The sequence below is a fragment of the Pogoniulus pusillus genome, chromosome Z, assembly GCF_015220805.1.
Source record: "Pogoniulus pusillus isolate bPogPus1 chromosome Z, bPogPus1.pri, whole genome shotgun sequence".
In the NCBI taxonomy this organism is placed as follows: domain Eukaryota; kingdom Metazoa; phylum Chordata; class Aves; order Piciformes; family Lybiidae; genus Pogoniulus; species Pogoniulus pusillus.
This window is the reverse complement of record NC_087309.1, coordinates 26,580,332-26,825,560: the sequence shown is the minus strand read 5'-3', so window position 1 is coordinate 26,825,560 and position 245,229 is coordinate 26,580,332. Positions and strand designations below refer to the sequence as shown.

The window sequence follows — 245,229 nt, the reverse complement described above, 5'->3', positions numbered from 1 at the left end:
CGTTTCTGGAGGTCTGTAGCCAGTGATGTTCTCCAGGGATCAGCACTGGTCCAGTCTTGTTTAGTATCTTCAACTAAGACCTGGATGACAAGACAGAATGAACTCTCAGTTATTTTTCTGATAATACAAAACCAGAAGGAGTGGCTGACACACCAGAAGGCTCTGCTGGCATTCAGCGGGATGTGGACAGGCTGGTTAGAGGTGAATCTCGTGAAGTTCAACATGAGCAAGAGTCTTGCACCTACCAAGGAAGACCCCCATGCATCAGTACAGCTTAGGGGCTGATCTGCTGGAAAGCAGCTCTGTGGAGGACCTGTAAATCCTGATGGATAAGAAATTCACCATGAGCCAGCAATTTGCCCTTATGGCCAAGGCCAATGGTCTCCTAGAGTACATGAAGAATGTGACAAGCGGTTTGGAAGATGTTCTCTTACCCTACTGAGACCACACCTAGAGTTCTGTGCCCACTTCTGGGCTTCCTAGTTCAAGATAGACAAGGAACTATTGGAGAGAGTTCAGTGGAAGATGACAAAGATGATAGGGGACTGGAGCACATCTCTTATGATGAGAGCATGAGAAACTCTTATCAGAAGAGAAAACTGAGAGGGGATGCTGTCAATGGTTACACATGTTGCTGAAGTATCATGTTAGACACCATGTGACAAATTGTGCTAGGACGAGAAGGATACGGACCTGTTGGAGCAGGTCCAGCGGAGCCCATAAAAATTGTCAGAGGGATGGTACATTTCTCCAATGAAAAAGCAATGAGAGAATTAGGGTTGCTCAGCCTGGAGAAGGCTTTGCAGAGACCTCATTGGTGCCTTTCAGGACTGAAAAGGGGCTTGTAGGACCTGGTCTAGTGCTTCTGCCCATTGCAGAAGACTTGGAACGGTATGACCTTTAAATGTCCTTTCCAATCACTCTGTGATTCTGTGAAAATGGTAGAGAACCTTGCATGTAGCCTTTTCAGTTCCCAGAAAGCTCTGCTGCAATCTGTGCTTTGATAACCTCTCTCAACTACCTACCACAGGGAGACAACTACCTGCCTGACATTTGTCATCTTCTCCCAGCACAATAAATCCTACTTTTCATACAGAGGATTTATTTCCAAGTGCACTGTCCCTACAGGGATAGGCCTTGGTACATACACGACAAAGGAAAGATTGCCTTGGTACGCATAACCTCTTCTTGCTGTGAGGCTGTCCTCAGCTTGTGATGCTGCTACTCTGTTACTGCCACCTCTGATGGCACCTGTGCGATCAGCTTTTAGGTTTTGCATACCATCAACACTCTGGCTAAAAACCTCATCTCTGCAGTATCAGTTAGAAAACCAACGTGGTGCTGCACATCACATCTCTTTTTAACTCGTTTCCTTAGGTCATGTGAGATGCCAGAACAGTTCTGCCGTTTTTCTTCTGTTATTGGCAGCTGATACGGCATAAGGTGGCCAGAAGCTACTCACACACACCCCCGGCCGCGTACCACCATACCGGGCTTTGCAGACCGTCTCATTCCGGTCCCCTGTACCTATCCCTGGCTGCCTCACACCCCGCCCTTCTGGGCCTCAAACGCGGCACTGCCCTTCCCACCCCCCTCAGTTCCGCCCCTTCCGCCCGCAGAGGGGTGTTTCAAGGTCACCTACGGCAACGGGATATTTTTCTAAATGTCCCATTTTGGTGTTTTTTTGTTTTAAATTTTTAATATCTATACACTCGCTCCTGCTTCAGACATGTAAAGAGAGAGAAACCGCCAAGCCGCCCGAGAGCCGCAGCTGACCGCGGGAAGCGCTTCCGGGCCGCGCCCCGCCCCGCGGGCGTGGTCTCCCCCTCAAAAGAGCCGACGCGCGGTGCCGCCATTTTGTGGAGGGAGTGCGGGGTTAGCAGCTGTGTGCTGTTTGCTTCAGTCTTCTTCTGAGGAACCGCAGCTCGCCGCCGCCGCCACCACCATGCTTTCCGCCCGCGTGGCTGCTGCCCTCGCCCGCTCCCTGCCGCGGCAGGCCGGCCTGGTGAGCGCGATCTCTCCTCACTAGGGCGAGCGGGGGACGGGCGCCGCCGCGGTCGCCATCTTGGTTGTAGAGGCCGCCGTGACATTGAGGCGCTGCGGCCTACGGCTCTTCGGAGTGTGGGGGGAGGGGTGTGTGGGAAAGTCACCTCCGCGATGGGTGACAGTGGGACGCGACTCCCTAATGAGGAGCTCTTGGGGAGTGAGGATGTGCTTGAAGGAGATGGCGTGTCCTTCGCCGGGGGGAGGATGCGGGTTGACACTTGGGGTTCGGATTAGAAAACCATAAAGAGAGGTTTCAGATGCGAGACATTGCCAGGTCGCAGTTTTTCTTTCGTGTTTGTGTGGAGAGGAGGGTGTGAAGATCTGTCAGGTTCTATTTCTAGCCGATGTCCCTTGTGAAGGTGAACGGAGGAAAGGCGTGCCCTGACTTTCAGAGAAATAGCTTTAATGCGACATGAGGCTGCACTGGGAGCTTTGCTTGGGATATAGCATTGTAACATTCTAATGTGTTCATTGTCTGACATACTTTTGTGTGTGGATTTTCTTCTGTTTTTACTTTATTTGTGCTGTGTCCTGTGATTAGTCCTGGTTCTGATTTTTATAATGAGATTTTTCAGGTAAGGCATAATATTTGCCCGTTTTACAGGGCCACGACATCTGTGACACTGTTCTCTTTTATGCTCTAAGATTCTAATATTCAGCAAAAAGGTGGATAGTTGAGAGGAGATGTTGCGGTGGAAGCCACGGCGGTGCTGTGCTGATGATATCAGTGCACTGTAGAGGAATGCAGCTTAGAACAGTCTCCTTTCCAGTCTGTTCTTGCTTAGTAGTGCTGGAGTTGGTTACATAATTACAGCTAGTGAATGAAGTGCTGTGAAGCTCGCCTCAAAACTAAGACACACTTGATACGTCTTAGCACGTGATCAGAATTTTCAGTGTATTTTAAAAAAAATTTAAATGATTGAGATCTCAGTGCTACTAAACAATTACTTATTTTAGATTTCCAGAAATGCCCTGGGTGCAGCATTTGTTGCTACAAGAAACATCCATGCCTCCAAAACATGCTTTCAGAAAACGGGTGAGTTTGAAAATGGTCTTCATCTAAAATCACTGTTTACACACTTAGCGCATCAGAGAAAAATGAACTTGAATATAGAGTGGGTGGCGTATATCAATTGACAAATGAGTTGAGGACAGTTATGATTATCTGTTTAGCAGGAAACTATCTGTTGCAGAGCCACATCCAGAAGACTTCAATTATTCAAAATGGATCCAAACTAGAGGAGTAGTCATGTGCCAGTTGTCCTACACAGTTTACCTGCTTCATGAGGCTTCAATTCAGTTTTAATGAATACAGAATTATTTGGAAGATGCTTCAGATACTGTTTTCCTGACTCATTTGAATCTGTATGAAGGATTGCATGACTTTATCAAGCCTGTCTGACTTTGACCTTGTGTCCTTGGGCATGACTTCTAGTGCTTCTAGTGCCTTGGTATTTAGAGAAGGCCGCAGCACTGCAGATACACCTTTTTGGTAGTGTCTTGTTTACAATTTTTGAAGTGGTTTAGTAAAATTAAAGGTAATAATAGGAAATAATAGTTTCATAGTGTTACTGTTTTCTAGCTGAGTAAATAGAGTTGAAGGTACACTGCTAGACAAAGCTGAGGAAGAGAGAGAATACGTTTTCATAGCTTACACTGAGTAGTTTGCACCTTTAATATATTGAATTATTTTAAATACATACAGATCTTGGGTTACAGATTGGTTTACAGTACATTTTGATTTCTGCTGTTTCAGTAAATGCTCTGCAATTTGGGCTAGTGTGTCTCTTCTTTCCAAACTGAGGCTAATTGTTTAACTACTTTGTAGAGGGAGAGATTGTTAAACAACCATCAGTGTTTTAATTGAAGCTGGCTTGCACTGATGACTTCCAGCTGCTTTTACATGCTGTGAATACAGAAACTGCTGTTCATCTTAGGCATCATACTTTGGAATGACAGTTGCTTGCTAGGCCTTGTAGCATACCTGAGAAAGGATACCTTGGTTTGTGAGTTCAAGACAAGCTTACTAAATTCGTGCTGTGCCTTAATTTGCTAAACATCATTTGAAAAATCTCTTTCCAGGCACTGCTGAGGTATCCTCTATTCTTGAGGAACGTATCCTAGGAGCTGACACTTCTGCTGAGCTTGAGGAGACTGGTCGTGTGCTGTCAATTGGTGATGGTATTGCCCGTGTGTATGGCCTAAGAAATGTCCAAGCAGAAGAAATGGTTGAATTTTCTTCTGGACTGAAGGTAAGCCTGATCACTAAAGCCTTTTGTTTAGCCTAGAAATACGAAGAAGAGGTTTTTTTAAGCAGAACAGGAGCTGGTGCTTGGAGGTAGGTACCTTTTTGAACGTTTTACAGAGTACTTGCAATATGTAGTAACTAGTTGGCATAATACTACAGAAAGAAGGTTTGTAATACTTTGAGTTCAGTATCAGTGTCTGATTCTTGGCCAACTTTTGAGATTTATTTAGACTAACCTAGAAAGCATTTTAATTATGCTAGTATGGGATTTTGTTTTCTTTGGTATTAGGCTGACTTTTCTGGTTAGTGTTGAATAGTGTCCTGTGCTGCAGTACAGGGTGTAGTTTTCTGACTATTTAAGCATTGGAAGAGTAAACTAGACTGAAAAAGCTGTCTGACTCTTTCAAGAATACTGCAAACATCTCTTCAGTGATTTTGATGACCTAAGTCGCCATATGCAGAGAAGTGAATGCTTTTCTCTCATCCAGTATTTGAACTTTTATACTTTCTGTTTTTTTTAGCCCTGTTCAGATAGATCACTGAATGCTTAGGTGCTGCAGGAATAATAACTTTGTAAGATGAAGGCTTAGGTAGGTTCTCTGACCAGTATGGAAGAAGATACATGTATCATAGAATCAACCAGGTTGGAAGAGACCTCCAAGATCATCCAGTCTAACCTGTCCCCCAACCCTATCCAGTCAACTAGACCATGGCACTAAGTGCCTCATCCAGTCTTGAGCACCTCCAGGGATGGTGACTCCACCTCCCTGGGCAGCCCATTCCAATGGGAAACCACTCTCTCTGGGAAGAACTTCCTCCTAACATCCAGCCTATACTTCCCCCGGCACAACTTGAGACTGTGTCCCCTTGTTCTGTTGCTGGTTGCCTGGCAGAAGAGGCCAACCCCCACCTGGCTACAGTGTCCCTTCAGGTAGTTGTAGACAGCAATGAGGTCGCCCCTGAGCCTCCTCCAGGCTAAACAAGCCCAGCTCCCTTAGTCTCTCCTTGTAGGGTTTATGTTCCAGGCCTCTCACCAGCTTTGTTGCCCTTCTCTGGACATGTTCCAGCACCTCAACATCTCTCTTGAATTGAGGGGCCCAGAACTGGACACAGCACTCAAGGTGTGGCCTGGAACATTGACTATTTTTGAAAGTAATACTGAGGCAATTATTTTGCAGTGTATATTATTCAGTGTGATATACATTGGTTTTGAACTGTCGCAATTGTCATAAATGTCAGTATGTGTTTTCTCAGGTGATGTGATCTTTGCCCTAGGGTATGTCCTTGAATTTGGAGCCCGACAATGTTGGTGTTGTCGTGTTTGGTAATGACAGACTGATCAAGGAAGGAGATGTTGTGAAGAGGACTGGTGCGATTGTGGATGTTCCAGTTGGGGAAGAGCTACTGGGCCGTGTTGTGGATGCACTGGGCAATCCAATTGATGGGAAGGTAAGCATAGCAAGGTGTTCACTACTTCTGCTTGTATCTGCATGATACAGACTGCAACAGGTGTTTTCTTCTCTCTTAAGGGCCCTATTACAGCTAAGACCCGTAGGAGAGTTGGCTTAAAGGCCCCTGGTATCATTCCCAGGATCTCTGTGCGTGAACCTATGCAGACTGGTATTAAGGCTGTGGACAGCTTGGTGCCAATTGGTCGTGGCCAGCGTGAGCTGATCATTGGTGACAGGCAGACTGGGTAAGTTAAACACACAACCTAGAAATATTTCCTCAGAAGTAAGTACACTGCACACTGGTGTATGAAACTGAACCCAGCTGAATCATAGAAGCAGAATTGTAGGCAGCTCAACTTAAAACTTGTGTGTTGTACAGGAAAACCTCAATTGCAATTGACACAATAATCAACCAGAAACGATTCAATGATGGCACAGATGAGAAAAAGAAACTGTACTGTATTTATGTTGCAATTGGACAGAAGAGGTCTACTGTTGCTCAGCTGGTGAAGAGGCTTACTGATGCAGGTACAGTTTTTGGAACATGATTATGCCTGATAACTAGTGGTATCCTGTTCTCATTATAATGCTGAATATACTGCCATGATCTCTCATGGTGGATGATTTTATGTGAAAGCTACTTGACTTTCTGAACGAGAAATCTGGGGAAAACAGCCATCTCGTGCTATATTGCATTAGGCTAGTATGAGGTACCAAAACTGCTGAATTGCTTCTGGAAAAGTCACCTTCCGTGGTGTTATTCTATTAAGAGTTCGCAGAGCATCCTCTTGGCAGTCATGTTGGCCTGATGACTAGATGCTGCCTGTATTTATGGACTTAGGTTTTTTTTAATATGTATGTAAGTCAGTGAATAGCAGTTGCAGGATCAGTGGTGAGACATTACCTCCCAGATGCAAGGCTTTAAATGATAGCATCTTCTCAGAAACGGTGATCTCATTCACTGAGGCTGCATATGTAATAAAGCTTGCAGGAGGTCAGGTAGTTTCCCTCTTGTTTGCTGGTCAAGCAGTTACACCTGCAGAGAAATGCATATTAAAGGCAAGTTTGTTTGGTTCTGTGGAAAAAAGGGTAGTATTCCCCTGTAGAAGCCAGAAAGCGATTTCCAGGCCAAGTGACTTATAAAACCCAGGTGTACCTTTGTGGAAGTTTAAACTTCATTTTAAATGGGAAAGAAATCTGCAAATGTTAGGCATAACCTGCCATGAACTTGAAACTTTTTGAGTTAAGTGACCAAGTGTGTTACAAGAATGGTGTTGTTTCCTGTAAGAGTGTAGTGATTCTGCCTGGACTTAAATGACTAGTAATTCACATCAGTGTTGTATTTGCTGATCAAGTAATATACTCTGTGGTGTTTGTCTTCATTTCAGATGCCATGAAGTACACTATTGTGGTGTCTGCTACAGCATCTGATGCAGCACCTCTTCAGTATCTGGCTCCCTATTCAGGCTGCTCCATGGGGGAATACTTCAGAGATAACGGAAAACATGCTTTAATCATCTATGATGACTTATCCAAACAGGTCAGGAAGCATTGTTTGTAGACCTCGTAGTCTAGCATTGATATTTGTAGCTGTAAGTTCACTTTAGTTTTAGAAATTCAGAATTTTAAATGAGCTACTGAAATATGAGCATGCACTTCATACCATGCAGGCTGTTGCCTATCGCCAGATGTCTCTGCTGCTGCGTCGTCCACCTGGTCGTGAAGCCTACCCAGGTGATGTGTTCTACCTGCATTCTCGCCTGCTGGAGAGAGCAGCCAAAATGAATGATTCCTTTGGAGGTGGCTCTCTGACTGCCTTGCCTGTCATTGAAACTCAGGCTGGTGATGTGTCTGCTTACATTCCAACCAACGTCATCTCCATCACTGATGGACAGGTAAGGCATCTTCACATGTCAATACTTCTGTGCAACTTCCTGGCAGGTCTCTGAGAAGGCTTCCAGGCTTCTGACCAAGATGATAAAGCAATGTTTTTCTACAGATCTTCCTTGAAACAGAATTATTCTACAAAGGTATCCGCCCAGCCATCAACGTTGGTCTGTCTGTGTCACGTGTAGGTTCTGCTGCTCAGACCAGGGCTATGAAGCAGGTAAGCATAAAACCACTACTCTTTGTCTCACTAGAGTTAGTAGTGTCCAGGCTTTCCAACTCATTTTACTGTAAAACAGCTGTGATGTAGAGTGAATAAAGATTCAGATTCCTTAGAATTACAAAGTGATAAAAACAAACTTTGGGGATCTTTTCAGGTTTTCCATTGCTTGCTGAGCGTGGTAGGAGAAAGGAAAATAATACCTACTTGAAGGCATAGGGCTGTTAGATTTAGTACCCTGTCCAGCATACTGAAATTTAACTAGAAATAGGAAGTGCTTTCTTAACTTCCCACTTTTTTAATTCACATAGGGAGTTAGAGAGGTGGAATACGAGCTGTGACCATTTTAGGGAGTATAGCATACTCGTGTTAAAAAGGCCAAGTTAGATGGAGAGATTTTTAGAACTGCACCTAGTAATCTGTAAGAATCTGGAGATTCACTTGACTGGTACGCAAGGTAAAGTGCTTAATTAAAAACTGACCAATCTCAATCTGACTTGTCTTGTAGGTGGCAGGTACCATGAAGCTGGAATTGGCTCAGTACCGTGAAGTAGCTGCCTTTGCTCAGTTTGGGTCTGATCTGGATGCTGCTACACAACAGCTGCTGAACCGTGGTGTACGTCTGACAGAGCTTCTCAAACAAGGACAGTATGGTGAGTGTGGTGGGCCTAATGAATCTGCATTGTCAGTTGTGCTAACAAGAGTGGTCTTTGTAACAGTTTTTACACTCTGTCTGTCCTGTGGACCTGGTAAATGCAAGCTTACTTGAACCGCGTTGTGTTTGTGTGGTTGATTTTCATAAAGCTCTGTGTAGTAACACTGTGTCCCAGTGTAAAGAGTTGTGGATAGCATAAATGCTTGTTTTTCTACAGTTCCCATGGCCATTGAGGAACAGGTTGCAGTCATCTATGCTGGTGTAAGAGGTCACTTGGACAAGCTGGAGCCCAGCAAAATCACTAAATTCGAGAGTGCTTTCCTGGCTCACGTACTGAGCCAGCATCAGACCCTGCTTTCCACAATCAGGTATGATGATCTTGCTTTATCTCAAGGGTATTGGCTTGATGACTGGAGCGCAGATAATGGTCACTGAGGTGTTAATTCAGTGTACTGCAGAACATCAGGCTCTAGGCTACCTGTACAAAAACGGAGGTTAGATCAGCCTTCTAGTTGTCCTCGCCCTGCCATCCAGAACTCAGCTTTGTCTCCAGTTTTCACTTGAGAAATCCAGCTGATGCTTAAATACCTAGCTGTATACTCCTTCTCTAATCTCTTGTTAAAATTACTTAGTTCCCATATTGTTGACAACTTTTACAGTACTGTGTATGAAGTGCTGCGCGCACTGCCTTCCCTACAACTGAATGGACTATAGGGAAGTGTTTCCATAGCTACTTCCTTAAAATCGGTCCTGTTTTGCCATGAGTCACATATGCCTTCCATCTCTGAAGCATAGTTTTGTGCAAGATGAAGCTTTGTTTAAACTTCATACAGCTGCTCTTAAAGCACTTGTTGAACTGTAGTTCTTAAACAGGGCTGATTTTTAGAATAGATGTTACATGCTACTTTCAGTGGTATAGCTTCATACATCAAATTCACCTCCTGATTGCTAATTTTTTAGGAATTGTAAGATTCGTGTTTAAGGCCTTTCATTTGCCTTAGTGACTGACTGTATGTCTCTTCCTATATCAGAAGTTTAACTGAACTCTTTCAACAGGACCGAAGGGAAGATTTCTGACCAGACAGAAGCTAAGTTGAAGGAAATAGTCACAAATTTCCTGGCTACTTTTGAGGCATAAATGTCACTGTTCAAACAGACCAGGCTATTGTTGTCATCCTGTGCTCCAGCTCCATCAAAGACTTACAAGTATGTGCGACTTGAATGTACAGTTCTCAGTGAGAATAAAGGCTGCCCTGTAAAAAGGCTGGTATATTCTGTTGTAAATTACTACTTCACAGCAACACATGCCTTCGGAACTCCGGAGTTAAACTTGCCTCGATACACACTTGTTAAAGAAATACTGAAAAATCAGGGTTGTCTTCACTGTTGGATGTGTCAACCTCCTCTTACAAAGAGGGGTGGGAGTAACAGCTACTTGTCTCCAGTTATGTCAAATGCAGAACTGCGGTTCTGCAGTTGTTAATGGTTTGAGTGGAGGGTGAATACCAGAGCATCGGCTCAGTTTCCTGACTTGTGCATGCTACAAGAGATACGGTGTTAGAACTACTTGGAATGTGGGGAAGTTCAATTTAAAGTTGCTCTGCTGTATTCAACTTTTAACACAGGAAACTTAGTTTGTAGTGTCTGATCTTACCTGTGGTCAGGACTATGAGGTGGGGGTGGTACTCTTTGCTTTGTCCCATTAACTTCAAGAGCGCCCTTCCTCCAAACACCCAATGTCACAAGCAGCTGGAAACTCTGACAGTTCCAGGCCAATTGGTGCCTCTAAGGACTTAAGTGTTTTTGAAAGTGTAAGCTTTGGCTTCCTCAGAACAGGGAAAAAGTAAACACTTTCAGTCCAGAAGTGTCAGTCACCTTCATAGGAAGAGCTGCTATGTTAGATGAGGGTTGTTTCTGGAGAGGAGCTTCCTGTGGACTTAAATTTTGTCTACCATAATCTTCATTACTTATGGTGAACCATTTTGCTCTGGCTGCCCTACATAGCTTGTCCCTTCCAGGACAGCTTTTACAGCTTGTTACTGCATTTTCACACATTGACTGGACTCATTTGTGTGTTAGTATTGCTACAGCATGTTTTGTTTGTAAGCTGCTGTAGCTAGAAAGCACTGACAGTCCAAGATTGCAGAGGTGTGTTTGTTTCTGCTAACAAGTATTCGAAAGTTCTGAATGCTCTGTCCTGTTTGCTGCTGTGACTTGAAGGTGGTAGTTTACCACCTACTTTAACAAAGAAAATAGGTCCCATCCAGTCAAGTAGAGGGATTGTGGGATTGCCAAAGAATTAATCCTGTGTCCCAAGAATTGCTGCAGAGAGAAATAATCGATCGTGGCAGTATGCCCTCTTGTGCTGGGAATATGTACAGCATCCGAGTCAGCAAGACCTGATGCAGAAAATCATACCAGAAACGCACTGTTCAATACGGTGTCCCGTGATGTCAGTGCTGCAGTAACACTTGCTCTCTCAGCAGGTGGCACCAAAGCTGATATTGAATGGATCTTCACAGTGCTGTCTTACTCGTTTTGGGTCCCAGCCCTGCTTAAACTTCCCTGCCTCTTTTAATGTGTCATACCAGGCAGAAAACTTGGCACTTCATAGTGGAACTCTTACCCTGGAGTTTTTGGTGTGTGTGTAGCTGAGTAGGTTGTACTCAGCTGATAGAGTAAAACCTTTTCAAAGCTTTGACCAACTTTTCAAATGAAGTGTGGATGTGACCCTACTTCTGACAGGGCTGTAACTGCAGCTGTGACCACTGAAAGAAAACCACTGCAACTCTGCCTTAGTTAGCAGAAAGCTCAGAAGCTTGCCACGTGGAAGTAGTCTTCAGAAAATGGAAAATGCCTTCTTTCATCGTTGGGCTTGTTACCTCACTGGACTGCTCAAGCAGAAGCAGCAGCTTAGCAGGCATCATGCAGGTGTTTCAGTGTCTCACCTTTTTTTAATAACAGATCTGTGGTCAGGAACACAGCATATGCTTTCAGGCACTATCTCCTAATAAACAAAGGCTTTGAAACCTTCCCAAGGTATTCTGGCAACCTCTGCCCAAGCCAGAATTGAAGGTGCTGTGGGATGCCTGGGCAGCTGCTGGCTGTGATGCTCAACTTCCACATTTCTATTTGGGAAATGGGATGTCTGGTTTGCCTATAACCAGTGAGTTTAATCCTGTGGTACAGTGATACTACCATACCTTGCACCTGCTCTTCATTACTGTAACAGTAATTTTTTGTTGTTAAATGACCTTCATGATCACTGAGTCCAGCCATTAACCTAGCACTGCCCAGTCACCACAGAACCATCTCCCTGAGCACCACATCTACACATTTTTAGATACCTTCAGGCATAGCAACTCTGCTACTTCCCTGGGTCGCTTGTTGGAGTGCTTGACAACCCTTTAGGTGAAAATTTTCAAGGTGTCCAACTTCAGCCTACCCCTTTGATGTGTTGCCTCTCATTCTGTCACTGTAGGAGAAAAGACCAATGTCCATCTTGCTAGAACCTTTCAGTTGTAAAGAGCAATATGGTCTCACCTTAGGGCCTCCTTTCTAGAGTGAGCACTGTTACCTCAGCTGCTCTTTAGAAAACTTGTTCTCCAGACCTTACACCAACTTTGCTGTGGTCTCTGGACATGCTTCAACACATCCATGTCTTTCCTGTAGTGAGGGCCCCAAAACAACACAGTGTTTGAGCGGTGTCCTCACTATTGCTGGGTACAAAGGTAAAATCACTATCCTACTCCTGCTGGTCACACTATTACTGATAAAGGCCAGGATGCGGTCCTGGGCAATCTGCTGGCTCATGTTCAGCTGGTCAGCCAGCAACACCAGGTCGTTTTTTAGCTAGGCTGCTATTCAGACACTGCCTCGAGCTTGTAGTGTTGCCTGGAGTTGTTGTGACCCAAGTGCAGGACCTGGCACTTGGCCTTGTTGAACCTCTTACGGTTAGCCTCAGCCAATTTCTGAACCTCACCAGTCTGCCATGGGAACAGGTTCGGTAGCGGTGCTCTGCTTCCGAATCAGCAGAGAGATGGGAAAGCAGAGCCGAGCCGTGTGCTCGGTGAAAGAGGACGGGACTAGGTGGGGACACTGCGCCGCGGGGCGGGACCGGCCGGGCGGGGCGGCACCGGGAGCGGTGGTGGAGTTTGGCGACGGAGGCAGCGGCGTCGGCGGCAGGAGCGACGGCATGCGGGAGGCGAGGTTCAGAGACCACTTCTGGGTGAGCCGGGGCCGCTGAATCGTGGGAGTGTGGACTTGACCCAGCTGAAAGCGGGGAATCACAGCTGGAGATGAAACATCACAGCTGGGTCCCAAGAGTCGTCCCTCTGCTCAAAGTTGGCTCCTTAATCGCCTTTTTGGCCCTGGGGTGCCGTTGCCCAGGGATCGGATTACGCCCCAGCAGGCACTGACCATCCGGAGGGTCGTAGCTTTGCAGCCTGCCCCACGCGGCCCAAATGTTCCCCGGAGAGCTGCCGCTGCGCTGCTGGAGGGAGTCGGCGCCAGGATGAGGGCTTAATAATAGTAACTGGCCGGTGAACTACTTGGAGACACTATGGCGAAAAACGATCCTTTGATCTTCAGCTAAACCTGGGCTAGGAGCTAGCTGCTCGGTGTGTTGCTGCCAGGCTGTGCAGGAAATGCCATGGTTTGGGGAAGGCCACAAGTTATCATTTTAGTTTTGTTAAACTGTGGTTTTAGAGTTGAGAAGTGCTGAAAAGCTGCTTATCTGCTGCAGAACACTGGCATTGTGGCTGCTCAGTTCCTCTTGGTGTGCAGGCTTTTGTTCCAGGTACTGACTACTAGGAAATAAATTCCATAATTTTGTCTTTTGAGGCTGAAAATCCCCATCAAAGAATAGCTTTCAGGGGTTCTCATATGGTGCCTGGAAAGCTGCTCCTGTCTTGCAAGACGAAGGAAAGGTGTGTGTGAGAAGCAGGCAAAAGGTTTGGGGCTCCCCTGTGTTACCAAATAGGAGGGGTAAGTGTCAAACCTGGTTTGGAAAATAAAGCCAGCTTTGCATCTGGCAGCTGTTTATCAGGTACTGCCTGAGACATTTCCACCGCGCTCCCTTTGCTTTGCAAATGCTTAGGAGGGAGAGATGTGAGAGTGGTGGCAGAATTCTCCAGGCTAGGAGGAATAGCTGTAATGCTAGTCGAGTATACACGTTTTGTCATGCTTCAGTAGCATATTGGATTGAATAAGAGGTCCTTGCTGTGAGGCTGGCTTCAGCTAGCACTGCCCAGTTTGTTCTTTTTCTGCTGTGGCGTGGTGCTTTCCTGGAGAAGAGGGATCAGGAAAAGAAAATACAAGGGTGTGAACTTCCCCAAGCACCCAGGATGAAGTGAGCCAGGAGGACCCTCTTGCCTGCCCAGTCCCTCTTATAGCAAACACATCTATTTACTGAATAATGCTTTAGTTGACCCCAAAGCTATTGGTGTTGCCAGGGATTTTGCTTGGCTTTTTCCTTCTTGAAGCCGGTGTGCTTTACCTCCCCCTTGACTGACATGCCTAGGGAAGGCAGCTGGGGCAAAGGTTGGATGGGAGCGTGATGGATGTGACTCAGTGGAGAGATTGAGGCCCTGCTGTAGTTGTTTGGCTCATGGAAAAGACAGTTAACACCCCAAGTGGCCTCCATGACACACAGTGGTGACTGTGCATCAGCTATGAGGGCTGAGGTTGGGAGTGGGTAATGAGAACTGAACAAGAAAAGCAGATCTATGTGAGGTGTGAAGGGCTGCTTGTCCGGCTCTGATTTCCTGTTAAACGCTGAGAGTGCAAACTTCCTCCTGCATTTTTTCCTCTTAAAGTACTTAATCCAGCTCTTCTTTGATGAAGCAAGTGATTTCACAGTGGTCAGGAGAGGTGGTGAGAGTTACAAGGGTGTGATGCTCCAGCCAATGGGACAAAAAAGTAACCCAAGTCCTGCAAGAGCTGATCCGGTTTTGGTTATTGCATCTTCCAGCTTTGAAACATGGCTGGTTGTGAATGATGGCTGACAAATTTCTTTGGTAAAGCACAGCCCCCGTTTGGGCTGCTGGGGTGGTGAAGCTGTGCCTTAGGCTTCATTTAGGAACTGATTTAGCTTTAAACCCCAGCATTTATGGTATCTTTTGTGGTGTGCATGTGTCCGTCTATTCCTGCACTGGAGCGTGGTCCGTACTGAAGTTCATAGTGTGAGGCACATGTTGCACTGTGCCGGAAAGCACACTGTGACTTTGCTTTCTGCACTTGAGTTTGCTCATGGTCTTAGGTCTCAGCACAAGATGGCAAGTTTCCTTAAAGAGATGAGCTCTTTTACATCCTGCCACAGCTCCTGCTCACTCAGGGGTTGAAGTCCAGATATACATAAAGCTGCATTGCCCTGAATGCACCATTTTGTGTAGTGCTTCCTCCCACAGCAGTGCTGACTGCAAAAGAGCTGTGCAAAATTAAAAATAAGCCAAAGATCATGTTTATTTCCTCTTGTCCTGCCTGTAGCAGTGGCCTTGAGTTGAGCAAGTATGAGGCTTTGTTTTCATTTGTTTTTGCAACTGCTGTTCTTCTTTCGTCCTACAAGGTCTCCTTTTTCACTTTAGCCATTTTCTGGGTTTATTCTTGTAGAGTACTTTGGGTAACCCAACAGCAAAGCTTTGGATCTCATCAGAATACTTTGTCCCTGTAAAATTATGTGGGGAAAACATACATTGTGATACTGCAAAAAACTGTCCAAAGTCTGATATATTGACTAACTGCTTGCATAGTAATTTTGCTTTCGATGAGACAAAACCAATTCTCTGGTCTCTGCAGTGCATTGCAGGGTGCATTAAAAAGAAGCCTTTGGTAAAGCACTAAAAGAACTCCAACAAATAATGCTGAAGACTACTGACTTATACTGAGGCTCGTCTGATGAAGTGATTTTTGAAAATCAGGCTCCCGTATCTAAATCTAGGCACTCTCAAATATTTCTTTGTCACACCAAGAAAAAGCGATGCTGGTAACAGAATCCATGGCTTGGGCAAGTCACCTGCAGTAAAAATGGCACTGGCTTATTTAATTTTCTTACGAAGTACATGATAAAGTACCTTAAAACACTTTTTTACCCCTCAATGCATAGGAAAGAGCTATTACAACGCTTTTTTGAATGGGGCAAATGAAGAGTGGCAGATAAACAGTGCTTTCCACTTGCTGCAGAGTTGGAGGTTGCTGCAGAGCAAGGGAGTGCTGGTGTCTTCAAAGGAATCAGTGGTTCCTTCTTGTTGGTCCCTCTGCTATGGGTTACAGACAGTATTTTGTCAGTGCTGTGACCAACTGCATTTATTTTTCATTTCTGTGAGTTTTTCCAAGCCTTGTGAGGTTGTGTGGGGGTAGACTTCTTTTATCTCTATCTTCACTGTTGGGTAACAGGGAGGCTGCAAGCACTCAGCTCCTGGGTTCATTCTCCATCTGCTGACTCATGATGTGACACTGGATGGACTGTTTCACTTCTCCTTACCCATTTCTCCTTCTCTAAACAGGCTTGGCAGTATTTATTGACAGCATTATGAAATCCTCAGGTTGCTGTTTGAAAGGAACAAGGTGGGCTTTGCAGGTAGAAGTAATTGTATTGAAGCAGGATGTTCCATTGCTTTCTATGTCTCTGGGATGGGCAGATTAGGTATGTTGGTTTAGGGAAAGGAAACTTCAGATGGAATATTACTAATGAAAAAGCTACTTTTTGCAAGATGCCATTTCCAGGTGACCATCTGTCTTGTTAGTCTCTGTACTGTTGTACCTATATGGTTACAGGATGAGGAGGAACTGTAACAACAGCTCTTACTCTCCTCACCCTTTTTGCTTCTTTTTGTTATCTTGGCAGTATCTGCAGGACCCTGAGTGACTTTGACAATGATCTGAGCACAACCATTTGTTGTTCTACAGTGTTTCCTACTACTAAATTGGAAACTCAGCTTCTGCAGTGTTTTCTAAGTAGGTAAGGCTGAGGAGAGGTGCTGCATGAAGACCTTTCAAGGGATGGTCCATAAGCAGTGCAGTGCCCTAAATACTCATGTTTGGGAAGGTTGGAACAAACTGCTTGAGGTTTGGAAGGCTTTGCAGAGGTATCTGAACACGCTGGATTGATGGGCTAAAAGTGCAAATGAAACTCAGAGCATCACAATAAACATACAAGTCCCTTTTCTTCACTGAGTCCATTTGGAGGACAGCACACACCTGGGAAGCAAGGCATTTCCTGCTGAGCCCTGCAGGCTCAAGAAACAGCAACTACTGCTTCATCACCTTGCAATCACCTGTAGTTTTTACAGGCTGTGCTCTAAATAGCACAAGAACTTAGAGCTCTGCCCAGCGTGGAGGACAGCCATGTGCTACAGGATGGAAGGAAAGGTGCTTGTCCTCCCAGACTCTGAGGGAGTTGGGATGGGCTTGGTGTAATTTCTCATTCTCCATACCTATCCTTGTCTCAGTTTATTGTTTCTTTAAATCTTGTCGTCTGTGCCCGATGCTCTGTGCTGATCATGTTGCCCTTACTCTTTCATGAATTCTTGACAGGCCTGTGTTTGGGATGTCCCATGGTCAGTCATATTGGTCCTTTTTATCCTTTCTGTACAAACATCTGCCCAAAAGGGTGTTGGAAGGATTGGTTTTACAGCACACAACTGTGCCTAGCTCCTTCTGGGCCAGGAACTCCTCCTGCTTGGAAGAAGCTTGTCTGGAAACCTCCACCATCTCTGTTACCTCCCATCTTTCATATGTTCCTGTCTTGGGTGTTAACAAATACATGCATGCTGGAATTAATTCTTTCTACTAGAGAAAGAAGAGTGATAGAATAATGAGTTTAGTGCACATTTCTGATGAGTTGTCCCAGTTTTCCCCCTGGTATTTCTGCCTGACACAGTGAGCTCAAGTGGCTCAGGCATCAGAGTGGGCTGCAGGAACCTCTGCATGTCACTTGGCACACAGTAATGTGGTTCTGACTGCTTGGTCCTTCCTGGGCTTGCAGTAACCAACAGTTGTTCTCCATATGCCTTGTTTCCTTCAAAACTAGGGACAGGAAGTCAGTTAGGATATCCTTGAGTTTTGTAACCATCAACAAGACTCACTTCGGTGCAAGTGTGTTTCTTTTTTCACAGACCAAATGAGGAAAGATGCAAACTGAGAACTAGTTGTGGATTTATTAGTAATCAGCCCATTTTGGGGGTTCATTTGTGCTTTGTAAAACAGGGAGTGTTTTGGTTTCTGCTTAGGTCCTGCTCCATTGTCCTCTGTTCCGTGCATGCCATGGGTGCAGCAAATCTAATCTGGGATACCCAGAGGTTTCCTGCAGGTTCCACTCCACCAGATCTCTGCTTGACTTCTTGCTTTCTTGCCGCTGATAATTCAAGTTCTTGACTCCTTAGGAAATCCACATAATTAAAGAAGTTACCACAGAGACCAGCCCTGTTCCTTCTCTTTTCTTGTACCAGCTATGAATTCTTAGGAAATCCCTCTGCTGCCTACATTTTCATAGCAGTTCTCTGTGTACTTTAGTCCCAGTTTTGAACCATTTCCTGAATCTCTCCATCATGCTATTATTCTTTAATAACCGTTTGTGGCTTTTGCTTCCTTTCTCTGAGTTTCATATCTGCTCCTGCCATTGCTTCCTTTCTGCATCCTCTTTCCCTATATGCTGTTCTATGCAACACATACTTCTCCTCTTTGCAGAAGGTGACAGGTAGCACCTTCTGCTCCTCTCCCTGCATGTGTTTTGGGTTTCTTCCAGGTCAGGAGGCCTCATGGTCAGAGTATGTCTTTGTACTTGGTCTAGGTCTCCGTGATGGTAAATATCCAACAGTTATTATAGAATCAACCAGGTTGGAAGAGACCTCCAAGATCATCCAGTCTAACCTATCACCCAGACCTAACCAGTCACCTAGACCATGGCACTAAGTGCCTCATCCAGGCTTTGCTTGAACACCTCCAGGGACGGTGCCTCCACCACCTCCCTGGACAGCCCATTCCAATGCCAATCACTCTCTCTGGCAAGAACTTCCTCCTAACATCCAGCCTATACTTCCCCCAGCACAACTTGAGACTGTGTCTCCTTGTTCTGTCGCTGGTTGCCTGGGAGAAGAGGCCACCCCCCACCTGGCTACAGCCTCCCTTTGGGTAGTTGTAGACAGCAATGAGGTCACCTCTGAGCCTCCTCTTCTCCAGGCTAAACAACCCCACCTCCCTCAGCCTCTCCTCATAGGGTTTGTGTTCCAGGCCCCTCACCAGCTTTGTCGCCCTTCTCTGGACATGTTCCAGCACCTCAACCTCTCTCTTGAATTGAGGGGCCCAGAACTGGACACAGTACTCAAGGTGTGGCCTGACCAGTGCTGAGTAGAGGGGAAGAATAACCTCCCTTGTCCTACTGGCCACACTGTTCCTGATGCAGGCCAGGATGCCATTGGCTCTCTTGGCCACCTGGGCACACTGCTGGCTCATCTTCAGCTTACTATCTATCAGTACCTCCAGTTGTAGGGAAGAAAAATCTAGTTTTTATTCTAATGTGCTTCCAGGCATGAGTATGGGGAAAGAACAGAGTAGAGTTGGTCAGGTTTTGTTCCAGCCCACCTAGTTATTCTTGCATTTGTCCTTTTTTTTTTTTTTTTTTTTTTTTTTTTTTTTTTTTTTTTTCAAATAGGCATCATAGTACCATGTATGCTCCTAAGAAGTAATTTGAGGGAAAGTCTGTGGGAATTGTGAGTGACACTCTAGGGTTGAGAGCCCTGGCCTGGAAGATGGGACCTGGCGCTTTGGGTGGTGAAGGCAGGACCTCTCCATGGCTGTCATGTTTTGGGAAGAGCAAAAGAACTTGGCACTGTGTGATGTGTTGGAGGGTATACAGTGGAGGGATATGATCTAGTACTTAGTGAAATAATCTTTGCAGTGGAGTTTTGAATTGATATGTAGGACGGTTGCTTTTTGCAAGGCCAAAGAGAAGGCTGTTTGAGCAGCAGTCATTGGGTGCATCCATACATTACTGTAATGGCAGTGAGAGAAGCCTGTGGCTCAGTGATCCTGTGCAGAAAGGTCTGATAAATTCACCTCCAGCTCAGATGTGTAGGCTTCTATGGCCAAACATGAGAGTGATGTCTACAATGGTGCAAGTAAACATTAACCAAGATCTCTGTGTCTGCAGAAACTGTGGGGAGCAGTAATAAGCTAGGCTATATCTAGAGACTTGGAGAGATTTTAGTATTTGATTTCACAGTCATTGAATGGTTTGGGTTGGAAGGGACTTCCGAACCTCATCTTGTCCAACCTCCCTGTAGTGAGCAGGGACACCCTCCACTATGTCAGATTGCTCAGAGCCTTGTGGAGCCTGTCCTTGAACATCTCTAGGGATGGAGCCTCAACTACCTCTCTGCACATCCCGTTCCAGACTTCCCAGTGTCTGCCACCTTCGTGGTAAAAGATGTGTTTCTAACATCCAATCTCAATCTACACTTCTATAATTCAAGGCCATTGCCCCTCATCCTACAGGCCTTTGTAAACAGCCCTTTCCCAGCTTTCTTGTAGCACCCCCTTGAGGTACTGGAAGGTTGCTCTTAGGTTTCCCAGGAGCCTTCCCTTCTCCAGGCTGAACACCTCCAGCTCCCTAACTCTCACAGGAGAGGTGCTCCAGTCCCCTGATCACCCTCATGGCTATCCTCTGAACCCGCTCCATCAAGTCCATGTCCTTCCTGTGTTGTGGGCTCTGGAGATGGATACAGTACTACAGGTGAGTCCTCACTAGAGCAGACTAAAATGGCAGAATCGCCTGCCTCAATCTGCTGGCCACTCTTCTTTTGATGCAACCTAGGATGTGATTGGCCTTCTGGGCTGCAAGTGCCCATTGCTGGCTATATCCAGGCTTTCATCCACTATCATCCCTAAGTCTTTCTCTGCAGGGCTGCTTTCAATTTCATCATCTCTCAGTCTGTATTGATATCTAGGATTGCCCTGACCTAGATGCAGAACCTTACATTTTGCCTTATTTGACCTTGTGAGATTCTCAGCCTACCTCTCCAGCTTGTTCAGGTCCCTCTGGATAGCATTCTGTCCTGCAGAGTTATCAACCATACCACTCAACTTGGTATCTTCTGGAAATTTGCTGAAAGTGCAGTCAATATTGCTGTTGATATTACTGATGAAGATAGTGAACAGCACCAGTCCCAGTATAGGCCTATGAGGGGCACTACTTGCCACACATCTCCACTGGACATCAAGCCATTGACAATTGAATGTGACAATCCAGCCAATTCCTTATCCACTGGACAGTCCACCAATCAAATCCATATCTCTCCAGCTCAAAAAGGAAGATGACTGGCTTGGGAAAGGAGAGTGACAGACTTGGTGAAGTGGGTGAAATGGGCTGCAGGAGAAGTGTGGCCAGCAGGTCGAAGGAGGTGATTCTCCACCTCTACTCCACTCTGGTGAGACCCTACCTGGAGTGCTGCATCCAGTTATGCAGACCCTATTACAAGAAGGATGTGGATGTGCTGGAGTGTGGCCAGAAAAGGGCCACGTGGATGATCAGAGGGCTGGAGCAGCTCTCCTATGAGGACAGACTGAGTTAGGGCTGTTCAGTCTGGAGGATTCTCTGAGGTGACCTTAGTGTGGCCTTTCATGATCTGAAGGGGGCCTATAAAAAAGCTGACGAGGGACTTTTTAGGCTGTAAAGGAGTGATAGGACTCAGGGGAATGGAGCAAAGCTGGAAATGGGTAGGTTCAGGTTGGATGTGAGGAGGAAGTTCTTCAGCATGAGAGTGGTGAGAGCCTGGAATGGGTTGCCCAGGGAGGTGGTTGAGGCCCCATCCCTGGAGGTGTTTAAGGCCAGGCTAGATGGGGCTCTGGCCAGCCTGGTCTAGGGTAGGGTGTCCCTGCCAATGGCAGGGGGATTGGAACTGGATGATCCTTGTGGTCCCTTCCAACCCTGACTGATTCTATGATTCTATGATCTCAGAGGTCCTTTCCAGCCTGGATGATTCCATGATTCTGTGTTTCTGCGCTGTGGGGGATTGTGTCAAATGCTTTACAGAAGTCCAGATAGATGACATCTGTTGGTCTTACCTTCTCCACTGATGCATTTACACCATCTTAGAGAGCCGGTAGGCTGGTCAGGCAAGCAGGTCAGTAGACTGCACTTGGTGAAGCCATGCTGGCTATCTTAAGTTGCCTGACTGTCCTCCATGTGTTTCAGCGTAGCTTCCAGGAGGATCTCTTCCATGATCCTACCAAACACACAGTGAGGCTGACATTAAGTTAGGGCTGACAGCTAAGCTCCTAAGAGGAGATGCCAAGCGGCATGAGGCTAGCTGTGCTTAGGCCAGAGGGGAGTAGTAGGATGTAGCAAGACTGAACATTTCTGTTTGCTGAATGCCATAGAAGTGTCTTGTCCCAAATTGCCACCACTGTTTTCATTCTGGAGCCTCTTCCAACCTTTCCAAAAAAGATCTGATTTCATAGAGAAGCACTTGAACACTTGATCCCAGCTGAGCCATCACTTGTGCAAATGCTGCTGGAGGTTGCAGTGGCTGTGGTCTGCACTGATGAGGATGTTATTCCTGCTCTTGTGTTTTCAGAGCACGGATCTGACGAGCACAGTTGGCTATGACAGCATCATTCAACATCTGAATGATGGCAGGAAGAACTGCAAGGAGTTTGAAGACTTTTTGAAGGAAAGGTATGGAAATGCCTTTGAAAATGGGTTGGCTTGAACTGGGAAAAGGTGCAGTGGCACTACTTTACTCCTTGCATTCCCAGTTTGGTTTCTGTTGCCTTCAACTGTCCATTATGTTAAAATGCCTCTAATTTTTGACTGATGAGGGACTATTATCTTACTCTGCTCTTTCCTTGCATGGCTGGTGCTGTGGTATGAAGTCCATGCCAGAACTTTGTCTCAGCTGTGGAGAACGTGTCTGTTTGACCTGATTAATTGTCTTAAAATGAAGTTCATGGGAATGTTTCTTAAAAGAGGAAAAAAAAAAAGTAACTATTTTTTTCAGTTTCCCTACAGGCTTTTTGAGTCTTTAAAGAGTTAAGTTAGCTGAAACTCACTGCCAGACTCTAGAAATCCACAGCATAGGCTTCTGCCTCTATGCTGGAGATACAGACAATTTAGAAAGCTATATACTTCATCTTTGTAATGCAAGCCTGTAGTAGTGCTTGTTTCTGTCCACTAACTGCAGATAGCTAGGACAGCTTGCATACAGAGACACCAACATTTAACCTAACCAGTCCAGCTCTGGTTGTCTGTACAGATTTCAAAGCAACTGCAGAAAGCTGGCTATTCTTTGACTCCAACTCATAGGCTTTCTTCCCCCACCTTCTCTTACAAGATGGGAAGACAATGCAGTCTCTAAGAGGTGTTATTTATGGCACCTCACAAGGTGCAGTCTCTTCTTCAGATGTTCTCCCTAAAAACCAGAGGCAGGCAGAAAAGAATACTTATTGCCTCATTTTAAAAAGTCCCAAATTGCTTAAATGACCCAGCTGAGCTCTGGGGTGCACAGTAGCTGAGCGCTCTCCGAGACGCCTACTCCCTTCAGTTACCTTTGGTTTGAAACTGCCGAATCTGATTCAAAAGTACTTTGTGTAGATGGACTAACAGAAGCTGATGATCAAGATGCAGAAGATGTGATTGAAGAAGCCTTCTTCCCCAAGGAAACTGAGCTAAAAAACTCCCCAGGTTACTTACCAGACTGCATCTTATTACCACTTGCACAGGCTGCTTAGTCTTCCATTTCCTGTGGAGATAGTCCTTGCACCCATTGGCCATGGTAGGATGAGGAAAGCAACACAACAGGACCACAGACACAGCACAACAAAGTGTTTTCCCTAGAAAGGCTGATGAGTAAATGCAAGCAGCAGTTTCCCTTCAGCCAGTGTTCCACAGATGGTGTGGGGCATGTCAGAAGAAAGAGTGTCAAGAGTGTCTTGGTCCCTGCTCCAAACAAGTACCAGTTTCTGAAATGAGAACTTCCTCTCATTTGTCTATTTTCTCAACAGAGCAGTTATAGAAGAAAAATATGGCAAAGAGCTCATTAACTTGTCAAAGAAGAAGCCCTGTGGGCAGACGGAGCTGAAGTGAGTTCACAGTCCTCTGTGTTTTGCTTTTATGGGTGTCCTTACTTGGAATGATGAAATAGGATGAGACATAAGCAGGCTGTGAGAGGCAGAACAGTGTTGAAATGTGATTTGGATGTTACCAGATGATCTGAAATTGGTCTTGTGAATGAATGAATCTTCTGTCCTCCCTGTTGAAGGGACCAACCCAGAGAGAGTGAGGAGGACTCACATGCTCAATGCTTGGCTTTGAGACTGGTGCCTCCAACAGGATTTTGGCTTCTTTGACTATGGGTCCCCCCACATGACACCAGGTCTGCTGGCAGCAGATGGGATGCACCTCTCTCCAAGTGGAAGGAGGTTTATATCACAGGGGTTGGCTGGGATCATTAATCATGCTTTAAACTAGGTTGGAAGAGGGGGAGGGTGGCAGCCAGGCTTACTACAAGCAAGCCTGAGACAATTGTGGGGCCATATGTCAGCTCCACTGGTGGCTCAGAGGAGGTAGGTAACAATGAGTTGTGTGCTGGAGAAGAGGCAAGATAGGGCATATCAGGGATGGAGGCTAACAGGAGCCTTCAGCCTTTTAACTTGCAGCACACTGGCAACACACAAGAACTCTTTAAATCTTGCAGAGATGGGCCATGGGGATCAGGCAATGAGGAATCAGCACATGCAGAGCTTACTGCTAGGTTGGGGGCCATGGAAGAGGCTGGGAATGGTGAGATAGCAAGAGTGGAAGCTATTGGACTAACTCCCTCCCTGAAATGCTTATACACCAATGCATGAAGCATGGGGAATAAGCAGGACGAGATTGAGATCTGTGTTAGACTGAATGACTATGATATAATTGCCATCACTGAAACATGGTGGGACAGCTCCCATGATTGGAATGTTGCCATGGGTGGCTATGCACTATTCAGGAAGGACAGACCAGCCAGATGAGGTGGGGGAGTTGCCCTCTATGTGCGAGAGCAACTGAAACGTGGTCAGTTCTGTCCAAGGCAGGGGGCAGAACAGGTTGAAAGCTTGTGAGTTAGAATTAGGGGGTGTGGAAACGGAAATGAAATTGTTGTAGGGGTCTACTATAGACCACCAGACCAAGAGGAAGATGTGGATGAGGCCTTCTACAGACAGCTGGAGGTAGCCTCTAGAGCTAAATCCTTAGTACTCATGTGAGACTTCAATCACCCTGATGTTTGCTGGGAAGATCATGCAGCCAGGCACAGAGAGTCCAAAAGGCTCTTGCAGCGTATCAATGATAACTTCTTGATGCAGGTAGTGGAGGAACCAACAAGGAGAGGTGCACTGCTGGACCTTGCATTAATTAATGAAGAGGGACTGGTTTAGGACATTAAGGTTGGGAACAGCCTTGGGGACAGTGATAATGACATGGTGGAGTTTAGTGTTCTAAAGGGTAGAATCAGAGGAACAAGTAGAATTCCATCCCTGGACTTCTGCAGAGCTAACTTTGTGCTCTTCACAGACATGCTTGCAGAAATCCCATGGGCTAAGGCTTTGGAGGAGAAAGGAGCCCAGGAAAGGTGGCTAATTTTTAAAGACCACTTCCTCCAAGCCCAAGCTAGTTGTGTTCCCCTGAGTAAAACATCAAGTAGACATGCTAGGAGACATGCATGGCTGAGCAAGGAGCTCCTGAAGGAAATCTCAGGGAAGAAAGAAACTTAGAATTCATGGAAGAAGGGACTGGTCACTTGACAGAACTATAGAGAAGCAGTCAGGGCTTGTAGGAAAGCAACAAGGAAGGCCAAATCCCTCTTGGAACTGAAGCTGGCATAGGAAGTAAAACAGACCAAGAAGGGCTTCTTCAAATACATCTGTAGGAAAAGGAAGAACAGGGAAGGTGTGAGGCCACTGCTGAACGAGGAGACAGCCTTGATAATTGAGGATGAGGAGAAGGCAGAGTTGCTGAATGCCTTATTTGCTTCAGTCTTTACACCTAAGGTTGAACTCCCCTATGTACTCCAGGCCCTGGATGAAAGAGAAGAAGCCAGGAGGAGGGAATGCTCCCCACTGGTCAGTGCAGACTGGGTTAGGGATCATTACACATATTAAACATTCACAAGTCCGTGGGCCCTGATGAGTTGCACCCAAGGGTGCTGAGAGAACTGGCTGAGGTTATTGCTCTGCCACTCTCCATCATCTTTGCCAAATCATGGCAGACAGGAGAGGTGCCTGAGGACTGGAGAAGAGCCAATATCACTCCAGTCTTCAGAAAGGGCAAGAAAGAGGTTCCAGGAAACTATAGACCAGTCAGCCTCACCTCCACACCTGGAAAAATGATGGAACGGCTCCTGTGGAAGGGCGCCTCAAGGCACTCAGAAGAGAAGAAGATTATCAGGAGTAGTCAGCATGGATTTACCAAGGGGAAGTCATGTTTGGCTGACCTGATAGCATTCTGTGATGCCATAACTGAATGGGTAGATTCAGGGAGACCAGTGGATGTAGTCTACCTTGACCTTAGCAAGGCCTTTGACACCATCTCCTATGACATTTTAGTGAGCCAGCTGAGGAAGTGTGGGACAGAAGAGCAGACAGTGAAGTGGATTAGGAACTGGTTGCAAGATAGAGTTCAGAGAGTGGTGATCAATGGTGCCAGGTCCAGCTGGAGAGCTGTGACCAGTGGTGTCCCCCAGGGATCTGTGCTAGGGCCAGTCCTATTCAACATCTTCATCAATGACATTGATGAGGGCACAGAGTGTCTGCTCAGCAAGTTTGCTGAAGACACCAAGCTGGGAGGCTTGGCTGATACAGCTGAAGGCTGTGCAGCCATCCAGCAAGACCTGGACAGACTGGAGAGCTGGGCACAGAGGAACCAGATGAGGTTCAACAAGGACAAGTGCAGAGTCCTGCATCTGGGGAGGGATAATAAACTGCACCAGTACAGGCTGGGAGGTGATCTTCTGGAGAGCAGTCCTGTGGAGAGGGACCTGGGAGTCCTGGTGGATAAGTTAACCATGGCACAGCAATGTGCTCTTGTGGCCAAGAAGGCCAATGGGATCCTGAGGTGTATTAGGAAGAGTGTGTCCAGCATAGTAAGGGATGTTCTCCTCTCCCTCTACTCTGCCCTGGTGAGACCTCGTCTTGAATACTGTATTCAGTTTTGGGCTCCCCAGTTTAAGAGGGGCAGGGATCTGATGGGGAGGGTCCAGGGGAGGGCTACAAGGATGATTAGGGGATTGGAAGGCATAGCTTATGAGGAGAGGCTGAGGGACCTGGGACTTTTCAGTCTGAAGAAGAGAAGACTTAGAAGGGATTTGATAAATGTTTATAAGTATCTGAAGGCTGCCAGGAGGGGAGGTGGGACAGGCTTTGCTCACTTGCTCCCTGTGATAGGGCAAGGAGCAATGGGTGTAAATTGCAGCAAAAGACATCCTGCCTCAACACAAGGGGGAACTTCTTTACTGTAAGGGTCACAGAGCACTGGCACAGGCTCCTCAGAGAGATTGTGGAGTCTCCTTCTCTGGAGACTTTCAAGGCCTGTCTGGATGTGTTCCTCTGTGATCTGTGTTAGATAGTATTGTCCTGCTCTGGCAGGGGGTTGGACTCTATGATCTCCTTGGTCCCTTCCAATCCCTAACATCCTGTGATCCTGTGATCCTGTAATGGTGCACAGCTGGGTTAGCATTTCCCAGTAACTGAGTCTGACTCCACCAAGATCCCACTAGCCATGTACCAACCAAAGCATGACAGATGTTCAGCCAAGATGTGGGCCAGAGTTTCAGAAGAGGGCTGATCAACATGAGACCCTGACTGGTTTTGTGATCAGAGGAAAGTACTGGTACTTCCTTGACTGAAACCAAGAAAATCTTCAAAGCCTAGCCTCTTACACTGTGCAGGGGTGTGGTGGCTGCTGCAGTTGTGTCCATGAGTGGATCTCCATTTCTGCAGTGACCCTTGGCACCTTCTTTCTGCTCTGTTTCTGTTTATGCCCAGTCTGGTATTCTTGGATAATTTATTTACAGGTTTATTTTGAGTTGCCACATAAAATGTTTCTGAAAGCTTTATTGTACAATATCAAGAGGGAGAAAAGTGCTGTGTGTTTCCAAGCACTGCCCAATGCACCGTGTAGAAGATGTTTCTATGTCCCAAATGATAGTCCTAGGAGGTTGCCTGAAACATTTATGAAAGTCAACATTTTTAATAGCTTCCAATGTTCACAAATATGTAAAGTAGATCTCAGTCCAAGTGAGATGTCTTATACTTGCTGAGAGGAAAAATAGCTGTTGGTGTAAAGAGGGTAAACAAACCTAGTTCAGGCTGCTTTGTTGAGTGAGAGAGTCCTTACCTGGTTTGGAAGAGATGCTCTCCTGATGCCTGTGTCTGGGTGTGCTTGCCCACTCTTTTTAATGCTCTGCCTGTGTTTTTTTCAGCACACTGAAGAGATCCTTGGATGTCTTCAAGCGACGTAAGTGATTTTTTTGTGTTTGCCAGTACACTTGTCAGTGCCAAAGTCTGCAGGCAACTGCTTGAGAAAAAAACAGCAGAGAAGCCTCTAAACCTGTGCGCTGCTAGAATCAGGCATAGGGTGTTCTCCTGGCCCAGCTCAGTTCAGCATGCAGAGTTAGGGGCTGAGTGCTCCAGGGTGTGTGTTGAAGAGAGAATTTCTTCTAGGGAATGGCTGCGGCTCAGAGATCATACTTGCATTGTAAATCAGAAGCTATGCATGGGAAGCTCTCCAGGAGCTTTTTGGATTGCCTTGCATTGCTTTCTTTGTACACAGATGCAGTGATTTGCACCTTGAATGCTGTGTTTGGTTCTGGGCCACTCATTACAAAAAAAAAAGACATTTGGGTGCTGGCAATGAAGCTGATGAAGGGTATAGAGCACAAGTCCAGTGAGGTATGGCTCAGGGAACTGGGATTGTTTATCGTGGAGAAAAGGAGGCTGACAAGAGACCTCATTGCTTTCTACAACTACCTGAAAGAAGGCTGTAGCAAGGTCAGGGTTAGTTCCTTCTCCCAAGTAACAAGCAGTAAGATGAAATGTAATGGGCTCAAACTACACATCACGGCGAGGCTTAGGCTGGACATCTGGAAAAAAGTCTTCACCAAAAGGCCTGGAACAGGCTATCTGGGGAAATGGTAGAGTCACTATCACTGGAGGTATTTAAGACACATAGATTTGGTACTTAGTAACACGGCTTGGTGTTACACTTGGCAGTGTTAGGTTTGTGGTAGCACTCAATGATCTTAAAGGTCTTTTCTAATGTAAGTGATTCTATGATTCTAATTATAGTGTCTAAAAGACAATGTTTTGTCTGCTTTACATCATCCTGTCATTTCCATGTGTTGCAGCCTTCCAGGGTGCAGGCAGCTAGTCTTCAAACCTTGAGTGCTACCACTCTGGTATCTGGCACTGAGTTCACCTTCTTGCCTTAGCTAGGTTTCTCTTCTCTTTTGTCCCTTGATTGACCTCTCTGGCTCGCTGTTCTCACAATAGCTGATTATTAATAGCTGTGGATTTGAAATGCTCTTTGAGTCGAACTGTGAGCTACAGTTTGGTTTAGCTCCTCTGATGAGCTTGCTGGTATGATGTTTTGTGATTTCTGTGCCCCAGGGTGGTTGTCTGATAGCTTGGGGCACTTCTTCCTTCAGGCAGGTGCTACAGGATGTGATGTGATGACACGTGGCTGAATTCATCTGGATGAGGGAGAGATGTACTTGTTTGAATAACTTATCTTGATACCAAGTTTTCTTACACTGAAGGGCAGGTCTTAGCAGGATTGGTCACAGTATCACCAATCACCAAGGTTGGAAGAGACCTCATAGATCATAGAGTCCAACCCTTTACCACAGAGCTCAAGGCTAGACCATGGCACCAAGTGCCACGTCCAATCCTGCCTTGAACAGCCCCAGGGACGGCGACTCCACCACCTCCCCGGGCAGCCCATTCCAGTGTCCAATGACTCTCTCAGTGAAGAACTTTCTCCTCACCTCCAGCCTAAATCTCCCCTGGCGCAGCCTGAGGCTGTGTCCTCTCATTCTGGTGCTGGCCACCTGAGAGAAGAGAGCAACCTCCTCCTGGCCACAACCACCCCTCAGGTAGTTGTAGACAGCAATAAGGTCACCCCTGAGCCTCCTCTTCTCCAGGCTAAACAATCCCAGCTCCCTCAGCCTCTCCTTGTAGGGCTGTGCTCAAGGCCTCTCACCAGCCTCGTCGCCCTTCTCTGGACACGCTCAAGCATCTCAATGTCCCTCCTAAACTGGGGGGCCCAGAACTGAACGCAGTACTCGAGGTGTGGTCTAACCAGTGCAGAGTACAGGGGCAGAATGACTTCCCTGCTCCTGCTGACCACACCATTCCTGATGCAGGCCAGGATGCCACTGGCTCTCTTGGCCATCTGGGCACACTGCTGGCTCATGTTCAGGCGGGTATCAATCAGCACCCCCAGATCCCTCTCTGTCTGGCTGCTCTCCAGCCACTCCGACCCCAGCCTGTAACTCTGCATGGGGTTGTTGTGGCCAAAGTGCAGCACCCTGCACTTGGAGCTATTGAATGCCATCCCATTGGACTCTGCCCATCTGTCCAGGCGGTCAAGGTCCCGCTGCAGAGCCCTTCTGCCCTCCAACCCAGTCACATCTGCTCCCAGCTTAGTGTCATCTGCACACTTGCTGATGACTGACTCCATGCCCTCATCCAGATCATCTATGAAGATGTTAAAGAGGATGGGGCCCAGCACAGATCCCTGAGGGACACCACTAGTGACTGGCTGCCAGCTGGATGTGGCACCATTCACCACCACTCTCTGGGTCCGGCCCTCCAGCCAGTTCCTAACCCAGCACAGAGTGTTGCCATCCAAGCCATGGGCTGACAGCTTAGTCAGAGTTTGCTGTGGGGGACAGTGTCAAGGGCCTTGCTGAAGTCCAGATAGACCACATCCACAGGCCTCCCCACATCCACCAAGCGGGTCACCTGATCATAGAAGGAGATCAGGTTGGAGAGGCAGGATCTGCCCTTCCTAAACCCATGCTGGCTGGACCTGAGCCCTTTGCCATCCCTCAGGTGCGCTCTTATCACCCCCAGGATAACCTGCTCCATCAGTTTCCCTGGCACTGAGGTCAGGCTGACGGGTCTGTAGTTCCCAGGTTCCTCCATCCGATCCTTCTTGTGGATGGGGACCACGTTGGCCATTTTCCAGTCTCCTGGGACCTCTCTGGTGAGCCAGGACTGCTGGAAAATGGTGGAGAGCAGCTTGGCCAGCTCAGCTGCCAGCTCTCTCAGCACCCTGGGATGGATCCCATCTGGTCCCATGGACTTGTGGGTGTCCAGGTGGCTCAGCAGGTCCTGAACTAATTCTTCATGAATTTCCAGGGGAACACACTGCTCCCCAACCCCATCCCCCAGTTCAAGAGGCCACTTGCCTTGAGCTCCTCCCTCCTTGCTATTGAAAACTGAGGTGAAGAAGGCATTCAGGACCTCAGCCTTTTCTTCGTCATCAGTTATGGTGTTCCCCTCCTGGTCCAGTAAGGAGTGGAGGCTCTTCTTGCCCTTCTTTTTAGCATTGATACATTTATAAAAGTGCTTTTTATTATACTTCATGGAAGTGGCAGCCTAAGTTCTAGCTGGGCCTTAGCTTCTCTAATTTTTCTCCTGCATAATCTGGCTACCTCCTTAAACACGTCAGGAGAAGCCTTCCCCTCGTTCCAGAGGTGATACACCCTCTTTTTTTCCCCCAATTCCTTCAGGAGCTGTTTACTCATCCAGGCTGGTCGCCTTCCCCGCCGGCTCATCTTTCGGCACATGGGAACTGCCAGCTCCTGTGCCTTCAAGAGCTCCTGTTTAAAGTAGGTCCAACCATCCTGGACCCCTTTGTTCTCAAGGACTGCTGCCCAGGGGACTTTGGAAATAAGTTTCTTAAGCAAATTGAAGTTTGCCCTCCAAAAGTCCAAGGTGTAAGTTTTGTTGTAGTTCCTCCCTATCTCCCTGCATATTGAAAACTCCACTAACTCGTGATCACTACACCCCAGGCAGCCTCCCACTGTCACATCTCCCACCAGCCCTTCTCTGTTGGAGAGCAGCAGGTCAAGCTGAGCTTGACCCCTAGTAGGCTCACTTAACAGCTGGGACATGAAGCTGTCCTCCATGCACTCTAGAAATCTCCTGGACTGCCTCCTCTCTGCTGAATTAAGTTCCCAGCAGATATCTGGCAGGTTAAAGTCACCCACAAGGACAAGATCTGAAGATCTTGAGACAGCCTCCAACTGTTTGTAAAATATCTCATCTGTTTCCTCATCCTGGTTGGGTGGTCTATAACAGACTCCAACCAGGATGTCAGATTTATTAGTCCTCCCTCTGATTTTAACCCACAAGCTCTCAACCCCTTCATCCCTCACCTCAAGCTCTGTGGCATGGAGTGACTCCCTAATATACAGGGCCACTCCTCCTCCTCTTCTCCCTTGCCTATCTCTCCTGAAGAGGCTGTATCCCCCCAGCATAGCACTCCAACCATGCCTGTCATCCCACCAAGTTTCTGAAATGGCAACTATATCATAGTCACCCTGGTGGACCAGGACTTCCAGTTCCTCCTGCTTGTTACCTAAGCTGCGTGCGTTGGTATAGATGCACTTCAGCTGGGCTCTCGATTCCCCAATTGTCCCTAGTTTCCTTCCCACTCTCTCCTTCTCAGAGAGAGTAATTGCCTCACCCACCCCCTTCAGACCTAGTTTAAAGCCCTCCTAATGAGCCCTGCCAACTCCAGTGCCAGGACTCTCCTGCCCCTCTTAGATAACTGAACCCCATCATGATCAAGCAGGTCCGGCTCAGTACAAGTTCCCCCAAGGTCGAAGAACCCCAAGTGCCGCCTCTCACACCATCCCTTGAGCCAGCTGTTGATGTCATAGGTTCTGCTGTTCCTCTCTGTGAACTCTCTTGCCACAGGGGGAACTGAGCAGAACACCACTTGTGCTCCTGCCCCATCTATCAATTTCCCCAGGGCCTTGAATTCCTTTTTAATTGCTCTGGTTCCCTTCTTCTCGATTTCATCCCTGCCAGCCTGTATTACCAACAAGGGGTAATAATCAGAGGGCTGGATTAGGTTAGGGATTCTCCTGGCGATGTCCCTAACCCGGGCACCAGGAAGGGAGCAGACCTCCCTGTGAGATGGGTTGGGACGACATATTGGTCCCTCCGTCCCCCTCAAAACTGAGCCCCCAACAACTAAGACTCTTCTCTTTTTCTTGTTTTTTGTGGAGCTAGTCACCACAGTTGGTGGGGACTGCTCCACTCTAGGCATCCTGGTTGGATGCTCCTCCTCAGCCCTCCCATCCTCCCTGCCCTCTTCATGAAGCGCCTCATACTTGTTATGCAAGGGCAGTGGAAGAGGCGGAGAGGGCTGGGGTGGACTTCTCTTACTGTCTTTGACAGGGATTTGTATCCATCCCTTTCTGTTTCCAGAGGCAGTTCCCTTATCAGGGGCAATCTGCAGAGCCTGCTCCCACAGATCCATCTCCCTTTCATTTTCCCTTATCGACCTGAGCCTGGATACTTGATCCTTCAGCTCAGCCACCTCATCTTTCAATTCTGCAACCAAAGTGAGCAGAAAGTTCACCTGCTCACACCTGGCGCAATTGTTCTCCCCTTCCTCTTCTACAGTGAGTGAGAGGCTCCAGCACTCCCTGCAGCCAGTAGCCTGGACTCCTGTGTGTTCCAGGGTTGAGTCTGTCTGCATGCACACGCTTTTCCTGCCCTTCATAGTGCGAGTGACAGGCATAGTGCACAGTGATACTGACAGAGACAGAAGGGAAAAAAAAGCAGCTCCCAGCCGCAGGCTGAGGCTCGGCAGCCAAAATGGCGGCTCGCGGCACGCGGCGGGGGTTTAAATCTCCCGCGGCTGACGTCACCAGCCCTCGTCACAGCCTCACTCTCTCTCGCGAGACAACAGCCCTGCCGTCCCCTCTGCTTACCTTAACGTCTCTCAGAACCACGGAGAGCAGCAGAACGGAGCAGAAAAACCGATCCCAGCAGCAATCCCCGCAGCGCTTTTCACTCTCTCGGCTCGGCAGCCAAAATGGTCCTTACACAGGCAAGCACTGCTTGAAGGCTGCTTTGAAATTGTTGCTTCTTTGATACGTTTCTGCAGCAATGATGTGGGATTGATGTCAGCTACCATAGCTGATTTGAGTATTTTTGGGAGTATACATAGAATCATAGAATCATAGAATCAACCAGGTTGGAAGAGACCTCCAAGATCATCCAGTCCAGCCTATCCCCCAGCCCTATCCAGTCAACTAGACCATGGCACTAAGTGCCTCATCCAGGCGTTGCTTGAACACCTCCAGGGACGGTGCCTCCACCACCTCCCTGGGCAGCCCATCCCAATGCCAATCACTCTCTCTGGCAAGAACTTCCTCCTAACATCCAGCCTATAATTTCTGCCGACACAACTTGAGACTGTGTCCCCTTGTTCTGTTGCTGGTTGCCTGGCAGAAGAGACCAACCCCCACCTGGCTACAGCCTCCCTTTGGGTAGTTGTAGACAGCAATGAGGTCACTCCTGAGCCTCCACTTCTCCAGGCTAAACAACCCCACCTCCCTCAGCCTCTCCTCACAGGGTTTGTGTTCCAGTCCTCTCACCAGCTTTGTTGCCCTTCTCTGGACACGTTCCAGCACCTCAACATCTCTCTTGAATTGAGGGGCCCAGAACTGGACACAGCACTCAAGGTGTGGCCTGACCAGTGCTGAGTAGAGGGGAAGAATAACCTCCCTTGTCCTACTGGCCACACTGTTCCTGATGCAGGCCAGGATGCCATTGGCTGTCTTGGCCACCTGGGCACACTGCTGGCTCATCTTCAGCTTACTATCTATCAGTACCCCCAGGTCCCTTTCCTCCTGGCTGCTTTCCAGCCACTCAGTCCCCAGCCTGTAGCGCTGCTTGGGGTTGTTGTGGCCAAAGTGCAGAATCCTGCACTTGGCCTTGTTCAATCTCATCCCATTGGCCTCTGCCCACCCATCCAGCCTGGCCAGGTCCCTCTGCAGGGCTCTCCTACCTTCCAACAGATCAACACCTGCTCCTAGCTTGGTGTCATCTGCAAACTCACTGACGCTGGACTCAATCCCCTCGTCCAGGTCATCAATAAAGATATTGAACAGGACTGGGCCCAGCACTGATCCTTGGGGAACACCACTAGTGACAGCTGCCAACTGGATGTGGCACCATTCACCACCACTCTCTGGGCTCAGCCTTCCAGCCAGTTCTTGACCCAGCACAGAGTGAATCTGTCCAAGCCATGAGCTGCCAGCTTGGCTAGGAGCTTGTTGTGGCAGACAGTGTCAAAGGCTTTGCTGAAGTCCAAGTAGACTACATCCACAGCCTGCCCCACATTCACATGTGCATATATTTTTTTTTTCTTTAATAGAGATAGACAGTGTGGGACAAGGTCACATCCAGCTGGCACAAACACTTCGGGAAGAAGCAAAGAAAATGGAAGACTTCAGGGAAAAACAAAAATTGCATCGGAAAAAGGTCAGGTACATGGGAATGTGCACTTTCACTGTAGGTTGTCAGTCCTGTCTCAGTGATGGGCTTTTCATGACTGGTGTCTCCTGCTCTGCCCCAGCCTTCTCTGTGCCCCTCCCTGGTGCCTGCTGCTGCTGGGAAGTCTTGAGCTTCTTCCTACATTTTGCAACCGTGTTGGTGAACTGTGTGGCAACCTTCAACTTCCTTCTTCTTACTGCCACACCTTTTCCTCTGAGTGCCTTTTCAGGCCTGTGACAGCAAGGGCTCGGCTTCGGGAGCACCATCCTCAAACAGGGCTATTTTTAGAGTGTGTGTATAATGCTGTATGATCTTCATAGATGTGCTAAAATCAGCAGGGTTTTTAACTTCTTCTCTGAATTTTATCTGGAAAAAGAGGGGAAGCTGCTAGAAAAAGAGAGTGGATTTGACCTAGTGAAGGGTAGTGGGCTCCCTGTTTTTTCCAGATGCTATGAAGATGGTACAGCACCTGTATTGTTAGGTTTTAATTTACAGACCTCCTTTGCAGTGGAGGCTTAGCAAGAAGCACAAGAAGTCGGTTTTGTAAAGATGCTTTGGGTGGACAGAGGACCTTAAACCTCATCTCACCCTGGTCTGTGCTTCTTCCTTTCCTAAGCCACATAGGCCATCCTGGAGGTTTAGTGGTCAGTTTTGTGCTTACTCTGGGTCTGTTCTCTTCTCAGATAGAGCTGATAATGGAGGCCATTCACAAAAACAGGAATTTGCAGTACAAGAAGACCATGGAGGTAATGCAAACATGCTGCTGTTCCTTGCCATAGGGGTTCATGCTGCTAACATGTACATGTGTGATGCTGGGGCAGGTTTAAACATAGGGGTCCTCCTCTTCTGCTGCAAGTCCCTGTGCTGTGTCTGCATGAGTGGTATGTAAGGAGTGCTCAAAAAAAGGTACACATATGTATCCAAACCTGTAAGGCTACTATTTGGCCAGATCCCTGGCAAACTCTAGATGACAGAATCACAGAACTTCAGAGGTTGGAAAGGACCTCTAGAGATCATCCAGTCCAGGGCAGGATCCCCTAGGGTAGTTCTCACAGGAACACATCCAGGTGGGTTTTGAAAGTCTCCAGAGAAGGAAACTCCACTACCTCTCTGGGCAGCCTGTTCCAGTGCTCTGTCACCCTCACTGTAAAGTTTTTCCTCATGTTGAGGTGAAACTTTGTATATTCCAGTTTGTAGCTGTTGCACCTTGTCTTATTGCTGCTGACCACTGAAAAGAGATTGGCCCCACTCACTTGACACCCCTACCTCAAGTATTTATAGACATTGATCAGTTCTCCTCTCAGTCTTCTCTTCTACACACTAAGCAGTTTCTCAGTGTCTCTTCCTAGGGGAGATGCTCCTGTCTCCCAGACATCCTTGTGGTTCTCCGCTGGACTCTTCCCAGCAAGTCCCTGTCTCTCCTGAACTGGGGAGCCCAAAACTGGGCACAGTATTCCAGGTGTGGTCTCACTAGGGCAGAGTAGAGGGGAAGAAGAACCTCCCTAGACCTGCTGGATATACTGTTCCTGATGCACCCCAGGATGCCATTGGCTTTCCTGGCCACAAGGGCACATTGCTGGCCCATTCAGAACTTGGTGTCTCCCAGGACTCCAAAGTCTTTCTCCACAGAGCTGCCTTCCAGCAAGACAGCCCCCGAGACTGTACTGGTGCCTGCTATTATTCCTCCCCAGATGAAGGCCCCTTCATGTGGTTAGCCTGAATCCAGCACTCCATCCTGTCCAGATCTCATTGGATGCTCTCTAGCACAGCCTGATGGGTGTCAGCCACCCACCTCCATTTTTGTATTATCAGCAAACTTGCAGAGGCTACACTTAATGACCTCATCCATGTTGTTGATAAAGATATTGAACAAAACTGGACCCAGTACTGATCCCTGGGGAACACCACTGGCTACAGGCCTGCAGCCTGACTCTGTGCCACTGATGATGACTCCATGAACTCTGTTGTCCAGCCAGTTTTTCATCCACCTTACAGACCAAGCATCTATGCCACATCTCCTGAGCTTATCTGTGAGGATGTTGTGGGAGACAGTATCAAGAGCCTTGCTGAAGTCAATGTATATGCCATCCACAGCTCTGCCTTTGTCTACCCATTTGGTCATGGTATCATAGTTGGCTGTCAGTCAAGCAAGATCTCCCCTTGGTAAATCCATGTTGGCTACTCCTGATAACCCTCTTTTCTTCCATGTGGTTAGAGATGGCCTCCAGAATGAGCTGCTCCATCACCTTTCCAGGGATGGAGGTGAGGCTGCCTGGTCTGCAGTTGCCTGGGTCTTCCTCCTTCCCTTTTTTGAAGTCTGGAGTGTCATTGTCTCTCTTCCAGTCCTCAGGCACCTCTCCTGTTCTCCATGACTTTTCAAAAATGATGGTGAGAGGCTCAGCAACAGCACCAGCCACTTCTCTCAGCACTTGTGAATGCAACCCATCGAGGCCCATGGATTTGTGTGTTTTCAATTGGCATAAGTGATCTCTAACCCAGTCCTGACTGACTAATGGAGTGTCCTCTCTCTACAGTTCTCCCTTACTTTCAGACACTAAGGTTCCTGAGGGATGGTCTTAGTAGTAAAGAGTGAGGCAAAGAAGGCATTCAGCAACTCTGCCATCTCTGCATTTTCTGTTACCATATAATAGATCTAGTTATGGACTTGATTGCTGTCAGCTTTTTGTCCCAGAGAGGAGCTTGTCTTGTGAGCTTGGCTTTGCCCAAACAGTAGGGTAACAGTACTTGGAGAAGTCTTCTCTTCCAGAACTTAAAGAGGGCCCATGGGAAATGGAGAGGGAGTTCTTATGAGGGAGTGTGGTAATAGGATGAGGTGTAATGGTTTTAAACTGAAAGAGGGGAAGCTTAGATTAGATATGAGGAAGAATTACTTCACTGTGTAGGGTGGTGACATATTGGAACAAATTACCCAGAGAAACTGTGGGTGCCCCCTCCTTGGAAGTGTTCAAAGCCAGATTGGACAGGGCTTTGAGCAGCCTGACCTACTTGAACTAGATGATCTTTAATGTCCCTTCCAACCCAAACCATTCTGTCATTCTGTGATTCTCTGTGGGACACTGCATGCCATCCTTTGCTCTGCTGGAAGCCTGCACCTGCCTCTTCACTTGTAGGCTGTTGACTGCATGAGTTGCATCTGTGTCTTCTTACCTGCTGACATGCTCCTGCCCTTTTTGATGGCTCTTTCAGGCTAAGCGGCTCTATGAGCAGCGCTGCAGGGATAAAGATGAGGCAGAACAGGCTGTGCACCGCAACGCAAACCTAGTGACGCAGAAGCAGCAGGAGAAGGTACAGAGAGGGGAGGTGGCCATGGAATAGGATGAAAAAAGGGTGTCTGTTCTTGCAGCTCTCCTGCCCCATTGCTTTTTTCCCAGCTCTGGGGTTTAGTGTGAGATGAGAGGGCTGGTAATGTTCCCCAGCTGAACTGTAGCACCACCAGTGATCAAACAGGGCTCTTGTCTTCCATTTTTCTCTCCTCTATTTTTGGCAGTTGTTCCTGAAGCTGGCTCAGACGAAATCAGCTCTGGAGGACTCTGGTGAGTGTGGAAAAGCAGCGTTTGGAGGCCAAGGAGAGTATTGCCTGGGGCAAAGGTGTTATGAAACCATAGCAAGCATTTTGGGCGAGCTCCAGGTCCTGGGTCAGGCACCACTCCTTAGAAACACATGGCCAAGATACCAGAGGTCTGCACCTGCCCTGGAGAAGTCTGTGTGGCCCACCAAGACTGATCTCTTGGCACAACCCTCTGCCTTGCTGTGTGGCTCTGTGTCCCTTTGCAGTGCCCACCTAAGGCCCAAGCTCGAGCATTACTGCTGCTTTCTCTCTGATATTCCAACCATTTCAGGGTTCACATATTAACTTCCACTAAAAAGGAATTCTGAAACTAACATTAATCAGCTGACAGTGTGATTTTCCTTGCAGATAGGAGCTACCAACAGAATGTTACCACTCTGGAGAAGATCCGGGAAGAATGGCAGAAAGAGCACATCAGAGCTTGTGAGGTAAATGCCCTGAAACATCTTCACGTGGCAGCTTCTTCTCTGGATGTCCATTCCTTGATGTGGGGGTCAGGGAAGGCACAGCTTTTCCTTCTCTGTATTCCCCTGGCTTTCCAGACATCCTTTTTTTCTTTTCTTTCATCACTTTTTATAACTGACAGAGTCAGGGCACCAAGTAGTGATGTTTTTAGTCATTACCTGCCTGTGTGGTCAGAATGGTTGTTGTTATCTAAAACAGTCATGGTCATGGTCACCTCTGCACACCTGGTGACTTGACACCAGTATGTGTTGTTGCTGTAACACCACATAGCAGGCTCTGAAACTCTGACAGATGTCAAATGACTTTTCAGCAGAGGCTGTGGATATAGGCTGGCTGAAGCCATCCCCATGCATGTGGAGTCTTTTGCCTTGTATCTCACAGGCCACATTGCAGTGTGGGAACCTCTCCAAGTGGTTGTATCAGCCTAAACCACACTGTCTCACAGTGAAGCGATCTAGCAAGGACATCTAGCATAGACTGGGGAGGACTAGAGCTTCTGGTGAGACAGCTGTGCAGTTGCTTTTCTCTTGACCTGCATCTTGCAGTCATATGTGATCTGTGACCAAGGCATGGAGACATCCTGCAAAGATCACATTTTATCCCAGGTCTGCTGTGTGGCTGCGAAAGATCTTTCCATCCCTAGCCACACTAATCTCTTCCCAAGCTATTTCTCCTCATACCTTTATTTGACTTTTTCCTCTTGAAATAGAATTTGTCTTTTTTGTGTGGCATGTGTTGGCATGTCTGATCTGGTGTGCTTTAGGTGTGGGAGGTCTCCAAGAAAACCTCTCCAGTTATGGGGTGTAGGAAGCAGTAGTTTCAGTTCCAAGGACAGATCACATGAGGTTTTCCCCTCAGTGTGTTGCAAAGGTCATAACTGATAACAAGTGCATGTGTACACTTGGGATGAAAGGTTATCTCTTGTGAAAATAGGTGAAGGCACATGAAATTGAGCAGGTTTCAAAAGACTTGTGTTTAAACCTGCTAGGAAAGGGCTGGGCAGGAAAGAAGGACAAGAACAACTAGTCAACATGCCTCTGGTTTCATAAAGCTCCAGTGCTTTTTTAATGCTCTGTACCGGTGAGGGGCAAGTGAACAAAGTGCTTAGTGAACATGCACTGCCTTGAGAAATGGGCTTGGTCTTCCCAGAGGAAACATTGTGCTGGGTGACACTTTCCACAGTGGTCCTGCAGACCTTGCAGGGCTTAATAATCACCTTTGAAATACCTGGTAGCATAAAGGTATGATTTCTCCTCTGGACAAGCTGGAATACTCACGGTTTCCATGTTTGTGACAGGAGAAAACCACCAGCAGTCAGCTTTGTAGTGGTACTTGGAGATAAGAAGCAATGAGGATGAGATTTGCTCTCATTTTAAAGATGTTAAGGCTGTTTTGTCTGTGCCATTACAGTTCTTTGAGAGTCAGGAGTGTGAGCGGATCAACTACTTTCGCAATGCCCTGTGGCTTCATGTCAACCAGCTCTCCCTGGACTGTGTGCAGAATGATGAGGTATGCCAAATGAAAATGCTCATTATTCTGTTTGGAAAGAGAAGCTTTCCTGTACACTGAGCTGTGATATGCCAGAGTTGGGCTGTGGCCACCAGACATGAGCATGAGCGTGCAGGCAAAAGATTTTGGCGGAGCTCTCGCAGATGAGATTTTCTCTGGGATTCCCTCAGTTTTTGAGGCTGACTGAAGCACTGGAACAGGTTATGCAGAGAGGTTGTAGATGCCCCAGCCCTGGAAACATTCCAGGTGAGGTGGGACTGGGCTCTGAGCAGCCTGATGGAGTTGAAGATGTCTCTGCTTACTGCAGAGATGCTGGACTCAATGACCTTTAAAGCTCCCTTCCAACCCAAATCTTTCCATGATTCTATGATACCATTGAAGCTTGTGTCCAGGGTGAGCACTGGGCCTTCACCCTATGTATGATAAACCACAGGAAAAAACCCTTCTCTTTTGACTTGATGCTTTTGATTCCCTTTCTGCAGAAATATGAGGAAATCCGCAAGAGTTTGGAACTGTGCAGCATTGAGAAGGATGTTGATTTTTTTGTAAATTTACGCAAGACTGGAAGTGTGGCTCCAGGTAAGAGCTCAGTGCAGTCTCACATAGTAGTGCTGACTTCCTTGTACTCCTCATTAAGCTGTTATTCTCATCAGCAAATTCCTCCTTTCATTCACTGGCATGCAGCACTAGTTAGTCTCTGCCATTTATCACCATCCCCTAAAGATAATCTCCCCTCTCTGTAACTTGATTTTCTGATTAGTCATTTTCCGCAGTGGTGGGAAGACTTAGCACACCTGTTGGTGTGACAGGTAGTTTACATCTGTATAAGGTCTATTAGAATCATAGGATCAACCACGTCGGAAGAGACCTCCAAGATCATCCAGTCCTATCTATCACCCAGCCCTAACCAATCAATTATACCGTGGCACTAAGTGCCTCATCCAGGCTTTTCTTGAACACCTCCAGGGACAGTGACTCCACCACCTCCCTGGGCAGCCCATTCCAATGGCAAATCACTCTCTCTGGCAAGAACTTCTTCCTAATATCCAGCCTATACCTCCCCCAGCACAACTTGAGACTGTGTCCTCTTGTTTTGTTGCTGGTTGCCTGGCAGAAGAGACCAACCCCCACCTGGCTACAGTGTCCCTTCAGGTAGTTGTAGACAGCAATGAGGTCGCCCCTGAGCCTCCTCCAGGCTAAACAACCCCAGCTCCCTCAGCCTCTCCTCACAGGGTTTATGCTCCAAGCCCCTCACCAGCTTTGTCACCCTTCTCTGGACATGCTCCAACACCTCAACATCTCTCTTGAATTGACGGGCCCAGAACTGGACACAATACTCAAGGTGTGACCTGACCAATGCTGAGTACAGGGCAAGAATAACCTCCCTTGTCCTACTGGCCACACTGTTCCTGATGCAGGCCAGGATGCCATTGGCTCTCTTGGCCACCTGGGCACACTGCTGCCTCATCTCCAGCCTACTATCTGTAAGTACCCCCAGAGCCCTTTCTTCCTGGCTGCTCTCCAGCCACTCTGTCCCTGGCCTGCAGCACTGCTTGGGGTTGTTGTGGCCAAAGTGCAGAATCCTGCACTTGGCCTTGTTAAATCTCATCCCATTGGCCTCTGCCCACCCATCCAGCCTGGCCAGGTCCCTCTGCAGGGCTCTCCTACCTTCCAACAGATCAACACCTGCTCCTAGCTTGGTGTCATCTGCAAACTCACTGATGCTGGACTCAATCCCCTCGTCCAGGTCATCAATAAAGATACTGAACAGGACTGGGCCCAGCACTGATCCTTGGGGAACACCACTAGTGACAGCTGCCAACTGGATGTGGCACCATTCACCACCACTCTCTGGGCTCAGCCTTCCAGCCAGTTCTTGATCCAGCACAGAGTGAATCTGTCCAAGCCATGAGCTGCCAGCTTGGCTAGGAGCTTGTTGTGGCAGACAGTGTCAAAGGCTTTGCTGAAGTCCGGGTAAACTGGACTGCCCCACATTCACCAGGTGAATAAAAGGAGATCAGGTTGGTGAGACAGGAGCTATCCTTCCTAAACCCATGCTGGCTGGGCCTGATCCCTTGGCCATCCTGTAGGTGCTTTGTGATGGCACTCAAGATGACCTGTTTCATCACCTTGCTTGGCACTGAGGTCAGGCTGACAGGTCTGTAGTTTTCCAGTTCCTCCTTCTGGCCCTTCTTGTGGATGGATATCACATTGGCCAGCTTCCAGGCTTTGGACACCTCTCCAGTGAGCCAGGACTGTTGATAAATGATGGAGAGTGGCTTGGCCAGTTCATCTGCCAGTTCTCTCAGCACCCTAGGATGGATCCCATCTGGTCCCATGGACTTGTGAGGATTCAAGTGACTCAGCAGGTCCCTTACTTCTTCCTTGTGGATTACAGGGGGACTATACTGGTCCCTGGCTCCATCTGCTAGTTCATGAGTCCAGCTGTCCTGGAGACAACCTGTCCCACTACTGAATATTGAGGCAAAGAAGATGTTAAGCACCTCTGCCTTTTCCTCATCCTTTGTCACTATATTCCCCTTTCTATCTAATCAGGACTGGAGGTTGACCTTGGCCCTTCTTTTGCTATCAATGTATTTATAGAAACATTTTTGTTATTCTCCTTAACAAACCACTGTTTCTTTACTATAGTTCGTTCTGTTCTTTACAATAGTTAATTTTTCCTAGCTCCTGTTGTTTATGAAAACTACTATAACACACAGAGAAATGCACCTGCTGTGAGAAGTCCGATTACTGTACCTATATCAAGGTAAGGGACATAATATGTGCAATCATCATTGAAAATGGTGCTCTACCCCCCAAAAAACGTACTTTGGTGCTTTCAGTCTACTGGAAGCTTGACTTGGGAGTATTAGAGGAAAATACGTTACATGCAATGTAGTTCATCACTTTTTGCAGCAGCAGTTATGCTGATGTACTGCCTACTATAAGCTGTTCAAGGATCCCTTCAAGCCCAGAGGTTTTTGTTCCCCATTTTCGGACTAACTTCTCACTTTTTATGGTTCATAATCTTATTTTGAAAGTGTTTGTGGTGAGAATCTGCTAATTTTCTCTTGTATCAATCCTACTCTAGAAGTCCTTGATGTGGAGGTGGGGGCCTGTGATGCTTGGACTGATGAAAAGCAAGGCAGCCCTGAGGAATATTGAATTTCATGACTTCCTCTGAGCTCACTTCTAAAGCAGGGATGAAACACCAGGATGAAATGTTCTGGGCTCTTCACTGCATGGTTCTCCATGTGGTCTGTTTGCTTGAGGAGACCTGGGACAGTTAAAAGTGTGTTTGGGGAAAAGGATAAAAAGCAAAGCTGAATTCATTCCCGGGGCAGAAGGTGGGCAGGGAAGACAAGAGTGAAGGATACTGCTTCCAGATGGAAGACAAAGATTCAGGGCTAAAGACTGTTGCTAAAAATGAGTGTTCTATTTCGCTTGTCCTGGTGGGAGAGAAGCCCCGTCTAGTTAGGACTTTCCGACATCTCACTCTGGACACAGTTATCTAAAAGTGCCCTGAGGCATACTTGTGGATGATCTCCCAAATTACTGTTTTTAGTTCATTTTTTCTCTCTCTCACTGCATCAGCATCAATTCCCATGTTTGCAAAGATGGCTTTTGGTAGTGAGCCCACCATGGCATGCTGCCACATCCCATTTGACTCAAGAGGAAGGAGAAGAAAGGGAGAGATTTAATGATCCATTTGGATGAAATTAAGAGACTTACACCATAGGTCCATACAAAAACATATTTAGTTGTGAACTACCTGACTGAAGTTGTCTGTATATGCACATGATGTGTCTAAGAGAAAGGGGGAGGGAGAGAGAGAGAGAGAGAGAAAGAGAGTGAGAGAGAACAGGTAAAGAACTGTGTCACCACCCAGGTTTCCAGTGATGTCTTTTCTGGTCCATTCCTTGGGTCTTCAGCAGTGCACAATATGCAGCAGACTTCCTTGTCTTGGTGGAACACATGCAAGCTTGGGAAGGAGATGAGTCCATCCATCATCCAGTGTATTCCAAACCCTCCTGAGCTGGCGTATTTTGTTCCATGTTTGTCCTAACTGCAAAGTAGCCTTCCACATTGCCTCACACAACGTTTGAGACGTTAACTCATTTGGGTCAGAATGTGACATGTGCTGTGTGTCAGATCTCCACAAACCTCAGGCTGGCTAACTCTCTTGCCCTCCCACCAGCTCTGGGTTGGGTAGGGGGGTAGCTGGGGCATGCAGAGTGAGGGCAATGAGAGTCCTGGTGCCATGGAGATCTTCAGCGCTGTGTTTCCTTCTGTACAGGAGGGGACCTCTACCCACCCCGACCAGTGCTCCAGGTGAGCTGTTTGCTTTATGGAATTTCTGGCCCTCCAGAGGATTTCTCTGCTCTGCATCAGGTCATAAGCTTTAGCTCTCTAAAGGGATTGTTTTAAATCGTGCTTTCAGTCTGGTCCCCAATGAAAGATACCAAGAAATTGGTTGCTGACTTTGGAGGCAAAGTTTTACCCAGGAGAAGCTCAGACTAAAGCCCCATGCCTAGGTGTTTCTAAACTTAAGGATGTCTAAGATTGGAATCTTCAGTTTCTGCAGTTTGAATCTTTGTTTCAACAGCAGGAGCTGTATCATTCCTAGTGACACTTCAGTGATGAGATACTGCAGCAGGACTTCTAAAATGGGGTCCTGCTTTGGTCCTTTGTCAAATCAAGTAATTATTTGAGCTTCATTCTGTTTTGCCTCCAATCTCTTTAACATAGGTGGTGTTTCTGTCCTGTATGAAGTCTTGTAATGGCCACTTTTCAAGAGCAGACCTAATTTTTTAGTCCTATGTGTTTCAGGTGAGCCTGATTATGCCACAGTTGACGGTTACAGCTTGATAAATCACTAATAACCACAGTAAGTACTCCCATTTGATGAAGAAGTGATTTAATATGAGATGTAGCTACACAGAGGAGGGAAATATGAGAAAGAAAAGCCACCAGTTAAGGGATGACATTTTGAGATGACCAGCTGGGAGTGATGATCATGCCAGCCCTCCCATCACTTGTCTGAACTGGCAGTGTGGTTTAGTCATTGTTCATCCTGTTTTGTAGGTTCTCCAGGCAGAAGATACTGTTGGTCTAGCCAGCATGACAGAGGTGGTGTCTCCAGTTTTCTTGGCCACACACAGCTGAAGTTTTTAAAGAAAGTATTTGAGAATGCTAATAATTATTTGTACATTCAAGAAAGTGCCTACAAAAAAAATCTGTGCCTTTGATCAGCAAACCCTTTGCATGGATGTCCTGTCTTCACACTCATGGGATAAAAAGGAGTATAAGTGATGGGTTGCTGTGAGAAGTTCTTCATCAGAAGCTATATGGGAGAAGTTGAAGTCTCCCACTTTCCAGATAACTACGAAATCACAAGTGGCAAGAGGAGCTCTGCACTGTGACTTGGCCATGCTGGCTTGTTTTCAGGGGATATATAGCAAATTCAGATCTCAGGTTATGCTTTTGCTTGTTTCTGAAATCCTACATTAACAGTGATTAACCTCACAATTTAGGTTTTTGTCCCTGTCTCTCAGGGAGCTTACTTAAAGGAGCACCAGTAGTTACAGCATGTCTGGCTTAGCAGTAGAAGTGCTCCAGGCTTAAGTGCGGATACTGAAGGCTGATTTGCCTTCAGTACTAGGGTACAGCAGTCTGCAGTGCAGCTACCTAGGGAGAGGCTGTGCTGTCACACACATGCTGGGAAATCCCACACCCTACAACACTGAGGATCTGAAGGAAGTTTGTCTGCTCTTCCAACCACCTCTCCAATGAGTGGCTTGCATTTTTTCACGTTCATGGTATACCTTGCCCCTGGTACGCTCTGTAGACCTTCATTTGATTAGTTCCTGGGAATCCCTAAACTTTGGATTTGTTCTGATTATATAAATCACTGGATGCAAAGTTGACTACTAATGTTGGGCTGGAGCCATGAAATGGGTTTTCTGGCCAGGTCTCCTCAAAGTTTGCCCCCTTTTTGTTACTGTGTATATGATTCAGAAGCTCAAGTAGCTCAGGGCTGCTAGTCTTTCTGAAGTCCCTGTGTGCAGGGTTGCTTAACAGCTTCTCAGTGTCACATGACATTGGACACAGGGACCAGCACACCATTTAGCTGTCTAAACCATGTGCCAGGTGACTAACTTTGGAGGCAAAGAAGTTACTAGTTGTATGATGTTCTTAAAATTGAATCTGCATCACTTCAGTGTATCCCACATAGTCCCTGGCGCTTTCATTCTGTTTCCATGTGTGGAGAAGATCATACATGGTGAGCTTTAACATCTGTCCTGCTGCAATATAATGAACTGTGCGACGTGCACATCAAGGAATCAGTTGTTCTCTTTTATTTCTGAAAGATCAAGCATAAAAATATTCTTCTGAACAAGCATCCTGTAGTCTTACTTCATTAAATGCATATTTTAAAAAGAAGTTTCGTGACTCATGTGCTGGGTATGTTGTTTTTTCAAGGTGGTCACATTCACTTTCTGTTGGGGGTGAGGCTGATACACCTTTGAAGCATCCTAAGATCCTTGGGTGGTGTGAGTTACCTCTCCTGGAAAGATGCATACAAGAGAATATCCTTGCTCAGCCTTTCTTTCAGTACTTGCTTAGTACCAAGATGTCTGTGTGAGAGAACACCCTAAGGAAGACTGGCTTGAGAGCAAGTAGTTGTGATTAGGTGTGAACTGCAGACCACACAGGACTGTTTCTCTTGGAAAAGTATCTGCTCAACAATACATTGCATGGTTTCTTTATTGGGATTTTTCAGCTGACTAGTGGTAGGCTTTACTGGATGCAGAGGTCCCAATGACACTGAAACTTGGTTTGCACATTCACTGAATGCTTAGAAATAATTCTAACATACGGGTACTTGGAATACACAGTTTGAACAGACCTAAAACCAAGCAAACCACCCTGGCTTGGAATAGGAGAGCCCAGACATGGAGCTACTGGAAAGCAAGTCTGTGTGCCCAAGAGTAGTAAATGACATTTCATCTTCAGTATCTTCATTGGCCTAGTTGTCTTCCAAGCAGTGCAAAAGACCTTGTCTTCCTCTCAGGCCTCTTGGTTAAGTATCCTCAAAGGCATCTATCCAAGGGCCTGGCCTCCCTCCAGAACCCTATGGAAGTGCCTAGCTGCCCTGGAGACACTGTGCAGCTCTAGAGCTGCTGCTTTCCCTCCCCAGGGTGCCTCTTAGGGAGAGAGATAACAAGTGCCTTACTAAGACAACTGCTTCAGCAAGGCAGAGTGAGAAGATGGAATACAGAAGTAAAATCTTGTCTACCTTCAGATGCTGGGCCGCTCACTTTTGGGCAGAACTGGACATAGCTCCCCCTTTTTGATCCTGTGGGCTAATACATATATTAACACAAGAAAGCAACTCTCTTTGTAAAGGAAGTTCAAAGAATTGCAGCATGTTAGGGGTTGAAAGGGACCTCTAGAGATCATTAGTCCAAAACTGCTGAAAGCAAGAAAGACAACCTAGGGCAGACCACAAAGGAATGGATAGAGGCAGGTTTTGAAAGTCTCCAAGAAGGAGACTCTACAGGCAAGTTCACATGAGAACTTGCTGACTACAGGCAGGTTCAGGCAGATGAGCTGCCTGCAGGTTCCCCATTACTGTGAAATGGCTGAGCTCACCTTGTGGCCAGTGGCCTTGTGCAAGCACAGCACAGCCCTGCACCCGAGGGATCACCGACTCGAATGTGCAACAGGCTTCTGCTCAGATTAATACACCCCTGCCATGTACAGTTTTGCACGGATAGTACACATTATAGATTACAGTAATAAAATAGAGGCTTCTTAAGCCTTAAATACGTGGCACAATGGAGTGTATTTAGTTCAAATCATTAACTCCTCGATCACCATGTCTGCTGCAAGGTGAGCCTGAGCTCTTCAGGAGCTCATCTGTCTGGAAACTTGGAAGAAGTAATTTCTGCTCTCAGAAGGACTTGTGCTCGTCTCCGTCCACTCCTCCGTGGGAACAGCTGGGTGCCAGAAAACGGATAAGAGGGACTGTGATGCCTGGACCCGTGGACCAAACCAGCAGCCCCACTGTGTCTGGAGAAGCCTCAGGTAACACAGGACAGGCAGCGCTACTGCAGTGGCAGTTCCAGGTCTTGCCATGTGCAGGTGGAAGATACCTCCCACTGCTCATCCCCAGCAGTGGAAGTTTGGCTTCTCCAGAGTCCCTCTAGTAGCTGCATGGCCTTCCCACAAGGGCCTACAGGGAAGCCTGACCCCTATAGACAAACCTTACCACCATGCAGGCCCTTATAGAGGAACGTGACCTCCTCCCAGGCCCCTGCAGTGGAGTCCGGCATCTTCATGAATCCTCACGGGGGAGCCCGTCCCTTCCCGGCCGCTACAGAGAATACGCGTTGCGTCTCGACACGTCCCTCCGTGCCACCCGTAGTCCCGCACCGCCGATTGGCCGAGGGCGCCCGGGGGTGGGGCATTCCCGCCGCTGCCGCCGCTGCCCGCGGAAGCTGGGCTCGTACCCACCGTAGCGGGCGGTGACTATGGCTGAGGTTGTGAGGGTCCCCCGCAAGACCCGCACCAAAAGTAGGCCTAAGGTAAGGGGGGCTGGGACCAGAGTGGGTCACAGGGCGGGTGCTTCACGATGTCTTTCCACCGTCGTGGTGCGGCGGGCCTTGCCCCGGCTGCGGGTTTGTCGGTGCCGCCTCCGTTTGTGGCGGATACAGGCGGCGGTGGCTGCAGCCAGGGGGGCTTAGTGTAATAAATGGGCAGGTGATGGGAGAGTGTTAGTGTCAGGGACTTTGACTAGTGTTTGAGTTACTCTTTTAGTTACTTTTTTTACAGTAGTGGAAAAGCTTCCAGCTCTAGGCCGTGTTTGTATCCGTGTCTGTTACTCTCCTTTTGCTGAAAGCAGTTCGGTCAGAGAAAAGGTGCTCGAAAGAACTTTGAATAGCAGCGCTTTTCCGAGGCGTTATAAGCTTTAGAGTAACTGGCTGCCCGGTGAAGAGTGTGATAGGTCCAGTTCTGTAAACAGGAGTAAAGAAGCTCTTAGCTTCTATAGCTCATGGCCTTGTCAAATGGCTTTGCATAGTGAGGCAGGCAGATTTGCTTCTGAGGTGAAGACGTCGAGCAGCAGAACCTTCCAGCAATCAGTAGTGTTTTAGTGTAGTGTGGCATGTCAGTCTTAATGCATATTGCATATATAGGTATGACTTTGTAATACTCAAAACAAATGACAATGTTTGTTCTTCATTAGTTGTCAAGTATCATGCTTCCTGGGTCTTAATCCTTTTATGTGTTCCTGGTTTATGTTGGTACTGACAGCTTTCTGAAGGTTTTGCATTCCTTGCAGTTATGCTACACAGAATTTCAGTAGTGTGTGGGAATGATCTGTACTGAAATACCTTGCTACAGAGTTGAGTCAAAATGGAAATGTTTCCCTGAGTGCTTAACCTCTGCATATTGTAAACTGCACCACGTAGAGCAAAGGCATTGAAAAAAGGTTTGCTTTGCTGTAAAGGTGCTTGGAAAATAAATCGTTAATTGACCACTGTTCTGTAAAATAAGGGTTGGAGCTAAGTGCCAACAATGGCAGTGATCACTGAATTCAAGGCAAGTAAAATTGGAGAGAAAAACAATCGGAGAAGAGTGTACGTGTCATTGTTTTTGTTTTGATTCAGCCCTGTAGTATGCAGAAGGCAGTCAGGTCTTAGGAGTGTTGCTTAAGAGGATCAGTTGACTGCAGGAAGGCAGTGAGTCACGGATGACACCCGGGAGGTCATTACCAACACGTGTATAGTGACTCCAGCGGCCGCTGTCCTTGGTTGTCTCTTCGAGGTGTAATTCACTGTGAAACAATTCACTGGTGATGTCACATGTGAGAATCCAGAATCCTTCAGAGTTACACATTACCCGTTCTTGATATTTTTGTTGCTGTTGTTATGTTCACCTCTGTTAATGTGTAGAAGTATTCTGGGACTTGGTCACATTAAGATCTTCTGTTCCTGTGCCTCAGAAACAGATGTAATCCTTTGAAAAGCTGAAATTCTTGTGATCTGGGAAAAAGGGTGCTCGATTGCAGAGCTGCCAAGTAGTGAAACGAAGCCCAAAGCTCTTTGAAAATAATAGCCCTGAAGTTAAGCTTGTCCAACATCAGTAATACTAGGCTGATTCAGACACAGTAAGGTTGGAAAACCAGTGAACCTGGGGCTGATGAGGATGATGCAGTGTGTATGTGTGTATGGGTTGGCAGCACTCGGTTACTCCAGAGATGTTTCTTGGAAAATACTAGGTGCCTTTAGAGCCTGAGGCGTCATTCACTGACATGCTAGGAGACGAGAATGGTGAGGCATGAGACGAGGCTAATGAGCAGGCATCCTCTAACTTAAGGGGTAAGGCCTTAAAAGAAGGAACAGCAGGCTTTGCTTTCATGTTAAAACAGAACCTTATTTCTGTCATCTTTTCTCACGTGAAGTTGCTGTTAACATTTAGGTTTTTTTTTTTCCCATGGAAAGTGAGAACTAAGAGGCAGTTTGTAAATTTTAACAGAAACTGTTTTATCTAACAGTAATATTTGGGAGGAATAGAGTATACTACTGAAAGAGAGTTTCTTCTATACTAATTCTGAAAGATGAAACTCTGAGATTGGAGGGGAGGAGGGACCAGTGTGTGTTTGTGAAATGTGTGGATCAATACACTGTCAAAAATATGATCTGCAGTACAGTATCTTGTGAAAATTACTGAGTTTGGCTTAGCTGTCAGGAGATGTATATTATAACAACAAGCCCTAGGTTAATGAATTGTGCTCCTCTAATTTTGACCTCTCACCTATAGTTTTAGCTAGCCTTAGGGTGTGTTTTGATCTATTTTGAAATCAGAAGCATTTACTGTTTTTGATGTACTGGAAAGCAGAGTCTGAAAGCAAAGACTGTGGACTGCCATTTTGTGAAGGAGCTGTGAGTACGTGAAGTAAAATTAGGCTTGAGAACAATGTTAGCCAGGGCCTTAATTTGATCTGTTTTTGTGTGTGCTTTCTCATAAGGCAAAGCTGTGTCAGATGTTCAATGAAAGTGTATGTGATACTGTCAGCCCCTTTCAAAAGCAATCATCTTTTTCCCAGTTATGGAGAAATATTGAGAACATTTTCTATTTCAGTGGTGTTCTTTGTTTTATTATCTGGGTCATTCAAAACTGGAGCGCTGTAACCTATCTCTTCCTAGTTTTGTTCCTAATAAACTGGTGAAACACTGTGCCAGTTTTTATTTTAAAAATTGGCAAATGATTTACAAATTGACAAAATCTTTGATTTCCTGTGCAGCAGTATTTCCCATGCTGCATCTTGGGAGGGAGGCTAGCCTAAAGCTTAGACTAGGTTTATGGGAAGTAATTGTGCCCAAACTGTTTTCAGTTTAAAAATGCACAATTGATTTACAATTTTAATGTCATTGCTAAGATTTTCTGCATCTTTAATGTGTAATACCTATTGTAAACAGACCTTTCAGTCATTGTGCAGGTGGTGGTGTGGTTATAGAATGTAACTAGCGGGTGCTTTCAGGACAGCCTTTGTTCTGAAATTACTTTTTTGAATTTTTTTTTCTACTCACTGAAATATTTCTGTAAAACTTAAGATGAATCACAAAGTAGCTTAGAAAAAAAAAAGTATTGGTAATGTGGTGAAACCTAGTGACTTTTTAGAGGCCAGAGTCTCCTTAGTTTGATTCTTTGATAAGCTAATGAAACATTGTGCCATATGATATTCACAGCTTTTTACACAGAAATATTGAAGCATTGTTCAAGAACTTATCAAGAAAACAGATGCTGATAGTCTGTGTTCTTTAGCCGACTTCAAAAAGCAGCTAAATAACACTGTGGTTTGTACATTTGGGTTTGCCTTTAATATTATGAAATTAAATTTGTTACTTTCGGAGTTTAGATATTGATAAATACTAGTTTTGTGATGCTAGATTTTGGCATGTAAGATCAGAGGAGAGATTTGTTGGATGTGTCACTAATAGTATGTTTCTTTTTCCCTAGGAAAAAAAGAAAAAAGGCAGTGAGGAGTCCCAAATCCAAGAGTCTGATAATGTCTTTCTCGCTCCTGTGGCAGAAGTGTCTTCACAAGCTAGCAAAGTGCAAGTGGAACATCACAGAGAATTTACAGAAATTCAGCTCAGTGATGAAGTGGAGGATGGAAAAACTGATGTGTGTGATGTCCCGCAGAGTAATTCATCTTCAGCAAGTGAAGGATCTTCAGCAGTGACTCTGAAGGCTCCCACAGAGGTGGAAGAGTTCAAAGCTGCTCTTTCCCATGAGGAGTGTGAGGGGGGTGTTAAGAAGAGTGGAAAAAGCAAGTTGGACACATCTCACAGCCCTGTGGAGGCAGTTGCTAGCAAGTCAAGAAACTCTGATTTATTGAGTAGTACCTTTCATTCCAGTGCTGCTGGCTCTCAGACAGCAGTGGGCTTGATACAGGACAAAGAAACTGGAAGTGTACAAGATGTTAAAAATCCTCTTGTCTGTTCTTCAGAGAAACTTCTTAGTATCTCTCAGGTCTCTGAGAAATCCAAAGCATATGTTCAGCGTTTGGGATTGAAACCATCTTACCGAGACTTGTCGGCTGAGTTACCCTGTGAGAGACCAACCATCATAGCAGTGAAACCACTCTTGCACAATGAAAGGCTATATCCAGAGCTCCCAACTGAACCAGAACTGGTGCCATTTACCAGAGAACAGCTGAAAATTTTTGAGCCATGTTCATGGTTGGAGAATGTTGACTCCTACACAGAGGAATTTGAAAGTGTTGCCCATCAAGACAGGCATGAATTCTATGAACTGCTTCTGAACTACATGCGCTGCAGGAAGCAGCTGTTGTTGGCTGAGGCAGAGTTGCAGGCTATGGCAACAGACTGCCAAAATGTTAAGGGGAGATTATGGACGTTTAAAGAAGAACAGAGAACTGTGCAGGTGCTGTTGCTGAGGCTACTTTTTGAACCTGAACTGGATATAATTCCAAGCATTTATTTTACTTGTCAGTCAAGTTTACCATACATAGGTGGTTTTCCCCCAAGAGATGATAGCCTTTGTCTCCTGTACTGTACACCCAGTACTTCATATTATTATTCTGTTGAGATTTAAGACAGTTAGTTGTTTGATTTTTAAGATCTGATGAGTATAGCAAAGTGGGATTTCTGTTAGTCATCTCTTTTGGGAGTCAGACTAGTGTCTGTAGTCAGTCAGAATGAGCTGTAGTGTCCAGTGAAGTTTGTTACAGTACTCCCAAGTAAATGCAGGGCATATGTGGTGGAGGAAGAGTTCAGAATTATTGTAGTGGTAATGTCCCTTCCATCTGGCTGGCTGCCTATAGTGACAGTTTTCATTGACATCGTTCCTGACTGTCTTGCCATCAGAGCTGGCAGCTTCAGAAGTGCTGATTTCATGCTCGTGGGTGATCATGTTGCTCAAAAGGACAGGGAGTGTGAAGTCCATTTACTTCTAGGAACTGTTGTTCCATAATTAAAGCTGTGCTTTTGGTTACTTACAGAGCAGTCATGGTACTCTATAGCATTGCTGTCTGCAAATGAGAGTGGTCTGTGGAGGTCTCTGGGGCACCCATCAAAAGAGTTTTCTCTCAGACCCATATCACTTGTTTTTGGAGCTGTACATTGCAGTGGGAGTGAATGAAATTGTTCAGGCACTCAAATGCTGTTTATAGCTGACACATCACCAAAACTGTACAAGGGTGCTAAGTACTTGTGTATGTTGTGGCTTCCACTGCTCTCTGTGAGTGCAGTGCCTCTCTTATGCATTCTGTTAGAGCTGAGACAGACATCCACTAAATAGATTTGAGTCTGTATTTCCTGCAGAATAACTCTGAACTTTGGTGAACTCTTGACTTTCTATTGATCTACACAGAAAGCAATTTTGGCTTTGCCCTTACGTCCCCACTGAGCATCACACAGTTGGCTGAACTTGCTGCATGGTGTATTCCATTTTGGTTCGCTCTGTGTTTATTGTATGCCTAGAAAAAAAATTTCTTTTATACCAATTATAAGTTCTTACTCTACTAAATTATGAAACGGAGGAATACTTTCAGGCTGAGCTTCCAGAGTGCTGGCTCCAAAGCATGTTTCTTATTTGCATAAAAGAGTAACAGAAATGTTATATGTTGTGGTTTGCTTGTCATGAAGAATTTGAGGTAGGGCAGAGGAAGACTGACCTCAGCTTTTAATTCCAGATTTGAGAAAAGATGAGTATCCTTAATTTCTGAAAATTTGAAGTGTAAAATGCAGGATTTCTATAACTATTAGTTCTAGGAGCTTTGAAATTTTTTTTTTTTGCACGATGTATTTTAGCTCTAAAATAGCAGATCCAAATGTTGATGCTAAACTGTAAACTGAGAAGTAGTTGTGCCCAGTGGGGGTAGAGTGACATGGTTTTATTCACATCTATTAGTAATACAGACAAGCAGTTTCATGTCTGTTTCTAAATCTGAGCTGTTGAGGATTTACAGAGTAATTATTTCCAAAACTGAATATAGATTCTTCAGTAATCAGCTCAAAAATGTAGGTAGGGTGTTCTGACATTCTTGTCTTTCCCACCTGTCAAGTGTCCCTCTTCATAAAAGCTTTGAAACCTCTGGAGGAGACAGTTACGTCAAAGTTATTTTTTGTAAGCGCATTCAAACCAACAAAGTGACAGAAATAAAATAATTTATTTGTTTTCAGGGTGTCTGTGCAGATCAGTGCAAAGTGACTGGACACCATCGCTACCAGACAGTGGAGCTGAATGAAGGTGTGTTGGCGGAGCTGAAAAAGCTGTTTGAAGCCAAAGCAGAGCATGTGCATCAGACACTGGCTCTGCACTCATACACTTCGGTGTTGTCCCGACTGCAAGTGGAGTCATATGTCTACAGATTGCTAAGCAGCTCATCTCTGCTGAGATCGGTGGCTCTTCAGCAGCAAGAACAAGGTGTGTTGCTGATCTGGACTGCTCCCCATGTTAATTAGGGTGCCCAGTGCTTTGTTCACCTGCTGTTTTGGGGTCTTGTGGTGAAGTTTGTTTGCTGGAGTATTTTTTCACTGATAGTAAAGCCTGCTAATCTTGTGTAGGGATTGGTGAAACCTTTCTCACAGGGAGATCTCCAATTTTCTTTACTTATTCACCTGGAGAGTGAAAGCTGCCACTGGTTGCTGTCGAGCAGGGGTCCTCGAACTTTTTTAAGCAGGGGGCCGGTTCAGTGTCCCTCAGACACTGTTGGGGGCCAGACTGTAGTTTGGAAAAAAATGTAAGAATTCCTATACACACTGCACATATTTTATTTGTAGTAGTGCACAAAAACCAGGAAAACGAATGCAATATTTAAAATGAAGAACAATTGTAATCAACAAAAAACAAATAATATTTCAGCGTGAGCTATGGGTCTGCTTTTGGCCAATGAGATGGTCAATGTTAGGTTCCATATTTGTCACTGCTAGTTGTAGCAAGTGATGCAAGTGTTCATTCATCAGTTTGTCTGGATCTGATTGGAGATTTCAGATGTTTCATTTGGGAAAAAGTCTGCTCACAGACATAGATGCTGTCAAAGATGGCTGCAGTTTTGAGTGCATGGTTCCTGAGATTGTGCTATGTCTCTGAGGGGAGAAATGCATAGAAATTAGTAAGGCTGCTTGATTTGAATGCATCTTTCAGCGAGTCACAAGTCTGTAGTTCAGCCAATTCCATTTGGTAAATCAAATCAACAGTTTCAATGTCAACAGAAAATGGGTTCCAGAAAAGCTGTGTCCTGTTCATGGAGACGAAGTTCTTTAAATCTTGTTTGAAACTCCTTTTGCAACATTTTTAGTACATCCATACATGTTTTGTTTGGGAATGCAATTGCTGGTTTTCCTGCAGGCAGGTTTTAAGTTGTGGGGAGATGGCAGAAGTTTTCCTCTTTTGCTTGGTTAATGAGCAGGTCTGATTTGACTTGAAATGCTTTCACATATGAATATATACCACAGATGAGTGTCGAGTTGGCCTCTCTTCTAGGCCACATGGGAGAGGGAGAGACACTGGGTTTAGACCAATGTGATGCATAATGGTCAATCTGTTTATTGAAACTCATCATGAACCTATATAGTGGAGTTCGGTAGGGGGCGTGTACTTTTGATAGACTTACAAAGCAGAGATGGGCTGTCCACATGCAGAGAGGCAGACCTGACCAACTACCCCCTTTGCAAGAACTTAGCCATAACATTGCTTGTTCCCAGGGCTGAGCATCCTACCTTCTCGCACAGCTCAGAACTCCCTCAGCTTCTCTGCCGGCCTCCCAAGGCTACCCATCTGCAGCTGTGCCTCCTTGTCAGTTCAGTTACTCAATCCTTACTTATTTTCTCAGACTATTCAGTTTTGCCTGATTCTGCTCAAACCCCAACAGATGAGCTTCCCCTTTCCTTGAAGTTGGACATTGAAATTGCTGAGTAGCTCTGCTACAGCTGTCAGAAATGCGAGGTACCATTTCCATTCTGCATCTTTGAGCTCTGGTACTTCTTTGTTTTTAGAAAGCATAAAATCATAAACCTGTGGAAGTAAGTCATAAAATCATTTCAAAACTCTCCCTGGACTCAGCCGACGGACTTCTCTGTGGTACAGAATATCTTCATAGGCAACATTTAGCTCAGACAAATTCCTGAAACTGTCTGTGGTTTAGTGCATGAGCTCTAATGAAGTTAACACAATAAACCACAATTTTCATGGCAGAGTCCAGCTTCAGTGATTTACAACACAGTGCTTGTTGGTGGACGATGCAGTGTATGGCTATTAGATGTGAATGGTTGCGTTTGTCCATCTCTTTGTTAATGCGTGCAACCACTGCTTTCATGGACCCCACCACGCTAGGAGCACCATCAGTTGTCACATTGGATAGTTTACTCCAGTCCAGCTCCAAATCGTTCATAGTTGGGCAAACTTTCTCATAGATATCTTCTCCTGTAGTTGTTCCTTTGATGCTTTTCAGCGTAGCAAGCTCCTCTGTGACTTCGAAAGAATCATTTGGCCCACGAATGAAAATTAGAGGTTGTGCAGAATCTCGAACTTCATTGCTTTCGTCGAGTGCCCATGAGAAATAGGAGGAGAGGGGCGGGGCGGCGGCGGCGCGGTTCCTAGCCGAGAGGCGCCTCATGGAGGAGGGCAGGTCGAGGACGAGGCGCTGGTTCCAGCCCGGTCCCGGCAGGTGCTTGGGGGCTGCGGAGGCTTGCGCATGTGGATGCTTGCTTTCCCCCGCAACTCCCGGCAGGACGGATTGAGGACCCTGGGGGGCCGTATCCAGCCCGCGGGCTGTAGTTTAAGGACCCCTGCTTGTAGAGGAGCCCTGAGTGGGATGGGACATCTAGGGGCTGACAACAATCTTTTGTTGTCAAAGGCAGCATATGAGACAGTCTTCCCAGCAAGTTTTCAAAGCCAGCTGGGTATTTTTCCTGCTTTCCTTCCTATTGGAAGAACATTTGAAGTTTCACAGCTCTAATACTTGGAAACCTTTTTGGTTTTCATCCTAAAATGTATCACTTACTTGGGTTAGTATCAATACAGTCTTGTAGCTAAAGTATTCCTCCCCTTTCTGCCCAGAAAAATATTTATCTTTGTTAGTCCTCCTTGTTAAACCCTTTGCCCTTTACTTCCCAGGAAGTTTGTGTGCATAGTAAGTGATGGACCTGGGGGTGCTGGTAGATAGTAGGCTGAAGATGAGGCAGCAGTGTGCCCAGGTGGCCAAGACACCCAATGGCATCCTGGCCTGCATCAGTGTGGCCAGTAGGATGGGGGAGGTTATTCTTCCCCTGTACTCAACACTGCTCAGGCCACACCTTGAGTGCTGTGTCCAGTTCTGGGCTCCTCAATTCAAGAGAAATATTGAGGTGCTGAAAGGTGTCCAGAGAAGGGCAACAAAGCTGGTGAAAGGCCTGGAACACAAACCCTATGAGGAGAGGCTGAGGGAACTGGGGTTGTTTAGCCTGGAGAAGAGGAGGCTCAGGGGTGACCTCATTGCTGTCTACAACTACCTGAAGGGAGGCTGTAGCCAAGTGGGGGTTGGTCTCTTCTGCCAGGCGACCAGCAACAGAACAAGGGGACACAGTCTCAAGTTGTGCCAGAGGAAGTCTAGGCTGGATGTTAGGAGGAAGTTCTTCCCAGAGAGAGTCATTTGCCATTGGAATGGGCTGCCCAGGGAGGTGGTAGAGTCACTATCTCTGGAGGTGTTCCAGAAAAGCCTGGATGAGGCACTTAGTGCCATGGTCTAGTTGATTGGATAGGTCTGGGTGCCAGGTTGGACTGGATGATCTTGGAGGTCTTTTCCAAGCTGGTTGATTCTATGATGTTTCTCACAAAGTTTATATTGAGGGAAGGCCTTTTATGAGAGTGACCATATACTTGTAATTGTAAACTTAAATAAAGTACTGAAGTGTTTATTCTTTGTAAAATTCAACAAGCAGCTATGTTGAAAAATCTTAGCATCTGTAGATGCAGAGAGCAAGTTTTCTGTGTAGCCCCAAAGCCACTACTTATACTACCATTTTGAGAGCTGCTCATGAAATCTTTTTAATTCTGTTTTTAATTTACAGTTTCAAAGCAGTCAGAAAATCTTTCTTCAGACCTAGGCCACTTGAAGGAGTGTATCAGTGTCCTCTTCAGTTTTACTCGCAGAGTTATGGAAGATCCCCAGTTTCAGAGTGACCTTCTCATGTGGCTTCAAAGACTGGTGAGGGGCTGAGCATGGATATGGTTGTTTGATCCAGCACATGGGATGGATTTTGGACTCTTTTCTGAAAGTGTTACTGCTTATTTTGCTGTACTGTGTGTGATAACTTATTTGGGTTTGCTCTACTTGAACAGAATCTGTTAGTGAATCTGTAGAATGAATTCCCATGTCTGATGAAGTCATTGGAGGTCAGCAGCATAAATGAGGACTGGCACCTGAGTGCCCAGCACTGCTGAGGGTGGACTTAGTATTCCTTATGCTTTTACTTATTTTGAATGTAAAACTATTCAGGCTTGCTATTTTTGAGAAAATTCTATTCATGCTGATTTCTAAATAAACTTATTTTTAATGCAATGTAAAATAACTAGTTTTTCTAAACCAAAGAGAACAGTTTGTGGCTCATAAGCCAAGCAAGCAGACTACTAAATACTGTTCTCCTGTAACTTGCTCTGAGAATTGTTAACATGGGAAGAGAAATAATAAAAAAACAAGTGTTACTCTAGTTAGCAAGAGTAACTAAAGGAGTGAGCCTCGGAACTGTTTACAAGATTCCAATGTATTTATCTTTTTTAGGTGTCAGTGTTGCAGAGAATTGGCTGCCCAGGTGACCATCTCTTTCTGTTGAACCACATCCTTCGATGTCCAGCTGGGATCAGTGAGTGGGCTTGTCCATTCATTCAGGTGTGAATTTTTAGTTCTTTATCAGAAAGCTGGGAGTGGGAATGGGAGGAGAAGAGTGTTTTGCTGCTACTCAATCCCACATGACCTGCACCATGTTTTCAAGTGCATGGAATCATGATAACAGTAAGGGTTCTTTCAAGGTTACCATCCCAAACATGTTAGGAGGATAACATACTTCTTATTCTTTACCCATGGTGTGCTTCAAGGCCTCATGGAGCAGCAGGTTTTGGAAGTGGTCTCCAAGAGATGGGAAGAATATTTATACCTGGAGCAGCAACTGTATATGATAAAAGTGAGATTGGAGGCAGCTCTGTGATGTTTAAGGCATGAGGAAGAACAGATTTTTATATTCTGCGTGTTGACATAGAACCAGTTCTCCTGGAAAGTGTATTTATTAGTTGGATAATTTCAAGAGCAAAAGAAAGTAAATTTGTGTAGATTGAGAGGGCAGAAATATTTGGAAAGGCACCAGTGTTCTTGCAAAGAACATTTTACTTCTCTGAGAGACACAATAACTGTAGGTAAAAGATTGCAGTTACTAGTAGGAAAGGCAAGCAATGAAGTAAAACCATAAAACAGGATCATGGAATTGTTTCTATTGGAAAAGACCCTTAAGATTAAGCTCAACCATTAATCTAATGTAGGATCGTAACTTCCCCCGTATACAACATCCCAGTTCTTTCTGGTGCCCAGAAGTATATGTGAAATAGAATTTGTCTTTTTTGATGGTTTATTTTTTTTTCTCCTTCTTTTGTTTCCCCCTCTCTTTTAATTTCAAGTGAGTACTTATTTGGACAACTCTTAATATTTTGCAGATCAAAGTCTTGGATAACCCATCAGGTGTCTTTCATTTCATGCAGTCTCTTGCCTTGCTTATGTCTCCTGTCAAGTAAGTATGAGTCTGATTTTATAAACATGTTCTGATGACTGAAGAGTAGAAAACATGACACATGATCTGCTTCTAAAAGTCTGAAAGTTTATTGCAGGCATAGTCACAAAAGCAGGTGTGAATAAGGTATTTGGAGTTTACTTCAAACTCTCTTTACTCTTTCATCTTAAAATACAGCTGTGGCAGTACCTTGTCCTACTGTGCACAGCATGATGCAGATTGTTTTTATCTGCCAGATAACTTGTGAAGACTGGCATGCCTGCATGTTCTGTTACTGTGACTTGTAGGCAAGAGTTTTTACCATGCGTGATGCCCTCTCTGTTACAGAAGTCCCTGGATTTGCTCAACTGGTATATGCTGGTTTGGGTCCTTAGTTTTTGTCCTTTTTGTTACCTAGAAGGAATATGTGGTGCTTGGTGAAACTAGTTAATGACATCAGTCACTAGTGAAAGCTGTTATGTGCTTCCAATTAAGTGTGTAACTTGTCTCCAAGCCTGTTCAAATGCTTATGTCAAATAATCAAGCTGCTAGTATTTAGGATTGTCACTCTGATCTTGATAGTCTATGTTAAATGTAACTCCTGTTTATTGGAGATTTGTATTTTAAAGCACTTTGGTTTCATATACCCTATCTAGAGCTGCATGGAGCATAGTGTGTCCTGGAGGTGTGTGTATTGCCAGTGTATTTTTAGTTTGGATCAAGGGCTAACTTAAGGTGTCTAAAGTGGTGCTTACAGCTCTAAACTTCAAGAATTCAGAGCCCCCACAATGGCTGTGCTTATTGGTGAAAGAGGTGATACTTGTCTGCCATTGGTGCAGTTTGAACTCCTAATGTGGTTTGTGAAATCTAGATGTTAAAACTTGTATTTTGGTGTTCATACTATCAGTATAAGTGCAAGAAGATCAGGAGAGTGATAGTGTGCTGAAGTTTTGTGGTGCTGGGTGCAGAGTTCTGCTTCTACATTTCAAGTTAGCAGAAAATTGAGTATCGGGGTTTTGTCTTCTATATAAAGCTTTTTGCCTTTTTAACTTGCTGGCATGTCTTAATCACTAAGGATTTGCATAGAACAGAGTCTGAAAACTAATATTCGAGTGGTGGATTAGACCAGTTTAAGGTGCTCTAATACATGGAATTTGACCTGGCTTGTTTCGAGACAGCTCTTTTCTGGAAGTAGCTTTTCTGTGGTAGCTTGCTAACAATGATTAAGTGTGCTGCTAATGCAGCTATGAAAATGGTATACTGGAGCTGGCCTACGTTTATTCTGCACCTGCACCAGGTGACAGGCTTATAAACGGTTGTTGTAAAGTACTTGTTCTGAACAGTACACTTTTTTTTTCTTAAAGGATTGTTCTTAGATGTTTACAAGAAGAGTGCTATTTCTTTAGTATTTAGATTCACTTGCTCTGCAGGGTTGATAGCGTTTAATGTTGGTCAGAATATTTCTTGGGAGATTAATTGCTGAATAGAGCAGATTAGTACAAGTCTTGAAAGATGTCTAATGATTTAGAACCATAGAATCATTTAAGTTGGAAAGAACCCTTCATATCACTGAGTCCAGCTGTAGACTAACATTGCCAAATTCACTACTAAAGCTACCTCCAAGCACCACATTAATATTTCTTTTAAATGGTTCATGAACAATGACTCCCATCACTTCCCTGGGCAACCTGTTCCAGAGCTTGACAAACGTTTTTTCCTTAGGTCCAGTGTAAACCTCCCCTGGTGCAACATGTGGCCATTTCCTTTTGTCTTATTGCTCACTACAACCTCCAGTCAGTTAGCTGTAGAGAGCAATAGGATCTCACCTCAACCTCCTTTTCACCAGATTAAACAATTCCAGACAGTCCTCCTAAGACTGATGAAGGGTCTAGAACACAGCTTTATTGTTTTCTTTTGGACATGGTCCAGTACCTCGATATCTTTTAGTAGTGAGGGGCTCAAAACTGAACACAGTATTCAACATGCAGACCCACTAGTACTGAGTGAAGTGGAATGATCAGTCCCCTAGTCCTGGTGGCCACAGTGCTTCTGATGCAGGCCAGAATGCTGTTGGCTCTCTTGGCCACCTGGGCACATTGCTGGCTCATACTTAGCTGGTTATTGACCAACATCTGGCAAGTCTGTGTCTGCCCTTCAGCTTTATGACAGGTTAATTTCTTGTTCTTGTATCTGTTTTTTTTTAATCTTAATACAAAATTTTAACTTCCTAGTTTTTCTGAACTTGATTTTTCACTTTAAATCAGAAATAGGATTGACTTCATGTGCCATATGAAACCAGACGAAAGGAAAAGTTCTTCATCTGGGAAAGAATCTGGAAACTGGACCCTAGTAGATGAAGGAGGAGAAGAGGTACAGAATTCCCACACACACACACTTTGTGCTTTTGTCCAGGCTTATTGTATTGATTTTTGTGAAGAAGAAAAAGCTGAATTGTTCATTTTAAAAGTGTAATTCAAACTGTTGATCTCATTTTATTCTCCTCTCTGATATAATTTTAGATACAGTACCTTCCAGGAATGCATATTAACAGTATCTTTTAAACATTGGATCTATTGCATGCATAGAGTCTCCCTGTCTGGAGATACTCAAAACCTGCCTGGTCACATGCCTGTGTGATCTGGTACGGGTGATCCTACTCTGTCAGGGGGGCTGGACTAGATGATCCTTCGAGGTCCCTTCCGGCCCCTGACATTCTGTGATTCTGTGAAAAGGAGCATGGAACTGTCTCTGAATAGGTGCTTTTCTTCAGAAGCTAGGTTGGACTAACACAATATTGCCTCTGCTTCTGTTTTCCAGCAGGTAGGGACTTTTGTGTAGCAGCACAGAAAGGGAATTTAGGAGCCTGTTGTTTGTGTGTGAATGAGAGTTTGTGCATTATTTGTTTTCCTCTTGTAAACTGTAATGAGAATGTTAATGAAGCCCTTTTACCATTGTAAAGCTGCTAAGAGTGACCCTATTTTGGCTATAGGATGAAGATCCTGAAACAAGCTGGGTTCTGCTTTTCGAAGATGACTTGATTGCCCTGTTGTCACAGTTTCCATTTCAAGAACTCTTTCAGCAGTTTCTGGGGTTTAAGTGTGGAGGTAAATCAGCTGCTGAAGAAGCTGACAATCTGTCTTCTCTATACTAGTTGTACTAATGTCTAAACCTGCCACGAATGTTGCTGCATCATTAAGAGTCTCTGAGCAAAGTAGTAATGAATCTGTATAACAGCTTGCCGGTTAAGTAGAAGAGATGGAGCTGCATTCTGCATGTATGGGATAACTTAAGTTTCTAGCAGTACCAGCATACAATCCTTTTCCTTTATCTTTGATCTGCTTAGTAGCTATACTCACAGATGTGCTTTCAGAACAAACTTTACCCTTCACCTCTTAGCTATATTTTTCTCCAATTATTTATTTATTGTTTATTTTCTGAAATCTCTGGACTAAGATTAATTGCTTGCTGGAGATCTTATAACTGGAATAGTTTGGTTTTTTTTTTAATATACCTTCATATTGTTCACAAATAAAACATAAATTTCAGTTTATTGTGTTTGCAGCAAACAATGAATTACTTGCCAGCTGTATGGTAGATTATTGCTTTGAGTAGTTAAGTTACTTAAATCCAGAATTCATAATTTTTGTTTTTGAGACTTGATTTTCCATCTTGCTCTTAGGTGCTTATTTTCCTGAAAAAACAGCTCCCCAGGAAATGATGAAGATTTTTGCTTTTGCAAACTCCTTGGTGGAACTTCTGTCTGTGGGATTAGAAACATTTAACAGAGCACGGTACCGGCAGTTTGTGAAGCGAATTGGTCAGCTAATCAAGTAAGAGAATATCTTTTTATGTGATGTGGTTCAATCTTTTTCATGCAGTCTGATTTAAAGTTCAGCGCTTCTAAAACAAAAACAAACAAGACCCTAAAAAATGACCAGCAAACCCCCAAAACCCAGGTAAAAAAAACCCCAAACAACCATGAAAGAAACACAAAAAACAATGCCAACAACCTAAACAAAGCAAAAATCCAAACAGTTCTTGGGTAGGTTTTGCTCTGAGTTGGTCAGTTTAGGGGTAGCCAGTCTGGAAATCTGAAATTCTAGAGTTTTTGACTCTAAAGTGTGAAATGGGGAACTGCACAATCTAAATGCTATGTGTACAGAGGAGCCAGATGAGCTATGGAACACCAGGCTTACTCTCTTCAGGGATGTGCTTAGGCTTGTCTTGGGAAGTCACTGAAATCCAACAGTTTCTCAGGTCACCCCTGTTTATGACCAGTATTAGTGCTTTCATTCTCTTGTTACCTAAAATTGTTGTAGAGTTTTAATTTGGCTCTTGATAATTGCATATTGCAGTACACAAATATAACTGAAACCCAAAAGTTGGTCCTTGTTTATAAATCTCCAGCAGTTAATTTATATGAGTTTTTTTGAACGTTAAGGCAGGGGGATACAGTTAAATCATTCATTGGTGCTATTAGAACAATAACTTTGTCAGTTGGTTATTCTGTATAAGCTTTTTGCATGTATTGCCATTTCATCATACAGGATCATGATACCCTGATCTATGGTAGGGTGCCCCTGCCCATGGCAGGGGAGTTGGAACTAGATGACCCTTGTGGTCCTTTCCAACCCTAACTGACTCTATGATTACTTAAGACTCCAAAGTTCTCACAAAAAGTAATTTGGTGTAACAGAATACTATGCATTGTTCACTTGCAAAACCAAGGAAGGATACAAGGCATTTTAGACTGACCTTATTTGAACAATAGAAGTAAGTACTATTTATATTGAAATCTCTGGAAACTAGAGAGCAAAGGTTGATAGTGTCTTGTGTCTAGGCTGATCTAGTTGCACATGTCTGTCTTTTCGTATGGTAGTAATGCACTCAATGATCCTTTTTCAACTTGCTTCCACTGTGTAGGATGACACTTTGTCATGTGAGCGACCACTGGGCTCAGTACGTAAGTGGCAATAAACAATATGGATCAGTAGCACATCCCTACTCGATGGAAAAATTGCAGTTGGAGTTTGATGAGCTGTTTTTCAGAGCTGTTCTACATGTTTTGAAGGCAAAAAGGTAGGCTGCCTCATGTGATTGATATTGGCTTTATCTAGGAGTTTGGTATTTGAAGCAGATTTATATCAGCTTTAACTATTTTATGGTTTAAACAAGACTGCAGTGTGCAGAGGTTTTCAGTGTATTTGCAGCTTTGAGATGAGGAGGAATTATTCCTTGTATTCTAGCAGCTGTCAGCAGCTCTGGGGACTTGTTCAATTCAACCCAAAGTTAATTCAATTTGAGATGTGAAGACACATTCTCACTTTCCTAATTCTGTTATACTCACATCTCTCCCATATGTCTCTTTCTCAGATGTTAGAATTTATCAGGCTTTTTTCCATCTGTTTAAATCCAACAGGTTGGGAGTCTGGTTGTTCATGTCTGAGATGCCTTATGGAACCTTGTCCAGCAACATGCTTTGGAGGCTCTTCTTTGTCATGCACTGTGCAGACAGTGAGCACCTGGAAAAACTCTGCTCTACTCTACAACCTGCTGACTGCAAACAAAGACTCAAAGGTAGAATTCCTACACAGAACCATTTATAGTTGTCTTGGCTACTGCTGCATCCATTACAGGTCTAAATCCTTGCAGAGGGCATTGTCAAAAATACTCTTAGCAGCATAACTGGTCCAGAGGCCTTAGAAGTGTTTTGGGCAGTTAATGGTGTTTCAGTATTTGTTTGTTGAAACTCATCTTAATGGGAATTGTTGGATCTACTGTCCTCCTAATTTCCTGTCTAACAGTGATTGCTACTGACTTCTTGAGAGACCTGTAAGTGCTATGCAGTAGATACATCTTGTATATTGTGTCTGGTCCCACCTTGACTCTTGATAGCATTGGGAAAGTGAGGTTTAAACCCTAAAATAAAGAATTTTGTATCACTTAAGGTTGGGGCATGTTGTTTGTTTTGTTAGTGTTTTATTTTTTTGTGAGATGTCAGTTGTTTTAGAATTACTCTAGTTATCCTTTTACCCCTGCCTCCCACCTTAAATATGTGAGTTTTGGCTTAAGTAGCTTACATTGTGGGACACCTGCTTATCTTCCACAGCTACAGATATTTTCCTTATCTCATTTCTATGCTTGTTGTGTCAATATGACACCTTTTCTTTCTATTTCCCCTTGACTTCTGTCCTTGTTGATCTCCATAGTGACTGTGGTGGCTTCAGCTATAGCAGAGTTATTTAGAAGCCAGCTGGAATGCTGCTTTCCCTTTCGTGCTGCCTCCATGGAAAATATTTCAGGACTTGATTGACAGGGAGACAGGTAAACAAACCAGTAGCCTCCTTACTTCACAGCCTCTTTGCTGTCTGCAGAGTGTCAGTCGCACTCTGTCAATTCTAGTTTTCAGCTAGCTGGTAGCCCACATAGCTCTTACCACATCAGCCAAGTCTTTCGATGGAGAAGCAGAAAACTTGATGATTTTGAGAGGTTACTGAGTGTCTTGATTCTGTGCAAGTGTAGCTAACATTTAAGGCAATTTATGTGGAGTGGAAGAGACTGATTATTACACTTTGGAAATACTGATCTGATTAACACTTGCCAGCCAAAACAGTTGCAGTGTTTCAACAGGACTTCTTTATTTTCACTTTTGCAAGAAACTTTGGCTGCATCTCAGAGAATGTAATATGAAGTGGTAGGTTGCAGCTGTAACAGAAACAGACACTTTTTTGTTGTTTTTTTCTTTCTGGTTTTGTTCAGCTTAGCTGTTGTGTTTGAAAATCCCTGGTGTGCTGCTGTAGAATATTTTTATCCTCATCATTCTTCTCAATGGGTTATGTCAGCACAATTTTTCACAAATGTCTAGACAGGAAATATCAACAGTACTTTCAGTAAAATCTGTATAATCTTCTGAAATAGCTGCTTCTGTCTGTCACCAATATAACGCTGACTTAATTTCCTGTAATTCATACCCTAGGTGACCATGATATGGACATTCACTTGGGAAGAGAACCCTTTTTTAATGATTTCCCTTCCAAAATTAAGTTTGAGAAATGTTGGGTTTGATGACTCTGCAGGTGGTAGAAAGCTAATAGATGGAAGGTTTAGGCTTGCATATAGAGAGGTGGGTGTGTAGTTGCTTTTGATGTATGGGTAGAAACAGCGGAGTGCAGTGGTGGAGCTGCGCTTGCAAGGGTGACCTCTAGATTATGAGAGCTGCTAGATATAAAATAACCCCCTGAGGAAATATGGAAACTTGGGTTACTTAAGGTATTTTTTTGTTTGACCAAATGTGAATAAATTTTTGGAGCACACTTTTTCACTGAGAAGCAATGACCTAGTAGTTTCTGCTTGATGTTTAATACCTGTAGGAGTCCAGGCATGTGTTCTCTAAGTCTTAAAAATGCAGGATTAACAAATATGTCTCTGCTTCCTTTAGAATTGGCAGTAAGACTGTGCTGAGTGGCCTTTCTGGTCAGTTTCTTTTCTGCTAGCATCAAGATTTGGGAAGCAACTGATTTTTACAGTCTGTCTCTCAGAACTTGACTGTTAGTGTGATCAGATGCACAGAGGAACAAGGAAATTGTCTCATGTAGCAGCTGTGTGGTGAAGATGTTGCTGCAGTATGGGATGATAAGGTCTCAGTGGAGGCTGTCACCTCCATGTTCCTTTGTTCCCATCCTTCATTCCCAAGATATGGCTTGTTGTGGATTTGAGGTTGACATGGGGTCTGCAGCATATAGAGCCCACAGGTGACTCCAGGTGCAGAGGAACATGTAGCTGAAGCAGAAAGCTTGGAGACTGGGGAGCTGTGACAGAGAGATCTAGTGTACGTGTGCTTAGCAGCCGGCACCAGGTTTCCTCCTTCTATTTGTTGTCTTTGTCCTTAACTTTACCAGATCCCAATTTTTGGTTCCCCTCCAAATCCCTTCTCTGCTGCCTGTGTGGTCTATGCTTAATGAATGGTGCTGATATGACAAATGCTTTCAGCCAGTTGTTACTTCTATGTTCTATCCCTACCCCACATGATGGGCCAACCTGTAGGGGTTGAAGTAGGTGACCTTTAAAGATCCCTTTCAACCTGAAACATTCTGTGACTGTGTTTCTTCATTGCCTTTAAGTAATGGCATAGTCTATTTTTTTTCTTTAAATCCTTCTGTATTACCTTAAAAAAAAAAAGCAAACAAGACCCACAGTGCTCTAATTTCTGCTGTAAGGACAAAGGATAATATTAGGAAACAGAGATGAATGAATGAGGTATTCCCTGTACATATGCTGTATCTATCAGGAGTGTAGTAGCTTATTTTACTATATGGGAGAACTCTTAACTTCAATTGCACAGTCCTCTAGTACATTGCTCGTGAGATGTTTTGGCTGTGCAAATGTGACCTTCTCAAACTGAGGTACCATTGCAAAATTGTTGAAGGCTCTTAAAATAGAATGTAACGTGAGTGGAAGTGTTTTAATCACAAGCATACTGAGCACGTGCCTGTGCAGATTTAGTAACTGAGTGCACCAATGAGTGTTTTAGTGGTTTGTTTTGGTTTGGTTGTTTTGTTTTGGTTTTTTTTTTCAGTTTATTCAATTGCTGTGGTAAGATCACAGGAAGCTTACCACTCTCCAAACCATTTTACAGGTCATAGGCAGCTTCCAGTGCTTGTTTTGCTGCACAGTCTATGCAAAGTTATTTGAAAAGACAAAACAGACAGTAAACCTAAAGTCCTGTTCAGGTTTCTTTGTACCCTTCTCTTCTTGTTGTCTCCCACCCTGAGGAATGAAGTCTTTGATTTGCAATTGGCAATGTGTTGCTCTTGTCTTTGAAGAAACCATATTTCCATTCAAGTGAAAGCACCTCTCAGGCTTCCTGTCTGATGCAGTTTCAATTCTCTGGTGTCAGAGATATTATCCATGCAAATGCATAGAGATATCTTCTTGTATGGAGTTTGAGAAACTGAAACTGACCTTTCCTTATAACTCTTGGCTATAATCCAGGCCCAGGGTGAGATTATTTCTCTTTGGCATAAAACAGTCTCTCCAATTTATTTGCTTCTTGAGGTCATGGTACATGGAATGGGCAGCCTCAACTTCATCAAAACCTCAGCTGTGCTCAATGGGCTTGTGTTAATTGTCTCAACCATGTTCTGGCTTAAAACTAGAACCCTTTCATATAGCTCAGACTTAGTCTCTAGAGTTAATTGCTCTTGTCCTGGAAACAAAAACATGGCAACACTTTTTTTAAGAGCAGAAAGAATAAAGCAATTCTTCCTGTGGATTATTGACATTACATACTCTAAATAATATTAAAAATTGAGTTCCAGGTGATCTTGCAGCAATTTTAGCTTTCATTATGAATGACTAGCACGTTTGCAGAATTGTATACACTCACTGAATATGATGGCATTTTTTGCACCTTATTTTAAAGCAACTGATGCCAGCCTCATCTGAAGAGAGGATATTAAACTGATGATGATAATTCCGTTGTCACGGATTCCTTCTCTGGGACTGGGACATCAATAAACATGTAAATATCCATGACGTATGTTCTGTAGCACATCTCTTACCATACTTTGTTTCAATGTGATTTTTTTCCTAGACTCAAAGCATCTTGAAAATTTTGAAAATTACCTCAAATCAATGAACTGCTCAGAAGAAATCTGTCTGCTTACCACATTTGCTCAGATGGCACAAACAAAACGGGATGATGTTGATGAGGATTTTATAAAAATCATTGTTCTGGAGATATATGAAGTGAGTAAAAAGGAATGGTATATTCAGGAAAAGAATGAATTGGAAAGCGTGAAACAATCATGGCTTATGTAGTTTGTTCTGCCATGGGACTAAGGAAGTGCTACTTCTGAGGTTTATCATCTAGTGCTGAATCAAAATTGTTAACTATGTGTTCTTCTGGGAGAAATAACAGCTTTTCTATAGACCAAGCCAGAATAAAACAAATTGTCTTTGTTTTTGTTGCGGAGGGCAGTAATACGTGGCCGAGTCGAGAATTTATCAAAAATAGATATTTTTTATTTTTCTCGGAAATCCCGCCCCCACAACTATATATACAAAGATTAATTTCGTTTGATAAACAGGTTCAGTTGCATGAGAATTAAATCTACAAGGATACCATTAATAATCTGACTATATTTGGAAGTCAGTAGTTGGAAAAGGACTCGGCTATTAATTAATAGCGGTTTCTTACTAAATTAAGCTAAGCCAAATAACTCACTCAGGCTGGCTCGTGCGGTCTGTCTTCCTCTTCCTTTCCAGCGGCTTCAGGAGTCATTAAGGGTCGTTAAGGGTCGTTAAGGGTCGTTAGGCACACAAAGGTGTGCCTAACAGGAAAGCGAATCCTTGGTCTCTCTGCAGTCCAGGCACAGGGGAGTGTGTGAGCTCAGGCAGACACATACATCCAGGCACGGGCAAAATCCAAAGCGGGAACCCCAAAGACAGGAAGACCCCCAATATTTATAACCTTCGCTAGACAAAGGGCAGAGTTACCACACTTTAGGCGCGAAAGCGCACGGCCAATCCCAGCCTGGCTCCAGCGCGGGAACTCACGGGGCAGTCGCCCCCTTCACGGGGCAGTCCCCGCCCCCTTCACGGCTGCAGGGCAGGCGAGGGGTGGGGGAAACCAGGCGGCTTTTCCCCTTTCCCCCCGAAGTCCGGGCAGGAGAGGAATTTAGGGGTACAGGACTCCAGGACAGTTTTTCTTTATTTTTCTCACACAAATCTAACTTGTAGCTCTGAAGCTCCTCAGGTGTTACCTTTTTTTTTCCTCTTGCAGTGTGTAGATTTCATAGAATTTATTTATTTGTAGCTGTATGGTAGTATTGCTTCTATGTATAGCTTCAGACTTTTGGTTTTGGCATTGTGACATGATTTCCTTATCTTCTAGGGCAATCAGTTTTGGTTTTGATACTGGTATTTATCAACTTTGCCCAGATTCAGCAAGAGTGATTTAGTTCTTTCTTTTTCAGAAGATATTTTGTTGCACTCTGTGAAGTTCAACCCTAACTGTAACTTCTCTTTGCTTCTCTTCTCAGGTATCTTATGTTAGCCTTTCTACAAGAGAAAAGTTTTCAAAAGTTGGCCGAGAACTCTTGGGAGCAATTGCCAGCATCCATACACAGATGATTTCTGTACTGCTGGATCGAGTTAGAGAGACCATTGAGAAGGTTGGGATGGTAAGCGCTCGTGTTCATCATGTTCATTGCTCAGGCCAAACTACAGACTGTAGTTATATATATATGTAGATCTAACTTGGTATGAGTGTTTTTTGATCATATAGTTCTTGGAGCAAAGGTAGAAGTGGGTAGATCCAGATTGGATGCTAGGAAGAAGTTCTTGACCATGAGAGTGGCGAGACACTGGAACAGGTTGCCCAGAGAGGTGGTAGAAGCCCCATCCCTGGAGGTTTTTCTAAGCCAGGCTGGATGGGACTCTGAGCAATCTGATCTAGTGTGAGGTATTCCTGCCCGTGGCAAGGGAGATTGGAGCTAGAGGGTCCTTCAGATCCCTTCCAGATCTGATGATTCTGTAATAGATAGGCATAACTGTTCCAGTTGGTTATTGTTCTGTAAGAAGTATTGATCAGCCTTTTTCTTTTCTGCCCTCAAAGGTTTCTTTATATCTGTTTAAAGAACTGCCGTTGTACCTGTGGAAGCCTTCTTCATCTGAGATAGCAGCAATTCGTGACTGGTTATTAAATTACAACCTAACAACAGTGGAGAATAAACTAGCCTGCATTATCTTGGAAGGGTTAAACTGGGGACTCAGTGAGCATGTATGTATTAAAAACAGAGGCCTCAACTTGGTCAGTTTTACAGAGTGAAAACATTCATCAACCTGGGACTATAATGTCTAATTACGTGCTGTTATATGGTGCCTGAACACTTGATGGCATGGGATGAGAAATTCACTACAATTTTGCAGCATTCTGTGTGAGGATTTATGTTGCTTTCTTGTAGTGCTGTAGGCGAGATTAAAAGATACACCTAAGCAGGAGTTTCCTCTCTAAACAAGAGGAAACAACTGACAAGACACATTCCACTTGATTAAGATATTTCTGGTTGCAGAGATAGAGGAATCCCCTGAGAAGTGTGTATGAGGCTGGTGTGACTAGTTTGCAGCTGCTCTCCAGATACAGTTTTCACAATGAAAGAAAACTAATGATCAAAAATTGAAGTCCTGAACACTGTTTAAATGATTTTATTACATTCTATATAATGGATTACTGCGAGAACTCCATCAGGTCAAAGTCCAGTCAGGGGTGAGAATGTTTTTTTCCAGAGAGAAGCAAAAATAGATTTGGGGAAAAGTTCTGTTGCCTGTGTTTGGTGATCCATTTTAGCACTGTTATCTGTGCACTCTATCATACTAAACTCTGCTCTTTGTGCTGAAATTCGTATGTGTTTCTTGATGACATGTGAAAACAAAGGTATAGTAGGCAAAATTGGGGAGGTCTTTGCTGTGCAATACCAGTGTCATGTCTGTACCAATATGGGAAAAATATTTTTTTAATGGATAAGAGGCATTATTGTTCTTTTTTACAGAAAATGTCATATTTTTTGGGTTTACTTTGGTTTTTAAAGGCAAAATTTTCAGTTTCTGCACTGTGTAATTTAAAATACCATCTATAGTTCTTTAAATTAATAGCTGTAAATCCTCCAAATGTATGCGACAAGTGATTATGGGCACTTTCTTCTGGAAATAATCTCCTGGTGAGCTTTATGTTGCCCAGTGTGAGCTCACTATTCTTCAAAGCTGGGCCAAAAATTTTCTTACTGGCCAAGATACTGCCTTGGTTTTACAACACAGTCTCTTTCTGAGAGTTCGCATTAAAGTTTATTTCGCTGTAGTACAACTGAAAGATACAGTTGTAGAGAACTTTTAAATGAGTCAAGGTTTTGTCATATGATTATGTTTTTTAGCAGGATGCTCTTCATCTGGATCAAGCTGTCCATTCCGAAATTGCATTGGTGGTCCTAGAAGCATATCAGAAGTATCTTCCCCAGAAACCATATGCTGGGCTACTTTCTGAAAGCATAAAACAGGTATTTCTGCTTTAAAATTAAAGGGAATAGCTTATTCATAGTGATAGGAAAACCCTGTGTTTTCTTTCTTCTTTTTAAAAGCTGTGCTGTCTTAGAATCATAGAATCAACCAGGTTGGAAGAGACCTCCAAGATCATCCAGTCCAACCTATCACCCAGCCCTAGCCAGTCAACTAGACCATGGCACTAAGTGCCTCATCCAGTCTTTTCTTGAAGACCCCCAGGGACGGTGCCTCCACCACCTCCCTGGGCAGCCCATTCCAATGGGAAATCACTCTCTGTGAAGAACTTCTTCCTAATATCCAGCCTATACCTACACTGGCACAACTTGAGACTGTGTCCCCTTGTTCTAATTAGAACAGCACAGTGGACCAACTCTCAGCCTTTTCTTCTACCTACAGACCTATTTGAAAGTACTGATAAACTTATGTTGAAAATCAATGGGGGAACTAGAAATTCTGAACTTGTCCCACATGTAGGATTGCATTGTTTTCTGGCTTGTAGTTGGGTAATTGTGCACTGTTCTTGCGGAGTATTCTTTACTCAAATGGAACTGGCCAGTACTTACTTAATGAAAGACATCTTACTGTTACTGGTGAACTTAAGAGACATCCTTCCTGTGTCTCCACATCTTAGTTTTGTTTAAAGACTCAAAATTTTAGGAGCTTGTCTTTAGTGCTCAGTGATGTTACCTGAACACCCTACAAACATTTATTATATTGATTTTTCCAGCCCACTGGTGACTGAGGAAGGTACGACTCCAAGGCATACCTTAGGGGAGGAGTGGAAGGGGAGTGGAAGGATAGTAAGATTGAGGCTAAAAGTCCCGGGTGTGGTGGTTTTTTGGTTTTGTTGTTTTTTGTTTTTTTTAATTGAATCCAAGCTGCTTGTACTTAGAGCTTTTAGAATTGTGTAGTGCTTTGTCTTCACAGTACTTATTGTATATGTGCTCTCCTGCCCAGCGCTTTTTTCCTCAGTCTTTTCTTCCCACAGTTTGAATGTCCCTTATCTCTGCTCTTTTCTGACTTGTTTCTTAATAATGAGCTGTTGCCTTGTGCTAGCTGATTGAGGTCTCTTTTTAAGCCTATTTCAACTTTGGTTGCCACTTGTGTTGGTGAATCTGTCCTGATTTTCATGATCTTGTAATTGAATTTTGAGAGAAAATAATGCTTAGATTCTTGTATCCCCACTATTTTTAAATAGTGAAAGTAAAATTTAATCTGATACCAATACCTAGTTCTGAAAACAGAAGTTTGGAAATATATATTGATAGGCCCTACCAAAAGGGATGAGTGAAGTAAAAAGGGGTAGTGGAAGCCAAAGCCACATAAACAGAGTTTTCAGATAAATTCAACTTTTGGTGCTACATGGTGCGCCTGAAAAATAACTGCTGTTTCCCTGATGTTACAGTGTTGATAGAGAAAATTCATCCAAGCTGATCCAAGTCCTAGACTAGTGCCATATATGCCATAGTATAGCTGTGCTTCCTCTCTCATTCCTGTTCTGTTGTGTTGTTGCAGGTCTCCTACTTAGCCAGCGTTGTTCGATACGGAGAAACACCAGAGACTTCCTTTAATCAGTGGGCATGGAGCTTGATTCTGAGGTTAAAGCTGCACAGAAATGACCGTGGCATGCAGCATGGCTGGCCTGCAGTCCCTGTGTCTGACAGTGTGCTTGACATGACAGAGTCAGTCATGCTTCACCCCCTCCTGAAGGCTGTTAAAACAAGCATCCCTATTGGCTGTTATCTGGCACTAGCAATGACCACAGTAGGTCACAGGTAAGTCAGAGTATTGCAGAATGGTAGGATTTTGAAGGGACTTTTAGGCAAACTCTCCCTGCTAAAGTAGGGTCAGCGAGAGGAGTTTGTCAGAATCACAGGATGTCAAGGGTTGGAAGGCACTCAGAGATCATCGAGTCCAACTGCCCTGCCAGAGCAGGACCATACAATCTAGCTCAGGTCACACAGGCATCCAGACAGGCCTTGAAAGTCTCCAGAGATGGAGACTCCACAACCTCTCTGGGGAGCCTGTTCCAGTGCTCTGTGACCCTTACAGTAAGGAAGTTCCCCCTTCTGTTGAGGTGGAACCTCCTGTGCTGCAGCTTATATCCATTGCTTCTTGTCCTATCACAGGGAGCAAGTGAGAAGAGCCTGTCCCCCACCTCCTGACACCCAGCCCTCAGACTAAAAAGCCCTAGGTCCTTCAGCCTCTCCTCAGGATTGTGTTCAGATAGTTTCGTAGTATCTCTGGAGAGGAGGACTGATACTGCTGTATAAGTAATTTTTTTTCCATCAGCTACAGCAAAGCATTCAGAAAACAGTAGGGGAGAGAAAAATGACTCATGCTGGTGAACTTTATAACCCTGACACTGAACCTTCCAGTCCAAACTGTGTTCCACTGTGTTTTTACTTCAGTGCTTTCAGCTGACTTGTAGGTAACTAAAGTTTTTGGACATAATCAGATGTACTAGTTGGTTAATGTACTGAATCAAGGATAGGTTAATCAGTCTCTTTCAGGTTTATTTTCCCTGAATCTTTGACCTCCTTAATGACCTCTAATTCATTCAGAATTTTGACTAACTTTTCTGCATGCAATGTTGCTTTACTCCCTACAGAAAAATTCTTGGCTTTCTTATACCAGCCATTGCTTGATGACATAGATACATCTGGTTCTGAAGTACTAAAGTAATTTGAGACTGATATGAACATATTTTGTGTTGAGAGTGAGAATGTGCATATGATGTTGAGTATGGAATCAAAAAAGGAATCTCATCTGTGTTTTGTTCCTTCTACACCCACCATGAACACTTTAGCCTTGTGAAGAAGGTCTTTATCACATGCAAAAGCTCAAGGCTAGTGATGTTCATAAGCAGTAGAAACAGAGTTCTGCACTGTGTGCTGTTGACCTTAATATTTTATTTTTATGATCTCAAAGTGGACATAGGGTTAATATCTTACATATTTTCCTAATATGCTTCCTTCCTTTGCTATCAGTACACCAAATGAGCATCCTGGATAGTAGAAGTAGGATTGATCTAACTGCAACCATCTAAGTACCTACTGTGAGCCTCTGAGCTCCATCTTAAGTAGTGGAGAAAGATTTTTCAGAGCATCGTCTGTCCTGAGGAGATACCAAAGCTAGACGTTATGAAAATTCCTTTCCAGGTACTTCCTTTGCCTAAAGAAGAAGGCTTTTTGGCAAGGTTAGACAAGAACAGAGCTTTAAATTGATTGAAACTTAGTGGATGAAGACCCCACACACATATCCAGGAATTCTTTTGGAAGAAGGGCAGGAAATTCCTACCAAATCTGTCAGCATTTAAGTGACTTCTATGTCTGATTTTAAAAATTGTGTGCATTTAGCTGTTGACAATGTCAAAGCTGAAATGGTGTGAATGTCTTGTACGTCTCAGTCCACAACAAAACTTAAGCACCCTGTCCCTACTGCTAGTCAATGTATTTTTCTTTATTTTTGTGTCTTCTTTTTTGACAGTATTGAGAAGTTCTGTGCAGAGGGGATCCCTCTTTTGGGTGTACTCGTGAAGTCTCGATATCTGAGAACAGTAGTCCATGTGCTGGATAAAATTTTGCCCTTGTTTTATTCTTGCCAGTATTACCTACTGAAGAATGAACAGTAAGCATTATTTGTTCTTAATACATTTCTTGACAAAAAGTGATAGAATTTAATCTGAACTGTTAAATATATCAGCCTCCATTCTGGGTTTTGTATCTACTGAGGATGTGATGCAGATGATGGGAAAGTACATCTGGTTTGTGTGCCTACTTCTGACAGTGGCTGTGGTTGAGAAAGTACTCTTCTACTGACGTCATGTGTACAGTTGTCACTGATAATGCTGCTGTACAACAGAAGTGATCTTCAGACAGCTGTATTTGCACATATCTGTTGTGTTTAGATAAGTGAAGAAGACAAATGGGCAATGTTATTTAATTGTGTACCTATTGGTAAGTTGAGCAACAGCTGGGAGTGTTTTCTGGTGATGGACCTCAACTGTCTGTCCTGGTCAGTTAGTAATGTGGCCTCTGGGGTGCTTTTGGCTTAGACCACCTGGCAGTCTCCCAGACAATTCCTGGGCTATATTTGCATGCTGATATGGGTGAGAAACTGTATTTTGTTCTGATGAGCTGCCTTGAATTATGCTGTGGTGTGAACTGCTCATAGGGTGTCTGTGATATGGTTAAAACGGAGCACGTAAATCTGCAGCTTGGTTCTGACTCAAAGTCTTTGTATGTGAATGTCACCAATGCTGTTGAGCTGGTTTTAAATTCTCTAGAAGCATTTTTTTTCCTGTATTTATGCAGTAGGAGAAATCTTGGAATTAACTTAATTTTTTGATATCCCTAGGTTTTTATCTTATGTCCAACTGTTCCTTCACTTGGATAGTGGAGTCCCTCAAGGCATGACTCAGCAGGTTACCCATAAAGTGACACAGCATTTGACAGGTGTGAGCTATGGGGAAAATGTTAAGCTGCTCAGTAGCATGATACAGGTAAGAAGATTATTAGGTTAAAAACATGTAAGCTTAATCTGAATGACTTAGTATTTAGTTTATAAAGGATACTGCATCTGGCAGTTCTGCAGCCACAGCCTTGCATCAAGCGTGAGCAGTTGGATTTGGTTTCCCGAAGTACTTCTTGTTAAAGTTGCTGAAATCTAACAATGCATGTGACATTGGATATAGCAATGTGTGCCTTCCAGACCTCGGAAAATACATATTTTAATACTAGCTCAAAACTACCTAAAAAAGGGAATGTAATATGTAGCACTGGTTTCTCACTTGTACTAGTTGAGGAAGGCAGCAGATACGTTGATCTTTGAAAGCTTTGCTTTTAACAGTTTATGCCTGTGGTAGGAAACAGTGTTTCTCTGTTGGGCAAAGTGATTTTTCTTCGAAGTGCAAGGAGCCCAGGAACCAAAGCCCGCTAATGTCAGGGAGGAATAGGGACTAAAGGAAAGAAAACTTACTCTGGAAAGTCCTTTTGCAGTAACAGCAGGCTACACTTCAGAAATAGGTGACATTTGTACCTGCAGGATCACAGGGATCCTGCTTATTGCTTCTGTATGTAGTTTTTGCTGATTGCACAAGACACTCAGCTTTGCAGGCTGTAGAATTTGTAGAAATCTGGAGATGGGAGATGACAAAGCTGTTTTTATGTAGGTGATGGGGAACATTATTGTAAATTATTTAGGGCTAAGTTAAACAATTTTGAAGCTTTAACTGAAGCTGCAATCTCTTGAATAATTCGACCCTTTAATTTGGTAGACTCACATTTTTCTAAGTGACCAGCCAAATGGAGTGGGGCCAGCTGCAGTCCTGGAGTTCTGGGTTCAAGTTCTCACCAGCCAGCAGCTGTGGCACAGGGACCGGGCAACAATCTTCTTGCTGGATGACTTGTGTAAGGCTGCTTTTCAGTATGGTCAAGAGGACTGTATACAGAAGCTGCTTTACCAACAACACAAGGTAAATAGGTGTGGTGCATTGGTATGGCTGTTGAATATATGATCAGTTCACGTGTTGCTTATACTAATTTTAATTTCCTGAATGCAATAAGATTAGTGATAATGGGGTTTTCTGTTTTGTTTGAATAGGTCAATATAAATGAAATGTCTGGTATTTTAGTAAGAACAATAAAAACCTATTTGGAGCACAGGTTTAATTTGTATAAGTTCTGTCGTAGCATTTTAGTTTGTGATGTTTGCATTTTAACAGGGTGCTGTCCTGAAAAAAAACAGACACTGTCACTGTAACAGAATCTATTCACTGAAAGAAGAAATGCAGCACAAGCAGGCATTTAAGTGGTGGCTGGCTGAGCTATGGCGGGGAAGACTGAAGTGAACCTGGATGAAGGCAGAGTGACATATCTTCAGCAACTTGTAAGCCATTGGGCAGCTTACAAAATAACCCAAATGTTTTCTTGTTTCTATGCAGAATGCTTTGGGTTATCATTGTGACAAAGGTCTGCTGTCCTCACTTGTTAGCTGGATCGTGGCAGGCAATGTGACACCTTCCTTTGTTGAGGGCAATGCCAATTCCTCTCAGGTAGGTGGTATGATAATGTTTTATGAACAGTCCTGGGATAAGCAATATACAGATGTCTTTTTTTGTTGTATTTTTCCTGGTTTTGCAGATTTTGTTGTTCTGCTCTCATTTTTCTATTACAGTGTGTTCGAATTTGCTTGAAATAAAATTCTGATTTAGCCAAAGACAACACTGTGAGTTTATTACACTAGGGGAAACATGGATATTTTGCACCAAATTTGCCTGAACTGTGTCCAGGAATTCATACAACAGAATTTATTGAGACTTCTTTCAATCTCCAATGTTTCTCAGTATATTTACTGAAATAAAAATATGTAAAAGCTGACATGTTTATTAGATCAGTCTTTATCTGATAAATATTTTGAATACTGATAGATAGTAAGCTGAAGATGAGCCAGCAGTGTGCCCAGGTGGCCAAGAGAGCCAATGGCATCCTGGCCTGCATCAGGAACAGTGTGGCCAGTAGGACAAGGGAGGTTATTCTTCCCCTGTACTCAGCACTGGTCAGGCCACACCTTGAGTACTGTGTCCAGTTCTGGGCCCCTCAATTCAAGAAAGATGTTGAGGTGCTGGAGCATGTCCAGAGAAGGGCAACGAAGCTGGTGAGGGGCCTGGAACACAAATCCTATGAGGAGAGGTTGAGGGAACTGGGCCTGTTTAGCCTGGAGAAGAGGAGGCTCAGGGGTGATCTTATTACTGTCTACAACTACCTGAAGGGGCATTGTAGCCAGGTGCGGGTTGGCCTCTTCTCCCAGGTAACCAGCAATAAAACAAGGGGACACAGTCTCAAGTTGTGCCAGGGTAGGTATAGGCTGGATGTTAGGAAGAAGTTCTTCACAGAGAGAGTGATTTGCCATTGGAATGGGCTGCCCAGGGAGGTGGTGGAGGCACCGTCCCTGGGGGTCTTCAAGAAAAGACTGGATGAGGCACTCAGTGCCATGGTCTAGTTGACTGGATAGGGCTGGGTGATAGGTTGGACTGGATGATCTTGGAGGTCTCTTCCAACCTGGTTGATTCTATGATTCTATGATTCTATGAATACTAGAAACTTGCTAGGAGACAAAGCAACAATTCAAGCAGAAGGGAAAAACCAACAAAAACACTTAGTACTCTGCAGTACACTGGAGATGTGTCGTGCAGGTGGGAGAAAGGCCGTCCTGTTTTACTGGTTTTGAGTGAGTTGTTTTCCTCCAGATCTGTTATTATTTATGTCAGTTTTATTATGTCAGTTTTCCCTGGTTTTCCCCTTCTTTCCCAAGACTGTACAAGATAAAAAGGGGTAGTTCAAATGTAGATAAGGATGAAAATGGTTTTCAGTTTTCTTGTTGAGGTATAATACTGCTTTTGCAACTTTGTAATGAGAACTTGGCAAAGACTTAACTCTCTTAGAGAAAACAGCAAGCTGCCTGGTCCTACTCCTGCCATGTTTTAGGTTTTTCTTTTATTAATGTGTTGTACAGGTCTGGTTTTCATGGGTGGTGTTAAATATGGAGTCCATGTTTGAGGAAGATTCACAGCTTCGCAGGGTTGTGGAAGCAGAGTTGGTTATTAATGCTTCGACTCCTGATCAGGCTCTGAAGGTGAGAGATCAGTTCATCTGCATGCTCATTCCATACCTCAGGACTAAGTTTTCTTTTTTGTTTGGAGTTGAACACTTTGCCATACAGCTATCTGCTTTTCAATATAGCATTATTTCTAGAAAAAAATCAGTGACTAATGATCTCTCCTGCATGATTGCCTCAGTCATCTGAATGCCTTCAGTGGATTTTTTTTCCATACCATTGAGATGTAAGGATAGAATTTATTTTACAAGTGAGAAAATATGCCTGTATTTCGAAAAGCATTTCTCAGATGACTTGAATATTTCACAAGTCTGGATTTCTTTGGATTTTCTGAATGATTTTCTAAGGTTTTCAGGACTGTTTAGGTTATTCCCCTAGTAAGGCCCTTAGTCAGGTGTGCTTTAAGCCATGTTGCAGCATTTTTCACGTTCTTTGGCCTAATTCAGTTGGAAATTCTGGGCTGAAGGAAGTGAAAACCAAAGCTGTCCAATCTCTAAGTATATAACTTTTCACCCTTCCTTCAGCTCAGCAGCTTCAGTGTGTTTTTGTAAAAAGGCATCCTAAAAGCTCTATGAAAATAGGTTTGCATGGTTTATGTCCAGTTGCTTCCAGTCCCTCTGCTTTGGACACAGTTCATGAGACATTGGCTTGAAACTGTTAAATGATTTAGTGGGTCTATGGAGCTAGTACAGAGTCCTGCTACTTAAATGTTGCTTTGCCTTTGTTCTGCTTCTGCAAAAAGAAAGAACAAATTCCTTCTGTATTCTTCCTTCCATGTAAGTTTTACATGGTGTTTCTAGATTTTAAGTAAGGCTGTATAGCATGTAGTCTAGAAAATGCCAAAAGTAGCATGTTGTAGGATCCTCTGTCCTTACATGGCTTATTTTCACTGGAGTGTGCTACGTGCTTCATATTACAGCTTTGTTTTCATCGCCAGTCCTGGTATAATCATACCAGGAACATCTGCCTCTGTGAGGAAGAACAAGTAGTTAACTGTAGTTAACACCAGTGGCTCATTTGTGGGATTATAGAAGTGTTAAAGGCCAGGCTGGAGCAATCTCATTTAATGGAAGTCACCCCTGCCCATGGCAGGAGGGTTGAAACTAGATGGTCTTTAAAATCCATTCCAATTCAGATCATTCTGTGATTGTGTTGGGCTTGCATCAGAGCCTTCATGCTATGTATTGTTTTAGGCTTTGTTTTTGTTTGTTTGGGTTTTTTGTTGTTGTTTTAAGTATTAGAGGTGTGTCACTGCTCTCAGGTAGCTGTCCAAGAGCTGAGCAGCTCTTCCTGTAAGACATGTAACAGATCAATGTTTTCAAAGTTTTCTGCTTGGTAGCTGCTGGGTTTTCATGCTGTGCTAATCTGTTAAGTTAACTTGTGGTAGTTTAACTGCAGCAGAACTATTGTCTGAAGATGTTGCTTTTGCAGAAAGCGCAGACCCAGCTGAAGCTGCCCATTGTACCTTCCCTTCAGAGGCTCATGATTTACCGCTGGGCTCACCAGGCTCTTGCCACCCCTGCTGATCACCCTCTCATGCCACTAATCTGGCAGAAGTTCTTTCTTCTTTACCTTCACCGACCAGGACCACAGTATGGGTGAGTCTAACTACAAGGGCTATAGTGGATTAGCAAGTACTAATTAGTTTCCACTGTCAGTAAGATGGAAATGTCTTAACACTGAGTGCACCTGAAAGCAGTAGGTACCAGCAATTTATCTGAAGTCAATTTATTTGCAGCATTGGTGGTTTGACACTTGTAATAAAGCTTTGCTGTGCTCTTCTGTTCATTTTTAGATTGCCTGTGGATGGCTGTATTGGAAGATATTTTTTCCAGAGTACAGCTCATGCTACCTTACTAAATGAAATGAAGCAGCGCTTAATAGAGGTAGCAGACTTCCACCATGCTGCCAGTAAAGCACTACGAGTAGAGAGTCCTGCAGAGGGCCCTGACAGATCACCAGAGAAGGCAAACTGCTCACCAGATTACCTGACTTCACCAGAACTGCATAAGGAACTTGTCAGGTAAAAAAATCCCTGCCCAGTACAGAGCATGGTCTTAGCTCAGTGACTTATGAAGGCATGTGACCTTTGGCTGACCTGGGTGTACTGCAGGGCCTTGTTACGTGCATAGTTGTGGTCAAGCCTCTTCTGCTGTTGATACAACTTGGTTTTTGAGAGTGGGCTGATTTTGCTATTGAAGCCTGTCCTGTTGCATGGAGACTTCATCTGAGAAGTCTATCTTAAATGCTTGTAGTATTAATGTATCTGAATATTCCCAGAAACTAGTGAAAGAATTTGGAAAGAGTACGTTTTAGTGCTTTCTCTCTGCTCAACAATCAGTAGGTACAATGTAAACAAACAAGGGAGATCATATTATCGCATCCAACCATAACCTAACATTTTGCTGTACACAGCTGTTACACCAAGTCCCTAAGCTCCTCATCCAGATGTCTTTCCAACGCCTCCAGTGATGGTGACTCTACCACTCCCTGGGCAACCTATTCCAATGCCTGATGACCTTTTTGGTTAAGAAATTTTTCCTAGTATCTAATCTAATCACCTGAATGTCCTTCCAGTAGTGAAGGGCCCAAAGCTAAACACAGTACTCGAGGTGTGGCCTCACCAGTGCTGAGTACAGGGCCATGATCACTTCTCTGGTCCTCCTGGCCATGCATTAATTGACACAGGCTGGGATGTCATTTGTCTTTCTGGCCACCTGAGCACACTACTGGCTCATGTTCAGCTGGCTGTTCATAGAATCATGGAATCAACGAGGTTGGAAGAGACCTCCAAGATCATCCAGTCCAACCTATCCCCCAGCCCTAGCCAGTCAGCTAGACCATGGCACTAAGTGCCTCATCCAGCCTTCTCTTGAACACCTCCAGGGATGGTGACTCCACCACCTCTCTGGGCAGCCCATTCCAATGGCAAATACTCAGATCCATTTCTGCTAAGCAACTTTCCAGCCACTCAGCCCCAAGCCTGTGATGTTGCATGGGGTGGTTGTGACCGAAATGCAGGACTCGGCACCTGGCTTTTTTCAATGTCATACAGCTGGCCTCAGTTTATCAGTCCAGCCTGTTCAGATCCCTCTGAGAGCCTTCCTTGTCTCCAGTAGATCAACACTTCCACCCATCTTGGTGTCATCTGCAAGCTTAATGAGGGTGCATTTGATTGTCTTGTTGAGATCATCAATAAAGATGCTAAATAGATGTAGCCTAAACAATGAGCCTGGGGTTACACCTCTTGTGACCAGCCACCAGCTGTATTTAACTTTATTTACCACCCCTCTTTTTGAAAAATAATTCATAAATGTGCCATGGGTATAACAATACATGCTTTCAGTCTTTCCTTTCAGAGGAATTCCCCTCTCCAGCTGTTGTGGTTTGGGTGTTTTCCACCCCCCCACACTTTAGAAATTACCCAGACTAGACTCAGCCGTCTCTGGAAATATGAAGCTTATATTTACAGCTAGCAGAATATACAAGCAGATATTTACAGTATATACAGTTATATACAGAAATATACAAGGTAAAAGGTAATACAGAAACACAACTCCCCTCCCAGAAACCTGAGTCCCTAGGAGGGGCTCTCAACTGCCCCTTCCTTACAAAAGTGTGGTGGTTTGGCCGTCACCCACCCCCCCACACTTTAGAAGGTACCCAAATTACAGTATCACAGTATCATCAGGGTTGGAAGAGACCTCACAGATCATCAAGTCCAACCCTTTACCACAATTCTCAAGGCTAGACCATGGCACCAAGTGCCACGTCCAACCTTGCCTTGAAGTGCCCCAGGGACAGCGACTCCACCACCTCCCCGGGCAGCCCATTCCAGTGTCCAATGACTCTCTCAGTGAAGAACTTTCTCCTCACCTCAAGCCTAAATCTCCCCTGGTGCAGCCTGAGGCTGTGTCCTCTCGTTCTGGCGCTGGCCACCTGTGAGAAGAGAGCAACCTCTTCCTGGCCACAATCACCCCTCAGGTAGTTGTAGACAGCAATAAGGTCACCCCTGAGCCTCCTCTTCTCCAGGCTAAACAATCCCAGCTCCCTCAGCCTCTCCTCTCCTTCACCTTCCCCCTACTCCTCTCAACCTTACCCAAGTCCCAAGGAAGAATGGAGGTTCGGCCAGGGGGTTAGGAAGCAAAGTGGGTTAGTCCAAAATGGAGATGCATCTCAGCCAGCAGCCTGAGTGAGAGTGGTGCCGAGTGCCTTATCTATGTTTTGACTTATGTTTTTATACATCTCAGTAAGCCTATGAGGGAAGCAGACATCACCATTGTTTTCCTTTTACAGCCTATAATCTTGTTCTTCTTACCAAATTATTCTAGCGTGCTTCAAACTAGCACACCAACATAAATCCAGACTGATGTACACTCAAGTAAATTAGGAAGTTTAATAGCCATCTAAAAAACAGGGCAAATACTAATAGCAATTCATGAGGGCCTCACTCTTGGAACTTAACACTTCAATTTTTTTCATCTATGACACAGATACAGAAGACTGAAGTTTCCTAGTAATAGCGAATACCACAGTGTGAAGATGTGATGGCATTGTAGTTCTTCCAGTTTTAGGAAAGCTTGAGTAGTATGATGACAGAATGATGCCAGTTGGGAAAAGTGATACATTTCTTTTAAATTAGTGTTAGCCGAGGAGGAAATGAGAATGAAGTAGCATTAGATTTGGATCTGAAAAGAAATCTTAAAACGTAGCTCTACTCTAGTGTGACCCTTCAGAGCAAGCACCCTAGAGAAGTTGTGGGGTGAGAAGCCAAACTTGATCAGGTGTACTCTGTTTATCCCTTTGATCTCCTGAATGGGGTTAAGGGTGAGGATTGCTTGGCATAAGAGTGTTGTGAGGCAGGGAATTAGTGTGGCCGAGTCAGGAATTTTTATACAAAAATAGAGTTATTTTATTTTCCCAAAAGCCCACCCCCAAAACTATATATACAGAAATTAATTTAGTTTTAATTACTAGATTCAGTTGCCTTGAGAATATCTGCAGGGATGTCATCGAAAGTCTGACTATTTTGGAAGTCAGAAGTTGGAAAAGGCTTTAGCTATTAATTAATAGCGTTTCCCACTTAATAATGAAGCTGAGCCAAAATAACTCACGATCAGGCTGACTTCGTTCTGCGGACTGTCCCTCTCGTTCCCTTTCAGCAGCTACAGGAGAGTTGTTAGGCTTTTACAAAGGTGTCAATGGGTGAAGCAGTCCTTTGAAGCTCTTTCTATATCCAGGCCAGGCGAGGTGGGGGGGGGAGAAGTCTCAGGCAAGCACAAAGGTTCAGCAGGAACGAACTCCAAGGTGGGAACCCCAAAGGCAGGAAGCCCCCAATATTTATACCCTCTCTAGACAGAGAGCAGAGTTAGCACTTCATTAGGCGCGAAAGGGCACAGCACGGGCACCCCTCATGCAGGAAGGAAAAGCCTTTGTTCACCCCCTTCACGCCTGCAGGGCAAGCCGGGGTGTAGGGGGGGAACCAGGCGGCTTTCCCTCTCCCATTCAAGCCACGGAGGGAGAGCAATTTAGGGGTGTACAGGACTCCAGGACAAAGAGACTATTGCACCCCTGGATCGTGTGCTAATTTACGTAACTGTTTTCCTTCTCAAAATTTGTCCTGTTACTGTTTGTTATTCCCTTTCTTATTTTTCTAAACAGATTGCTTCCACTGCTGTCTTTGAAATGACACTTGGTAAACTATTCACAAAGCATCTCAAACACCTGCATTTTGGTCTGTGTTGCCTTGTAGCACTATTTATTGCCTTAACTCTGAGCCTTAGAATCATAGAATCAACCAGGTTGGAAGAGACCTCCAAGATCATCCAGTCCAACCTATCACCCAGCCCTATCCAGTCAACTAGACCATGGCACTAAGTGCCTCATCCAGTCTTTTCTTGAAGACCCCCAGGGACGGTGCCTCCACCACCTCTCTGGGCAGCCCATTCCAATGGGAAATCACTCTCTCTGTGAAGAACTTCTTCCTAATATCCAGCCTATACCTACCCTGGCACAACTTGAGACTGTGTCCCCTTGTTCTATTGCTGGTTGCCTGGGAGAAGAGGCCACCCCCCACCTGGCTACAGTGTCCCTTCAGGTAGTTGTAGACAGTAATAAGATCACCCCTGAGCCTCCTCTTCTCCAGGCTAAACAGGCCCAGCTCCCTCCTGGATTTGTGCTCCAGGCCACTGACTGATTTGTAATACATACTATGCTTATAATTAAGGTTGACATTGATTTAATTTTTTCCTTGGTTTTTTTCCCCCTGTTGTTCTTTTCAGGCTTTGCAATGTGTTTGTTTTATGGCTGGAAGAAGAGAGTTTCCAGAAAGGAGACACATATATTCCTTCTTTACCAAAGCAATATGATGCACATAGGCTTGCTAAAGTCATGCAGAATCAACAGGTGAAGTCCTTGTCTGGCCATCTGGCAACCTAGGATCCAAAATTCATGTCACTTGATAAAATGGGTCCTCTGAATTAATGAGATACTTGATGTCACTCATCTTAATACATGTATAGAGTGTATGATGCTTTTGCAGTTCTTCTATTACTAAAAATACTGTGGTACCCAAACTTTCCTTTATATATGAGTGAAGACTCATGAGTAGATTTCTTACATGTCTTAATGGGAACACAGTCCTCTATTCTGTGCTGATCTGTAATTCTTTTTTATGCTCTAAGGTAGTTTTAGAGAATTACTGAAGTTGGAACTTAAAATGACAAGACTGGAAGCTGAAATCTGCTTCTGTTGATAGTTTGTAATGTGTCAGGTTCAAATAAGTTAGTAGGAAATGTATATTATTCTGTCCATTAAGTTTGAAGTTTTAGTATAATTTAAAAACCTGTGAGGGCTAAGATTTTGAAAAGACATCTTCTGCTTTCTTTCTTTTGTTTTCTTCCTCCAGTGTATGTGACCACTGGAAATGCAGCCTGCTTTAGCTCAGTTACATGGCCAATTGTGCCATGGTGTCTGTGTTGCTTTTTTTAGTAACAAAGTTTTAATAATCTATAGTCTTTCTCTCTGAGTTGTTAGAAATCATACAGTGTGTGCTTGTCACATTTCTTTTTTAAGTGTCAAAATACTTTTGAGTGGCTTACCTGTATATGTGATTAAAATATACGCAGCTTTTTCCTTCAGTATATGGTTGGATTTTCTCCCTAGTAGCAATTTTTCCTGTGACTTAAAACTGCTGGGGTTTATTTTAGTTCTCCAGCTACTGGAATGGATGCATAGTACTGACCAAAATGGAAATCATAATATAATTCTTTTGTACTTTAGGATTTGTGGATGGAGTGTGTCAACGTTGAACTTATACACCACGAGTTTCAGGAAGCTCTAAACCTTTGGCTGCAGGTTCATCTTGAATCACATAGTCCCTGTGTTTCTGCAGGGCAAACGGATGTCAGCAACCACTTATCAGGTAGGAGATAAAAATATTGTTAATGAAAGTAGGCCAGATAGAGTTTTTGATGGTGAAGCCTCTGATCTCTTTAGAAACAACGTTGCTTATGGATAAAGATATTAGTAGAGTTTGTTTTATATCGGTATAGTATTTTCATAGAACCATAGAATAGTTTGGCTTGGAAGGGACTATAAAGACCATCTAGTTCCATCCCCTTTGCCATGGGCAGAAATGTCTTCTACTTGACCAGCTTGCTCAAAGCCATATCTAACCTGGCCTTCTATGGACAGCCTGTCCCAGTGTCTCACTGCCCTCACAGTGAAGAATGTTTTCCTTGAGTCTACTCTAAGTCCTACCTTCTTTAAGTTCAAAGCCATTACACCGTGTCCTATCCTTACATTCCCGTGCATCAAATTTTCATGGTGTTTTCACTGAGATGCTCATGTGAAAGGCTAGCACCTATGTTTTTGGGTTCACGTTTGCCACATCACAGAAGAGGAGGTCATGTGCTTCATGGGTGAGATGCATGAAGATTCCTTTGCATAGAGCATACTCTGGAGAGGCTGAATTTTCCGGAAGTTTAGATAGTTATATCTGCAAGCATAGGCATAACCCACTGTAACTGAAAACAGATTGTCTGCGTTGGGTTCTTTGTATTGTTGTTCTTAATGCCTTTCCCTGGGGTTTTGGCGTGCTAAAAAGTCTGTGACATGGAGTTCTAGATCAAGAGGGGATAAATATGTTAAAGATTGGTGAGATTAGGGGTTTTTTTGGGTGCTGATTAATCAAGAGGAAGGAGGGAATAGAAAGAAACTGGAATAGTTTCATAGGCCAGCTGGCACTCTTTGGGCAAAGAATGTGAATGTGAATCAGTAGGAGGAGAGAGCTGACCTAGAAAGAGGCAGCGTTTTGGGGAGAGATTGGAACTGTTGAGACTAGAGGTAAGGATGAATTGTGGGTGAGATGAATTTGGTCTAGACTGGGTCTAGGAGTGTCTGTCAGATGAGGGGAATGAGATGCTTAGAGGTTTGGAAGGGTTGGAGGTGGGAGTGGCTGGGGGAACAAAGAAGGCAGTGGAGCTTTGGATCCTGATGTCTGCGTAGTGGAGCTGGTCATAAAATTATCTGTGTGAAATAAATTTAAGTCAATTGAAATAGAAAGATTTAGGTGATTTTAATTTTTTTCTTCAAAGGAAGTAGTCCTTTGAAACATGTCTGCTACTAAAAATGTTTCCTGTAAAAAAAAAAAATAAAGCTTTTCTCAGTTTCCTGTAAGTTGTCTTGTTGACAAAACTTGCTTGTGCTTTCTTTCGTAGCCAAAGAGAGGATAATGAATAATTTGAAGAAGTTTGATACTCCCAAGCCCCCTCTTTTACTCCAGACAATGAGAGCTCCTGTGCCAGTTATTTCCTCTGCCAGCCTAGTAAGTCAGAAAGAAGCAATTCAGCTCATGCGCACTGACCTTAACATCTTGCAGCGACACGCCAAGTAAGATACAACTTTTCCTTCTGCCTCATTAGATGCATCTAGCAGTGTCTTCAGGTGTCCTTTAGAGCACCCTCTTTTTTGTGGTGTTGGCACAAGACTGTCAGTACTTGACTTTTGCTTCTTGTCCCATTTGTTTTTTTATTTCTTATTGGCTATTAATGTTATTATTCCACTCCTTTAGCTGAGGTAAGACTATGCAAACCTTATCTAATGACTGAAGTTACATCAGACAGCATCTAACTTCCAGTTTCATTTGGCATGCTTTTTAAAATATAACCTCTCTTTAGCTTAGATTTGTTGACAGTGAGTTAACCTTTTTGCACTAATGTAGTAGCTACAGTAGGAAGCACTGGAATCCACAAAAGAGAAATTTGATTTCTAGACTATTAGCTTTGTGAATGAAAGACTTGCTGCTTTTAATATTCCTATGAGGAGAATCCAGCTGATCTATTTTCAAACAGATGATATATCTGTAGGTGTCCTTACCCAATGTAGTTTTTAAAGAACATTATTATGAATCAGAACAAAACTTGTTAAGCCCAAGAGAGAATGCATCTAAAGCATTTCAGCATCAATTTTAGGTGGGCTTTGTTTTGTTGACTGAATTGTCCCATGGTCCAGCTTCTTGTGTGGTGGAAAATTATATTTTCTGCAGAGAGTGGTCTATTTATTTTCCTTTTGAGGTTACTGTAGAGAGTCATTAAAGAAACTCATGCAGACTTAAGTAATTTTGTTCTTATGAACCTACTTTTTTTATTACTTAGTTTAATTGAGTAACCTTCATTTCTTTTAGACAAATGTCACAGGTCTTTGTACAGCATGTTAAATTGAAATCTCATCTCTTGCTTATAAAATTTTAGCATTAACTCTTTTTGATAAACATTTTTATAACTTTCTTAATACTTTTCAGGACTGCAGCTCTCTGGGAGTCTCAGCATGTTGCTCTTAATAGTGAAATACTGGACACAGTACCTAAGCTGTATGTCAATCGGGAAGAGCAGGTCACTCTCCATTTGGAGTGCCAGGGAACTTCAAATAAAGGTTGTCAGGGAGCAGCTCTTCTAACAATCCAGGTTAGAGACTTTGCATCACCTCTGTTTTGTGGCTCTTGGGTGTGGATAGGGAAACTGAAATAGCTAAAAGGTTACAAGTATGGTAGTGGCTGATCAAATAAATCCATGCACACCTAAAAATTCCCTATAACAGCTGATGTGCAATGCTCAAAAGGAGATGGACATCAACAGCTGAAGAATATATATATTGCATAAAGTTTGTTTTGCTCATAGCATCCATTCTGAACTACTTCCCTCTTTGGGAATATACTCACTGGTAGTAATAGGGCATGAAAATATATATAGGAATATTCTCGTTTTTCTTGGTACATGAATTTCTTGATCCCCTCTAAGTTTCATTTGCTGTGGATTAGAAGTGTTACATACAAGATATGAATTATGGTATTGTGTGATAAATAAATTGGAACGTGACCAAGGATGTGTGCTTGAGCAAGGTGTGCTAAATCTGATCAAAGGTTTCAGAGCAAAGCCATCTACATTCTTATTTCTCTTACTGGGCTCTGATTAAGTTTTACAAGTAGGTGCAACATCAAAGAGATCTAGAAAAAATACATTCTGAAATGAATGTGTCTTTTTGTCATTTAGTTTGAAGGAAAACATAAAAACGAAGCAGTGAACCAGCAGCTTCATGCTTTGCGTAAAGAAGTGAGACAACTGCAGGCAGAAGCTATGAAGCCGCCTTCTCTGGGCATTGTGGAAGCAGCAGTACATGTGGAAAACTTTATAACGTAGGTTGTTAAGACACTATTTTAGGTAGTGATGTTTTATGTTTCTTTTTCTGTTTGTTTGGAGTTAGTGTGCATCTTTTGTTTTGGATTTCTTTTATGATAATACTTAACCAGCCTGGACTAATTGTGTCGCAGACCTCTATTATCTGAAGGTGGTTCACACTCAGCAGGGCACACAGGATTGTTTTCTACTTCACCTTACTCTACTGTGTATTAGAATACCCCCTGCAGGCCTTCACAAGCTGACTGGGTGATGACAGGAATGTTATATTAAACTTTATCACAGTATCAACAAGGTTGGAAAAGACCTCACAGATCATCAAGTCCAACCCTTTACCACAATTCTCAAGGCTAGACCATGGCACCAAGTGCCACATCCAATCTTGCCTTGAACAGCCCCAGGGACGGCGACTCCACCACCTCCCCGGGCAGCCCATTCCAGTGTCCAATGACTCTCTCAGTGAAGAACTTTCTCCTCACCTCAAGCCTAAATTTCCCCTGCCATAGCTTGAGGCTGTGTCCTCTTGTTCTGGTGCTGGCCACCTGAGAGAAGAGAGCAACCTCCTCCTGGCCACAACCACCCCTCAGGTAGTTGCAGACAGCAATGAGGTCACCCCTGAGCCTCCTCTTCTCCAGGCTAAACAATCCCAGCTCCCTCAGCCTCTCCTCGTAGGGCCTGTGCTCAAGGCCTCTCACCAGCCTCATCGCCCTTCTCTGGACACGCTCAAGCATCTCAATGTCCTTCCTAAACTGGGGGGCCCAGAACTGAACACAGTACTTAAGGTGAGGTCTATCCATTCCAGGCAGCAAAATTACTCGAATCAAACTTGGATCTCTTTAGTTGAAATGTATAGAAATACCTGAAGAAAGACAGAGCCAGGCTCTTTGCAGGATACTCAGTGACAAGAGCAGAGGCACTGGGCATGAAATAAAGCACAGGAGATTCCCTCTGAACGTCAGGAGGCACTTTTTTCTGGGAGGGATGGCACAGGCTCCCCAGAGAGGCTGTGGTGACTCCATCTTTGGAGATACTCAGAAGTCATCTGGATGTAGTCCTGGGCAAGTAGCTTGGCTGGGGAGGGGGTGGTAGAGATTTCCCTCCCAACTTCAACCATGCTGTGATTCTGTGAACCCATGCTTGAGTATCACATAAGCCATGAATAACCCATCTCACAGCTATATATTGGCAAGAAATCTTTCTTTATTGTCACAGATTATTTTCCATACATAATGTAATCCACTTTTTTTTTTCAGAGCCTTAATAAATATCTACAAAGTGCAGCCTATGCCTGCAATTAAGAAGGTTGGGATTAGTTTGTTTTTCACATTAGTGGAATATGTGTGTGATGAAACTCAACGCAACCCTCCTACAAGGCAGTTCTTCACATCCTGCATTGAAATTCTAGGCCAGGTGAGTTTATTCTGAGACCGCTGCATGCCTAAGAAAAGTTTCTTGTGTGCCATACTTGAAAGAGGATGGATTCAGATTAAGGACAGGCAAGAAGTTCTTCACTATGAGGATGGTGAGGCACTGGAACACATTGCCCGGAAGAGTTGTAGATGCCAAATCACTGGGAGTGTTCAGGGCCAAGTTGGATGGGGTTTTGACCAACGTGGTTTAGGAGGAGGTTTCTCTGTCTGGCTTGGGGAATGAAACTAGATTGTGTTCAAGGTCCCTACGTAAACCATTCTATAATAAAGCCTATTCTAGTTGACTGCTGATACTGGGATATCAGCAGTCAACTAGAAAGCCTGAAAATTGACTTCTGATCTTCCATTCCATTTTCCTTTCAACTAGTGGTATAACATACGCAGTCTTCAGGAGAGTTTGAACTTTCATTTAAGCAAAATAAACAACTATTTCTCTGAGACGCCTGCTTGGTGCTAATATATACTCATTGTCGTAGTTAACTGCAGAGCTAGGCTAGGTTTTTGGCAAAGTAACTAAAGTTTGGCTACTTGCAGTGTATAATAGATGTTTTGGTACCTATTTTGCTGTTGCTGATCACTTTCATGTGTATATTCTTGTTTAGCTGCCTCTCTTCTACAGCCTTGCAGTACTCTCTGTGTAGGGAGTTTGCCAGAAGTTTATTAGTAAATATTTTAACTGTTGGCAATAAGTGGATACTCTGAAAAAGGTGTTGGGATCTGCTTTTGGTCCATGTGTTTATCTCTTAGAAGCAGTTTGTTTCCTTGTAAAAGTGTCCTGTAGCACCCCTTAAACACAGAAGTGCTGAAAAGCTCTTCATAGCTGTAGTTCTGTTTAAACTTTTCCTAATGTCAAGCAGGGCAGCTGAGATTTAGATGTTTTCTTTTGCTATACCATAAGAAGAATTGTATTAATAGATACATTTAAAGAACATGTGTGGTCACCAGTGCTGTTCATAAGTGTGCTAGGGGAACATTTATCCATTATGTCTTGCGTAACAGTACTGTTTAGTTGCTATTGAGCTCCTACAGTCTTTGGAGAAAATTCTCCTTCTTTAAAAGAGGACCAAAGTGGTGTTTATCTGAGAGCCTTTTGTCAAGACCTGTGTTTTCCAATAGATTCGTACTGGACCGTTTTTCTCACCATTCCCACTTTTCTCAGGTGTTCATCAGTGGGACCAAATCAGAATGCAAACATCTCCTCCAAACTATCCTGCAGAATCGAAGGCTCTGTACTCTTCTCTCTCCTTACTTCACTCCTGTTGCCTCTCCCAGTGAATTTGTGACTTTATATGAAAAGGTTGTGGCCTTTCTGAGTGAGGATAACAGCGACGTTGTCTTCATGCTCCTTACAAAGGTAGAGTTCTGACGAGTGCTGTATCTGGTTTGATTTTGTGTGTGTTCTTTCCCTGAAGACAGTCACTTTAGGCTAAGAAAGAGGTGCAAATCTGGTACTTTAAAATAAATTACAGGTTCTATAGACCTGTGTTGCTCATCCCAAGTGGTATGTGTTGTATGCTCAATAGGGCCTAGAGGCAAAAGCAAATAGGAATCTTAACCTACCTTTTCTTAGCCCAGACAGTCTTCATAGGGCCTGTTCTTCAGTGCAATCTGAAAATTAATGCAGGCTCTCAATATCTTATTCTGCCTGATGTTTCTCCAGAGGTATTGGCAGTGAATCCCAGATATCTTATAAACAAATCCCCCAAAAAATTTGAAACAGTATCTTTCATCTCTTGTTGGCTGTCAATCTATGTTCTTCCTACCTACCTTAAAACACGGAGAACTAGAGCCAGTGATTTCTGCATCTCTCCTCTCTGGGCTGTCTGCCTGTTGGTGGAGGAATTACTGTTAGGCTTTGATACCACTCCGATTCTCGTAATAACGCAGAAATAACTGTGAATAGCAGGCAGTCTGTTTTGAGCATGTCTCTGAACTGTCCTTAGTGGTGGGTCAGCACTGTCCCTGCAGACCTGTTTCTGAACTGATGGCCCAGAGGCTATAAAAGCTTTGTGCCTCCACCTGGAAATTTATGGACTATGTAGATGAGTTCAGTGTAGTGCTTTTAAGTGTTTGTTTAAACAGACAGTGATACTGAAGTGGGAAAATTCATACACATCTTTATGAATCTGAGAACCCCTGCCAAAGGTTGTTTTGTAAATTTAGGGACTTCTGGAATGTGCTAAATCATAAACTTGGGTTTGAGTTAAAACTAATCAGGTGCAAACTTAAGTTTCTCTTAAATGTAAAAATCCATACCCTCAGCCCTTGACAATTTCTCCTAAGGGTATTGTAACTGTTGTATCTTCTACTTACAAATGCTTCCTGTCCTGTGTTCTAGTTTGACCTTATGCAGTGGTTAAGTGTTGCTAAGCCATCTCTATCTGAACGTACCCAGCTTCTGGAATCTATTCACTTGTCTCTCAGTGCATGTGGCCTTGAACCTGAAGAGGATATTTTGATGCCATTTAATATCTTCTGCAAGCATTGGACTAACCTTCTCCAATATCAATTCCCAGATCACTATAGTGATTTCCTAAGATTGTTTGTGCAAAGTGAGTATGTGAATTGATGCATACTAAGCCTTTTGTACAGAACCCTTTCATCTTAGAGAGCTGCATACAGTAGAGTTAAATTGCTGCAAATATGGAATAATTTAAACTGTGTTAACTTTCTATATGCACTTTTGTGTGCATCTTATGTGATGTGTTTTTATTGGACGTATTGTAGCTCTGCTAGAAGGAAATACTTTTCTGCAGATCCAAGTACACAAATCAGTGACAACAGATTTTCAGCTTATATTATAGGAGAAGGATGGAAGAGAAGTTTCTATTAATGGAAACACTTAGTAATTGTAATTATGCCACAGTCTGTAGTGTACCAACCTTCTTCCTGAGTACCATTTGATGTCAAACTGAGAATTACAATTACGATGACCTAGGATATTGAAATCTGCTGAAAATCTTTTGGCTGACATTAGATGCTATCCATAAATTACTTTGCTTCTAAAATGTGAACAAAAGTACTTCCTTTCTGTCAAACCATATGTGGTGTCTTATGTGCTAAGGATATACTAAATGCCTAGGAAACTTTGTAGGATAAGAGCATATGGATGCTAAAGGAGAATGTTATCTTATGTTTGGGGGTTAGAGATATCTTTTAACCTTAAACTTGAGGCTTTCTAACTCATGCCTTAACTAAATTTTTTTCATGTGGTAGGGAGCTCTAATTTCTACCTTTTCTGATTAATTTTGAGAAAAGGATTAATAACCTTCTCCTGACTTTCCCAAATACATTGCCTTCTCTTTCTCCTAAGGCTCATCAGAGCAGCTTCTAAGCCCGGACTGTTGGAAGGCATCACTTAGAGCTTTGGGATGTAGTTCACCAGCGACCGGACAGGCAAGCTTAAAGAAAAGTGATTCTACTGAGAGTTCTGTATTGCGAGATACTGCAAAAAGTCTTCTCTCTGCAGAGCAGGTGGGTCCCTCTTTGGTTGATTTATGATAATTTTTCATCTGAAACAGATCCCTAGCAATGACAGGTAGTACTGCTGTACAGTCTTTCTGTAGCTGATTAACGATTTCCTTCTTTTTACAGGTTAGAGAGACAATAGAATGGCTTTCCACATCTTTCTGCAAGCTCCGGCTGGCATCAGTGGACTTCAGGACTTTTGGCTTGTTTTCAAAATGGAGTCCTTATGTGGCTGAAGTGAACACATTTCTAGAGTATCTCATTAAGAGACTTATTGATACTGAAGCTGCTGATTTAGTCCAAGAGCCTGTTGGCAGTAACAGAGTTCTAGCAGGTAACCTGTCTTCAAGGCAGACTTTAGAACTTAGAAACTTCAGAAGCAGCACTTTGCTTCTCTAATTTCCTCCTATCAAAGACCATTTAAATGCAGAATGAGAATATTTTGCTGTGTATTTGGGCAATGATGAGAACATTAAAATACAAATGACAAATGTTGATGCTACATTGTGGCCATGTGGGACTTCATGGTCTATGGTTGTTGAAGAAAGCTTGTTTTTTTTTTACTTTGCTTTAAAATGATTTTGTGAAGGAGTCATACCTTCTTCAGAAGCATTCAGTCTTTTGCACCGAGCAAAGGTTTGGAGATGAGGTACTAGTGAATTTCATTATGGTGTGGTTTTGTTTTGGGGGAAGTCCCCCCAGACACTTTTTATTTTAGTACATGAATGTTTATTTTAATAGATTAATAATCTTTACCTCACCATCTCAGGTGTTATTTATGTCAGTTTAAACACATCTAAACAATGCAGAATGCTTGTGGTTGTTGTTAAAACAACATATTGTTAACCACAGGTACTAATAAGCACATTGTATTTTACATTTTCATTTGACTAGGAAGAACTGTTCAAATGTTGGAATTTGTGGAGGACTGTGTTGTATTCAAGTCTGAGAAATGTAATATGTTCCCTATTACTGATTTTAAGGGAGAAAAGCCAAACAACATCTTTGTTTTGTTTTCTTCTAGCATTGCAGTCCTTGTATTCAGTTATTGTTGGACTCTTCAAACCATGGATACTAGTTCTGGATAAGGAAGATGCAAGGTATATATAGCATTTTAAAAGTAAAGTTATTTTTGTTCTAAAGTAAGGACTTTAACTGTGTATGAATGGCCTTTATTGTTACCTGCTTGGATTTTTTTTTTTTTTTTAATTTCTGACCATGTTGTGACTTTTCATTAAATAATTGTACTTGTGTAATGTCCTTGAGTTACAGAAGTAATTCATGAGTCCTTGTAAGTCAAATTTTCCAAGACTTGGATTGAATAAAGGTTTTAGATACAAGAAATATAACCAAGATCTGGTCAAGAGGCAGAGATTAAAAAAATATGGAGTTCACTTAGTTTTGGAAGCACTCAAATTTAAATTTTTGCTGCCATTTTTTTTCTTGACATCCATGGTACTGATAACCTTTAAAAAAAAAAAGCTGAACAAATACCACCTATGTGCTAGTGGCACATAAAGAACCCTTAAATCAGTCCTGTAATGATGATTTACTGTCTTCTCATGGAGTGTTATTTGTAATGATACAGACTTGAATTTTACCTTCTTCCAAAGCCAAAACGTATTGAAGCTGTGAGTGCATCTCCACTACTTAAGTAGAAGGCTGTTTGCAGAGGGTATGTGCTGTCATTCAAAAGTCCCTGTGTTTTGGTATTTAATTTAGTTATAAATATCACACATCTCTTCTTAGTCGATGATAGTGTGGTTCCTCAGTGTGGCATTGGAGTATGTACCTCTTGTAAGGAAGAAAGAGGCAGTCTTGAAGAGCTGAGTTTGAATGAAAGTACTGCTGATAGCTGCAGTGTTGATTTGCTGGGTACTACCTATTATGTTGACTTACTGTACTTACGAATATTTAAATCATGTAAGTGTTTATGATGTGGTACTGATCTCAGCACTTGAATTTGTTGCTTTCCTTCTCTTAAGTAACCAGCCCTGTTACCCTTGGTTAGAGAGTGACACTCCTGTAGCATCCACCATGGTCCATTTGTTTACAGATTGCATCAAGCTTTTGCATGAGAGCTTTAAAGGTGGGTGAAATCTATGGTCTTTTAATGTAGTGGCACTTTGTGCTCTACCAGACTAAAAGATTTTTTTTTTTGACTGAGATGTAGGATGAGAGTGGATATTGTTTGTTGTTAACTTTTAGCCAGGATGGTCATTCCATTGTTACCAGGAGAATTTCTTTACTTCATTCATAGAATCATAGAATCAACCAGGTTGGAAGAGACCTCCAAGATCATCCAGTCCAACTTAGCACCCAGCCCTAGCCAGTCAACTAGACCATGGCACTAAGTGCCTCATCCAGTCTTTTCTTGAAGACCCCCAGGGACAGTGCCTCCACCACCTCCCTGGGCAGCCCATTCCAATGGCAAATCACTCTCTCTGTGAAGAACTTCTTCCTAATATCCAGCCTATACCTACCCTGGCACAACTTGAGACTGTGTCCCCTTGTTCTATTGCTGATTACCTGGGAGAAGAGGCCACCCCCCACCTGGCTACAATGTCCCTTCAGGTAGTTGTAGACAGTAATAAGATCACCCCTGAGCCTCCTCTTCTCCAGGCTAAACAGGCCCAGCTCCCGCAACCTCTCCTCATAGGATTTGTGCTCCAGGCCCCTCACCAGCTTTGTTGCCCTTCTCTGGACATGTTCCAGCACCTCAACATCTTTCTTGAATTGAGGGGCCCAGAACTGGACACAGTACTCAAGGTGTGGCCTGGCCAGTGCTGAGTACAGGGGAAGAATAACCTCCCTTGTCCTACTGGCCACACTGTTCCTGATGCAGGCCAGGATGCCATTGGCTCTCTTGGCCACCTGGGCACACTGCTGGCTCATCTTCAGCTTACTATCTATCAGTACCCCCAGGTCCCTTTCCTCCTGGCTGCTCTCCAGCCACTCAGTCCCCTTTTTTTTTTATGTTGTCAGGGGTGGATAATGTTACTGATAGATGCATGTCTGTCAGAGAGCAGTGTCAAAATGAGGGAAGGTAAAGCAAAATGAGCTGTAATGAGTAGCATGACTTCATTCCAGCTCTGTCTGTTGTTCTTATATGACCTGTGCAGTAGTTGATGACCAATAAATGTGTCTAAGCAGTTACCAAGTCTGACTGTTCTTAGCTTGTATTTAGCATTGATTATTATAGAATGTAGTTGCACATAGCAATGGGAAAAAATTCACAGTACCTCTTAACTTTTAGAGATGAAGTAGATTCAAACCTTGCTTGTAGGAAACAAGTAATTAAAAACGCTGTGCTATTATGTGGTTTATGAAAACTGAAATAATGTAAGATAAAAATGTTCTGCTTTGAAGGTGTGTTTTGTAACTTCAGATTATCATGCAGGTTGAGGAAAGACATGAAATCAGAGAGTCATAGAATGGTCTGGGTTGGAAGGGACCTCTGAAGATCACTACTCTAACCCCCTGCAGTGAGCAGGGACATCTTTGACTAGATCAGGTTGTCCAGATCCCTGTTGAGCCTCACTTTGATTATCTCCAGGGATGGGGCCTCAACCACTACCATGGGCAGCCTGTTCCAGTGTTCCACCACCCTCCTAGTAAAGAGCTTGTTCCTAACATCCAATCTAAATCTGCCCTTCTCTAGTTTGAAGCCACTGCCCCTTGTCCTGTTCCCACAGGCCTTTGTAAACAGTCTCTCTCAGTCCTTCTAGTGAGCTCCCTTCAGGTACTGGAGGGCCACTACTACCTCTTCCCAGAGATGCCTTCTCTTCAGGCTGAACAATCCCAGCTCCCTTAGCGTGTTGTTGTAGCAGAGGTGCAGCCAACCACCTGACCATTTTTCTGGCCCTCCTCTGAACCTGCTCTGTCAGGTCCATATCCTTCCCATATTGAAAGTTCCAGAGCTGGATGCAGTATTCCAGGTGAGGTCTCACCAGAACAAAGTGGTGGAATCACCTCTTTGGGTCTGCTGCCAATGCATCTTATGATGCAGCCCAGGATATGATTTACCTTCTGGGCTGCAAGCACACACTGCTTGCTCATGTCCAGCTTCCATTAGCACCCCCAAGTCTTTTTCTACGGGGCTGCTTTCTATTACCTTATGTTTTAGTTTGTATTGATAGTGAGGATTGATCTGGCCCAGGTGCTGCTCTTCTACTTGCTGATTTGGAGAACAGAAATCTAAAAGCTTTAGGGTGCATTTTTTTTCTTTGAATATATCTTAGTTTAACATTTATTTATGGGGTTTCATCTTCAAAATTGGACTTCCTTCTGTAATCAGGCTTTTCCTAAATTTTTTTCCCCTGTTGTTAATTCAGCCATTTTCTTTGAATATAGATAAGCTGTTGCCAAGTCACCATGGGGCTCTCTGGTTGCATTTAATGCATTACTGTGAGTGTTGCACAGCCCCCAAAATGCCGGAGTTTATTCTCTATGCTTTCCACACTGAATTCAGAAAGCTCCCGTGGAAGGAAATGCATCCAGATCAGATGCTTATGGAAGAGTTCTTTAAAGTAAGTACACAGCATCTGTTGAATTAAGTTCATCATCAACGTTGTCCTTGACAATAACTGGAGAGCTAGAGAGAGTTATTTTAACCAGTAAGCTTTTAAAGTTTGTTTGTAGTATTCACAGCAGACTGACTTTTATCTGTGACTGTTACTGAATCTTGGGCAGAGTTGTGGAGAGTGATTAAACAGACAGTCCTTGTATTCTGGCGTTGTTTTATCTGAATATCTCATTACATATATTTTACTGTTATCACTATCACTTTCTCACTTAAAAGTTATCTGAGACAATGTAAAGCTGCAGATAGGTGTGGAAATGCTCCAGGGTTTATTGCTAACTTCTTTAGGATAAGTTTTTTCAGTTCTAAACAGGCTCAGATTTTCTTAGTTTCTTATAGTGAAGAGAAGTGGAGAGAATCATGCAGCTAAGAGTTTGTAATAGATTTCTTTTTTTTTTCCACTAAATTGCAGTATCTTGCTAGTCTGTAGTGATTGCTTGAGAGGCTTAGAAAGTTTTCTGTGCAGCTCTTCTGGTGGGAGGGAAGTGGCATCTGTCTTTTGCTCTGCTGATCTAAAATGCTGTTGTGGATTTATAGCTGCTAAGAAACTGAAAATATGAAATCACTTCTCTTGGATTGTTTTATATGTCTGTCACTTTTCTTTCTTCTTCTAGATTGAAAGAGGCAGCCCCAAGAGTTGTTTCTTATTCTTGGGCTATGTTCTGTGTGAAATAAACTGGGTCAGCGTCCTTTCAGATGCGTGGAATCCTAACCCTCACCCTCAAACTCACAACATGATCGTCTGTCTGCTGTATATGATGGTCCTGTTGGCAAAGGAGGAGCAACTTATAGGCAAGGAGGTAATTCTTGGGAAGATTCCCACCTGTCTGTCTTAGAAGAAGACTAAGCCTTTGCTAGCAAGGGCACAGGGTATGACTTCTCTCTTGTTTGCAGAACAACAAACTCAAAAGTTTTTTGCATAAGCAGAATAAGTTGAATAGTTATCCTGAAGATGGCCAAGACCAATTCCTTATGTGAGGCATTTTGTCTAATTTGTGGGGGAAAAAATAGCTCCTGCCCACTTCAGGAAGCTTCTCTAGGTACTTGGTTAAACTGTTGTTGTAAAGAGCAAGCAAATAGATGCAGTTTCCTGGAGTTACAAAATTGGTATTGGAAAGAACAAATGTATGTTTAATAAGTGTTTTAAACACTGTTGATTTTTATATATAAGGCTGCTGCACAGTTCTTTTTCCTTTCATTAAGTATGGGGTGTTACACGGTTTAGATTTCTTGTCTCTTGAGGCAGCCTTTAGTTAAAATGTCTGCTTCCTTTTCTCTCTCTTGATTTTGGAGGGCTCTGTTTCTAAGCATGTGCAAAGCAAAGGTAGTATTAGCAGCAATTTGGGTGCACCTATAATATGTGCATATATGTTTGTGTACCAGTTATGTGCACCTATGTGTAAGTGCATTTGTACTGTGCATGCATAGGTGTATATACGTATATATAAATATATGTATGCTTGCCCAGCATCCAGTTTATTAGTTCAGGCAATCTGCTGACATGAATTTAGAAGCAGGTGTGACTGTGGCATTTGAGCCTGTGGCACCTGTGGTGCTGTGAGAAGGATGGAGAGGCTTGCTGAGTCACATAGATCTCTGGTGTGCCTTGTTTTTTTTTTTTAACATGAGTGGCAGCATGTGGAAGGGTGGTGAGGAATCATTCATTTATGAAAATCTTACGTCTGACTGTTTTACTGTGCACATTTGTGATGTTTTCCAACTTTCAGATCTTCAGCAGTAGTCACACTTCAGGTTGATTGGGTTAAATGTAGCTGAGCAGTGGGATTAGTTCCTGTGAAGTTAGCAGGAAAACTTGATCTGGATGTGGTTTGTGTCATAGCTGTCTAAATCAAAAATATTTGTCTACTTGAACATATTTTCTCAGGGCTTATAAATAAGTGTTGTTCAGCCTTTACTCAGAACTGCTCTTGCACTTATTTCTTAACTGTAAATTTCTCCCTTCTTAACTTTATATCGTGATGACAAGCCACAATAATGTAACAACATCTTGAAAGCTAGATATATCTTCAAGAAGCTTGGTACTGTCTGCTTTTGAGTTACTGAGGACAGATTACTTTGTTGACTCTTAGGTTGAGTGTTCTTGTTCCCTTGCTCTGAAGGAGGATTTGATCATCTCTGATTCTGAGTGGTTTTCTCATTTGTAATTGTATTCTAGTTTTTCTGAACTGTTGGAGTAAGAAAGAGAAACACTGAGTGTTAGGCTGAACTTTTGAAGCTCTGCTCTTGCTAATAGCTTGCAGGTAGGTCTAGCACAGTGTCATTCAGTCCATTACTTCTGGAGGACTCTGAAAGGGACTAGGTAATCTTCAAGAAGTCTCATTTCACATCTGCCAACTTTATCCTGCTTGCAGTGTCTTCCATTTTCCATTTCCTCTGAGACATTAGGATATGTTGTGTCAAGATGTCACCAACAAACTTCAGTTAACACTGTGTTCCAGGTCAGGAAAATTACTGGAGTTGACTGCTTTGACCTGAATGCTTTGCTTATCAGAAACTTCTTAAACTTCAAAACACACCTGTTTGTACACTGTATGAGTCAGCCTCAGGAATTCCCTTCTAGCCTCCAGCAGTGTGTTAAACTGACGTGCCATCACTTGTTTTTGTTTTACTTCCCAGAAACCTCTTGTGACACCTTGACCTAAATTTCAAACTTTCTCAGTCCTGTGTTCCTGGACATGAGCAACTTGAGCAGTACGTGATGTACTGGTGTCTCATTCTTGTTGCTGTTCTTGGATTAGTTGTGAATTCTTACAGTCTTTAAATTGTGTTGGCCATCAGCACAATCACAGCATTCGTTCATCCTAGAATGTGTAGAATTATGGTGCTTCACAGTGTCTGGCAATCTCTTTTGTATTGCAGGTGCATACAGATCCCTGAGCCTAGGCTGTTTACTGCTTGTAGACACCCTTTTCTATTTACATATTTGCACTGCCTGTGAGTTGTGGACACTGTAGGCTGTTGTACCGTTCAGGGTGGTATTTATGAGACTAGTAACTTGAGATTCCCTGAATGAAAAAGTGAGGGACATGGTTTCTGTCTTTGGTTTAGCTGTGAATGTAGATTACCTTTTTGTGTTACTACTTTTTAGTGCTTTTTAAAATCTCTGCTAAAGTGAATTTACCTTGTAGGTTTCCATTTCTTTTCAGCTGTCTTTACGTGTTTATATGTCAAATTTTGATGACTATTGTTGACTTTTGTCCTTGGTTATAGCTACTACAACAATCTCAGTACTGTAATGTGAATGTCAGAAATGAAATATATGTGTTGGCTTGCTGCTTGAATGAGAGGTTGTTTTTTAGCAAGACTCCCAGTGATCCTCTGTTTCTCTATAGAGTTTCTGTTCTGTTGTCTTCAGATTTTGGAGTCCAGATTTCCTTCCAATATTGAATACTTGTGAGTATTAATTTAAAACAGCAAAGAAGGTGGAGCTTAGACTGATGTTGTTTAAATCTTCAGGAATCACCACTTATAAATCTTCTTGGACAGACCAGCTCCCTTCCCTGGCAGCTTGTGGGCATTTCATCTTATCAGAGCATCATCAGCTACTGCAACAGTCACTACCCTCCCTCTGTTATCCTTGGTAAGGATGCTGCAGCTGAACTGATAGTGAAGCTCCTGAAAATCTCAGCAGGCTTTGGTGCATCTTCAGATAGCCACGTCCACCTTGTAAGTCAAGCTGGTTTTGCAGTCTCTGAGCTGTACTTATCACTTGCCATGTTCTGCATGTGTGGAAAGAGTTTTAGGCACAATATTTACTTTTTTAATTTTAATTTTGGTTACCAGGATGCAACTTTGAAGTGCCAAGCTTACATTCGCCAGGTGGTTCAATTTCTCAGCACCTTAGAACAAAGTGGAAAGATCACCCTTGCAGTTTTGGAACAAGAAATGTCCAACTTGCTAGATGATGTAGTTATCTTTAACCCTCCAGGTTTGTATGAAAGAATTGGCCATCTAAAGTTGTCAAGATCCTTTATTGTACTGCATAGAACATCAAACATCTGTGATGTTATAATTACTTGTGTTATTATGATGTCTTCCTTATTGGTAAAAGAGCACATTGCTTGTGGGTGGTATATTAGCAGAAAACAAAATTCGGAACATTCCTCTGAAGAGCTGCCAAGAGTGAGGGGTTGTGTGATGAGTAAGACAGGCTGATATACAGGAGCTTGAGGGATTCTTGCTGTCTAGTTTTTTAATCCTTTAAACATTTATCTTTAATTTTCATTGACATCTTTTTTTTTTAACAGAAGGGATAACACAAATACACTCCCTTGGTCTTGAGGGATTAGGGACTAAGAGAGGGTTCCCAACCGCTGTGCAGTTGGGATAACTTGGCTGTTGAGGTAGAGGAATTGTATTTATGCACTAGTAGTGTGGTATCTCCGTACCCACAGCATTTATACTGATGTTGTTTTTAGTACCAGTGCACCCTGAGCTTACTCTGTCAAGCTGAAACATGTGAAATCAGTCATCATGCTGGACTATACAAAAATAGTTGTCTTCTCCTGCCCATGACCCACACAGGTGTGCTAGTGGAAGTGAACAGAAAGCGTATGAAAATCTGACGGTGGTAACTGTCTCTCACTACTTGGGGAAGCTCTGTAGGACAGCCTCACAGGCAGCAAAATCTTGTGACCTGAGGGGAAGTGAAGGCTTGCCTGTCACTGCTTACATTCCTCATAGCTAAGAAATTTTGGAGGAAATGGGAGCTCCAGTATATGAGGAGCTGCTCTGTTTTGTGAACCCCTGAGTGCACTTATTTGTGTTGAAGGACTGAAAAAGAGAATGATCCCTGCTGCTCAACCAGCTTGTGGAATGCAGGAGAATCACCAATGTGGAGTGGCAGGAAAGTGGTGGTATATGCTGGATTTAGCTTCTCTGTAATGTATGGGAGAGGGCCAGTGGAGGTTTTTGGAAGAGCTTCTGGGACAGTGCCTTCTGTTGACAGCAGCTGGACAGGAGAAAGTGGGACTTCTCACCAGAGCAATGCACCAAGACTTGTCTCAGGGAATTTGGTTGGCCTTGATGTCTGTTGGTGGTCTTGCTCAGTGCTCTGCAGCCTGTGAAGTGGAATGTGGCTGTAATAGTTGTTGTAACCTTACATAAGTCAGTTAAATTTCTGGTACTGTCTTTTTCATTTAGTCTGTGGTAATATGCTTACCTTATGGGGGAGCTGTACCATGACAGAGGACTTTTGGGACTGTTTTTTTTTGTAGTAGGTAAGAGACACAAGTAGGTTAGCTTGGTTTGGAAGGGACCTCTGGAGGCCAGCTTCCTTCTCAGACTTGGGCTAGCTCTGAAGTAAAATCAGGTTATTCAGAGCCTTGTCTGGTGAACTTCCACATACCTGCAAGTGTAGATGTCTCAACTTGTTCGGGCAGTGCTTGGTGGATGTGGGGAGGCCTGTGGATGTGGTCTATCTGGACTTCAGCAAGGCCTTTGACACTGTCCCCCACAGCAAACTGCTGGCTAAGCTGTCAGCCCGTGGCTTGGATGGCAACACTCTGTGCTGGGTTAGGAACTGGCTGGAGGGCCAGACCCAGAGAGTGGTGGTGAATGGTGCCACATCCAGCTGGCAGCTGTCACTAGTGGTGTCCCTCAGGGATCTGTGCTGGGCCCCATCCTCTTTCACATCTTCATAGATGATCTGGATGAGGGCATGGAGTCAGTCATCAGCAAGTTTGCAGATGACACCAAGCTGGGGGCAGATGTGGCTGGGTTGGAGGGCAGAAGGGCTCTGCAGCGGGACCTTGACCGCCTGGACAGATGGGCAGAGTCCAATGGGATGGCATTCAATAGCTCGAAGTGCAGGGTGCTGCACTTTGGCCACAACAACCCCATGGAGAGATACAGGCTGGGGTCGGAGTGGCTGGAGAGCAGCCAGACAGAGAGGGATCTGGGGGTGCTGATTGATACCCGCCTGAACATGAGCCAGCAGTGTGCCCAGGTGGCCAAGAGAGCCAGTGGCATCCTGGCCTGCATCAGGAATGGTGTGGTCAGCAGGAGCAGGGAGGTCATTCTGCCCCTGTACTCTGCACTGGTTAGACCTCACCTTAAGTACTGTGTTCAGTTCTGGGCCCCCCAGTTTAGAAGGGACTTTGAGATGCTTGAGCGTGTCCAGAGAAGGGCGACGAGGCTGGTGAGAGGCCTTGAGCACAAACCCTATGAGGAGAGGCTGAGGGAGCTGGGATTGTTTAGCCTGGAGAAGAGGAGGCTCAGGGGAGACCTTATTGCTGTCTACAACTACCTGAGGGGTGGTTGTGGCCAGGAGGAGGTTGCTCTCTTCTCTCAGGTGGCCAGCACCAGAACAAGAGGACACAACCTCAGGCTGCGCCAGGGGAAATTTAGGCTTGAGGTGAGGAGAAAGTTCTTCACTGAGAGAGTCATTGGACACTGGAATGGGCTGCCCGGGGAGGTGGTGGAGTCGCTGTCCCTGGGGCTGTTCAAGGCAAGGTTGGACGTGGCACTTGGTGCCATGGTCTAGCCTTGAGAATTGTGGTAAAGGGTTGGACTTGATGATCTATGAGGTCTCTTCCAACCTTGTTGATACTGTGATACTATGATTTGCTAGTGAGTAATCCAATTTTGTGCACACAATGCCTGGTGTTGCTTGAGAAAATTCTATATAACAATAGTGGCTTTTTTCATCAACATGTGCAAAGGTCTGTGCCACAGACTCCTAAAGAGCCAAACTGAGGGAATGTTTGTGCTTTGTGAACACCGTTACAGGTAGCCAATGATAGCATATTCAAGCAGTGCCAAGAGATGGTTTCAGACTTTTTTCTGAGACCAGATACTAGGATTTGCAGGAAATCTGGAATCTTTGAAATGCATGACAGAGTTGCAACACTTCAGGCCTTGTCTTGGACATACTTCACATTGAGTCTGAGTCATCTAAAATCTGGGTTTGTTGCACTCTGAGCTGTGCTTTAAACTATGTTGTACGACCAAGATTTTCTTGTAGACTGTCAGCGTGCTTTATCATTCAATTTATTTGCACTGTAGTCATGGTAAAAGACTGTAGGTCAAAGAAGGTCTCCACTGTACTCTGCTTATCAGCTGTCACTCTCTTTAATGAGCGATGAGCTATCTCATCAAGAGAAGAGGCTGCAAAGAATGGGCACCTTACTGCAGTTTCATAAGTACAGATGAAAAAACAGATCCTTTCCAACCCAGACCATTGTGTGAGTTGAGATGTGTAATGAGCGAGACTCTTCCCAAAATTTTCAGGAAGTGCTCAGTGGTGAAGCTGAATTTGGGTTCTAATATCTCTTCACTGAAATGTTTTCCTATTTCTGACTTTCAGATATGGATCTGCAAACACGTCATATGGCCCTTAGCAGTCTTTTCACAGAAACTCTGATGATGATGAACAATTCCAGTGTTACAACAGCTGAGTCACTACGGGGCAGCTTACGAAAGTGGATTGACAGCAAAGTGCATGGGTTGCTAGCAATGCCTCTTCTCACAGCAGCGTGCCAGAGCCTGGCCTCTGTGCGACACATGGCAGAGACGACGGAAGCCTGTATCACCGCTTACTTCAATGAGGGTAGGAACCTGTCATTTCCTGTGGCTTCTCTCAGAAACTTAGATCAGTCTTGGATGTCCATTTTGTACAAATTGTCTGGAATCAGTACAGTTTTGTGCTACCTGGTATTGGAGCTGGCTTTTAATCTGCTTTGTGTAATCTCCTTTTGTCACATCTAATGGCTTCTAACTGTGATAGAGATATGTAGGCTGTAGTAACTAGGTGTAGCAAAGTTAGGCCATCGTGGTTTGGATTTTTCAGCTGCTGTGTGTATTTTCTCAAGAACTATACCTGTATCTGTGAAAACAGATTTGCTCTGTATAGCAGTTGGCCTTTTTTGCCAGCTAAAGAGGGAACTTCAATGAAAACAAAAATCATCTCAAGAGAAGGTTTTGTCTTGGTTTTGTTTTCTCTTTCTCCTTACATAATCATTGTGCATCTACATTTTGATCTCTTACCTATTCCATATGATCAGATTTCAGTACACCTGAAGGAAATACTTAACATTTCATTGCCAAAACCTTAGAATTTAATCCTGACTCAGTGCTGGGAAAATAAATATCTTGCTGTGATCTCAAGAAAGTGTCCTGTGATGATGGAGTTCTTCTGTTCTCTCCATCATAGTTCCATGACAACCTCATTACCTGGGAAACTGCTAAACGGGTCCAAGTTCTGTGACTTACAGGAACACTGTGAAATAATTCCACTTCTTATGTTTTACTAAGTGCTGTTTTCCCACATAACCTATTTTTCTGTTGCTTTTGTTTTCTTTATAGAGTATCCTCACCACCTGAATTTAGGCTGGGGCCCTATACTTGCCTCTCTTCAAGTTCCTGAGCTAACCATGGAAGAATTCTTGCAGGAGTGCCTGTCATTAGGAAGCTACTTGACCCTCTATGTCTACTTGCTGCAATGTCTCAACACTGAACAAACTCTTACCAATGAAATGAAAATCCTGTTAACCATCAGCAAATGGCTGGAGCAAGTGTACCCAAGGTATGAAAGTCAGCAGTACCTGGACCTGGCGCTTAGCGATATGACCCTTCAGAGCTAGATCAAGGCTTAGACTGGTCTCTTCCAACCAGATATATTCTGTGATTAGGTTAATTGCACCAGGTTGCTGGATAAACTGGACAGTCCTGCTACGCCCACTGCTGGGGAGTCTGCTGAATCACAATGGCAACACTAGTGGTAGTTATGGTTAAACAGAAGAAAGAATTTTATTTAAACATAGAGTCAGCCAGGTTGGAAGAGACCTCCAAGATATCCAGTCCAAGCCATCACCTGCCCTGTCCAGTCAACTAAACCATGACACTAAGCACCTCATCCAGTCTCTTCTGAACACCTTCAGGGATGGCAACTTCACCACCTCCATGAAATGCTTCAGTGGCAGTTTTAGTCTCATTTTAGCCAGAGACTTGATTGTGTCGACAGCCTCATTTGCGCTCAGTTAGCATTACTTTTAGGCAAATCTTGAGTCACTATGGCTTCCGCCTTCCAGAATGTCCACGAGGTGGAAGGTGTTCTGTGCTGAACATTTAGTTTGACTTTCTTGAAAGACCTGATGCTCCAAGCTGCTTAGTGGGCTCTGCTATGTAGCTTTAAACCAAATCTGAATCTGGTGTACCTAGTGCCCATATTTAGGGGCCTGTATCACTGCAGAACAACTTACTAGATGTCAGCCTTTCCCTGCAGAAACCTGTTAACTGTAGGGTTAAAATGATGATACTTAGTAGTTAAATTACCTATCACCTGCATTTAAAATTGGTGCTGAAACTGCCAGAATTTAGCAGATGTGCTAAATGCTTTTTCTGTGTTAATGTTAACAATGTTCATGTTTGCTGTAAAAGAACACTCTGGGGAGGTGTACACACACTGTTTTTGACATTGAAAGAATACTTTCACTGTTGTAGGTGTCATGATAATTTGATTGCCAAAATGTGAAGGAGACAGCAAAGCCACCATACACAGCAAATTAAAACTTGCTTTAGACATTTAGGCAGAGGGTGCCTGGGGTGGGAAATGACTTGGCAGAGTAGTATGAGGATATACTGATGTAGGAAACTCGTGCTGATGCTTTATGTGGAAAATCTGAGCTTGTTAACTAAAACTGCAAACTGTTTGAGGGAAGATTAAAAATAACATAAGAGTAACTTCACTTTGTGCTTTGCTCAACAAAAAGCTTCAGTGTTTCCTTTTCTATGAGATCATATTAAAAGTCTAAATGGTTGTAGAAACAACAACTAGTACTACCTAAAGTGTTCTATTGGTAAGTAAAGAGAGGAAACAATAGAGATACAGCTTAATGCCTTTTGTACAAAGTCTTAGGCAAGTTTAAATCTTTTAATTTTTACAGCTGTAATGTCATTTATTCTTAGATAAAAAGTTTAAAGGGAAGCATTGTTGTTTGTCCTGTTACAGACATCTAAATATTGCCAGGTGATGTCTGCATCACCATAACATTTGTAGTAGTTAATGCAGTATGGTAACTGGTGGGGTAGTGTAGTTGTGCCATTCTCATACAGTAAGATTAGCAATCATTAATTAACCGTCTAAATACTTTATGGGGCTAATGGGGAGAGATACAAACTTCTTAACCTGTGCATCTGACACTTTTTTAAATTGATGTTTTCTTTAAATCTTGTCCAAAGCTCATCGAAGGAGGAGGCAAAGCTGTTTCTTTGGTGGCATAAAGCCATGCAGTTATCCTTGGTTCAGATGGAGCAAGATGACACTGTGCTGATTGAATCTGTCATTCGGACACTGCTGTCAATCCAGAGCAGGCAGAGCCAATTGGCTGAAGAGAGACTGACTTCTGGAATACTTGGTGCTATTGGGCTAGGCAGGAGGTCTCCTTTGTCACCCAGGTAAGGATTGAAACTGCAGTAAATTGAGTTGTCATGTTTAAAAAAAGTACAGCCTGGTCCAGACTACACGGTGCAATGTGGAGAAGTGTTCTGAATCTCTGCTCTCACCAGATCTGTAATGTTCTTTGTTCCCCTTATGGATGTAGCAAGGCCTTTTCTCTGGCTAGGACGTGAATATGAACTTTCTTGCATTTTCTAGTGGGAAACAAAAGAAAATGCAGTTTAAAGGGAGGCTTTTAGAAGAAAATACTCTCACTTGGGTTGTGGGAGACTGTTCCAGCTAACCTCACAAGAATTTTGTGTGATCGCATGGGCGTTAACTTCTCCATCTTGATAGTGTTAATGTGTTGGAAATGTTGAAAGAAGGTCAAAGTAGTAGGTGCTTCCTTGTTTACCTTCTAAAGAGAGATGCTGGTTTTGGTTGCTGGATGTTAAGATAAAGCTCACCATGGAAAGAAAAACAAGAAAGAAAAACCCATAAATCATAGAATCATAGAATGTCAGGGGCTGGAAGGGACCTTGAATGATTATCTGGACCAGCCCCCCTGCTAGAGCAGGATCACCTAGAGCAGATCACACTGGAATGAATCCAGACAGTTCTTGAATGTCTCTGGAGAGGGAGACTCCACCATCTCCCTGGGCAGCTGATTCCAGTGCTCTGTCACACTCAGAGTGAAAAAGTTCTTCCTCAGGTTCACATGGGAGCTACTATGCTTCAACTTCCACCCATTGCCCCGTGTCCCATCACTGGGCATCACCGAGAAGAGCCTGGTTTCATTCTCCTGGTACTCACCTTTTACAGATTTATAAACATGAATGAGGTCACCCCTTAGTCATCTCTCCTCCAAGCTAAAGAGCCCCGGCTCCCTCAGTCTCTCCTAGCAAGGAAGATGTTCAACTTCCTTAATAATTTTTGTGGCTCTGTGCTGGACTCTCTTCTTCATGAACTGAAATGTTTGTATTGGAACACCAATTTAACAAAGCACCTAGACATACCTTTGGAAAGACCTTCTGGTATGTAATCCTGTTGGAAGATTGTTTCTCTGAGATCTTAGTTACGTTCAGCTTACTCTTTTGGGGCAATAAGGATGTTTCGAAGGCTGTGCAGTTAAACAGTATTTCAGATATGACCCCAAGGTTTTAGCTAAGCTTGGAACAGATGTAATATCTCATAGACATGGTATTACATCATCCTCTGGTATGGGTGATTTACTGTTAGGTATATATTAAAGTGATTTCTTTTTTTCTAATGCATTGGAACAGTTTCTGTAAATCCTTTTACTGTATTCCTTGTGAGATGCAAGAAATATGTCACAGGAGAGAACTTCTGTTTACCTGCTGTTGAGGACTTGGAAATTTGATATCACTGTCTCGCTCTCTCCTTTTTCCCTGTGCTAGGTTTCGAGTGGTTGCCCGCAGTTTGTCTGCCTTCCTCTTGGTGCAGATTCCTGCAGAAGATCAAGTCCGCCTGAAGGCGGGGTCAGAGCCGAAGCTGTCGCAGAGAGCCCAGCAGGTAGCGTGTGCCAGTTGCCGGCTATTTGACCTGCCCGTTTTGCATACTTGTGCAGCGTGTGGGGTGAAGCTTATAAGAATCACTGCAAGCATTTCTTAAAAATAGATCTTGCCCTCAACTTGAATTTTATTCAGTGCTGAGTGCTTTTTTTGCTACTGCCATACATCTGGCTCCGAGCTCTGAATTTCAGACATAGCTCATTCCTCTCATTTGTCTTCTCAGTAGTTTGCAATACATTAAAACATCATCTTGGGATTTGCTGGACATAAGGCCAGGTGCAGCCCAGGCCAAGTGGTGATGTGAGTTTTCTGAGCTCTGGTAGTCCAAGTGTGTGTCTGAGCCCTACCCTGCAGTGATCCTAGGTGAAGCTGCTCATACTGTATGGGTACGAAGGCAACTGTTTGTATTCTTATACACTGAAAAGATTCAGATGAGTGTACACCTGTAAACCCTGAGTTCAGAAACTTAGGAACATAACAGGTGGAATAAGTTTAAAACAAACAGGAGAAAGTAATGCTGCTGTATTTTCTCTACTTTTTAGTGATAAATGTATTTGATTATGAGACCAGGACTATGGGAAATAACATTCCTTTGGTAGTGTGTTCATGGACCATGTTTCATTTAAGTGCATGAGGAGAGGAAGGAGTTGATTAGCAACCACAGTGATGTAGCTTATTTAGTACAAATTGTTTATGTTGTTTAAGAAATGAATGGAACTGATCAACGTAGACTCTTTTATATATAAACTCTAACATGACAGGCGCTCTGTAATACTATTAATAGGAGCAAAATAATACTTCTAAGATAGCCAAGGTACCTGTAAGAGCAAACTGAAGTGAATAGTTAAGCGTGCTACAGTTTGTAGTTCAGTTTAATCTCCTTAAAACCATATCTTGAGTTCACACAGTGAATATGTAACAATATCTGAGTTACAGAATCCTAGCAAACTGTGACGGAAAAGTTATGCTGATCTTGGGGAGCGAGCAAGCTTGAAATACAGGAATTGACTCAAATTCCTGTTACATGATTGTATTTTATAAACATTTTGTTCCAAATACTCCAGGTTCCCTGGTAGATCACAATCTTCCAGTAGAATTTTGCATGTAGTGGCTCATGAACTGATCTGTTATGGGCCAGAGTACTCCCAGCTAACATGATTTTTCCTTGTATCTATAGGCACTGGCTGCTCTTGAATCTATGGCGTCAAACAAACAATATATGGATTATCAGGAACAGCTATCCCAGGCTTCTCAATTCATCCAGCACCCAGAGCATTGTCTTCGAGATGGCAATAATCTCCTGTCTCTCCTTATTAACACTCTGTACCCAGAAGTGCATTATTTGGACAGCATACGATAGCAGCACTGAGCTTGCAGGATGATCATGCAGTGTTGATTACTCTGGTTTACAAATAATGTCGTTATTGCACAAGTAATTTTTACCTTCATAGTTCTGCTTTAAGTTAGAAGTGTGAGTGGGAACTGCACACTGATATTCTCCTCTCTAAGGTTTTATGCCTTTTCTTATAATTTGCAGGTCTGTCAAATTGCTTAGTTTCTTTTAATTGAAAACACTTGAATATCTTCTTATGTGTGGTGCACATCTGAGAGGAGAATACCTGGGGATAAGTGTACATACAAATCATTAGAGAGCAAAACTCATCCTGTAGCATCCTAAGTTTCTGCTCTGTGCCTTTTTTATTTTCCAGTGTGCTGTCACTCAGGCCAGTTTGAAGTGAGTGGAAGGGTTATATACAAAAGAGCTTTTGCCTCTCTTAATTGGGATACCTCTGGATCTTACGTTGGCATGTGTCTGCAGACTTGTGAAATCACTGTATTTGGAATGAGAATATTTTGTTCTGTTTTTTTTTTTTAATTACTGCCCCATGCCCTACTGTAGGCATACCTACAGTCTTCTCCCACTACTGTAAAATGCAAACTGAAATTTGAACTGGAAATTTTTGGGTCTTTTCCTTTTTTCTAAATACAAGTGGATCTGCATGAGCATTGCTTGACTATATGCAGAATAACTTCAAGCTGAGTTCTTTTTAAGTAAGGTGATTTGAATCCAAAGACAGATTTTTCTGGATCCCCAGTGCCTGGGAGGGGGGCAGTCATTTATGTCCAGGTCCTTAATTTTGAAAGTATCTTTGTTTAGGAGATACTGGACACCCACGACTAAAGTTTATTCTTTTCTGCCTAGCATGATGTGACAGGATTTTAGACAACACTGTGAAAAGATATTTCTTGTGTTAAGTTTGGTGATCACTTGTTAGAATTTTGTTGCCAAAGCATGAACCTTAAGCCTGTAAATCTATTGCTTCTGCTCAATGGTCACTGTTCTTGTTGCCTTGTCTGATCATGATGCACCTTTGTTCACGGAAGACAGAAGGCAAGTTTCTCCAGTTGCTTGTCTAATGTCCCTTTCATCACTTACCTATTTGAGGTGGCTCAAGGTCCTGCAGCCCCAATCTGTGCACCTCTGTGAAGGAACAATGATCACTTCTCTTCCTCCATTAATTGTGCCTTTATGTTTTGAACATAGTTACACATCAAAACATTAGTTCTGGTCACTAGGGGAAGGAAATGTGCTACCTACTGTTTGGTCACTAATGCTTTGAGGTATTGCTTTTAACTGTGGTTTCAGTGCTGGACATCAAATCACCTTTTCCTTCTTGACAAATTCTGATGACTGGGCCAAGTAGGTCATTCGATCACCTTCATCTTAGTGTGGTCTTACAGTTCTTTGCTCTGTCTGCGAGCCTATAATACATATACACACACATGTACATCCCTCTGTATATTAGCCAGGTATAGATGCAGCATGGTTTTTAACAGACTTTTGGAGAATTCGTATCTGGAAGGATACTTACTGCTGCTTTTTCCCCTCCCCAAAAGACTTAAAAGCACTGGTTTTGTTAGATGCAATGTTACTGATCTGTTGCATAAAAATGTGAAAGAGTCAGAAATGTGTTTGACATGCACTTTCAAAATGAGATATTGTTTCAGTTGTTGAGTTTTTACAAATGTTGTGTTTATAAAATGCTAAATCTGCAAACTCCATGCAAAATAAAAATGAAAAAAACAAGTTATTTGTGGCAGGTATTGTTTTTTGTGTACAAGAGGGATTATTAAGGGACTGGAGCATCCCTTTTATGAGTAAAGACTGGGAGACCTTGGGCTGTTTAGTCTGGAGAAGTCTGAGAAGGGACCTTGTCAGTGTCCACAAATACCTCTGAAGGGTGGCTGTCAGGAGGACGGAGTGAGTCTCTTTTCGATGATACCCAGTGCAAGGAGAAGGGGCAATGGATGTAAATTCAATCACAGGAAATTTCCATCTCAATGTGAGATATTTTTTTTTATTACAAGGATGGTGGAGCACTGGAACAGGCTGCCTAGAAAGGTTGTGAAAGCTTCCTCTGCTAGAGATACTCAACCCACCAGGGTGCATTCCTCTATGACTTGACCCCTAGCACTGTATGACTCTGATTTTTAACTGGCTGGAAGAATCTGCATCAGGTAAGAAATAATTATTCTTGGAGAGGAATGTATGATGAGGAAGTGCCACAGAATTCTTCAGTTAATGGAAATTTTTTCTTTGAAACCCAGTATTTAGCATGTGTGACACAACTGCCTGGTTTTGTGCTCAGCCCTGGATAAAGCTCATCTATGTAATGGCAGAAGTAATGATTCTCTGTCCCGGCAAAATCCCCAAAACTGCTGTGGTAGTGTGACTGTAGGGTAATACATTGGTTCAGTTCTTTCAGCCCTCACTGCTCAGGCTGTGGAATTTGGTATATTTGTTCCAAATAAAATGAAGTTTGATGGCATGGAGGGAAGTAGCACAAAACTGTCTTCAGTGTTGGTGGTACAGCATTCTTGCTGAAGGCTTTGCTGGTGGGCAGAGACATACTGGGCTGGGGTCACTGCTGTTAGCAGTCACCACTGACACCACCATCATGCCCATTTGTCTTGACCATTGAAGCAGCTTTGATATGTAAGTTTAAAATGTAACAGAAGTCATACTGTTGACTAATGCTCAGCTTTGAAGTCCTCAACATAAGAAAGACATGGACCTGCTGAAGTGGGTCTAGAGGAGAACCATGAAGATGGCTGAGGGATGAAGCACCTATCACGTGTGAGGACAGGCTGAGAGAATTGGGATGGTTGAGCCTGGAGAAGTGAAAGGGAGGCCTTACTGTGGCCTCTCAGTACTTGGAAGAGGTTCATAAAAAAATAGAGATCAACTTTCTAGCAGGGCCTGTTGTGACAGCGCAAGGGTTTTAAGGAGAGGAGACTGTGTAGATAGGCTATTTTACTGTGAGGGTGGTGAGATACTGGAAGTGGTTGTCCAGAGAAGCTGTAAATGCCTTCTCTGTGGAAACATTCAAGGCCAGGTTTACCATGGCTCTGACCCTGATCTAGTGGAAAATGTACCTGTGTATGGATACTTACACAGGTATGGTCTGTAAGGACCCATTCCATGAGGTTTCCCCCCATTTCTCTATTTAGTAATGAAAGTTGTTAGCTTTGTCATGGTACTCTGAATAATACTGTAGTAGACCTGAAGAAGAAAGAATTCACCCTGAGCTACTGCTGCTGCTGTATGTGTCACCCACAAACCAATCTTCTGGCTTTCTTCGTAAGTGTTGTACTGGCAAGAGTCTGGACCTCAGATACAGGTAAGGATTTCTTTGTCACAAAAATGAACTCGAGAGCTTGGTGTCTTAACAGGTTGAGTTTTTGTTAGAGTTTTACTGGAAAGACTTTCAAATTCAGAGCATAGCTCATCATACCTCCTGTTCCTGAATGTTCTTGTTCATATCATAAATCTAACAAGGTAGTCTTAGAAAGAAAATTGAGTTTTGTATTGCTTTTAACAATGTAGGTTGCAGTGGAAAAAGGTGAAAATGGAGTGTGCCAACACTGCAACCAGTGTGCCTTTGGGTTGATTCGTGTAGATTGGTTGGAGAATGAGTATCTCTGGCTTTTTGGATGTTTGACTCTCACAGCAGTTATTGCACTGGGATGAGCTGCTGCCTGTGGATTCCATCTTAACATAGTTATTAAGAAAATAAGGCCAAACAGGGAAATGAACAAAACTGCTGAGTGTGGCACTACCTTAGATCAGTTCAGTGAAAAACTAGAAGTCAAGCAGAAAGATACATGAAATGTGTACATAGTGCTTCCTATGCAGGCTGACTCTACAGCATCTCGCAGGGCCTGTGGTGATTATAAGATTCATTACTGTTTACTTTGGAAGAGATCAATAGAGCATAAACTTGGAGGTGAAAACAGTAGAAGTTCTTCTTGTTCCAAATGGGGTTTGTACTAGGGATGTCCTGTACCAGGTGCAAGTATTTCCTTCCATTTATTTTTTTCCTTCTGCCTTTCCCTCCCCACCCCCGCTTTTTATTTTTATTTTTTTCAATCTCTTCTGTTAACCTAACCAAGTAATTTCAAGTTGTTCTTAACCTTCCTAGCATAGATGTTGCAAAGCTCATCTGGGGGTGAGCTTGCAAGTAAGGCCACAGGATTGATGGTAATTCGTAGAATAGAATAGAATCAGTCAGATTGGAAGAGACCTCCAAAACCATCCAGTCCAACCTATCACCCAACCCTGTCCAATCAACTAGACCATGGCACTAAGTGCCTCATCCAGTCCTTTCTTGAACACCTCCAGGAATGACGACTCCACCACCTCCTTGGGCAGCCCATCCCACTGGCAGATCACTCTCTCTCTGCGCAGAACTTCCTCCTAACTTCCAGCCTATACCTCCCCTGGCACAACTTGAGACTGTGTAGCAGCTTGGACTCCTGGCCAGCAATGGTTGTTACCAGAAGCAGGATTGTTAAGAGTTTTGGAGTTTCTGCACTGGAATGATTGTACAGATTGCTGAATGGAGTGATACAAACCTGAAAGTAGGTTCTTTCACTGTGGGAATGCAATGTGGGAAGAATAATAACAATTGAGTGCTGACCTTGTTTCCCACAGCTGCTGGGTACGTTATCTGAGAAAGGATAATTGGACATCTCCTTAACAAGAGAAACAAGGTGGGGCCACGTAAGGGACTGGGCATTGCTTTTGATCACAGTGATCTGTATGAGCTCTGACCTGTTGCTCTTCACAGCCCTCTCTTGAGCCTGACAAAGACTCTATGTTGACTCATCATCCTGTGCTATGAGCTAAGTCTGTTCATCTGATCTTGGAGCATTTTCATAGTTGGGTTAGAGACTTGTTAGTGGATGGCCAGTGACTTTGTAGTAGTGAAGTTATTTCAGAAGTGTTAAAGTGAATTCTTCATGCAACACAAGTATGGAAACTGTTCAGAAATAAATTTCCTTCCCTTTTCCCCCCTCCCTTTTCTTAAAAAAAACAAACAAACAAACAAACAAACCATGACACCCCTGAGCAATTTGTTTCATTGGAAGGTGTTCACAGCTTTTAAATCACAAAGCCTGTGTGTGCACATGTGCACTAGGAGCTGCAGTAGAGTTGCAATAGGGACCTCCCTTTGTATGTTTTGCTTTCATCTCTACTGCCTTTTAAAAAACTCTTCTCCTTTGTGCTTGGATCATTCTTGGATTATTCCAAAACTCTTATGGAAGTTAAAGAATAGTAGTACTAAATTAAAAAAAAAACTAAACCAGCAGAAATTCCAACAGTATTTTTTTTTCACAGCTCGTACTTGAAACATGAAAACAGTTCACTTGCTGGCTCTAAGAAGCTGCGTGTGGTTTGGCAAGTGGAGTGGTGAAAACTGCTTTTTGAGGTAACACTTGAAAAATGGCAAAGCAAAAAGATGCAAGAAAATGGTAGATTGCTCTCTGCTTGCTAAGCACACTGAAACTGTTTAGAATTGGCATAGTGTGTAGATCCTCTTCTGCTCTTCCATCTCCATCCTTCTTTTTTTTCCTCTCTTTTTTCTGTTTTCCCTGTAAGGACTTTTCTTGCTTGTAAGCAGCAGCAGGAATGGAAGTCGTGCACCTGCAAAGCCTCTTTGACTGTCTGTGGAAAAGGCAATGGCAGTCTTATGTTCACTGGGAGGAAGTACCTTACACAGAACAGACAGAGACTTGAGCTGTGCAAGTGTGTGCAGATGAGACCGCCCAGATCCTCAGCTGCGTCCTGATGCTGTTCTTTCTGTCGGCAAAGTCTGGCTGCCGCCGTGTCCACGGTCAAAGTTCTCGTAAGTGGAGTCTTGCAACTGTGGCCTGGCAGTAGAAATTAATAAGGTGAAGACACCTTTCAGGTTTTACAGAATCACAGAATGGTTTGGGTTGGAAGGGAGCTTTAATGGTTGTCTAGTCCAACCTTGCTGCCATGCGCATGGACACCTTCAACTAGATCAGGCTGCTCAGAGCCCTGTCAACACAACCAGGGGTGGGGCCTCAGGAACCTTCACCAGAGTTTCACTACACTCAGTGTAAAACATCTCTTCCTTCTACCTAGTCTAAATCTCCCTTCTTAAGACAATCACCTCTTGTCCTGTTGCAAGAAAAAAATGTCCCCATCTGTCTTATAGATCCCCTTTAATTATTGAAAGGCCCTGGTAATGTATCTCATTTTCCTCTCCTTGTTAACAAACTCAACTCTCTCAGCTTCTCCTCACAGGAGAGGTGTTTCAGCCCTCTGGACTTTTTGTTTCCTCTTCTGGAGCCACTCCAACAGGTCCATGTCTTTCCTGTGGTGAAGACTTCAGAGCTGGACACAGCACTGTAGGTGCTCACCAGGGTGGAGCAGAGGGGCAGAATCCTGTCACTCAGCCTGCTAGACATGCTGCATTTGGTGAAGCCCAAGATATGGTTGACCTTCCAGGCTTCAACCTCACGTTGCTGGCTCCTATTGAAGTTTTCATCCATCTCTGCCCCCAAGTAATTTTTGGCAGGGCTGCTCTCAACCCCTTTGTGCCCTAGCTTGTATAGATACTGGAGACTGCTCTGACCCAGGACTGTTCATTGGCCTGCTTCCTGATCATGTGTAAGTCCCTCTAGATGGCATCACATCCCTCAAATGTGTCAACTGCACCATGCATCGTGGTGTTGGCAGCAAACTTCTGAGGCTGCAAACTTCTGAGGGTGCACTTCTTGATCCCACTGCCTATGTCATTGATAGATATATTAAACAGTGCTGGTCCCAGTGTGAACCCCTGAGGGGCACCACTTGTCACCAGTATCCATCTGGACACAGATGGCTTCAGCTAGTAGTTAAGGTGCATCAGAATGGCTGTCTGCAATAGTGTTTGATATGGGTCCTCCTTTCTGCAGCAGGTAGTTTTTAAGTGTCTGATTTGCATCTAACACTTTACACCTTAAAACATTCAGGATGATCTCCTATGTTTTATCATTTACTGCTCCTACTGTCCTGCTCAGACTCAGGGAGCCATGACAGATCTCTTCTGAGAAGGATCTTGTATAGAGCATGGAAGGTCTTGGTTTTCATCTGTGTATTTACACAAATACAGTCAAGAGTGCAATGTAGGTTAGACTCTGGTAAATCACCAGAATTGTGCTTTTGCAAATACTTAGCACAAATTTAACTGTGGAATTCAATTTCCAGTTGCTTTGTTGGCTATGTCCTGATGCTGTGCACTTGACTGTCCTGCTGAAACCCAAGACAGATGGCCATAAGGGAAGGAAATATCACACAGGAATAACTGGTGCGAATGGAGCAGCCTCATGATTATTTAGCTTTAGTCTAAGGTTTGTCTCTGGTTCTTAGTATGAGGGTGTTTTTTCCCTATCCCCTTTCTAGCTTATCCTCCACAGCTGTCAACAGTGTCCAAGAGAGGAATTGTTCTGGGTAATGGGAATTTCCAAGGATACAAGGAGAGCATTGTATGAATGCCAGCTGAAGAATCTGGCCGTGCCACACCTGAGCTGGCTCTGAGGTGAGCTATTTGGTATCTCCATACCTTCTTCCAGTCCTGGTAGAGTTCATCAGCCTTGGTGTGGGCACTTTCCCTGCTCCAATAAGAACTGGGGTGCAGACAGAGGAGAAGGTTTCTGTTGCAGTTTCCCCTCTCACATTCATCATTCCTAAGCCTGGTGAAGACCCCATCCCAGCCTGTTCTGCTCATCTGGGGAACCCATAAAAGGGTGATTGTTTTGTTGCTGTAATATGCCTTCATGCCCTGCTGTGGGCCTATGGATCATCTAAATATCTTGTAGCCCTTTGCTGGTGTGGCATCATGTGCCAGAGTCTCTTCAACTTGTTGCTCCAGTGGGATCTCTTCCTCATTGTACCTAAGCCAGAGTCTCCTACAAACAGTTCCCAAGCTTTGATCCCTCCCACTTGCTCTCCAAACCATCAGCCCAACCCTGTTCCTGTCCCAGGAGCTTGTCCTCAGACCAGAAGGTTGCTGCCGAGACCAAGAACACATTACACTTCTTTCCTTGGCATCCCCACCCTTCTGCTGGATAACATAAGTAGGAGGCAAGAAATCCTCACCGAGCTAGGCTGGACGGGGCAGAGGAGGGACCTGTGAATTCAGAAGGAAGATGTGGGTTAGCAATGCAGATCAGAGCAAGCTGGGAAGCCAGGACTGACCTAGAGTTGTTGTGAAGCTGTGCTGAAGCATGATTACAACACTTCAATGAATGAGGAGAAGCATTAGTGCCAAGTGTGTGGTCCTCTTCGTGGGTGTGGGAACTATGCACTGGAATACAAGGAATGAATCATTTCTGGTTGATCTCACAGCTTCTACAGTTTGACTGCAAGGTGTTGACATCAGACTGTCTCTACAGATGAGTTGTGGTGATGTAATGTGTCATGCAGTTCAAGAGCCAGAACCCAGAGTCCCTCCTAGTTCCTTCTTGCCAATGTCACTACACAGCAGGAGTGGTGAGCTTGGGGCCAGTGGGCTTCTTGGCAGGACTTACACCTTAGTCTATGAGCTGGGGTTTTCCCACTGTTGTGGAACTGGTGTGGCTGGGAGATTGGATTTCATTCATAGTGGGGAAGCACCTGAATACCAAGGCACAGGGTACTGACAGAGGTGGTCTATAAAATGAGGATGTCTGCCTGCAGGAGATTAAACTGTAGTGTGGGATGCAGTGCAGATAAATCCTGCCCATAGGCTACAGAGGAAAAGATAACAATTAGTCCCCTTCAAGAAAAAAAATAGGGTTGGGTTGCATAGGCAGCAGGTCCTCCATTAATTGACCACTTGCTGATTAGCTATTCTTCCTATTTTCAAAGGTCTTTTTCCTGTCTACAGACCGTGATTAGTCAGTCAGGAGGAGCCCCTGAATTTTTATTAGATTTCCTGTTAGAAATGCAGTTCTCCCAGAGTGCAAATCTTGAAGTCATCCAAAAAACCCTAAACCAAAATGAACACCACCCTTCCTGCCTGACTTTACCTGCTGCATCCTATCACTGGTTACAAGTCTGATTGAGGAAGGCTACTGAGGCAAGCAGTGATACTTACCCCCTCTTGAGAAAAAGATGAAGCTCAGTATCAGCAGCAAAATGATCACTTTAATTCCTAATGGCACGAAGATCAGGATCAGAAAGAAGGAACTGCTGGAGGCTTTGAATTTATAGAAGTACACAGCCCCCTCAGCCCTTCCGTGGCTGTTGGTGGCAGTACAGGTGTATTTTCCATCATGGGTCAGGTATCTGAGCTCCTTGGTGACACGATGGTTCATGCTGGTGATGGAGGTGAGGTTGCTATAGGGTGGTCCTGTCCAGGTCAGAGCAGGCGCTGGCTCCCCCTCTGCGGTGCAGCGAGCCTGGAAGGTGCGGTCCCCATTGGAGCTCACAGTGATGTTGATGATCCTAGGGGCAGCTGCAAAAGTCACAAGAGGAAGGGGAGAGTGTCTTAGGCTTCAAAGGCAAGTTTAACACAAAACACCTGGAGTTAGCTCTTGGTGGACCCATAGTGTCTTAATATCAGAGTAATTCTGGGACTGAACATCCCTTTCTTCATGTTTCTTGATACTCTCTTTCCTTGGGTTTCCCCACCCTGCCTATGTTGCATAGAGGAATGAAAGAATTCACCCAGAAAAGCAGGCATGCAAGGATGTGTACTTTGTGTTTATTTCTTGTAGTGAGCTTTGGTCAACTTCAGCTGTGGTTACCTTACACGGTGGCAGAAGGTAGAGGCACTGTATTGAGGCAGGGCAATCCTGTGTGAAGATGGGTTACTGTCTGAAGTTGTACCATGAATTGCAGCCCAATGATGTCCATAAAGTAGACAGAGATGCAGCTGGTGACCTGCCTGGCTGCATGTTCATACAGTCCAGGATGAGGTAACCAGAGTGCTCTCCTGCAAGTGCCTTGTGGCCTGTGGTCTCTGGCTTCCAGAATGCAAAATGATGGATCTGTTTCTGTAAGCCTTTTGCATGGTGCTTGAGACTTGCCAGTTCTGGCAAATTATTATCAGGGAATATTTACAGTCCTTGCTGCCACCTATTTTTGATGTCTTTTCCCAACCCTGTAGTGAGCACAAAACAGCTGGTGCAGATTCTTGTTTCTGTGGAGGTAGCACACCAACACCAGGACAAGGCCTCTAATTTTGTGTCCTGTAATTGTAGCACGTGGGATTGTGTGACTGAATGAACAACGTTAAAGATCATTCATTGGATGCAAAGCCTTAAGAGATGCTCTTTTGAACACATCATCCTCTATCTAGTCTGCTAGGGAAGCAAAGCTGTTATGACAAATCTTGTCTTACCCATTGATCCTCTCCTCCTGGGCCTGTTGACCCATTTAATGCATTCAGCTCCTAAAGGCATGGAGGAAACTCAAGGAAACTAATTGAGTGTTCTCACAGAGGAAAAGCAGGAGTTCAATATTGATTTCATTTTTTGTCAGGCTAGACAACAAGTATATAGATTGCAACCTCCTACATGTCTGTGTAATGCAGGAGGAGGTTAAGGCTGGAGGACTGATGCATTAGTTGTGTCATTTGTCTGTGTGTTTTGGTGTTTAACCTTTGAAGCTTTATTGATCTCCTCTCATATTGCTAAGGTGCTTCCCAAAGCAGGGTGCAGCCTGGATACTGTATCTGTGTGTGTTATTCCTCTGGTATTAAAATCCAGACAGCCTCTGGATGACAGATATTGCTGCCATCCTGCCTTGGTTATGCCCTATGTATGGGTGTTCAGGAGCTGCTCCAAGTGAAAGAGAGTCTTGCTTATGCTTTGTGTGTGTGTGCTTAGGAGAGAATCTAAGTGAAAGACAGTTCTGGTTGCATGGAAAGTCTCAAGGAGGAACCATGCTCATCTTTGGGTTCCCATCTGTATGCACACAGTGCCCAGTAGGTGTGAGGCTGTTTCACTTCACAAGCAAAATCACCTAACACAAGGCAACTTTGCACTCATAGGTAAGATCTCAATCTGTTTCTGAGGCCTCCTGGGTCTCACAGCACTCCTTTGATCTGTGAGTGCACCCTGGGAGATAGGATTAGTGTTTGACATTTGTTGATCTAGGATGGTTTTTCAAGTTGTTTGTACTTAATGTCTCCTGCTCTGGAGGAGTTTGAACCTATGACATGTGGGTGACAGCTATCTCAGTTTTACAATTCCCTACTACTATCCGTGAATTGTTGCTCTTACTTTTGCTAACATGTGGGAGCACCAGAAGTTCCACCACAGTGTGAGTAGAACTATCTTTGCTGTAAGCGTGACAGAGCACTGGGACAGGTTGCCCAGAGAGGTTGTGGAGTCTCCTTCTTTGAAGACTTTCAAGACCAATCTGGATGCATTCCTGTGTCACTTGCCCTGGATGATTCTGGTTTCACTGGGCAGTTGGGCACAATGCTCTCCAGAAGTCCCTTCCAACCACTCTACCATTCTATGTACTCAGCACTCAGATTCTGATGAAGAAGATATCTTTAACCATGAGCTACTGGCCTCAGCTTGCCTCTGCACAGATCCTGCAGTGGAGGGACAAAGTGGGGTGTGCAGGATATGGCTGGCTCTTAGCCCAGAAGCTTCCCAGTTGTGTTTCTGCTCTCTCCCCTGTATTGCACTCACTGCCTCACACTGGAAAACTGTTGAATACAATGAACACTCCCTGCCCAAATCTAATGAACTATACATAGCATTGGAAAATCCAACCCTTTGGAGCCAACCACGTCAGGTCAGCTTCTGGTACCCATCAGTTTCCACCCACACCTTGTGGCTCTCACTTTCCCTTGGCCTGACTTTGCTTCCTTTGGCTCTGACATCCTCTTACCTATCAAATGCAACTTTATCCCATTCCTGCTTTCGTACTTGTCGTGGATATCCCCAGACAACTCCACGCGGCAGAAGTATCTCTCGCTGTCAGTCCAGGTCAGATTGTCAATCCTGATGGAAAGGTCCTTGTGCCTGGGGTTGCCAAGCAGCTTGTATTTGTTTTTGTAGCTGATGGCAGTCTTACAGAGCTCACTGGCACTCTGACTAACGCACTTGAAAACTATTGTGCCATTGTAAGGTTCCTTGATCCTCCAAATGGCGGTGAGGGTACGGTCAAATGTTTTGTAGGGGTGTGTGAAAGTACAGGGCAGGATTACCATCTTCCCAAGTTCCCCAGTAACGTCAGCTGGGACATGAACAGACCAGCCATTGGACTGCACACCTAGAATCAGAAAGAGATGATGAACGTTTAAGGGGAAATTTGTCCCCACCTGGAATATTGTGTTCAGCTCTGGGTCCCATAGTTTAAAAAAAAAAAACAACCCAGAGATGCAGGTCCAGAGGAGGCCATGATCAGGGTCCAAAGCACCTCTCCTGTAAGGACAGACTGGTGCAGTTGAGGTTGTTCAGCCTGGAGAAGATAAGGCTCTGAGGAAACTTTTTGTGGCCTTCTGGTATCTGAAGCGAGTCTGCAATAAAGATGGGGAGGGACTCTTTATCAGGGAGTGTAGTGATGGATTGAAAGATAAACTGAAAGAGGGGAGATTTGAATCAGGTATTAGGCATAAACTCTCTACTGTGAGGATGGTGAGGTCCTGAAACTGGTAGCCCAGGGAAGTGGATGCTCCACCTGTGTTTGCAACCTGATCTGATGGAGGATGTCTACGCATGGCTAGGGGGTAGAAACCAGGGCCTCTTTCAATTGAAAGTATTCTGTGATTCTGTGGAATCGAACATCCTTCCCATATCTGTGCTGTTCTTGGTCAGAAAATCAGTGCTGTGTTCCTGTGGTGGGCCTTGTATTACTTGATGTTGTTGCTGAGGACTTGCAGATGATCATGCAGACAGTTACTGTGGCTGGATTTGGTTGCAGTTTGAGGCAGAGCTCAGAGGACTGACTAGCACGTGTTGAATGTGATTTAATTCCTAATAAGGCATCTTGTTTGTCGAGTGAATGATAGCACTTCAAGTTGCGTAAGAGTCTTTAGCATTTAACAAGCATTTGTTTGCTTGAAGGAACAGGCTATTTTTTCTTATTAGAAGAAAAAGAAAAAGCTAAGAATGAAAGTTCTGCACATATGACACTGGCTTTAGGCACTGAAGTGCAGTAAGCGTAGAAGCCCAGCATTTGTGTGCATGCTTTCACACACACACGCACTCCTACGCTGCAGCATTTGCTACACGAATCAGATGGTGGTTGCATTACCCCCGGGGAAAGTAGTAACAGATGATGCTTCTAGTGATCAATGCTGCTATTATCACAAAGTAGCATCTTGTAAGCTGTGACAGGATCTGAATAAAGACTGGAAGATACTCATCTTAGGAATGCTGGTGAGAACAGGCAAGTTCCCTGTCTTCTACCATCATAGGAATGAGGATGCCCTTGCACTTCAGAAAGCATTGCCCTGTTAGCAGAGCAGGTTGTCAGTGTATGGAGCCTAGCTGCTAGTATCTTCTCAGACAAGCCCAGTCATGGTGGGGGAAATCCTGAGTTTTCCATCTGACATGACACAAATGATTGGGATGCTCTTGGCCAAATCTGGTCACAGTAAATCCTAGCACAGTCTAAGCATCTTCGAAGCATATAGGGAAAAACTCCATGTCTCATCTATTTCTCTTCCCCGGGAATCAAGAACATGTCTGCAGGCAATTCTTTCCATATAGATATGTGTCTTGCTAATTGCAACAGCTGTAGCAGCAGATTGTGGCTTTGGGAATATCTGTGGCTACATTCATGCCTCATAAAATTCACTTGATGGCTTCATTATACTAGGAGCTTTCCCCTCAACAGGTGAGAATAACTGCAAAAGAGTAAAGGTCTTGTGTAAGTAATTGCTACCCATTCTTGGTGTAGCTGGCTCCACTGTTATCTGTGGGCATTCAGCTGTGGAATTTCTTGTGTAGTCACTAAGAAAAGGTTTGTTGCTTGTTTGTACATCTCCATCATATTCGACTCAGCAACAACATCAAGCAATACAGGGCCCACCACAAGAACACAGCAGTTTAGGAGTTCCCCCAGTTTAGGAGGGACATTGAGATGCTTGAGCATGTCCAGAGAAGGGCGACGAGGCTGGTGAGAGACATTGAGCACAAGCCCTATGAGGAGAGGCTGAGGGAGCTGGGATTGGTTAGCCTGGAGAAGAGGAGGCTCAGGGGTGACCTTATTGCTGTCTACAACTACCTGAGGGGTGGTTGTGGCCAGGAGGAGGTTGCTCTCTTCTCTCAGATGGCCAGCGCCAGAATGAGAGGACACAGCCTCAGGCTGCACCAGGGGAAATTTAGGCTTGAGGTGAGGAGAAAGTTCTTCACTGAGAGAGTCATTGGACACTGGAATGGGCTGCCCGGGGAGGTGGTGGAGTCGCCGTCCCTGGGGCAGTTCAAGGCAAGATTGGACATGGCACTTGGTGCCATGGTCTAGCCTTGAGCTCTGTGGTAAAGGGTTGGACTTGATGATCTGTGAGGTCTCTTCCAACCCTGATGATACTGTGATACTGTGATACTCTGACTAGTCAGTAGCAGTGCAGCTCATATTAGCCTATTGTGCACTGCACAACAGACAAAGGCCACCACAAAACTGATTCTCCACCATGGAGTTATTTATCTGGAATTGGTCCCAAACCAGTATTTTAGTTACTGAAATCTGGAGTCAGGCTGCCTTATTTATTATAACAGTGTTAATACTTTCTGCAGCCTAGGTAGTCTAATATACAAAGCTACCTGGCCACAGGAGACTCATGGGCTTTGAGTACTAGGACCTGACAGTGACAACAGAAAAGTCTACTGCTTTCTGGTTGATCTCCTGTTATTTTGGTTGTTCTACTGCATGTTGCCGTAACCCTTCTTTTGGAGAACTGCAGATCATGTGCCTTTGAGTGTATGGTTTTCTTTTCTCTGCTATCTTTCTTGTTCCCATAAAAAAAAAAAAAAAGAAAAAAGGAAAAGAAAGAAGTTGTCCTAGCACACAGTGGTGAACTTGGCAGAGCAGGGTTAATGGTTGGAGGTCTTATGCTTTCAGCATAAGAAGTATCATTAAAAATGTGTTCTCCTAGTGTTACCAGTTCCACCTATCTACCAAAACACAGTTTGCCTAGGTTATGAGTGGAGGGAGTTGTCAACATGTTGTGAATAACTTAACCTTAAAGCTTCAGCATGTTAGGTCTTCCATTGCTTCCTCCTTCTATTACCCAGTTTCCATTTGCTGCTGAAATTGAAGCTCTCACGAGAAAAAGAAAGTCATAGGCAAGTAGCCTGCACACCTTACACATGGCAACTCCTGAAAGGAATTGTCAGGTCAGAATATCTGCTGGTTATGAATGGGAGGGTCATGAAGATAACACTGAGATTGAGAGTTAGAGACCACCACAGACACTAACCTTGCTCTAGCAAACACTCTTTGACAGTGTAGCTAAACAAAACTCATTGAGTTTAATGAAAATTATGTGCATACTTGAGGTTAAATGTGAACTTAAGTGCTCAGTGGAGCTGGAGCAAATTGTCTGATCCATAGTAATACCTAGGAACACAGAATGGCATTTTGGACTGGTGCTGGAAATGGCACATCTGACTGACAATGCAGCTGTCTTCTCTTCCTGCTCAAGTTAAAGAAGCAGAAAAAATGGGAAAAAAACCCCAAAACCCTAACAAACAAAACCCCCAAAGACCTCTCTGACAATTGCAGAGTCAACCCTCTGAGTTTTTCAAGATCCTTATAAGCAACAGAATGAATAGTGCAGTCTCTGAAAAAATGTACTGTACCAGGTAAGTCCCCAGGCATTTTGACTAGAGTGAGAAGAAAATCTATGCTCAGACAGTGATTTGTAGCAGGCTCAGAACTCACCCTTCCTGGAGATGCAAAGGAGACACAACAGAAACAAGCTGAACTCCTTCATGCTGATTGACGTTCTCCACTGAGGTGTATCATCAAACCAGAATGATTTCTGCTACATCTGAGCTTCTGGTCTTGCAGTTGCTAATTTTTTTTCCAGAGATGGAAAAAGCTGTGGTTTTCCTGTCCTTGGAGGAAATGAGTTGTCTAGCTGAACCAGCTTGGGATTCAGATATTAATAGTTCTGTGGTCAGTCATGTGTAAAATACACCAGAGGGAATCAGAGTATTATCATTTTCCAGCTAAAGGAAAGGGACTGCATACTTGTTCTTCAAACACCCACTCCATGTGCACGATGGGGCTTTCAAGTGCTACCAACTCATCACCCTAGAGGAAGTCCTTGCAATCTGCCTCAGGAGGTGGCAAGCAAGACCCTTGTTCTCCTGGCTTGATATTTCTCCTACTGAACTTGAAGCTTGCAAACCAACCGTGCTTTACCCCCTGTGCTCACCGGTTGTTGTCATCCCTAGGTGTTAAGAAAACCCAATTCCCTTTTCTGTGGAAAACGTCTGAGCACTTGTGTTAAGGCTCAGCGGTGGAAGAGGGCTCTGATGTCCCATGGCACATTGCTCTGACTGGTTTCCCATGTACCTGACAATCACGAGTTGTTGTGCTAACCTGTATTTGAAAGAAGATTTTGGCCATAATCCTTGTGCAAATGCTTTCTCTTTGCTTCTGGGTTTAGCTTTAGCAGACTCACAGTGCAGTTTGCTAATCTGTAGAACTCAGGGCTTGTGGTGAGCTGAGCATGCTCCCTACCTTGTCATCTCCCTTCTGGACACCCCGTGGTGCAAAATTTGACCTTGACACGGGGACTCACTGTCGGAGTCGGCTTGAGTTTCCCTGCTTTTGCTGCAGAGCGGAGGGAGGTCTGGTACTTGAATCCCTCTTCTCATCTCAGCAGCTGTGATGCCCGTATGCCTCGAAACCGGCACGATCTCTACTCTAGGCATCAGTGGATGTGCAGCCACTGGAGGGCTCCCGGAACCAATGTATGAAGACGCTTTTTGGTCATCGCTGCCGCTTCTCCGCTGTTAAGACCCAGCGGAGATGCCAGGGCTCCACTTTGCTTTTCACCTCTTAAACTCTCCACTGCGGCTAAATGATATTTAAGATGATCTTCCCTTTTTATCTTGACTAGTAGCTCCTAGAAAAGGAACTTGGAGATTGGTTAGTACTGAATGTGTTTGCTGCTTTCTTTGATCTGATCAAAGGCAGGGGAAGGGAAAGGTTATTTTCCTCCTCCCTCACATGCCCCCGACCTTTTGGAGGAGGATCTGAGAGTACCTAGAGACCTATTTCCTTCCACACTGGACACTTTAGATTCAGATGAACAAGATGTTGGGCTGTATTGTCTAGGCTATGCTTTAACCCAGAAATTTGGACCAGATGGCTTTTGAGGTCCTTTCCAACATGGTATTCTATGGTTCTCTGATTTATTCTGGTTGTTCTGTGATTTATGCTTGTTCAGACCTATTGCTACTCAGCAGAGGGTGGTATTATTTCAGCTAATGACTTAGAGCCCTTTTCAGTCTCTGTGCATGTCCTCTTTGAACAGGAGGAGCAGGACCCACTGATCTAACTGCTTCATAAAGTGTCCTTAATAGTAGTACAGAATAATACATGTGGTTGTCAGCAGAGAAACCTGAGGGTGTGAGTGGTGGAAACAGCAAATAAGACAGATGGGAAATAGATACAGGTCTTTCATTTGTCTTTTCTGTGTAGTTTCCTCTTTTCCCTCCATTTACTGTTTGATCTATTTGAGATGGAAAATTTTTGGTGTTGTGACTGTGTTTAAGTATTTCACTGTTCATGGAATTCATTGGATCGAAGTAAAAGTTTAAAGTGAAATCATAAACATGTTGTTAGAGTGAGGTATAAATGATTAATGTGAAGAATAGCTGCAGTTAATATTAAGTATGAGCCTCTTTCTTTCTAATGTTTTAGTCCATCATTTCCTAGACAAATATCTGGTAATTCAGTGCATGAATCCTTTGGCGTTTATCTGGAATGATTTTTGTTTTGGACCATGAGGTGCCTGTTTACAATGAAATATCTGAGTATTTAAATACAGAATTGCGAATGTATAGCAGAGAGTTTTTGCAAAATTTTCAATCAGCCAAGAGTTAAAAAAAAAAAAAAAAAAGGCTATGTGATCCATTGCCTTATGTTTTGTCAAATCTGGCACTCTTCCCTGAAGGCACTGGGTGTGTGAAGTAGCTGGGAGATGAAGCTGCGAGGCCAGAGGAACTTTCACTCTGCCTGGTCTCTGCCAGCTGAGATGGAGAAAGCTGAGCTATGCTCCCCTTCTTAAGGAGCTGCTGTGGGCTTCTGACCTCCCCAGTGTATCCACTTCATCTTCACTAAGCTAAAGGGTGAAAAACATCAACAAGTTTACCTACAGTGCAAGCAAATAAGAAGGGTGTGTGTGTGGAGGGGATGAGGAGAGTGCTTCTAAGCCAGGCACCATTCATATAAGTGACACTGATCCTGCCTCCTGACATTGGATATTGCTCCAAAACATGGTCACCATTGCACTGACTTCCTGCTGATTCAATCTGAAACTCTACACATTCAATTGCTTCCCTGTGGCGATTTGCCCAAGCCTTTACCAATCCTCCTGATCTGGAAAGCTCTGCTGCCTGCCACATTTTCACTGGAAGAGGCTGAGTTGTTCCATTTCCAGTGCTGGAAAGATTGAACTAGTGGTGCAGCAATAGGAGTGCTGATGAGCTCTTGTTGGCTCTGGCGAACATCAGATAATGGGAGTTGAATATATACGTAATTAATTTTCTCCTAGTGGGAAAACACTGTATGAAAAGCATAGGCTGCATCCTATGCAAGCAAAGCATCATGAATGGAAGAAGAAATAGGACGTGCCTCTCTAGTACGTTCTTGATTATTGACTTCTGCAGACACATTCCTGTATTGAGATGAAGAATAGGTCTGATCTACTAGACCTGTGCGTTCCTGTTCTGCTACTGTGGCCTGTCCAAATCCTCTACTATGACCATAAAGGATTGTAATTATAGCACCTGCAAATAAGCAGTGACATACGGTGCTCAGCTTTGCCTGGATCAAGGCTATTGATAGAATGAGTCTGGGCCCATAATGATGCTGTTCTCAAACTTCTCCAGGCAGCACTGGAACTGAGGATAAAACAACTGTCCACTGCAGTCTTGCAGAGTGGGGTGTCTCATCTCAGAACTTGTCATCTGAATAAGCACTGAAGGTCTGGTGTGACAGGATTCGTTTGGGCAAGGAAGTGAGCCAGCTGGCAAAACAGACTCTAAATATATCTTCTAGCCTAATCTGAATGATGTAGCTGATTAAAGATTTTTGAAATGCCACTAGACAACAAGTTCCTGCATACTGGAAGTGAGTCTGTGTGCTCTGTCTTTCCCTGCTGAATGACTGCAGCTGCTGATTTAAGAGGTTTATGTTCCTTTAGCCATAGATTTCACAGACATTCTCAGAGATGAGAACTGTGTTGCCATACATGGCAGCTTGGGAAGGAGTCCACACCTGAAGCAGGTCCTGAATCTTCCCTTGACACAACTGTCTTGTCCAGTGAAGCAACGAGACTATTGTGTGGTCTGAGCTCTGATCACCACCACCTTTGTGCTGTCTCACATTACTCAAAACTGTGTTTTGTTGGCTCAAAACAGATTCAAAAGCGCTTAAACTCAGATCTACATCAACGAAGAGAAATGCACCTCTGTAGCATGTGCCTCTGGAGAATATCTCTCTGCTTCCTATTTTCACTTGCACCCTGTCTTATCTGAGATCCTGTACCCAGCCTCTCTAGGGTGAAGTTTATTGTGGTATGCTCTCTAAGAGAAGGCAAACCATTCTTCTGCCCTTGGTACTTCCTAATCATAGAATCAGCCAGACTGGAAAGGACCTCTGAGATCATCAGGCCGAACCATTTCACCCACTCCACTGAGTCTGTTGCTGTGCCATGGCCCCAAGCACCAGCTCTATATGGCTTTTTAACATGTCCAGGGATGGCAATCCAACCACCTCTCTGAGCAGCCTGACAACCCTTTCCGTGAAAAAAAACTTCTCCAGATGTCCATCCCAAACCTCCCCTGGTGCAGCTTGAGGCAATTCCCTCTCATTCTATGATTAGTCACTTGTGAAAAGAGACCAGTGCCTACCTCTCTACAGTAACCCAGCCCAGCAATCACAGAAACCTGGCATCATAGAGTCTGGAAGGGACCTCTGAAGAGGTCACCTAGTTCAACCTCTCTGCCAAAACAGGATCTCCTAGGAGCACTTCCAAGTAGGTTTTGAGCCCCTCCAGAGATGGCGACCCCTCACCCCTTTCAGGTAGTGGTAGAGAGCAGTAAGGTAATAACGTCTTATTGTCTATAGTGTCTCACTGATCCACATGTGAAATGAAACTCTAACGTTGGATTTTTTGTTTTGTTCTACTTTTGTTGCTATAGGTTGTTGTGTTTTTTAATGCATGCATCAAGGTCTGGACTGTTCAGACATTTCTCTTCAATCACTGGCAAATTTCAGCTGAATTTCTTCTCCTGGCATTATCTGCTGCTGAACATCTCAGAAGTGCTCCTTAGTTCACCCGTCTCTGTCAACCACAGATTTTCCATCCTGCATGGGTATCTTACCATCACACTTGCTCTTAAATATGGCCCAGGCCAAACATGTATTTGAAAGTGATAGCTTTTAAGGGTAGGTTGAATGGCCAGTGAAGACCACTACAGCATCTAATCTGACCTAGTATATAACTTGTAATTTAACATAGCTTGTTTCCGTCCACTTGCTCCTGAACTGCATTGCAAAACTTGGATTTGGCTTAGATACTAAGTTATCATATGTGATAGGAAGGAGTGAGGGAAGGCAGAGAACCCGCAGCCCCTTCCTAGGCACACTAGGTAACCTTGGGAGGAAAAGTGAGCTGCAGACACGTAGCCAAGTTGTTAAAGTAGTAAATGAGGCAAGGCTGAGCAATCTCTCTTTCCAATTAATTGTGTCCAGAGGTATTGTTCTTGGCCTTGATTTTGCTGTCCCAGGACTGTTAAATCTGCATGTAGTCATAGGCAGAGGCAAGCGTATTCTAAAGACATTATAGACATCTTTGCTTTTAAGGGGACCACTGCAAATAATTTTTCTAGGTAGCTCATGACCAGTATGAAAGGCCAGAACTGTAGATACTATGGAAGGAATTCTTGGCAAAGCCTATCAGTGCAAGATCAGCTCCTTTCTAGCTGAGAGAGGAATTAGGAGAAATGAAGGCATCAGCCTTTCTTGCCCTGGTAGAGTGAGCTGCAACTGGAAAAAACAAAAATAATAATTTTTGCTTATTGTGGCAGAGGTTCCTAAGAAGGTGGATTGAAGACAGGACTGTGTTTCTGTTTTATGTTATCTGGGCTTTTTCTAGTGTTCAGCTTGCACGACAGGTGTGATATTTTGATCAGCACAGATGAGAGGACTACATGATTCATACTGATAAAGTACCACTGCCTGTGTGTTTACTCTTGACCTTTACCTCAGTAGCCATTTCTGGTAGTGAATGGAATGTTTAGCAGCACTAGATTGCAGATAGCTTTCAGCACTTCTCCAGTGTACTCAATCCTGCCTTCAGATGACAACACTTTGGCATGTCTGTGTTGGTAGATGTCCAAGACTGGCAGTTCCTCTTTTTGTGTTGGTGGTAGTGGAATCTGATGGGTCAGAAGGTCCCAGTGATGAAAGCGCCAAGAAGAGATGCGAGTTGTAACATATGAAAGCATTTACTTGTGCTTCCTTTGGTTTCTGGTAACATAGAAATGTTCCCAAGGAGCTTGTTCTATCACTTTCAGGCCAGTGTAACCTTTATTTAGTTGCATTACCGCCATAACCTCATATGACCCTTTAGATAGCAAGTGCGATAAGGCCCCTGCCCAGGGGAGCTCACACTCATTAACAATGATGGATTATGTCATTGACTCTTGGGATTAAGATCAGAGGCTGATAATTTGCAGAAGTGTTATGGAGAGTGCATTGTTCTTACCGGTTCTCACCACACAGAAGGTTGAAGCAAACAATAGATTAATTTATGCCACTTAATGCACTCTGCTCATAATCATGTGTGCAAGTGGCTGTTGACTCACTGACAGCACCTTGCTGAAAATTTGGCATCTAGTTCATGCAGGATTGGGAAGTGAGTCTGCACAGAGGAAGGCAAGCAGCTTGACACGGGTGTCAAAGTGAGAGGAGAAGCTAAAGAAGTGGGAAAGTGTGATAATGAAGAGAGGTAACTTGGGGTTGGGCAAAGATGCTGCTGAAGTATCAGAGAACAACAGACACTGGGACACAGAGAGAAGATGTGCCATCTGTGAAGTGGACATTTCCATAAAGTCAGTGTAGTTAGGCTCCTCTCCAAATCTTGAACCACCTTTATGGATTGTGACTTTTGGCCATGGTCCTTTTTGCAAAGAGATTACCTTAAAGCACAGTAAATAGAGTGAGGACACTGGCAAGATAAAATTGGGTTACGTTGCAGGGTAAATAAAATGCTGGCAGTCTAAAACTGGGACTTGAGTAAAGCAGGTGAGGAGGGGAATGTGCTGGTTAGAAGTGGATGAACAGAGCAAGCAGCTAATGGCACTTCTTGGCACACTGTGCTGGCAGATTTCTCACAAATCTCTGCTTCTAATATGATGTCCTCAGAGACCTTAGCTAAGTTGACAAGAGAGACTTTACAGTCCCTGAAGGCAACCTCTTCTTGGGGTTTCCACAATCTCTTTGATTGGCCATGGGCTTAGTTTACCTTGGTGTATTGGAACATCACTGTTGCCTTTTGTTGCTAAGTACCTAGAGAGTAAAAAGTATGTGACTCTAGATTGCTCATGTGGTAGTTTTCTAGAAGTAAGAGAAGAAAAAAGGCTTCTCTTTCTGTTAGGAAGCTGGATGACCACGGGCATCCACTGGCAGGTTTTCAAGGAGTAGACTGCAGGTGGCTTTGTTATAGAATCATAGAACCTCTTCAACTAGATCAGGTTGCTTGAGAGTCCTGTCCAACCTGACCTGGAATGTTTCCAGGGATGGGCCTTTTAGCAGCTCACTCAGCAATCTGTTCTAGTGTCATACAGTCATTTCTTTTAATCTAGTCCATGTTGATGAAAGAAAGCTAGGTTCTTGTAGGCAAAAGGCATTATTGTGTTACAAATAATCATACAGTAGGAAGATTAGCCCATGATTTAGCAAGGGAAAGAAGAACAGATGTACTTTCTCTGAGGTCTAATCACTCATTTGCCCGTCAGGCTTGATTATTTTGAATAACCAAGGCTCTGGTCCTTTATCTCTGAGTTTATAAATGATTCTCAGTTATCCTTTGAATGCTGTTGGACGAGTTCCCAGAAGAACTTAATTCCTGGATGGCTTTGTGACATGTCTTAAAGCAGCTGCCTTCTCCAGCACTGGTATGTGGTTACCTCTCCCATAATCAGAAGAAATCTGGCTCTGTGTATTTGAGGAGCACATGAACAGCCCCACGTGTCTGAAGTCAGAGGTGCTTGGGTGCATTTCTTTTGCGGCTTGCTCACAGCTTCATCTAAAAGCACGAGTTTCTGCAGGTCTGACAAATAGCCATCATTCTTTAAAAGGACAATTGAACAAGTGAGTGTGCAAAACTTTCTGGCATGGTTATTGATCACCTTGCAAATGAGGCCTCTGCTACCTCCTTTGCTTTATTACGTAAATCTGCAACATACAGGTGAGTGGCCTCCTCTGGGAGAAGAATTGTTGTAAGGACAATGTGCTTTTCCAGCCCCACGTTCTTGCTGATACTCCTACTCTGCTATTGTAGGCTTCAAAAGTCCTTATCCTGCCCTGTGCTTTAGTTTGAGAGGTGACACTGGTTTGGCTGGCTTATGCAAGTCTTGTGTATTCCTGCTTGCTTGCAGAAATGACACCCTGGGAGGCAGTGAAAACCTTACAGCTCTGATTTCCATCTATAGTGGAAACAAGCTGATGTGTGTTTTGACTTGCTGTGAAGGGCCATTCCACAAGATCTCATCAGAATTTAGGCTGGAGCCTTGCAGATTGCATCCTTCTTGTGCAGTTTCTTCTTTGACACCTGCTGCTCCTGAGCCTTGTTCATGCAGAGGATGATAGATGACTTCAGCTTCCAGTCAGGGGAGAGATTTTCTTTTATAATTTTCATGGTAGGCAAGATATAAAACAGTGAATATTTCTGTACTGAAGAAAAGAACTTTGGCATTCAGTAGAGAGTGTCTGGATGTCTCATTCTAATTGAGCCTCAAGCACGTTTGATGTAACTCTTTCCCACGACACCTCTCTGCTTCTTTTCAGCACATCTACAAACATCTCAGGGGTAAGGATAAATCTCCCTTTCTGTTCCATTCCTGCTATTCTGCTCTCAGTCCCCAGCATGATTTTCAGTTCACAGCATCTATCATTTGTAACATTAGCAGGCATTTGCTCTTTTGAAACTAATCTAATTCCTCCCTCTCTTCCTTGTATCAGCTTTCAGCTTTGACTTAGTAAAATGAAAAATTATAGATGATGAATTTATCCCAAAGAGATATCACTGATGTTTTGGCTAAAGTCACTCTCATGATCCCTCATAAAAACTCTCCATGATTTTTTGGATGGGGTCATCTGTCTGACCATTGGTCTGTGGATCCTCTCCTCATGAATCCAATTTTTGGTCTTTCCTAACCATAACAGTATAATCAAACAGCATCTTCTGTACTTTGTGGAGGAAAGGTGATCATGTGGATGAAAAGTGATCAAATGGAATGTGATCTGCCTACACAAGACCTTTGCTAAATGCCTCTGTAATAGTTTTGTTGCTCTCCCAGCCCTCTGGGAGTACTGCTCTTGGATGAGGTGGCTCTCTGGTGCTGTGAACTTTCTTGCCAGGTTACACGGCTTTCACCATTCCCCACACTGCAGAGATGAAATCCTGTCTGTCCCTTTAAGTATTTGAGGAGAGAAATGAATGGTATGTACTTTCCAACAAACTGCTGAGGGCAATAAGAAGTTGAATGAACTCCAGCAAGGTCCTGCTCTTGGACTCCTACATATGGACATTGCTGTGGCAGGAATGTGGATTTAGGGAGCCCTAAACAAGCTTTTCGTAGCAACTGGAGGATGTTGTGGCTAAGGGTTGGGGATTCTGCAGTGTTTGGTAGTGTAGGAGAATCTACAACACTTCCACAGAGGGTCTGGTGGTCATGTCCACCACCAACAGCACGTTGCAAGGAAAACAAGAACAGGTAAAGGGAAAACAGAGCAAAGGCTCAAAGGTAGGAGGAGTTCCTGGGGGAGAAGGTCAGAATTTCAATATCCTCCAAGAAAATTAAGAAACTTCCTTTTCTTTTACAGTTCTTCCAGGTTATTGCTGTGCTCTCTATTTCATGAATAAAACTTGGATTTATTACATGTAGCAAGCTTGCTAGCAGATCACTGTCCAGCATGCACAGGTCTGCACACAGAGCTATGTCATGTTATTAAGCCATCACCATGCAACACTTGCTGTTAAGTGGGATTTCTTTCATCTAAGAGGGAGAGTTTCTTGTATTGTGAAGATATTCCTGGGTAGGTAAGGTTGAGTCATCTTTGCAGTTTAGATAAGTGTAAATTGAAGATAAATGATCTGTTGGGTTATGCTGAAGTGGATCACAGAAATGTGTCAAGGAGGTTATCATTCTAAATCTTCTGTTCCCTGCTCTGTATGCAGGGGATGCATGAATGCAGGGAAGGATTGTATCTCCATCTGGCTGAGTGTAAAGCCAGGACATTTCATGCGGTAGGAGGTGGCTGAGCATCCTGCATTTGCTGTCAGATGCTGCCACTTGCTTGTGTTCTCTGCCATGTGAGTTGGAGGAAAACAACAAAGAGCAAAGGGAAGAGGGAATTGAATTGGGAATGTGTAATGAAAATGATATATCAGTTCCAGAAACATGAAGTTTTTTGATTTTCTTGTCCTGCAGATCAGAGAGAGTTCAGATTAGGGGAGACAGATGTAACACAAGCTACTACTTAGGCAGCCTTTTTGCCATCACAAGGAAAACCCAGTCTACCCTTTTTACCCACACAAAAGGTATTCAGTGTAAGGATGGCTAAAAGACAATTGATAAGTTCGTATTGGCTGACAGATGAGGAGACAACACTTCTGTAGATAAGCAGTGAAGGGTCCTGGCATAGATATCCTTTGAGTGCTTGTTGAGAGTCCTCTTTGTATTTTAGAATCTGAACAAAACCAACCAATATTACATTTGTTCATCTCACAAAAAGTTAAATTGAATAAAATGTAATATTTTGTCTATAAATGTGTAATTCTGTTCTGCTTTCTGAAGGGGACTAAAGACCACTTCTAATTTTATTTACAGAACAAACATTTTCCACCTCCCCCTGTCTTTCCCTGTATGAGAAACCAGAGTTCAGAATCACAGCTTGAAACAAAACTAGATGGAATCTGCTGTCCTTCATAGAGTCTAAACCCCTAGTTTCTGGTACTGTTTGATACAAAGGCTCAGTTCCCAGAAGGGCAGAAATGTTGAGGTCCTTACTGGTCTACACCTTAGCCTGCAAATGCTTTCTTCAGGCTTCACTGGCCTGACCAGGGAATCAGGACAGCACTGCGGTGGAAAGGGAGCTTCTTGGACTACCTAGTAGGGAGACATTGGGGAATATACAGCATAAGTTACTCAAAACCTTTGTCCATCTAGGATTAGGTCACAAAGCTGTTTCACATTTTCTCAGTAGCCTTCCAGTGCTTAGGACACAATAGGTTAGAGACTTCAGTCTCTGTTCAAGTGAATATATAATGTGAGATAGTTAGAGTGTATAGCAAGATAGACCAGGGTAGTAGATGTTTATGTAGTGTGGTGCTGAATACAGGTACAAATTCAGAACAGCGTAAAGAAATACCTCCTCTTGTGTTTGTGGATCTTTGAGCATGCTGAGATGTTCATGCTTCCTGCTAGATTAGATTCATCAGGAGGGTGTTTGAACAGGCATGTGTGGCTTAGTATGAGGGTGGACACACCCAAGAGCAAGGAGCTGTGCATGGGTGGGGTAATCCTCCAAGATGTTAAACTTACTCGTTAGAATACAAGCTAGGATCACGATAGTTCTGGTCAATACTGTCCATGGAGCCTAGATATTAACTCAGCACACCATAAAAATGACCTGCATATTCAGCCAGCTGAATTGATGTCTGTACTCCATGGAATGAGTTGACTAGAGCAGGACTTTGTCACTTAATGCGTATGTAGATGCCAACATGTAGACACCCATGTTAAGTCTTTATCTGTGGTCCTCTTGATACTTTCTAGGTAAAGAATAGTTAGGTGGAGATTTTGATGACCTAAACTTGAAGTTAGTCTGAACTATTTATTTCTCTACCTTGAATCTCTTCATAAATTGTGTAAAGTGCTTGGAGCTATGGAACCTCAAAGTCTGGCATATTAACAAGAGCCTCTGAAGTCAAACAGGTTGCATCTTTACTACCAAGCATTGAAGCAGTGTTTGACAATAAGGACCTGTAAGATCATCAAGTCCAACTGCTAACCCAACACTGCCAGGTCCACCATTAGGGACCATGTCCCTAGAAGCCACATCTATACATATATTGGACTCTTTTGAAGGGTGTTCAGTACAAAGTCATGTTTGTTTCAGTATAGATCCTGAAGTCTTACTCACAAATCCTCAGTGATAATGAGGCTATTCAATTTGTGGTTTGTGTTTTGAATGATTTTTCCTGACATCTAGAGATGTATCTGCTCTTTCCTGTTTTGTGATTGTTTTGCCCTGCACACTTGATTGATATGAGAGTAGAATGTCCCTCCAGGTGTATGACAGTGATTTCCAGCACAGCTTGCAGTGGCAGTGCAGGAAGGGACCAAGGAGTTTATTTCTGCACACATCACTTTGTAATTTACAGCCTCAGTATTGTGGAATGGCTTGGGTTGGAATGGGCTCTTAGCCCAGCCGCTCTGCAGTGAGCATGGACATCTTCAACTGCATCAGAATACGCAGAGCCTTGTACAATTTGATCTGGAATGCTTCCAGAGATGAAGTACATACCATCTTTCTGGGCAATCTGCTCCAATGTTTCACCACCCTCAGTGTAAAAAGTGTCTTCCTTATAGTCTGAATTTCTCCTCTTTTAATTTACAACCATCACCTCATGCCCTCTCTTACAGCCTGTCTTTAAGTACTGAAAAGTCACTATAAGGTGTTCCTGGAACTTTCTTTTCTCCAGGCTTAGCAACCTGAACTCTCTTGACATCTCCTCATAGAAGTGTTCTATCATCCTGATAGATTGGACTGGGGGGAATGGAGTGAAGCTGGAGATGGGTAGGTTCAGACTGGACGTGAGGAGGAAGTTCTTCACCACGAGAGTGGTGAGAGCCTGGAATGGGTTGCCCAGGGAGGTGATTGAGGCCCTGTCCCTGGAGGTGTTTAAGGCCAGGCTGGATGGGGCTCTGGCCAGGCAGATCTAGGGTAGGGTGTCCCTGCCCATGGCAGAGCGGTTGGAACTGGCTGATCCTTGTGGTCCCTTCCAACCCTGACTGATTCTATGATTCAATTCTATGATCACTTTTGGGACTCTAGTCTGGACCTGCTTTAACAGATCCATGTCTTTCTTTTACTGAGGATGCCAGGGCTGGACACAGCATTGCGGGTGGGGGGTCTCATGAGAGCACAGTAGTGGTGAGAATCACTTCTCTCAACCTGCTGGCCACACTGCTTTGTATACAATGCAGGGCCTTGAGGGCTGCAAGCAGATATTGCTGGCTTATAACCAGCTCTTAGTTCACCATTTTCACACTCTGTTTCTTTTAAGTTGTATTAGTTACCTTATCTCTTTAAGCAGTCTACTCTTTTCATGTCTTACAGGGAGACAATATGGAAAGGGAAGGTAGCAAAAGATCATTAGAACATCACTTACAGAGATGGAGCTCTTAATCATCTTAATTTAATGTGTTTAAAAATAATAGTTAAAAAAAAAATCTGTTGTTAGGAAATGGTCTAAACATTTTCTATAAACTTACAAACTACAGTGCTGTGTTGTATTACACTTAGGTATGTCTCTGTGGTACAAGAGCACAGCCAGTGCAGGGCAGTGTTATGAGTACTGCCTTGACCTGTTGCAAATCCTTTGTGCAGTAGTGTAGTCAAGAGTGTCTGCTTTTCTTATAAAATATCACATCCTTCCATCTCCAAACTGTATGCTGTTGGTGTGTTTTATAGCTGCTTTATGGCTGAGTGTGCTAGTTTGAAGCTAGCTAGAACGTTTTGGTGAGAAGAATCAGATTATAGGCTGTGAAAAAGGAAACAATGATGATGTCTACTTCACTCATAGGCTTGCTGAGATGTGTAAGAACAAGGACATAAAAGTAGATAACAGAGCCTCTTTCTGTTTCTGGGGCTGCATGAACTTCTCTCTCTAACCTAACTTGCTGCCTGACTAATCCTTCTGCTTCCTAACCCCTCCTGGATGACCCTCCAAACTCACCTTGAGCATAGGGCAAAGTCTGGGGTAAGATAGAGGAGTGGGGAGAAGGTGGAAGGGCAGTTGGGAGCCCCTCCTGGGGACTCAGGTTCCTGGGAGGGCTGTTGTGTTTCTGTATTACCTTTTTAAACTAGTATATGTCTGTATATATTGTAAATATCTCTTTGTATATTGCACTAAACTGTAAATATAAAGCTTCATTCAATTTCCAGGTCGACTGAGCCTAGTCTGGGTGATTTTCCTAAGTGTGGGGGGGTGGGTAACACCCAAGTCATCACACTGAGGCACCAGGATGTTTGTTGGAAAATCCCACTTGAAGAACTTCCTACTTTTCCTTACCAGAGCACCAAACCACTGACAACCTTTTCCTAATATTATTTCTTTTTAATTACACTAATTATCAAATCTGATCCTTAATCTCCCAGTGATTTTAGATTTATTTGACTGAAACTATGATTGATCCAATAATATTTAATCTAAAGCAAGGGAATTTGTATTTGTCAGTTTCCCAAGTCCAAGGTTTTTATCCATTTTCTAATCTATATATTGCCACAAGAGGATGGGGGGGGAGGGGGGGGGAAGTTTTCCTAGAAAGCAGTTATGTTTGAACTTCTAATTTTGCAATCATGTGCATATGTGCTTTGGCTTTACTCTAAAAAAATAATCTCATTGACCTCATGGGGCCAGTGGAAGGAATTCCTTCAAAGTAATTACGAGTGCAACTGAGCTATATTTTCCCACACAGGTACTTCTGTTTGATTGAAGGATTGATTTTGTTGCACATGTCTGAGCATTTTAGGCTGCATCACTCCCTGGGGCAGATTGAAATACTGGCATTGTGGCCAGGATTTCATCCAGACTCAGAATGGATCTTGTTGCCCTAATCCCTGAGGCTCTTGCCACAGCATATGAGGCAACATGAACTTCTCTGCTCCTCAAGCAGAGTCATTTATGTTGGAAAAGCGCTTTATGACCATCAAATACAACCCAATTTAATCCAGTACAACAAAGTCCACTACTAACCCATGTCCCTTAGCATCACATCTATGTGTCTTTTAAACACCCCCAGGAATGGCAATTCAGCCAGCTCTGACGGGACCCTTTTCCAGCATTTGAAAACCCTTTCAGTGTGGGATTTCTTCTAATATTTAATCTAAACCTCCCCTAGTGAAATTTGAAGCTGTTCCCTCTTGTCCTATTGTTTGTTAAGAGGAAAGGGGACCAACACTTACCTTGTTACAACCTCAAGAAGTTGTAGAGAGTGATCATAGAATCAACCAGGTTGGTAGAGACCTCTAAGATCATCCAGTCCAACCTAGCACCCAGCCCTAGCCAATCAACTAGACCATGGCACTAAATGCCTCATCCAGGCTTTTCTTGAACACCTCCAGGGACAGCGACTTCACCACCTCCCCAGGCAGCCCATTCCAATGGCAAAAACACTCCTGTGCTAGTTTGAAGCAAGCTGGAATGTTTTGGTAAAAGAACTAGATAACGGGCAGTGAAATGAAAACAATTGATGTCAACTTCTCTCACAGTCTCGCTGAGAGCTCTGGGAAGAAGAAGTAAACTTTCTCCATTTTGTTTCTCACTCTTGCTTTTGCCTTAGACCTGGTCACATCTCATTAACCCTGCTCCTACTAACCTTGCTCCCTAACCTCTTGGCTGCACCTCTTTTCTTCCTGAGAACTGGGGTAAGGTTGAGAGGGCCGGGGGGAGGTGTTGGAGTGGTTTGAGAGCCCCTCCTGGGGACTCAGGTTTCTGGGAGGGGAGTTGTGCTTCTGTATTGTTTATCCTTTGTATATTTCTGTATATAATTGTATATAACTGTATATATTGTAAATAGCTGCTTGCAAATTCTGCTAGCTGTAAATAAATTGCTTCATCTATATTCCCAGGGTCCGTCTGAGTTAGCTGGGGCAAATACAAAGTGTGGGGGGGTGGGTAAGAGCCCAAACCATCACAACTCCTTCTGTGAAGAACTTGCTCATTCCCTTTGCCTCCTTTTCTCCAGATTAAACAACCCAAGTTCTTCCAAGTCCTCCTCATAGAGCTTGTGCCCTTGATTCTTTACCACTTTTATTGCCCTTCTCTGGGCATGCTCCAGGACCTCAATCTCCTTCTTATAGTTAGGGCCCAAAACTGAACACAGTTATTTGAGGTACGGACTATTCTTGCTGTCCACACTATTCCTGGTGCAGGCCAGGATGCTGTTGATCACCTTGGCCACATGGGCACAGTACTGTGTCTTCTCCTGCTAGGCAGCTTTCCAGCCACTCTGCCTCAAGCATTGAATGGGGTTGTGTCATAGATGGGGGATTCCCAGTACCTACGCCTATTTGGTGGAGGGGAGAAATTAATTAATGCAAGAGAATATTTATAAAAATATGTATTTATTAACTTCCAATATTTCAACTCTTGCCCCCCCCCAGCCATTGAACTTTAATATTGAAAGGATTCTTTACACTGTTATGGAGACATTCTAGGATATAAATCTACAGAAAACATTGATAACTAGTAAATATTCAAACTATTAACAGAGAGAGAGAGAGAGTTTTCCCCTTGGCTCAATGCCACCTGAGGTCTTGTGCTGTTTGCCCAGCAAAGCTGAGCTGAAAACTTCTCTCTGCTTTATGGCAGAGGTAACAGAAATTACAGAGGCACCTACTCACAATTCTTATCAATTATTAATCATCCTCTGGGGCTGCATCAGCCTATTGCAAGTGTCCAATTCTTCAGGATCTCTGCCTGTGGACTTCAAGAGTGGAATCCTCCAGCATCAGGGGAAATGGCAGACTCTGGCCTTACTGCTGCTGGATTCTGCTGGCTGCTCTCTCCAGGGGTATGCAGGCAGGATCCCCAGGTGCAGAGGCAGGATTCTGTGCAGTCTGAGCACGGGTCCAACGCTTGCTCCTCAGGCCTATCGAACGCAGACAAGTGAGTCTGCTCCTGGCAACCTATGGCAATGGCACACACCAGGCACTCATACAAAGGCAGGCATAAAGCTGCAAGGAAGTACGCAGGCAGGCAAGCAAGCATGTGGTGGAGCTGCAAGTAACGTGGGGAAGGCTGCACGTGAGCCTGTGCACCCCTATTTATTGAATGTGGGCCGAGAGTTAATGGTCTCATTGGCCACTGAAACGACCAATCAGGTTGGCAGTCAGCCGAACCCTACCACACTAGGTAAAACCCACAGGCTTGGACTCCACGTATGGGAATCACGTGGGCCCAGCACCAGGCAGACACAAGCTGGGCATGTGGGGACTTACACAATCAGGTGCCCCTTTGTTCTCATTTACCCCTGGTGCAGGCAGAGACATGCCCAGGCAGAGCAGGCATAAATAAGCCTGCTTTCGGGCCTACAGGCCCTCCACAACAGGCTGTTGTGAACCAGGTGCAGGGCCCTGAACTTTGTTTTGTTAAGCCTACATGACTGGCCACAGCACATTGATCCAACCTGTCCAGGTCCCCCTGTAAAGCCTTCTGTATTAGAAATTAATAATGTTAGGAATTATGGATATTAATTTCTGTATGAATATTAGTTTTATTATTAATATTCAAAAACTGGGAAAAATCACTGAGGTTCTTTGAATTATTGGTCAACAAGAAGCAATTACATAGAATTAAACAGTTTAATCAACCAGAGCCTGGAAACCAATAATGCAAGAACAGGAAAAAATTCTAATGCCTATGTAGTCTTGGCATATACTTACAACGCCTTGGGTCCCTGAGTATGCTTTGCCCAGGTGGCTGACCACCTGATGACATTCTGAGAGCCACAGAAGACCCCTAATATGCCCGTGAACCATTCTCAGATAGCATGCTCAATCTGGGAGGAAACAAGCAGCAAAGCCACATTGCACCATCACCATGTGAAGTCCACCACATGGCTTTCACCATATATATATATTTTCGTGCTTATGCTTTTGGAGAGGAAATATTGAGACTTTTGGCCAATGTGTACCTGAACTCTATTCAAGCTGCTAAAAGAATTTCATTAACTTTACCAGCAGCAGTTTATGCCGCAAGACTCTCTAATCAGAAGCATTTCCAAAACCTCTACCAAATTGCTTAATTTGGTTGCATATAGACATCCTACAAAATAGTTTTACCAACCACATCATAGAATTTGTGTAGGTTAGTTGTATATCAGTTTGGGAGAAAGTCGTCTTTGTATATATTAATAAATTATTCAATAACCTTTACGTTGGCCTCATTGTATTTCATCCCAAACCCAGATTCAGATCTAGTCCCCTCCTTAAGAGACACTTTCAAACTTGCATTGATCCTGGGGGGTAAAACACAAATATTTCAGGCAGAGGAGGAAGGAGATGCTGCTAAGTCACTAGTGTGAGCTGCGAACATGTGGCTGCCTGTTGATGAGCTGCAAAGGAAGAGATGCTCCGTGCAGACAAAGGCACGGTGTGGAAAGGCTACACGTAGGAAGGCTGCTGCAGAAAGGCAGCTGTAAAAAGGCAAATGTAGAAAGACTAGTGTGGAAATGTGCAGTTTTCTAAATCATCCCCCTTTATACACTTGATTTTGAAATCAAACTGGCCAATAGGCACTAGCATCTTTGTTCTTGCCAATGAACTCAAAGCTTTGTGCCTCCTTTGACTATGCAGGCACGTTGAGGGCAGCACAAGACACCTGATAAGAGGTGCTAAGCCCCTAGCCCACAAGGCTTTGCTGGGAGGAAACCCTTACTGTTTGCTCAATCTGCTCACTCCCAGACCCCAGCGCAACAGGAGGCGGAGAGCCAGGGTTAAACCTGCCCGGTAGGATTTATGCCCTACCAGGACACCTTCCTCCCCTCCTGTCCGGCTTGATGTAATCTGCAAACTTATGGATAGTTAGCTGAAGGAAGTGCTGGAGCCAGGAGAGGATGATGCTGCCTATTAAGCTATGTCTAAGCACTGTCTGGGGCCCACTGGTTAACAAAAGCTGGGACTGCGCCTGAGTTTGTATGCTCAGTTCAGTAGGGTGGGTGTCTGTGTGTCAGTACCTAATGCTTTTTATTAGCAGACATCACATAGCCTTTGGTAACCTGAGCCAAACTCTTCTGTCCCAAATCTATGAAAAATGAAGGTTTCCAGCTCCTATTTAAAAGCTTTTAATATCTATGCATGGGAAACTCATTAACTTGGTCTGTCTGTGCCTTTGAGAATAAGCAGTAAAGGTTTTAAGTCATTGGTGTGTATTTGCTTTAAGAGTTTTTAATGTTTCCCCACCTCATTCAAGATCTTGAGTAAGTTGAACTAATGATAACAAAAAAAGGCTTTACCACCTGAAGGCAGGTTTCTGTGGCAAGGCAAAGAGAAAGCATCAGACAGATGTTCAGCTGTGTCTAAAATCTCATTTGCCAGCATTCTTTGCCATTCTTAGGCTCTGAGGGAGGGGAAAACAAGTATTTTTTCTGAATGCACAATGCTGCTTCTTTTAGTGCCTTTCTTAGCAGGTAAATTATTCCTAGCTATAGCCAAATTCTGTGCCAATCCTACTTTTTACGCTAAATGTCAAGATCTGAAAGATCAGATGAGTATTAATAGGAGCATTCATTATACTCCTTGTATTTAATGTACAACGTGGTCAAACCAGACAAACCATGCAACAGTCCTGGATGATCAGGTAAAGGAGATTGTATTGCTGCATGTAGCATCTTCACTGCATGGAAGTGAGCACTGGCCTCTTCTGCACCTATCCAGAGAGTGGTTTGCTGGAAGGGTAGATGAGAACTGTAGCCTGTGTCTTGGTACTACTGCTGGTGTTGCCAGCATGCCCTGGATATTGTAAAGTGCTGCATTGTGAAGAGACAAATCTGACAAAAATCTACTGGTCCTCGCTCAGCATCCTGCAATTTCTTAAATTTCCTCTCATGATTTCCCTCCCCTTTCCTTAAATAGCAAACCCCATGCAGGACTACAAGATGTGTAGCTGCATCCAGCACTGTAGGGCAGCTGAACCACGGAAGATACTTGACTTTTTTTAGAACTCCTAAATACAGTGACATCTATTTTGCTGTGTTTTACTGACATTGGGAGGGAAATAGTTCAGGAAGGACCTCCAAAACTCCTCTCAGCATGTATGTTTCTTACCATTCTGGTATAATCTGTATATCAGAAACAAGGATGCAAACAGAACACTCAAAAAAACCCCAAAAAACTGTGACTTGAAAATAATTTATTTGATGTAAATGGGAAAACAAACAAATAAACAAAAAAGGAACTATTTCATCAATAAGACAAATTAGTTCTGTTAGCCAAGACTGTGTTATGAATGGTAATGAGAAAAAGCATGATATACTTATTCTGACTGATACACATGTTAAATTACCAAATAATGTTATTTTGCATGAGGTGGCCGGAAGAATGAATTCTGTGAATAATATAAAATGAAGAATTAACTCTGAATGATGTGGAAAATTTTTCTGAGACATGGCCTTCATCATTTGTTGTTTCTCTGTTCTGTGCATACAGTTCCTTCCAGTACTGCTAAAATATCCCTGTTGCTCAGCAACAGCAAGCTGAAATAGCACCAGTTAGAGGAAGTCTGCTGATTTATGTTGGTCATAAAGTGTGTGCTCTTACCCAAGTGTAGATGTTGACACAGAAGGAAAAGCCAGCCTTTGTAGGTTTGCCTTTCTGCAGCACACATGCTCCTGAGTGGGGAGGTGTCAGTCCAGACATCAAAAGATTGTTTGACAAATCAAGACATGCATCTTCTGGACAGAATATGACTTCATTGAACAGGACTAGTCCAGCACCTGCCCTAGATATCATTGTCAACTGGTCACTAGGAAGTTTCTGGCTCTGCCTGTAGACGTCTCTAGATGCTAGGTGACCCTAGATATAGATGCTATTCCTTTTGCTGATGGTGCCTCCTCTACAGAAGCAGATTTGCACTTGCATATCTAATGAGTTATTTATGCAGCAAAATGTCATAAAGAGCAAGACTAGAAGCTTCTCAAATATTCTCCATACACTCATCTCATAATTTTATTGTCTAGCATATCCTAGACTACTTATTCAAGTTATAACATGTCTTTGTAGGAGCTTAGTGATGATAAATAGAGGAAAGCTTATACCAAACTCAATAAAGTATGAATATTTGTTTCAAAAATCAACGCCACATGAAATTATATAGATATTGACCAAGTAAAACACAGGAAATGGTACACTCTGCAAGTGATCTCTGGAGTGTCTCTCATATAGAAATATTGCCACAACTGAAAATCTAACAGTTCACCAGAAAATGCTGCCAGCAGCTTATCCCAAGTACTTTTCACTTTGATCTTTTTAGTGATCATAAAAAGACATGTTTGGTTAATTTTCCCCCCAGACTCAAAAATTATCAGCAGCACTGTTCATAGGCTACTTCTAATTTTCCCTGATACCTTCTGCCACAGCAATCTCCTGGCAGAGTTGGCAGCTTGTGGCTTGGACAGATTCACTCTGATATGGGTCAAAAAGCGGCTGGAAGGCTGGGTCCAGAGAGTGGTGGTGAATGGTGCCACATCCAGTTGGCAGCTGTCACTAGTGGTGTTCCCCAAGGATCAGTGCTGGGCCCAGTCCTGTTCAATATCTTTGCTGATGATCTGGATGAGGGGATTGAGTCCAGCATCAGTGAGTTTGCAGATGACACCAAGTTAGGAGCAGGTGTTGATCTGTTGGAAGGTAGGAGAGCCCTGCAGAGGGAACTGGACAGGCTGGATGGGTGGGCAGAGGCCAATGGGATGAGACTGAAGAAGGCCAAGTGCAGGGTTCTGCACTTTGGCCACAACAACCCCATGAAGAGATACAGGTTGGAGACAGAGTGGTTGGAAAGCAGCTAGGAGGAAAGGGACCTGGGGGTACTGGTAGATAGTAGGCTGAAGATGAGCCAGCAGTGTGCCCAGGTGGCCAAGAGAGCCAATGGCATCCTGGCCTGCATCAGGAACAGTGTGGCCAGTAGGACAAGGGAGGTTATTCTGCCCCTGGTCAGTCCACACCTTGAGTCCTGTGTCCAGCTCTGGGCCCCTCAATTCAAGAGAGATGTTGAGATACTGGAATGTGTCCAGAGAAGGGCAACAAAACTGATGAGGGGCCTGGAACACAAACCCTGTGAAGAGAGGCTGAGGGAGATGGGGTTGTTTAGCCTGGAGAAGAGGAGGCTCAGGGGTGACCTCATTGCTGTCTACAACTACCTGAAGGGAGGCTGTAGGTGGGGGTTCATCTCTTCTCTCAGACAACCAGCAACAGAACAAGGGGACACAGTCTCCAGTTGTGCCGGGGTAGGTCTAGGCTGGATGTTAGGAGGAAGTTCTTGCCAGAGAGAGTGATTTGCCATTGGAATGGGCTGCCCAGGGAGGTGGTGGAGTTGCTGTCCCTGGAGATGTTCAAGAAAAGCCTGAATGAGGCACTTAGTGCCATGGTCTAGTTGATTGGCTAGGGCTGGGTGCTCGGTTGGACTGGTGATCTTGGAAGTCTCTTCCAACCTCATTGATTCTATGATTTAATGATTCTATACTTTCCCAGGAACAACAAACTGATCTAGTTGAAGATATCTGTCCTGCTCACTGCAGGTGGGTTGGGCTAGATGATCTTTAAAAGTTCTGGCCAAACCAAAGCATTTTGTAAGTCTATGACATCGCTGCACATAAGCGAATGCCAACAGAAGGACCTGGCCACATGAAGGGATTCTGGTGAAGATTTCAGCTTCATCATAAGGTAAAATGTCTTGATGAACTGGACAGAAAAGTGGCTGAACTAACAGCCATTGAGGTGACCAGCACAGCTGGGTGCAAGGTCAGGTTCCTGCATTCCTTACTGCAGACCCTGAGAGCCTGTGCACAGGTGAAACAAGTCTGGACACCAGCAGAGCTCTGCTTACTCTGTCAGTCCTTCAACTGTCCTGTTCCCATCATAAGGTGGAAAAAAAATGATTGAGTCGTAATTTCAGCAGCAGGCTAGGACAGTGCAGCATTTTACTGTTTGGTATTTGTGCACTGTGTAGGAAGAGAGGTTAAGAAGATCAAACTAATTCTGCTTATGCACAAACTGAACAGAGCCTTTTTGTTGCATAGTAAAGGGACAGCAATGGCTTTGCTGCTGTTGCCTCATCTGCTAACCAGTGGTTAAGTTCAAATATTAAGAAAAATGAGATTAGCATAAAATCATGGGATCTGTCTGTTCCCCCCCACCCCCCTAGAAAAGGATATTTGCTTTCCTGGCCTTGGATTTACAGACTTTTCTCTGCCATTGAGTAGCTCTGAACCATTTTTTAAAATGAAGTGTTAGAGCCTAAAGGATCCAAAATTTGGGTTTGATAGACACCTCCTCCCTGACATCTTTGTGATTTTTACCACAAGTCTTGCAAGTGCTAGCAACACTGCCTTCAACTGATCAGTGTCCATCCTATGCATGACGATTTCTAATGCACCTCTCTCAGTCTTGAGAGATCCTCCAGGTAGAGTTCTTCACCACTTATCTTCTGCTTTGTGATGGGTAGTCTTTATTCCACTTCTCTTCTACTATGAAGCTCTCTACAATGCGTCCTTCTGCTGTTGTAAGCTGCATTTAGTCTTTTGTTAGGAGTTGCATGAAATGAGGAGATAGACTGTCCTCTTTACTGCTTCACCTCTGACTGATGTGAATTCAATTTCGCAAACAGATTTTCCTTTTCATCTTCTAAGTAATTTCCTCACTGCATAAAATTCAAGTGTCTTTTCAAACCTATGTGCTTTTAAATTCTTACAGACTGGTTTTGTGAAAGGTCCTTGAAGCACAGTCCTATTTAATTAGATTAGAACAAACAACTATGGTGGGAAAAATCCACTCAGAAGGTGGCGACTTTTTTGATCTTTTGACTTTGTAGCACACAAGTCATGTGTTTTTTAGGAAAAATCATGCTCTCTTGCTGTAAAATGTGCAAAGTATTTATCTTCTTGAGCCCTTATACCTCACAGCAAGACCTCTGACGTTTCTTAATCTTCAAATAATAAGCTCGGTTGGCTTCTGGGTAGGTGACTTTGGAGAGTGGCAGCTTGTAGATGGCAGAGTGGTTTGTGGTTATTAGCAAGAAGGTCAATGCAGACAGGCAGAAAGACCATGTTCCTGATGGCATACCAAACTGTAAAGAAAAACACAAACCACTTCTTTACTGTTTGTCTTCCCTCCATTTGATTCCCCAGCCCTTGAACATGTAGCTGGTAACAAACTTACTTGAGGATCTTTAAACTTGGTTTTGCATGGACTCTCTCCTTGGAGAGGCAGGATTTCTCTGAGAGCATGGTATTGTGCATTAACTTGTAATATCTACCAGCTCTGATGAGGAATCACTGGCTCTAGTGATTTAGCTTTGTGCATCTGAAGTGGTCTTGAATGGAATTAGGAGTGGATGGAGATGAGACAAGGTTTAGCCTGGGCTGTTGTATTGACTTCACTTTGGCATTTGAACAAAGCAATTAAACAAATTTAAGGTGACCTTTTCTCAGTTGTTTCAGGTATAAAGTACAGAATTAATTATTTTGTAAGTGTTGAAGGCCTAGTTGTGGAAGTTCATGGAAATTCAGAGGATGAAAAGGGGTAATGATTGCACATGACCTATTTCAGTGGGAATCATAGAATCACAGAATCAATCATGTTGTAAAAGACCTTCAAGATCATCCAGTCCAACCGAGCACCCAGCCCTAGCCAATCAACTAGACCATGGCACTAAGTGCCTCATTCAGGCTTTTCTTGAACATCTCCAGGGACAGCAACTCCACCACCTCCCTGGGCAGCCCATTCCAATGGCAAATCACTCTCTCTGGCAAGAACTTCCTCCTAACATCCAGCCTAGACCTACCCCGGCACAACTGGAGACTGTGTCCCCTTGTTCTGTTGCTGGTTGTCTGAGAGAAGAGACGAACCCCCACCTACAGCCTCCCTTCAGGTAGTTGTAGACAGCAATGAGGTCACCCCTGAGCCTCCCCTTCTCCAGGGTAAACAAGCCCAGCTCCCTCAGCCTCTCCTTATAGGGTTTGTGTTTCAGGCCCCTCATCAGTTTTGTTGCCCTTCTGTGGACACATTCCAGTATCTCAACATCTCTCTTGAATTGAGGGGCCCAGAGCTGGACACAGGACTCAAGGTGTGGACTGACCAGTGGGAACCAAAGCAGTTCCTTAAGCAGTCTATGTCCCCTTTCACAGACTGATTCTGTCTTTAGAGTCTTAATGCTCTGCCTCACAAGCTAGGAAAATACAGAGTGTTCAAATCTTTGGCTAGAACACTACTTACCACAGACAACATGTTAGTCACTGTTGCTCCCAGGTAGGCACTGAAAAGTGCTGTGAAAAAGAAAAGTAGTTCCTGGTGAGTTCAGCTGCTTATGGAGAAGACCACCAAAGGCAAACATCTTTCACACTGCCTTGGGTAAGTCAGCCAGTGTTTATGACCATGCCTGAACAGCCTCCTTGTAAAGATCTTACCTTTGCATGAAGTCCCCTCCATCCTTAAGCTTATAGAAAGGGCAAAGCTAAGAGATCTGGAGTGACAGAAAATTTGACTATGGAAACAGAGCCTTTTGAAAAATGCACTTATATAAGCTTGATTGATGGTGTTAAATAGGAATTTAACCCTTCCACCCCTATTTCTAGTGCCCCTTGGGCTAGAAGGTGGGTCAATGAGATACAACACTAAATCCTTTTTATATGAGTACTGAAGGAACAATATTTCACTCCCAGCTCACTGTGATATTGAAATTTCACATGGAATTGCCTTATAAATTATTCTTCAATCATTCTGTGTTGTCTATCTTATGCCTTTGGTATCTACTTCAGTAGACTGAGGAAACTATTATGTCTAACTGCAGGTGTGGACTGATCTCAGTCTCCAGCTTTCTCAAGATTTAGATATGCCCTTCTCCAAACAAGGAATGTGGGCTGGTAGCCATGACTACAAAGAACAATCCAGCAATACTGAACAAGTACGATGCCTCAAACTAAGCATCTAATTTCAGGTTAATCAGCATCCACTGATTCATCTCTTGTTTTGAACACATTTTCTTGGTTGAAAGCAAAAGCACGGGTTTTATTTTGTCAGAACCTCAATGGCTCCAATACCCTGCTCAATCATTTATCAGTCTTGCCTAAGTCCATCTGCCTGTCTAGTCCATCTGTCTGTCTAGAGGTGGCCATCTGGCTTCAGCCCACCTCCAGTAAAAGTGGGTCTTCTCTCACTTCAAAAGGAAATATGCCAGTAGTAAAAATCTGCAGGGTACGTACCACAGGCAATCGCCAGCAAATGTGTCTGCCAGGTGAAAGCGTAGAACATGCCTCCGATGGCAATGCACGAGAGGGAGCTGTTGTAGCCCCATAAGCCAGAGTAGATTTTACTGAAAGGTGTTGCTAAGCTCAGTGCTGGAAAATAAGTCAAAGATGTGTCATTTCTTGGCCAGAGAGACAAAAGCATCTGAGAAATGGCACGAATCCAGCTTTTTAAAGGGCCATGCCCTGCATGCATACGCGGAGCTCCTGTTAGTAGTTTTCTTGCTACAATCTAAGGCTGAAGCCAATTTAGTGCAATCACAGCAGTTTCCCTGGTTCTGCTGAGATGAATTTGGCCATGTGATTTCAACAGAAGATATATGAGTTATCAAGTGTACATGTGAACCTTAAATGCATCCCCAAGGCCTGAGCATTCAGGCTGATAGCCATGACTTTTATTAGGCTCCTCATAAACCCTTCAGAATATCACCAGAAATTTAGTATTTTATGATAAAAAATAATTTCTGATTTCCACCATTACAGGGTAAGAGATTGGGGAAGTTAATAAAAAGAATTCTTAAGATAGAAAAGTATATTGTGATGGGTTAGAATGGGTCCCTCCCCCTATAACTTATTATAAACCTGCCCCAGAGAGACTAAATTCACTACAACTCAGAATCTGGAAATTCAGAAAAAACAAAATTGTATTTTTTACCGTTTAAATATAACAGTACTGACGGAACAAACTATTACAGAAAATAGTAACCTTAGAGGAGATGAGGATGGGAGTAAGTGGTGGTGAAGCAGCAAAGGCAGCAGCCAAAATAGTGGTGGGGGAAGATAGCAGGGGGCATAGCGGGATCAGCAGAAGCAGCAGAAGGGAAGATACAAGCTGTGCTTCCAGACATAAAGCTTTCAATACTCCAATGAAATGACATTAACTTATCCATTGTTGCCATTTGGTGGCCTGTCCGTGGCATGCTCACCTCTCCACTCAGATACTCCAGTACTCTTCCACTTTACAATCAGTGTCTAAGTTTCTCTGCTCCTAATTTTTTTAATATTGAGCTAGAAATCTAGTTCAAATGGCCACATATATGTATAGGTATTTTTTTTCAAGCAGTCATTCTCTAACAGAAAAAAACATTTGCAAATGCAAATGTAACAGTCGTTGCAGGTCCTTTTTTATTCTCTGTGCTTTTTTATCAACCCGTGACACAAATCAAACCCTTACCTGCCAGCATCCCCACTGCTGATCCAATTGCTGCATGCAGGCAAACAAGTGGAGAAGAGATAAATAAAGCAATCAGAAAAATTCCACCAGTCCAGGGGTTGTCACAGCCGTAAATCTGACCCACTCCAACTGGAATGGATTGCAGCAGCTGCATTAATTAAGACAAAACAAAAGAATAGAATTTGTTATAAGATTTAGCATTTAATTTTTTTTTTAAACCCTGTGTTTTTTCTCAGCCAGGTTTGTGTATGGCATTTGTTGGATGCACCCTCTTCCTGGACTGTAAGTGAATATATTGGACACTTATCAGGAACATCAGGTCATTTCCACGGGGTTTCTCCTCTGATGAGAATGAGTCATAATTTGTTCCATGGCCATCAGCTCCTCTGCCAGGTTTTTGCTCTAATATCAAAGCTATCTAACGCCTTTTGTGAAAGGTCTTGAAAAGCTTTAGTCATCATCTTTACATTTGCTGCTGACTCACACATTTTTGCATGCTGCTATGGAGCATGACAGTGAATCTAGTAAATTAAAGTGCTCAGGTAGATGATGGCTTGATGATCTTGATGAAGACACAGAGTGTGTCATCAGTAAATTCACAGATGACACCAAGTTAGGTGGCAGTGTTGATCTTCATGAGGGTAGGGAGACTCTACAGAGGGACTTGGGTAGATTGGATTGATGGGCCAATGTTAACAGGATGAGCTTCAACAAGGCCAAATGCCAGATTGGGCATTTGTGTCACAACAACCCCAAGCAGCATTACAAGCCTGGGGCAGTGCAGCTGGAGAGTTGCCTGTCAGAAAGGGACCTGAGTGTTGAAACTCACAAGCAACTGAATATGAGCAAGGAGTGTGTCCAGGTGGCCAAGAAAGCCAATGGCTTCCTGGCTTGTGTTAGAAATGCTTTGTTGAGCAGGAGTAGGGAAGTGGTTATTCCTTTGTACTCAGCTCTGTGGAGGCCACACCTCAAAAACTGTGTTCAGTTTTGGGCACCTGAATGCAAGAGGGATGTGGAGGTACTGGAGAGAAAGCAGAGGGTGTCAATGAAGCTGGTGAAGGGCCTGGAGAATAAATCCTATGAAGAAAACAGAGAGCTGAGGCTGTTTAGTCTGAAAAAGAGGAGACTGGGGGGAGACCTCATCACTGTCTACAGGTACCTGAAAGGACATTGTAGAGGTTGCTGCTGGTCCCTTCTCACAGGTTATTAGTGGTAGAACAAGAGGGAATGGCCTCAAGCTGCAACTGGGTAGGTTTAGACTGGACATTTGAAAAAAAATATTCACAGTAAGAATGATCAGGCACTGGAATGGGCTGCCCAGGGAGGTGGTTGAGTCACCAACCCTGGATGTGTTTAAAAGTTGTTTGGAAGTGGTGCTTGAGGACGTGGTTTAGAGTGAACCTTGTAGAGTAGGGGTATCAGTTGGACTTGGTGATCCTGCAAGTCTTTTCCGATCAGAATGTTTCTGTGATTCTGTGTGATTGTAACTTTGAGAAGACATTTGCCTCTGAGTGGCCAGATTCCCCCCAGGATGAAATGGCTAGGAATGACAAGACTTTACTCAGGTAAGGCTATATCCCTCTTCTACTTCTATACCTGAAACTCCTTTGGGATTCAGTAGGAATATGGATATGCAATAGTTGCTGTTGGTAGGATGGAGTCCAGCTAGATCACAGCTTAGAGATGATTTTGAGACACTTACTCACAATGTTGCATTCCTCCATGTGGAACAGCTTATTTATGGTTCCCATAATATTGTGCACCATGGTAAACCTGGACAGGCTACAGAGTTCCATGGAGGAAGTGAACCTCATGAATTCAACAAAGGAAATAACCCCATGCACTAGCACAGGTTAAGAACTGACCTGCTGGAAAACAGTTTTCTGGAGAAGGATCTGGGAGTGCTGGTAGATGACAAATTATCCATGAGCCCTTATGGATTATCAATGTGCCTCAAATTATCAACATGCCCTCATGGCCAAGAAGGCAAATGTTGTCCAGAGGTACATTCAGGAAAATGTGGGCAGCAGGCTGAGGGAGATTTTCTTTCTCCTCTACTCTTACTCTAGTGAGAACATATCTGAAGTACCATGTTCAGTTCAGAGCTCCCCAGTTCAAGAGAGTCAGGTAACTACTGGAGTCAGTCCAATGGACAGCTACAAAGATGATTAGGGGACCGGAGCATCTCTCTTATCACTAAAGGCTGAGAGATTTGGCAGTCTTTAGGCTAGAGAAGAGAAATTTGTGAGGGGATCTTACAATATCTAAAGCATGGGAATCAAGAGGATAGGACCAGATTTTTTCAGTGTGCCCACAGACACAATAAGGGGCAAAGGACACAAACTGCAACACAGAAGGTTCCGTCTGAGCATGAGTTTGAGCTACTTTACTTTGAGGGTGGTGGTGCACTGGAACAGGCTGCCCAGAAAAGATGTGGAGTCATTTTCTCTGGAGATTTTCAAAACCTGCCTGGACACCTTCCTGTGCAACCTGATCTAGGTAAACCTGCTTTAGCAGCAAGCATTGGAGTAGAAAAAATTCAGAGGTCACTTCTAAGGCCATTCTATGATTCAGTAAAGGTTCTTTGAGAAATATCGCTCCTATGGATTACTACTTAGTGTCAATTAACTTAATCACTCCCCTTGAAGTAGTCTGCTGAGCCTTAGAGGGGAGAGCTATTACTGTAGTATCTATGTTGTTCAGCACTCTATGCAGGAGAAATAAAAGAGAAAAAAAAAAGTCCCACTTAACTATTAATAAAAAAATATATCAACATATGCCTGCATCCAAGGTTGAAAGCATTCTTCAGTAGTAATATCTGCTTGCTCATTTATAACAAAAAAGAACATTTTAAAAACAAGCACAACACAGGAGACTAAAATGATCCTGTGAGTCAAAGGTAAGTCACAGCACAGCCTATGGGCTGCTGATCAGCATATGCACAATAGTTGGGAATTAGATTCTAGAGCCTCTTTGAAGATTGTAATTTAGACCCAACTGTAAACGAAAGATACCAAATAGCTCCTTATCTCCAAGGTATCAAAAATGGAAATCTCTACAGTAAACCTCTAAGTTTTGGATAATGGCTATGTTATAAATATAATTTTGTATGGCCAGGCCATAATGCAGTAATATAAAGGAAAAAAATAAGATTGTGTAGTGGTTTTCTTTGTAAGTCAAGAAGGTTGTTGTCTTCAGGACACCCTACCATAGGCATTTCAGCATCTGTCCACGTGATGTTTGGTGTTGTTGTTGCAGAGTGAATGACAGTGGTGGGGAAGAAAAGGTTATGGGGTCCTGATGCAGCCAGACAGAGGGTCAAGGCCATGTTGAAAGGCAAGGTGAAAACAGGCAGATCCCATTTACAGAAGACTGAGCCTATAGCGCTGGTGAAAATCGGGCTGAAAGAAGAACAACATGGTTTCACTAGGAGCTTGTCAGCTTGGCAACAAAACTCAAACCAACATAAAAAAACAGCTCTATTTTTCTTAAGCTCTATTTTTAATTTAAGCTTATGCATCAGAATCATTAGAAGAAAAGGCTGATATCAAAGGTATGATTATTAAAGACAGTGTAGCACCACATGAACTCCAGGCAGACAGAGGATATATAAGGTTTAGCAACCTCCAACTAGACATTATGGGGCCAAAGACTAGTTTTCAAAAGTTTTGATGTCTGAATATCAAACAGATGATGGTGTCATATATATATATATATATATATATATATATATATATATATATATATGCACACACACACACACACACACACACACACACACAGAGTATTGTTAGTTGTTGGGTTTCAATGGCATGAACCATTACATCTTGGGACCAGTGAACATCTTTTGTGCCCTAAAAGGTGAATTTTCCCTTACACAGGTGAAACACACATAGTGGTAGGGAACAGAGAAAATGATGTTCCTCTTTCAAAAAAGTTAATTGACTCTTCACAGACATATGGCTACCTTTTAGAGCACTGAATTGCACACTATCAGCCACCAATTTTCATTTTCCCTGTTGAGTTTGTCTGTGGTTATGTGGGTGTTTTAATTGTTTTACATTATGTTTGGATTCAATAGTGCAAATAATGATGCGGATTAACTAGCATGTACAGAACAGTTGTGATTCTTGTTCACTGCAGTCTGCATAGTCCATTGAAACAGAACAGCTTAGTCTCAGTGTGTGGCCACTAGGGCTTGGAAAAAGAAGCAGAGGATCGATCTGACTTACCATGTCATTGACATCAGTGCTACTGGCAGTAGAAGCCACCAGTGGTAGTCTCCCTTAGCAGAGAAGACAGCCATGAGCATTCCAACTAGGACCCCATTATAGCCATACAGTCCTGATGCAATGGCTGATCTGTGTGAAGGAAACAGCTTTTGAAATCTTCTCCCCTGCAGGTGCTTTGCTCATATCACCCCCTCCCCCTCCATGCAGTTGTGCCTCTGTGATGACAAATTGCTAAGGCCCATCACTGACTTTCAGCTTCGCATGCTTGGATCCCATGTCCTATCAACCGCCGTCACTGCTGCAGTGATGTCCAGTGTTCCTTTGGACATCTGGTCTTACCAAACCAGATACATAGCCAGTGAAGGCTAGATACATGCTTTTCCTCCACATTGCTTGTTTAATGGATAATTCAGCACTGAAATGATAGTCTGATGGATTTACCTGTCCTGACCCAGAGTAAGTGCTGTTAACGTTGAGACAACTGTTCCTAAACAGCCTGTGAGTGTCCACCATGGGTTCTGCACCAGGAAGCCAGCAACCATGATAAGTCCACTGAGGGGATTGTTGACAAACACCACCTGGGATATCCCACGCAACACCCAATCAATAAACTGAATCATAAGAGGTTTATCTGGAAGAGATCAAATTAAATAGTTGAAAACCCAACCCCCAAAATATGCAGATGATACTGATTTGGGATATTTTTCTTTGAAACTCAGGAAGGATTTTGGCCACGAAACTTGGCAGCCTGACTGAAATATTGAATCAATGAGACCATAAAACCTGTCTGGGATTTGCTATGGTCCGTACTGAAGTATTACAAGCTGAGATGAACAGTGAGACACTGAGGTTGCCAGGGTTCTCTGTAATAAAGTACCTGGGACTAGTTTCATATGAACCAGCTGATTTACGATGTCTGTGCCTCAGATGGCAGACTGTGTATGTATCCCACTGCTGATTTATTATGGGGACCAAACATACCTACCTATGTGTAATTTAACTTCACAGTGACAATAGGCTTGACAAAAACTACTCAGCTGAAAGGACAGGTAGCATTATGAAGAATAGCAGAACACAGAGTAAACATCCTAGGCTATATTATATGGGACTAAATTTGCTTTGTACATGGCATATTGGGAGGTAAATGTCATCTCAGTCATCCTCAAGATTTAAGCAGTATGTGAATCTCTGCAGAAAGCTGAATTTCCCTCTACAAAGCAGAAATACATCAGGGCAGAGATAGTTTCTGCACTATTCCAACTTGAATCAAGTTATTTAAAAAGTTAGTTATAATTTCTATAATGTAACTCTTCTTTTGAATCTCCTAATTAATCATGCTGAAGTAGCTTTACCTTTTAGCCAGGCTCCAAATTCCTTCATGTCTCCAGTGATGTACTCGTAAGCTCTGCAGATTCTCTTCCCAGCTTTGTTTAGTGGATTCTGCTTTATCTGCTTTCTTTCCCCTTTGGTTTCCATCTTGACATCAATACTGTTGTCCATACTGATATTCTGACCTTTTGGTAAAACTAAAGGGAACTCTCCAAAAACACACAAACAAACAAACAAACAAGCAAACATAAAAACAACAGAAGAAAACCCATTATGACAGCTCTTACTAGTCCCAGTTTATTCTCTCTACTGCATATTGTCGCACACCATGTTTTACTTTGGAGCTAGAAAAAGGAAATGTTCTTACTCTGAACACTTGATTCTCATGTCTCTATGAACACTTTCCTTCTTTTGATGCTCTTGGTACCCTGCACTCTCCTTTCATACTTTCATGCAGTCATAGACATGAACACTAACAGGAAGCACTGACCCTTCTGTTGTAGAATCACAGAACTGTTTAGGTTGGCAAAGGCCTTTAAGATCATTGAATCCAACCAAACACTGCCAAGTCCAACACTAAACTGTGTTACTAAGGACCACATACACCCATCTTCTACGTATATCCAGGGATGTTGACTTCTATGTTGTCTTAGAAATTTCTCACCTGATTTTAACAACTTGTTCAGCTGTGCCATATTTTCTAGAACTCAAGTAGCTCTGATTAAAGAAGTGACTTCAAGAAGAGCAGAAGAGCATTAGGAGATTGTCTTCACAGAAGTTAAAGCTCAGCTCCAGCTTTATAGAAGCTGAATACAGGAGTTGGTAGATGTCAAATCACAATCTAGGAAGACATTTAAACCAACTTTCTATTTGGAATTTATTAATCAGCTGCCAATAATAGATACCTAAAGTTAAGTTCATAGGTCTACATACTGTCACCTCTTGGGATCAATTCCACCTTTCTCATGAGCACAGGCACACAGGCATGGCTTGAGGATCGTCCAGGGAGCCTTAATCCATTACTTATATTCATATATTCATATATATATATGGAAGTGTATATATATATATACACACACACATATATATACATATGTACATATAGAACTGTACTCTAGGTTGTCCCAACTTTAGATGTATTCAGCACTGATTTAAGAGATTAAAGCTCCAATTTAGGGTGCTTGTTTTTCATTCTTCCTTAGTCATGGTGTCACTTTCTCTTTATCAGCTGCCTGTTAAGGTGTTACATGGACTACACTGTCCTTTGCTCTTCATCATAAAGCAGAATGACTGTATACTGGGATATGTAGGAAGAAACCCTCATCAACTAATGAAGAAAAGACTTTTAAATTTAGCAGGCTTAAATAAGGTAGGGGAGCACTATAGGCTGAACAGAGGTGTTTGGGTATAAATAAGATGCTTGGGGCATGCATGGAAGGCTGACAGACTTGAGTCCCTTTTTGGATTAGGAGCTGCAGGAACATGTTTTGACACCTCATACAACTCTAGGCAGCTTCACATCAGTCAGAGACTTACATCTAACTGTAAGCGCTGAATCTCGAAAACAGTGGCTAACAGCCAATTTGTTGTTTGCTTAGGGGCCAATTCTCAACATTAAGTTGGCAAATTTAGAAACAGACAAAGTTTTCCCTGGAATTTACTCAATTTCCTTAGGAGTAGGATCAATTATTGGTAATTTGTCAAGACAGGAAACACAAGACCAAGGTTCGTTGCTGGGGGAATACAGAATCAGAATTGCTTCGGGTGTCAATGGTGAGTAATAGCTTGTTCAAGAAATAAAGAGTTGGGTTGTGAGTTAATAGCCTAAATAAGGTTATATGAGCATGTAATTATTTGAGTTAGTACTTGCCTCACGACTCAGGTAAAAGCCTTCTTGGCAGCCGGAGAAGAGAATTTATGCTCCAGGAACACAAGTGCTGGGTACATAAACTGGAGCAACCTCACTGCTGGGCATTGCACTTGAGGACTCAGATTTGTGGTTAAGCAGCTCTGAACATGAGTGCTTAATGCACACTCTGGCCTGTGTCTTACTGTGTGTTGTTAGGAAGCTGCTACTGAAGTTTCAGGACATAGTAAATATTTGCAGAAATAATAAACAGACATTTTTGGCCTCCTGCTAGGATCTTGCTAAAGGTCCACATGAAAGAAGCTGAAGACAGGACTAATAGGTGGAGGAGAATTTGACTTTGTGTGGGACGCAAGTGCAAAAGAGCTTAAGTAGAGGGGGAAGAAAAGAGAAGGATAAAAGTAATTATAGGGATGGTGTCTTAGTGCTGGAAGACTTTTTCCTGGTTTAGTTATAATTAATTACATGGATTTATTAATTTTCACTTATATTTTATTCTGACATAACAGAATAAGTGAATTGGGTGCACTTTCAATTAACTAAAAAATTCTAGCCCAGATGAATGCTTTTCATTTGGTGATAGTGCATTTACACTTTCAATTTAAAATTTATTCCTCGCTATGTGATTTAGGTTTCTCTAATCCATAGTCAAGGGCTGTTGCATTTGCAGAGTGATGTTTTGTGTCCCATGCTAGTGTACCCAATGTGCTTCTTTGCACGGAGAAGCATCAGAGCCCCTGTCTGATCCAGTCACATGGTGGAGAAGAAAACACATCAAATCAGAAGCCCTGGTTCATCAGAACTCTGAGTTTATTTGCCATAGGAAGGCATTTCAGTGCATACTTTCCAGTGAAGCAATATGAAACCAGTGCTTCACCGAATCAGGACCAGAATCAACAAGAAATTACTTCTCCCATAATAAGTATGGGAGTGGAGTTTCACTTAGAATCACAGAATCGTATAATCAGTCAAATACAACTGTGAGCCCATCACTGCCAAGTCACCACTAAACCATGTCACTATCTGCCACACCTACATGCCTTTTAAATTCTTCCAGGGATGGTGTATCCATCACTCCTGTGGGGAGTCTGTTTCAAAGCTTGACAACCCTTTTGGTGGAGAAATTTTTCTTAGTGTCCAACCTATATTTCTTTAGGTTGCTTCCTCTTGTCCTATCACTTGTTAGTTTGGAGGAAAGTCCAATCCAGGAGAAAAGACCAACCCCCCATTGAGATCTCCTTTTGGGTAGTTATAGAGCACAATAAAGTCTCCCCTAAGCCTCCTTTTCTCCAAGCTAAAGAACCATATTTCCCTCATCCACTCCTCCTTTCTTGTGCAGGGTAATTTTTATGCTGGGATATGCATTAATTGCATAGTCTAAGCCCCATGAGATGTGAAACCTTTCATCTGCTCTTGATACGTTTGGCAGTGCATAGGCTGTGCTGCTGGCACAGCAGCAGCTGCACAAGGTAATACTGCACAATGTCAGTCTGGAGAATTCCTTTGCTCTGGGTTTTCAAGAGCAGAAGTGACCAGGTGAGTCACTCCCACCAACCTGGCTTTAATTTCACTTCTGATGAAACCTGTGTCAATGGCCTGAATATCTGTTCTTCCTGAACATTCAAAGTCTGAGTGCTTGGGGAGATCACAGACCTTCTCTGGTCAGTCATCAAACTCATGTTCTTTAAATCCCTGGGCATCAAGTGATGTTTCCCTCTAGAATGGGATCACATGAGCTTCAGTTCATCTTTCCCATAAGCATATATATGTGAAAGGGAAGAAAATGATTATGAAACAGACCTATCACTTGCAGAATAGCCTAGTATGTAACAGGTAAGCTAAGACCACTCTTGGTTTCAGGAGTGGTCTTCATGATACCATAGTGATCCAGATTCAGCCTTACTGGCTTCAATGCCACTCCATATCATGCACCAGACACTGTGAAACCTCTGTCTCCCGTGCGTGGTTGGTTGGCTATCACCACAGGCATGGGGTTGGTCCTATCTATCTGAAAATGCAGACCACAGAAGATTTGCAGTATTTCTAGTTAGTCGTCTCAAGAAAGTACAAAGGAGAAGTTAGCCTCTTGGAAACCTTCACCTGCAAAGAATCATTTTGGTGGTTGAATTAATTTTTTGGCACCGTAAGGAACAATAGGTGCCAGACATGCTCAGATTAAAGGTTTGATAACACATTACCTTAGTTTGGGAAGCAGAGGATAGGAGTAATTTTAAGAAAGCACAGAAGACATGGCTTAGGAGAAACAGTTATGCTTGAACTTTATTTCAAGATGAAGTGTGCATGTTCTACAGCAGGTTTTTTGGACTCATCCCATGGAAGTTATGCTAACATGCAGTTTTCAGTTAAAGAAAATACACTTCTTTTTTTGTTTGTTTGTTTGTTTTTTGTTATTCCTCCTTTCTATTAGGCTGGAAAAGTGGTGTGTGTGTGTGGTTTTTTTTTTTTTTTTTTAATTTATTTTGCACCTTTAAATAAAGGCTGTGCAAGCCCTGGTCTCAGGCACAAGGCTTGAAGTGCACTGCCTGATCTAATACATTCTCTGGAGACGTGCTCCATTTGGTAGAAAATCCACTGTGGGCTCCTGATGCAGGTATGTGAGCAGTTTGGTACAGGAGCAGTAGGACACAGGCAGAGAAATCTGAATGTGACTTTCATCTCAATGATCTGGTGATTGATTCGTGCTCTACTACAAATGCAGAGCTACTGAAACTTTTTTTTTCACATGGTGCATTATGGAAAATCAGAGATAGATTTGGGGCACTGCTGCTCTTCCCCAGTGATTCTAGGTTTTTGCTGCCTGCAACTGCATAGATACATTTGTACTGTTGGGTAACATCTCTATGCCATCCTTGCTAAGGATTCTCACCTAGGTGTGATAGTTTGAAGCAGGGTAGAATGTTTTGGTGAGAAGAACTAGATCATAGGCTGTGAAAGGAAAACAATGGTGATGTCTACTCCCCTCACAGTCTTGCTGAAGAAGAAATGAAAACATCAGGTAACACTCTCGCCATTTTGTCACACACTCTTCTTTGGGCTTCTGACTGAGCTACATCTCCCTAACCTCACCTTCCACTCACCTTTGCTTCTTAACCTCTTAGCTGAAACTCTATTCTTCTTTAGGACTGGGGTAAGGTTGAGAGGGGCAGGGGCAAGGTGCAGGGGTGGTTGAGAGCCCCTCCTGGGGACTCAGGTTTCTGGGAGTGGAGTTGTGTTTCTGTATTACCTTTTACTTTGTGTATTTCTGTCTATAACTGTATATACTGTAAATATCTGCTTGTATATTGTGCTAGCTGTAAATAAATAGCTTCATTCATATTCCCAGAGACGGCTGAGTAGTCTGGGTGATTTCTAAAGTGTGTGGGGAGGGTGGAGAATTCCCAAACCATCACACTAAGCAAAAGCGAAATTTCTGCAGCCAGAAATATGTAGATACTCTTGTAGCAGTTATGAAGTGGAATCTATGAGAAAAGGAAGGAAGGAAGGAAGGAAGGAAGGAAGGAAGGAAGGAAGGAAGGAAGGAAGGAAGGAAGGAAGGAAGGAAGGAAGGAAGGAAGGAAGCTGACAACGCTCTTGCGTGAAGATGAAGTAATTGCAGGATAAATAATCCAATCTATTAACTTTAAAAAAAATATTTATTTTTCCTTTTAAATCATCAAAGTTAATTAATGCCTTGTTGCAAAGCACTGATGTTATGTAACTTCTTGTTTCCCTATATGAATTTCTCTTCCACCCGTGTACACTTCGTCCATGTCATGCCACACCTACGGCATCTCAGTAATGCCATGTTAAAGCTGCAGTGCAGCAGGCTTTGTGCTGGTGCTGCACCCCTGCAACATCTGACCTGCAAATCCTTTTCTATTCACGTGTTGAAATGGAGACAGGCTTGATCACACATTCATTGTGTTCTGCAGGCTAAGAGTGGTGCTGTGCTTGCAGCTGGGAAAGGAACAGAGGCTTTTATTTGACTGTTTTAATACTCCCAGGTAATAGTAATGCCCAAGCCTGTGCCTGTGTTGTTAGGAATTTTTTATCTCTTGAAATGCAAAAAAATTAGTCACTGCTACTTCTTTCTGGAATTTTCCTCTCTCCCTGACAAAATTCAACTTACTCTGTAATTCAAGAGGATTTAAATCACTCTGTGGTATTTGTTTGCCCAGAGAACTGCTACCACACAATTACAGCCATTGTATCTTGCATTCTCTGAATTGTTGCTGTGAAGTGTGTGGTCAGTCAAGTCCGTGTGCAGTGTGTTTTTAGAGGAATTCCTGCATCCAAGCACAATAGGAGGAAAGGGCCAGATTCTCAGCAGCTCTGATTTCAGCATAGCTTGTGTAATGTTGCCAGGAGTTTATTAAAGCTTGGTCAGTATAATATTGTGTTATATGTAGGAACACATATGCACACAAGCACACTCCTCAGAACAGAAAGTTTATAATGCACTTGACTCCCACTGAAAGAGATGTTCAAGGTTTCCCCTACAAGATACATTTCAAAGCATTAATTCAAAAGCAAGCTCATCCCTTAGGTTCAAATATTCATTAAGCCCATTTGCAATTCAGTTTTCAGAGATCTGTCTCTCAGGGACAGAGAAATCCAGGGATGCTATCACAATAACTGTGTGTTATTACTATCTGAGCATTTTTCATTTTACACTGTAAAAAGGCAGTAAAAGGGGATGCTAAAGAGTTCTTTAAATTTTTTTTTCTTTTTCTTCTCAAAGGCTCATACAATTAGAGTAAGCAGCACTAAAAAAACAAAAAACAAAACCACTTTGTTAGAAAATTCTCAGTAATTGAAACTCTTGTGACATTCCATAACCTTTGTACTCTTCTTCAGCCTTAGATGCTCTCACTCACAAGGGCTGCTCAGACTCTTTTAGTTAGGTGTTTTGTGGGAGAAGATAGATCCAGGAGGTCAGTAAGTTGGTAACAGGGTGTCTGTTTACTGCTATGCATTCAAAGGAATGAACAAAGTGCTCTTACCTCTCTGATGAGTTCAGGGGTAGCTGTTGCTTTTCTGCTAGGACAGGAGGAAAGCAGGGCTAAGAGAGTGGAGGAAAGAAAATGACCCACCAGCTTATATAGCCTAGCATGCCTTTTGCCTTGATATTACTAATTAGTTTGTTTCTCCTCCCACTCGGTACGCTCTGAACAAGTATTAAGAAGGTTTCCTTTTGTATCCTCCACCTTTCCTCCTGCTCTGTCCTTGGTCTCTTGCCAGCAGCCTCTCCAAATGTCCTCTTCCCTGTTGCCTTTTTAATTTTTTTTTTCCAACTAACCCTCGTTTAACTCTGTCCTTTCTCCTACTACACCACTTTAAAGGACTCAAGGCTGTAAAGCAAGCTAACAGTGCACCTGAGCTTCATATCTCCAGCAGTTGTCCCCTTATCCAAGACAGCTCAGCATCTTTCCCTCTCAAAACATTGACCTGGGAGTGTCTATCACCTCGTGTCATGTTCAGCAGCCTGTTGAGATTTCTGGTTTCTGTGTAGTTTTCAAAGGCACTGTTCTGTAAACACAGTGGAGGGAAGGACCTGTTGTTTAATTGCTTTTTAACAGTGCTGGCTTTTATTTTTCCTCCCTCTAACCTGGCCTCCTTGGCTTACTGGAGGATTCAGGAATATCAGAAGTGTGAGGTTTATAAGGCTGTGAAATCACAATGAAAGCCAAAGAACAGGCTAGAGAGGGAAGTCTTGAGAGTGAATTTTAAAAGAAAGGGCAGAGAGAAAATCTAGCAAACTCAAGGAACTCGTTAGGATAATTTAAAGCACACTTCAATTAACTTTAGAACTCTCTTACAATGATGGCTTGGAAAAGTAAGCTGCAACTTCACTTGGCTGCTGGAGTGAATGAATCATATAATCATTCAATAGTTTTGATTTTAAAGGGCCTTAAAGCTCATCTAGGCCAAATCCCTTGCTATGAGCAGGGATATCTTTAACTAGGTCAAGTTTCCCAAAGCCCTGCCCAACCTGACCTTGAATGTTTCTAAGGATGAGGTATCTACCACCTCACTGGGCAACCTGTTCTGGTATTCCACCACCCTCAGCATGAAAAATGTCTTCATAATATCTAGTCTAAGTCTCCCCTTTTTTAGTTTAAAACCATCACCCCTTGTCCTGTCACAAAAGGTCATGTTAAAATAATTGTGTCCATTATTCTCATCTGCTTATAAGTACTAAAATAATAATTCTTATAAGTACTGAGTATAATATTCTTATAAGTACTAAAAAGCCTTCTCTTTTCCTAGCAAAACATCCCCAAATCATTCAGATTGTCCTCACAAGAAAGGTATTCCAGGCCTGTGATTATTATTGTGGCTCTCCCCTGAACATGCTCCCAACAAGTCCATATCTTGTATTGTACTGAGAACTCGAGGGCTGGGCACATTACTCCAGGTCGGGTCTCAGTTGTTGACTGTTGAACCAAAACCCACCTAGCTTTATGACTTTGCTTCCTCCAGCCCTGTGGAAATGATTTAATCATCTACATGAGTTTTGGTGGAGTGATGTTATTCTTGCTTTCTTCATTCCTAGAGTGCCTGTCTTTTGATGGAAATATTTTGAACAGGATTTTGGACTTTATTGCCTCTGTAACAGTAGGGTTTCTGAGAGTAATTTTCAGTTAAGCATTGTTGAATGAGCATGTCTTCCTCTCATCAAACAGGCACTAGCTGTTGTGAGTGATCCAGATGCTGTTGTCCACTGACTTTGCACTCAGTAGCACATGTTACATGAACATTTTCAAGAGAAGTTGCTTCACTCCATTGTAGTAAATTTTTTCCATTTACTCCTTGGGCTGCTGTCAAGGGTTAGGCCTGGGCCATCTACCAGATGAGTGACAGATGTTCTCTATTAAACCCCTTCTCTAGGGAGAGAAACTTATGGACTGGAGAAATAAAAGAGCTTTTATGGAAAAAAAATTGATAAAGAGAAAACATAATAGTGCTAACAAGAATATAATGAAAATAATTAACAGTATGCAAGTATATATGCAAAGCCAATATTGAATTGAACACCTTGGTGGTGATTGTGCCACCATCACCACTGATTCCATGGGCAGACCCCACAGATGTCCCAGGCTGGACTCAGTGGCAGATGGGAACCAGATTCAGGAACTGGAATCAGAAATATGAGGATTGCAGTTGAAGGAAAGCTAGACAGAGTCCTCCTTGAATGACAGCCACAGCAGAAGAGAGCTTGACCCTTGTGATTCCTCAGCTTTGTACTGACTGTGATGTATATGGGATGCAATGCATTGGCTGGGTTCAGCCACTTTCCACTCCTTCCCACAAGTATGACTTTTTTTAACTTGCAGCACTCCTAATGTGGTACAAAAAGTTCAGCAGTGACATTGATCTCTTACAAGTGTAAGAAAGAGCCTTTCTGCATGTCAGTCCTTAGCAGTAACTATAAAAATTGAGTGATATCCCTTCTAGAAGCAGACAATGTTTGCAAATATATGCCATTAACTTCAGGGAGTACAGTTACTCAGAAGAGACTGAGCTGAGAAGTAAAATCACTGGGCAGGGAATTGGTTCTGTTCTAGCTCAAACCAGGACAGCTGCCATTGCTTTCTCAATGGTAAAAGCAATCTTTGCATCTCTAAAGGAGGGAAATACATAGGGTAGTTTGGAGAGGAGATCCTCAATGGTAATCTGATTGAGTTGAATTTTGTACTTCACCTCTCTCATGGTTCTGGATGCTCAGAGCTGGCATCAGGTCATTTAAACCAGAATCTTTACTGCTTTCTGTCAAGGGGAAGCAGCACAGGGTGCAGACAGGATTTTCTGTTGGGCTGTGCTGCTACCTCCACCTATGGAGCAGTAAGGCGTCTCTTTCCTTCAGGGAACCGGAATCAGGACCATCCTGTCTGATTCTGGTGCTTTAATAAGATCGTTGGAAGGGATTCACAGAAACATCACTGGCTTGCAGATCTGTGATGGATGTCTTGGGGCGATGCTTTGTTTAGTTTGTCAGAGCTAGTTAATAAGTAACAGAATCACAGTTTGCTGATGTCTACGTGGGAATGAAGTCCATGGCAGCAGCTTGCTTTGTCGACTAGATGTGGAGCAGTGGTGTTCTCCACTGCCATGTGACAGGTTCACTGGATCACAGGTGCAGCCACCTATGGGGAGGGTTTAACTACTGCAGCAAAGCCTTAGGGAATCACAGAATCATAAAGAATTGCAGAATGGAAAGTGTCAGAAAGGACTTCTTAAGTTTATATAGTCTAATCCCCCTGCTAGAGCAGGCTCACCTACAATAAATCATAGAATCAGTCAGGGTTGGAAGGGACCACAAGGATCAGCCAGTTCCAACTCCCCTGCTATGGGCAGGGACACCCTACCCTAGATCAGGCTGGCCACAGCCTCATCCAGCCTGGCCTTAAACACTTCCAGGGATGGGGCCTCAACCACCTCCCTGGGCAACCCATTCCAGGCTCTCACCACTCCCATGGTGAAGAACTTCCTCCTCACATCCAGTCTAAACCTATCCACCTCCAGCTTTGCACCGTTCTCCCTAGTCTTGTCACTCTCTGATATCCTAAAAAGTCCCTACCCAGCTTTTTTATAGGCCTTCTTCAGATACTGAAAGGCCACAATAAGGTCACCTCGGAGACTCCTCTTCTCCTGACTGAACAGCCCTAACTCAGTCTAACTCAGTCTGTCCTCATAGGAGAGCTGCTCCACCTCTCTGATCAACCCAGTGACCCTTCTCTGGACATGCTCCAGCACATCCACATCCTTCTTGTAATGAGGGCTCCAGAACTGGATGCAGTACTCCAGGTGGAGTCTCACAGAGGAGTACATTCAGGTGGGCTTTAAATGCCTACAGAGAGGGACCTACTATATTTTCTACAATTGCTTTCTAAAAATGTCTGGGTTAAATCCCAGACTGGATGCTGGAATCATGTGCAGGAGTGACTGCCTGTGACAGTGTGCCTTAAAGGGTCAAAGTAGTCCTAGTTGCCTGAGAACTGAGATTCCCTGTACTGGACTAGTGAAGAAGGGTGGGAATGGTAGAAAATCTCTGAGGTGTAATTCAATCCATGCCAAGTTAGATAACCATTGCCAACTTCCAGTCATGTGCACTGAAGGGTGTAAGTATCTACTCTTCTCTCTTGGGCTTTTGAATTCAGGGTAGAATGACTGAAATGGCAGAAGCTGTTCCTTGTGAAGAGGATCAATATGTGCCATGTGCCAGACACCATTTGCCTGGAGTGAGTCCTCAGATCTGCATGAACTCTAGGTAACCATGTAATGATGGGCAAACTGAGTATGTAGGTAATTGCATGCAATTACAGGTGATTAGTGAGTTGCTTCTTGATTTTAGGCAAGTGTGATAACCCCTTGGTGCTGAGGACAAGGCAGCTGGGGTTGCAGTCTGGCAATTACATCCTATGTGATTTAGGAGGGCCAAATCTATGACTTAACTCATCACCTCTGTCCTGGAGAAGCTAACTGACACATTTCCTTCTGCCTGCAGTGCTTTGGGAGAAGGTAGCTCTGAGAATGTCCCTTGAACAGAGCCCAGTGGTTGGCACAGTCAGAGGAGGGATTGGTTTTTGGATTCCAATCAAACTTAGTACTCAAGCTGACCTGAGGAAATGCCTGAATGATGCCTGACTATGTTAGATTGTCAGGCAGAAGTTGTCTAGCAGCACTAGCTGAGTAGAGTGCTCTAACTCCTCAGCTCTGCCAGAAAAGACTCTAATGGTCCTAATATATCCTCACGCATTCTGTCCCCACACCTCTCAAGGCTGAGAGGCCTTTAAGAGGTGCATTGAAAACTACTTGGTAGCAGATTGCCATTTTACTGTTGATTTTGGCTGTGCAGAGACTCGGTCTGCACAGGGTGCTGCATCAGCTCTTGGACTCCAACAGGTACTTTAAAATTGCATAAATCCAGCGATAGACCTCAGCAGATCTTTAAAAGTCAAGTCCTGGCCTGCCCGTGATTGATTGAGCTGTGGATGTGTGAAACACAGCCAACAGTTTTGGGCTCCTGGTTGTCCCTTATTAGTGGGGAAATCACTCCCAGGAGCTAAGCTCCTGTCACTGGACACCAGTGAGGAAAGTCTGGCTTTGCCGAATTTAATCTGCCCCACCAGACATTTGTACAGATGAATACAATCCCCCTGAGCCTTCCCTTTTCCAGGCTGAATGGTCCTAATTCTCTCAGCCTCTTCTAGAGTGACAGGTGCTCTAGTGTCTTAACCATCTTCATGATGCTCTGCTGAAGTTGCTCTCCTGTAGCAGACAGGTGGGCCAAAACTGGACACTATACCAAGATGTGTCTCACCAGTGCTGAGTAAAAAGGAAGGATCACCTATCTCCACCTGCTGGCAAAGTTTCTCCTAACACAGACCAAGGAAGCCGTTGTCTTTCTTTGCTGCAAGGGCCCATTTCTTGGTGTCCACCAGGAACCCTAGGGCCAAGCTGCTTTCCAGCTGGGTGGCCACTAGCAAGTACCAGGAATTGCTCATCCTCAGATGTATGACTTTGAATCATAGAATCACAAAACTGTTTTAGTTGGAAAAGACTTAGATAACTGAGTCCAGCCATCAACCTAGCAGTGTCATGGCCAGTAAAGCATGTCTCAAATTGTCATGTCTGCACATTTTCTGAACACCTCCAGGAATGGTGACTCTACTACCAGTCTGACCACCCTGTTTCAATGTCTGATGACTCCTGATGCAGCTTGGGACATTTTCCTCTTGACCTCTCAGTACTAGGGAGAAGAGACCAGCACCCACCCAAATGCAACCTACTTTCAGGTAGTTGTAGGTAGCAGTAAGGTCTCCCCTCAGCCTCCTTCAAGCAAAACAACTCCAGTTCCTTCAGTTGCTCCTCAGAAGCCTTGTGATCTAGACTCTGCACCAGCCTCACTGTCCTTCTATGGACCTGCTCCAGCAGCTTAATATCCAAAAGTGAGCTGTATTTGAGGTACAGCTGATCACAGAGGGTCAATCACTTCCCCAGTTCTGCTGGCCACACTATTGTAAGGAGTCAAGTTTGTTTTCCTTGAGATTGCCTCAACATTGTTTGTCCCAGCTTGTTTTCAAGTCATTGTCCCTGGAAGATCACTGCTTATCTACAAGCTCCATGCTCACAGCACCTGATAACCAAGCAAGGCCACAGGTTCCTCATTCAAGAGTGTTGGGATGTAGTCTGGGGCTCACTGTGACAGTCCTTTATAGGTCTTTTAATGGAGAAGACCCTCATAGATGACTGACCCAGCAGTTGAGATCCAAATCAGCATGCAGCATACCAGGGCTGACACTTGTAACTAACCACGGGACTGGAGCTGACACCAGTCGAACATGCTATAACTATGGCAACAGAATGAGGAGCTGTGACCATGTATGGGATTGGAAAATGTGTAAAACCCTAAAGGTAATAGGGAAGTTTGGATCTCCCCCACTGATGAAACCCTCAGGATTAGAGAGATATCACTTGATTTTCAGTAGTGACTATTTATTTTGCTTTTGTTATGCCTTACTTTCTTCCACTTTTCTGTATTTCTATTCCCCCCCCCCCCCCCCCCCCCCCCACACATAAGCAAAACAAAATTCAAGTGATTTTCCCAACCAACTACTCACTCCCTTCTTGATTTCATTCAGGGGATCCATAAATGAACCACCTCTTTGGCAAAAGCAGATCAAGACAACAGTTGCTGTTACAGGCCTTTGGCTTTCTTGGCTGACTGAGTGCACTGCTGGCTCATGGTCAGACAGTTGTCAGCCATCACTTCTAGGTTCTTTTCCAGCAGGCAGCTTTCCTGTTACTATGCCCCAAGCCTGTAGTGTTTCATGGTGTTGTTCTGACACAAGTGCAGGGCATTGCACTTGGCCTTGTTAAACCATGTGCAGTTGACCTCAGCCCATTTATCCAGCCTGTCCCAGTCTCTCTGCAGAGCCTTCATACTCTGAAGCAGTGCAACACTCCCTTCCAGCTTGGTGACAGATCTCTCCCTACTGACTTGTGACTGGGCAAGGGGCAACTGGCCCAAAGTAGAACACAGGATATTTCAATTGAACTTGAGGAGAAACTCCTTTACTTTGAGGGTTCTGGAACACTGGAACAGGCTGCCTGGAGGGGTTGTGGAGTTCCCATTTCTGGAGATTTTAAAAACCCACCTGGATGTGTTCTAGGTGATGTGCAGAGGTCCCTTCCAATCCCTACCACATGATTCTGTGATTCCTCACCAACTTGTCTTTCAGCACATGTGAATGGACTGTTCCTGTGCCCATAAGACTTCCCTCTTGAAGAGTGCCCAGCCTTCCTGGACTCCTCAGCCCTACAGGACTGCCTCTCAAGGCACCCTGTTCACCAGTCTCTGAAACATGCTGAAGTCTGCCTGCTGGAAGTTCAAGGTGGTAGGTCTGTTGACCTCCTTCCTTACATCTCCAACAAATGAGAAATCTGTCCTTTCATGATTGCTGTGGCCAAGATGTCCCCAGTCTTTGCATCACCCACAAGTACTTCTCTGTTCATAAACAGCAGGTCCAGCAGGGTGAGTTCACCAGTTGGTTCCCTCCCTGGCTGTGTCTGGAAGTTCTCCTTTACACAGTCTAGGAACCTCGAGGACTGCTCCTTGTCTGCTGTGTTACATTTCCAGTAGACATTTGGGAAGTAAAGTCCCCCAAAAGGTTAAGGGCCAGTGACTGTGAGGTTTCTGCCAGATCCTTAAAGAATATTTTATTTGTGTCTTTGTCCTGGTTGGGTGGTCTATAACAGGCTCCAAACAAGGACATCTGCCTTGTTGGCCTTTCCTTACTCAAAAAAATCTCCTTGCTGAAATTCTTGAGGTTCTTGTCAGCTCGTTTTCCCAGCCTGCTGTTGATCCTCTGGATGGCAGCATCACCCTTTGATGTATGAGACTCTACTCTTGGTTTTGTGTCTTGCCCAAGTGTTCTGAGGTTACACAGTTCCCTGTTGCTCTGGTCATTAATTAAGATGTTAAACAGTTTGGGGCCCCATATAATCCCTGGGTTACTCCACAAAAGACTGACATTTATCTGGAATTTGTGTCACTGATTACAGTCCTTTGTTCTCAACCATTCAACTAGTTTTCCATCCTACTTGCTATCCACTTCTCTAGCCCATACTTAATTAACTTTTATCTGATGATATTACAGTAGACACCATCAAAGCCATATGATGCTCTAAAACTGTGCCAGTAATGTAAGGGACTTCTGCAGGTCATCTGGTCTAGCCTTCTGCTGTAAGGCTGACTATGACTGAAGCCACTATTTCACTTCCAGATTTTTTTTTTTTTCTTTTTTTCCGGAGGAATGTGGAGAGGTGGCATTGGAAATAGAGGTGTCATAGGAGGAGGACATAACCACATGATGAATTGAGGGAGACTGATGGTAAGTCCATTTCTGGCTCAGGAGACAGATGCCTTGGCTAGGTAAGGACTGAGCTGTTCCAGAAGCATGGTTTTTGGAGAATCAACATCAGCAAGCCTGTTCCCATCAACATCTGTGACCACATTGGTTTTCATCACCTTGTTTTTAGGAGCAATGTAGAGTGGAAAAATCCATTTCAGCATGCATCTTTTATAATCTTGCACTTGTTTGTTGAAGGAAATAGTTTTGGATTTACACAGAGTGAACCGAGAGCCAAGCTGATGTGGCAGCTTCTACTTCTTCATTTCGGCCTGTAAAATTTCCCTAGAAAAAGCTGCTCTTCGACATTCCTCTGCAGCACCTTGATGGTGTTTGTGCAGCGGCTATGGGATGGCTGGGGAGTACGGCCACCTGGCTCTGATGCATGCCTCCCTCTCGCGGTGTGTCTCCAGCACAGACATGGAAATCAGCAAACGCTTGAGTGTCGTTTTCTGAGGGCTCATGAACAGCAGCAGTTCCCTGGCCCTGGCACAGCCAAAACTTCCAATGCTCTGATCTTGCGCAAAGCTCTGCTACCACTGCTGCTATATGCTCCCCAAATAAACAGTTCTAATACACACTGAGCATTTTCCTCCTTTGTCAGTCTGCTCTGTAGACCCAGCATCCTTTTTGTTCCACTTGACACGCTCCCAGGACTCACCTTCTCAGTCTATGCAGCTGCAAGAGTGCACAACTTGCTGCCTGGAAATGCACTTGCTGGCACAGGAGTAAGGCAGGGATCTGTGAAGAGTGGATTGTAGATATCTTAGGGCTGGAGTAAGGTGCAAAAAGCTGTATAACACTCATGGCAAATAGGTTCCAACTTGAGGCAAAGGTTTAGACTCCCTTCCTGTAAGCTGATGCTCTGAATATGGGAGTGCTGAATTACCTTCATGGTAGCTGGTTTGGGGCTATGCATTGGATAGTTCAGGACCTGCTAAGCCATCTGGACACCCACAAGTCCATGGGACCAGATGGGATCCATCCCAGGGTGCTGAGAGAGCTGGCAGCTGAGCTGGCCAAGCTGCTCTCCACCATTTTCCAGCAGTCCTGGCTCACCAGAGAGGTCCCAGGAGACTGGAAAATGGCCAACGTGGTCCCCATCCACAAGAAGGGTCGGATGGAGGAACCTGGGAACTACAGACCTGTCAGCCTGACCTCAGTGCCAGGGAAACTGATGGAGCAGGTTATCTTGGGGGTGATAAGAGCACATCTGAGGGATGGCAAAGAGCTCAGGTCCAGCCAGTATGGGTTTAGGAAGGGCAGATCCTGCCTCTCCAACCTGATCTCCTTCTATGATCAGGTGATCCGCTTGGTGGTTGTGGGGAGGCCTGTGGATGTGGTCTATCTGGACTTCAGCAAGGCCTTTGACACTGTCCCCCACAGCAAACTGCTGGCTAAGCTGTCAGCCCATGGCTTGGATGGCAACACTCTGTGCTGGGTTAGGAACTGGCTGGAGGGTCGGACCCAGAGAGTGGTGGTGAATGGTGCCACATCCAGCTGGCAGCTGTCACTAGTGGTGTCCCTCAGGGTTCTGTGCTGGGCCTCATCCTCTTTAACATCTTATAGATGATCTGGATGAGGGCATGGAGTCAGTCATCAGCAAGTTTGCAGATGACACCAAGCTGGGGGCAGATGTGGCTGGGTTGGAGGGCAGAAGGGCTCTGCAGCGGGACCTTGACCGCCTGGACAGATGGGCAGAGTCCAATGGGATGGGGTTCAATAGCTCCAAGTGCAGGGTGCTGCACTTTGGCCACAACAACCCCATGCAGAGATACAGGCTGGGGTCGGAGTGGCTGGAGAGCAGCCAGACAGAGAGGGATCTGGGGGTGCTGATTGATACCCACCTGAACACAAGCCAGCAGTGTGCCCAGGTGGCCAAGAGATCCAGTGGCATCCTGGCCTGCATCAGGAATGGTGTGGTCAGCAGGAGCAGGGAGGTCATTCTGCCCCTGTACTCTGCACTGGTTAGACCACACCTTGAGTACTGTGTTCAGTTCTGGGCCCCCCAGTTTAGGAAGGACATTGAGATGCTTGAGCGTGTCCAGAGAAGGGCAACGAGGCTGGTGAGAGGCCTTGAGCACAAGCCCTACGAGGAGAGGCTGAGGGAGCTGGGATTGTTTAGCCTGGAGAAGAGGAGGCTCAGGGGTGACCTTATTGTTGTCTACAACTACCTGAGGGGTGGTTGTGGCCAGGAGGAGGTTGCTCTCTTCTCTCAGGTGGCCAGCACCAGAACGAGAGGACACAGCCTCAGGCTGTGCCAGGGGAAATTTAGGCTTGAGGTGAGGAGAAAGTTCTTTACTGAGAGAGTCATTGGACACTGGAATGGGCTGCCCGGGGAGGTGGTGGAGTCGCCGTCCCTGGGGCTGTTCAAGGCAAGGTTGGACGTGGCACTTGGTGCCATGGTCTAGCCTTGAGCTCTGTGGTAAAGGGCTGGACTTGATGATCTATGAGGTCTCTTCCAATCCCAATAATACTGTGATACTGTGATACTGTGATTTGCACTGGAAGCAGTGTTGATAATGCAGGGACGTTTTTGTGCAGTTGAGCAGTGGTTACACAGAGTCAAGGCTGAGTGAAGGCCTTTTCTGCTCTACTCTATCTGAGAGTAGGCTGATGTTGCACAAGGAGATGGGATGGAACACAGCTAGCACTGCTGACACCAACTGACCAAAGGGATATCTCACATCATATGACATAACAATCAGCATACAAAGCTGGGGGAAGAGGAAGGAAGTGCTGACATTTGAAGACAAGGTGCTTGTCTTCCCTAGTAACCATTATGCATAATAGAATTCTGCTTTCCTAGGGATGGCTGAACAGATGCCAGTGCAAAGTGATGAATGAATTCCTTGTTTTGTTTTGTTTGTGTGTGGCTTTTGTTTTGCCTGTGACACTGTCTTTATCTCAATCCATCAGTTTTCTTGCTTTTACTTTTCCAGTTCTCTCCCTCATCCCACATGGGAAATGAGGAAGCAGCCCTGGGTGAAGCTTAGCTGCCCCTGGGTTTAAACCATGGCAGCTGAGTGCTAACTCAGAACTCATCTCTTTCAGTTGCAGATTTTTAAAAATATTTTTTTAACAAGACTGCTTCTAGTTACAATGAGGAATTGTTTGGGAATGAATTATCTGGCCAAGAGCTATGCTAATGGTTCATCATCGAGGTCATGACAAGCTGCCACCTGGCACTGCTCCATTCACTAACTATGGTGTCCAGGACACAAAATATCTCTGAGATCCCAAGAAAGGCCAGGAAGTTATATCTCTTATGAAACCAAATAAAATACAAGTGGAAAATAGACAAGATCATCCATCTGTCTGGTTCCCCTTGCTTAGTTTTGTGTTCTCTGACCTTTTTCCAGGCAGCACTATCAACATTCTTATAACCAGTGGGCACTTTTGTCACAAGAACCCATGGGAACTCCACTGGAAATGGTTCTTGTCACCATCATGATCCTGTTGCCAATCACTTACTGTGGCAAGCTGTCTCCCAAGAAAACATACAAGTTGCCTTGAAAACAGTGGTTTCAGCTTCAGAAACCTTCATATCCTCTTTTCTCTCCCTGTTACATGAATCTCTTCTGAAGGATGGAATATCAGTTCTTCCTGGCCTTGGCATGACTCTGGGTTTTTTTTGCTCTTCGATCCAGGAGCTGGTAGTGAGAATCATAGAATCAACCAGGTTGGAAGAGACCTCCAAGATCATCCACTCCAACCTAGCACCCAGCCCTAGCCAGTCAACTAGACCATGGCACTAAGTGCCTCAGCCAGGCTTTTCTTCAACACCTCCAGGGATGGCGACCCCACCACCTCCCTGGGCAGCCCATTCCAAAGGCAAATCACTCCCTCTGGCAACAACTTCCTCCTAACATCCAACCTTTACTTTCCCTGGCACAGTTTGAGACTGTGTCCCCTTGTTCTGTGGCTGGTAGCCTGGGAGAAGAGACCACCCCCTATCAGGCTACAACCTCCCTTCAGGTAGTTGTAGACAGCAATGAGGTCACCCCTGAGCCTCCTCTTCTCCAGGCTAAACAACTCCAGCTCCCTCAGCCTCTCCTCACAGGGTTTGTGTTCCAGTCCTCTCACCAGCTTCGTCGCTCTGCTGTCTGCTTCATGCCATGAGTCTGTATCTCAAAGTTGCCTGATTTCCACAGAATCGTGGAATCTTTTTGACAGTAAAAGACCTTTAATATTATTTGGTCTAATTGTTATCTAACTCTACCAATTGTGGTGCTAGACTATGTCCCAATGCACCACATTTACATGACTTTTAAACACCTTCAAGGACAGAGATTCACCCACCTGCCTGAGGAGCCTATTCCAGTCTTTGATACTTCTTTTAATAAAGAAGTTTCTTCTAATGTCTAAATTTAACCTCCCTCTGGTGCAACTTGAGGCCATTTCCTCTTGTCCTAGTTCTTCATACTAGAGAGAAAAGACCAACACCCACCTTACTACAATCTTCTTATAAGTAGTTGTAGAGAACAACTGCTTCTTCTTCAGACTAAACAACTCTAGTTCCCTCAGCCACTTCTTAGAAGATCTATTCTAGATACCCTTGGCCAGCTTTGTTGCCCTTCTCTGGACATGCTCCAGTACTTCAGTATCTTTCCTGTAGTGAAAGAGAACATATTTAAGGTGTGGCCTCACCAGTGCTGAGTGCATAGGGACAGTCACTTTCCTGGTCCTCCTTGCTACATTATTATTGATACAGGCCAGAATGCTGTTGGCCTTGGCCACCTGGGCTCACGTTCAGCCAGCTGTCAGCCAGTACTCTGAGGTCTCTCACTGCCATGCAGCTTTCTAGCCACTCTTCCTCAAGCCTGTAGGGTTGTGTGGGGTTGTTGTGACCCAAGAACAGGACCTAGTTCTTGGCCTTGCTGAATCTCATACAGCTGGCCACAGGCCGTTGATCCTGCTTGTCCTGATCCCGCTGCAAGGACCTTCAACACTCCCTCCCAGCTTAGCGTCATCTGCACATTAATCAGGGCACACTTGATTGCCCCCTAAAAGCAAATGGTAAATGTATTAAAGAGAACTGTCCCCAAGACTGAGCCCTGAAGAACACCACTTGTGGCCAGCTGCTGACTGAATTTAACTGTTTATCATTTCTCTTTGGGTCTGGGCATAGAGCCAGTTTTTAACCAGTACAAAATACCCACACATCCAGGCCATGACCAGCCAGTTTCTCCAGGAGGATGATGTGGGAGACACTGCTGAATGGTTTACTCAAGTCCAGATAAACAGGTCATCTTGCTGTAGAAGAAGATCAGGCTTGGTAGGCAGGACATGGCCTTCATGAACCCATTCTGTCTAATGCTCTGGTTGCCTTGCACGTGCTGCATAATGGCACTCAGGATAAATTGCTCCATGACATTCCCAGTCACCAAGGTAATACTGACAGGCCTGTGGTTTCATGGCTTCTCTTTCTGACTCTTCTTGGCAATGGGCATTGCATTTGCCAATGTCCAGTCATCAAGGACCTCCCCAGTCTAGCCAGGGCTGCTGGTAAATAATTGAAAATGGTTTGGTGAGCACTTCTTGGGTGTATGCCATCTGGCCCCATAGACTTTTATATTTTTAAACTACTCAGCCAGAAACCTTGCAGTGACTTCTGGTTGCGGAGAAAACCATAACGGCAAAGAATGGGACAGACTATCGGTTAGTGATTGTTTCTTCGTCTGTGACATTGAAGGCTGGATCAACTGTATTGAACATCCTGAAATACTAGATGATTTTAGCATCCTGAACTTAACTCTTCTGCTGTATTTCAGGACTGGAAAGGAAATTGCAAGCCAGACAATTCTAAATTTGAGCATCAAATGCCTCTTCTATTATTCTGGCTCAGTGGAAAAGCTCAAACACAAAGAGGTCCATTTTCCAGACCTTCCTCAAGACAGCAGGATTCCCATAAAATGACAGAGCTGGCCTGACCTCTCTCATTTTATGACATGAGGCAAAGTATTTATCTGTTTCTTCACACACTTTTGCAATTTCAGATTCAGTTCACCTCCTTACATCTATTCTCATCTTTGAAACATTTCACACTCTTCCCTTCCCTTTGTCCTGATGGCAAGGGTGTAAGTTTTACTCAGTGCATGCCTGATTTCAAGGAAATAATCCATTCTCACAAACCTGTACATTGTAGGGCATGAATATGTTAGGCTTCACCAAAGAGAATACTATACTAGTTCCAACTAGAAACTCTTTCAGCATATAAATACCAGTGATTACTATTTTCTTGCAAAGTAGTTCTAGTAGAAATGAAGGTGCTGTACATAGCATGGATTGCATCTCTGATCAACAAAAGGACCAAGAGTTTCCAGAAATGAACCGGCAGACAGCAGAAGCAAATGAAAATTAATAATCAGTGCAATGAGCAGAGGCAGAATTACACCACTTGTAGATCTTCATGGGATTTTGCAAGCACTACTACAGAGCACACACTTAAGTAGATGTAAAACTTTTACAGTAAAGATGTACATTTTGTAGTAGAAAAGAGTCACGTGTTTTAGATAATTCAATTTCTGGTAACAGAAAATGCACTAAACAGAGGTTAATTGACAAAAGCGGAATAAACTCGCTCAGCTACATTAAGAAACCATTGCTGGCTGATAGTTTGTGATGACCTTTGCCTTTCTGGTTTTCTCCACAGCTAGGAAGTTGCAGCCTGGTATCTGGCTGAGTGGATTTGTAGAGTGAGAACTTATCCATGACAGAGCAGCAACACTGTTCGCACTTAACTGAAATGCAGTAAATGTGGAGAATCAGGATGAGGTACAGGCAGGGGTTCCCTGAAGTGTGGGGGAAAAGTACACCAGGTCATCCTAAGCTGTACAGGTCAATGATGTCTCTGTTGGCCTATCTTTGCCTTTTGCAATTCGATGCAAAGCACAATTTGATTTATTACTACTGAGATATGCTAGGCAGACTGAACTTCTGTGCATTTTGGATGGGTTATTGAAGCACCTTTATCTGATGCTTCAATCTTGCTGTGCCAAGTTGAGATACATATTTTGGGGGCATGGATTTGAGTTGGCCTCAACTGTCTGTGCAAGTATCTACATTCCTGGAGAAGAATCTGTTGTGGAGGGGTATTCTGCTGCCTACACCGATTGTGGCAGAGGGGAGAAACTAATGGGTGCGAGATAATATTCTATAAAAATATATAATTTATTAACTTCAATATTCTAAACTCTCACCATGTCCAGCCACTGAATTTTAATATTAAAAGGATCTACACGATCATGAAAGACATTCTAGGATTAATATCACACCATAACTTATTAGTAACTAGCAAGCAGTTCAAACTATAAACAGAGAGAGGAGTTTCCCCATGGCTTAAAGATGCTTGGGATCTATATGCTATTTGCCCAGCAGGTGAGCTGAAAGATCTTTCTCCTCTATGGCAGGGGGCTATAGAAATTACAGAGGCATTAAAGCATTTAATCACAATTCTTATTAATTATCAATCACCCTCTGGGGCTATGTCACAGCCTCTTACTGCGTCCAAACTTCAGGGGAGTCTTTGCCCGTGGACTTTGAGGCTGGAATCCTCCCAGCTTTAGGGGAAAGGAGAATCTTCCCAGTTTCTGGGGAAAGGACAGTCTCTGACCTGTTCTTCTGGCAAAGGATGCAATCTCTGCCCTTGTCTCCTGGCTTCTTCTGGGTGCTTTGTCCAGGGTCTCTTGGCAGGAACTTAGGTGCAGGAGTATGATGCCGTGAAGTCTGAGCATGGTCTCACACTGGCTACATAGGCCGATTGTGTGCAGACAAGTGGGGTCTGCTCCTGGTTAACTCAGCGGCAATGGTGCGCTTACCAGGCAATGATAAGGCAGCGGGCATATAATAGGGTGCCCGAGCTGCACAGGAGACTGAGCTCCGTAGGTAAAGGCAGGCAATGCAAGATCTAATCCTGATAACTCACCACAGTGGCGTGCAGGTGTGCACAGCTGGCTGGGAGACTATGGGAGATACTGTTTCCCTAAAAACAGCAAAGCAAATAGGCTTAAGCAGTGCTGGTGAGTCTAAGCCTAATAATGAGCAAGTGAGTGTGAGCATGAGCAACGCAGGGGAGCCCAAGCACCTTGTTAACCTGTGTGCCTCTATTATCAAATATGGGCTGAGATTAATAGCCCTTCAGACGCTAGAATGACCAATCAGGTTTGCAGTCAGCCAAACCTTACCATAGTAAGCAAAAGCCACAAGCCTGGACCTCCCAAATATGGAAATCACATGGGCCTTACACTAGGCAGACACAAGCTGGGTGTGTGAGGGCTTACACAACCACCTTACACAATCAGGGGTCCTGGGCAGGCCAGACTTTATGGCACCTTTGTGCTCATTATGCATTTACCTCTGGTTATGGGTAGAAAAACATGTCCAGGCAAAGCAAGGCATAAATAAGCCTATTTTCAGGCCTACAGGCCCTCCACAACAGGATCAGAGAATCACAGAAAACATCCACTTGGAAGAGACCTCAAAGATCATCCAGCTGAAGCTGTAACTGTGTGAGCTCAGAAGCTGCTGGGCTGTAGTCAAAGACTCCTAAACTCATTCCTAGGGAAAATGTTGTGGAAGAAACCTTTGCTTCCCACAGAGCTATCTCCAGTCTTCTTATCTCACCATTGGGATGAACGAATTCCAACTGTGGTAACATCTGCAGGAGTTTGTGAAAGACCCCTTGAGAATTATGAAATCAACTGCAATCAAGGGTTTGTTTCCTGTTTGACCTTCTTCCATCTTATAAATTAAAATTCATCCTTGTGTTGAAAGAGTAACGAGGCAGAAGTATTTGGCAAACAGATTTAACCCTCGGCATTTCTCTAACCCTGGCAAATATGACCTACAAAATACCAATTAATTGTATGGTGTTGGGGAGTAAGTCTGTCATTTTCATTTGGAGATACCCAGTATGGACAAAGCACAGAACAGGCTCCCAGCAGATGGAAATTTTGGGGACTTATATCTTATTTGGACACACTGTAAAGTTTTATTTTTTCTGGCTTGTAGTGAGGCCTCAGGTTGCTGCAGTGTCCCTTTGGAACATGAAGTCCTACCTGATGTTTGCTCTGGCTGCTGCAGTGTTGGCTGGCTCCTCATGCCAGCTATGTATAGTAAGGAGTGGAGAAGTGGGTAATGCCTGCTTTCTGTGTCTGACTAGTTCTCGTGCCTATTTGCACTGATTTGTAGTTGCATATGTGGAAAGAAGAGATGTTTGCATTGCATAAAGGCCGACAAAATTACAGTACTGTTTCTAAGCTCACAGCAGTGTAGAATTGAGCAAGGAAAGAAGGTCCTGGGCTCTGCTGGCAGCTCAAGAGAGAAGGCCAACAAGGAAACCTTGCTCAGTGGCAGCATACTTACAGAATCATAGAATGCATGGGGCTGAGAGGGACCTTCAAAGATCATGCTGTCCAATCCCCCTGCAGTGATCAATGACATCTTTAGCTAGACTCGTTGTGATTTGCCTGGCTTTTGTTTCCCATGCAATACTGCAGCTGATCCTCCACATCACTGTCTGAAAGCATGGCAGTGGGCTTTCCAGCCCCCACAGCTTTGGGTATCCTTCCTGGGCTGAGAGATATCACCATCTCCTATAATGCTCTCCCTCTGCGCTCTTGTTTCTGTCTGCTCTGCGCACCAGGAGCATGTGTGAAGGCTGTTTGTTCTCCAAAAAGGTAATTTTTATTTAAAAAACATGTTTTTAGTGTTATTTAATATTATTTTTGTAACTTTGTGTTGCTGCTGTTCAAATCATTCTCTAAGACTGGCCTGTGTATGAGCTAAATTAAACTGTGTAGAGCAGATGACTAAATACAAGGAAGACTTTTTTTTATACTGAAGATGGTGAAACACTCTCACAAGACTAGATCATCTTTAAAGGTGTGGTGGAGGGCCTGTAGTCCCAAAAGCAGGCTTATTTATGCCTGCTCTGCCTGGATGTTGTGGAGGCAGGAATTAATGTGTGGCCGAGTCAGGAATTTTATACAAAAATAGTTATTCTATTTTCCCAAAAACCCGCCCCAAAACTATATATACAAAGATTAATTTAGTTCAATTAGCAGATTGAGTTGCATGAGAATTATCTACAGGGATACCATCAATAATCTGACTATTGTGGAAGTCAGAAGTTGGAAAAGGCTTTAGCTATTAATTAATAGCGGTTTTCTTACTAATAAAGTTGAGCCAAAATAACTCACAATCAGGCTTCCTCGTGCGGTCTGTGTTGCGGAGGGCAGGAATTAATTCGTGGCCGAGTTGGGAATTTATCAAAAATAGTTATTTTTTATTTTCCCAAAAACCCACCCCCACAACTATATATACAAAGATTAATTTAGTTTGATAAGCAGATTCAGTTGCATGAGAATTAATCTACACGGATACCATCAATAATCTGACTATAGTGGAAGTCAGAAGTTGGAAAAGGCCTCAGCTATTAATTAATAGCAGTTTCTTACTAAATTAAGCTAAGCCAAATAACTCACTCAGGCTGACTCGTGCGGTCTGTCTTCCTTGTCCTTTCAGCGGCTGCAGGTGAATGGTTAAGGGTCGTTAAGGGTCATTAGGCACACAAAAGTGTCAACAGGAAAGTGAATCCTTGAAGGTCTCTCTGCAGTCCAGGCGAGGGGAGTGTGTGAGCTCAGGCAGACACATATGTCCAGTCACAGGCAAACTCCAAAGCGGGAACCCCAAAGGCGGGAAGACCCCCAATATTAATAACCTTCGCTAGACAAAGGGCAGAGTTACCACACCTTAGGCACGAAAGCGCATGGCCAATCCCAGCCTGGCTCCAGTGCGGGAACTCACGGGGCAGTCCCCCCCTTCAAGGCTGCAGGGCAGGCGAGGTGGAGGAGAAACCAGGCGGCTTTTCCCCTTTCCCCTCCGAAGTCCGGGCAGGAGAGGAATTTAGGGGTACAGGACTCCAGGACAGTCTGCCTCTGTCGTTCCCTTTTCAGCGGCTGTAGGTGGACCATTAAGAGTCGTTAGGCTTACAAAGGTTGTCAAGGGCTGTAGCCATTCTTTGAAGCTTTCTGTATTCAGCTTAGGCGAGCGAGGGCGGGGGAGAAGTCTCAGGCAGGCACGAACATCCAGGCAGGGATGAACCCCAAGGCGGGAACCCCCAAAGGCGGGAAGACCCCCAATTTATACCCTCTCTAGACAAAGGGCAGAGTTACCACACCTTAGGCACGAAAACGCACAGCCAATCCCAGCCAAATCCCAGCGCGGACACTGCATGGGGCACTCCTCGTGTGGGCAGGACCCCTTTGCTCACCCCCTTCATGGCTGCAGGGCAGGTGGGGGGTGGGGGGGAACCAGGCGGCTTTCTCTCTTCCCCCAAAGTCACTGCAGGAGAGGAACTTAGAGGTACACAGGACTCCAGGACACTGGACATGTGTCTCTGCCTGCACCAGGGGTAAATGAGCACAAAGGGGCACAACAGACCGGGGCCATACAGTCAGTTGCCCAGGACACCTGATTGTGTAAGTCCCCACATGCCCAGCTTGTGCCTGCCTGGTGCTGGGCCCATGTGATTCCCATATTTGGAGTCCAAGCCTGTAGGTTTTACCCAATATGATAAGGTTTGGCTGACTGCCAACCTGATTGGTCATTCGAGTGGCCAATGAGACCATTAACTCTCAGCCCACATTCAATAAATAGGGGTGCACAGGCTCATGTGCAGCCTTCTCCACGTTACTTGCAGCTCCGCCACATGCTTGCTTGCCTGCCTGCGTACTTCCTTGCAGCTTTATGCCTGCCTTTGTATGAGTGCCTGGTGTGCACCTTTGCCGTGGGTTGCCAGGAGCAGACTCACTTGTCCGCAGTCAATCAGCCTGAGGAGTCAGCGTTAGACTCATGCTCAGGCTGCACAGAATCCTGCCTCTGCACCTGGAGACCCTGCCTGTGTACCCCTGGAGAGAGCAGCCAGCAGCAGCCAGCCGCATAAGGTCAGAGACTGCCATTTCCCCTGACACCGGAGGGTTTCAGCCTTAAAGTCCATAGGCAGAGACCCTGAAGAATTGGACACTTGCAATAGGCCGTGATGTACCTCTGGAGGGTGATTATTGATCAATTTGAATTGTGAGTAAACACTTGAATGCCTCTGTAGTTTCTATTACCTCTGCCACAAAGCAGAAAGCAGATTATAGTGTAAGACCCTAAGTGGCATTAAGCCACGGGGAAAACTCTATCTCTGTTAATAGTTTCAATGTTTGCTAGTTATTAATAAGTTTCTGTAGATATATATTTCCATAATGTCTTCATAACCATATAAAGAACAATTTAACATTAAAGTTCAGTGGTTGGGGGTGGTGAGAGTTGAAAATACTGAAGTTAATAAACATATATATTTTTATAAATATCCTCTCGCATTAATTTCTCCCCTCCACCTCAACTGGTGTACGGGCAGAATCCCCCTCCACAACAAAAGGTTCCTTCCAACCCAAAGCAGCCTGTGATTCTATGAATGGGCCTTACTAGTTCACATGTGCTTATTATTCATTGACTGCTGCAGAGGGAAGATGTTAAGACATCTATCTATCAACTCACATTATTCTGCCTTTCTTTCCTTCTCCACAGCAGCAGTAATATTAGGATGTCCTTGATATTGCAGTCTTTAGTGACCATTCAAGGCTGTCTTTTTACTATCACTGATTTGCTGGCATCATAGCTTAGAGAACTGCTCAACAGCCCATTCCTTTCTGGGTTTCCACACCACAAATACTGTGCTCATTTTAGGGGCTCTCACTGCAGGAAAAGCATAGAGGTACTGGAGCACCTACAGAGAATGACAATGAAGATGGAGAAAGGTATAGAAAACAGGTCTTCTGAGGAACTGGGATTGGTTAGTCTAGACAAAAGGAGGCTGAGGGGAGATCTCATTATTCTCTACAACTATCTGAAAGGACTTTGTAGTGAGGTGGGGATTGGTCTCTTTTCCCTAGTAAAAGGTGAGAGACTGAGACTTAGTGGACTCACACTGGCTCAGGGGAGACTTGGTTTGTATATTAGAAGACACTTTTTAGCTGAAATAGTTAACCAAAGACTGGAATAGGGTCCCCAGGGAGATGATCAAATCTCCACCCCTGGAGTTGTTTAAAAGATACATGATGTAGTGCTAAGTGACACGGTTTAGCACAGGACCTGGCAATTAGATAATGATTGGAGTTGATGATTTTTATAAGCCATTTCAGCCTGAAATGATTTTATTGTTCTATGAATCTCCAAATTGTCAATGACAGAGTTGTCTTGACTACTGAAATTTGGACTAGTATCTGTGTGAGGCTGTTCTGACAGGTTAAATCTTAAATATGTTGTCTTGCAGAGAGGGGAGGAAGTAGGACCTGAATTTTACCACAGTCCCTGGAATGGCCTAAGCTCTTTAAAAAGCATCTGAATGTGCTGATATGCCACCATAATTTTTTCTCCCAGGCTGATCATGGATGCTGTTTCTAGGGGACATGTAGAGGAGATGGCTGTTGCTGGTGCTGCTGGTCTTCTCATTATAAAAGTGCAAACAATCCCATAAGTGGCATCCAGGCTCACTTTACTTCAGAAAGATTCTAGTGCCAGGTTAAAGCTGGGCTCCCACCTGCTCTAAGACTCTCATGAATCTGCAGAACAGTTCCGCATCAAAAGGCAGAAAGGACAGCATTTGACTTGAATGTTTATGGTTGCATCATCCCCTTGGAATTTAAATCATTAAGTCCTTTGACTCTATAATCATGTGAAACAATTTTTGGAATGATGGAGCCTTCCTGTCAGATTTGTTTGGCAAAGGTTTTGTTGTAAGGGTTTGAAGAAGGCATAAGTGGCAGTGTCCTCCTCAGACATTATTTCTGTTACAAACCAACCCCCAGGGAAAACATCTGCAAGAAGGCCCTCAACTTCCCAATACCAACTTGAGGCCTCATGAAGTTTCTTCAGGACAGGTGACATATTGCAGAACCATGTGAAGATCCCAGTCCGACACTCATCGAACATCAAAGGGAGCCTTTGACTTGTTCATTGCTGATGAAACTTAATGCAAGTGAGCTGTTAGAATCATATAATCATAGAATCATAGAATCAACCAGGTTGGAAGAGACTTCCAAGATCATCCAGTCCAACCTATCACCCAGCCCTAACCAATCAACTAGACCATGGCACTAAGTGCCTCATCCAGTCTTTTCTTGAAGACCCCCAGGGATGGTGCCTCCACCACCTCCCTGGGCAGCCCATTCCAATGGCAAATCACTCTCTCTGTGAAGAACTTCTTCCTAATATCCAGCCTATACCTACCCTGGCACAACTTGAGACTGTGTCCCCTTGTTCTATTGCTGGTTGCCTGGGAGAAGAGGCCACCCTCCACCTAGCTACAATGCCCCTTCAGGTAGTTGTAGACAGTAATAAGATCAACAAAGAGCTGTGGTAACTACAATCATCAGGAAATGTTTATCTCAGTCTTTACATGACATTTTCCTATTTCCCACTGTATGTGTGTAGGCATTCAGACCTGCTATCCTGTGTTCGATGGGAGATGGTTCTATTTGTAAGACAGAGAAGTTGATCATTGTTACCTAATCACCTTTCTGCTCTGATTAAAGCATATATATTTATAAATTCATTGTCTTGACATTTAACAAAGAGTCAGGAGAAGCCACAAGAAATGATATGTACTCTCTAAGAATATTTACCTGTGTACCTTGCAGCTGTTAAGAGGGGTAAGGAGGGTTAGACACTGATGTGACACAATGAAAGAGATTAGTCTGTTTATTGCACTTCCAAATGGACATGTTCTTGCTCTGTATGTAGTTCTTAACATTATTTATTATTATTAGATATCAATCTATTCTTGGCATATTTATTTTGTTAAATTACATGTTCAAAGTTATATACAGCCTCTTGTCAGCTTTAATGTTCTTCTCCTTATTATTACAATTATTATTGATAAAGGGTGGCTTTTAAGTTAACAGCATGTGGATTGATAAGGCAGCGATTATTATGTAACTTAAATGCCCTTCTGAAACCTTAGCTCAAGGGGAATTCATGTTTCCTACAGCACTTCCACTGACAGAGGTGAAGCTTGTGGCTGTAGTATGCTCAGATAGCATCTGAGAAACTGCCCAAAAGCTATACATTTGTGGTCATCTAAAATAATGAAGCATGGCGGGTTTTGGGAGTGCAGAGAGGGGTGCCTCCTGTGTTTATTTTTGAGTTGATGGAAAGTTTCTGCTCCTTTCGTTTCTGTTCTTCTCTCCTGGTCTCTGATGCTCTTCTCTTCATTCTCAGGTAGAAGATCCGGTTGGCTTCTGGGTAGGTGACTTTGCAGAGGGGGATTTTGTAGATAGCTGGGTTGTCTGGGTTAATCAGCAAAAACAGTAGTGCAGAGAAGCAAAACGGCCAGGTACAGAGTGGCAGCCCAAGCTGGGAAAGGAACGACAGGTGGCTTTTTGGTACCTCTTTTCACATGTTTCCATTGCTTACTTCTGCCTGTTGCCTAATTCTTGCATTTGAGAAGCTAGGAGAAGCTGTACTTTCCCTGAGGACAGTGTGGCATAGGATGTGTCCTCCTGGGCTTTCCCATAAAGGATTCCCCATCCAGATACAGAGAAAGATGCCCAGATACATATGCCTACATATGAGCTAGGTTCATGTTTGTCACTGGAGTTCTAGGAATCTATGATTCTATGAATCTCCTCTGCCACCAAATGTCACTTCAGTGGCTCACACAGAGGTATGTAGTTTGAAATGTACAGGGCTTTGTAAGGTATCCTGCCCTGGAGGTCTCAGTCCTTTGGAACACATAGATGATGGTGCAAAATGGCACTTAGTATCAATATTGAAGCAACTGAGACAAGCTGCAAAACTCTTCTGAGTGTAATGAAAGCCAAGACACACAGATCTCTTGTAGTCATTTAAATTTTCTAATACAAGAGATGAATCCTACCCTTGCTGCCCTGGAAGATGTCATGTAATAGTCACAAATATTCACCAGTCCTCATTGTTACTGTAATGTGTTACTGACACTGCATTCAACCCTCAGTCCTGCTCTGCAACCCCAGCTGTTGACCTGACTTAGAATCACAGAACCTTAGAGATTTGAAGGGATCTCCAGAGATCATCGAGTCCAACCTCCCTGCCAAGGTGGAATCCTCTAGGGCAGTTTGCTCAGGAACACATCCAGATGGGTTTGGAAAGTGTCCAGAGAAGGAGACTCCACAACCTCTCTGGGCAGCCTGTTCCAGTGCTCTGTCACCCTCACTGTAAAGATGTTTCTCCTCATGTTGAGCTAAACACTTAGAGTATACCAAAACCAAGACTACCAGCTAAAAAGTTGTTTGTATTTTTGTTCTTTTCTTCTGATGCATCCCCAAAGCAGGTGTGCTTAGCAAAACAGCCCATCTGCAGGGACCTACACAGTACTGAGTGCACGCCAGATGAATGCACTTAATATATAAAGCTGCTAGATCTAAGGTTTCTTCTTGTACTTTATCAAATCAATTTTGCTTAAGTATGGTTTTGTTTTAATCTCTCAGATCTTAAAGAAGTAAAAAGCTTGGCATCCCTGGTATCACCTCTTTGTTGATCTATCCAGATATGATGATTTTTGTGATTAAAGAGAACAATCTCCCCTGACTTTTTAGATCTTATATCCAGATTGAGCTTCTACAGAGTGTGAGAAAGATCTTGGAAAAAGCAAGATGAAAATTAGAGCACTGGGAATTGTTAAAAATATTGCCTGCAATGAATTACTGCATCTCAACCCATACGCTGCTGCTAGCATTCACATATGTGTGTGCAGTCCCACTGTGGATAATATGCTTCAAGGGTCTTTGAAATAGCAGCAGCTGCAGAGTCTGCAAGTGCACAATTCAACTGCTAGTCTACACAAGACCTGCCTTTGGCTGCAGCATGCTCATTTCAATGCTGTCAAAACTGAAATGGAGGATTTCGAGGCATTTCCTTAACTTTAAATCATAACAAATCAAAATATAGTTAAAACAAGAAAGAAAAACCCCTCACAAACCTCAAACCTGCAAACTTACCACAGATAAGGCATTAGCAAGACCTGCTCCGGAGTAAGCACAAAATAACGCTGAGAAAAGAAGACAAAAGACAGCTCAAGATGAGGCAAATATTGTTCATCTCTTCAAATAAACATTGTCCAAATGCATAATGAAACATCCTCACAGCTACCCAGTGTGAGGATTAATGTTAGAACTCAACAGTTAGTTAAAATGCTGTGGTGCTGCATCTGGGTAAATAGATGAGGAGTAATGGATTTAAATTGGCAGAGGGGAGATTTAAACTAGATGTTAGGAAGAAGTTCTTTACAGTGAGGGTGGTGAAACACTGGAATGGGTTGCCCAGGGAGGCTGTAGATGCTCCCTTCCTGGAGGTGTTCAAGGCCAGGTTGGATGAGGCCTTGAGCGACCTTTTCTAGTGGGAGGTGTCCCAGCCTATGGTTGAGAGTTGGAACTGGATGATCTTTGAGATCCCTTCTAACCTAAACCACTCTGTGATTCTGTGAATACATTCTGTCCTATCTGCTCTGTACAGATGGATGGTGAATGAAGAACACGTTTTTCTCAAAAGCAAGTGACAGCGATAACTTCAATTTCCTTTTAATTGATTCAACTTCACCTGTATGCAGTGAGGAACTGCAAAAATTCTCCACAAGCAAGAGACTTCAGAAATTCTCTGTCCTGTGGCTTCAAACCAAAAGCAATTATCAGTGAGTGGCCTTGACTCAGGACGTCAGAGGTGATAAAACAGGACCTGAAGTCAGACTCACAAGGACAAAGTCACAGAATCACAGAATCCCACAGTGTCATGGGCTGGATGGGACCTCGAAAGATCATCTGGTCCAATCCTCTTGCCACAGCAGGATCACCTATACTAGATCACACAGAAACACATCCAGGCAGGTCTTGAATATCTCCAGAGAGGGAGACTCCACAACCCCCCTGGCCAGCCTGTTCCAGTGTTTTCACCCTCACAGTGAAAAAATTATTCCTCATGTTTACATGGAACTTTGTACACCTCAGTGTCCACCTTGTCCTGTCATCAGACACCACCAAGACGAGCTTGGCTCCAACCTTCTGGCACTCACCCTTACATATTTATAAACACTGATGAGGTCACCTCTCAGTCTCCTCCACCCCCTTAATTAATTTTTTGTCTCTGAACCGGACTCTTTCAGGCAGTTCTTTTCTTTCTTGAACTGAGGGAAGTCAAGGAAGGGAAAGTTACTAATCCATGCTGAAAGGTGTGCTTGAGACAAAAGTCTAGTGAAATGAAAGTATTTGTATTTCAGAATTCTTGTCTAGGAAGACAATAATTTCTTAGACAGGAAATTTCTTTTCTTAAGCTCTTTCCATAGTGTCAGGTTTTGGCTGCTATTTAAGATGGGCTCTTAGGGAAGATAGTTTCTAAACTGGCCTTGTGCAACAGCTTTCTTTTTATGTCACTGTTTCTCTAGTGATACTTACAGTTATGAAAAGCCTGTTCCCATTAATCTGTTGAGTTCATTATTTGTTATATTTGTTAAATATGCTTGTGGCATAGCTTGTGCTCCTTTCACAAAGAGTTTCTTTATATTATCAGAGCCCAAAGACCCTTGTCCCTGCACTTGCAACTTGCACATCCAAGCTTAACTCTGAAGTCATTACAGTCTTTTGTACTTGTCCTGGAGTCCTGTATACTCCTATATTCCTCTCCCTCTGTGGCTTGAATGGGAGAGGAAAAGCCACCTGTTTCACACCCCCCCTCTCCCCCTGCTTTACCCTTCAGGCATGAAGGGGGGAAGCAAAGGGCCCTTTCCACACGAGGGGTGCTCCGTGCAGTGCCTGCGCTGGAATTGGGCTGTGATTGGCTGTGGTCTTTGCACCTAGGAAGTGATAACTCTGCTCTTTGTCTAGGAAGGGTATAAATATTGGGGGACTTCCCACCTTTGGGGTTTCCGCCTTGGATTTGTTCCCTCCTTGGAGTTCGTTCCCGCCTTGCAGTTCATTCCCGCTTTAGAGATCGTGCCTGAGCATTTGTGCCTGCCTGAGACTTCTCCCCCCCACCTCGCCTGGCCTGGATACAGAAAGAGCCCAGTGTTCTGAAGGACTGCCTTTTGTGTAGACCTTAGCAACCCTTAACGACTCTTCTGAGGCTTCTGAAAAAGAGGAGAGGACAGGCTGCTGGACCAAGCCAGCCTGACTGTGAGTTTATTTTGGCTCAGCTTTATTATTAAGAAAACACTATTCATTAATAGCTAAAGCCTTTTCCAACTTCTGACTTCCAAAATAGTCAGATTACCTATGGCATCCTGTAGATCTTCTCAAAGGAACTGAATCTGGTAATTAAAACTAAATTAATTTCTGTATATAGTTTTGCGGGGGGGCAGGCTTTTGGGAAAATAAAATATCTCTATTTTTCTATAAAATTCCTGAGTCAGCCACATTAATTCCCTGCCTCCACAACAGTACTATCTAGTTTTGCAGCAAAGTGGTAGTTGACTCTAAACCAGTACTGCTCACAGACTGCCTGGCTGCATACAGATTTTTCTTGTGCTTGCATAAAAGATACATACCGCAGGCAAGTGACAGCAAATGAGTCTGCCAGGTCAGAGCATAAAACATGCCTCCAATTGCAACACAGGCAAGGGCGCAGTTGTAATTGTGTAAGCCAGCATACACACTGTCAAACGGTGTTGCGATGCTCAGTGCTGCAAAACAAACGCCAAAGGCTGTCAAGTTAAGTGTGAGATGTATCTTGCAGGAGGACTTGTCACTCTGGAGATCTGTGGTCTCTTCTCTGTGACATCTAGGCAAATTTAACCATACTCAGACTTGCATAAAATGCCATTGTAGAGAAATAATTAAATCAAATTAAGCTCTGGTAATGTGCCTAGAATTGGAATTTGACCCATTATCAAAGGTTTCCTTCAGGCAAAGCTTTCTGTTTATGTTCTAAACATGTTGCAGTGAGTTCCCCTGGTGATCAGAGTGTAGGAAGAGCTCACCCAGGCATCATTCTTACAGAAAGCTGTGCTCACACATGCTCTTTAAACACCACACATACCCTGATCTTGAACACCAGAAGCACAACTGGATGTCTTTCATGGGATTAAGCATGGTTTTGCATGTCTTCCTAGTGATCTTTGCTACGTGTGATCTAGAGACTAGCTGTGGTCACTCCACCATAGCTGTGGGAATTCTCCACTGGATTGGAAGCTGAGGGTTTTCCCCAAACCTGACCTCACAGTTACTTCTACAGGGTTATTCACAGGCTTCAGGACTACCAGTAAAAAGGAGAGCATTATATGTAATGCATAGGCTACCTTTATATCACCCTGAGATTAATACATTTCCCGCTGTAATTATTTTTACTTGCCTTCTGTTTCATCGTCATGCTTATCTCTGGATAGTTTACCCTGACCTTTCTCTTCTAGATTAAATGTCAGACAGGCACAAACCTTGCCAGATGATCATAAACATCATACAAATTGTAGAGAGTTTTGTTTGAAAACACAGACATAAGGGAGCTCACATGTGGTACAGAGCGCTTCAGAGCACAGAGAACTTACTGTCGGATAACTGCATTTTCCAAGGTGGTTGTGTAGGACTATACTTACTCCATGATTTTATTTTAAGGTGTAATCAGTCTAATAAGTGGCATCAATTTTATCTAACTTTAAGAGTTTATCTAACTTTATGGGTTAGATTGATCTCTCTTATTTAAGAACATTAAGAATGTGCTATTGGAGAGACAGGCCACTGAGTGGCATCCATTTGGCAATTATTATTAGTCTGGAGAAGGGTAGAATGAACTAGAAAAAAATTGTTTCTTTTCATTGATCAATTAGCTCTGAAGCTGCTTGTGGTGATTATTTAAAACACTTGTGGTGAGAGATCAGTTCTGAAACTATTATATCATCATCTTTATAGGATTCCTCATATCCAATTACAGGAGGGCTAAGAAAGGTGCAACAAAAACACTTACCTGAGTGACAAATCTAATAACCAATTTATAATGTAATGAAAATCTGCGCCTGTTCTTGCCTTCACTGTTTTATGTGGCCTTTAGTAAGATCTTCTAACTTTAAAGACAGTTTAAAAAATGAATGTGATGCCCCAAGCCCATCCAAGCCCATGCAACTTCAAAGTCTACACAGAGTTACATGATGGCTTGGCTCAAGATACCTTAGTTACAAAACTGACTTTGTTAAATATTTCTTACCTGCAAACATCCCCACTGCTGATCCAATTGCAGCATGTAAACATGTAAGTGGGGAGGAGATAAGTAAAGCAATGAGGATGATGCCTCCGGTCCAAGGGTTTTCACAGCCATACACTTGACCGACACCGACTGGGATGGACTGCAAAAGCTGCATCGGCCAGTGGAAAAGGGCATATTATTGTATCTCTGTACTCAGAAGAACACAGCAATTACTTTGTTCAAGCTATTGGCTGAAAAGAAGGAACTCTGATTCTGAGTTGTATTGCACTCATGCCCTTCAAACCAGAGTTAGTTCAAGAGAGATTTCATTTATTTTGGGATAGTAGTATGGTGGATGGAGAGGGTGTCATAAGGTTTCAATTTTTTATTCCTTTTTAATGACTTTGGTGAAGGATGAAAACTAATCTTCCTAGGCTCTGATAGTATGGTGGAATTGTCTGATTTGAATTTATCATCCATTGTATGAAGCATAGCAATTACTTTTGTACTCTCTTGAGAAGATGACCCTGGAGTGCTAGAGCTGGACTGAGGGGGCTGCATACAAAAGTATTTCTGTCCCTTTAGGAAAATGACATTTCTTCTGTCTTTTAAAATTGTTACCAACTGTCCTTTTTGATGTCCTTTTAACCACATCTGAGCACTGTGAATGCATATCTAGATACACCTTTGTATTGATGTATAGGGTTAACACTCCAGGGGGGGCGTAACCCTGAACCTGACCCTAGGGGTCTTGGCCCCTCCCCAGGGGTGGGCCACACTCCAGGTGATGGTTAGCCCACTCCCCCCACTTCCTGTGGTATAAAAGAGAGAGGAGCTTCCTGTCTCTTTCTCTCTTTTCTTCGCTCCCTCTCGACACACACACACACTGTATACCAGCACACCACGTGGCAGCCACGAGGCAGAGACACCATCACATTGTTCGGGTTGTATCCATCCCTTTTGTATTTTGCTGTTTTCCCTTCCTTATCCTTTGTAAACTCCCCTACCTCCAATCCCTTTTCTAAGTTATTGTTAAACTTTTCCTTTTTAACTTCCAAATCGAGTGAGATTGATTTATTTGGGTGTTCCTACCTTTCTCTCTCTCCCTGTCTTTTGGGAAAAGGAGGGGGAAGAGGTGAGGGCACTCTATAAACTCTATAAATTGTCATTGGGTCTATTAAATTTATTAGAGTCTCTGGGAACTTGCATTAGAACCCAAGACAATTGACATCACTCAAGACTTGTTTTGGGGTACTGAGACTTCAAGTGGAGGGAAAGATCCAATGTCTTTATTCCTCCAGGGTCCATCAACCTTTCTGCTGAATCAGTCAGGGCTGTTCATGAGGCTTCTATGGCACTGTCCTCTACAAACTGAACTGAGTCACATATTTCTGTAAGTTGCTACTGGCTTGTACATATCAAAACCCCATTCTGACCCTTGTGAATTTATTATCTGGAATATCTCCACACTCACCTTTTTAAGGAGATATGATAAACTTGTTGGCTTAAAGCTTACCCGTGGCACGTTGATTGCAGACCAGGTAATATTGGGCACTGATGCTACAGGCTTGACGAGTGTTGTAGGGAAAAATGGATTGTAGTGTCCTGTGGCTGCCAAGTACAAAGTCAGAGCAATGTTGAAGGGCAGAGTGAAAACAGGAAGGTCCCATTTACTGAGTATAGATCCCAAAGCACTGGACAGGACTGGACTGAGAAGAGAAGGAGAAGAGAAACTATTTCATAATGAGTACAGGGATGAAACATCCTACCACTTCAATCATAAGCAAGCCAAGCCATTCCTTTCAGAAACACCAGACAGGGAATACTGTAATTCCTTACTCTACATCAAACAAATAGTTGTAGAATGCTGTTTATCTTTTTTAATGGCTATCACATCCACACATGGATGGCATAAACACATCTTTTTCACAGGACAGCAAGATAGTGAGTAGCCCCTCTGCTAGCTGCACTGCTTAGGGAATCAAAGGAGGGATACATCCAACATAGCACTTAGTCACAGATGGAGAAAAGTGGTGTGGCCTATTCTTCTGGACAAACTTCCAATAAGAAACAGGATGTTGGAAATGCCATGTGAGTAACTTTGGAGAGCTTTGGATGGTATAAAAAGCTCCTGTCTCAGTGGCGCAGGGGGAGTTGGAAATTGTGTAATTTGATAAAAAGTTTGTTTGCTAAATCATTTGTTTGTAATGTGCTAAGTACTGCATTAAATAGTTTGAAGGAAAAGGGAAGATGGTTCTAGAAGAGAAATAAAGCAGAAGTGGTGATCAAAGAGATGTAAAATATTCACTATGCTAGACAATGTTTTTGAAGCATGAGTATTCCTTGGGACACAGGAAGGCCAACAGAGTTTAAGACATAGCCACTGTGGTAACTTGGCTGTGAAAAGTGTCCCAGTTATGATCATAGAATCATAAAATGGTCTGGGTTGGAAGGGACCTCTGAAGGCCATCTGAAGGATCCTCAAAAGCCTTCAATCCCCTCTGCAGTCAGTAGAGGCATCCTCAACTAGATCAGGTTGCCCACAGCCCTGTTGAGCCTCACTTTGAATGTTTCAAGGGATGGAGCCCCAACCACCTTCCTGGGTAACATGTTCCAGTTTTCCACCACCCTCATAGTAAAGAACCTGTTCCTTAAATCCAATCTAAATCTGCTCTTTTCTAGTTTGGACCCATTGCCTCTTGTCTTATCACCACAGGTCTTTGCAAAAAGTCTCTCTCCACTGTTCTCGTAGGCCCACTTCAGGTACTGTAAGGCTGCTCTTAGATCTCTCCAGAGCCTCTTTTTCTCCACGCTGAACAACCCCAGCTCCCTCAGCCTGGTATTCTAGCAGAGGTGCTCCAACCCCCTGAGATTTTTGTGGGCCTCCTCTGGACCTGCTCTATGATGTCCATGTCGATGCTGTATTGAGAACTCCAGAACTGGATGCAGCACTCCAGGTGAGGTTTCACCAGAGCAGAGTAAAGTGGCAGAATCACCTCTCTGGATCTACTGGCAATGCATCTTTTGATGCAGCCCAGGATGTGATTTGCTTCTGGGCTGCAAGCACACACTGTCCACTCATGTCAGCTTCTCATCCATCCACACCCCCAAGTCCTTTTCTGCAGGGCTGATTTCTATCACCTTGTCCCCTGATCTGTATTGATAGTGAGGATTATTCCAGCCCAGGTGCAGAACCCTGCACTTGCTCTTTTTGAACCTTGTGAGGTTCAGCTGGATCCACCTCTCCAGCCTGTCCCTTCCCTGTTGCATATCGACGACACCACTCAGCTTGGTGTCATCTGCAGACTTCCTGATAGTGCACTTGATCTGACTGTCTATATCATTGATGAAAACACTGAACAGCATGGATCTGTCCTGGAATGACAAGCCCCAAACATGGCCTAAATGAGACAATGGGCTGAGTGTTTGTACGTTTGATGACTGGACATGGCCCAGACTTGCATGCATGCATCCTGGCTTGAGGAAAAGCAAGTTCACATGTTGCATGTGGGTCTGACCTTGTGGCACACATAGGGAATGTGTACATTTCTGGTCAAGTTTGGGCAAACTCAATTCCATAGGTGAAAATACTGAGTTTCTCCCTTTAACATTCTTCTGCCATTGGTCATTATTGTCTTAGGGAAGTTCTATTAACACTGGCAGAAATAGCGAGCCTTGGCTTGCCTTATTGTGCCTGAAGAAGCAAAAAGGGCTGCTGTTGAGGTTGCAGCTAAAAAAGTCTCTCATAGCAAGCGTAGTATACAGCTGCCATGCAGGAAGCTGCAGGGACAAGAGGTACTCCCGACCAGTGAGCCTTTCCATGCACACCAGCAGCCATTTGGAGCACCGTTGGAAACCCCAAGCCTCAGCCTGCTGGCTAACCAGGTGCCCTGCTTGCCTGCCCTTTGCCAAAGGGACGTGTCCCTCATAAAAGCAGCCTGGCCCCCAGTAAACCTGGCAAATCTAACCTTAAATTCTCCATAAAGGTACTTGTGTCAGCTGCCTTGCATAGCAGCCATAAAATCCCCTAGTGTGCAGGTGGCATAATTACTGCCACACAACTCTTTCCAGTTTAAATTAATGTTCGCATTTCTTGTTTTGCTTAAACTGTTTAAATTGCCTGTTCCCCATGTAAATAACCACAACTGTGTGTCCATACTGCTCCATGGATGTGGTATAGTTTACAAATACTCAATTTAAAGACTTGGATTTTTGAAGAAGCTACATCTGAGTCCTAGAAGGCCATTAAGCTCATTCTAATAAAAAAACAAAACCTCCATGGAAACTATTTGGCATTACAAAAGCAACATCTTGTGTCCTGTTGTGTAGATACTATCACTCAAAACAATGCTTTGTTCTCCCTGTATAATCACAATGAAGCTATTCTTTTATGACAACTTTGGTTGCCAGAGCAGTTTATAGATTTCCTTGCTTGTAGCTGTAGGAGAAAAAATAATAGTAAAAAATCAGCACTTCAGTTAAAATAGTGCCCTAATTTCTGCCCTGACATGCAAAGCCTCTGCCAGTTAACCTGTCAGAAAAAAAAAAAGAAGCAATTAAAGAAATGCTGACTTCTAAAGATGAAATTCAAAATATAATTTGAAAAAAAAAAAAACCCTGAAACATCTAACTTTAAAATCATTCGAGTCTACCCTTGAGTCTTGTGAATTGAATGAATGAAGAAAAATTTGAACAAAGGGCCTCAAGGAACTCTGGCAGACGAGAAAAACTAAACATTCTTGCCACATGTCCTGGGTTTTGAGAGATTCTTACAAAATGACCTTTGCTGAGAGTAACTAAGGGAATAAAGTTTGAAAAAAAACCTGATTTTAAAAGCAGTGAAATACAGTAATGACTTGCATATTATTGCTAAAAGTGATTAAGATTTGACTTGAATTAATTTCAGTTAAGGCTGTTAAATAGTTTCTGCAGTACTGTTAGTTTCCATATTTAGAAATGGTAAATCTAATCCTGAAAGGACGTTGTCTGGAGTTACTTGTAGGAATTAATTATGCTCATGCCTAGTTCAATATCTAAGAGGAAGAATATTGAATTCAGTCCCAGGGAGAGCACCAGGTCTGCTCAGTGCCTGGATGAAGAGGCGTTGGAACAAAGAAAGAATGTAGTGCTGGACATGAAGAGGACCATTTGAAGAGCACTGAAGTGAGGCTGCTTTATCTGTGTGCTATAATTAAATTTTATCTGGGCACTCAGCCTTCTATCAATGTGCCTTGCAAGCTCTATACATAAATGAATGCCAATTTCCAGCACTGCCGTGGCTGGAACTGCTAGTGTAGGGAACTTGGCTGAGGGAACCTCCAGTATATTTAGGCTGTATGTAAAAGCACTCCTCATTCTCTGAGAATTGCCCTTAGAAGGAGAAGCAGCACTTACCAGGCCATCGATATAATTGCCACAGGAGGAAGAAGCCACCAGTAGTAATCTCCTTTGTCAGAGAAGACGGCCATGAGCAGTCCCACCAAGATCCCATTATAGCCATGCAGACCAGCTGCAATGGCAGATCTGTGACAATAAGAAAGGTTTGGAAGGTATAAAGCTGTGCCAAAGGTGGTCTGTCACAGGGACCTACTAAAATTTAATTTGTAAGTGAAGGCAGTATGGTAGAGGGATGAAAAGGTAGAGGTTGCTGCCATGTTGCATTGCACTAGTCTGTTGAAGGGTATGGTTTCTAAACTATTGAATGATGATGATGAACTAGGGGGCTCCTTGTGACCTAAAGGATTTGTGTGGTCATGATAATAGCTCTTAGAGACAGATATCTGTCTGCCCTCAGAGGCTAAACTATGGGGACAGACCATCTCTTTCAGCATCACAGATCTGTCTTCACCTTACTTATTTCCAAACTGCCTGTAAGGGAAGATGATGTTCATCTGTCTCAGATGTGGGGGCTATACTCAGATGTAAGGCTATGACCCCTGTTGTTATAAAAAACAATCTTTATTTAATACCCCGACACAACGTACCACCTACCTGTCCTGACTGAGGGCCAGCGCAGTAAATGTTGACACTGTTGTTCCAGTACAGCCTGTGAGCATCCACCATGGGCTTTGGATGAAGAGCCCCACTAAGATTATCAACCCACTGAAAGGATTGTTGACAAACATCACTTGAGAAGTCCCTCGCAAGATCCAGTCCACCAGCTGAACCATTAAGGGTTTGTCTGGAGAAGATCACATAAAACCAGTGGTGATAAGGCATCACTTCAGCAAAGTGTGCTCATCTCTACAAATTACTTTCTGGCCACAGAACAGAGGTGATGTATCAACAGAACTGTAAAACTGGTTTCTGATTTATTGCTGCCTGAGCATATTCTGCATCTGGCACTTGGAAAGCTAATAGGGATGGACTGAGCACTGCTATAAAGTTTATGGAGGGTTTCATAAAAAAGTGGTTTATTTATGGTGGTCAAAGAATTGTCTTTCTTACATGGCAGATTGCCTAAGATTCCAATATAATTTTAATACTTTTTTAGTCTGTAATTCAGACTTCAGCAAAGGGACTTCAGCAAAGACTGAAACTAGTTTGGATGAGGATAAGAAAATAAAAAAAAGAAACACTTTTGTTAGTTTAGAGACTCAGAGAGTGGAGGTACACTGTATGTAGGAGATGGGTAGAAGTGTAAAAGATGTCAAAAAAAGTACTTTGGGAGCCAAATTCCCTAAATTAAGGGAATAGCTATTACATTTTGGACAAACAGCCATGGCTTCTTAGAGAAAACCAGGAAGGAGGAAATGGCTACCAAGCCTGGGCTCCTCACATGAGTGTAGGGAGAAGTGGGATGTGTGTGGGCCTGAGGGCTGCCTGGGTGTCTGTATTCATCACTCCTAGTGATCTCCATGGGCAGAGGATGGTCTTGTAGTACTGCAATAACTTGTTGCTGCTGTCTCTTCTAGTGTAAATTGACTACCACCATGCTTCTAGGAAAGGTATAAACATTTCTGTACTGATGTGTTTTATTAACACTGTACTCAGCACTGATTAGGCCACATTTTGAGAACTGTGTCTAGTTCTGGGCCCCTCTATTTAAGAAATATGTTGAGGTGCTTGAATGTGCCCAGAGAAGGGCAACAAGGCTGGTGAGAGGGCTGGAGCACAGCCCTACAATAAGTGGCTGAGGGAGCTGGGGTTGTTTAGACTGGAGAAGAAGAGGCTCAGGGGAGATCTTATTGCTCTCTACAACTACCTGAAAGGAGGTTGTAGCCAGGTGGGGGTTGGTTTCTTCTCCCAAGCATCCAGTGGGAGAACAAGATGACACAAGACTCAAACTGTGCCAGGGGAGGTTTAGGCTGGATGTTAGGAAGAAGTTCTTCAACGAAAGAGTGATTGTCCATTGGAATGGGCTGCCCAGGAAGGTGGTGGAGTCACCATCCCTAGGGGTGTTTAAAAGGAGACTGGATGAGGCATTCAATGCCGTGGTTTAGTTAATTAGAGGGTGCTGGGTGATAGGTTGGACTCAATGATCTCAAAGGTCTTTTTCAACCTGTTTAATTCTGTGTAAACATGATGCAAGTAGAACACATCTGAGAAAAAAGGGCTGCTTATATGTACAATATAGTCATGTAATACATATGTGCCACTTTCACCTTCTTAAATATTTAGACTGTTGATTAGGCACAGCAAAGTGAGAGACTAGTTTTTGAGTCTGGTCCTGGTTTTGAATTCTAAAATCTCCCCTCTCCTCCACTGCCTCTCTGTGTTGCAGTTACAGCCAGGGCTCAACTTCTGCTCTCTGATATGAGTAGCTGAAATAGAGGATCTCTGAAGGTCCAGTTACCACTCTGCATCTCTTCAGCATCCCTGGGAGAGTATTTCTGAGAGGCTCAAGTGAAAGCTGAGGGGTGGCTTCACACGCATCCCTCAGGCTGTGCATTACTGGGAAGCCAGGCAATTACAACTGAGGAGGAATGCATTCCTTAGGGAAAATGATCAGACATTTTTTGAAATAATTATGACCAAATTTTGGTGTTAAACTATGAAATATGTCAGCAATGCTTTTAGTTTTAGACATAAGTATTAGCTATAAGTGTTCAGATATCACCAGTGGGCAGTGGTTAAAACTCTTCAAGACACTGAGTTAGAAAAGCTGTCTACCAAGCACAGATGACTACAGTTAAAAAAAAAAAAAAAAAAGGAGATGAACTACTGTGGCTGGGGACCACACTGCCAGCCTGCTGAGCTCCCTGCCTGGAGGCATCTCAGCCCATGTCTTCCACCAATGACAGCTACTGCCTGGATGTACACAGCTGTCTCTTATTTCTCTCCAGTTGCTGAGTTGTACTGCTAATGAACCTAGCCTTGACAGAAGACCCAGAGTCTTACATAGCCTCTCAAAGCCCCCAAACCCTAATAATTCTGGGTAACACAGACCATCTGCTCTTGTATTGTTCCTGTCTGGACAGTAAACCTTTGAGATCAGTACTTGCTTTGTGTTTTATAGCAACATAACAGCCACAGTACTTATTGCTCCCCTAAGGCTGGTAATACAAGAGCCTTCACCCACACAGTCAATAGGCAAGTCCTGTTTGTCAGCCCACACACAGACAAGGAGACAGTCCCTGATCCAAAACACTTACGAACAAGACTAAATCCCTGGTCCTGATGTGTGGTACTGGGCATGGTACTGGGCATCACTATAAGGAAGATGATGCTGATAACATGTAACCGATTAAGTGTAAAAGATATGATTTGTCTGTGCTGAATTATGCCTGCAGCCATCGGAAGAGGATTCAGAGAATAAAAGATTTGAGTTGAAAGGCCAGAAGCTTGCAGTGAGCTCGAACCATGCTGCCTCTGCTCTACTTCTGAGGGAAGAGGCCCTCTTGTCTTCTGCCTCAGCATGGAAAATACTGTTGGCAATACAGATGTTCCCAGCTAGCTCTCCCTAGCAAGACAGCCCCGAGCATATCCTTCTGCTTACTTTTCATCCACTCTCCATATTCTTTCATTTCTCCTGTGAGATATCCAAAAACTTGGTGGATCCGATTTGTGCTTCTCATCAGCAGATTCTTGGCTCTTGACTTCTGCTCTGCATACAACTGCCTCTCACCAGCACATTCAGTCACAACGATCTCTCCAAGCTCCATCTCGTTCGTGTGGTCAAAAGAGGTAACTGTAAATCACAAATCCCACACATTAGACAGCTTTATAGGTCATAGCTTGACAATTTTCTTCTGTACTTTTGAGCTCCAAAATAATATACTTTTTCAAAGCTGGTGTGCTGGTTTGAGGCTAATTGGAATATTCTACTGAGGGAAATTAAATCCTTAGCTGTGAGAAGAGAGAAAAAAAAAACAACTTGAACCAAACAGTACCGTATATCACTCATTCTTCTGAGAAAAACAACTAGTAAAAATATAGATAAGACATTCACTTCTCACACACTTCTCAGCTCTCACTTCTGTCTGCTCCTCCTTTCTGGCAGTCTGTGTGGCTATCTCTGCCTTAACTAATTCTACCTATCCCTTTTTCCTCTAACTTCCTTGTCATCTTTTTGACATCTCACCTCAGATCTCCAGATTTATCACGTGAGATATACACAGGTTGATCAGGTTATTTCTGAAGGAAGGGAAAGAGATGGGGAGAAAGGGGTTTGTGTCAGGAGCCTTTCTGGGGACTCTGATTTCTGGGAGGGGTATTTTGTTTCTGTATTATTTTTAACCTGTATATATATATATATATATATATATATATATATATATATATATGCTCTTGTAAATTGTACTAAGCTGTAAATATAGCTTTGTTCCTTAACTTCCAGCTGGCTGAGTCTAGTCTGGGTGATTTTTCCTAAGTATGTGTGTGTAGGGGGGAGGGCGAGGTGTGGGTAACACCCAAACCATCACAGATGAGATGTTTAATGAAGAAAGTCCTGTCTGAACCACTGAGAATGGTGTGTGCTGCTGCCCAGGGCAGTGGTGCCTCCTCTTAGGGATAAGGGACAGGAAATGAAGCATTGCTGTCATGAACCTATGGTATAGAGCTGCAGGAGGAAAGACATATAGTTACCCTGCAATATCCCACCATCGCACTACTACATATAACAAGCTGCTAGATTACCTTTGCCAAGTAACCAAATGGTACCTGAATGCCATTACAGCTACCAAGGAGTGAGTCTGGTGGTACTTGGCTAGTGGTGAGTTAAAGTGAAGTGTTGCAATTTGCCTGTGCAGCAGCAAACAGCAAGAGGCAAGAAACTACCAGAGAAGAAACTGAAGTCTGTTTTCCTTACAATGTTTTGAGAGGGTGCCTCCGTGTATCACAGCAACTCTATGGTCTTTCCATGCTTCTCATTCTGTGTTTGGCTTCAATAAACCATGTAGAGCAAGCTGAGGCAGCATCAATGTATTGTACAGAAAGTGACATTCAGAAAGACAAGCACCTTGCTTGTTGTGTGCTCTATAGTTGGCAGGTGAATGTCCTGCAAGTGTCTGGATTTATTAACCTCCCAATTAGGGTTGCAGGGTTGTGTTCATTAAAAGTTCACTAAGGTATAAATCCTGAAGAGAAAATACATCGCACTGCACCCTAGCGAGATACACTGCAGGCTGCATCTGCAAAAATGCCACATTTTTTCCTCTTTGTGGGTGTAGCATCCACCGGTTTGCAGTTTTGCCCTGATTGTTTTGTAGTAATGTGAATGGATTTTTAGGAGCTGACCATAAGTAGACTCTGTTGTGAAGTGCTTGACTGATGTTTCATGGAATATCGGCACCACCTTCTGGTAGGAGCTTGGTTTTTGAGTAGCGCTTCAGGCTGAGGCTGTTGCCCTGTGGCAGCAGCAGGAGTTGGGAAGAGATGCTTGGCTGGAGGAAAGGTTGTTTTGCGAGGAGAACTGATAGGTGGGTGGTAAAAATATCTGAATGTCCTAAGAAGAAGGTCCTTGAGCATCAGAAGAGGTTTTTCCCTTCACCACTGGCAGTACAGTGCTAAGTGCAGCCCTGCAAATGCATGGCACAGCGCCTGCTGTCTAGTGCTTTGGCTCTCTCTGCCGGCAGCTCATCCCTACCGCAGGAGGAGTCTGCGACGGATGACCTCCATGCATCGGCGCCAGCTCTGAGGCTGGATGTACAGCATCACTAAGTGTAACTGTAAAAACCTCACCATCAGATTCCCTGATCCTAAGGGGGAGGAGAATTACAGGATACATTGAGCAGCACTCCAAAAATCTAGCTTGCGTCTCATGAGATTGTGAGCTGGGAGGTTCCCAGGTACTGCTCAGTTGTGTTCAGTGCAGGCATGGGCAAGGAGCAAAAGAAGAGGGAGGGAATGGGTTTATTTTTGCTCTTAGTAATCTGATGATTTTGGCCAGATGATGAGTCTAGTCCCTGGTTTCAGTTTAAGGCAGCCTTGTTGACTGTCATTTTTGGCCAGTACTTTGTGGCTAGCATGGAGGATGATGGTGTAGGAACACTGAGCAGAAGTCTCCTCTGTCCTGCTACATGACCTCTACTCTGAGAGAATTTGCAATAGTCAGATATCATGAATTTGCATTCCTCTGACATAGAAAGATGCCAGGTTGTATGAGAAAACCAAATATATGTGTCTGAATATACCCCATAAACACTGGGATGTGTAAGATGTGTTGTTACTCTGGACTTAATGGTAGTCAGTGTAGCTCTGGTCACCTTCTGGTAGAAATCTCAGCTCATCATTGAAGGCTGAAAGTTGCAGTTCTTTCCACTGACACCTCAAGCTGGGCACTCTGGTCAAACACTCAATGCTGTTGGTTTTTTTTTTTTTTTTTTTTTTTTTTTTTTTTTTGACATACAGCATTTGGCCAGGTAGGGGTTGGACTCTTCTCCCAGACATCCAGTGACAGACCGAGAGGTAACAGTGTCAAATTGTCCCAGGGCAGGTTTAGGCTGGATGTTAGGAAGAAATTCTTCACAGAAAGGATGATTTGCCATTGGAATGGGCTGCCTGGGGAGGTGGTGGAGTCGCCATGCCTGGAGGTGTTTAAGAGGAGGCTGGATGAGGCGCTTAGTGCCATGGTTTAGTTAATTAGAAGGTGTTGGTGATAAGTTGCACTTGATGATCTTGGAGGTCTTTTCCAACCTGATTAATTCTCTGATTCTGTGATTTGAGATCAGCAGCACAGCTGAAGGACTCCAGGGCAATGCTAGGCTAGCATTTGGTTGTTATGAATGTCGCTTTTCCCTCAGAGCTTAACAGTGATATTTAGCAAGTTTGGCTGGTATCAGTGTTGTCTATTTTGCTTGTTTACTCATGTTCTTTCCAGAAGACTGCTCCAAAGAATTAAGGAGTTGAGGTTGGTTTAGACAGCTGCAATGCATCCACACAGAAGAGACTGGAACATCTCTTAGGATCCTGGAGTCCTAGGGACTTGTCAGTAAAGAAAGATTAGGGGCCCCTGTGCTGTGGACACCATCCACCACCAGCAATGGAGTGCATCTGTTATCAGCAAGGAGAATAAATACTGAGTGGTTGTGTCTGTGTCTTCATAGCATCTGAAAACTTCATGCCCATTTTACAATTCACTAGGAAAAGATCCTTTGGGCTTTTACAAAGCAGAAACATCACTGCAGAGCTTCTAAAGCCTGTATTTACAAGGCTGCACTGCTCAACCCTCTCTGAAATTGAGACATGGGACCTATATATTTTAAACTTTTTCGTCCTTGCTCACATAATTTAACTGTTAGGGGTTAAGCACAAAGTGTTCATGTTAGAACCCTTTTCAGTCAATGCAGAGAGAGGCTAGTACCCCGGGGAGCGATTCATGTCCCTTTTCCCTTTTGCTATGCCTGTCAGAGAGATAGGTGAAAAAAATGGTCTCTGTCTCTCTCCAGTGGATGCAGATGGAGCATAGTCCTGAGCTTTAAGAAGATTATTCTCAGGAAAGATAATTGCCAACCAAAGAGATTTTGCCAAGGTCAATCCTGAAGTTTCTGCCAGTGGGATCTGGGGTCTCAGGCTAGTGCCTTAAATTAGTCCCAGATACTGCTGAAACATCTGTAACTGGCCTATAATCTCCATCAAGAAAGGCCTCAAAGATGTAAGGCTAAGGAAAAAAAATCACAGTCTCTTCTTATGATTCTTGTTTGCTTTCTCCCCATGGATTGAAAGGGAACTAAGTCTTTGCTTGCAAGGAGCACACTTGCCCACCTCAGATGGGAAGGCAATTTGGGACATGACTGGAGGAAATGAATGAAGAAAAGAGTAATACAGAAAGAGATAAGGTGATGATCAGTGAATCATGGGGCTGTATAGCAGAGAGACCTGATGCACTGCAGCATGCAAAGAAGATTCTGCTTAGGGCACAGCAATCCCTGCAGGAGCATTATCCTGGAAAAACTCAGTTTCTTTGCAGCAAGCACCTGTCAGTTTGTGCTCAGTGGTATAGGCTTCGTAAATAACAGAGAAATCATCTGAACAATTAATTAATTAAGGCTAATGAGAGCCTGAATCGCTTATGGCACACCTAGGGTTGATGGGGAATTCTGTGGGAAGAGGGGCTTTTGTCAGCAAACACTGATTCATCAGTGTTGTGGTGAGATGTCCTGCTCCTTCTGAACATTTATATGACTGCAGGGTAATGCCTGTGGTTAGGGCTTATCTCTAGAGCTACCCATAACTGCTCACTCCCAAAAAGATGTTTGTTGTATCATGCTTTTGGTGGGCAGAATGATGACCACAGAGACCTGCAGTCTCGAGCCTCTCAGAAGAAGTTGTTGGGTTTCTCTTTGGCTTATGCTGCTAGAGCAGATATCCATAGCATAGCATACTCATACAGCCTGCAGTGATCTGGTGGTCTCATGAACAGGCAAACATCACAAGTGGAGTGTGAACAGTGGGACGTTGCATAGTCAGGATGATGGGTGATATTTAACGCCTGACCCAACTTTTCTGCAGGGCTGCTGCTTGTGTCAGGAACTTAGGCTTCTGCTAAGATACCTGAAGCCAAGCCTGGGTAATTGTTCTTCCCAATTCTGTGAAGCATAGAGATGCTGAAAAAGGAGTTCAATTCAAGGGACATGGCCTTATAGGGACCTTGAAAACAAACAATTTGTAAAAGCACATTGCACTCATAAGAAACCATAATGAAATAGCAAAGAAATGTAGTGTACAGCTGGAGGGCAAAACTTTAGGATGGTCACAGAATGCTTGGCTGAGTCGTAATGACTTTACCAAGCAAAGCTCTACTAGAGATCAACCCGTGACACTGAAAACAAATGAACAAAGCAGGGTATTTCAGAATACTCACTGAGCTTGAATGCAGCACAGTTATAGAGCAGATATGAAGCACTTAGTCACAGAGACATTGAAAGTAAAGCATAAAAAACCCCACTGAACCCCCCCACAACCAACCAACAAACAAACAAACCAAAACCAAAACAACTCTGTCCCTCCAGGCCCCTCCACGCCCTCCCCCCAAAAAAATCCAGACAAAAAGAAATAAATGCTCAAGTGAACTTTTTTCCCATCACAGGCATTTTAAAAAGCCATGTTCCAGAAAAGCTCTGTGGTATCTATATAAACGCAACTACCTCACAGTAGTTAGTTACCAGGATAGTTTAACTTATGGCACTAAATATGACTCTTACATCCTTATTTAGATACTTGGCTTTTACAATGTGGTCTTGGAGTATTTCTGTGCCTTCCTTTCCAGTCTATGTTGTATGTAATGCAACATTTTGCTCTTCTCCAAGGCAATATTCATTTTTATTGCTTCTTTTCCTTCTGTTGCAGCAGTATCTCTTAGTCTGCCTAATAGAGGCATAGTTTATTTAATAGATTGTCCTTGTGTCTTGGGCAGAAGTTGTGCTGGTATCGTTTGTTGTGCTGTTACCATTTTTGTGTATGGATCACATATATGAACAAATAATCAGGGAATCACAGAGTGGAAGGCGATCAGTTGCCCAGGATCATGTCCAGAAGGTTTTGGAATAAATTCAAAGAAGGAAACTCCCCAACCTCTTTGAGAAGCCTGTTCCAGTGCTGTGTCACTCTGAAAGAGTGACAGTTTGTGCCCTTTGTCACTTGCTCTGTCATTGGGCACCGCAGAAAAGAGTCTGTCTTCATTATCTTGCTCTCTGTACTTCAAATGTTGAGAAGCATTGATGAGATTCTCTATCAGTCTTCTCATCTCCAGACTAAACAACCTCAGGCTTCTCAGCCTTTCCTCATTGCAGAGGTGCTCCAGTCCCCTCATCATCTTTCTACCCTTTTGCTGGACTCTCTCTAGTAGTTCCTTGTCTTTCTAATACATGTGTCTGTGTTTACATGACTCTGAAGAAGGAGGATTTGAGTTCTTTAGCATAGGCTTCTTGAATGATGTTTGTAGAGGCATATTCCTCTTGACTTCCCGAAGCCACTTAAAGTCTCATATCAGCACCATCTCTGGGCAGTTCACCCAGGTGTGTCAGACGCTATTGTGGGGATGGGATGAGTTTTCTTCTAGAGGTGTCTATGTCATCCCTTAAGTGGCATAAATGAGCTATGTCCCAAACTCTGTCGAATTTGCTATCTATATAGGAAAGACAGCTTAGGTGTGCACAGCTGCACCTTGTATACAAAGGGAAAAAGGTGATGAATCTTAGAAAAGTGACTATCCTAAGGTCATTTGGGAAGCCTGTAGCTGAACAAGGTATCAAACAAGGACATGTTAATGTTTGAACCAGGTGCCTAACTGCCGTGGAGGGGATTTCTCTGTTCCTCCTCTGTTAGGGGGAGGTGAGAAATTAATTTGAGGCCATATTAATTTTTTATAAAATTATTTATTAAGATTAATATTTACAAATTTGTACCACCCCCAACCACTATGTAATCAGGTTCGTTATGTGCAAAGTTATGAAAACAGCTGGGATATATTTACAGAGATTTGATTATTAAATGGAAATATCAAATTATCAACAACTATAGACAGAGAGAAAGATTCCCTTAGGCTTAATGCCTCTTAAAGACTGGATTCTCTTAAAGACTGGATAAGGCACTTAGTGCCATGGTCTAGTTGACTGGATAGGTCTGGGTGATAGGTTGGACTGGATGATCTTGGAGGTCTCTTCCAACCTGGTTGATTCTATGATTCTATGATTCTATTAACAACTATACTGTTTGCCCAGCAAGGGCTGAAACTGTGTGTGCTCTTAAGACAGAGGTAACTTATATTACAAAGGAATTAAAGCTTGCTTAGATGTGTTGCTCTTAAGTATAAATTATTAATCACCCTCCCGGGATTGTGTCACAGAGTGTGCCCAGTATTCAGGTCCTGGTGAAGCTGGAATCTGTCCCGGCTTGCAGATGAATGATAAGTGTTCCCAGTCTCTGGGATAAATAAGATTTCTCTAACCTTCTCTCCTGGAGTGAAGTGGTCTCTTGGTGCTGCTGCTTCTTCTGGATGCTGGTGTTCAGGGATGATCAGCTGGCAGGATTTCCAGGTGCAGGAGGAGGATTTGTCCATGTAACTTCTGACACAGTTGCCTGTACAGCTAGCAGGCTGTGTTTGTAGGTTAGCAGACAGTCTGAAAGATCTGCTGGCTCTGGATCTTTCCAGATTACAGGACAGCTGACAAGCAGGGTCTGCTGGGCTGCAGGGAGACTTGAGCTCCATAGTTAAACGCAAGGATAGCAAGAAGCCAGTGTGTATGGCTGCTCTAGGCTTAGGCAGGGGGCTCTCGGCTCCCCATATATGTATGAAGTGCAGGCGTGCATGCGCTCTGCTTCTCAAAGGGTTTGCAGACAGCTTAACTGCACCTTGAGATCAATACAAGAGGGCTGAGCCTCAGTAATGTTTACAAGAGAGTAAGGCCTGATCCTATGTCTAGGCCATGCAAGCAGGTCTGTGCTGCTATGTGGATCAGAGAGCTGAGCTTGGTCCTCTAAGTCTGAACACTCTGAATGCTCTGAACACGTGGTGCTCCTTTGCACCCCACTTTATAGACCCTGAGCCGAGATTTGTGGCTCATTTGGCCATCTAAAGTGACCAATCAGGCTAGCAGTAAGCCAAACCTTACCTTAATAGGCAGGAGATGTTTGCCTGGACCCTCCTAATAGGGGATTACCTGGGCAGACCCCAGGGGTACACGGGCTGGGGGTGTGTGTGTTACACAACCTGTTTACTGCCTCATGGGTCCCTGGCAGAAAAACATGTCCAGGCATGTGGAGGCATAGAGAAGCCTCAGTTTTGAGGCTGCTGCCCCTCCACCACACTAACACATGAAGAATTTTCAAAATGCCTTTTTCCTTTTTTTTTTTTTTTTTTTTTTTTTTTTTAGTAATAAAAGTAGTCAGACCAGGTAGATGTTTTAAGACAAGAAAATCCTGTTTTTCTGCATATGGTTTCAGTTACAAAACCAAAGGGGAAAACAAATAGAGAAAATGTGAAATATAAAAACTGTTGCTTTTAAACAGAATGTTTTTCAAAGGTTTCCATGAGGTGTTGGCTGCTCAGCAAAGCAGACTGTAAAACAACTTTACAAGCCACATTTATTCTAAGAGCTCCACTTTTTGAAGTACAATTCAAACTCTTGTTCTGCCAGCCAAGTTCCATAAATTAAACACTTGTCCAATAACACATACCTCTCCACTTGGATTGTCTATTTCTTTTTAGCTTTGTGTGTCTGTGTGTCTCTCTCACACACTCCTTTTTATTTTTTATCCTTTGCAAATGGAAACACAAAAAAAAGGTTTGCTTGATTTAGGAATTGATTTAAGAAATGGACCAGTAAAAGTAAAAATAAGGAGAGGAAAAAGAAAACAGATTGATAAAAATGAGACTTTCTTTCCATCATTTATAGGTCTTGATGACCCTAATTTAAAGGTATGGCTAAATACACAGTGTGAAGCTTCCTTATATTAAATATCTAACTGAAGCAGTGCCTCATCTTCCTTATAACACATTTGACATCGAGTGTTCAAAGGAATCAGGAAGTTAACCTGGGAGTTGAAAAGGTAAACGAGACTCGTGACCTGCCTTCAGAAAGAACCCAAATTTCCCTCCCTCCTCTTGAGTGTTATGGCTTTACAGATGTGATCATCAGCAGGACAAAACCTGTTCTTACAAGAGAAGGGGCAGGAAAAATGTGAGATATTTTCAAGTGGCCAACTTGTTTGACCTGGAACAGGAATGCATCCATAGATGTGTCAAGAATAGCACTGCCAGCAATGCTTCTGGCCTCACTCTATCTTCCCTTTCTCACCTCTTCCTCTGTTTCTCTCTGCCTTCACTCCTACCCACCTGTAGCTCTCACTGCTCTAGGGTCTCAAATCCAGGTTGAGCCTAAATATTGCAGATTCTTTCTGGTTTTTGAAACCTGATTTTCTTTCTAATCTAAGAAGCTCTCACCTAAGGTCTAGTTATATTGCTTCTTCTTTAATAAAACATCTGTCTTTTTGGTCTTGAAAACCATTCCTGCTCTGTAGTGTCACTATCTCCCTGGCTCTGATGTAACCATCTGTCTTTCTCCTTCACATTGACTACATAAGCTACATGTCTGTGTTTTCAGAGCTGGTCAACAGTCTGTCTTCTCAGGAGGGAAAAAGTAATTTCTACATTCACCCACAATGTCACTTCCAGAAATATGCCCAAATGCCCTCTCCTGTGGGACAAGGGTCAGGTGTCCTAACATGAGCTCCAATGAAGTTAATGCCTTCTTTAATCCTCAGAGGATCAGGATAAGAATACTATGGCAAGAAATTGGATGCTGTCTCTGCTTTTTGGTTAATTCATAGTGGAAGATTGGGAAACTCAGCTACTGAATGTGCCTTGTCAATTCAGAGGTGACTCCTTAAATGAGAATAATCCTTTTTACTCACTATAGTGATTCAGGGACTTACTTTGTAAGGTTTGAGTGTAACAGACATGGGCGATCAAATGTGAAGCAGGATGGAGAAGCCAGAGAAATTCCAGTCCTTTGTTGGAAGCTACTTTCTGCCTGTCTGAGATAACATAACTGATGGCTGTGAAAGAAAGGACAGAGAAGGAAATGTAAGTTTAGGACATTTTAGTGTGGAAGAAGGGACATTTAACTTACTTTCTACTGAAGGTACTTGTAGGTGGCCTCTTTGTGTGATATTAAATTCAGAGCAGCTCTTGTGGTCAGCCTGACCAAAAGACAGTATGGACATCAACTCCCTCAGAGAGGTGGTGGTTGAGGGTAACTATTACTTCCTAAACTACCTACCTCATATACAAGAGGACAAAGAGGATTTTGAACAAGGAAGCTTTTTAGTTTCTCTTTATGGTTGCTTAGGTGATGCCACATGGTGGTCTGGCTCTATGTAGTGGAGCTCCAAAGGCAAGGTAGGGTTGGAGCATCCACGTCTCCATCACTGATATGTAGGACCAAGGCAATCTGTGACTTGCAATACTTGTGTGCACATAGTTATGCACAAAACACTAATGCACATACTCACTGAGAAACTGTGTCTATACTATGCAGGGTTATTTGGTTGCTCGACCTGTAAACTCTTCTTCTGGGAACGGATATCCCACATGTGAAAGGTTGGCAAAACCTCCTCATTTTTGTGTGAAACATGCTGCCAGTGTTGTTGCCTTAGCTTAACAAATCTTTGCCTGTAACTGTTTTAACTGCAATTACAATTACATGGTGTCTGCTATTCCTGGTCTGACCCAGCTGAATGCTGAGCTGTCTTTAACAATGCATAGTAAATCACAGACTGTAAAGCGCTAGGTGCTGTTCACAAAGAATAAAAATGTCAGAGCTTGGCCAGTATTTGGTTAAATCTTGAAAGAAAACACACAGCAATTTATATAGGGTAACTGTAAAGGCATTTCTCCATGTAGTTTGCATCGCAGGCTCTTTAATAGAAAGTTAATGGAGATTTTCTTTTTAGATAGCAACAATTTATCATGTTTCCCTGGTAACTACAACACCATGAACCTTCCTTGAAAACTCCGTTGGGATTCCTGCAATGTTAGTGAGCATAATGAATGGTAAATGTAAAGCAAACCCATTGAATCACAGTGTTTTAAATTCTGGCAGAGACATAATTCCCTGCAGTTCATAAACATTTACAAAAAAGGAGTTTACATGTAGAAAAACATTTGTTTTTATCACGCAGATCAAAGAATACATTTATCTGGATGTACGGGTGCTTTTTGAGACAGGTTTTGAGAAACTCAGGTGACAATCTTTAAGAAGCTTCACAGACTAATACCAAACCTTTGAAGTCTGCAGCTTTGCTCACCCGAAAATCCAGACATCATTTCTGCTCTCTGTTCTGCATGAATCTGAAGTTTGTACTTCAAAGATTATAGATGACAGGTCAAAATTCCCAAGCTGCTAACAGCACTGAGACTTACTGACTAGAATAAAACAAAAATGTAGGGCACATTGTAGGATATGAGGTTTTGTATCCACACCCACTTGCTGCTCATGTGCCACTTCTACACTGAAGAAATGGCATTATGCCTTTCGCAGATTGAGAGCAGCCCTGTGAAGGATGACTCGTGGATACGGGTGGATGAAAAGCTGGACGTGAGCCAGCAATGTGTGCTCACATCTCAGAAGGTCAGCTGTATCCTGGGCTGCATCAAAACCAATGTGGCTGTCAGGCAATTTGGCCCTTCCACTCTGGTTAGATCCCACCTTCAGTGCTGTGTCCAGCTTTGGTGTTCACAGCACAAGAAAGATTTGGGCCTGCTGGACTGGGCCACAAAAATGGTCAGAGGACTGGAACACTTCTGCTATGAGAAACAGATGAGAGATTTAGCATTGTTCAGCTTGGAGAAGAGAAGGCTCCTTTTTATCAGACTCCAAAATGGAAGAAGTGGAGTGGAGTGATTGCTGCAGATAATAATCTTGCAGCTGCTGAGGTTCCTGGCAGACCCTGACACTGTTCTATGAGCTGGACTTCATTTTTGTTTAGTGGCTCAGGCTCAGAGTTTATTTGACAGACTCAGATTTTCATTTCAGGTTTCATCTTTATATGCTACATAATGGCACTCAAGATGATCTGCTACACAGTCTCCTCTGACACTGAGGCCACACCAACAGACCACACTGTCCTTATGGCCCTTTCTGCAGACTGGTGCCACATCTGCCATTTTCCAGCCAGGGGGTCTTCCCGATTACCCAGGACTGCTGGTAGATGATGGAAAGTGACTTACTGAGTCTTTCTGCCAGAATCCCATGGTTTAGGGTTCTAGAAGACATTGGGGCTGAAGAGCGCTTGTTAATATTCAGTCATCACCTTTTCCAAGGTTCAAGATTGATGAGTGCCCATGAGCAAGAAACCAAGCAGGGGAGACAAGGGACCTGCATGGATGACCAAGGACCTTCTAAAAAAATTCAAAAGGTGAAGAAAGTTCACAATACATGGAAAGAGAGACTGGCCACTTGGGAGAAATACAGAAATGTTGTCAGAGTGTTAGGGAGAGTGCAAGGAAAGCTAAGGCCTTCTAGAGTTTAAATCTGGCAAAGCATCTAAACATAAATGAGAAGAGTTTCTTCAAATATATCATCAGGAAAAAGAAATATCAGGCAAAATGTGGGTTTGTGAGCCACTGCTCAATGAAGTGGCTCACAAAATGACAGAAGATACAGAGATGGTGGGGTTACTCTATGCATTCATTGCTTCACTCTTTCCTGCTAAGGTTGGCCCTCAGTCCCTGGAGGCAAAAGAGAAAGTCTGGAGGAAGACTCTGCCTTAGTCTCCCTGGAGACTTTCAAAATCTGCCTGGACACCCTGCTGGGAATCCTGCTATAGGTATACCTGTGTTAGCAGGGGAGCTGGACTAAGTGATCTCCAGAGGCTTCTTCCAAGCCCTCCCATATGATTCCATGATTCTCTGCCAAATCATCTTTTGGCACATGAATATGGTCTGTTTCTGCATCTTTAAGGCTTTCTTTTTGAACAGTGTCCACCAACTCGCCTGGAGTTGGCTCTTCATGGTTGCCTCCTAAAGGACTCTTAATGAGTCTCCAAAACAGGCCATACTCTGCCTTCTGGAAGTCTGTGCTAGTTGGAAGCAGGCTAGAATGTTTTGGTGAGAAGAACTAGATTACAGGCTGTGAAAGGAAAACAATGGTGATGTCTACTTCACTCACAGTCTTGCTGAGAAGTATAGGAACAAGAAACAAAAGCATTAGATAACCACTCTCATCATCACTCTTGCTGGGGCTACCAGCTGAGCTGCACCTCTCTAACACACTCTCCATTTTGGGCTAATCCACTTTGCTTCTTACCCTTTGGCCAAACCTCCATTCTTCCTTGGGACTGGGGTAAGGTTGAGAGGGGCAGGGGGAAGGTGAAGGGGTGGTTGAGAGCCCCTCCTGGGGACTCAGGTTTCTGGGAGGGGAGTTGTGTTTCTGTATTACCTTTTACTTTGTGTATTTCTGTCTATAACTGTATATACTGTAAATATCTGCTTGTATATTGTGCTAGCTGTAAATAAATAGCTTCATTTATATTTCCAGAGCTGACTGAGTCTAGTCTGGGTGATTTCTAAAGTGTGGAGGGGCGGGAAACACCCAAACCACCACAAAGTCCAAGATGTCAGCTTTACTAACTCCCCTCTTTACTTCAACAACTGAGAACTCTACAGTTTTGTGATTACTGTGCCAAAGATGGCTTCTAACTGTAACATCACAAAGCTCTTCTCTGTTCACTGACAGCAGGTCCTGCAGGGTGCCTTTTGTAGCTGGCTCCCTCAACAGCTGTGTCAGGAAGTTCTCTTCCACATGCTCTAGGAACCTCTGAGAGTGCTCCCTCTCTGCTGTGTTGCATTTCCAGAAGATGTCAGGGAAGTTGAAGTCCCCAATGAGAACAAGGACTAGGAGTTGTGAGACTTTTGACAGATGCCTGAAGAATATTTAATCTGTCTCTTCATCCTGGTGAGGTGGTCTTTAGCAGGCTCCCCCCAGGATATGTACCTTAAGCTACAGACATTTGTAACACTTCCTAACGTATAGGGCTGCCCCACCACCCCTCCTTTGTTGCCTGTCTCTTTGAAAGAGTTTGTGGCCACTGACTGTGGTGCTCTGATCATGTGAGATGATGTTTCTGATGACACTCTGTAGCGGTGGGCCACATGGGCCTAAATAGGCTTATATACATATATATATATATATGTATATGTATATGTATATGTATATGTATATATATGTTGTTGCCTGGACATGTTTTCTTGTCTAAACATGTTTTTCTGCCCAAACCAGAGGTAAACACATTAAATGGACCAAAGAGGCACAATAGGCCAGGTGCCACAAAGTCCACAAAGTCTGGCCTGCCCAGGTTATATAATGTGGATGTAAACAGGTTGCACAAGCCCATGCGCTTAGCGTGTGGCCCACCTATGCTATTCCCATATTTGGGGGTACTTGACTTATGGGCCCTTCCTAATTTGGTGTGTTCTGGCTGACTGCCAAAAGTCTATTGGACAATATTGTGGCCAAGGAGCCATCAATCTCGGCCCACATCTGATAAATAGGGCAATTCAGGTAAACAAGGGGCTCTTGCCAATCCTGCCACTCACCTCTCCCTGCCTGCTGCCTGGGGTCACTACCTTTACCTGCTATATGTGACCCTTTGTTCCATGGCATTTTGCACTGATCCAATGGGTGATCAAATGAGGCGTTCCTGGCCGTCTGCCACTCCAGCCCGCTGCATCAGCCCTATCGTGCCCATGGAATCTTCCAATTAGTGAGTATTTGAACTCTCTTGATTCAAGTTGCTAAGGAATTTCACTGACTTTACTAGTTGCACTTTATGCCACAAGACTCTCTGACCAGAACATTTCCAAAACCTCTACCAAGTTGCTTAATTCGGCTGTAGATAGACTGTAAAATAGTTTCACCAACTGCATACAAAGAATTTGTGTGGGTTAGCTGTGCAGAAGTTTGGGAAAATCCTCTTTGTATATATTAATAAATTATTTAAAACCCTTGAAATCAGCCTCATATCTCACCCCAAATGCAGACTCAAACCCCTCTATAACACACTCCCATCGCATTTCCTTGATGGCCACTATATCATCAATTTCCTGGTGAACAGTGATGTCCAGCTCCTCCTGTTTGTTACCCATGCTCTTTGTGTTAGTGTGAATGAACTTGTGCGTATAGTCCTTCCACCTTTGTACAGGAACAAATCCTGATTTCTACCTGACTGTTTTCAAGTTCTCCCATGGTTACAAACCCATCAATAACCTTTGTGTCTTTGCTGCCACTTGTGTCTCCATTTCCACTGATACAGCAGACTGGCAGACTTTTTTAGTACACAATCCTTCAACATTGGTGTGCTGTCCTTAGGGTTATTTCTAGCAAGCCTGGTTCTGTGCTCTTCCCCTTTCAAATCTAATTTAAAGCTCTTTCAATGAGTCCTGCTAGCTCCTGGGCTGGGATCTTTCCCCTGCTTCAAGATAGGTGCTTCCCATCTGTGGCCAGAAGGCCAGATGTCCTATAAATTAACTCATGACTAAAGAACCCAAAATCCTGCCAGTGACATCAGGCTCTGAGCCAGGCATTGATCTCTTGGCTATTCCTGTCCACTCTCTTTTTGGTCTTCACATCTGGAGGGATAGAGGAGAACATTGCTTGTGCTCCCAGTCCCTTAAACAGCTGTCCCAAAAACCCTAAATTCTCTATTGCTCTTGGACCCCTTGTTGCTACCTCTGCATTGCCTACCTGAATGACCAACAATGGATAGTAGTATGAAGACTGTATTAGGAAGAATGGTTTCTCCTTGCATCTCTAACCCAGGTCTCTGGGAAGCAGCAGTCTTCCCAAAGACATGAGTCCAGCCTGTGTTTTGAGCCTCTCACTCCCCTAAAAGTGAGTTATTTATGACAACGATCTGTCTTATATTTTTTACTGGTGTGGTTTTGATGCAGAGTGTAGACTGACTAAAACTTGGTGGCACCTTCAATCTGGTTACACAATTATCCTTGCCATCTTTCACTTCCCCGTGTGGTACACTCTATCAATTTTGCCAGGGTAGTAGTTAGCTGGGATGAGCCTGTGGTGTCTGTTGTGCAAGACAGGAACTTGCTGTCATTGCCTGCTATCCTCTAAGTCACCACATTCAATCAGGCAGAGAGAGGATAGCTCTATGTCCTGAGCTCCATCTGTCTATTGACTCATACCTTAGTGTGACTCCAAGAGTCTCTGTCACCTTTGCTGATGTTCCTCTGTCTACTTACTTCTTCTTGGAGCTCTATCTATAACTGAAGGAGCTACTCTACCTGGCACACAGAATCATAGAATCAACCAGGTTGGAAGAGACCTCCAAAATCATCCAGTCCAACCTATCACCCAGCCCTATCCAGTCAACTAGACCATGGCACTAAGTGCCTCGGCCAGGCTTTGCTTGAAGACCTCCGAGGAATGGTGACTCCACCACCTCCCTGGGCAGCCCATTCCAATGTCAATCACTCTCTCTGTGAAAAACTTCCTCCTAACATCCAGCCTATACCTACCCTGGCACAACTTGAGACTGTGTCCACTTGTTCTATTGCTGGTTGCCTGGCAGAAGAGACCAACCTCCACTTGGCTACAGTGTCCCTTCAGGTAGTTGTAGACAGCAATGAGGTCACCCCTGAGCCTCCTCTTCTCCAGGATAAACAGACCCAGCTCCCTCAGCCTCTCCTCATAGGGTTTGTGTTCCAGGCCCCTCACCAGCTTTATTGCCCTTCTCTGGACATGCTCCAGCACCTCAACATCTCTCTTGAATTGAGGGGCCCAGAACTGGACACAGTACTCAAGGTGTGGCCTGACCAATGTTGAATACAGGGGAAGAATAACTTCCCTTGTCCTACTGGCCACACTGTTCCTGATGCAGGCCAGGATGCCTTTGGCCCTCTTGGCCACCTGGGCACACTGCTGGCTCATCTTCAGCTTACTATCTATCAGTATCCCCGGGTCCCTTTTTGCCTGGCTGCTTTCCAGCCACTCTGTCCCCAGCCTGCAGTGCTGCTTGGGGTTGTTATGGCCAAAGTGCAGAATCCTGCACTTGGCCTTGTTAAATCTCATCCCATTGGCCTCTGCCCACCCATCCAGCCTGTCTAGGTCCCTCTGCAGGGCTCCCCTACCTTCCAACAGATCAACACCTGCTCCCAGCTTGGTGTCATCTGCAAACTCACTGATGCTGGACTCAGTGCCCTCATCCAGGTCATCAATAAAGATATTGAACAGGACTTCCACAGTCCCACTCACTATTGCCACCTGGCACTAGGGTAAAAGTGGGACACAACCTGCAGCCTGGCACCTCACTGACAATGTGTTCCCACCAGAGCTCCATCTGGGAAGCTGTATCAGACTTGGTGGGTGCAGGGTCCAGAGATGCTATGGCCTTCCGCAGGCTGAATACCACCACTTCCTGGTAACACTAGCAAGCTTCAGAGCCCTCCTGGGTGAACTGATGAGCAAAAGTACCAGACTATGCCTTGGCTGACATACCACACCCTGTTTGGCTGCTCACTGTACAGGAACCAGCTTGCTCCTTTCACTGAGGGCTTGTTCTGTAGGTATGGGTGTTGTCACTGCTGCCTTTGCAACGCCTGCTTCTTCTCAGTCTTCTGAAAACTGTGTGTTGGTCTCTACTGTTTTAGTTGTCTTGTTCAGAGTCTTTGCTCAATGCATATTCTTGACACAGACCGGGGTAGACCATGGCTAATTTACATGGAACTGGTAACTACTGAGATACAGTAATTTTCAAAGGTGCAGGTTTTGTGATGGAGAATATCAATACCGCATTATTTGAATACCTTAAGCTCAAGCTTCTTGTGGTATTTTGTGCCTTTCTCATTCCTTGTGTTATTGCTCAGGTTTCAAGATTTGAAAGATATGTTGCAGACCCAAGCTCATAGCTGAACTTTTGCATGTCAGTGAAGGAAAATACGGAGTTTGCATCAGCTTGTTTTACTCACAGCAAACTTTCACACAAAGAAATGTGCCTTATCTATAGCCAAGGTTAGGCTTAGCACTACGTTCTGTTAAAATGCCCCAAATGAAACATTTTACTTCAGTGAAGACTTCTAGTTATGTGGAGGAAGCATCTAACTATTGTCATCTTACGTAAAAGTAATACACTTAATCTTGTGTGGCCTTGAATGCCTTCTCCACAGCCAGCGCCTGGGTAATATAAGGTTTATGAGACTAAAGGATGTATAATAAGGCTTATGATATAAATTTGCCAGTTGTACTGAGTCCAGTGTAAAGATTGGGACTCATTTGCAGGGTCGTGAAAAGTTGAATTGGAAAGACAGGGATTTGGCTGAAGCTTACCAGCTGTAAAGAGAGGAGTAAAGAGCTGCATCCACTTGCTTTGAATTGCTTAGCCTGGACACTTTATCTGGAGCCAAAGTTGGGGTTAGACTTGGAGTCAAGCTGCATCCAAGGGTCCTTGTTATGACCAAAATACTTCTCCACAAGCCTGCTCCAGGATTTCCTGCGTTTCTAAGAAGAGCTGAAATGCTATGGTGACACAGTCAATGAAAGAAGCACATTATAAATAATGTTACCCTTGACTTTGGCCACGGTTTATATTTTCTGTGGCTACAGTACAAGCAAAATCACACAGCTGATTGCCTTGTTTCATCGTGAGTAAATACTTCTTTCTAGGCAGGGTGTTATAAGTTCTTGTCCTCTTCCCTTTTCCTATTAGGGATGTGTTGTGGAGAGGCCATAGGCCCAAACAGGCTTATACATGTCTTGTCTTGCCTAGACATGTTTTTCTGCTCACACCAGAGGTAAACACGTAAACAAGAACAAAGGGACACGATACACCTGGTGCCATAAACTCTGGCCTGCCCAGGGTCCAGGTTGTGTAATACAGTTGTGTAAACGGTTTCATAAGCACCACATGACCAGCTCACGTTTACCAGGTGCTAGGCCCATGCTATCCCCGTATTTGGGAGGTCCAGCCTTGTGGATTTTGCCTATTTTGGTATGTTTTGGTTAACTGTCATTATGCTGGCCAAGGGGCCATTAATCTTGGCCCATATTTGATAAATAGGGGTACATAGGTAAACAAGGTGCTTAGGCTCACTTGCTCTTGCTCCTGCTTCTTGCTTATGCCTGCCTGCCTGGTCACCTGCAGAATCTCTCATGGGCTCCCAGGCAGCCGTGCACACCTGCACACCACTGCAGTGAGCTACCAGGATGTGATCCTGTATTGCCTGCCTTTATCTATGGAGCTCAGTCTCCTGTGCAGCCGTGCACCCTACTGCATGCCTGCTACTTTATCACTGCCTGGTAAGCTCCATTGCTGCTGAGTTACCAGGAGCAGACCCTGGATTGTCTGCACACGATTGGCCCGTTGTGCTCAGTGTGACATCGTGCTGAGACTGCATGACATCCTGCCTCTGCATCTAAGGTCCTGACTAAGAATCCCTGGACAGAGCATCCAGAAGAAGCCAGGAGAACAAGGTTAGAGACTGTCCTTTCCCCTGAAGCCAGGAGAATTCCGTCCTGAAAGTCTACGGGCAGATTCCCTGAAGATTGGACACTCGTAAAAGGCTGTGATGTAGCCCTGGAGGGTGATTGATAATTAATCAGAATTTGTGAGTAAATGCTTTAATGCCTCTGTAATTCTCTATTGCATTCTGCCATAGAGCAGAAAGAGCTTGGGCTCATCTACTGGGCAAGCAGCATATTGACCCCAAGAGGCATTTGACCATGGGGAAATTCCTCTCTCTGTTTATAGTTTGAATGTTTGCTAGTTATTAACAAGTTACTGTTTGATATTATTCCTAGAATGTCTTCCATAACCATGTAAGAACAAATATTAATATTAAAATTCAGTGGCTGTTGGTGGTGAGAGCTCAGAATATTACAATTGATAAATTATATATTTTTATAGAATATCATCTCGCACCAATCAATTTCTCCCCTCTGCCACAACTGGTGTAGGTGGCAGAATTCCCTCCACAACAGGATGATAAAGCCAAAGCTACCTCATAAACTACCAGAGAGATTTTAGAGCATCTTGACCAAAAGTATGTAAAAAAATATAAAAAGCTAAAGGGTAATGATGCTCTTTGTTTAGTACCATAACAGAGGAAAAAGCTCTCCCTCTCTCTCTCTCTCTCTCTCTGAATGTTAAATAATAATTTGTGAGAGAAAGATGCATTTAATTGCTAAAAATATCAGGTTCAGGTAACTCTCCATCTAGTAATTTCAGCTGCATTTAGTAGCATACTTTGTCAGAAGAAAATAAATGAAGATCAATTACAGGAAGAGAAAATCAAAGAGTTACAGTTGGGATGTATTAAATCCTATTTTAGATAAAATTCAGCAATAATTTTTTGAAGGAGAATAATATCACAAAGAAACGTTTATTGTGGATTTTATGCTTATTTTTTGTGCTTTGAGAAAAAATGAAACAGTTTAGGACTCACCCAAATCTAAATTTCTCTCAGTTTTTCAATTCAAGCGTTAAAAGGAACCAACAAAAAATGTTGGTTAGTTAATCAGTTTTCACTGTATAATATGCTAGAGGAAAAAAACCCACAACTTTAAAGATAGCATTTTCAGTGGTCTGACGCAGTATGGTTCAAAAAGGCTTAATTCAGTTTACATGGAGTTTGTCAAGGTCTTAGTACATATGTGAATGATTAAAGAGAAACAGATATTTATATATCAAATGGGAAAAAAATTTAAATAATCTGAGTGTGAAAAGCCCTAAATGACATGTGTGAGAACTAATGCATCTGCATGGCTTGTGTTCAGACCTGTTTAGTGGAGAATTGTTGAGGCCTGAGGCACAAAGAAAGACGTCTGAGCTGCAGATGCCAACTCAGAGGCTGTGAAGTGATTTGTTTCTATTTCCTTGTATCAATTTGAACAGTCAAATCAGCTTTACAGCTCTGAAATAAACACAGTTGGGAGTTTATGTGAGTTCAGGATGGTGTAATCTGTGTGTTTTGGACACGGTAGAGGAAGGAGAGAAAACATTTGCAGTCTATTTGCTGACATGGCCCTCATCTGACATATCAACAAATTGGTTGAGGTAATGGGAGAGATAAGTATTTAAAGTTGTAAATATTTAAGAAGCTGAGAATCTGGAAAAGGGAATTAGTTTTGAAGTTGAGCAGCGATTTATAGCCATGGAATACATGGGATGGTGTGAAGTGACCTTGGGAATTGCTGTTCCTGCCTTATAAGTACCTTGACTCATGATAGAGCACACTGTCCTGAGATATGTACCCAGTTCATGACTTGTGGCAAGAGACTTTTGACTTTTTGGAGAACTGACATGTAAAATGCAGAGGGCAAATGAGAGTCTGGCTCAAGCAGAAGTGTTCATCTTGCAGGTTGAACTTAGCCTGCCAAAATATTCATCCAACCTGGCAGCTGCCTCTACCCTACTGCTGTCCTGGGGCACAGGCAATGAGCTGCAGCTGGATGAACTGCTCAGTCTCTGCATGAATCTGGCTCCTGGCTGTTGTTGTCCTGAAATGAGACCTGCTCAGAAAGTACTTCTCCGATGTGGCTTTATAACCAAAGATGTGAGAACATCTTGTTTGTTAACTGAGCTGAAAATGAAAGAGGTGGAGGGAAGAATGGGGTTATTACATCTACATTAAGTTTATGGTTTCCTGCAGAAACATGGTTGCCTGAGTATGCTAGTACACACAGAGTTGGTTGAAGCTTAGGATCTGTCAAATCCTCCAGGGTTTGGTTGTGACTCAGAGATACCAAGTCCCTATTCAAGCCCCACTGAAGTCAGAAGACACATGGATAGCTTTGTGGTCCTCTGTGTCTCAGTCCCTGCAGCAGGCCACCTACTGAGCTAAGATTTTGTCTTTTCATCAGTTTTAAAAATTAACTGATATGAATCATGATAATGATTTGGTTTTAGATCTTGCCTTTTGGCAATAATCAAAGCTGTTCAAAGAACTGCTGTCTTTATGTGGCCATAGGTGTGTCAGCCACTAAACTCAAGAGTAACAAAACCTTCAGGGATTTTTTAGTACAAGGCAACTTTCCCTGCTTCTGAAACCATCTTGATAATAGTCTTTGTAGTGTATACTTTCTTTTTTCTCTGGTCTTTCTTATCCTGGTTCTTCCACTGCCCAAGGCCTTAATTTGCTCTAGAAACTGCCATGTTCTAGCCTTGGAAAGATGTGTAAAGTGCCTTCCATTTTACAGGCAAGGAACCTGAGAGTAGGGGCATTTAAGGATGACATGTTTGTAATTATGGAAATATCTATAATCACACATCTCAATAGTCACTGTGATTTTCTAATCTGTGTATGTGCAATCTGAGGTCTGGTGATGGCAGGAGGAGGAAGGAAGGCTTCACAACAGGGAAAATTGGGATAATATGATCATAGAATAAACTAGGTTGGAAGAGATCTCCAAGATCATCCAGTCCAATGTATCACCCAGCCCTGTCCAATCAACTAGACCATGATGCACCTTAACCTGTTTGCAGAAACACAGTGAAACAGCATAAAACAGAGAAGCAAACCCAGCAGTTACCTGACCATGTCTACAGAGAAGAGCTCACACTCAAGAAGCCAGAACCATGAAGCAGCAACCAAACCAAGAAGCCTCCTATGTTGCAATGTGAACTTCAGGCACATAATAGTTTGCTCCAGTTAGCACTTTGGTTTTGAAGCTGGCATGACTGCAGCATGGTATGATAGATTTCCCTAAGTAGATATAAGGAGCAAGTGCTTCTATTTCAACCTACCCACTTCAATACCTACATAATTTAGTCCTTCCCTCTGCAGTGAAGCAGCAATAACATTGCTGGGACCCTGGCATGTGACCTCAAGAAGGGATGTGGAGGATTAAAGATCTTTTCACCTCTTTGCTTCCATCCTGGTACCCTCCTCACAGCACTCTGGGAAATGCCTCTTCCCTGGTGGTAGGTGGATGATGCAGCAACCATTTGGCATCCTAACACAGGCTCACCTGTGATGCATTATCACATCCAGCTGTAGTGCTGGAGTTATGGAAGTAGCTCTCATGGCTACATCCTCTGTTGCAGGTGGTTCAACCTTGTGTGGGTTGCTAAGGGTCAATCCTCTCTTCTCTGCCTGCTGAGACTGAGACCCAGACATCTTTCTCTTCATCATTACTGGCTATTGGTGCAGCAACAGACTCTGACCATAAGCCTGGTCTCTCCTGAAAGACTGCTCCTGTATTTCCAGATTGTTTCTAAATTATGGATAAATGAAATTTAGAGTGGCCAGCACAAGTAAGTGTCCCACAAAAGCTGTGTTTCAGAAGCTAAAATGGAACTTAAATATCTAATTCCACATAAGGAAAAAATTCTAGCATATCAGTACTGCTATGGATAGAACAGATTTCAAATCTTAATATGCAGTCAGAAGTCCTGAATCACCACTTGAATTAAATGAAAGTTTACTGTGTGTGCATATAGAACCACAGAATTGTCAAGGTTGGAAGGCACCTCAAAGATCATTCAGTTCCAACCATTTCCTTGCTTCCTATTTCTTGATTGGGGTTGGGTAAGGTTAGCAAAAGAATTAAATTAATTTTCTTTGAAAGTCATGCATTATGGTGTAAGGAGTATAAAGTCACATTGCATACGGCAAATGTCTCTAGGGATTGCTTTATAGACTTCTTTATATTTTTATTTTGATGATTATTACTTTCTCTGTGTCATTTCCATTTTTGCATCTCCATATTCATTATGTTTTTATTATCTCTTTTATGAAATCAGTGGCTGCAAAATAGAGAATTTTGTTCTGGAAGTAAATAGATCCAAGTATATCTATCCATAAATTTAATGTTATGGCTGTGAGAGAGACTTTTACAAAGTTGCTGATCTTAAACTGAAGCCAATTAATAGCTGACCTTTGATTTTTATGGACCATGATGTGCAGCACATCCATCTGACTTGGCAGATTTGAAATTATCCAAGTAATAGCTGAACTGCCTTGAAAAATACATTAGTAAAATTAGTGCTCATGGAAGGCAACAGATCAATCGCCCTAGAACTCAAGTCCTCATAAACTAGTTGCAAACCTCAATGAAGTTAATTACAAGTTTTCCTCGTGACTTCAGTGGGTTCTGGATGAGGGCCTTTGTCACCATAGTGCATGCATGCTTCTCAGGGGTGATGCAGATTTCAACCAATAGTTATCACAGTTATCCACTTGATGTGTGTTCCCAAACATGCTGTGATACCTGAGGGTACAAAGTGCTGTCATAAAGGAAGAGAAATCTGCTTATCATAGAATCATAGAAACAACCAGGTCGGAAGAGATCTCCAAGATCATCCAGTCCAACCTATCACCCAGCCCTGTCCAATCAACTACACCATAGCACTAAGTGCCTCATCCAGTCTTTAATGGAACATCTCCAGGAATGGCAACTCCACCACCTCCCTGGGCAGCCCATTCCAATGGCAAATCACTTTCTCTTGCAAGAAATTCCTCCTAACATCTAGCCTAGACCTCCCCCGAGCAGAACATGAGACTGTGTCCCCTTGTTCTGTTGCTGGGTGCCTGGCAGAAGAGACCAACCCCCAGTTGGCTACAGCCTCCCTTCAGGTAGTCATAGACAGCAATGAGGTCACCCCTGAGCCTCCTCTTCTCCAGGCTAAACAGGCCCAGCTCCCTCAGCCTCTCCTCATAGGGTTTGTGTTCCAGGCCCCTCACCAGCTTTGTTGCCCTTCTCTGGACAAGTCCCAGCACCTCAACATCTCTCTTGAATTGTGGGGCCCAGAACTGGACACAGTACTCAAGGTGTGGCCTGACCAATGTTGAGTACAGGGGAAGAATAACTTCCCTTGTCCTACTGGCCACACTGTTCCTGATGCAGGCCAGGATGCCATTGGCTCTCTTGGCCACCTGGGTACACTGCTCTCTTGTTATCAGCCTACTATCTACCCGTGTCCCCAGGTCCCTTTTTGCCAGGCTGCTTTCCAGCCACTCTGTCCCCAGCCTGTAGCACTGCTTGGGGTTGTTATGGCCAAAGTGTAGAAGCCTGCATTTGGACTTGTTAAATATCCCACTGGCCTAGAGGACAAAATGGAGTTACTAAGAAACCTGAAGACCACAGCCTACACAAAAAGAAATGCTGCCTTAGAGTGTGTCCAAACACTTGTATCAGTGACAGCATTAAGGAAATTTTGTGCCTAATGAAATAACTATGAATACTTATTATTTCTCCTATCACAATGAGAATTACTGGCCAGGGAGAGAGTTGGACTGAAGAAAGTATGTTTATTAATAACTCCAAGATTTGGTAGCTGTCTTTTTATGAATTAAAGGCACAACAGTTAAAGATCTCACTTGCAGAGAAACTCTTATCAATGTCTAGATGAATTAGATTTGAGCTAGTCAGAATCAAAAAAACCTAAATTTTTGTCTATGGATTTTTACCTAAGCAGATAACTGATCTAAACATGAGGATCTGTGGTGGTGCAGAATCTGCTTTATTCTGGTTATTTACTACATCCAGACAGGATAGGGTGGAACATGAGTGGAACAGAGTACAAGCCCTGTGAGAGATCAGTCTACAATAGACATGAGAGTAACTCGCTGTGAGAGAGACCACCATTGGCTTTCCCCAGCTGACTCCAGTCCTCTTGCACTTAGATGTTCCTCTTTGCTCATTAAAGCCTGCTGCAGGGCACATCAATGTCCTTGCCCCACCAGAGGTTTGAATGGGGCACAAAACTGGTTTCCTCCTCCCCCAACTCCAGCTCTGGGGGTCTGGAATGTGGAAAGAAGTAGGTGCAAAGTTCGAACCCTCACCCCTGTGGGCTTGAATGGGCAAGAGCAAATTGCCCCAGCACATATATATGGCAACTGGACACACTGTCTAGTCAGACTCTGAGGGGGGGGGTGGATCTTGAGGAGTGTTGGGAAGAAAGTGCATGGTCCCCTCTTTTGGACTGCCGCATCCTGACTTCCTGCTGCAGGGACCTGCCTCTGCCATAAACCGCCACCTTTCACAGGAGCACTGGAGGAGCAACCCGGCTTTTCCCTGTGTTGCTCCATGATCTTTGCCTGCAGAAGCCTTGTATGCAGTCATTCAGACTTGGGTGGCTTCACTTGCATGGGTTTCTGTGCCATGTTGGTCTGCTACTGGATTGCAATTCGCAGTTCCAGAGACTGCTGCAAAGGAGCTATGGCATCATCTCGAAATTCCTACTCCTCCACCATGAGCAGCACAGATGCTGCCTAGGGCCCCAGTCTGTCTTTCGTTTGTAAGTGGGGCAAAGCCATTTCTGTGGCCAAACCTTCTCCACTTTTTCTGATTTTTCTAAATTACTATATTACCAATAAGCAGCCTTGTGAAGAATTTCCTATACGGTTTAGAACCCAAAATTAACTAATTTGTATATAGTTGGGGGAGGGGGGCTTTCCAGAAATAAAGATTAATGCGTATTTTATAATTCCTGCCTTGTCAATTGCCATAACCAAGTCAAGGCCTGTGATTCCTTTCCCAACTGGGTTGACATTTCTACTGCTTTGAACCACTGACCAGATAAAGAAAAGAGAGATGTCTAGATGCCTTCCTCCTACAAGAAACTATTTTGGGCTGTTGTAGTGGAGGGCTATTCATAGGCCCAAAAATAGTCTTATTTATGCCTTGTCCTGCCTGGACATGTTTTTTCTGCCCACGTCAAGGGTAAACACATGAAAGGGGCACAACAGACCTGGTGCCATGGAGTCTGGCCTGCCCAGGGTCCAGGTTGTGTAATGTGTTTATGTAGCGCCCACATGCCCAGCTCATGCCTGCCTTGTGTAAGGCCCAGGTGATTGCCCTATCTGGGAGGTCCAGGCTTGTGGATTTTGCCTATTATGGTAAGGTTGGCTAACTGCCAACCTGATTGGTTGTTTTGATGGCCAATGGACCATTGATATCAGCCCACATATAATAAATGGGGGTACACAGGTAAACGAAGTGCTCAGGCTCCCCCACATTGCTTGCTTGCACTCATTATTATGCTTAAGCCTGCCTTTATCTATGGAGCTCAGTCTCCTGTGCATCCTTGCACCCTGTTGCACGCCCGCTGCCTTATCATTGCCTGGTAAGCTCTACTGCTGCTGAGTTACCAGGAAGCAGACCCTGGATTGTCTGCACGCGATCGGCCTGCATGGTCAGTGTTACATTGTACTCCTGCACCTGAGGTCTTGCCTAAGAATCTGTGGACAGAGCATCCAGAAGAAGCTAGGAGACAAGGGCAGAGATTGCATCCTTCACCAGGAGAACAAGGTCAGAGATTGTGCTTTCCCCAGAAACTGGGAAGATTCTCCTTTCCCCTGAAGCTGGGAGGATCCCAGCCTCAAAGTCCATGGGCAAAGACCCCCCTGAAGAATTGGACATTTGTAATAGGCTGTGATGTAGCCCCAGAGGGTGATTGATAATTAATAAGAATTTGTGAGTAAGTGCTTTAATGCTTCTGCAATTTCTATTGTCTCCTGCCATAGAGCAGAAAGAGCTTCAGCCCACCTTACTGGGCAAGCAGCATATTGACCCCAAGTGGCATTAAGCCACGGGGAAAGTCCTCTCTCTGTTTATTGTTTGAATATATGCTAGTTATTAACAAGTTACTGTTTGAGATATTCCTCTAGTGTCTTCCACTGTGTAGATCCATATTAATATTAAAATCCAGTGGTTGGGGGTGGTGAGAGTTCAGAATATTGAAGTTAATAAATTATATACTTTTATAAAATATCCTCTTGCACCAATTTATTTCTCCCTTCTGCCACAACTGGCATAGGTGGCAGAATACCCCTCTGCGACAGCTATATGACTGTTTTATACTTTGTTCAATACCACTATGAATGGAGATCATGGGTATGTTAATTCTGTCATTTTGATTTATTTGTAGAGTCTGTTAAATGCTTCAGGAGGTGTGAGATGTTTCATCAGGAATAGGTAATATTTCTGGTGTCCTTAAGAGACATTCAGGCCTGAGTTCCCTTTAAAAGGATGCCTGTCAGTGAAGGCTGGAGTTCCTGTGCCTCTCCTCTTTGTTCTATTCTTCACCCACAAGCAGGCTCCACTTTGAACAAAAACCACCACCAATATTTTGTCCTTTGTAAGTGGTGTAAATAAGTAAGTTCTGAACAGAAATTATAATCAATGTACTCTTAGACTATATTCAGCATGTGCCATTTTTACTGATGCTTTCTCTTCATCTTAGGAACGATATCTTTAGATAGTATGGTAAGAGATATTTTGGATGGAAGTAGCCTGGTTGCAATAGTACAGACCTCTGGAATGGTCAATTTACCCTTTTGAGAGATGGAAAAGGATATGATAACATTTTCTTAATGGGATTCCTTCAAAGAACGAGGTAGAGTGTTTGTTTGAAGAAGGAGTTTAACTTGCATATCTGTGCTGCAAGCCTGATTACTGTTTATGAAATTCACCAGGACTTTTCCTCTATATTTGAACTTTCTTCCCCACAAAACTAGGTTGTTGGTTTGTTGGGTTTTTTTTTCAGTGTGCATGGATTCTGTTTTTAATACCCTTTATTTTCTTAATATCATTATGGTGTACTGAAACATCTCTCTGTATTTTTTATTTGGGCCTAACACTAAAACCTCCACTATATACACAACATTAGTCCTGGCTCAGGTATTTCACCTCCTTGTTGCAACCAGGCAACTCGTCTTATAACCTCATGCACAGACCCATTTTTGTCCATCTAAGAACATGACAGGTTTCTCCTTGGATATTTCCATTGGGAGGTTCTTCTAAAGCTTTGTTAAATTTGATCTTAAACTGTCCCTTACCTATTTTTTTTTTCTTTTATCTATCAATGCACTCCAGGCTCACTGGGAAAGTGGGACACTGAAGGTGGTGAGATTAAGTGCTGTGTAGAAATAAATGGACTAAATGAAATTAACCCATTCAGCAGAATGGTATTGCCTTGTATTATGCTCATGTTTTCCCATCTGTCTGTATCAATCTTTGCATAATGATTCAATACAAAACTATTTTGGATAAACCCCATCTTTTTGGACTGAGTACACACAACATCTAACTCAGTGGAATCTATAATTAAGATTTCCGTAAGCAATACAGCAGTACGAATAATATGGTCAAGCTCAGCCTAGAATATCTAACACAAATCCTTTATCTAAAAATACAATGCCACAAGCAATAAGGATCCTCAAATTAATGTAAAATGATTTTTTTTTTTTTTTTCACTGAGGTTTGTAAGTGGACAGGGAAACACAAGCAACTAGCATTTCCATTTAGAATTTTTCTACAGTGGATGTCTAGGAAATGTTGAATCATTCCAACCTTTTCTACTTCATAATGAACCATTCAATGCATATTAAGCAGGATGCTAGAAATGGTGTGGTCTTTTTGAATTGTTTTGCTGGAGTCTTGTCTGAAGAAGCAGGGAAGTCTATAGGATCTGTCTACTTGTGTGGTGGAGAAAATATTTCATTACATTTAAGCAATGAGCACAGACTCCTTTTCAAATAGTTTTACTGTTGTCAGAGAAGTATTAGATTCTGATCCAAAAGCCTCTCAAACAAGATTTGAAGTAATAAATAGCTGATACTATTAGATGCTGGAATTTATGGGGCTGTTGTCTATTGTTCCCAATCCTGATGATAAGCACTTTGTCAAGTAGTGCTGTTTGTATGGCTTTGTCTCTTGATCATGGAGCTGGATGCACTGGAAGATGCTGCATGAATGTAGAATTTAATATCATTACTTCTCCAAAGAATTTGGAGTCAAATGATATTAAGGTCAGTGACTATATGCAGCTATGTAAAGCTAGACAGAAGACCAAAGCCAAGGATGATCTGCTGACAGCCCAATGATCCATGTGAAATAAATGAAGGGTTTAAATGAAAAAGTGGTCTGGTAATTTATTGTTTGCAATTACTGATTGTAGATATTATCAAATCTTGAGCTCTGTTCTGAATCTAGAAGTGGTTCATCCTTCCTTATTTTTGCCTTTGTAGTGTTCTGAAATGAAAAAAAAATGGCACAAGAAAGATTGTAAACACCTGTTAAAACTTTATGATCTTCTACTTACTTGTAAATGCCAGGAAAGCAAAAAGCAAGCTCTTATCTAGGAAAAAAAAAACCCTGTCCTGGATTGGTACTAAGGAGAAATATGGTCACCCAATGAGTCAGAGACCATGGGTGAGACTACAGAAAGGAAATAATTTACCAGCTATTTCAGAGATGGGAGTAAGGAAGAAGAGATCATCATTTCAGAGGATCCTGCTTTTGCAAAAAGGCTGGTTCAAGATCAAAGTGTGCAGAAATAGAGCAATAGATGGGTCATATAAGTTTGTAATCCGTTCCTTAATCTATGTTTTCTGTTTATTTTGATGGCTAAGTAACGAGAAGTAGAGTTAGAGACTTTTGCAAGGTCTGTGTATTGTCTTCCTAACCTTGATGTCATCTCTGGAAGCAATCTCTGAATCCATGGTTGTGAAACTCTGGTCAGAGACAGAGTATGCTCACAGAGTTGGGGAATTTGGGAGCACTTGTGCTTCAGTGCATGAAGTGACATCTCGGTCAGTTAAGTGCTTTGACACAGATCTCCAGCTCCTCCTGCTGATTCCACATGCTTCTTGATGCCACAGCCATCAAGGTCTGGGGTAGGAGTGGGGAGGTTGGTACTAAGCCAAAGTATCCCAAGCTTTCTTTTCTCTCATCTTGCTCGCTGCAGGCCCAGTAAACTATTCCCAGACCATTTTTGCTTGTTCCCTTTGGACAATCTTTCTTGCCAAAACACAGAAAGCAGTAAATATACATGTCTTGTAACCACCATTTTATATATCAAATTAGTAAAACTTAATAAATCCTCCATTGTTTTGTTGCACTATGGAGAATGCAGGTGCTTTTCTGCATAAAATTTTCACACAACACAGCAGGAGTTGCACTTTAAGCCTAAATGGCATGCACTTAGATATCTAATTTTTACACATTAATGCTCTCAAGATGTCTGTTATTATAAACCACATTAATTAATATTCCTTTAGCCTCTGTGAATGTATGATTCAGTAATTGAAAGGAAATTGGAAGACCACAGAGTGTTGTATTATGAACCATAATATCAATAACATTTCAACACAGAGTATTGTCATTATATTATGAATCATAATGTCAACAACATTTAAATACATGTAAATTTTGACTCTTTGGCCCTTGTGGTGCATGATACAAAAATGTATCACTCTGTAACTTCTAGTTAGCAAAAGGAAGGTCTTGTCACTGCAATCTCCACTTTTACTTAAGTTCTTACAGAAAAACAGATACAACAACACTTTAGAATTTGTCTTTATTTCATTTTTTTTAAGGAAAAAAATAGATTCTCACCCAAAATAAATCTGTAAAAAGACATAGAAATCTGGATGAGAGACATTAGAGTTTCTTTTCAGTCAGTGGAGATACAAAGGTGCTTTGGAAGGTAATTTATCTCGTCACAACCCAAGGGAATTCACATCCAATCCTTATGCATGCAATGCTGCAACAAGCTCAACTTAAAAACTTAAAATGAGCAAATATTTAAGGAACTTGTGGGTTCCTTTGCCCTTCTTATTTTGAATGGGAAACAGCAGACAGCCCATTGTCTCTTTTCGAATGTCTGAAGCCAGTGAATATGTCAAACAAGTGCCACGGTCTTAAAATTTAAGCCTTTATTTCCAGTCCAAAGATATCTGGGATTTCTGCAAACTTCTGTGCATTTCTTTTGCAAGGCAACTTCTAGTTTTTAATTGTTTCAGTACTTGCGGTAATATGTTTCATCAAAGTTGTGAACTCACTTGATAATCACGTATGACTTATGCTGGAAAAGACCTTAAGAGATCATTTAGTCCAACCTCCCTGCCATGGAGGGACCATGGCCAGGGATGTCTCTCAAACCCACCAGGTTACTCAAGCCCCATCCAACCTGGCCTTGGACATCTACAGGGAGGAGTCATACATAACAACTCTGGAATATCCATTCCAGAGACTTATCACCCTCATAGTGAGGAATTTCTTCCTAAGATCCAATATAAATCTATTCTCCTTCAGTTTAAGTGCATTTCTCCTCATTCTGTTCATGGATACAGGTATATTCTTGCAAAAAAGTCCCACTCTATCATTTCTGTATGTTTCTTTCAGATATTGGAAGGCAGTTATAAGGTCACAGAATCACAGAATGGCAGGGGTTGGAAGGGACCTTGAATGATCATCCAGTCTAATCCTCTTACCAGGATCACCTATACTAGATCACACAGGAATGCATCCAGGTGGGTTTTGAGTATCTCCAGAGAGAGAGACTTTACAACTCCCCTGGGCAGCCTGTCCCAGTGTTCTGTCACCCTCACAGTGAAACAATTTCTCCTAGTGTTTAAATGAAGCTTCCTCTGGTTCAGCTTCTACCCATTGCCCCTTGTCCTGTCATCAGGGATCTTAGAGAAGAGCCTGGCTTCCCCTGGCACTCAGCTTTTACATATTTATAAACACTGATTAAGTCACTTCTCAGTCTCATCTTCTCCAAGCTAAAGAGCCCCAGCTCCCTCAGCCTGTATTTGTAAGAGAGATGTTCCATTCCATTAATAATCTCTGTGGCTCTGCATTGGACTCTCAACTGGACATGGTGCTCCAGATGAGGCCTCACCAGGGCAGGGTAGAGGGGCAGGAGAACCTCTCTCAACCTACTAGCCACAGCCCTTCTAATACACCCCAGAAAGGCTACTCTGAATTCTTTTATTCTCCAGGCTGAACAACCCTAGTTCCTGTCCCTTATCTGCATAGCAGAAGTGTTCCAGCCCCTGGATCATCTTTGTGGCATCAGACCTTCACCGGTAGTGAACTTACACAACAGAAATCATAAAGGTTACACCAAAAATATGAAGAGATGTTTAAGTATTATCACCATGCTTTTTCTACACAACATTTTACATCATCTGTGGAGGCAGTGGAACAAGACTTGGTAGAGATCATGGGTATAAGACACACATCATAATTTTTCCTCAGAAAAAAAGGTGGAGTTAAGACTCTCATGGATAGTCTTAACTACAGATACACAACTTAAATCATCTATCAGCAATATTATCTTAACAATCACATTGGTTACTTGTGTTTTTTTTTTTTTTTTACATCTAGAGGGCTGATTATATGTTGGAGTAAATGACCCCAGTGGAGCAATGAACCCACTGAAAAAGCAGTGGGTTCCTCTTATCTTGAAGTCTTCATCTCAACACTAAAAGCCAGCATTACTACACTCCATACAGCTGCTATAGGCTGAAATTTACAGTCTGTATTACATTGGCTGAATGCTGAAATATCCTTTCTGGCATAAATGCTCATGATTTTCAGTGTTTCTAAAGCACCTACAGATCCTTGAATAAAACACACAATTGGAAGTACAACCTATTTTATGGAAGAGCTCCATCTGCCTTACATAGAGGTAGGGAAAATCTCACACTGTTGTATATTGGGCTCAGGTACATGCACATTTTATTAAACTTACTACAGCTTTCACCTAAGTGGGTGCCTAGACATAAATAACACTAGCTTTACTAAAATATGTACTTTTCTCACTCTGACAGGCATCAAGGGGCTGCAACTTGTCTTGAGGAAAATTTTCATTCTTCTCAGGGAACTACACTCCCTTTTCGATTTCAAAATGGACAAAAGAAACCCAATCCTAAACATATGATAGGTTTACTATGTGGAACCCAATAGGAAATGAAGTAAGAATATCAGACTGCTTTCAGCTGGGTAATTTCTCAGCAAAGGCTTTTGTTTTAATTTGGAAGAGAGGCAGCCCTGTCAGAGGCTACCTTCCCTTCAGCTAAACACAAGAACCTCTACAGCATTTTAATTGTACAGAGGTCCTTGAGCGAGCTGGTGGTGCAAAAGGTAGAGCAACCTTGACAGGAATGGTCTCATGAGCTTTGACAGAGGTTCTGGTGGTTTGGAGAGGAGAATACACCTATAAAAGCAAAGGAAAAAGAGCTTGAATGATTGCAACAGCTCCTGGTTGTATCTGTTGGTTTGCACAGTGGGGTGCATGTGTGTATGTGTTTGTGCACACTGGCTGAATAAGCAGCGCAGACAAATTCCATCATAATGGACAGTTCAGTGGAAAGTTAGCTAGAAAATGCAGTATATCATATTTCATGAATTTAATAGGGTTTTCATGATTTTACAAAGTGCTTCAACCAGACACTCACGGCTGGAGGCTGCACAGCAGGAGACCTAAAACACTGCATCTGTGTTTTTCAACTCTTGCCAGAATCCATTGAATTTGATCCGGAATGACTATGCATCTTTGGAATGTACATTCACTTTTCTCTTGCCTTACCCAAATAAAAAAGGGAGGGAAAGAAAGACAAAAAAAAAGAGTCTTATGAGAATTCCATATGGAAACACTAAACTAGCATTATAAAGGATTTCCTATAAACAAAATTACTACCGCAAATTTTGGACTCAAACCACATTTGAAACAAAGGTCCCTTTGTCTCAGTCTTTTTAATACATTACTTTATCTATGTTAACACACACTTTTTTTTTTTTTAATAGATATGCATAAGCAGATGTGGATGTATACATTTGTGCAGAAATGAAATGTATATATTAGTTTGAGGTCCATTTGCAATCTCTCTCTCTCTTTTATTTTTCTTTTTTTTTCAGACTGCAGAATTCCTAACAAGAGTAAACTTTAATCGTTCTGTGCACTAAATCTCTTGAAAATAAATATCCAGGGCAACTTCAAAAACCCTTAATTAGAAGCACATGTGCGTTGTTACAAATTTCTGGCTGAGGCGGCTGAGTTGTAATTTAATGTTATGATCTGCCATAAATATTACCCATAATGAGCAGACTTCACATTACTTCTGTAAGTCAGATAACTGCAATATTTTTGGTCTGCTTTTGTTCAATCACTGAGCTCCAAGTGAAGTTTAAAATTAGAAAGAAAGAACCAGTTTTCCCACCAGGGAGCTGAACATTTTTGTCCTCCTATCTATAAAGAGGGTTATTGGTTTTCTTCTGTATTCTTTGTTAGAGTTTAAAAATGTGATAAACAGAAAATAACTCTGAGATGATAGGGGAAGGGGAATAATAAGGGTTGGAGGTTAGTGAGATAACTGTGGTTTTTAAACATTTTTCTGATAGCAGTTTCCTGGCATATGTGCTGTGTTTCTCTCAAAAAAGGAAACCTCTCGTAGTTTGTTTCTACATGGAAATCTAAACCATTTTTGCCTATGTTGTATCTGACCCGAGGGGCAGTTGTCTGTCATACTGAAGGAAAAGGATGAAATTTCCTATGTTAACTTTAGACTGTTTCCGAATTGGTTTTACAGCTTTGGCATAGACTATGCATGAATATATGTAGAGGTGTGTGTGTAAGCAAGGGGGGTAACAAACCAGCTGGTAAATTTATAGTCCAAATATACAGCTGTGAGGATTATGCACTGGTTTCCTAAACGTGTGTGAAATGATACAGAAATAGATTGGGGCCATGGAACAAGTCCACAGACTCATGACTCGTGTATAAAGAGGCAGTGTGGTTTCGGACTTTAACCAACCATGCAGTCTGCATGTTTTTTCTTTATTTGCCTGCCTGAGACCACCTCCCTTCCCCTGTACCTCTGTAAAATAACAAGGGTCATCTGGTGGTTTTGACTTCAGGTATATGAGCGTTGTCTTGGCAGGCTTTCTATACAAGTGCAGTTGTGCCTTTTAGCCTGAGGGCAATGTGTGAGACTGCTGCTTTCTCCTGGGCTATCTCTCCTAGATGTTGAGTGTCCTCAGCCTATGCTCCCTGCAACAGTCTGAGCATCTTCCATGCCTTTTCCCATTCAAACAAACTTTTCTGTTGAAATTGCTTTTATGCTAGATCCAAAAAAAGCTATTACAATGAGCAAAAGTCTCCATTGAAGAGTCCAGGTGTGGATGTATCTCCTTTATTAACTGCAGCTGCTTCACATAAAATGTGAGTCCTACAACTACATGCTGCTGTAGTTGGTGGAGGAGAAAGCAGGGAAGTCATGAGCAAAGACATAACGGCTTCAAGCTGCATGCACTACAGGTCCAGATATAAAGCACATAAATGTCTGGAAACAATATGCTTTGTGGGTGTGATATATGTAGTCTGATGGCCTCGTGTCATTGATCTCTCTCTATTTAGCTTTAGCCAGACTCTCTGGCTGCTGCCATGGCTTCTGGGGAGAGACTAGTGTGTCTGGCATAGTTATCTCCCTCCAGGAGATGTCAAACACTCCTAGGAGCAGTAGTCAATTCTTGTGGTAGCAGGAGTTGCTGAAAATCCAGTTCTCCAGGGTTTCCCCCACAACACTTTCTGTCTCAGATCTGCCCCTCATTCCTGAGAAGCCTATATGTAATTTTTGTCTATGTTGTTGCAAAGCCTTTAGCTGGATCACGTTTTGTTAGATCTCATAACTCGTATTAGATACAACAAACTGAAATCCAGGTTCA

General features: G+C 43.6%; 6 protein-coding genes across 6 annotated transcripts; 3 read left to right on the top strand and 3 right to left on the bottom strand.

Annotated features, from left to right (window-relative positions):
• Nucleotides 1-1,850: 1,850 nt before the first annotated feature.
• ATP5F1A (ATP synthase F1 subunit alpha) lies at nt 1,851-9,769 on the top strand. The gene is made up of 12 exons (XM_064176858.1): nt 1,851-2,005; nt 3,004-3,082; nt 4,129-4,298; nt 5,570-5,743; nt 5,824-5,990; nt 6,125-6,273; nt 7,134-7,285; nt 7,416-7,640; nt 7,745-7,852; nt 8,361-8,505; nt 8,725-8,875; nt 9,564-9,769. The coding sequence occupies exons 1-12, from the start codon at nt 1,946-1,948 to the stop codon at nt 9,643-9,645; spliced, it is 1,662 nt and encodes a 553-aa protein (XP_064032928.1). The 5' UTR covers nt 1,851-1,945; the 3' UTR covers nt 9,646-9,769.
• A 2,872-nt stretch (nt 9,770-12,641) lies between these two features.
• On the top strand, nt 12,642-47,064 carry PSTPIP2 (proline-serine-threonine phosphatase interacting protein 2). The gene is made up of 15 exons (XM_064176658.1): nt 12,642-12,735; nt 22,079-22,179; nt 23,505-23,582; nt 27,953-27,987; nt 34,936-35,042; nt 35,738-35,800; nt 38,262-38,360; nt 38,563-38,608; nt 38,992-39,071; nt 40,519-40,617; nt 41,100-41,196; nt 43,306-43,387; nt 44,918-44,952; nt 45,451-45,508; nt 45,706-47,064. The coding sequence occupies exons 1-14, from the start codon at nt 12,703-12,705 to the stop codon at nt 45,498-45,500; spliced, it is 1,005 nt and encodes a 334-aa protein (XP_064032728.1). The 5' UTR covers nt 12,642-12,702; the 3' UTR covers nt 45,501-45,508; nt 45,706-47,064.
• A 2,062-nt stretch (nt 47,065-49,126) lies between these two features.
• On the top strand, nt 49,127-116,753 carry EPG5 (ectopic P-granules 5 autophagy tethering factor). The gene is made up of 44 exons (XM_064139946.1): nt 49,127-49,211; nt 52,648-53,577; nt 55,338-55,581; nt 59,205-59,341; nt 59,915-60,022; nt 60,838-60,911; nt 63,155-63,260; nt 63,880-63,994; nt 64,570-64,720; nt 65,814-65,969; nt 66,310-66,467; nt 70,483-70,637; nt 71,933-72,073; nt 72,508-72,672; nt 73,823-73,942; nt 75,462-75,721; nt 77,436-77,576; nt 78,306-78,450; nt 79,225-79,422; nt 79,891-80,001; nt 81,462-81,581; nt 82,995-83,161; nt 83,359-83,586; nt 87,845-87,968; nt 88,845-88,986; nt 90,284-90,455; nt 91,366-91,528; nt 92,114-92,256; nt 93,511-93,667; nt 94,847-95,041; nt 96,026-96,239; nt 97,001-97,161; nt 97,282-97,489; nt 98,180-98,255; nt 99,141-99,244; nt 101,509-101,684; nt 102,352-102,537; nt 105,215-105,424; nt 105,542-105,686; nt 109,065-109,307; nt 110,063-110,282; nt 111,938-112,153; nt 113,552-113,666; nt 114,843-116,753. The coding sequence occupies exons 1-44, from the start codon at nt 49,158-49,160 to the stop codon at nt 115,023-115,025; spliced, it is 7,737 nt and encodes a 2,578-aa protein (XP_063996016.1). The 5' UTR covers nt 49,127-49,157; the 3' UTR covers nt 115,026-116,753.
• Nucleotides 116,754-120,783: 4,030 nt separating this feature from the next.
• SIGLEC15 (sialic acid binding Ig like lectin 15) lies at nt 120,784-130,899 on the bottom strand. The gene is made up of 5 exons (XM_064140768.1): nt 130,848-130,899; nt 126,849-127,232; nt 124,096-124,455; nt 123,117-123,147; nt 120,784-120,880 (listed from the first exon to the last, which is right to left on the bottom strand). Exons 1-5 carry the CDS (start codon nt 130,897-130,899, stop codon nt 120,784-120,786), a joined length of 924 nt encoding a protein of 307 aa, XP_063996838.1.
• Nucleotides 130,900-153,278: 22,379 nt separating this feature from the next.
• On the bottom strand, nt 153,279-163,609 carry LOC135173736 (urea transporter 2-like). Its single transcript, XM_064140907.1, has 8 exons — nt 163,435-163,609; nt 162,524-162,713; nt 162,083-162,211; nt 161,059-161,251; nt 157,851-157,998; nt 156,635-156,769; nt 155,649-155,698; nt 153,279-154,500 (listed from the first exon to the last, which is right to left on the bottom strand). The coding sequence occupies exons 1-8, from the start codon at nt 163,580-163,582 to the stop codon at nt 154,324-154,326; spliced, it is 1,170 nt and encodes a 389-aa protein (XP_063996977.1). The 5' UTR covers nt 163,583-163,609; the 3' UTR covers nt 153,279-154,323.
• A 21,677-nt stretch (nt 163,610-185,286) lies between these two features.
• LOC135173735 (urea transporter 2-like) lies at nt 185,287-208,986 on the bottom strand. Its single transcript, XM_064140906.1, has 9 exons — nt 208,821-208,986; nt 205,874-206,063; nt 205,277-205,405; nt 201,399-201,591; nt 199,904-200,051; nt 198,255-198,389; nt 195,721-195,770; nt 193,969-194,098; nt 185,287-185,357 (listed from the first exon to the last, which is right to left on the bottom strand). The coding sequence occupies exons 1-9, from the start codon at nt 208,984-208,986 to the stop codon at nt 185,287-185,289; spliced, it is 1,212 nt and encodes a 403-aa protein (XP_063996976.1).
• Between the last annotated feature and the right edge of the window lie 36,243 nt (nt 208,987-245,229).

Excerpts from the sequence above, each read along its gene's own strand:
- ATP5F1A (XM_064176858.1), top strand. The coding sequence starts at position 1,946 with ATGCTTTCCGCCCGCGTGGCTGCTGCCCTCGCCCGCTCCCTGCCGCGG. Across the intron at positions 5,744-5,823 it reads GCAATCCAATTGATGGGAAG|GGCCCTATTACAGCTAAGAC; the intron begins GTAAGCATAGCA and ends TTCTCTCTTAAG. Across the intron at positions 6,274-7,133 it reads GAAGAGGCTTACTGATGCAG|ATGCCATGAAGTACACTATT; the intron begins GTACAGTTTTTG and ends TCTTCATTTCAG.
- EPG5 (XM_064139946.1), top strand. The coding sequence starts at position 49,158 with ATGGCTGAGGTTGTGAGGGTCCCCCGCAAGACCCGCACCAAAAGTAGG. Across the intron at positions 73,943-75,461 it reads TTTCTGAAAGCATAAAACAG|GTCTCCTACTTAGCCAGCGT; the intron begins GTATTTCTGCTT and ends GTGTTGTTGCAG. Across the intron at positions 113,667-114,842 it reads TGTCGCAGAGAGCCCAGCAG|GCACTGGCTGCTCTTGAATC; the intron begins GTAGCGTGTGCC and ends TTGTATCTATAG.
- LOC135173735 (XM_064140906.1), bottom strand. The coding sequence starts at position 208,986 with ATGGAGCTTGGAGAGATCGTTGTGACTGAATGTGCTGGTGAGAGGCAG. Across the intron at positions 201,592-205,276 it reads GCAATTATATCGATGGCCTG|TCCAGTCCTGTCCAGTGCTT; the intron begins GTAAGTGCTGCT and ends TTCTCTTCTCAG. Across the intron at positions 200,052-201,398 it reads CTGCAATCAACGTGCCACGG|CTTTTGCAGTCCATCCCAGT; the intron begins GTAAGCTTTAAG and ends TGGCCGATGCAG.
- LOC135173736 (XM_064140907.1), bottom strand. The coding sequence starts at position 163,582 with ATGGACAACAGTATTGATGTCAAGATGGAAACCAAAGGGGAAAGAAAG. Across the intron at positions 161,252-162,082 it reads GCACTGATGTCAATGACATG|CCCGATTTTCACCAGCGCTA; the intron begins GTAAGTCAGATC and ends TTCTTCTTTCAG. Across the intron at positions 156,770-157,850 it reads AGCAGTGGGGATGCTGGCAG|CACTGAGCTTAGCAACACCT; the intron begins GTAAGGGTTTGA and ends CTTATTTTCCAG.
- SIGLEC15 (XM_064140768.1), bottom strand. The coding sequence starts at position 130,899 with ATGAAGGAGTTCAGCTTGTTTCTGTTGTGTCTCCTTTGCATCTCCAGG. Across the intron at positions 124,456-126,848 it reads GATAAAGTTGCATTTGATAG|CTGCCCCTAGGATCATCAAC; the intron begins GTAAGAGGATGT and ends TGACTTTTGCAG. Across the intron at positions 120,881-123,116 it reads GCCCCGTCCAGCCTAGCTCG|GCCACAGTTGCAAGACTCCA; the intron begins GTGAGGATTTCT and ends TTCTACTGCCAG.
- PSTPIP2 (XM_064176658.1), top strand. The coding sequence starts at position 12,703 with ATGCGGGAGGCGAGGTTCAGAGACCACTTCTGG. Across the intron at positions 22,180-23,504 it reads GAAGACTTTTTGAAGGAAAG|AGCAGTTATAGAAGAAAAAT; the intron begins GTATGGAAATGC and ends TTTTCTCAACAG. Across the intron at positions 35,801-38,261 it reads AGTACAAGAAGACCATGGAG|GCTAAGCGGCTCTATGAGCA; the intron begins GTAATGCAAACA and ends TGGCTCTTTCAG.